The sequence below is a fragment of the Scardinius erythrophthalmus genome (assembly GCF_964197995.2).
Source record: "Scardinius erythrophthalmus genome assembly, chromosome: 25".
NCBI lineage: Eukaryota > Metazoa > Chordata > Actinopteri > Cypriniformes > Leuciscidae > Scardinius > Scardinius erythrophthalmus.
Window position 1 is genome coordinate 21,178,654 of NC_138245.1, and position 236,502 is coordinate 21,415,155.

General features: G+C 38.2%; 13 protein-coding genes and 2 pseudogenes across 25 annotated transcripts; 11 read left to right on the forward strand and 4 right to left on the reverse strand.

The window, feature by feature from the left end:
• Positions 1-1,885: 1,885 nt before the first annotated feature.
• mafbb (v-maf avian musculoaponeurotic fibrosarcoma oncogene homolog Bb) lies at positions 1,886-9,613 on the reverse strand. The gene is made up of 3 exons (XM_081358036.1): positions 9,514-9,613; positions 6,808-6,957; positions 1,886-3,315 (listed from the first exon to the last, which is right to left on the reverse strand). The coding sequence occupies exons 2-3, from the start codon at positions 6,857-6,859 to the stop codon at positions 2,357-2,359; spliced, it is 1,011 nt and encodes a 336-aa protein (XP_081214162.1). The 5' UTR covers positions 6,860-6,957; positions 9,514-9,613; the 3' UTR covers positions 1,886-2,356.
• Positions 5,111-8,447, forward strand: LOC308685909 (DEP domain-containing mTOR-interacting protein; the record flags this gene model as incomplete). The annotated part of the gene is made up of 9 exons (XM_081358037.1): positions 5,111-5,196; positions 5,389-5,567; positions 5,727-5,850; positions 6,547-6,725; positions 6,872-7,078; positions 7,648-7,785; positions 7,966-8,036; positions 8,118-8,222; positions 8,322-8,447. The coding sequence occupies exons 1-9, from the start codon at positions 5,114-5,116 to the stop codon at positions 8,445-8,447; spliced, it is 1,212 nt and encodes a 403-aa protein (XP_081214163.1). The 5' UTR covers positions 5,111-5,113.
• Positions 6,808-23,351, reverse strand: gata1a (GATA binding protein 1a). 2 transcript variants are annotated; one of them, XM_081358035.1, is made up of 7 exons: positions 21,935-22,052; positions 20,160-20,367; positions 19,266-19,757; positions 19,038-19,183; positions 18,453-18,578; positions 18,068-18,367; positions 6,808-6,957 (listed from the first exon to the last, which is right to left on the reverse strand). In XM_081358035.1, exons 2-6 carry the CDS (start codon positions 20,365-20,367, stop codon positions 18,083-18,085), a joined length of 1,257 nt encoding a protein of 418 aa, XP_081214161.1. In that variant the 5' UTR covers positions 21,935-22,052; the 3' UTR covers positions 6,808-6,957; positions 18,068-18,082. The 2 variants fall into 2 exon arrangements, with proteins under 2 accessions (XP_081214161.1, XP_081214160.1); XM_081358034.1 differs by lacking the exon at positions 6,808-6,957 and adding an exon at positions 23,265-23,351 and having other exon boundaries at positions 16,115-18,367; positions 21,935-23,133.
• Positions 9,563-17,945, forward strand: adnpa (activity-dependent neuroprotector homeobox a). The gene is made up of 4 exons (XM_081358033.1): positions 9,563-9,978; positions 11,488-11,600; positions 11,735-11,824; positions 11,921-17,945. Exons 2-4 carry the CDS (start codon positions 11,493-11,495, stop codon positions 14,618-14,620), a joined length of 2,898 nt encoding a protein of 965 aa, XP_081214159.1. The 5' UTR covers positions 9,563-9,978; positions 11,488-11,492; the 3' UTR covers positions 14,621-17,945.
• Positions 23,352-27,526: 4,175 nt separating the features above from the next.
• On the forward strand, positions 27,527-30,145 carry LOC308686074 (ras-related protein Rab-7a). Its single transcript, XM_081358363.1, has 5 exons — positions 27,527-27,681; positions 28,326-28,452; positions 28,637-28,855; positions 29,109-29,234; positions 29,581-30,145. The coding sequence occupies exons 1-5, from the start codon at positions 27,629-27,631 to the stop codon at positions 29,668-29,670; spliced, it is 615 nt and encodes a 204-aa protein (XP_081214489.1). The 5' UTR covers positions 27,527-27,628; the 3' UTR covers positions 29,671-30,145.
• A 495-nt stretch (positions 30,146-30,640) lies between these two features.
• On the reverse strand, positions 30,641-54,622 carry hcfc1a (host cell factor C1a). Of its 2 annotated transcripts, none has more exons than XM_081358355.1 (28): positions 54,463-54,622; positions 53,142-53,346; positions 49,311-49,459; positions 48,637-48,797; positions 48,344-48,552; positions 48,153-48,237; positions 47,945-48,051; positions 47,339-47,518; positions 46,850-47,188; positions 46,567-46,718; positions 46,263-46,457; positions 43,354-43,572; positions 43,145-43,249; positions 42,834-43,047; positions 41,798-41,940; positions 41,573-41,705; positions 41,242-41,438; positions 39,186-40,569; positions 37,994-38,121; positions 36,513-36,845; positions 36,058-36,283; positions 35,700-35,969; positions 35,158-35,261; positions 34,924-35,061; positions 34,638-34,823; positions 32,908-33,205; positions 32,751-32,814; positions 30,641-32,292 (listed from the first exon to the last, which is right to left on the reverse strand). In XM_081358355.1, the coding sequence occupies exons 2-28, from the start codon at positions 53,335-53,337 to the stop codon at positions 32,253-32,255; spliced, it is 5,955 nt and encodes a 1,984-aa protein (XP_081214481.1). In that variant the 5' UTR covers positions 53,338-53,346; positions 54,463-54,622; the 3' UTR covers positions 30,641-32,252. The 2 variants fall into 2 exon arrangements, with proteins under 2 accessions (XP_081214481.1, XP_081214482.1); XM_081358356.1 differs by lacking the exon at positions 54,463-54,622 and adding an exon at positions 54,247-54,366.
• Positions 54,623-55,731: 1,109 nt separating this feature from the next.
• opn1sw2 (opsin 1 (cone pigments), short-wave-sensitive 2) lies at positions 55,732-71,134 on the forward strand. The gene is made up of 8 exons (XM_081358361.1): positions 55,732-55,862; positions 56,112-56,513; positions 62,077-62,135; positions 68,688-69,339; positions 69,452-69,620; positions 69,784-69,949; positions 70,456-70,695; positions 70,814-71,134. Exons 4-8 carry the CDS (start codon positions 68,961-68,963, stop codon positions 70,919-70,921), a joined length of 1,062 nt encoding a protein of 353 aa, XP_081214487.1. The 5' UTR covers positions 55,732-55,862; positions 56,112-56,513; positions 62,077-62,135; positions 68,688-68,960; the 3' UTR covers positions 70,922-71,134.
• A 2,505-nt stretch (positions 71,135-73,639) lies between these two features.
• LOC308686071 (red-sensitive opsin-1) lies at positions 73,640-76,173 on the forward strand. Its single transcript, XM_081358360.1, has 6 exons — positions 73,640-73,837; positions 74,251-74,547; positions 74,632-74,800; positions 74,969-75,134; positions 75,217-75,456; positions 75,562-76,173. The coding sequence occupies exons 1-6, from the start codon at positions 73,747-73,749 to the stop codon at positions 75,658-75,660; spliced, it is 1,062 nt and encodes a 353-aa protein (XP_081214486.1). The 5' UTR covers positions 73,640-73,746; the 3' UTR covers positions 75,661-76,173.
• Positions 76,174-77,388: 1,215 nt separating this feature from the next.
• LOC308685797 (red-sensitive opsin-2-like) lies at positions 77,389-78,854 on the forward strand (annotated as a pseudogene). Its single transcript has 6 exons — positions 77,389-77,483; positions 77,552-77,821; positions 77,904-78,070; positions 78,151-78,316; positions 78,407-78,649; positions 78,757-78,854. The product of its transcript is annotated as a red-sensitive opsin-2-like (transcript).
• Positions 78,855-81,056: 2,202 nt separating this feature from the next.
• LOC308685413 lies at positions 81,057-95,905 on the forward strand (annotated as a pseudogene). Its single transcript, XR_014032274.1, has 21 exons — positions 81,057-81,161; positions 81,261-81,301; positions 81,725-81,832; positions 81,973-82,089; positions 82,686-82,769; positions 82,885-83,020; positions 83,116-83,219; positions 83,780-83,924; positions 84,930-85,017; positions 85,112-85,532; positions 86,421-86,557; positions 86,681-86,844; positions 86,986-87,160; positions 89,287-89,522; positions 90,054-90,278; positions 91,103-91,198; positions 92,190-92,301; positions 92,407-92,463; positions 92,556-92,631; positions 93,343-93,490; positions 93,624-95,905. The product of XR_014032274.1 is annotated as an uncharacterized misc_RNA (transcript).
• A 1,232-nt stretch (positions 95,906-97,137) lies between these two features.
• On the reverse strand, positions 97,138-102,655 carry LOC308685411 (uncharacterized protein). 2 transcript variants are annotated; one of them, XM_081357161.1, is made up of 6 exons: positions 102,579-102,655; positions 102,067-102,095; positions 101,426-101,570; positions 101,209-101,346; positions 100,912-101,133; positions 97,138-98,042 (listed from the first exon to the last, which is right to left on the reverse strand). In XM_081357161.1, exons 3-6 carry the CDS (start codon positions 101,541-101,543, stop codon positions 97,729-97,731), a joined length of 792 nt encoding a protein of 263 aa, XP_081213287.1. In that variant the 5' UTR covers positions 101,544-101,570; positions 102,067-102,095; positions 102,579-102,655; the 3' UTR covers positions 97,138-97,728. The 2 variants fall into 2 exon arrangements, with proteins under 2 accessions (XP_081213287.1, XP_081213288.1); XM_081357162.1 differs by having other exon boundaries at positions 97,420-98,042; positions 101,209-101,277.
• A 315-nt stretch (positions 102,656-102,970) lies between these two features.
• On the forward strand, positions 102,971-109,122 carry cxxc1b (CXXC finger protein 1b). 4 transcript variants are annotated; one of them, XM_081358636.1, is made up of 15 exons: positions 102,971-103,060; positions 103,197-103,216; positions 103,663-103,778; positions 103,877-103,977; positions 104,094-104,218; positions 105,376-105,531; positions 105,606-105,743; positions 105,933-106,043; positions 106,136-106,314; positions 106,565-106,772; positions 106,906-107,016; positions 107,126-107,175; positions 108,407-108,503; positions 108,621-108,773; positions 108,854-109,122. In XM_081358636.1, the coding sequence occupies exons 2-15, from the start codon at positions 103,214-103,216 to the stop codon at positions 108,998-109,000; spliced, it is 1,695 nt and encodes a 564-aa protein (XP_081214762.1). In that variant the 5' UTR covers positions 102,971-103,060; positions 103,197-103,213; the 3' UTR covers positions 109,001-109,122. The 4 variants fall into 4 exon arrangements, with proteins under 4 accessions (XP_081214762.1, XP_081214761.1, XP_081214760.1 ...); XM_081358635.1 differs by having other exon boundaries at positions 102,981-103,060; positions 104,094-104,233; XM_081358634.1 differs by having other exon boundaries at positions 102,981-103,049.
• An 850-nt stretch (positions 109,123-109,972) lies between these two features.
• mbd1b (methyl-CpG binding domain protein 1b) lies at positions 109,973-120,124 on the forward strand. Of its 2 annotated transcripts, none has more exons than XM_081358009.1 (17): positions 109,973-110,113; positions 110,600-111,144; positions 111,274-111,411; positions 111,506-111,629; positions 112,655-113,016; positions 113,117-113,199; positions 113,334-113,365; positions 114,075-114,245; positions 114,790-114,852; positions 114,936-114,968; positions 115,056-115,136; positions 116,024-116,188; positions 116,836-117,018; positions 117,136-117,210; positions 117,392-117,487; positions 118,362-118,487; positions 118,575-119,840. In XM_081358009.1, the coding sequence occupies exons 2-17, from the start codon at positions 110,633-110,635 to the stop codon at positions 119,049-119,051; spliced, it is 2,721 nt and encodes a 906-aa protein (XP_081214135.1). In that variant the 5' UTR covers positions 109,973-110,113; positions 110,600-110,632; the 3' UTR covers positions 119,052-119,840. The 2 variants fall into 2 exon arrangements, with proteins under 2 accessions (XP_081214135.1, XP_081214134.1); XM_081358008.1 differs by having other exon boundaries at positions 110,010-110,113; positions 116,836-117,060; positions 118,575-120,124.
• Positions 120,125-120,901: 777 nt separating this feature from the next.
• Positions 120,902-142,096, forward strand: ccdc120b (coiled-coil domain containing 120b). 3 transcript variants are annotated; one of them, XM_081357256.1, is made up of 11 exons: positions 120,902-120,979; positions 133,279-133,393; positions 133,484-133,585; positions 133,938-134,068; positions 134,588-134,695; positions 134,773-134,893; positions 135,579-135,635; positions 135,762-135,918; positions 136,005-136,106; positions 137,701-138,714; positions 139,596-142,096. In XM_081357256.1, the coding sequence occupies exons 3-11, from the start codon at positions 133,537-133,539 to the stop codon at positions 139,693-139,695; spliced, it is 1,839 nt and encodes a 612-aa protein (XP_081213382.1). In that variant the 5' UTR covers positions 120,902-120,979; positions 133,279-133,393; positions 133,484-133,536; the 3' UTR covers positions 139,696-142,096. The 3 variants fall into 3 exon arrangements, with proteins under 3 accessions (XP_081213382.1, XP_081213381.1, XP_081213383.1); XM_081357255.1 differs by lacking the exon at positions 120,902-120,979 and adding an exon at positions 127,038-127,178; XM_081357257.1 differs by lacking the exon at positions 120,902-120,979 and adding an exon at positions 127,038-127,178 and having other exon boundaries at positions 134,773-134,860.
• A 1,530-nt stretch (positions 142,097-143,626) lies between these two features.
• comtb (catechol-O-methyltransferase b) lies at positions 143,627-157,170 on the forward strand. 2 transcript variants are annotated; one of them, XM_081357445.1, is made up of 6 exons: positions 143,627-143,648; positions 153,326-153,503; positions 153,651-153,768; positions 155,060-155,253; positions 155,411-155,542; positions 155,732-157,170. In XM_081357445.1, the coding sequence occupies exons 2-6, from the start codon at positions 153,333-153,335 to the stop codon at positions 155,909-155,911; spliced, it is 795 nt and encodes a 264-aa protein (XP_081213571.1). In that variant the 5' UTR covers positions 143,627-143,648; positions 153,326-153,332; the 3' UTR covers positions 155,912-157,170. The 2 variants fall into 2 exon arrangements, with proteins under 2 accessions (XP_081213571.1, XP_081213570.1); XM_081357444.1 differs by lacking the exon at positions 143,627-143,648 and adding an exon at positions 146,846-146,967.
• The last annotated feature ends 79,332 nt before the right edge of the window (positions 157,171-236,502 follow it).

Consider the following 236,502-nt stretch of genomic DNA (forward strand, 5'->3'; position numbering starts at 1 on the left):
ATATGCAATTGTAAATGTATATGTAATAAACAATGTATATTATAAATGAAATACATATATATTTATTTTATCATATTGCTGTGACAGAAAATTGATAACATAAATACAACTATAAATTGTATACAATTATAAATGTAATAATAATAATATTATTATTCAAATTATAAATGAAATAAATATATATTTATTTTACCATATTGCTGTGACAGAAAATTGATAACATAAATACAGCAATAAATTGTATAAAATTATAAATGTAATAATAATAATATTAAAATTATTATTAAAATTATAAATGAAATAAATATTTATTTTATCATATTGCTGTGACAGAAAATTGATAACATAAATGCAACTATAAATTGTGTAAAATTATAAATGTAATAATAATCAATAAACAAAATAAAAATAAAAATTCTGCTAAATAATATAGTTTTTAACTTGTAAACTTTAAAGTTGTTTACAGCTCCCGAACAACGTAGCAAGCAGACAAATATACACAATAATGGTCATAGGTGTGCATTTATGTGCACGGCTCATCCGATCAAATCACAACTACCCGTTTTACAACCAGAATTTTGCGCTTTTGCTTGTTCTTGGTCTCTTCCTGCCTCAGTATTTCAGTGACCCTCTGATGCCACAGAGAAGCAGACACCTTGGGTAGAGTGCTGACTCAATGGACCTAAGGCAGAGTGGGGGAAGGAGGGGACTGGAGGGCTCAGACATTAGCCACAATATCTCATGCGCAGGGAGAGAGGTTGTTAGTGACTTATACAACTGCACTGCGTATGCCTCACGAGTCATTTCTCACTACAAGAAGAGCACCGTACAGAAAAACAAAACGCCAATGATATAGAATTACCTATATAAAAAAGTGCTTGTCATAAAAATGCCACCCGAGGAATGATGATTACTGTGAAACATCCACAGCAGACATTACAGAACAAAAAACAGATCTGAGTGAATGTCAGTCATGATGAGTCTTAAATTCCAATTTTTATTGATCAGAGTCCACAATGCTTTCAATCATTCTCGCTTATGAAGACAAGCTCACCCTAAATGGGATGAGAAAGAGACCATAAATCTGTTGCTTCGTGAAAAACTGCTTTTGCACCTGTGACCCTGGATTGCACAGGTGGCACGTCATTACAAAAAGGTCAATCTTGCACTAACTGTTAAGGAGCAGTTGACAACAAGGTCGAGGGTTAAAGGCTGTTTTGCCACACATGTTGTTTGGATCCCGAGAAAAGGAGAGTTGTGTAAACAAAGAATAACAAGATCTATTTATGTCAGTGTTGGGAAAGTGCTGCTTTACTTATTCCATTAACTGTTATTAACAAAGTGTGCAGTCCGTATTTGCCTAGTCTAGATTTGCATATTTAATTCCTTTTAATTCATTACCAAAAGTGGAGATGTTCTAAGCTACACACTGTTCGTCATTTAGGGTTTAGATTACTCATTGTTCTTGTAAAGTTTGTCATAATGGGCTGTTATTGGAGTTATATAGTACACGAGAAATGAAGCGACAGTTCGGATGGATGGCCTTTGCTTTCCTCTTAAGGAGAGGTTAGAGGGCTAAACTTATTTCCACCTTGGTACAATCAGTGCCGTGCAGCTCTTCTCCGAGTCTCTCGAGTCATTAGAAACACAGTTGTCTCAGGAAACAGCCGCTAAGCAAGGTCAAAGGTTGCTGCAAGTAGACATACCTATGCTCACATGATATTTTATGTGTGTGTGCTGATGCATTTGTGTGTGTTTCAGGTCAATCTGTGTTGACTTTTTATGAACAATGTGGTTGATGGGTTACATATAAAACATCCCTTCGCATGAGGTAGGCCTACATACGAAAGTAAGAAAGATTAGGGAACTCGAATACTTTTTTTGCTTCAAAAATTTATTCTGGAGGTAACAATGCAAATCACAATCATTTACTCTTTAAAAGTTTCAAGGAACAATTCTTGAGAATGGTACAACTGATTAATGAAACAAATGAAAGATATAGAAAATGTTCAAACAAACAAAAATACCAATGCAATGCATCTATTGCCAAAAGGGTCAAATGTCATTTGCATAGCTAAGATGGCTGATGGCTGTTGTGAAAACTCAAAAGATAAAAGATACATTATCAAAACCAGCTTGACATGTCAGAGATAAGGTCGAGTGAAAATATAAAATACTGAATAAGAGAATTAAAACTTTCTCCTCCGCTGACAAAACCAAAAACAACAACTATAAGATGGTTTGCTGGTCTTGCAGCTGGTTTTAGAGGGGTTTGGGGCATCAGACCAGCAAACAATCTCATTCTGGTTTAAGATGTTTTTATCAGGAACTTTAGAAATCCTCAATACATTTTGAACTACCGCAAAAACTCGGGCGATGATGGGTTTTCACAAGAGGGTCCGTTACTCTGGCAGTTCATTCCGACAGCTAGCCTCTCGCATTTGAGTTTATACGCGTCCCTCTCGCGCACCAGCCGACTGAGCTCGTGCTTCAGCTGCTCCACTTGCGTCGCGAGGCTCGTCTTCTCGTGCTCCAGTGTGTGTTTCTGCTGAACGCGTTTGTGCCGGCACGACTGCGCGTACCCGCGGTTCTTCAAGGTGCGGCGTTTCTGCTTCAGGCGGATAATATCGTCCTTGCTCATGCCGCGGAGGTGTCGGTTGAGCTCGCGCACAGACATGGACACCAACTGCTGGTCGGAGAAGCGGCTCTCCGCGCGCTCGCTGCGCCTGTGGTGCGTCTGATGGTGGGACTTCAGGTGCGTCGCGCCTTGAGATGAGCAGTCGATATGCTGCATTAACTGATCCATGCTTTTGCCGTGCGCAAAGCCGGGATTGAGGCCGAGCTCGGTGTACTGCTGCTGCTGATGATACTGATGCACGCTCGGCGCGTGGAACTGACCCATGCTCCTGTATCCCTCCATCTCTGCCTGGTGGAGCGGAGGCGGGTGTGCATGCATGAGATTCGCACTTAAGGCTTCCCGGACATCCTCGGGTGTTAGTTCAAGACAGTGTGGATCTGCGTGCTGTGGATAAGTCCCCGTGCTCAGGGTCCAGTAGAGATCGTCAGCACTGCTTCTCTGTCCACTCGGGCTGAAGCTCGGCGATGAAGGCACGGAGCTGCACGGGGTGCTCACGGGTGTGCTGGACACGGAGCCTGGCACGTGTAGACCGCACTGCTGGATAAAAGAGCGCTCTGGTCCCAAAGCTGCAGTCTCCTTCTTCACGTCAAACCTCATGTCAAAGTCACCGTAGTCCATATTCAGCTGATTTTTTGCCAGCTCCAGAAGACCATGATGCTCCGCCGTCATGATTTCTGCTGATGTTTCGATGAAGTGAACAACTTATTAATGTGGTTTAGGTTGCATTAAGGTTCTGAAAACACCACTTAGGCTTCAAAATCGAGCTGGATGTGAAGACACCGCTTTCAACCACCCTCCTGAACAATTTAGCCAACGGAAAGTTAGCAGGTTTTCGCCTTTAGGGTCTCTCGTTCGTTGACCAGCGCAGGATGTATGTTGAAAAGAAAGTAAATCACTCTGCTTTAAAAGCAGCCGCGCAGCGAGACCACGCCCTCTTTCCTATCACAGCTGTCACTCTCAGCAAAACACGTCCAAGTTACATTTACCTCAAATCAAAAGGAAAAAAAAACAAGAAGTTGTATTTTGTTCAACGAAAAAGAAACCTATTATTAAGGTTAGCATACTTTTTTGATTCTCAGTAAGCTATATGATTCTCACTGTAATAGGCCTATTGTTTTTAACTTTAAATAAGTAGACTACGTCAAAGGCAGTGCAATAAACAAGCTACTACCACAGTACACTTTCCAGTATACTGATCTGACACAAGCATTTCAGTATTGTTGTACGGTTTTGGTGACTGTAGGCCTATATTTCGTATACAGTTCCTATAATTGTTAGCCTATTAAATTAGCCTACATTTGAGCTAAAATCTGATTGTCATTGTAAAATGTATACTGGCTTGTGAAACGGAAGGACACACAATCCCTTAAAGTTGGCTTCTCCAGCAACTGTGACCAATAATAATAAAAAGAGAGCACAGTCAAGACCATCAGGGTAGCACATGACACTAAATTAAGGCTATAAGCATAAACTAAATAACATCAGATGCAACATAAAAATGTAGGCTACTCCAATGTACGTGACAGATAACAAAAATAAAATCTTTCTTAAATAAAATCTAAACATCTAAAAAGGCTGGGAATGCCATTGTAGCTTTACTTATATAAAAAAAATCCCCATAACTTTAACAAGTGTATTACATTTTTATTGCTATGTCTATTGCTGTTTAATTTAACAGGTTTTCACTGTTGTATTTTTACAGTGTATCATAATAATACAATTTTAAAAATCTGCATTGCAGTAATGAGAATGCAAAAAAATGAAGATGAATTAAGCGTGAGATACCTGGACGTGTTTCACGCTGCCAGTGAAAAACTAAACAAAAAACTGTAACTCCTCTCCCCTCAGCAATGTAAGACAGTGCAATTATAATCCTGTACTGAAAATAAAGTTTAAACACCTAACTGGAAGCAATTTTGAGATGAGCCAATATAAGTTAAGATGGTATTTGGACCCAATGATAAGCCCAGGTTAGAAGATCCTCAGAAAACTCATGCAGAATGATGGTGTATGTTTCTCTGATAACTCTTTTACTGACACCATGTGGACATTGTGTGAAACGGCTGATATGTTTTCCAAAATGTAATACGTAGGTAATTTTTACATTTACAAAATTTACAGTTAAGACAACATCAGTCAGTGCATCTGCTTTTAAATGTATTATCTGGAGAAGGTTGGCTGTAAAGTCACCCTAAACTTGGGAACATATTTAAAGTTCTTGTGACAAGGATGTAGAGAGAGAGAGAGAGAGAGAGAGAGAGAGAGAGAGAGAGAGAGAGAGAGAGAGAGAGAGAGAGAGAGAGAGAGAGAGAGAGAGAGAGAGAGAGAGAGAGAGAGAGACTGTATATTTGTATACATAACAGTTCAAAGCATTGAAAAACTGGTGCCACGGTTCACTGTATATTTAGTAAACACAAAAGCACCAATAAAGCGAAGAAAACAAGTGCACTAAAGCAGAGCCTTGACAGAACATTCATGGAGCTACTGGGAAACATTCAAAGTACAATGATGACAAGACACCAAAAAGCTGAGGTAATGATTGCCGGAGAACAGCTAAGGTACGCTATATTCACAAAGCTTAGTCCCAGGAGGACATTTACACAGATATAAATCTCACCAGCAAGACTTTATTTTTATATAATGATTATTTGTTGAATATTGAAACACTGTTATACAGTAGCCTAATATTCTTATTTTTATTTATTATTATTTTTTACAAAATAACAGTTCTAATAATTTGTGTTTTGAAGATTACGACTACATGATAGCAAGTTGATTAAGGACCACAGACACCATTTGCGAACGTACCCGAATTGTTTTGTGGCTCAGGAGTTAATTGATTGGCTGATTTCTCATAAAGAAGTGCCTGATCGAGAAACTGCTGTCCAGCTCATGCAGTACCTCATGGACCATGACATCATTCATCACGGTAGAACATTATTTACTGTACACCAAATAACAAAGAATATGATACAGCAAGGTCATTGCTTTCTGTGTTGTCTCATATAAGGACCCATTTATTTGACTCTTTGTGTTTGAATTAACAGATTGTAACAATGTTTACTTTACAATTTTCTCATCTTAATAGTGTGTGATAAGTGGCCCGTGTTCAAAGATGCCAAATACTTGTACAGATTCAGAAAAGATGATGGCACATTTCCTTTCAACATAGAAGTTAAGATCTTCATGCGTGGACAGAGGCTGTATGAACAGTAAGACATTTTCACAGGAAGTAAAAAATCTTAAATGTTAATTTAGCTTTAAATTGCAGTCATTCCTAATTTTCAAGACCTTCAGTCTGTTCTGAATTGGTATATCTTTTTGATTTATTTTTTGATAACACTTTACAAAGAACATTTGTTAGTTTGGGTTCAGTAAGGGTTTCTTTGAAAGACAATGATACTTTTATTCAGCAAGGATGATTAAATTGCTCAAAAGGGACAGTAAAGGCATTAATAATGTAATAAAATATTTCTATTTCAAGTAGGCTAAATGCTTTTTAAAACTTTCTATTCTTCAAAGAATCCTGAAAAAATGTATCACTGCTTCCCAAAAATATTAAGCAGCGCAATTGTTTAGCACCAAATCAGCATATTAATGATTCCTGAAAATCCAGCTTTGCCATCACAGGAATAAAATACAAATTATATTTAAATAGAATTATTTTAATTTGTAATACTATCTCACAATATTACTCTTTTATGGTATTTTTGATCAAATAAAAGCAGCATTGGTGGGCGTATAGAATTTACGCCCACCAATGACCCAAACGACCCCAAACATTGGTTGTGTTGTAGTAAATGTATAAGTAAACATTAACCTACATTAATAAATGCGGTAAAAGTATTTTTATCATTAGTCTCTTTTTCAAAATGCCTGTATCAAAATTCATCTGTTGCTTTTTACAGTCTGATTACAAGCAAAGACTCCATCTTACAGCTGAGACAGGAAAAGGGAGTGGCTTATGAACGTTCTTTCCCTGGTTACACGTTAATTGATTGGCTACTACAGAACGGTGAAATAGAGAGTCGGCGACAAGGACTAGATCTCTGCAAGGCCCTACTAGAGTATGATATCATTCAGCATGGTAAAATATTATGATAGTGTGTGTATTATTCTGCCATTAAGTCAAATTGCACTTCTTGTGAAGTTAATAAAATGCAACATACCTGAGTATAGCAATAACTTCTTCAAGCTTTGCCTTGCTGAAACACTCTTCATTTCACTCTGCAGTCTCTCTGAAGCACCACTTTTTTGACAGCGGGTTGCTGTATCAATTCTGCATTAACTTTCGCCGGCGGCGCCGTCTCTCTGAACTGCTGCACGAGACAGAGAATGAAGAGGTTGAATGTATAACACAGCATAACCAAGACCAGGCTGACAGTCCCTTCACACTACGCAAAACATCTCCATCGGAGAGCAACAGTGACTTCTTATCTGGTATTAAAATGATAAAAAATACTACAAATATATTTCCATGCATTGATATGGAGAGTTAGAGCTTGAGATGTGGTACTTAGGCAAATAGCTCAATTTATTCAGAGTGACTTTCAGCACAATAATTGCTGGGTCAGACCCCTCTGGAGCAATATAGCAATATGAAGTTAAGTACCTCGCTCAAGGGCACAGCTGAGATATCACAGCATAATGAGCGCAGTAACTCAACATTTCCGTGCACATCCATATATGCAACCTGCAACCTTTGTGTCAGCAAGCTAGCTCCTTAACCTAGGGTTTCTCATTATTTTATTTTACACCAAAGGCCTCTTTCATAACCCCAAACTATTCATGGACCCCCAGACACACAACAAAATGTAATACTGGACTACCATTTGGTCAATATAACAATATGGGCAAATCACTGAAGAAAAAAAAATACTGTAGCCTATATTACTCTGTATTTTTGATTTAGGCCTAATATGCAGCCTTGATGAACATAATACACTTCTTTCGAAAACAGATTACGTGAATAAACATTTCTAATTCATAATTCTGATTTCTAATTCCAGTTGAACCTGCTAAGGATTTAAATGTGCCTACAAATGGACACTGTGGAAGTTTGACCCACCAGCAGCACAGTTCATGTGGATACCCACTCACTGTTTCTCTTACCGCTGCTCTTGCAGTACAATGCAATCCTACATCAGGTTATAGGACAGCATGTGCATGCTTTTGAAAATTTGTTACAGACACAATTGTTATATTTCAATGTTATTTTTTTTAGGAGAAAAGGTATTAAAAGATTGCCAAAAATAAAACTAGTGACATTATTCTATCTGTTGCCAAATTCTGAGCACAACATATAAGTGTATTATTGTTATTGACAGTGCTGAAAAGACATGTAACCTGTGAGGAGCTGTTATCTCCAGGTGCTCCTTATATAAAAAGAGTTCTTACGGTAAGTCTTGCATATCATGCTCAGCTAGCCATGAAAAGAACCTTGAACTACAGTTTTTTAATGTGAGTTTTTTAATTAAAGATCCTCGGTGATGACCTAGGCTGGGGCATTGTAGTACGGGGAAAATCACCTTGTTATGTACAGGCGGTGGATCCTGGAAGCCCTGCTGCGGCAGCAGGAGTTAAGGTGTCCATAACACGTAAACACATTGCTTACACAATAGAAAATTAGAATCCATCATTAGCTGGTCTCCAATCTTTTTCTTTTTCTTTTTTTTTTGCTTAGGTACGCCAGTTTGTGTGCCAAGTCAATGGACGCAGTGTGCTTCACCTGGACTATCGTACCCTCTCAAAGCTGGTGATGACCGGACCCCGTTTTGTTACTTTGGAAGTGATGCAACCACTGGATTAATTCGGAATAGATGGAATAAAAAAAAGTATAGCCTACATTTTTAAATGAGTCACTATATGTAGTGCTAGGTGAAGGATGTGCAATATTTTTTCCTCCTTATATCATGTAATATATTAATATAATATAATGGGAAAAAAATATTATTTGGTGGTTAAAATAAAGAAATCATTACAATCATTACATGTCTGCTTGGAGTTTTGGTTTTACACAGAGGCGGCATTTGCAATTCGGAGGCCCGTTTCAAAGAAAAAATTGGAGGGCCCCAACATTCAGTCAAACAATTCGTTCAAAATGCGGATTCATTCAAAAATAGACAATGATGTTCTAAGTCTAAAATGAAAGTCACCATTTTATTAACTATCACAATAATATTAATTTCTTGTTTGTTGAACTGTTGTATGAAATCAATATACTATCGCATTTTCAATTGTGCTGATATTTGGGAAAACAGCACTCTATATCCTGTTATTAACATTAAAAACAAGAACTCATATAAGGACATTTTTGCGCCATATCTCTAATTTTGGGGGCATTTTTAAAAATGTAAAAAAAAATTGCCCCATCCCCCATAAATTTGTTAAGTTATGTTGATTGCATGGAGGCAGATCTAAATGTGAGCTTGCAGTCAATTGTGGAAGGGTGGTTTTTAAGGTTTTGGGTTTTTTCTCAGTTTTTCCAGGTTTAGTTATGACATTTTGATATTACAAGGTCAAAATTTTGTTTTTTAAAGTAAATCATATTCATGGATGAAACATTCACAAGATCTATAACATGACTTTAGAAAATAGCAAACACTTTGGTTCAATATCTCTTAGGCTGGCAGATAGTCTTGGACTTTACACTACCACTGTCAATGTTGATGACATCGAATCATATCACCAACACCAGTGAAAAATGAACCATTCTAAACTGATATAGTAGTAGCTACTTTAATATGGTATTTTAGCAGAAACTGTTTACCAAGGTGTTGTAGTGCATCTTAATTTCATAATCTCAACTGATGTATAATCCCAAGCAAATATCAAGAACAAAAGCTACACTTTGTGCAATTCTTTTGCGAACCTACTTGGTTAGTCTCGTGTTGCGTTGATGAATGACCACCAGACATCAGTGTGGCCCCTTTTGAACCTTACACAAATATATGTCATTTCCGCTTGCAACCGTCCGCCATTTTGAACAGGCTGGGCTGGTATGTGGTACAGTCTCGAAGAGAAGAAAAAAAAAGTATTTTTTTGCCCAGTGTTTGTATTGAATTGACACAACAGGCTATCCAAATCGTGAATTAAAGAACAAGTTCATAGGACCAATAGAAACTGCCCTGTAGTCTGTGTAAATCCAGTTGAGGACACATGGTGCGGATTCTCAGGATGAGTTGCCTAAATCCACCGGCGGCAGCAGCGGCGCGAAAGACTGCAGCATCTGCCCGGGCCGAATAAACCACAATCTGCCTCTGTCCTCTCACCCCAACCATTAATTTGGTCCAAGCGAAACTCTTGAAAGGAATTCGATGCGAGACCGTGAAGAAAAGCAGGTAATATGCCATTATAAACGTTTGTTTTTCTTTCTCTGGCATCAGTGCTTTTGTGTGGAGTTCAGTGTGCACATCAAACATCCCGTTGCTAAGCTAACGTGCTAATTGCATATGTGCATGCAGTAAGAACTGCCATGTTATCGCAAAAGTAAAAAAATAAATACAAAATTATTTATAAATTAGATACACTTTACTGTCATTGCAAAGTTTGTACACGCGGGTAAGGGCAACGCAAACGTAGTCTGTCAAAATAAATGGGGTATTATTTTGCTGAGCCCATCAAAAGGCCTGCTGTGGCCTGTATTGTTTAGTGGAGTTGCATTCATAGGAGCAACTGGCCCAGTTGCAGGGCTGCATTTGCGGCATGCAATTTTATTAATTAGGTTTATTTTAGTGGTTTATTTACATTCTGCAAAATCTACCAAACTATTGACTGTATATAGGCACGTGTGTTTAGTTTGATTTGATTCATTTCCCATAACTGATGGAAAATTTAACACCTAGTGAAATTATCTTTCATACTACTGTATATGCATTAAGATGCATAAAACAGTATACAAGCAGATACTAATACTTTAGTTGTTGTTGTTCAAACAAAATATTAGCATCTATTCACAATGTTTTTTCTACATTCAAAATTTTAACATGATTGAATTGTTTACATGAATAGTACTTAAATCGTTACTTCACTCAAAGATGAAAATTCTGTCATCATTTACTCAGTCATTCCAAACCCTTAACTTTTGCTCATGTTTGAAATACAAGTGAAGATTTTTTTTTTTTCATGGAACCTTAGAGATTTCTGTTCCTCCATTAAAAGTCAATTCACTAAAAACTTTGAGTCTTCAAAAACACATTAAATGGGGTCAAATAAGCTTAACTTTACTTGCTAAACTTACGAGGACAAATTTCACTGGTTCTTGTGGAAGCTAAAATGTGCTTGTGACAGAACAAACCTCATTGGTTCTTGGTGTCTCTTCAGAAAACTTGGTTTAAACTGCTTGATTCATGGATTACTTTTGCGATCTCTTTTTGAAGTGTCACAGTTTTGCCATAATGGACTTTCAATGGAGGGGCTGTAATCTCTCAGGTTTAATTAAAAATACCTTAATTTGTGTTTCGAAGATGAGTGAAAGCCTTAATGGTTTTGGAACGATATGAGAGTGAGTAGTTGATCAAATTTCCATTTTTAGGTGGACTATTCCTTTAAAATTGTTTGTCATGTACACTCTCATGAGGCTAATAAAAGCTGGGGCCAACATGTAGAAACAGAGATCACATGAACAGCAAAATACTACTTACTTTTGGAATAAGTTAATGGCTGACTGCAAATAGACTGTTTATACAATGAAAATAGCATCTGAAAACCATTGCTTTTGCATGATGCTGCATCCATAACATAAAATGCATAACTAGTATATAGGTTTGCACAACATAAATAAACATGGCTGACTGCATCTTTAATTATTGAGAGCATAACTAATATTCTTCTTTCTTTTTTATACATAGAAGAGATGTTTCAGCTTCCAGTGAATAACCTCACTCGATTGAGGAAGGCCAGGAAAAAAGTCAAGAGACTTCTCAGTGACATTGGCCTTGACTACTGCAAAGAACATGTGGAGGTGATTATTTTTTAATTTGCAAATATGTTTCGCAGTCATATTGAACATCAAATTAAACACACACACACATCTGCTCTGTTAATGCATACACTTAAGACCTTCACTGATGGTATTTCCTGTCCATTTTCCTGTAGGACTACAAAGATGTTACCCCCAGTGATTCTCACATGAATCAATTTTACCTTGACATTTGTATGTGGGATTCATCCTGGACAAAGTCACAGGTATGTCAGCCACTGCAACAGAAGTCCTCTAAGCAAAACATGTTTTCACATTACATAAACATTTTGTAATTCTGCTTTGTCTCTAAAATGTCGCAGGACTACAGAACAAAGCAGTTTTGCTGCTCAGATTGCCCGTTTGCCTCCAAGTATTTCTCTGCCTACAAAAACCACTTCCGCAATGTTCACAGAGAAGACTTCGAGAGCCGAATCCTTCTTAACTGCTCATATTGCACGTACAGTGGGAACAAGAGGACTTTGGAAACTCATGTCAGGCTCTTCCATATGCCTCACAATATGGTACGCCAGGGTGCCGCTGTCTCTCACGGCGCTCCAGTAGCGGTTAGGGACAGTATGCGGGTAGACAAGCCCTTGCTAGGGGATCGAAAGGAGCTCCCAGTGTACTACTGCAAGAAGTGCACCTATCGAGATAGACTGTACAATGTGGTGCGCAGGCATATCTACAGGGAACACTTCCAGCATGTGACCACACCTTACTTGGGAAAAAACTCAGAGAAGCAAGAAAACAGTGTAGAGACCCCTGGCAACAGTCATGGAATTCACTGCAAGAGCTGCCACTTTACGCCTCGTTCTTATGAAGCACTGGTGCAGCACGTCATTGAGTTCCATGAGCGCATTGGCCATCAAGTTACCGCTATGATCGGGCACACCAATGTCATAGTGCCGAGGCCCCAGGCCAACCTAATCCAAAGGGGTGTTGCGATCACTCCTGGCGTACGTCCTCAGACACCTCAAATAAATCGCTTCAGTATGCCTAAAATGGTAGGGTTACCTGTTGGCAACCATTTCAAGCAAAGCCTTGCAGGCAACTCCATGCCTGGTCAACCAGTGCGCGTTACACTACCTGATAAAGCTTTTGTGTCTGGTGTGGTCTCCCAGTCACACGCAGGAAAACAACTTAGTAGCTTTGGAGTCCATGGTGCTGCACACTTTAATGCACATTCAGCTTCTTTCTCCCCCTCACTGAAGAGCCTACCTCTCTCTTCATCAGTGCATGCTGCTACTGCCACATTGACGTCACTGCAGGCCAAGAAAGCTGCAGCCAATGCTCTGAACACCTCACAAACACAAAAGTGGAAGATTTGCACCATCTGCAATGAACTTTTCCCTGAAGGCACATATAGTGCTCACTTTGAAAAGGAACACCAGGCGGAGAAGGTGAGGGCGATGGCTAAATACATCATGAAGATCCACAATTTTACTAGCAAGTGTCTGTACTGTAATCGTTACCTACCCAGCGACTCTTTGTTGAACCATATGCTAGTTCATGGGCTATCATGCCCGCAATGTCATTCCACATTTCACGAAGTTGAGAAAATTGTAGCACACAAGCGGCTGGCTCACCCTAACGAGCCAGGGATTCCGCCAACTGGTTCTCCTCTCACATTTGATCTCACGCTTCAACAAGGAAGTCCCAAAAATGTTCAGCTTATTGTAACCACCTACAACATGAAGGAGAACCCCGAAGCCTCTTCAGCTGCCAATCAACAGCCACAAAACAGCACCATGGCCAAGCCTGCAAAGATGGCTGCAAAGCAGCCAGATACCCAAAGTGATTCTGTGGTCCGAAACATGTCCCAGTCTTCGGTGTCGCAAAAGAAAGAAGTTGGTAAAACTCTCTGCCCACTATGCTTCACTATTCTCAAAGGTCCCATCTCGGACGCCCTAGCCCATCATTTACGGGATCGTCATCAGGTACTCCAAACGCTGCACCCTGTAGAGAAGAAGCTAACCTACAAGTGCATCCATTGCCTGGGAGTGTACACCAGTAACATGACAGCTTCCACCATCACGCTCCATTTGGTGCACTGCCGAGGTGTTTGCCAGACCCCCAAAGGCACCAAACCCATCACGTGCGGACTGCGTTCACCTGGAGCCGGGGCTCTCAAACGTGAGTTAGTTACCCCGGATCCATCTGACCCCAAGAGAAGAAAGATGGTAGACCAGTCTAGGTATTACCCGACAGTCTTTGTTGAGAAGCCAGGCGAGCCGGTCGTGCTGGCCTTAGATCCGAAAGGCCATGGTGACGAGTCCTACGAAGCACGGAAAGCTTTCCTTTCAGCGTATTTCAATCGGCATCCCTACCCTTCCCAACGAGAGATCGAGAAACTTGCTGCAAGCCTCTGGTTGTGGAAGTCAGATGTCGCGAGCCATTTTGCCAATCATCGGCGCTCATGTGACCGAGACTTAGTAACCCGCAAACCTGTTGTGTTACTAGGCTTTAACATGCGGGCAGTGAGCCAGCTTAAGCATGACATGAGCTTTGACGCCAGCTGTCTGTTTAAAGTCAACGACGATGAAAAAAGCGGATTCTCAAGGACCTCGAAATTTAGGCTGAAGTCTCCTGTTGGTTTCTCTGCAGACTTAAAGGGGAAAAAGCAGCCATTAAACACTGGACAAAGTAGTCAAAGCAACTGTGCCTTCAAGCCATGCCCCGGATCATCCTCAGAACCTATTGCCATTGACTCTGACAGTGATTCAGAGCCAGAAGTGATGCTTACTGAAAATCTAAATCAACAAACTGCGGTGTTAAGGCCTTCAGTAGTTCAGTCCCACACAAAAGGGACATTTCTGCGAGAGCGCTTCCGTTGTGAAAGAGGTGTCAGGGGGAGCAGAAGCTCTCCCAGAGTTGGGCCAAAAAGTCTAGATGGCTCTGTTTCAGGTTCTAGTCCTGACGAAGCTACCTGGTCAGGCAGCATGTCTTCTGAAGAGACCCACTACAGACCAGCGGGGCGATTCGAAGTGAAAGGGAAGAAGGTGGGGTTGCTTGGTAGATGATGGCTTGTGGTGATGGTCCCCTTGCTCTCTAACTCTCCAGGCCCAGATTTGTAGGTCAGAGCTTTTACCTCACATTTGGGTGACAGTTTAACGTTATGATGTGAACGAATATGAATTGTAACATGTAAAGCCGGAGGAGTTACACACTTTTACTGAAAGTACTGTTTACTCTTAAACAATTCTGCTGTCAAAGAGCGGAAACTATTATACTGTATCCTTTTTTTCCCAACTGACCCTGCTGTCTTTGGAGTTTTTCTTTTTCTTTTTTTGTATACTGTTCTCTGTATTTAATCATACACTTGTTGGAATTGTAACAAAATTGATAGGTCTATTGTTTTTTCCTGATCAAATAAAAGGACCGTGTAATTTACAGTCAAGTGCTTGAATGTTCTTTTTTTTGTTGTTATAAAATGTTGAATTCAATTGTATTACTATCAAAAATTTTCCCATTTGAGCCAAATATCTGATTTCCATTCCTTTCAGTAGGACCTGTTTTGTCATGTACATTTTAGTTAGTTTACTTAGTTTGAATAATATTGTAATAGGCAGACCACTATTTCAGTGCAAAGTGAAGCAGGTGCTGAAATATTTATTTGAACTATTTGAGCATTTGGTTGTGCTAAATGTTTCCTACTGGAATCTCTCAATAAAGGTAACTCTTCCGATTATTACGCATTAGTATTATCTCAACAAATAAACAACATCTTTCCTTTTTATAGTCATTTTTTAATTCTTGCCAAGCAACTTAACAGTTGACATCTTTCTTGACTATTGTATTGACACCACGCTGCCCTTAGAGGTCACTGTCTATTAGATCACTGTCATTCAATAATACAGATTTTAATTTACATAACACAATCATGGCAGCTGCATTTTGCCAATTCAGCAGTTCTAAAACCTGTTGTTGGTCATGTTAGCTTGACTAATGTCAGTGGGGAAAAAACAGTGTAGTCTTTGCACAGACTCTTATTACATCATTAGTATGATTTATTTTTGCGAAATATGCCAAATTCGCACTGTGTGCCGTTTCATTCATAAAGGGTATAGATTTGAATGTATTGGGTGTCTGTATGTTGCAAGTTTGTAATCTGAAAATGCACTGATTCAGCAGACCTTTGATATAAGATTTAGTAGTGGACATGTATCATGTGTGGTTCGTATTCGCAAGTTTGTGAGGGAAGAGAGACTGAGACAGAAGGACTGTAACGGATGTTGTTTTGAATTTGCTCTGCTGGTCCTGTGGTTGCTAATCTCTTGCAGTCATTTGTCACCATTTCCCCAATACATGGCTGGCCGTCCCAGCAGATAAACTCAGTGAGGACAAAACAGAACAAATAGATACCCACCTGCCACTCAAGAGTTTGCTTGTTCAACGTTTCAAACAGGGACAAACCATATATCTGTTAAGGTTGTCTTTTATTTATCAAGCCCTAGATATTTGTGCATAGACGTTTTCAGGATCTAAAGCTGTAGTCATGGTGACACTATAAAAGGCTGAGATAAGACAGATTTATTATTTTTAGAATGTACAAATATGAGTAGTGTTAATATTTAAGATTGAACTACTAGTTTATGCCTTTGCAAATTAAGCATTTTCTGAAACCATTTCCGAATGAGTCAGCTTGGTTTCATAGTAGACATCCACAGATGTTCATGGTTCCACGTGAGATGTGAGCTGTCTTCACTTTTGCACATGACTAATGATCAATCATGCAATGATTTGACCTCAGTATATGCAAGTATGCAAATAACTATGTATTTCTGGAATTGCTCCATCCTCCATGTAGTTTATTTTAAGGCCTTGCTGAGGAACAAAAATTGCAGGTGCTCGAGTTGCTTTTACAATTTTCTTATGAGTTAAAAAAAAAAAAAAACTACTATGTTAAAGCCAAACCATTCAATGTGTATTAAATAAGTGTTTAAATTTTAAGAGATGCTTTAAGCATTTGTAGTCTTGTAATTTGGAAGCTGATACAAGATCAGTAAATGATTTCTGGTGATGCTGCAGAGGTGGGTCACCTTAGTCTAAACTAAACTGTCCCAACATCTTGTAAAAGGGTGCTATAGATAACATTTGAGTAAATTACTTTTTGAGTTTTTGTGTATGTGGTCACAGAACACATGGGTCAAAGGTCAATGTCAACGGATGTAGTATGTCTGAATGTATTCATACTAAACACCTGCATACCTACAGAACATTTGAATTCAGTATACTATGACAGTATGTGTGTCAGTCAGACCAATTGTTTTTCAGCATATATCTATTTTGCCAGCATCTGGGCCACACGACCTGCAGTTGCGTTGTGTACACAGATATAACAGTTTTTCCGTGTGAGCTAAATTTAGGACCTGGCACAAGTGGAAGCTTGGTTAAATGTTTTGTCGCTCTCCGCCAACTTTATGGAAAGTTTTTTATTTGCATGTTCATGCTCCAAAAGCAGATCAATTGTTAAAGCCTCTCCAGAGTGGATGAATGGACAATGACACTATTATTGCATAGCTGGAGTGACATGAAGTCCAAATAGTGAGCTTCAAACCACAAGGTCTAAAACAGTTTGCGAAATTTAAATACCGTCACCACACTGAAAGTGCTCACCTTTGAAAGTCGCACAAATGTTTAAAATTACACACATCATTTAATTTGATTTCCTTATAAGGAACTGAACAAATTTATAAATCATAGAGGTTTGTGTGCATATACATATATTTTCAGTACCTTTTTAGGAAAGAAAACAAAATCGTGCACGTTTTATATATTTCTGTAAATTGCATTTGTTTTTGACCCACAGTTTTTTTTTTTTTTTTTTATAATAAAAGTGATGGTAAGGTAGTGGTAAGTGGATCACATTTCTGGTTTGGTGCCAGAGAGGGGTTACTTGAGCCTTACTGGTGGTGTTATCCACCTTATTTTGCAATGCATAATCAATTTTCCATTAATGTACTAGACTTCTGATTCATTAGCCATTAAGGTAAATAGTTAGAAGAATAACAAAGTACAGTAAAACTACTTGCGCTACAAACCAGTGTGTTTATGATGACAACAATGAATGAAAATTATATGACAACAAATACCAGTTTCAATTTCAAGCAGCATAACACACTGTTTTTGTACTGCTAAAATAACAAAGCAGATGCCACTGGAAGATACAAATGGCCGTTCCTGCTCTTATGTTAAAAATAAGGTGAATGTAAGATAAAAAAACATTGTTATACCTCAAAACATTTAATTAAAAGACATTTATTGAATGTCTCAAAATAAATCATAGTATGATTATAGCACATAAAATAAGGCCTAAAATCATAAATATTTACATATGTCATTATATGTAGGAGTTTCAGCTACCAAGTTTTTCTGTTCCAATATTCAAACTACATAACTGCTTCAAAATCATGTGGTGCGTTTATGCAAGAAGTGTGTTTACTATATCTACAACGTAATGTACATGCCTCATGGTCCAACCTTCACACAAGTGTGGGCATCATGCCAGAGTTTGGGTGGTGGCTGTAGGACAAAGTGGGAGAGGAGTGCAAGGTGGAAGGGGGCAGTAGATGAGGAGTGTGGCTATAAGACAGGAGCGGTCCTGGGTTCAGAGAGTAGGGTCCTACATGCTCATCAGGAGGTACGATGTGAGACATGTCAGGGTAAATCTCTGACACTGTGCCCTTTTTGCCCTTCTTGTTTCTGTTAGACACCTTGCGATTCCTTGTCTGTATGCCATCCTTCTTCATAGTTAAGGGCCTGTTGACCTGCAAAAAGGCACAACAGAGATATTCAATTTTGCAGTTACTCATTTTTCCTTCTGGTAAATATAGTATAAATGTGTATACTCACATTGTGCAGTTTAAAATAGAGGCCGCAGGCGTTGCACACAGGCTCGCCGCTGGCATTGCGTCTCCATAGTGTCGTAGTGCTTGTGTGGCAGTTGGCACACTGCGTTCCAGCGCGTTTGCTGACAATCTGACACACAAGCAGAATTTATTGTCAAAAAGTTGATATGATCACCACATAATGAATGATTTCATTAATATATAACCCTAATTATAACAATAAACCTAGTAACATACAGTACACTCATGTAAAACAGAATATACTACATACCACAATATAGCAAATCTTAAATGCTTGATTGTTATATCATAAAACTATATTATGTATAGCACATCCTATTTTACCTGCGTACATATAGTAGAGTACACTCACGGTAAGCAATATATACTATATAGCAAATCTCAAATGCTTGATTGCTTGTGTTATAGCCAGATGTAATCTACTACTATGCAAAATGAGTCTATAAGCCATGAATTTCTTAAGGTATTATAAGTATTAACTGCTTTGAACCAGTGCTACATAAATCAATTTGACTTGACTTGATAAAAACACAAACTATCACCTGTTTTTTATTATTATTTTACATACCAGCCTCTTTTTTGGTCTGATGAGGGGTCTGTTCTGGCCATTCATCTTATGGTACAGTCCGCAAGCATTACAGAGGTAGTGGCCTGTCCCATCTCGACGCCACAGAGGGGTGGCAGTGGCACCACAATTTACACATTCACGAGCCTCTGCCAAATTCAAAAGTAATTAATATTACGAATAATGCAGGATTTTAACTTTCTCAGTCATTTCTAGAGGAAATTGACTTACCTGGTGGCGAAAGTCTCATCTTGTTGCGAAGTTTGGGTGAGTATGACGAAGGGCTCATCCAGGGTCCAGCACTAGAATAGAGTGCTGCTGAACTATAGTCCTGTGACGTGGTCATGTACGATCCGTATGGACTCAGCATGTGTGGAGAAGGACCATACACACCTCCAGCGGCTGAACTCAGATTGAGAAAGCTGCTTCCCCCTCCACCCATGGGACTCAGGCGCTCGGCTTTTAGGACTTCCTGGAGCCTGGGACTTTCCTTCCCATCATGACTCGGGGAAGGGAATCCCTCTTTGGGGGATGTGAAAGATGAGGTTGCACTGTTCGGGTAGATGGACGTGGTGGTGTGAGGGTGGAGAGGTGTCTTTGTGAATGGGCTGCTTGCCCAGACAGTGGATGTGGGGTTATAGGAAGAGTTTAGAGAGTGGCCTACGGAGTTGTCCAGCCACTGGATGTTTCCCAGAAGAGATGGAGAGGAGTAGACTTGGCGAACTATTTCAATGGAATTAAAAAGTAACACATTTTGACTATAATGTATCTCAATATTGATAGTTTTGAAGGGTGTTTCAACTGTTTTTGTCTAAGCAGTGACAATGGGGTTCAAAACAACATTGGACACCTCTGACTTTCATTATATGGACAAACAACAATTAAAACATTGTGTTTAAGAGAAGGTTGTTTAAGAGAAGGTCATACAAGTTTGAAAAAACATTACGGTGAGTAAATAATATTTCATTTTTGTGTGAACTATCGTTTTATGGGGGTGTGGAAACCAGTGAAACAATGGTTGCATGTCTTCAAACAACTCCTACTGATCTCTTATTATAATCGCAATACCATTCGGTGATGCAGAAATGGCACATTTCACTTGAACTACAGCAGTGAGGATCTCACCTGGACTGTGTCTGTAAGACGACGAGGCTCGACTCTGGACACTAGAGGAATAATAAGATGGGAGTAAGTCAGCCTCAGAGCTGGAGTAGAAGGGCTCATCATCTTCACCGGGTGGCAGTAAACCAGGCTCTGTAGTGTAGTTTGCTAATGGGTCGGGACTGATCAGGCTGGGGGACACCCAACGAGACTGCTCAGATGAGTTCTCCATCTTACAAGTGGGAGAAATAATGTTCAGACAATCATTTTGAAAGAATTATGAATTTAATCAATTCTTAAGTTAAAATATTTTTTTCACAATCCTTATAGCTGAGCAACTGCCATCAAGATGAATGGGAATGCTAACAGATAGCCTGACAAGGTAATATTTGATTTAGGTATCTAGACAGTATGGCCTGTCACACTTCCCTTTAAAAGGTCCTCATTTGACTGTGGCAAAAAGTCAGCACTAAAAATACAGCATGTCTGAATTTCTCACAGGCATTCATAACTGTTAGCATTAGCTCACAACAACGTTCAATCCCTTAGGGGAATTGACTATTAAAAGATTAACAGAAAGACCATATATTGTCTTAGAAAAACAGAATAACAGTCGAGCAAGATCAATATTGATTAAATATCTGTCCTGAAAAATAGTCTTGAAGCATCATTTAATGTAATTTTTTTTTTTTTTTTTTTTTTTTTTTACAGCTAGTTAACCTCGAACAAAATTTGCGGGAACAGATCTGTAGGCCTATATTGCGGTGTAAAAGAATTCGATTAGGCTGCTAGATAATAATTGTACTCAACTACAAACAGACATTATAATTTCACAAAACAATTTTGTTAAATTGAACTAAATATGATTGGATATATGGACATAATTAACATAAATATTGGAACATATTTCCTTGTAATTTCCGTCAGTCAATCATGTTATCACGTTAAACAGAAAAACCGTCGATCTTGAGTGATTATGAATAGTACGTCTAGCGCATATTCTCCTGATAACTGTTTTATCATTATCAGTCTAAATGATTGCACACACAAAGTATCAGACAAAATTCAGCCCATTTGATGTGTAGCCTATATTAACATAATGCTGTGCGATCAATGGGAAATTATTGAACGAATATTGAATCAAAGCGTGAACGACCTATTTTACACAAATATATTTAAATTTAGAAATATAGTATATTGATATACTATTAATATATTTAATATATGTATGTAATAGCCTACTGTTAATATAGCCTAGTATTAGGCTATATCTCTTTGTAGGCCTTACGTTAATATAAATCAGTTACAAACAAAGGCAGTAAAAAAAAGTTTGGTTTAAATTGGAATTTGGATAATAGTAACAACAATAATTACAATTCAATTTGAATAAAACGAGGGAAAAATTACATTTGACTAATAATTAACACCACTTTTTGGCTCATTATTGTTGCAAGCTCTTAAATAAAGAAAGCAATACGTTTATCAAATTCACATTTTTATAATGTGCTGGTTTAATAGCAAATAATAATTCATATAAAGAATTATCATATATACAAGTTTACATTTATAAAAAAATATTGCAAACAGCATTTATTTATTGGTTTATATGTTCACTGATTGATTAAATTGGCTTAGTTCTAAGTCTAGACTGTAATGTCAGAACCAAGTATATCACATATTTGGAAAACTTTAAAGATGTATTACATAAATAAGAAAAAACTCTCTTCCATGTCTAAAAACAAATTAATTTTGTGAATAATGTTGAGACACTTTCACTGGCACTGTACAGAAGAACTTACCTGCAAGTGATGTATAGAGTAGGCTATCTTTGTTTATCAGGTGAGTAGATTCACACCACAGATCATGGAGGACGGCTTGAGAGTCTACTGGTTCTCTGCTCGCTTGCTTATCTCCTTCAGCCTTTAGGAACTAGCAACTTCATTTAAAATTGTAGGGCACCAATGGGTGGGGTTGGGGTACTTTTTTGGACACTCCTACCATACGGCCATGCTTAGAGTTTTGAATATTCTATGGCAGATCTCTGGCTGACACAGCAACTAAGTATAGATCACTTTAACAATGGTGGTTTGTATCAAATATTCTTGACCATTATGATTGTGAATGTGCTATAGGACATGATTTTGAACACAAAATTGTTTACCATTCAGATATCACACTCAAACATCAATCAGTTATTGAGCTTTTTGGTTAACCAGAACAGAATCAATGCTAAATTATACCAGTTATTCTATGCGTTCTCACACACCAGAGGTTATATAAAAGGCTTGGTGTATAAATAAAGATAAAGAGGGAAATCTAACAGCTCACTGACTGAGAAAATCCCACAGAGAATGTGAGAAACCTTAGTTTACAACAACCATAAACATATCGTACATATGATTCAAGCACAGCAATGATAAAGGAACGCTGATGCGCAAAAAAATAATCATAGAGCAGCAAGTATGCCATGGCACATACACAATAAATTCAGGAATTAATACGGCACAAAGAGGTAACAAAGACCAGTCCAAATGGAAACGGTGACTGTGAACAAAGCAAATGAAAATGCAAAAGCACTTTTCCCTGGTGCAGCTCAGCAAAGAACAGTAATGCAAATAAACTCAAATGCTGCAATCATGGGCAGAGATATGGACGCAGCACGGCCTGCCTGAGCACAGGACTTAGACTGTCACTGTCATTTGACAGTCAAAACACCTTCAACTTCCCTCCACCATTGTGCATTTATAATTTTCAGGGAAACTGGGATGAGATCCAGAGAAGCAAATCCTTTAACAAGGGCCAGGTTATTGATTTACATAAGGACCTATTTTAGAACATGCATATAGGCTAATATATTGTTACATTAGGATATAGTTCAACCAAAATTTCATTTACTCACCCTCCCGTCATTCCAAACCTGTAAAACTTTCTTCAGTGGAACACAAAAGGAGATCTTTGCCATTTAATGGAAGTGGATGGTGACTAGGGGGCTGTCAAGCTACAAAACACACATAAGAACAAGATAAAGCCTCGTAAAAGTAGACCATACGACTTGTGCACTATAATCAGAGTTTCCTGAAGCCATATGATAGTTTTGTGCGAGCAACAGGCCCAAATTTAAATCATTACTTTTTCAAATGTAGCTTATTTAGCTTTCTTGACATCCACGGTCCCCATTCACTTTCATTCAGTGGAAAAGTCTCGTTGAGTATTCTGCTATAAAAAGATATGATAAACTATATGAGAGAACTATCATTTTAATTTCTGTCCTAAACAATTTTAGATAAGTCAAGATCAGTTTTGTAAAGATGTAAAACTATAGATATAAATGTATTTATTTATTATGTTTTTTTTTTTTTTGTTGTAGAATTTAAAATACTTGTATATTACTGTAAGCGGATCCCCTCATAAAAGACTGCCAAATAAAAAGAACACTCTGAAGACGGGGGGGGGGGGTGTGTGTGTGTGTGTGTGTGTGGGGGGGGGGGGCATTGAGGGATGTGGCTGGTGGCTGTGTGTGTGTGTGCTGGCTGCTGAACTGTGATAAGAGGTTATCAAGATTGGAGTGGGAGGCTGGGGAATCGTAAGACTAGCCATGACACTAAATGAACAAACTCACAGGAACAGTGACACCCTACAATGGTAGTAAGACAACATTCTCTTTTACACACACACACACAGAAAGAGAGAGAGAGAGTATACACGTTTACGTAGCAGTCAAAATGAGGACTTGCTTAAGTTGTGTAGTATTTTTATTTGAAGCTAATTATGGTGACATATATTTAAATATATACCGAGGCCGAATCAACGAACATGTTTCTCATTTTTACACAAACACACACGCACATAAATGTTTGGTTCTCATGTTTTATGCAGACATCGCATAGACATTTTTTTATAAACTCTTTCCCCTAACCCTAACCATACCTCTAAACCCAATTTTTACATTTCAAAAAACATCACTTTGATGTATAAGCTGTTTTAAAGACCAAAAAGATTTCAGTTATTGCCATAACGTAGGGTATACCATACACACAAACACACATGCATATGTATGTATATATATTACATATATACTTACAGTTAATATACGTATATATAAAAAGTATAAATAGAAAAATGAATTGTTGTTGATGATATTTTTGTGCAAAAAAAAAAAGAAAACAGAAAGTTCAAAAGAACAGCATTTATCTGAAATAGAAATCTTTTGGAACATTAAAAATATCTTTACTGTCAGTTTAATCAATTTAAAGTGTCCTTGCTGAATAATAATAAAAAAAAAAATCCCAAACTTTTGAACATACACATATAAAAAGAGAGAGAAAGAGAGATAGAGAGAGACCTATATTGTATTTAATTCCAAAATATTGCATTGGTCTTTCAGTACAACTATACACATGCAACATATATGCAATGTGTTTGCTATCCAGGGTTTTGTTTAAGGGGCACAGTACATACACTAGCAGGTCTTTAATGATAACCATTCCTGAAACCAGGAAGTCTTTAGATCCAGATCATCCAGGTGCCAAATACACAATGCCCATGTGGATCCAAAAAGACGTTTCAGTTGGTGAGTGACACAAGACCTCTGCGGGAACTGTTCCTGGTCAGGGTGGTGCGGGGGCCAGAGCAGAAAGGCCGAAGGTTTGGGGGCAGTTGTGGGTTCTTGGGGCAGCGCTCCAGTTCCAAGGAAAGAAACTTCCATGAAAGCAGGCTCTTATCTCTGCCTCACACAGCCAGCTGAGCGGCTCTGTGTCATGAGGGTATATAACTCAGAGGACCGCCTCTCTCTCTCTGCCCCGACGGATTATTTCTTTTTTATTTCCAAAGTTAGAATAAATTTCTTTCAGATCATCCACAAAAGGAAGTGTTATTGCCAACAATTATCTTCATTCCCAAATAATTACATTTCTCATCCTCAAGACTCAAAAATCATTTCTAGTCAAAAGTCTTATCCCAAAGATAAGTCTGAGTGAGAGAACACAGAATGTTCTTGTCTATGGGTTGCAGACTGTAAGAGGATATATCGCACTGAAATAATTTCCAGTCTGTCCCTCCTCCTCCTCACCACTGCATCCACAACATATAAACAATAAAGCTATTCACTCATGTCGTCAATTTGTAGGCTAACACGGAAGACTGTTCGCCATCGGTTCCCTGGGGAATTTATCATTTGTTTTTAGAATAGTGGCTTTCAACGAGCAACAAGAAAGTGACTATAATGGTTGTCAGATTCTTCAAGCATATAAACTCACATCCTTGTGGCAGTTGCAGTTCTTATGTAGTAGCCTATGTTATAAGATATAATTTATAAGAACTGAAAGATTGTGAAAAATTAATACAATTTTAAAAATATTACTCCAGTCTTTAGTGTCATGATCCTTCAGAAATCATTCTAATATGCTGATTTGCTACTCTAGAAACATTTCTTATTACTATCAATGTTTTGCTGCTTAATATTTTTATGTACACCATGATGTAGTTTGTTTAGAATTTTTTGATGAATAGAAAGTCCAAAAGAATAGCATTTATTTGAAATCGAAATCTTTTGTAACCTCCTCTACTGTAAGTCTTTACGGTCACTTTTGATCAATTTAACGTATCCTTGGCGAATAAAACTACACTCAATTGTCTCAAAATTCACATTTGAGCGTATAACTTATGTTGTAGAACAAAATGTGAAAGTATTTATGTAAAATTCATAGAGAGAGCAATGCATGACACGTTAGAGGTGACTTTTAAAGAAGAGGATGTGTACCTGACCTCAAAGCCACAGCTCCCATAAGTAATAGTGTGACTCAAAGGTAGCAGCTAAGTTTGTCTGTGTTTTGTGAGGTAAGTTAGTCAAAACCACGTTTCAGTTGAGGAGAACTGGTCTCAATATTCACTGTTACAACCGGTTACAATTTACAGTTTTGCCCTACACACCCTTAACTGACACAGAGCAAGACACCTCCCATGCGAGGACCTCTGACATAGCGGGTTCTGCCAAGTGTTTGCCTCTATCTTTTGTACTTAGAAAGCAAAATGAATTATGAAAAGCTACGCTTACAAAGCAGTACTGTGGCGGTACCATGGTAAACTGTAAAATATTATTGCATGGTTACACCATGGTACTTAGATGCAGGCCTACTATGGTAGGCTACTGAATTATTATCAAATGTATGGTATTGTGTGTGGAACTCCAAGTTATTTCAAAGATTAGTGTAGATTACATCAAAAATCTGTAAAAGCTGACCAGACCAAGACAGTTGTTAATAGTCACAAATTTAAAACAAAACAGACAATATGAGAGAATTTTTGTTTGCTTGTTTTACCTGTATCTGAGTTCGACCAAGCAAAAAGACGAACAATTTTACAGTACGTCTAATAATAATGTTGAAGTCTTCTGAGGTAATTTTCACTTCAATCGATACGATGCATGATGGCGCCAGTTGAACACGGTAAAATCCGAGAGACATGACATGAAGCTAGCGCCGGTTGACCAATCAAAATCAAGTAGCCTACTGAAGAGCGCGGATATTAATCTTTATTGGTGTTCATTTCTACATTTACTAATTAATTTTTAATGCATTTTTATTTCATGTCATATTCGAAGAACGAATATAGCCTATTAACAACAAACGATAATAGGGTAAGATGGGGGAAGACGCCCATGACAACAATGTGCATTTAGCTACTTTACTTACAAATTGTAACATTTTTAGTTTCGGGTAGGTTTAGCATGTGCAGGATGAAGCATGATGATGATGCATTAGCCAATGAGATATTAAGGTAAATGAATTTTTAATTTTATATTTGCAATTTCTTGTCATAGCACAAAATATAAAATTAAGAGGAAATCTTACATTGTCATCTTATCATTGTTTTTCAAATGTAAATATAGGGCCTATATTAAAGTGTCATTAATGTATAAGACTAAATCAACTATTTTATTTAAAACTAGGCCTATATAGTTCTAGGCTATATAAACTCCACAAATCTAAAAATCTCATGAACAAATAGGCTACACAAAAAACTTTGATACTCAACATAATGTCATAGATCAATGCCACTAATTTACAACTTACCATTAAATAAATGCTATACAAATAGTTCATTGTTCATTTATGAGACCAATGCTGCATAAAATTCACCAATGCTGCATCATTTAGATGATGCATAAATAAACCTCTGTCACTTTTGGCCTACTAAAAAATGAACAGCAATGTTATTATGTTGTAAAATACTATCATGAAATTTAAAACTGTCCAGGAAGAGCACAACATCATACATTTTTGTTAGCCTACACCACCTGTTTAGTTTAGCAAGGCGTTTGTTTACCTTACACTGCTAAGGTGGTTAACCATTACCTATTTTGCCATGTTTTCTTATGGATCAGTGATATGAACAGGACACACACTGCAGTCTGAAATGCAACAAGGAGAAGTGTTGACTGAGATGAGTTCCTTCATGACCTCCTTTCATTGAAGACAGCTTTGGTTATTTTTATCATGACTGAGTGGAGCACACCACACTTGAAACTGATTCTTATCGGAAACTCTGGGTGAGTGTCTGTCTTAGAAAGTAATGATGGTATCTAAAGCATGCATGTAAAGCACATAAACGAATAACAGCTTTCCAGCTTCCTATTAGTCCAGAAATTTTTTGCAAGAACAAAGACATTAATTCTACCCTTCAAAGGTTTGGTATCATTATGACGTTTTTATGTTTCTGATGTGATACTTTTATTCACCAAGGTTGCATTATATTGATAAAAACAATATTGTAAATAGCCTACATTTGATTTATATTTTTAAAGATTACATAAGGATTTCTAAGACATGAGTAATGGCTGCTTATAATGTTTTAAAAATATATGGAAAAATCAGTTATTAATTTACAATAGTAAATGCATTTCAAGATGTTTTAGTGATTCCAAACTTTTGAATACCAGTGTATGCGCGACCCAAAAGCCTATATATACTGTTGCACAAAAACAAGGAAGTACTGAAAGTAACTAAAAGAAGTGACTCTCTAAACATGAAAAAACCTCAACAGCTGCTTGCGTTTCTAAAAAGTTTGTCATTTACAGAGGCAGCTGGTTCTGTAACTCAAGGTCAATGCACTAAATGCATTGTAGTTAATAGTATCATTTACCAGTTAATTCTCTGGTCAGTTAGTTGTCCCTATTTCTTTTTGTCTGAACAGAGTGGGAAAATCTTCATTTATGACCCGGTTTGTTGACCATCGCTTTACTAAATTGTACCGTGCCACAATTGGGGTAGATTTCCTTGCTAAAGAAGTCACTATTGATAAAAGATCAGTGATTCTTCAGGTGAGATACATTTACATGAATTTATGTTAAACCCACAAGATTTAAAAGATAAAAGAAAATCCTTCACTTCGTCATATGCAGGATCCACAGATAGCTTTCATAACAATAACACAGCTTACATCTCAACTGATTGAGCAGGGCTCTACAAACTATGTCATGCAATACTCAGCTGTTTTTGCACCAGATCTGGGACACTGCAGGTACAGAGAGGTTTCATTCCCTGGGTACCGCACTGTATCGTGGAGCTCACTGCTGCCTCCTAGTGTTTGATGTTACCTCGTCCGTCTCTTTCGATGCACTGGACGTCTGGAAGAAAGAGTTCCTGGTGCAGGCATGTCCTTCTGAACCCACTGCCTTCCCTTTCATAGTGCTCGGCAATAAAATTGACTTGGATCATCGTGAGGTTAGACAACTCTATTGCATTATGAGCTATAGATCTAGGCCTGGTTTCACAGACAAGGTTTATATTAAACCAGGATTAGGCTTTAGTTAAAACAGGTCATTGTGCCTTAGAAAAAAAAAAAGAGACAAAACAGTGGCACTGACATATTTTAAGAACATACAATTTAGTTTGGGACTAGGCTTAAGCTTTGTCTGTAAAACCAGGCAATAATGTATTACTTTACTTATAACTGATAGCAGGATTTGATTGACAGGTGTCCCCAAACAAAGCCCAGCAGTGGTGCAGTGAAATCGGAGCTGAATATTTTGAATGTAGTGCCAAGGAAGACATTGGCGTGGACACAACCTTTCACAGTGCCGCACGAGCTGCTCTGCAGTATGTGAGTTCAATCATTTTGTATAACCAAGACTAAATTAGGAGTATTTTAACAAATATTCCCCCGGTTTCACAGACAGGCATAAAGGCATAAACCAGTCCCAGACTAAAATGCATGTTTGAGCTGTTTTAACTGAACGCAACTTGTACTGACAGATCTTAAAAAGTGCCATTGTTTTGTCTTGAGATGCACACAAGTAATGTGTGCATCTGGCTTAATCTAAGCCCTGTCTGTGAAACCAGGCCATTGAATTTAGTTTTTGATCAGTCCTAACTGAATATTTAATACTCAGCTTGACCAAAAAAGCAGCAGTATTAGGTTACAGTTGTTTGTGCCACACTCTCTACAGCTCAAAAGCCACCATGTGGAGAATGGAGAAGACATCCAGATTATACAGAAACAACAGGATAAGCAGCCAAATAAAAAATGCTATTGTTGAAGCAAGGACAATCTCTTGTGCTACTGTTCTGTGTTTAAGTCAACATGAAATCAAAACAGTTATTTTTTTAATGGAATATTGCATTATTTATTATAATTTATCCGTGCACATCATTAATTTTTTTTGCCGTTCATGAAGCTGGATGAACGGATATATATTCACCCGGATACAAGACACAAAGGGAAAAAAAGATTTTAAGGCCCGTTTACAAGGAAGATATCCATTATGATTCCTATAAATTTTTAATAATCGTTCTAATACTATGAGAATAGTGAAGTCCTCACCACAGCTATAACAGCAATGTTGTTGAAATCACTTTAGGAGCTTTTCTTTTTCCAGCTGATGAATAAGTAATTGTGTTCTTAGTCATGAATTGAATGTCATGTTGTGAATGCACCCTTTTCACCACATTAAAACATGGATAATAAACTAAAGCAACATTTTTTATTTATTTTTTTACAATAAAATGTAACACAAAAACGTCACTTTTTAAAAATGTTTTAATGTTTGTTCAACATTTAAATATATAAAATGTGTATGTCAAACCAAAAAAATTCTAGTCAACTAAAATGCTGTTTTAATGTATTAAAATTACCATTTTAGTCAATGTCAAATTTACTAAAAATGAATAATGAAATGGATAAGATTTAAAAGATTTATCAAAAAAAAAAAAAAAAAAAAAAAAACTTTTTTATGCATGTGTGAAAGACTTTTTTTCTAGAAGAATAAAACCTCTTGAACTACTACATATGAATACTATGCTGGGATATCATTCCTTTATTTCAGAAGAAATATCTCCATGTCAAATGCAAACGAGTTAACCGCCTTATCTATCCAGCTATCCGAAGGGCGTTTCATCAAATATAGCTACTCAAATTCACATTTCTGGAAGACACTGGGGATGAAATGAACTCCCAGTACGTGCTGCATGAAAATAAAAGAAATTGCTAATAATTAATCAGGGAGACAGTTTATATATTTCGGTTTCTTTTATAAGTCAAGACAAAAAAGGCAATCAGGAGATGACCAACATGTAAAAACGTTGTACAGGTAAATATATAAAAGGCCAGAATATCATCTTCACTTCTTGCGGTATGAATGAACTATATTACAGTCAAATCCGAACTTGGCTTTTACCAAGAATGAGAACGGCCATCCTCACCCACATGGAGACGTACAGGTATACACTGAACATTTAGTTTGCATACCTCTCAGATAATCAAAAGGGAAAAAAGTAGAAATTCATCTTCACATGGACAATTTCCTTCACAATCTAGGGCAGAGAAAATTCTACAGTTACATTGTGAAAAAGTTAAGAGGACAAGCCAGAGAAAGGGAAAAAGCTGGGTGTTTACTAATAATGGTGGTTTGGTAAGGCGAAGAATTAAAAAAAAAAAAAAAATAATAATAATTACGATTTTTACATCTCAAGGTTTGGCATAAACACAGAGTGGAAACAAGCGTAGAAAAACTCAGTAAACAAAGTAAAAGCCCTTCAGATGTTTACATTTGTTTACATCCTTTTCAGTTGTAGCACATCACCACTCGGCTTGAGCACAAATTCAATGTGTCAAAGTACTTGACAACAGCACAGCCCTCCAAAAGCCCTTCATCCCACAAATCCTGAAACCAAAGGTGGATGGCCAACAATTTTTAAAACAAAAACAAAAAAATAAAAAGTTGTGAGTTAAAAAAAAAAAAAAAAGCACACAGACATACACATACACACAGGAGAAAAGCTTTAAAAATACAAAAATAAACTACACAAAAGATCTTCTCCATCGTCGCTCACTAATTTTTTGGGAAGTTTTGCGTTTTTTTTTTTTCGTTCTTTTTTTTTTTTTCATTTTCTTTTTTTTTTTTTTGTATGGCAAATCTCAGTTTTAGCAAAGTCTCTGTCCTGCCGGTAATGTATTTCCATGGCCATTTCTTTATCTGCAGTTCTGCCTCCATTTCTGCTTAATGCAAAAGTGCACAGACTTCACCAGAAGGCTTGAGTCCAGAACAAATCCGTATGCAGATCTATTTTCACTTAGCCATTTGAGTGAAAAAAATCCCCTCTTGTCTGAGGACAAGTGCTTGGTTTGTTTTCCCCATTTCTGTCCCCCTCACATGAAAATGACTCCTCTCCATTCAGAAATCCTCCCGCCATGTCCACACATTTAACGTGAACTAAAACTTCACCCTGAAGTCCATCACAGAAAAGAGAGTAACTTCATTTGAGCCCAACTGACAGAACGAACATTACAAATATCTTAAAACTGGTGTTTGAATTCACTGAAGCAAGATACATGTATTGAAAGAAATGGGGGAGAAAGGAAGACTACAATGGAAAATGCAAATTAGTTTTTTTTCCCTCCCACTCCAACTATGGTGAAAAATACTCAAAAATATGCAATGTGCTTTTCTCCATTCATACTATTAACACGAAAAAAAAAAAGCATTCCCTAGAAATGACTTCCTTGTTGATTTTTTGCCGTTTTAATAGATGGTTACAGTTGAAGATGTGTTGAATCCAGATGGTGGAGCGCTTTGAGTAGTGTAAGTCTTCCTGGTCTTGGAGGACGAATGGAGAGAGGGGCTTATTGGTCCATTCTTGCTTTCTTCTGACCAATCCCTTTCCTGCAATTAAACGTACATATATTTTAAAACTCATTCGTACTCAAACCACTGTTCTGAAATTTAAGGTCAATATGACTGACTAAAGAACTTGATTTTATTTAGCAGGGATGCATTAAAACTGATATAAAGTGACAGTACAAGACATTTATAATGTTACAAAAAATTCTCATTTAATAAAAGCTGTTCTTTTGAACTTAATATTCATCAATGAATCCTTAAATTACTGCGGTTTCATTCATAACATTGATAAGAAATGTTTCATGATCACCAAATGAGATTATTAGAATGATTTCTAAAGGATCATTTGACACTGAAGACTGGAGTAATGATGCTGAATATTCAGCTTTACCATCACATGAATGTTAAATTTGAAAATAGTTTAATAATACTTAACAATAATACTGTTTAACTTATGTTTCATCAAATGCACTTATGATAATGGAGACATGGACACTTACGTATCTGGTGAAGAAACTGCTCTTTTTGGGGCAGGCTTTGCAGAAAGGCCATCTTTGTTAGACTCTACAAAACGAAACCAAAAAAAACAGCAATTGTAAGATCCACCTCGTCACTGGCTGAAACAAAACATCTTTTCTCACCAAAGAAAACCTGTACCTTGCAGCCATCGCACTTGTGTAGCCGGGCCGTAACCTTTCTCGTTGCGAGCGGCGATGCGGAAGATGATGGCGGGTTTGGTGGTATAGTCTATGTGGGCGTTGGACAGGCTGGAGGACTGAACCAGGCAGGAGGGGTTTGGCCCACAGTACACACGCATGAAGGCAAGCTGGGCCGGGGCCGAGGGTTTCGCCTCAGTGGTCTGGCTGCTCTGGATGGCCAAATACACTGAGTATTCTGTGATCTTCCCTGATGTCATCGATGGAGGCTCCCATGTAAGGTGGGCACCGTCTGGACTCTGAGGAAAGAAACAAGTGAAGAGAGTACACATTTATATGGATGTAATGATTCATTTTCTACTGATCTGCATTGAATGTGAACAAGAATATTTTTTAATATACATTATAAAGAAATAATACTTTTTTCATTAAGGATGCATTCAATAGAAGTAAATGTCTTTTACTGTCACTTTTGTTCTGTTTCAGAAATTATATATTTTTTAACTTTCCAATAACTTAATCTATTAAAGAGAGAGAGGGGGGGTTGTCATGGTTTTCCCAAATCAGCATATTAGAATGATTTCAGAAGGATCATGGGACACTGAAAACTGGAGTAATGATGCTGAAAGTTCAGTTTTGCCATCAAAGGATTAAATTAGTGCTGTCAAATCGATTAATCGCATCCAACATAAGTTTTTGACTAATGAAAATGTGCGTGCGTTTATTTATATTTATATATATATATATATATATATATATATATATATATATATATGTGTGTGTGTGTGTGTGTGTAATATATATATATATATATAACACTCTGTGCACATATGCACATATATACAGAAACTCACACACAAAGACATATATACAATTTATATAAATATAATAATAATAATAATATTATTATTATTATAATAATATACACACATATTATGTAAACAAAAACTTATGTTTGATGCTATTAATCGATTTGACAGCACTAGTTATTATATTACTGTTTTTACTGTATTTTTCAATCAAATAAATGCAGTCTTAAAGACACTTCTTTAAAACAATCTTACCAAACGTAACGGTTTGAATGGTAGTGTAAACTGTTTGTACTGGTCAGTAATTGATTAAAAATATATACATTAGGTTATACATTATTAAATATAAAGAAAAATCCTAATAAATACTACATTAAATATTAAAGTTACTGAATTAAAGGGATAGTTCACCCCAAAATTAATTGTCAAGTTGTTCCAAACCTGAAACCCTCACAAAAGATATTTTGAAGAATGTCAGGAACCAAAGAGTTGATGGACCCCACTGACTTCCATAGTATGGAGAAAAAAAAAAATACTATGAAGTCAATGGGGTTCATCATCTGTTTGGTTACCGACATTCTTCAAAATTAATTTTATGTTCCGCAGAAGAAAGAAACTCATACAGATTTGGAACAACTTAAGGGTGATGACAATTTTCATTTTGAGGTGAACTATCCCTTTAAAATCATAGTTTGGTGTATCGATAATTCTAAATTTAAAATTCAAAATGAAGTGAGAATCAAGTAATCAAGACAAGTATCCTATTCATTTAAACTTTTTCTTAAAAAAATTAGTCAAAATGAATCTTTGAAAAAAAACATGATTGTGCAATTCCCATTTAAAAAACATATCACACATTTTATGGTGCTCTATTGATTATAACACCATATGTAACAAGTGCAAATTAAGATTTGAGGTGTACCTTGCTGATCTTTATGGCACATGGTGCCCCCGGGAACCCTGGTAAACAAGTCTTGAAAGCAGATATTTCAGAAAAGGCTCCACGGCCACAAGTGTTTATACCCGCCACACGGAACTTGTAGGCGGTCCCGGGCTGAAGCTCCACCTTCTTCATCTGGCTATAGTCAGGGATTGTGCCTGAATCATCCTGCAACAAAACAAGTTATGTCAGTATAATTACATTTTGAAATAAGCAATGTCACAGCGTCTAACAATATTGTATGAAGTAAAATCTCATTGTGGCTTACCTCAACATAAGTGGAGTCATCTGCAGGCATGTAGAAATGTGTTACAACCATATTGGTCACTTTGACAATGCCAACATCAAACCACTGGTTTTCTTTCTTCACTTGAGGTTTGACTGTAACAGTGGGTGGATTTTGTCTCTGTGGGGAGAAACAACAGAAAACAAGTTTTAAAAAAACTATTCTTCCACATTTCAATGCATATTATCGTGACCCTTTACCCATTATTAAACTTACCCCAGCCTGAATGCCATTGGCCACTTCAGTGAGAGCTGCAGCTGCCTGCATCTTAGCTGGACTGGCAACTACAACAGGTGCTAATGTGCTGGATGGAGCCAAGGCTACAAAAGGAATAAACAGAATTAAAATGGAACATGTGCACAAATATGATGTAACATCCTGACATAAACATTACATTCAGACTTTAAAATGTATTCATGGAAAAGACTTCACAATAAGCTTCCATTTCTTAAACATTATTTAACTGCATTAGTTAACATAAACCAACAATGAAATACTTCTAAAGCATTTATTGATCTTAATGTTAATTTCATCATTTACTAATATTACAATAAACAGTATTTTTATTAACTAACATTAACAAAGACTAATATATACTGTAACAAAAGTATTGTTCATTGGTAGTTAATGTTAGTTAACTAAAGGGACCTTATCCTGTAAATTAAAAAGATAACACTTTACAATATTTCAACTATAATGGTTCAAAACAACTAACATAGTCAATACTATTGAAGAGTAAATTGAAACATCACACATACTCTCAGCTGTGGTGCGAGGCAGCAGTCCAACTACAGCACTTGTGGCAGCGGCGGCCATCTCGTTGTGTCCATTGCTTTCTGAAGAGGGATCGTTTAGGCTGTCAGCTGGAGCCAGGCCCTCTGTGGGCAGTGCGGCCTGGGCAGCGGCTAGTTGCTGGGCTGCCTGAAGCTGCTGTTGCTGATGAACCAAAGCCGCCAGTTCCTGCTGGGTCAGAACGATGGGTATGGTGTGGGTCTGCTGGTCTTCTCCGGCATCTCCGTCACCTGAGCCTGAGGGGCAATGAGGAAGAAGATGCTTACTGTGAGTTTCAGACTGATTTTGAGGTTCTGTTTTTGTTGATAAAGGATGGTGACTCACTCATAACAGCCTGCTGTGCTGCTTGTAGTACAGCCTGGATGGCGAGGGCCTGGGCCTCCTCTGTCGCTGCAGCCTGGGCCGCTGCCTCTGCGGCTGCCGTAACAGCCAGCTCCTCTGGGGTCAGGCCAGTCACCATCAGCGTTGTGGGTTGTACGTCCGACATCAGCTCTGGTGGCAAGGTCAGTGCATCGGCCTGTGATGCTGATGCCGCCTCTACACCCTCCATCTGCAAGAAAAGAACAGCATTTACTGAAATGGTAATATAAATCTTGATGTAACATTATAAATGTCTTTACGGTCACTTTTAATGTGTCCATGCTGAATAAAAGTATTTACTTTTATATATTAAAATGTATCTATTTTCTTTAGACATTAGATCATTTGTCCTTACTCAAATTTGAATTAATTTGCAATAATAACTGGAAATTGTACAGCCAGAATGCAAACAACTATACCTCTGCTGTCGGTAGCTGCTCCTGAGCGGTTTCTCCCTCTGCCATGCTAGAAGCGTCATGCTCCATGGGCACTGCCCCTGCCTCTGCCTGGCTCTCTGCCTGCATGGCTACCGCCATGGCTTCTCCCTGGAAGTCACTTGGCAAGGCCGCTGCCTCCGCCTGGAAGTCACTAGGCATAGCTACTGCCCCCGCTTCTGCCTGGAACTCTGCCTGCATGGCAACTGCCTCCGCTTCAGCCTGGCCTTCTGTCTGTAAGGACTCTGCCTCCGAGCTCTCCATAACAACCGGCTCAACTCCTGCCTCTGAGGAGGACTCCGTGATGGAAGAAATAGACTGCAGGAGAAGGACAGAGAAAGAAAAATTGGTGACGTTAGGAATCCCTCTTTTTTCTCAACCCTCCCCTCCAACCACATTCAATCTAACATTTAGGTCGGCTTCAATTGTATGCATCAGTTCCCAAAAGTCTCACCCTACAACTTCTGTAATCTGGATGCAAATATTATATTGAATGAGTGAAGTAAAGTTAGGGTATCTGCAGAGTTTTTAAAATTAAATTTAAGACTTAAATATAATTTAACTTTTAAGTAAAATTTTCCTGTTTCATATGCATTACTACAATTCACACCCCACCACCAAAAAGATATCTCTGATTCTTTTAATTAGTATTGTGTTGATACTAGTAAAATAAAAATTAATAGCCAGGAAAAAAATTATGAATAATACAGAAGATCATTAACAAGCCCAAAATACACCAGGATGCTTATTTTGAAATGTCCATGCTTGCCTACTTCCAGCTGCTCATTTAAAAAGATGACAGAGATCAAATTTGATATAAAGTATCTTACAACAATCTACAACGTAGTACAATAAAAAGACCATAAAGTAAACTATCACAATTCAACAACAGTAGATCATAAGTAATCGCTTGGCATAAATATGTGGCATTCACTGACTGCAAACTGCTCTGAAACCACGAGTCTGTAGAACGTGCAACAGCGCCACGCTTTGACTTGCATGCAGAACATTTATTTAATTCAATAATCTTTTGAAGGCAAATCATGATTCCTGGTTTTTAGTTCCCAAATTTAAGAACCCTTAAAAATTATTTTATTTGACCATTTAAGATCAGAGATATCTTTTTGGTGGTGGGGTGTGAATTGTAGTAATGCATATGAAACAGGAAAATTTTACTTAAAAGTTAAATTATATTAGCTTTCCTGTAGCTCAGTGGTAAGAGCATTGCGTTCGATCCCAGGGGATTGCACATACCTATGTATAAAATGTATAGGATGATGCAATGTAAGTCGCTTTGGATAAAAGTGTCTGCCAAATGCATAGATGTAAATGTAAGATATTTAAGACTTTCTACTTCCTTAAATTTGATCAAACTGAACTTTTTGCATTTTGACTTAACATATGTCATTCCATTGGATTCATAATTTAGCATCAAACTTAAGTGCAGAGTTTGTATCTCCACTCACTGGAACAGCTGGTCCGGGTAGAGGCGTGGCCTGTGTGACTGTGGTAATGGCTCTGCTCTGGGGCGCAACAGTGGACGGCAGGCCCTCTGTGCTGGTGGCAGATTCTGATGCTTCACCACTCTGCTGGGCTAAATGCACAAAAGAAATCATTACCATAAACTTTTAAAAGACAAAAGTACAAATGGGAATAAACAAGAAAAAGGAAACTAGTTCAATTTATCGGTGAACAAATTTGGTGAGATTTCCTACAATAAAGTAGCAAGTTACTAATTTAAATCTCTTACAGCACAAGTAAACAGTGCTTTGTGATGGGCTCAAACTCTTGACAGCAGACGTCAGAATGCTCAAACTGTTTTCAGCCAAGCTGTATTAAAATGCTTTTTTTTATGTTGGAGAAGATTTCTATTTCATATAAATGCTGTTCTTTTGAACTTTACATTAATCAAAGAACCCTGGCGGGGAAACAATCATTAGTTTCCACAACAATTATAAGCACAGCACAACTTTGCTTTTTTACTTTGGTAATAGTAAAAAAAAAAATAAAAAAAAAATATTCTTGACCTCCAAATCAACATGTCAGAATGATTTCTAAAGGATCATGAGACACTGAAGACTATAATGATGCTGAAAATTCAGCTTTGCCATCACAGGAATCAATTATATAGAAAACAGTTATTTTGAACTGTATTTTGTATATTTCACAATATTACTGTTATATACTGCATTACTACATGGCTTGGTTGAATTCTAATGAAGAATGTGGTCTGTTATTTCTTGATAACAGACCACTGCTAAGTATAACACACCGCTGCCATGAAAAACAGAGCATTGCTATGGACGCAGGATTCTAACCGTAGAGACGGAACGGACTATTTTCTTTAGCGGAAGCAACACAATCGTTTTTAAATCAATAAACTCCTTTTTAAATCAATATTTTGTGTCAAATTATTGATTTATTTGGTAGGTAGCCATGTAATAAGAGGGATAATGTAGAGTGAGGCGGTTGTTATAGTGAATACAACCCCGACAGGCTGATCAGGACTTGAATCAGCCTGAAGGGGTTGTATTCGCTATAACAACCGCCTCGCTCTACATTATCCCCGACTTATAAACCCAACCAAAACCTTCGATTGGTGGTGTAAATAATGTTTGTGTGAAAGCTGAAGATGAATCTTTCTGAAATCTGAAGTACCTGTTCCCTCATCTGTCTCCATACTGCAGGTAGCAGTGGTGGCCGTGTTGGTGGTGCCCGTCTCGTGGGTCTCACAAGGTGGATTTGAGCAAACTCTCTGCACCTCTCCAGTTTGGTTTCCACCCATGTTAGATGAAGCCGTGGTGGCCGTGTTGGTGGTGCCCGTCTCGTGGGTCTCACAAGGTGGATTTGAGCAAACTCTCTGCACCTCTCCAGTTTGGTTTCCACCCATGTTAGATGAAGCCGTGGTGGCCGTGTTGGTGGTGCCCGTCTCGTGGGTCTCACAAGGTGGATTTGAGCAAACTCTCTGCACCTCTCCCGTTTGGTTTCCGCCCATGTTAGATGAAGCCGTGGTGGCCGTGTTGGTGGTGCCCGTCTCGTGGGTCTCACAAGGTGGATTTGAGCAAACTCTCTGCACCTCTCCCGTTTGGTTTCCGCCCATGTTAGATGAAGCCGTGGTGGCCGTGTTGGTGGTGCCCGTCTCGTGGGTCTCACAAGGTGGATTTGAGCAAACTCTCTGCACCTCTCCCGTTTGGTTTCCGCCCATGTTAGATGAAGCCGTGGTGGCCGTGTTGGTGGTGCCCGTCTCGTGGGTCTCACAAGGTGGATTTGAGCAAACTCTCTGCACCGCTCCCGATTGGTTTCCACCCATGTTAGATGAAGCCGTGGTGGCCGTGTTGGTGGTGCCCGTCTCGTGGGTCTCACAAGGTGGATTTGAGCAAACTCTCTGGACCGCTCCCGATTGGTTTCCACCCATGTTAGATGAAGCCGTGGTTGCTGTGTTGGTGGTGCCCGTCTCGTGGGTCTCACATGGTGGGTTTGAGCAAACTCTCTGCACCGCTCCAGTTGGGTTTCCTCCCATGTTAGATGAAGCCGTGGTGGCCGTGTTGGTGGTGCCCGTCTCGTGGGTCTCACAAGGTGGATTTGAGCAAACTCTCTGGACCGCTCCCGATTGGTTTCCACCCATGTTAGATGAAGCTGTGGTTGCTGTGTTGGTGGTGCCCGTCTCGTGGGTCTCACATGGTGGGTTTGAGCAGACCCTCTGAACACCACCCATGTTGGCAGACGCTGTGGTGGCAGTGTTTGTTGTACCCGTTTCATGCGTTTCGCAGGGCGGGTTGGAGCACACTCTCTGTACTGTACCAGCTGGTCCAGTACCCATATTTGCCGTCGCTGTGGTGGCAGTGTTGGTGGTGCCCGTCTCATGAGTCTCACAGGGGGGGTTGGAGCACACTAGAGTAACAGTGCCAGAAGCTTCGCCTGCACCAGACTCAGAAGAGGTGGGTTGCTCAGACGTGGGAGAGGCCAGAATGGAAACGGGCAGATCTTGGCCAGGCTGAGCCTCCACACCAGTGGGTGTAGTTATGAGAGTCACCTGGGTGGGCTATTAAGAAAGGATGACAAAATTAGACTACAGATAGTTCTTTTTTCAGTGAATTTAATGTAAATATTGTGTAAAACTGTTAACTTTAAATACAGCAATTTTTTTGTATCCTTAAATATTTTTTATCATTTACATATAGTTATAATTATTTCTGTTATTATACATTATATAAACTATACTACAGTTTGGGGTAAATTTTTTAAACAAATAATATTTATATTCAGCAGGGACACACTAAATTGTCATTTAAAGTTTTACTAAATGTAGATGTCTACATCAAATAAATTATCTTTTTAACATTGTTCAAAGAATCCTGAAAAACAGAACCATTTTAAATATTGATCATAATAAGAATAAGAATAAATGTTCCTTGAGCACCAAATGACTTAAGAATCATGTGACACTGAAGACTGGGGTAATGATGCTGAAAATTCAGCTTTGCATCACAGGAATAATAAAAAAATAAAATAAAAACTACAGCCATATAAATTCATGGGGGGGGGGGTTTAATTGTGTAAACATTGTGTACAATTATTTATTAAAAATTTAACTATATAATATAATTACATAATAGTTATAAAAATAACTTAATGACACACAAAATGGCTGCAGTAATGAAAGAATAATTAAATACAAATAAAAATCTATCAGAAAAGATAAAGTGGTTCTAACCTGCATGTTGGAGGTGACAGTGGTCAGGTTGGTCTGAGCAGCTGACACAGCAGTGGCATTGATGACTTGGTTGGAGAGGGTGGCAATCGTGCCCAGAGTGGTGATGGGGGTTGCGAGGGTGGCATTGGCACTGGCTAGGCTTCCTCTGGCTAAGCTGGTAGAAACGGTTCCTGTGACTGTGCCAAGAGTTGTTACACCTTGGGGAGGACAGACACGGCGAGAGGGAAATACTTTAATCATTCATCAATAGCAGTTGCTGAATTACACTTGGCAGAGAAGCATGAAGTCTTTCAGGAACATTAACTTTTGACTATCAAGTTCACATCCTTACCAGTTGTTCCCTTGACAACCAGCGTGGTTACAGTTGGCTTGACCCCAGACACTGGAGACATGAGGCGCACTCCTCCCATCGGCATGGTGCGAAGAATGGTTCCAGGCTGACCAGGGGCTCCCTTCAGAACAACCTTAGGAGAGAAAAACCCAACCCAGGTAAGAAAACGGACCTCCAAGTGCTCCAAGGACATCAGCTTTCCACCAGATATTCTGACCCCAATACCTGTGTTAGGCCTTGCTGGCCAGCTGCTGTACCAATCTTAGGCATTGTTGTAATAAATTTGCCAGGAGTTCCTGTTCCAGATGTCATCACCTTCGTGGTGTAGATGGTAATGGGGCTCTTCATCCCGGTACTACTAGTCACGCCTACAATGGAAAACAGGCACTCATTAAGAGCAAGTAAATCAAAACTATTTAAATCTATTATTACTAATTCTAACTATTATGATTAGTTGTGAACATTAATAATTATTATTGTTTTTATTATTATATAAATTTAATGATACATATAATTAAATTATATTTATTTGTTTAATTTATATAATTGCAACTAATTGTTATTAATATTATTATAGTTGTTAACAGTAATAATAATACTTTAATGACACTTAAATATAAATAAAACAAATGTATTTAGTATTACTACTACTAGAAGTAATTATAGCTTTAGTCAACAACAACAACAACACTGACAAATTATATATTTACTACCTCTCCTACTTCTAATAATCATTAATATCTCTTTAATCTGGACAACAAAACACAAAAATAACTAGGGTTGGGTATCGTTTGAGGTTTTTTCGATACCGGTGCCAAATCGATGGTTAATGACATTAAAGAATGGCTTTTTTATTGAAGAAAAATTAAATAATAAATTCTTAAAGTTTAACAATATATTACATTTTTAAAGTATACTTAAATATAAGTAGCCTAAATAGAAAACACCACTTCACAATAAAATCTAAGCCACCTAACCCAATTACAATAATTTAACACTAAAAAACAGTTACAGTACTAATAACAGCAAAGTAGTCTGTATTCTTGGTATGTTACAAACTAGCTTTAAAGTTCAGCAATTCTTTTGCAGAAATAAGACCACATTTTTGCCTTCTGTGGCAAAATATGACACATCTCACAATGAAATGAGGCACAGAACTCTGCGTTTTGATATGGTCCGGTTACATAGGTACCGGTTCCATATTGGGACCGGGTTTCAGTACCCAACCCTAAAAATGACACTTCTTGACAAAATGGTTTACCTGCAGCTCCCTGCTGTAGAGCAGACATTGGGATTGTTTTAATGATAGTGGTAGTGCCCGGTTTGTTGGTAGTGGGGGACATGCCACTGATGCCCAAGATAGTGGGCTTGTTTCCTGTGCCACTGGCTTGACTGGTGGTAATTATGGTAGTTGGTTTTCCATCCGCAGATGTTACCAGCTTCAGAATGGTGCCGGGTGGAAGGGTACCCTTTGACTATGGAATGAGAATGACGTTAAAATTGATATTTAAAATTATAAATAATGTGAGTGTCTGAGAAACTTAAAACTAGTTATACTTATGTTTAACATACTTGTAAAATCTGAGCCAGTGGGTTGGAGGTGGCCTGTCCAGTCAAAGCAGCCGTCTGGACCGGTTTGGTCTGTACCATTGACACCATCTTGCCCAAGTTAGAGATCTAAAACAAGAAAAAATATATATAAATAATTAAATAATAAATAGTCCATTCAATGTTTTTCCCATTCAGGTTTTTCCCATGCCAGAATTTAAAATATACTGTACCAGGTTTCCTCCCATGGAAAGTGGACTCTTGACAAGAGTGATGGTCTTGGTGACTCCGCCCACCATAGTGGTCACAACCTGAGCCTGCTGTGCTACGGTAACTGTGCCGGACTTGTGCACTGTGATGATGGGCCGAGCACCTGTATTTGGACTGGAAACTGTCGGAGTGCCCACCTGTGCAGCGGCGGTCTTCAGCATGCGAGTGGCAGGGTTGCTTACCTACGACAAAAAAAAAAATTGTGTCATGAGACTAGGGCTGGCCGATATGACTGCAGACAAGCAACGTGACAAATTTCCACATAAATATATAATTCAACTGAGGTGTGGTCACATACTAGCTAATGCAAGTTTTGAATTTAGCTCATTCAATCAAAGCTTTGCAGTTTTGAGTGTTTTATTTTTTAACCCAAACATTACATGTGAAGGTATGCTACCTTTCAAAAATTTTGGGTAGCTAAAATTTTGGGTTCTGCAAGTCTCTTATGTTCACCAAGGCTGCATTTATTGGATCAAAAATACAGTAAAATAGCGAAATAACTATTTTAATTAATTTATTAATGTGATGGCAAAATGTCTTTACTTTAGTCTCCATAGTCACATGATCCCTCAGAAATTATTCTATTTGGTTCTCAAGTAACATTTATTATTACCAATGTTGAAAACAGTTGTGCTGCTTAATATTTTTGAGAGAACCATTATCTCTCTCATTAACCATTACAGTCATATCTGACTCTTGATGATTCTTTGGCCATCAGACTGTCCATGATTTTTTTTGGCAATGTTTTCTCTGGGGTAGGTTACCAGCTCTTTCCCCAAACCTCCCCATTACATGCTTGGGATTCACACACGGCCAATTTGGCATGTCCAATCCACCTAACCTGCGTGTCTTTTGGACTGTGTGGAGGAAACCGGCACACCCAAAAGAAACACACGCTGCCACGAGGAGACAATTTTTTGGCCAATCTCTATTCCAGACTTGAGCACAAACTGCATTGCAATCATAACCCAAAATGTAATTTGTGTGGAAATATTATGAAGTCTGTAAACAGGAGATTAACACACAGGCAAGAGATGGAACACGCTGAAGACTAGGGTTGGGTACCGAAACCCGGTTCCAATAGGGAACCAGTTCCGAAGTAAAAGGTAGTAACGAGGCCGAATAAGAATGAAACTTTCGGTGCCTGACGTTTTTTTACCGCCCCCTATAAAACATCTCGCGGCACGAATGATCCAATAATAAAACATCTCCAGTAAACCAGCAGAGCATTCATTTAGTTCGTTTGTTAAATAAGAGACGATCTAGCGCTGAAATGTGTTTTTTAAATCAAGTGATCAAAGTGCTCGTTGCCGCTGCGATCAGTGGCGCGGATACAGTGTTTTCTCTTGTGGCTCGCACACACCGCACTGTCTTCACTCGGACGCGCGCTTCAGTACGTTGTGGAGATCGATCTATTCATGAGGCGCCGTCTATATGATTATGTGCGCGGAGAGTTTGTGTGTGTGTGTGCTCGCGTCTCAGATGAGTATGTGCGCGGAGAGTTCCGCGTGTCTCGTGTGTGTAGAGTTTGCGTGTGTGTGCGTGAGCGACTTTAGATGTGACGTTGTGCATTTCATATGTATTAGTTTGAGCATTCAGCAGTATACATGTATGTGTGACTACTTAGTATGTGTATGCAAGGGTTTCATATGTGCGTGAATGAAGTTTGATTTAAGCCCTAGACGGCGCCTCATATCTATTCTGGTGAAATCACAAAATATAATGGACACAAAGTGTCCCTGCTTGATATACAACCACTGATGAGCATAATCGGTTAAAAAAAAAAAAAAAACTACAAATGCGGATTAGAACCCAAAACCTCTGACACGCTTGACTAAAGTTCAAGTTCAGCTGCCAGTGTTCCTCTTGCCAACTGCAAATCTTGCATATCAAGTATGAAGTATATCAATATCAAGCATATTTATATGAGGCTATACTGTGTGTGTTAAATATTTCTGCTCAGTGTCAGATATTTCTCTGTTTTGTAAAAGTCATAATATGAGAAGACAAAATTTGATCTTAACTCAAGTGTTTTCGGGTACATCAGTAGCCTTTTAAACGGCACAGTTTTTCATTTAATCAGAAAAACTTTTTCAGAAAATCACACACACACAGAGGTATTCTTTTTTTGATAAAGTGTGTGCGGTTTAGTTTTCTTAAGTACCGTTTCAAGAACCATTTAAGCACCGGAACCGTTTGAAAAATACCGAGTAGGTACTGGTATCGGATAAAACCCAACCAATACCCAACCCTACTGAAGACATATGCAGATTACTGTACCAGGCACAGCAAGCTCACTGTTCACGATTCCCGAAATCTTGGAAGAAAAATATCAATATTGAATTGGGGGTGGGGTTTATGAATATATCTATAAAGGGAATTTACTGTTCTTCTACTGTTGAAATGAGTATTCCATAGACACCCAGATGGTCTACTTTTACAGGTTAGAATCCAAAGTGCAGATCCATGCATTGCACACCTTTAACGGCTAACATTGCCCACAACTCATTGCATGTTGGACAAGTATTCGATTAGAACTACAAAAGCGAATAAAAGGTTTAAAAAAACTACAAAACGTGCGTGTCCGACGGTTAAGATAAAGGTTTGAGTGATTAATACTCAGTAATCTAACCTGACAAAAATATATTTATTCAATGTTATTCACATTATCTTTCATCTGGAACAGCATTGTGAACTTTTGTGATCCATTAAAGAAGCAATTATGATGAAGTAGTATGTCCCAAAGCTTGCCAACTCTTCTGCTACACACTCAAAAGCATGTACGTTTTCTTCACAACAGTACATACTTGTAGAGCACAGTATAAATAGGCGAATTGGGACGCAGCAACAGTGACAATCTTAAGATAATTACCATGACAGGTGATGCCACTTTAACTGTGGTGGGGTGAGCGGTGGACCCAGGTGTCATAGCCATCGTTTTGACAATTGTAGCCCCAGCCGGCATACTGAGAACAGTGGCTCCGGGGGAAGGAGGGATTTTCTGTGTGGCTGCAGCAGCTGCAGCCAAAGCTGCCATTCCGCTCATCTGAGGGCTGCTGCCAATGACCTGAAGAAAAAAAAAAAAAAAAAAAAAGATTAAAAGTACACATTTGAATAAAACAATTTATGAGGCATCAACGGTTTTAAAGATTCCACCTTTACTATTCACTTCATACCGTTCCTTGAGTGGTCTGTGGTGGCACTACCATGCGAACACCTGCAGGAAGTGATGTCACAGTGACTGGGGATTTTCCAGCCTGGCTGGCTTGGCGCACAGTGACAATCGATGCCCCGGTGCCTGACTGAGGGGCTGCAACTTTCAGAATAGCTTAAATATAAAATAAATATCATTAAATTATCATTTAATACAAATACTATGGAAAAAATGCTTTAATTTAATATTACATTTAAGTAAACAGAAGATATTGCTGAACTATTAACAATTTAACAAATCTGTACCTGGGCCACGCGCCGTTGAGGCAGCCAGAGGACTTGCGGGCGTGGTGGGTAAAACTGAGGCAGTGGGCGAAGCAGCCTGGGGCACGAAGGTGATGCCACTATGCGGCAGACTCTGAGCAGACGGAGCAGCTGCAGCGGGCGCTGGACTCTTAGGCGAGTTTCCAGGGAGGGAGGGAGCTGCATTGAGGGCTGGTGATGTGGCAGCAGTGGCTGTTGGGATATCATATTTCTGAAGCTGAAGCAGGTACATGTCTGCTGTAGACACCGCTCCCCAGCTAACCTCTAAAGAATTTGTGTTGGCCCGGACGAGCTGTACCCGTGAAGGAGGATTAGGTCGCTCTGCAAAAAAAAATAAATTATGCATGATTTAATACATTCAGCTTATGCAAAAAAAATACTCAATATGTAACTTTTTATGCATTTGGATATTTTTACAATGCAGTTTAACTGTGTCAGAAATACTTTTTATTGCATATCTGCTGTACTCACCTGTCTCTAGGTACCACAGGTCTTTGCAGCACACCTGATTGTTCCAAGCTTTGCGGTACCCATCACGTCCACTCCAGACATAAAGTCTGTTGTTAATGGCAACAGTGCAATGTCCTGCTCGTGCACGTGGTATGTTGTCCTCCAAAGTGTCCATCAAAACAGTCTCCCATGACAAGGCGTCTAAAAGGAAGCTCATTTTTTTATTTCAAGTATATGGCATAACATAAAAAATGCATCAATAAAATAGGGCTCAGTAAAAATAGTCCAAACATTTCACACACAGGAATGGCATAATACCAAACATTAAAATACCAGTATATACTGCCATTCAAATGATTTAAAGAAATTCATACTTCTATTCAGCAAGGATGAATTAAAATGATCAACATTGACAGCAATGACATTTATGTTGCAAAAGATTTCGATTTCAAATAAAATTTGCTCTTCTGTACTTTGTTTTCCACAGTTTTTAACATAAGAATAAATGTTTCTTCAGCAGCAAATCAGCATATTAGAATGATTTCTGAATGATCATGTGTATAATAACAGTTTGGCCTTTAGTTAAATCCCTTTAAACACTACATGTACTTTATAGCAAGAACATACCCAAGTTCAGGCAGGCCAGTGTGTTTGTACACTTCCATTCCTTCTCATGTGTGGCCACCTTCACATCATCCATCACCAGGGGAACCCAGCCACCGAAAACATACATTCTACAAATAAAGCATATAAAGGGATTAAAGGTCAGTAATGCCATTGTGTACATTTAGGGAATGCATGTGGTGAAGCAATTCTAGATTACACTGAAACTAACTTGTTTGTAATAGTGGTGGCTGAGTGGAGGCTACGGGGGAGGGGAGCAGTGCCGCTTATTGCAGGCTTGTTCCAGGTCAGCGTATCTGAAAAGCAAAGAATGGCCTAATTATTGCTTAACCCAATTGATTGATTGAATGAATGAACTATTTGTGGCAAACACCACAGCAAAAACAGCCGTAATCTTCATACCAATATCTAATGTCCAAAGATCTCCCAAACGACAACCACTCATTCCTCCATATATAACAAGACGGGACTTCTTAGTAGTTTTTTCAGTATAAATTACAGCAGTGTGGCTCTCTCTTGGAGGAGGCAGTACTCCATACGTGACTGGTATGTCCCAGCCCACAACGTTGGAGCCCGGACGCAGTTCGAGGGTATAAAGGTCATTCAAATATCTGGAAGCACACATAAGTGAGTCTATGAATAAAACGATATAAATACATTTATTTACTAACCACATTATTATATGGTAGGAATACCTGGGAATATTGTTCTTGGGGTCTTCGCTGTCATTGGCAAGCCCCCCAAAAAGATAGCACTTGTTGCCCACAAGAGAAAAACTGTGGCCCAGACGAGGACATGGTGGTGCTCCATTTTTAGGGGCTTTTGGTTTCAATTTTTTCCATTCCCACCTGCTTGCCTGATAATCATAACCATAGTAAGATCATTTCAGATCTGTACTGACAGAGTCAACAACAATCAATAAAGGCTGGACTACACAACATGACTTTTAAAATCGAGCAGATTTTAAAACTTCATAAACAGTTACAAAGAAAAACTGGGCATCATACACTACAGAAATGAGGATTGCACACTATCAGACTTTAAAGTCGTTCCAAACACAAACTTACACAGATGCACGCACCTTCATGGCTATAAGATGTATGGCAAAATTCAATCAAACATGTTTGATGGTATCCGACTGGATGGAATCATAGTCTGAAGCTGAAAAAAAATAGAGTCCGTGCCCATCATATTATACTACGCGATTTTCTGTGAAATCTGTCAATGGACTGCCCAAAATCAGCAGACCAGATATGACTTTCGGTAACTAGCGTCAACTCCTCCATACTACAAACCTGGGCAAAAGTTATGTAGTGTATTCCAGCCTTTAGTCACATAACAGAGTGATTTTAAAGAAGTTTTTCCTTACCTGTAACTCATAAAGGTCATTGCTGTACTTTCCATACTCCACCATTCCACCAAACACTAATAGTCGTGTGCCATCACATACAAAACCATAAGCCGCACAGCCTGGAGGAATGTCTCCGCGAACAGCTGGTATGAACCACTGGTTTGTTGCTGAAAAAATAAAATAAAATCAATTGTTCAGTCAATGTCTCAGTGATAAGGTGTAGACAACTTGCAATAAAACTCTTGCAATTCAGCTTATCTGGAGGTGAAGACAATGTCAATAAAAATGACTTTTTAACTATCAACATAAAATGGAGAGTATAGGACAAGATTCTGAGAAATGGGGCGGTTCAAGTTCAAGTTTGGTGAACGGTAGTCTCAGCCTCAGACCCGACACAGACTGTTGGCTGAACGTCTGATGCATAAGGCACACTTTTCTGGAAACACTTCAGGAGTTTCAAAGTCGCAATCTGATTGGTTGAATTTCTACAAGATATCCGGGAGATGTGTGTGTTGCGTTCTTTAACGGTCCGCCTGGAAACAAATGCTGTGACGCCAAAACCACACGTGGAAGAAGAAAGCCGTTGTGTTTACAACTGTGACAATGAGCACTTACCAGAATTAACTGAGCACTGGATTTTCAAAAGTATGTGAAGTTCGCTGCTCTATTGTTGCAGTAAACTTGCACAGCATTCTTGAATGAATCATTTATAAGATGCACGCAGGTCTGTTATTGTAGGGACATTGACATTATATTGGCACACCCCTAAACATGACGCAGAACAAAACGAACTGTGATTGGTTTGCATTACATGTCAGTCAAACGACCTCTTGATCAAGGAAAGCTGCGATAGAAACCAAACCTTCAGCCGTCAGTCTGAAGATCTGACTATGCGAGACTAGGTGAATGGTGACCTGCGAATTCGTACTGCGTGAAGACATGACCAATAGAAGAACTATACATCACGCTGTGATCTCTAAGGCTGCGTTTACACTTGGCATTAACATGCGACCTGTATCTGGATGTTGTCCACATACACATTGAAAAGACAAGTGTAAACTCGCCTCTGATCGGAATGTTATCCGATCAGCGTGTCCAGGTTCGGAGGTAGTCGAGGATGCATTGTGATCGAATCTCAGTGTAATGTAAATGCAATCCAGCCATTGTGTCTGCATTCACAGGTGGATGCCACACAAAACCCCACCCACTGTCATTATTCCCCCTCCTCTCTCCAGGAATTGCTGCAGGTAGCTGTGTGATTTTGCCATACAGTCGAGTGCAAAGTACATCGCAAATATACTGAAATGTTAGCTTTCGCACCCTAAAGTTGCAGAACCATTCATTTTCTGTAAAGAACCCGCATTTTTCCCACCACAACTGGCAATGTTCTTTGTGTTCATTACGGAATCTATCCACATTATTAGTACTTGCAGTCTCTTTAACCTCCTCATTTTGAGAGATTTGTGAAATGTACCCCGACTAAAAACTGTTTTTAAAAGAAAACCCACCACTTCAGGTCGACTTTGCACCGGAGTCATCCTTTTTTTTTTTGTGGGAATGCAAGAGCTGAAGCCACTTGATGTGGACAGGTGTAAACGCACCGTGTCCTGATTGGCTAATGATCCAATCAATGGCGCCACCAGGGGGTGGCCAGGGGTGGCCGTGGCCACCTTCGATCGCACACAGTAGCCAGTACTCCCCCGTCCCTTCGTCCATGCCGCTGTTGCGCGCCGGTCAACAATTTCAAAAGAAGTTAAGAAAGAAGACGAAGAAGACTACCGGTAAGTAAATAAGTCAAAATATTCTTTAGTAAAAGAAGACGGGGAATTATGTGTCGTGACATGTGCTTTTTAAGTGCCAAATGGTTACAGTATACTGTTACAGCAGCTTTTTGATGTGTCTTTGACACGTTTTGACACGCAGGGATGCAAACAGCGCGATTTTCGGCGCCTCCCGCTTTTTTTCACGTCAGTTCGGGTGACAAAGTCATCTGAAGTCATTCCATAGCTTAATGTGAGGGACATAAGTCTATTTACATCATTAAAGTATACGGAAACTCGTTTTCCCTCCTCTGCGGCTGTCAATCATTCTCCATTCAGTATTCAAACAGCGCGCGCGCCTCTTCCGGTTGGATGCTCGGTAAAACTCTCTCCAATATGATATATTCACATTATAATGCATGATCTGTAGATAAAAGGCTGTGGATTTGCATAAAATGGCTTTATTTTGTTGGAGTTTGTTGCTACCGTGTGCTTGTTAGATCACACACATCACAAGGACTATGAATCGGCATCAAACGCACAATAACTGGAATTTAAAACTGTGAAACAAATTATCAATTCACTGTTAGACAGATATACACTAGGATTTGTGCGCTCTACATTTCCTCGCTTTGTGCCGTGAACTTTTAAATGCGCACTTGTGCAGCGCAGCGCTGTACACTGTGACTCCACGTTGCTTTGAGCACATCATTCTGCACCCGCAATGCGCTTTGTGTGCTCTGTTTTGAAGCGTTTCATATTATCATGGTTTTGCGCACTGAAAGATTATTAAAAGACTGTATTTGTTTTATACCTAGCCTGCTCAATACATTTAAAATAAGCATAATTTAATTGTATATTATTTCTTTGTAGTGTAGGCTATATAAAAATACACACTTCTGAATTCTTGACATTAATATATAAATATAATATATTTGTATCTGCCAGTATCTGCTTTTCCCCAGTAACTGTTTTGTTTGCAATAAATGTACACCTTATGCCAAATATAATTGCAAAATAAAACAGAATTGTTGTGCAACTCAAAATGTTAACTGTACTGTTATTAGTCTATGCACATTATATCATTAGTAACATTAAATATAACACAATAAACCAAAGTATATCAGTAGGAGTTTCCTTAAGTCTTTTCTACAGGCCGGTTTACTACAACAGCAGACTAAAATTCTGAAATTATGGTTTATAGTTTTGGTGTGCCACCCCAAGATTTTAAGTGGCCCCATCTGGCCACCCCTATGAAAAATTTCTGGAGGCGCCACTGGATCCGATCTGCTTGATCGGATCACGGTGATCGCATGTTAATGCCAAGTGAATTAAAACAACACACAAACTTTGTCACGATGAAACTGAAGTAGCGACAGATATTTTTCTGTATTGTGAGGTACATCCGAGCGAAACAGAAAAAAGAAACAACTTATGGACATTTCAATTAAATTAGGTCAAAACATTTTAAAAATGAAACATACGCACAAATGGATTGTTAATAATAAGATCTATAACATGCATTTAAAAAATAGATAGGGTGAATTTTCATTTCATGCCAACTTTAAAGCTGCAGCCAGGTAACTAAAAACATTGTAACATTGCAGTAAAGTGGCATACATTGAATGTTTTATATAATGCATTTATTATATTTTATATATATTGAATTTAAGTTAAGTGACAAGTTAGTTATCAAGTTAAGTTAGTGTTTGTTAAGATAACAAAAAGGCGCACTGGTGCACGTGCAGGAGGGGCGTGCGCGTGACGCGGCGGCGGTCAACGTCCATTTATGTTTTATGGCGCCTTTTTCCCTCATAGTCACAACACAACAATCGGCCTGCAGACCAGACGCGGCTCTGAACCACCACAAATATTGCAAAAATCACACGGGATGTTTCATATACATATCTGTAAGCAAAATTTATAGTTTTCTCCGTAAAGCAGACGTGACTATGGCTCCGTCATCATAATCTCGCGGTAGAAAAGATAGTGAAAACACAGAGCACATTTAGCAGCGATTTGCAAGCATTACGTAGTTTGTATGCATGTAACGTTACAAACTTTCCGCACATGCAAACATTTTACTTACCAGTATTATAAACGTGCAACTCGTCAACGATTCCTTCGTTTCCTCCACCGAAAACGACCATCAGCTCCTTGATGGCTACGGCTCTGTGTCCGTGTCTCGGTCGGGGTACCGGCCCGGACCACCCCAGAACCCGCTTCCATCGCGGCTGCAGTGCAGCTCCGGTGGTTCCAGGCACAACGGAACCGGGGGACGTCATGTCCTTTTACTGGAAAAAATAATGCACTTCAGCGACTCTTAGCCACAAATATATATCCATTCTGTAAGCTTAAGCCAACGCAAATATTTCACACATGACCCTGGTATATATTAATAAACACTTTCTGCATAAATATATGCATTGTAATAACATTACAGCGGTACAATTAAAGTCTTAAACAGTGTGGGTAATTCAGAAGTTTGATTAATTCAGGAATGCCGCCATTTTGGCGCTTGTAGGCGGACTAAAAGCCGGTCAACTTGTCTAAAATACCGCGTGCAGCAGCTTGAGCATCGATAATTACACATACAGAAAACCACACTGCACTAAGTTCTAGTTACAAAGGCAAACAACAAAATTACATCATCAAGTTAAATGTCCCTGGTGCAGAAAGAGTATCAACCCATGGAAGTCGCCATCTTGAAACAAGCCTCCGCCAGTCTGAAAAATGGCGGCGCGGCAAATAAAAACAAATTTTGGTCAGCCAAGTAGGAAATGCAAATAAAACTCTATACGAGCTGCGGGACTTATGTTTTCTAAACTATAATTCAAGTGAAAAGCTGCAAAACTAAACAAAGATACAAACTCAGAGACTACTCGAAACCCAGTCCCCATTTGCTGCAGAAGGCTATTTTCATGCCTCTCTGGGAGTCGCCATCTTGTCAGCCGCTCAAAATAGCAACAATAATACATTTTAAAAGTGCGATTTTACTCCAGTGCAATGCCGATTCAGAAAATCGACAGAGTTCTGCAATTTCCAAGCGGTCTGAGCATTTAAGCGAGATTTTTGAGCGTGCATGAAATCATGCAGCGGAATGCGGTTACTAACAGCGCAACAAAAACAGACATCTAGTTACGTTGTTACGTCCACAAATAAATACGTAAGCGCAAATATATCCCGCTACATACTGTGAGAAAATATGTTTGAGCAAGTCTCCTCCGAGCGAAAAAAGTCGATGGATGGATTTTTATTTAATTCATGCCGCCCCGGTGTAAGCAGCCATCTTGTCGTTAAATCAGCCCACTAGCAGCTCCAACAAGAAAAATGGCGGCTAAGTTTATGTTCGCGATCAAAAAATACACATTTCGGCTTAATGCAGTCTCTTCGCCATAGATTATACGTACGAGATTCGTATTGCAATATCCAGGTAGATCTTTTGACGGTCTGTTTTTGAGATGATAGTCCAGGTTCATCCAAAATTGTTAAGAAGTATCCACTCTCATGCCTGCCTGGAAGCCGCCATGTTCTTGACAATGTACAGCCGCTCCTGCAGCCACCCGCAACAAATATGGCGGAATTACCACGTCCTTAACTAGAGCTCTTTGTGAAACACTCTCACAGTTTAGAAATACAATACTCTATTTCTTTAGCGATAGTTTTATAATTATTATACCATTATAGGTATGTATTTGAGATTAGCTAAAACTATCGAGATAATTTGAACATATTTTTTACACTTTATATATTTAGGGCTTATTGTCCCACACTAAAGATGGCGACCTAAGTCGAAGTTTATTGATAGATTTTCCCCTCTGCCGCATTTTCGTGCAATCCACAAATATGTATTAATAAATTTAACTTAATGCTAAATAATACCTAATTTTATCGCCTACATAAAACCTATCTTGTAATCTTCCTAAAATACAAACTTTGTTTAAAAAACTCTTTAATTCTTAAAAACAAAAATTTAAACTCGTGCAAAAACACTTTGTTTTTGAAGAACATTAAGGACAGTTGCTTTGGAATAAATCATCAAATGCAAATGGCTCATTCTTCAGACTGGAGTGGCAAACCAGCGGCAGAATTTGTAAAAATGCTTGTTTTTTTTTAACCCATTAACCTTTCACCCTCCCTTTTGAGCATAGACGTGAAAATGCACAATCCAAACTTAAATGTTTGTAATTCATGAATGCTTTGGAATACAGTCCTAAGTTTGGTCTCTTTTTAAACAAGACACTCAGCAGCACTTCAAAATATATAAGTGTAAAAAGTAGGCCTACTGTACCAATTTTTTTATTTTATAAAAAAATATGTAGGCTATTTCACAAATAGGCTATCTTTAACCAAGTTGTGTTCCAAATTTGAAGTTGATATCACAAAACTTAAAGTTCCTATGAGATTTTGTTTAGGTGCTATACCAAAAATAGCCAGTAGCCATTGAGTTTTTTTAATGCGTTCTCCTCTTTTTACAGTCTATGGTTCTCCTGTACATTTTCAAATTAGTCACAATATCACTTACATATCACAAAACAGTCACCAAATATGGAACTTTGAGACTCAGACTTTTCTGACGATATGTGTTTATCAAGTTTAGAAAATTAAAATATGTTTTGTAATATGAAATATTACACCACCCACTAGGAGGAGGAGCCCGGTTTTAAAGTACCATTTTCACACAGTGTTCGATATCAATAAGGATGGTGGACATAACATTTTTAAAATATGTATTAAAAAACAATTAAATTCAATTGTTCATGTTAAAGTTTTTTTATTTATAATATACACTACCATTCAAAAGTTTGAGGTTGGTACGGTTTTATAATATTTTGTAAAGCTGTCTCTTGCTCACCAAGGCTGCATTTATTTGATTGAAAAATACTGTAAAAACAGTAATATGGTGAAATATCATTACAATTTAAAATAGTTTTCTTTTTTAATGTATTTTAAAATGTAATTTATTCCTGTGATTGCCAAGCTGAATTTTCAGCATCATTACTAAGTCTTCAGTGTCACATGATCATTCAGAAATCATTCTTGCTGATTTGGGACTTAGGCGGAGTTGGTGCGCTCGAGGACCAAGGTGGATCCGGAGGGAGCGGAGCCAGCCCGCTGGAGCTGAAGGGGTGGGGAGATGCAGCGGCGCAGGCAGGGTGACAGCTGACCAAAGTGGAGCCGGAGGGACGATGGAGCCTGGTGGAGCCGCAAGGCTGAGGGTCTCTGGTGGTGCCGAGGGTGGGAGGAGCCAAGGCGATGCCGACAGGTTGACAGGTCGAGGGGGAGCAAAGGGATCAGAGGCCAGAGGCGGAGACAAGGGATTCTCTTGCTATAGGTGCAGCTGGAGAGTGCACGACCTGAGGCTTGACCACATCGCGAGGTGTTACAGGCGTTACAGACGAAGGGCTGCAGGCATTCAGCTGAGGCGAGGCTGGAGGACTGGCTGAGCTCTGCGGTGAAGGTGAGAGAGGAAAGCTGGATGGGATCAATGACGTTAATTTTTAGCTCATATAGTTCATCGACACCGTTTTCAAGCTGGACCAGACCAGCAGCAATGAAGACCCTGACGATGATGAAATCGATAATTCAGCGTTGGGTTGAGTGGGAAGCAGTATCTGAATGCAGGTCTATTAGCCAGTCCTCCGTGTCTAGTTCCACCAGGGTTCCCTCTGTCACGGTGGTTGCCGGCTCACACCCCTGGTCAGACTTACATTTAGGCGTCGGGGCGATGGTTGGCGCTGTCGACACAGGCTCTATACTCACGGAGGGCGGAAGCTCTCCGTCTGTGAGGGGCTCGGGCGAATTCTCTAGGGTGGTGGTGGGCTGGGCTCTGGGTCTGTTTTGTAGAGATAAAGAACTGAATGACAAGCAGCTCCTGCGAGAACATTCAGTGTCCATAGAAACTAATGAGTGGAAGGAAACTGTACAAAGGAACACATGTGAAAATAACAAACTAAAAGTCCATGAAAATGAAACTAACTAAACAGAACCGTGACATTGTGAGTGTGATCGCGTTAGATGGTAATCAAAACCAAACAGATGTTTTGTTAGTTTTTGGCAGAGTTTCCTAAGCATGAGCTGTAAAGTCACAGTGGGCGGGGAGCAGCGGCTCATTTGCATTTAAAGATACATGCACGAAAACAGCATGTTTTTGCTTAAACTCAAAAATGAAGGTATTCTCATTTTTATATAATAGAAAGGTATTTTGAGCTGAAACTTCAGACATAATCTGGGCACACCTGAGACTTATATTACATCTTGTAAAAAGGGGCATATAAGATAAAAAAAAAATACATTTAAATTATTTAACAGTTAAAATGTTAATGTTAAATTTTAAATAACCACATTTTTAATATTTGAGTGCCAGTAGTCAGAGTGCCAGAGAGCAGCAAATCAGCATATTAGAATGATTTCTTAAGGATCATGTGACACTGTCACGGGAAGTCAAAAGGTGAAGCGAGGATTCAAGTGCAGGAAAGGAAAATTTTAATGAATAACAAACAAAACAGACTAAAAACCAAAACTCCCTCGTGGGGGAAAAACAAGGCAGGCAAACACTCAAAACATAACACAGGGGGAAACAGAGACAACGATCCACACAGACTGCAAACAAGAGGGAACTAATAAAGGGAAACTAATCAGGGGGAACAGGTGGGAGAACTCAAACAATAATCAGATAACAAGTAGGGCGGGGCTAACAATAACACAAGCACATGGCTCAACATAACAGACACCCAAGTGCAGAACAAGACAGGACAGACATGTGACATAACCCCCTCCTTAAGGAGTGGCTTCCAGACACTCCACTAGAACGGGGGGGACAGACCAGGGCGGGACGGAGGGGACAGACCAGGGCGGGACGGGAGAAACAGACCAGGGCGGGACGGGAGAAACAAACTGTCCCTCGGGCGGCCAGGGTGGAGCAGATTGTCCATCGGGCGGCCAGGGCGGAGACTTTCCCTCGGGCGGCCAGGGCGGAGACTTTCCCTCGGGCGGCCAGGGCGGAGACTTTCCCTCGGGCGGCCAGGGCGGAGACTTTCCCTCGGGCGGCCAGGGCGGAGACTCTCCTTCGGGTGGCCAGGGCGGAGACTTTCCCTCGGGCGGCCAGGGCGGAGACTTTCCCTCGGGCGGCCAGGGCGGAGACTTTCCCTCGGGCGGCCAGGGCGGAGAAGACCCCTCGGGCGGCCACGGTGGTGAAGACCCCTCGGGCGGCCACGGCGGAGAAGACCCCTCGGGCGGCCAGGGCGGTGAAGACCCCTCGGGCGGCCAGGGCGGAGAAGACCCCTCGGGCGGCCAGGGCGGAGAAGACCCCTCGGGCGGCCAGGGCGGAGAAGACCCCTCGGGCGGCCACGGCGCAGGAACTGGAACAAACACCACCGGCTCAGGCACTGGGACTGGCACCACCGGCTCAGGCCCTGGAACTGGCACCACCGGCTCAGGCACTGGAATTGGCATCACCGGCTCAGGCACTGGAACTAGTCCCACCGGCTCCGACTCAGACACCACCGGCCCAGGAACGGACATAGACACAAGAACAGGCACCAGAACCGGCACAGGAACAGACACAGGCACTGGAACAGACACTGGAACAGACACTGGAACAGACACTGGAACAGACACTGGAACAGACACTGGAACAGACACTGGAACAGACACTGGAACAGACACTGACTCCTGTTCAGGAACAGACACTGGAACAGACACTGGCTCCGGCTCAGGAACAGACACTGGCTCCGGCTCAGGAACAGACACTGGCTCCGGCTCAGGAACAGACACTGGCTCCGGCTCAGGAACAGACACTGGCTCCGGCTCAGGAACAGACACTGGCTCCGGCTCAGGAACAGACACTGGCTCCGGCTCAGGAACAGACACTGGCTCCGGCTCAGGAACAGACACTGGCTCCGGCTCAGGAACAGACACTGGCTCCGGCTCAGGAACAGACACTGGCTCCGGCTCAGGAACAGACACTGGCTCCGGCTCAGGAACAGACACTGGCTCCGGCTCAGGAACAGACACTGGCTCCGGCTCAGGAACAGACACTGGCTCCGGCTCAGGAACAGACACTGGCTCCGGCTCAGGAACAGACACTGGCTCCGGCTCAGGAACAGACACCACCGGCTCAAGTGTGTGTGTAGCCCACACACACCACATGGCTGTGGCCATAATGGCCAGTGTCGCGGTCACTGAGGGCTCAGGCTCAGGAACAGACACCACCGGCCCAGACACAGGCTCGACGGCGGCCATCTTGTCCGAAGACCCAGTCTTGGTAGTGACCTTCTTGTCCGAAGACACAGGCTCTACAGGCGTAACGTGAACAGGTTCAGTGGTGGCCATCTTGTCCGAAGACACAGGCTCAGCAGACGTGACGGGAACACTCTCAGCGGCGACCATCTTGTCCGAAGACACAGGCTCGACAGGCGTAACGTGAACAGGTTCAGTGGTGGCCATCTTGTCCGAAGACACAGGCTTGGCAGACGTGACGGGAACACTCTCGGCGGCGACCGTCTTGTCCGAAGACACAGGCTCGACAGGCGTAACGTGAACAGGTTCAGCGGTGGCCATCTTGTCCGAAGACACAGGCTCAGCCGATGTGACGGGAACACCCTCGGCGGCGGCCATCCTGTCCGAAGACACCGGCTCGGCAGACTTGACATGAACAGTCTCTGACTGGGCAGACGTGACATGAACAGTCTCTGACTGGGCAGACGTGACGTGAACAGTCTCTGGCTGGGCAGCCGTGACGTGAACAGTCTCTGGCTGGGCAGACGTGACGTGAACAGTCTCTGGCTGGGCAGACGTGACGTGAACCGTCTCTGGCTGGGCAGACGTGACGTGAACCGTCTCTGGCTGGGCAGACGTGACGTGAACAGTCTCTGGCTGCACCACAACGGAATCCTCCGGGACATTGGGGAGGCCGGAGGTCTTCCTCCTCCTCCGCCGTCTTCGATGGTGAGGTGCAGGTTCAGGTCTGGACGGAATTAATGGTGGATGGAGCTCTGGGCTAGGCAGCGGCGATGCATTCTCTGGGCTGGGCAGCGGCGATGCATTCTCTGGGCTGGGCAGCGGCGATGCATTCTCTGGGCTGGGCAGCGGCGATGCATTCTCTGGGCTGGGCAGCGGCGATGCATTCTCTGGGCTGGGCAGCGGCGATGCATTCTCTGGGCTGGGCAGCGGCGATGCATTCTCTGGGCTGGGCAGCGGCGATGCATTCTCTGGGCTGGGCAGCGGCGATGCATTCTCTGGGCTGGGCAGCGGCGATGCATTCTCTGGGCTGGGCAGCGGCGATGCATTCTCTGGGCTGGGCAGCGGCGATGCATTCTCTGGGCTGGGCAGCGGCGATGCATTCTCTGGGCTGGGCAGCGGCGATGCAATCTCTGGGCTGGGCAGCGGCGATGCATTCTCTGGGCTGGGCAGCGGGGATGCAGGCGGGTCCGATGTATCCCACCGAGCACGATGGTAGAGATACTTAGTGAAACCCGGAAAGTCTAAAATTTCCAGCCCCTTCATCTCCCACTGAGGCAGGGGAGCATCCAAACAAATATTAAATGCGTCCTTAAGGACTATATCCCCAAGCCCGAGTCCCTCTGCTGCCGCGCTGAATCTCCGGGCGAAATCCTTCACCCCGGTCCCCTGCTGTCGGAGGGAAACCAAACTGCTGAGTCTCATGATTCGCTCCAGGTGAGGGCAGGAATCCTTCTGCTGAATTCTCATTCTGGTGGATCGTTCTGTCACGGGAAGTCAAAAGGTGAAGCGAGGATTCAAGTGCAGGAAAGGAAAATTTTAATGAATAACAAACAAAACAGACTAAAAACCAAAACTCCCTCGTGGGGGAAAAACAAGGCAGGCAAACACTCAAAACATAACACAGGGGGAAACAGAGACAACGATCCACACAGACTGCAAACAAGAGGGAACTAATAAAGGGAAACTAATCAGGGGGAACAGGTGGGAGAACTCAAACAATAATCAGATAACAAGTAGGGCGGGGCTAACAATAACACAAGCACATGGCTCAACATAACAGACACCCAAGTGCAGAACAAGACAGGACAGACATGTGACAGACACTGCTGAAAATTCAGCTTTGCCATCACAGGAATAAATTACATTTAAAAAATATATTTGAATAGAAAACAGTTATTTTAAATTGTAATAGTACTACTAACTTTTTACAGATTGCACAGATTTTTTCACCCTACAAATATGCAAATATTTTATGATTTATTGGTATTTAAACTTTATTTCAACTGTTGCAAAGAGGGACTTGTCGTCAACTCAAATGAAGAATGACCCAGATGATTATTGGAATTAAATATAAGTTGTTTATTTATCCAAGAAATTATTTATTCGTCATTTGTTTGTTCTATTTGGTTAGACATCTGATTGCAATTTACATGTGAAATTGTGTCATTTAATCTTTTAGATTAAAATCTACCAAAATTTTGATCTAACTTGTGACAAGATTTATTTAATTTTCAAATATTTAATTTTCATTAAACAACAGTGAATTAATTTGACCATTTAACTACAGTAGTAAGTAAAAAAAAAAAAATTACAACCCAGCATTGTCTAGTTCTTAGTTCTTTCTGTCTTTCAAGCTAGATGGCAGTGTAGCATCTCTCAGTTTTCCTGCAATGCACCTGGTCTATCATCACAACAAGAGTATCTATAGTTTTAAGACACAATGTGTCTGTAAGGTTGTAAGGCCTCTTCCTCATTAACATTTTCCTGGAATGTTTATTCACTGAAATAAATAAATAATAAATACATTTATTCAAAAAAAAAAAAATACTTTGTTGTTGGCACAGCTTTACAGGCAATCAGAAAAGATAATCATTATTAATAGAAATTGCAGACATTGATGTTGGCAAATGTGCTGACAGTTTGTGTTGATATGTCTTCTGAAACTAGAACATGTGACATTATTATTATTTCTCCCCTTTTACTCTCCATGCAATTGTATTGCTGTATGGGTTAACAATTACTTTACATTAATTGAGATTTGGGTTTTATCTTTCCTACAGGTGGCTGTGGAATCCAACGCATCTAAATACAGACCTTTTCACAAATGATCCATCAAAAGGTCAGCAATAAGCTTAAATTGAAAGTATACATTATATCCCTGTACAAATGAAAAACATTTTTATGGACCCAGATTAAGCACAAAGTCTTTGCATTTCTTAAGGTTGCATTGCAACCTTGTAGATATCTTACAAAGAGGCTTGTGATTATTAACTTTATGTTAGCCTCCTCCTTCTTCTGGACTTGTTGTTTTGTCAACTGTTAATCACTATGACCCTTCAGTCTGTCTTTGACCTGATCCATTTCACTAAAATCCATTACACAAGTGATGGAAAATTCTGTTTGTCAGGATGTGAATTTTAGTATCAATGTATGTTATGTCATGCCAGTGGTAAATTGATTCATTTTTCTTTTAATCTGAGCAAAGCAGAGCTAAATCGGTCTGCCACAGGACAGACCATAATCTAAGAAACCAGTCAAAACAAAATTTTGAAAGCTTAATGAAAATGGAATTGGGGCAAATATATTGCTTTTATGAAAGCTTCTATTTGCATACAGTATACGTTTGGATACACAATAACACTTTATATTAACTTTAACAAACATTATATAATGCTTAACAGATCATTAGTTAATATATATTCACACTGCTAGAAATATGAGATAATGTTGATTGATTAACATATAATTATTTAATGTCAATTGAAATGCTTACAAATGTCATAACTCCCAATTCATATGATCATGCACTTTAAGAAAAATTACAAGTGATTTTTACAGATGGTTTACAAAGTTTAAGCTGCATTAATAAATCATTAACACAATTATATATTCTTAACGGATCATTAGTTAATATATATTCAATATATATATATATTCAAATATATATATATATTTATATTCAAATAGCTATGAGATAATATGCTTGTTGATATTTAAATAATATTTTTAAATAATATTTTTAAAGATTACATAATGATTAACAAATTGTTATTTAAAGAAAACAAAATGCAAACAAATCGAAATAAAGGTCAATTAATTTATTACCTAACATGCACTTGTTTATATTTACAAATGTTGTGGAAAAATAATTAGGTAATTTAATTAGTCATTTTAACTTCGCTATTCATGTTAACATATTTCTCGTTAACTTATAACCACATCTGTAAAGGTCATAGGCCTAAATTTGGTCTTCGTTTGTTGTGTTTAATATTGTTCACAAATCATTTGTTAGTTATTTGTTCATGTTTTTGCAGTGCACAATCTAAAGTTAAAACTATTCATTATTTGTAAATGTTTATAAACGTTTTGTCATTTAGTACAATTATGGGCAGTCATCTCAGTGGCAAAAGTGTACATGATTTGTAAATGTTAACTGTTAATCATTCACCTTTATGGGCACTGGACTTTTAAAAACGTTTGTGTAAATGGTGGTTAGTTAAGTTTAGCAAAATGCTTTCTAAAGACTTAACAACACCACATAATTGTAAATTGAGTGCAAAACATGTTTTCATTGCCTCAACACTTATAGCTGCTATGGGCCAGATTTACTAAACAGGGCCAATTGAGAGCGCAGTTCCAAAAAAAGCGCTGATGTTTGATTTTTTGGCCAGTAAATAATGGTGCAAATAGTAAATCACCTTACATGATTCATTCAAATACTCTCCTCCTCATAACAGCAGCCATATCACCCTGTAGCCCAAGACTGGTTGCCCACTGAAGCTAAGCAGGGCTGAGCCTGGTTATTACCTGGATGGGAGACCTCCTGAGAAAACCAGGTTGCTGCTGGAAGAGGTGTTAGTTAGGCCAGCATAGGGTGCTCACCCTGTGGTTTGTGTGGGTCCTAATGATCGGGACACTACTGTCAAAGAGCACCGTCCTTTGGATGAGACGTTAAACCGAGGTCCTTAAAAAATATGGTCATTAAAAATATGTCCTTCGAAAAAGAGTAGGGGATTAATGGTCTCTATCCATCATGGCCTCATCCCCATATACTAATTGGCTTCATCACTGTCTCCTCTCCACCAGTAAGCTGGTGTGTGGTGGGCGTTCTGGCGCAATATGGCTGCCGTCGCATCATCCAGGTGGATGCTGCACATTGGTGGTGGTTGAGGATATTCCCCATTCTATGTAAAGCGCTTTGAATACCTAGAAAAGCGCTATATAAATGTAACAAATTATTATTATTATTACAAATGCAATAAGGTCAGCTCATACTTTAAAGTGGGACCAGTCGTTCATGTTCTGTTGAGCATCCAGATCACTCAGCAAACGCCTTTTTGCATTTGTACATTTCTAAACATTAAAAAAAGTGCATTAGGTAATATATGAACTGAAGTTTAATGACATTTGTAGATTATCAAGAAATGCATGATAATAATTGAAAGTTTAATGATATTTGTATTTTTATTTATTTACATTATATAATGATCTCTTAACCAACAAACATGTAATAAGTTTATTAGTAAACATTAACAAAGCACATTATCTATGTGAATATATATATTAACCAATGATCTATTAAGCATTATAAAATGTTTGTTAATGATTTATTAATGAAAGTTATTATAAAGTGTTATAAAGTGCAACTACCAGAACAGTGAAATGAAGCACTGGTGTATGTGTTGATTAGATTAACTAATTAAGGCATCATGCAAGGTGCTTTAGCAGGCAGGCAGGTGCAGGCTGTGGCGTAAAGAGATGAAAACAATTAATCCTCTCTAAATGCTTACTTTTAACCAAAGTGATTTTGTAACTGCACTATTTTCAAGCCCAAGCATCAGTAAATTTCATATTTACATTCTTAAAAGAAGAGCCATTCATGTTAATTATTTGTATGTGTGTAACAATTTATAATGTCTTACCTTATTAACATTAAGTAAAATGATTGCATTTCATAATAGTTATCAACAATCGACTTAAATCATTATTATAGATACTCATATATTGCAAAGTTTGCAAAAACTGTTCCGAAGCAGAGCTGTGGTTTCAGTGTACTCTAGGATGTTCACTTTATAACGTTGATCAATAATAATTTTCCTTAATGACATTTCATTCAATTTATAATTGTTAACAGATCATATACAATAAATGCTAATATGCAGAACAGTACAACAGCAAATCTTCACTTGGGAGTATTTGCTTTTGTATTTGTTATTGTAGGCTACATTCACTTGTTTGTGTTAATCACTAAGACTGGTAAATATAAAACTATATAAACTGTCTGCAGGCATACTGACATAAACTCTGCGCTGAAACAGGTTAATAGGCCGGAGATAACTGTGACGCACTTAGATGTATCTTTACCTTAGGCACCCCTCTTATGGTCTACACTGACTGTGGTAGTTAAGAGCCTTAGCACAAGTCCAATAATTAGTCTTAAGCCACTAAACAGATCATTGTATGGGTCATATAAGTGAGGAAGACCAGAGATTAAAACAGAAGAGGAAGGAGGGGACAGAGCTTTGACCACTGAGGGTGACGGAATGGACAGATATAAAAAGAGGTCATCTGCAGTGATTTTGGTGATAAGAAAATGAGAACGATTTTAAGATAATGATATTTCTTTTGAATGTTAATACTTCAACCTGTGTGTGTCCCTTTCATACTTTGAGTTCCTGCTACTCTTGTAAAGCAAAGTGTCCAAGATCCTGATATACTTACCAGATGAGTTTTGAGAAAGCTTATGTGACGAAATGAGTATAACATAAAATACCTCAATGATAGTGGTGTTGGATGTTTTGTTCTGTCACCTTACCTTTTCAGCATGGTTGTATGGGAAATCTGCTGTTTGTTTTTCAGTGAAAGATTAGCTTAGAGGAGTATTATGGAGCATTATAAGCCGGAAGACTTTCATTTAAATCCTACTTTGCTCATGCAGTGACTTTTCACGGGATGACACAATGAACCCTTTTCACATTTCCGGGGTTTTCAGAAGTGAAAGTAGTTGGGTACAGTGGTGAATGGGAGACAACAACAAATATCATTTTTGCATTCCCATTTGCTCCAATAGCAAAAAACAAAACAAAAAACAAAATCCATGATAGCATTTCTACAACTTTAAAAGAGGGAAAATTGGTTGATTACGACAAGTGATTGATTGATTAATTGAGAGATTGATTACGTTGGTCAAAAAAAAGATGTCAAATTTGCCATCACACCTTCAGCTGTTGTAGAAGCAAAGTATAAAGTTATAAATGTGTATTAATAAAAAAGAAAAGAAAAACGTTATAGTTTTGCGGTTGATAAATCTGAAAAAGTGTTATCACAGTCTGTAAAAGGGTTCATGTGACTGTGCCTGTGCTTGATTAATTGTTTTAAATATATTTTTCAAAATATGTATAAATAACAAATATTATTAAAATATTTATTGAATAATTCTGTTGTGACGTTGGAATAGGCAATTATGAACTAAACTCTAGTATTTGTCTATCTTAAAATATTTGGCTAGCTTTATAATGCCTGCCTTAAAATCCCCATGAAATCAAAATTGAAGTTGTTTGGCTTTTAGTATGAATATGTTAGTCTTACTGTTATCTATAAGCCCAAAACATTGGCAAAATTTGCATTTAGAAGATATGTGACCCTGGACCTTTTTGAAATTGAGATTTATACATCATTTTAAAGCTGAATAAATACGCTTTCCATTGATGTATTGTTGTATGATGTAGGACAATATCTGGCCGAGATACAACTGTTTGAAAATCTGGAAACTGAGGGTGCAAAACAATCAAAACATTGAGAAAATCACCTTTAAAGTTGTCCATTTATGTGCGCGATTGTGCTGCATTCACACACAAAAATAAATCTTTTATATATTTACGGTAGGAAATTTACTAAATAACTTCATGGAACATGATCTTTACTTAATATCCTAATGATATTTGGCATAAAAGAAAAATTTTGACCCATACAATGTATTGTTGGCTATTGCCACAAATACCCGTGCTACTTGTGACTGGTTTTCTGATCCAGGGTCACATTTAAGCATTCAAAATGTATGGTCTCTCACTTCTGCCAATATGGATCAATGATTTTGATGACATCACTCTGCACTTCAACTTCTCATCAGATGTTCTGTCCAATCAAATGCTCTCTAGAGTCTACAACGTCCCGCCCCCAAATAGATGTTGAAGCTGTGACTAAAATGGTCACTTGTTCACACATTTACTCCTTTCTACATTAATGGCATATTCACTAGGGGATAGGGAACATACATTTTAATAGGCTTTCCATCCATTGGGGCAAATTAAGTCGAGTTTCAAGTTAGTGTCACACGAACAGCACGAGCACATTGAATAATGCTGCACGTTTCAAGGCATTTCAGTGGGTCTTTAATTAACTCTTTTACCTGCCATCTGTAATACGGTTGGGGGCGCTGACACATCTTCTGAAAGAGTACAGAATATCTGGATCAAAACACAGGCGAAAAAGAAGCAGAAACAAGCAATATCATATGTAAGCAGATGCAAAATAACGCGATAATAAACATTGAACATATAAATCAAAACTGCCTAATGTTACCAAATGAAATGTCAACCAAGGCCGAGGATTAGGACGGTGCAAACATGGGGGCGGGGGGGGGGGGGGGGTACTCAATCTACCTACTCCATCTATGTTTTGATCACCATTATGAATCCGATCTGGATGCAGTCTTTTACAAAAACGCGATTTTCTCAGCTTTTTGCTCAAAATGTTGCTTTTTTTTTTTAACTTACGACATTCAAGTGTTGATAAAAAAAAATGCATTCAGCTAGAATAAAACTTTTAGTTTTTTTAAGCAGAGGATCTGTTCTTTCTCTTGATAGGCTATTGCATGTTCAGATATTCATATAACAAAATAATCTGGGGGCCATGAAAATTTTGTGAAAATGATCAAAAATTCTGGCGGTGGCTGGCAACTTTTTAAAGCAAAACTGTTTGCCACTGAATATCTCATTGGTGGAAGAACTACATGTAAACTCACTTTGTGACAATGTATTCATGGTGCTGTTGAACAAATTTATTTATTAGAATTTATTTACTTATTTACTATATGTTTGGTATAGTCTTAAATAAATATGTAATTCTATGCCTTGTTGTAACTTTTATTAAAACTAATGTGATTATTAACCTCATTATTATTTGTGCAATTATTTATTAATTGTTTTGGAGTTTAAAGTAGCTTAATGTCATTTGCTAACTCAAATTCATGATGATTTTACCTTTTGTCCATACAAGATGTTCATCACTAAGTTGTGAACATTTCACATCCAATAGTCCCTTTCTCGGCTCTGACACAAGAACCCATACAGACGAGTGTCAAGGACAATCCAGCTGTCAAGTATTTAAGGCTTTTCACAAAGGCCATGATTCCAGGCTCAAAGCTGGAGATAATACGATGGGAAGCAGATTAAAGAGGGGTTAACGAGTGATTAGCTGCTTTATCTGCTCTGGGCGGCAGATTAACTGCCATCTCTAACACAGAACCACAATACAGGGTGTAAGGGATGATCCGAATTAGCCAGGTTTTGGTGCTGGAAATGAGATTAAGTGAATTGTGTGTCTTGCACTGCACAAATGTAGTTTTGCATGTGTTGAATCTGTTTGTCATGTATTTGTGTGCCTGCACAAGAGCCTGTGTGTTTGGTAGATGACAACAAACCTCAAATCCTTCCATCAGGACCATTTGGGAGGAGCAAAATGGTATCTTTTGGATCCCTATAAAAGAGGGATCACTTGACAATAGTTTGAGGGAGCCTTCATCTGGTGTTCAACGAAGAGAGAATTTACATCGATACGGGTTGGACTCTTTTTGCGATGCTGCAGTAATCTACAGAAGGAAATAACACAATTGATTGAAGCTTTTAGGTGTTACAGCATTCTCGGTGGAGTGGTTGCCAGTTTGATGAAGATGAAGGCAGTACCCGAGTTTCAAGAGGACTTCTACATCCCCATCGCTTTAGATGTCAACAATATTTCTGCTTACAGTCCTTTCCTGGTCCCCCAGGACCACCTGGGTCACCATGGCGTATTCATGGCCATGGCTGCCTTTATGTTCATCCTTTTCGTCTTAGGGACTGCGATCAACGTCCTTACCATTGTTTGCACAATTCAATACAAGAAACTCAGATCTCACCTTAACTATATTCTTGTGAACCTTGCCGTTTCAAACCTGTGGGTGTCCGTTTTTGGTTCCTCTGTAGCATTCTACGCCTTCTGGCATAAGTACTTTATCTTCGGGCCGATAGGATGTATAATGGAGGGCTTCACTTCAACAATTGGAGGTATAATAGTTATAATATATATGTTATAGTTCACTGTAGTTAATAGATAAAGCATTCTGATTTGAGATGGTTTCACCAAACCCTTTTTCCATTTTTTTCTCTGTTGTTGCAGGAATGGTGAGTTTGTGGTCTCTTGCTGTGGTGGCACTTGAAAGGTGGCTGGTCATTTGCAAACCCCTTGGGAACTTTACCTTCAAGACCCATCATGCCATAATTGGCTGCATAATTCCTTGGTGTATTGCATGCTCAGCTGCATTCCCTCCACTGTTTGGATGGAGCCGGTAAGTCCCACTGCTCACACTGAGGAAGACACAATGCCAAAAATCAATGCCTAACACTTTTTCCCCACTCCTGTACAACTTGTTCAAGTCCCTGAGTGAAGTACTCTGATTGAATTGTGCAGAGTTGTCTATCCCATCAACCTCACTGAGATTTGTTTTACAGGTACATCCCTGAAGGTTTGCAGTGCTCTTGTGGACCTGACTGGTATACGACTAACAACAAATACAACAACGAATCCTATGTCATGTTTTTGTTCTGCTTCTGCTTTGCGGTTCCTTTCAGCACCATCGTGTTCTGTTATGGTCAGCTGCTCATCACGCTCAAATTAGTAAGTACAAATTTCATGCAAACATACAGTGTTGTAATTTAGACTTGATATTTCAAGTAATCTCATTTCCAGCACCAAAACCTGGCTAATTCGGATCATCCCTTTCACCCTGTAGTGTGGTTCTGAGATGGCAGTTAATATATATTATATACATATTAAAACCACAAAACCATATTATTTTACATATTAAGTTAATTCCTGTTCTTTATTTTGATCTGAAAACTAGATAGGAAAGTGAACATTCAAATGATAAAATTAAATTTTACACTTTTCTTGTTTTGAAGGTAAGCTTCACACTAACATTTTTACTTAGTTGGTCCAAATCCTAACACAACTGATAAAAATACGATTGATCATTTATTTATTTTTTACATAAATAAATGATAAATGTGTTTCATTGCTCTGCCACATTGGGATGCACATCCCTGTCCACTAGATGGAGACTATGAATGGGTTACTGTGGTCATGTTGCCCGTTGCTCTAAAATCCCTTATTTGTCCTACCAGGCAGCCAAAGCTCAAGCAGATTCAGCTTCGACCCAGAAGGCAGAGAAGGAGGTGACAAAGATGGTGGTGGTGATGGTGCTCGGCTTCTTGGTATGCTGGGGACCATATGCTTGCTTTGCTCTCTGGGTAATTTCCCACCGTGGTGAACCATTTGACCTGAGACTGGCAACCATACCATCCTGCCTTTGTAAAGCCTCTACAGTGTACAATCCTGTCATCTACGTCTTAATGAACAAACAGGTATAGTGTTATGTGTACATTTGGAGTTGTATTGTTGAAGTTTGTTCCCATAAGGCTACAGTACTACATAACTAATCACTTTAAATAATATGTGCTACTCATTTCTTTTGAAACCCAGTTCCGTTCCTGTATGATGAAGATGGTCTGTGGCAAGAATATTGAGGAAGATGAGGCTTCTTCTTCATCTCAGGTCACCCAGGTCTCCTCTGTTGCACCAGAGAAATAAACCCATTCTTAATGTAACCTCATCCTGCGGACAGAACCACTCTGCTGCATGGCAGTGAAATCTTTTTTTTTTTCAATGATTGTAAATAACAAACATAGACCCACTAGGAATTTTTGCTTTTAATGTCAACATTTTTGTAACTTGGTCTTGGATTGCTGAACAAGTAGAATGAGTAGAAGTTCATTGTTATCATTAAAAATGTACAATAAATGCAAAGAAAGAAAGAAAGAATTGTGGTGGTAAATTTATCAGTTCAAGAATTGTGACATACAAGTTTATATGAATGATATTACATTAGTCTTATTTCTTCCTGTTTTAAATGGACTGTTGTAGTGAGCACACCATTTTACAACAACTAACACATGAAAACAGAGAAGTATCTCATATCTGATTGTAATCAAGTCCGTAACCCTTCAGTTATGAGTAATGGAGTAACACATCCAGGGATGGTCTGAAAAGCAAAGTCAAACAGACTATTATCTGATATGCAAAACTGCTAATAATTAATCTTTTTTATTAATTCACTAAAAATCAATAATGAGAATTTATGTGCAGTAGTTTTCAATGTCTCTTTAGAAATACAGAAGAAATGTATTACTCTATTATTACTAATGTATTAAATGTATACTCACCTTAACTTCTTCTTGTACTTCATCCAATAAGCAGTTCACTTTCAAATCAAGATACAAGTGCAAAGAAAGAATATGAAATTAGCTTCGGTCATTTCCAAACTAGCCTTACACAATAAATACAAGAACAATATCAATATAATCTAGAAATTAAACCACAAATGATGTTAGAGAAACAATGAGCAGTGAAAGCAAAGTTTTGCCCATGTTAGATTAACATCTATTATATGGATTAATTCCATTCAAACATGTAAAAAATCGTTAAATAAACGTTCAGTACTAAATACCATGAATATAGCAGTTGTCCAATGGCAGACCATGTGAGACCAAACTATTATCTTGAGCTTTCGTTGAGAATTCAGTTGTATATCCGAGTTCTGCTAGTAGTGAACTTTTGCCAATCACGAATAGTTCAGAACTAGCGGAATTCCAGACATAGGACTGACTGAGTGCTGCCCCTTGATACTTTCTGATCCATCTGTTTCTGAAAAACATCCTTTTCAACTACATCTCTGAATATCTTTGATTTACTCTGTGAAATAGCAACAAAAAACACTATAGTGACCCTTGACTCTCAATCCCGCAAAGCGTACATTAATTCCAATAGTCTATTAAACTTCAATTTATTTCGATTAGCTTTCACTTTAAAGGAAATACTTGTTTGGTTAAACACATACATATCAGTACAATTCTCTGCAATTTTAAGAATGAAAAGGAAACAACTGATAGAGTAAAAAAGTGTACAGACTGCTCTCGTCTTCGTGCTGGCTCCATCCTCACCCTGGTGTGGTCTGTTCACGTTCTAGTGTTCACTTCCTCCTGCTCCACTTTGCCACAGTAGATGGAGAAGCCGATGGCTGAAAAAAGAAAAGAAAATGCCTATCGTCAGAAACAGGGAGAGATTAAAACTGACCTCATCAAGATTTTAAGATAAACCCTGCTTTCCCTAAACTGAACCATCAATCCATTGGGATTAGGAAGGTTTGGGCTGCATCCTTGTCAATACTAATTAGGATCTCATGAGGGTACCTGGGTACCCCAGTTGTCCCAATAAGCTGATTTGGACTTGGACCGTAACCTAGATGTCTGACTTACAGTTACCCTGCATATACTGATGATTGAAACTGTGTTACATTTGTTGTAATTGGACATGAGATAATGTGAATGATTAAGCGTTTTTGGGCATGAACTGTGTGGCACGGTGTTTACAATGAAATTGATTTAAAATGTCCTTTATAAAATGCTCTTTAGCAGTCGTTTTGTCATTATTTACGTTTGATAAAATTAGGTGTTTTGAAATGTTGTGAAATCTTTTGAAATATGAAAAAAAGCCTCTTTAATTGATAGAGATAAAAGATTATAACAAAAACAACTTTTTCTGCTGAAATGTTTTGTGTGTGCACTCTCTGTCACTGAGGCGGTACCCTTTCAAAAGGTACACCTTTGTACCTTATTTACACCTAAGCAATGCATACCATCTTAACGGGTTCATATTAGTACTCAAATGGTACATATTAGTACCTTTCGAAAGAGTACTGCCTCAGAAACAGCTTTTGTACCTTTTATACCTTTTATTATTGGAATTTAAATTTGAACTTAAAACCCCATATATGGAATGTTTCTTATATGCCGCTCTTGTTGTACGGAGCACCAACAAAGGAGCCAGAGCATTCTAATCTGGTGCTATTTCAGAGAATGACAATGGATTTGTTTGTTGCTTTTTTTGCAATAATGATCTCATGCCTCTTTAATAAAAGTGTGCTGTACAGTAATACTGCACAAGAAGCTTCAGTCATGGACAACACAATGAGGTCAGTGACCTAAAATTAAAACTGTAGAAAGCATCAAAGGGCCGTCACCTTCTAATCACTCGTCTTGGTCTTGCCAAAGGTCACCACCGCATGTTTTGGTTTACCTGTGATGGCTTCAACAATCCTAGGAAGGAACAGTAGCTTAGGTCTCCTGTAAGCCTAATGAATGAGTTTTTGTTCTGCTCCTGATACCTGTTTTGACCTCACCAATTCTCCACCCTGTAAGCCAGGGCATCCTCTTTTTTGCATATAAAAGCACTTTGATAAGAGCCCAAAGTCTGTCGGTGTGAGTCGGCCAGAGACAGAAGGTAGTAAAAGCACAAAGGCCCAGACCTTTACAGCAGCTAAGGAACTACAGGTTTGGGCTATATAAAAAGCTCCAAAAATGGCAGACGTGATGTTTGCAGCCAGGCGAAGGGGAGATGAAACAACAAGAGAATCAATGTTCACATATACCAACAGCAATAACACCAAAGGTGAGCTTTTAAAATTTCTTCTATTTCTATTTTAAACTGTAATTTGAGTAGGTTTAAATAGGTAGGTTGTGTGCATTGAATATGTTGACAAAAATTGTATAGGAAATTGTTCAATCGTAGCTGTTCTGTTAGAATGATAAAGCTATGTGAACGTCTTTGTGGGCTTTTAAAGCTTCCGCAATAGTGACAGTGTAATAGGACTGAAAATTTTGGCAGTCTTACTCTTAAACTTCAAATGTGTGGTCTTTTGACCTTAGCGCTCTCTATGCATTTTGGCCAGAAGTAACATAGCCAGAGAACAATTTCAGACTGATGAATGTGGAGCATCAGAATAATGAGAGTTGGTTACAAAGGCTTCAGGTGAGAACTCCTTCAAGATGATAATATTACTGGCCTTTATTTCTCATTTCCAGATCCCTTTGAGGGACCCAACTACCACATTGCCCCTCGATGGGTGTACAACATCTCAACATGCTGGATGATATTCGTGGTCATTGCCTCGGTCTTCACCAATGGCCTGGTGCTGGTGGCCACGGCCAAATTCAAGAAGCTCCGTCACCCTCTCAACTGGATTTTGGTCAACCTCGCTATAGCTGATCTAGGAGAGACTCTGATCGCCAGCACCATCAGTGTGATCAACCAGATTTTCGGCTACTTTATCCTCGGACATCCCATGTGTATACTTGAGGGCTACACTGTGTCTGTATGTGGTAAGTTACTAGGGAGCAAATAAATATGCAAATTATTTGGACCAAAACTTTGTGAGTTTTTTAATGATATCTAACAATCAACAGGTATCTCTGCTCTGTGGTCTTTGACTATCATCTCTTGGGAGAGATGGGTGGTTGTCTGCAAACCATTTGGAAATGTCAAGTTTGATGGTAAATGGGCAACTGGTGGCATCATCTTCTGCTGGGTTTGGGCTGCTTTCTGGTGTGCACCTCCCATATTTGGCTGGAGCAGGTAAAATGACTTATTAAATGATCAATAACTAATGAAGGCATTTGACAGCTACATACATTTATATCTCAGTAATTCATCATGAAATCGTTTAATTCTTTCGGTGGTAAGACCAACAAATAAGTTCCACACAAGCATAAATGTGGATCTTTCAAATCCATTATTTTTCAGATACTGGCCTCACGGTCTGAAGACCTCCTGCGGCCCTGATGTCTTCAGTGGAAGCGAGGACCCCGGTGTCCAGTCCTACATGGTTGTCCTAATGATCACCTGTTGTATCATCCCTCTGGCCATCATCATTCTCTGCTACATCGCTGTGTACTTGGCCATTCATGCTGTAAGTTGTCTCCTTGACTGCTTTCAAAAGCTTATTCCAGTTTCTAAAAAGGCACTAAGCATCTGTCATTTCTTTCCAACAGGTCGCCCAGCAACAGAAGGATTCTGAATCCACACAGAAAGCTGAGAAGGAAGTGTCCAGAATGGTGGTTGTCATGATCTTTGCCTACTGTTTTTGCTGGGGTCCTTATACGTTCTTCGCCTGCTTTGCAGCTGCAAACCCAGGCTATGCCTTCCATCCACTGGCAGCAGCCTTGCCTGCCTACTTTGCCAAGAGCGCCACCATCTACAACCCCGTCATTTATGTCTTCATGAACCGACAAGTAAGTCAGTGCTGTTTAACAAAGCTCAAACCTTGAGGCTCGAGCACAATGAGAAAACTTTGCATGAATCTTTGCAAAATAATCTTGATTTCTCTTTCTTCACAGTTCCGCGTATGCATCATGCAGCTCTTTGGAAAGAAGGTGGATGATGGGTCTGAGGTGTCTACATCCAAGACAGAAGTGTCCTCTGTGGCTCCTGCATAAATTGCACACCAGATCTCAGAGCAATGGTCTTGAGTCAGGCATGGGAAAAAAGATGAAAATGGGACTTTTTATATTCCTTGTTTACCCTCAACGTATCTCGACAACTTTGCTTCCAGATATTTCCCTTGGAGTGATGGGGAATACCTTGTTGCATGGCACTGTGTGTTAACACATTACTTGCTCAACAGCCCCGTGGCTTATGGTATTCATTTGTCACACAATCATTTGTCCATACTCCATCCACTGACTATTCAGAAGGTTGTATGCCTATATATAGCACTGCTTTGTGGGAATGTGACACTCAGCGTGGTTTAACTAACAGCAAAAAGTAATCGCCTCATTGTAATGTACAATTTCTGCTGAATTGCTGTTCAGTGGCAATGTAATAATATCTCTGTAATCTTAATTTTGTAGCCATCTTGCAAGAAAACAAAAATGACAAAAAAATGTGTTTGATAGATAGAGGCCTGCCCATGTACAGCATGTAATATGGTTCTATTTTTTTCTTTGATGAAAATAAAAAAAAAAAGCAGCAAAATAAATGTTCTGTTCTCAGTGTCTTTTATTACACATGCACATCTCTCTGAAATGATTTCATTGTGGGTCTCCATAGGGCAGCAATTGAAATAGTCAAGATATGGTCCCTATCACAGATATGCATTTTCGCATATCATTTTCATATACAGAAACTTACATTTTTTTATTTTATGTACATTTTTATTGCTATACTTTATTGTATTCCCCTGGCATTACCTCCTAACACAACAAGGAGGTTACTAATACAGCTGCTGAATGAGTGACCAAAAATATGACATCCTTATCGCTTCTGACTGCCATAATCCATCTCTCTATATGTTTTTTCTCTTTTAGAAAATCTTTGAAATGCAATAGTCATTTTTATTTTTTATTTTTTTGCTGAAGCAAATGGGAATGGAAAAATAATATTTGCTGTGGTATCCCACCTACCTCTCAGACATTTATCCTGCTATAGTTTAGGCCTATTTCTGCATTAATTCCTAACCTGGAAATGTGAAAAGGATCCATGATCATGTTAAAAATGTGTCCCTAACTTCACTTTTGTACACTTTCCCTAGATTTAATTTAATAGAAAGTGCAAATAAAGAAATTGCACTGAAATACCTAAGACACCCAGACAAAAATCCACTTTAAGGAAAATAACTTTCAATTCAATTTTTTTTTTGTGTGCTAGAAAGGATTTAGAGCTTAGACGTTACTTAGAAGTCTGCAAATAAGAGGAGCAAGTGAAGTGCAATTCCTCCATTTAAGCCTGAGGGAGCTAAGCAAATGTGACACTAAAAGCACTGCTTCGGAAGATTAACCTCAAATCGAAGTCTTACCTTTTTGAATCTGAGTATCCATGTGGGGGCTAATGTATGCATGGATGTGTGCTTTCATCGTGTAAGGTCATGAACAGAAGTTAATGCCCATACTTCCTATGCAGATTTGGGGGCACTTCCTGTTATGTGAGACAGCTGTACCTCCTAGCTAGCCTTGATTCGCTTCAAGTCAGAAAGTCTTTATGGCGATGAGCTGGTAAATGCCTCTGACACCGTCTGCCAGTTTATTAGTTTCAATTTTTACCACAAACAGAGAAATTAGAGGCAAAGGAGGGACCACCAAGAGAAGAATCCTGTTTTTACTATTTTTGGTCACATAAAAATGGGTAATTGAATAAATCTCAATATTTTGATCTCCAGGGTTTACAAAATGTCAGAGTGGGCCAATATAATGTATGCTGCCAGACGACGAGGGGACGACACAACAAGGGAGTCTGTTTTCGTTTAACAGCAATAACACAAGGGGTATTTTATCTTCAGGAACACAGCTGTAGAAGAGGAAAATTGTATAATAATATCTCATCTGTTCTCAGATCCCTTTGAGGGACCCAACTACCCCTCGATGGATGTGCAACCTCGCAACAGTCTGGATGTTTTTCGTGGTGGTCACCTCGACCTGGTGGCCACGGCCAAATTCAAGAAGCTCCGTCACCCTCTCAACTGGATTTTGGTCAACCTCGCTATAGCTGATCTAGCAGAGACTCTGATCGCCAGCACCATCAGTGTGATCAACCAGGTTTTCGGCTACTTTATCCTCGGACATCCCATGTGTATACTTGAGAGCTACACTGTGTCTGTATGTGGTAAGTTACTGCCCATAGGAAGCAAATAAATATGCAAATTATTTGGACCAAAACTTTTTTAATGATATCTAACAATCAACAGGTATCGCTGGTCTGTGGTCTTTGACTCATCTCTTGGGAGAGATGGGTGGTCGTCTGCAAACCATTTGAAAATGTCAAGTTTGATGGTAAATGGGCAACTGGTGGTATCATCTTCTGCTGGGTTTGGGCTGCTGTCTGGTGTGCACCTCCCATATTTGGCTGGAGCAGCTAAGGACTGAATTATCATAGTTTTCCATTGTAAATGATTTGATTCCGTCATATATAAAGAAAATATCCCTGTTCTGAAGATACTGGCCTCATGATCTGAAGACCTCCTGCGGTCCTGGTGTATTTGGTGGAAGCGAGGACCCTGATGTCCAGTCCTACATGATTGTCCTAGTGGTCACCTGTTGTATCTTCCCTTTTTCCATCATCATTCTCTGCTACATTGCCGTATACTTGGCCATTCATGCTGTAAGCTAATCTTTTATGAAATCTTTACAGGGAAATTTTTCACTTTGTGTGCTATGGAGAACTGAGCTTGTTTTCGATCGTCTCTGGCAGGTCGCCCAGCAACAGAAGGATTCTGAGTCCACACAGAAAGCTGAGAAGGAAGTGTCCAAAATGATGGATGTCATGATCATTGCTTTCTGCCTTTGCTGGGATCCTTATGCTTCCTTCGCCTGCTTTGCAGCCGCAAACCCAGGCTATTCCTTCCATCCACTGGCAGCAGCCTTGCCTGCCTACTTTGCCAAGAGCGCCACCATCTACTACTACCCCATCATTTACGTCTTCATGAACCGACAGGTAATATTGCATTGAATGCATACTCAAATGTGTAGGTGGCTTATTCTTTAGTTACTTTAAACCGCTTTTGGTAGGTCAACAATCAGAAACTGTCTTTGCTTTTGCAGTTCCGTGTATGCATCATGCAGCTCTTTGGAACTAAAGTTGATGACGGATCTGAAGTGTCCACACCAAAACAGAAGGGTCTTCTGTGGCTCCGGCTTAAACCTCATGTAATTTATAGCTCCTTCCGAACAAGAGAAAACGGGTTTCTGAGAACTGGACTCATAATTGAAATAGTCTTGACAACAAATGTTGCTAAAAGTCTTCTGAAAGAAACTTTTACTGTCCTGGGAAATGTTGAACTCAAATTGAACATCATTTAGCAAGACCTAAAAACGATTTATTTGCAATGCAATGATGTTTGAATGTCACTCAAATCTTTCATAATCTTTCAGTTTCTCATATGCAAATATGCTGAAAGATGTAATATATATTCAAAAACAGGTCCAATGAATAATGTAAAAACAATTAGTTAACAAAAAGTTGTTGTCACAGAGCTATGTTTTGTAGATGGATTTGCAAATTTAAAAAAAGAAGAAAAAATACATTTTTATTTTATATTGTTTCATTGTTTTCTGAAGAACATAATTCATGCAGGAAAATTAAACACTGAAGTATTTGCTTTCAATTGTCGACACTGTTCACAAATTGTAAATAGAGGTCATTTATAATAGAGATCAAATAGAGGCAGTGTTTATTTCCCCATTTTAGAATCTTTATTATTTCAGCCCACTGTTAAAATGCACCTCTGAAAACCAATGTAAAGTTGATGGGCAGATGAGAAGAACAAGACAAGGATAGATCACTTTCTTAAAAAAAAAACAAACAAACAAAAAAAAACATAAGTTCAAGTTCCACTTTATTTATCCTTAGAAAGGAAATTTAGTGTGCAGCAGGATATCTAAAAACAAAAAAACAGAATAAGAGCACCACCAGATGCCAACAACATTGTAAGAACAACACAGGACACACATCAACACATCAATGGAGACACTCTTTCCCCAATGACAGAAACCAATACAATACACGGTCAGTATGTCATAATAAACAATGACAGAAAAAAAAATATATATATATATATAAAAAATTCATAAGATATCACCTAAGTGAATTCCTAATAGCCACAGGAATAAAAGAATCCCTGGCACGTCTGGTTCTTAACATGGGTAGCCTAAACCGGCGACCTGAGGGGAGCAAATTAAACTCCCCAAAAAGTGGGTGATCAAAACAATTTAAAATTGATCAATTTAAACAATTTAAACTGCACGTATATATACGTTTCCAGAAGATTCATAGAATTGGAAATAGAATAGAATTTCAAAAAATGTGTTTTGCAAGGGTTTTAGAAAGGATAGAGCACATGAAGCCATGCTAAAATCTTGTAAGCTCATATAAGCTCAATTCCACATCAAGCGGATAGAGGATTTCACCTAGCCTGGCCAGTAAAGTCAAGACTTTTGCTAGGAAGCTTATATGACGGAACTCATTAGGTTAAAACACTGTTGAGTGCATATATGAGGGCATTCGTGTGAGTGTAGAGGGGTTACTTGACTGTGGTAATGATCTTACTTGACTGTGGTTCAGGGTAAAATAATTGTAAGGACATGCTGTTATATTTACATGCACAATAAAACTGGTTATGGTGAGAAAAAAATTCTAAACAAAAGAAAAATAATGCACCTTTTTAATAGAAAAGCTTATGCTCATTTTAAAGAATAAAAAAATAAAATAAAAAAATAAAAACATTGAACCTGAAACCCTTTTGTAAAACTTTGTATTATTATTAAATTACCACCTCTCTTCTACAGCATCTTAAGATATATGACATTTTATTCAATGTGTATATTACTGATGTGTATTCTTAGCATATTTGTTGAATAACTTTTTCCATAGTATACTTTTATTGTTTTTTGCAGGTTAATTTACTCAAGTGTTTGTTTTGTGGATTTACTCTAGCAATAGCCTACATATAGGCTAGGCTAATTATGGCTACACGTGTTTGATGAGTCTGTAATGGGGGAGGGGGTTGATAAAACACCTATATTTGTAAAAATGGAATATACTGTTTTGTCAGTTTGAAGGAAAAACTTTAAAAAGTGTGAATCATAAAAAAAAAACTGATGTCTATTCTATTCTATTCTATTGCAAATCTACCTGAGTAGACTTCAGGACAATACAATTGTCCAATGCTTTCTCCACATTCTAGTTGACTATGAATGGAATTCAAGGCTTTATTGCACATTGCAATAAATTACAGTTAAAAGTCTTTATTAAAAGTTAAACGTCTCGCTTTAACGACGTAATTTCTAAAGTAATGTTTTACTACTAAGTTTGCGGCATATTTGGTGTGCCACCATACGTACAGGACGCTGCGGGTTCTCACTTAGACTTTTATTTTGAAAGACGAGAGTTTGTCGCTGTCTTCACTTGCGCTTTAAACCATTCACACGTGGAGTTATGTCCAAAGCAAGTGAGTATATGTACATTTGAGTCTTTTTTCACTTATAGAGCTTTTAAAAAAGTGCTGACATAATGGCCATTTTAATTAATTACTTTAACCATGTTACAGAGCAAAAACGAGCGAAACGGCTGGGGTTTAGCGGTAAAAAGGTGCGTAATCTAGCCTACATGCTAACTACTGTCAAATCAATGTTCCCTTTAGTTCTGTTGAAGTTAAGATGACATGCTTACTGTATGTCTACGTGTACCAGAACAAGAAATACAACCAGTCAAATGTCTGGACACTCCTACTCATTCACTGTCATTATTTACACATTTTAAATAATCAACACCATGAAACATCACTATAATGGAATTGTGGGAATTATGTTGTTTATCAGAAAGAGTGGCATGGTTATCAGAAAGATACAAATCAAAACTATCCTATATTTGAGCTTCAACGTGACACTTTTTGCCTAGATAACAGCTCTGCACATTTTGGACCAACTTTGTGAGGAATTTAAGATAATGAGAAACATAATTTCAGTGTCCCAGCTTTTGACTGGCAGTGTATGTTGACTGTCTTCTTTAAAGTCCAAGGATGGAAAGCAGTCTCAAGGAGGGAAGAAAGATCCTGGCGTACCCAATATGCGCAGCTTCAAAGAACACAGTCAGAGACAAGCTGAACTCCGAAAACAGAGGGTGAGGAAGGGATCTGTACTACCTTTTCTAAATATGTTGCACATTTCCAGATCTGAGTAACATATAAGTTTACCTTTATTTATATATTGATGTATATCACAACAAATGTTAATGTGCTGTTTGTGTCAACTGTTTTCTAGTTGGAGGAGCAACAGGAGAGGCAGAGGTTGTCAAGAGATAAAGAGATGATGAAAAGGAGAAGTCTGGACAGTTTCCAGAAAGACATCCAGTTACGACAAAGAGAGTTTGAAGAGAGGGTTGGTGTCTATGACATTTTACTATTGAAGACAAAGTTTTAGCCTTTCACTTGAATAGAATTTAATAAATTCATTGTTTTAAAATATACTACCATACAAATGTTTTTTTTTATGTTTGCAAATTGCATTAGCCTGTATAATTGAACCTAGGGCTGCACGATTAATCGCAGTTAACATGAAATCGTGCTTAATACGATTTGGCTTATTGTCAAAATCAATCAAAGCGTTTCAATCTTGTGTTTATTCAGCTACAGCGATAGTTTGATGCCCATAGGGATTTCCTGGAATGATGTGCGTTATCGTACTTCTGCGGCGGGGCATATTTGGTGTGTCTGCGTAAGGCTTTCACATGGAGCAGCATTTACTACTGATCACAGAGCCGTACTTCACTGACAAGCTGCGCATAAAATAATCGCAGCCTTTGCCAAATCGCGTGCTGCTTCATTTTGATTAATCGTGCAGCCCTAATTTAACCATGTCACTATATTGTTCAACCTTTGTAACACATCTATAAATTATCTTTTTTGCATTTGCAAATCATTATAGATCTGCACCTTTGTCTTAATAACTCTTTATTGTTAATGCAATGAATGCAGGAAAATCAAATGCAAAACCTGGAGAAGCATGTAAACTTTGAAACTGAGAACTCAAGAAAGGCATACTGCAGAGAATTTAAAAAGGTACTATTTCCTGTACTGGCATGTTGTGATAACCCATTATACTTCCCTTTGAAGATGAACCTCTATTGGCCATTTCTTAATGACAACTTACTTCTTTTGTCTCTCTTTATATTAGGTAATAGAGGCAGCAGATGTTATTTTAGAGGTTATGGATGCCAGAGATCCCTTAGGCTGCCGCTGTCCACAGGTCGAACAGGCTGTTGTCCAAAGTGGAACCAACAAAAAAATTGTACTCGTTCTAAATAAAATTGGTAAGGGAGAATCTTTGCATGTCCAATTGAAAACTTCATTCTGCAACAGATAAAACATTTTTTTTATTTTTTTTCACGACTTTGTCCACCTCAAGATTTGGTGTCCAAGGATATTGTGGAAAAATGGATCAAGTATCTTCGCAATGAGTTTCCTACTGTGGCTTTCAAATCCTCCACTCAGCAGCAAAACAAAAATTTGGTGAGAGCTACTATTCATAGTTTTCAATCACATGACCGGCACAGAAACCAGGAGGGCAAAACATCCATAGAACTGAAGCACAGGCCCGTCAAAATTTCCTTCTGTTTCAAGCCACGAATATTTAGATCACCTCTCAAAAGAAAGAAACAAAAATGTGTGAACAAAATGCAAGTTTTGGCCTCTTGTGATCCATAAACAACACCTGCTGAGACATTCTAAAGTGCTTAATATGAAAAGCGTTTGTGTGTTAGATGTATTTAAGATCTTTGTTCATCTGCTTGCCTGTGTATAGTATGCATGATTATTAAGGTGTATATTGAATTTGGTATTTTAATATTACTGTACTTAGTACAATCATGGTAAAAATGACTGGCAAACATGGAGGAAAGTCTTGTTTTGCTCTCCAGGTGGGCGGTCCTGTAAAGGTTTGACATCATGTGCAAACTATGAATGGAGATGTATTTTATATCAGACTCAGCAAATATTTTTTTTTTTATTACTGTGACCTATTTATTATATAGTGTTACAGTAACTTTTTTTCTGTTGTCTGACTTTCACAGAAACGCAGTCGTGTGCCTGTGACCCAGGCTACTCAAGAGCTGCTTGAAAGCAGTGCGTGTGTCGGGGCGGATTGTTTAATGAAACTATTAGGAAACTACTGCCGGAACCAAGATATAAAAACGGCCATAACTGTAGGAGTGGTTGGTAAGTTGTTTTTTGCAATATACACTACCGTTCAAAAGTTTGGGGTCAGTACGATTTTTAATGTTATTAAAAGAAGTATCTTCTGCTGACCAAGGCTGCATTTATTTGATTAAAAATACAAACAAAAACAGTCATAATGTGAAATATTATTGCAATTTAAAACAGCTGTTTTCTTTGTGAATATACAGTAAAGTGTAATTTATTCCTGTGATCATAGCTGAATTTTCAGCATCATTACTCCAGTCTTCAGTGTCACATGATCCTTCAGAAATCATTCTAATATGATGATTTGATGCTCAAGAAACATTTATGATTATTATCAACGTTGAAAACAGTTATTTACATTTTTATTTCATGATGCTATGATGAATAGAAAGTTCAAAAGAACAGCATTTATCTGAAAGCTTTTGTAACATTAAACACTACCGTTCAAAAGTTTGGGGTCAGTAAGAATTTTAATTTTATTTTTGGGGGAAATAAATAAAATAAATCAATACTTTTATTCATCAAGGATGAGTTAAACTGATCAAAAGTTACAGTAAAGACATTCATAATGTTAGAAAATATTATATTTTAAATAAATGCTGTTCTTTTGAACTTTCTATTCATCAAAGAATTTTGAAAAAAATTTGTACACAACTGTTTTCAACAATAATCATGAATGTTTCTTGAGCATCAAATCATCATATTAGAATGATTTCTGAAGGATCATGTGACACTGAAGACTGGAGTAATGATGCTGAAAATTCAGCTTTGATCACAGGAATAAATTACGGTTTAAAATATATTAAAATAGAAAACAGTCATTTTAAATTTTCATAATATTTCACAATATTTCTGTTTTTTTTTATTGCTTTTAATCAAATAAATGCAGCCTTGGTGAGCAGAAGATACTTATTTTAAAAACATTAAAAATCTTACTGACCGCAAACTTTTGAACGGTAGTGTATGTTCTAAAAAGAAATTCTGTCGTAAATGTTTATAAAAGTTACCGAAATGTTTCAGGTTTTCCGAATGTGGGGAAAAGCAGTTTAATTAACAGCTTGAAGCGTGCTCGTGCATGTAATGTTGGAGCTACACCTGGAGTTACCAAGTATGCTAATAAGTTTTGTTTTTTGTCAGTATTTTTTTCATCAATTTTTCTATCATTCTAAGCTGCCTTTCCCTCGAATCAATGTGTTTTTCAGGTGTTTACAGGAGGTCCATCTAGACAAACATATCAAACTTTTAGATTGCCCTGGTATTGTAATGGCAACCTCAACCAGTGATGCTGCCATGATCCTTCGGAACTGTGTGAAGATTGAGCAGCTGGTGGACCCAATTCCACCTGTTGAAGCCATATTGAGGCGCTGCAATAAAATACAGGTTTGCAACTTATATTTCAAGAACTTCAGTTTAATTGAATGTGGAATCACAGTGTTACATATGATTGAGAGCCAGTTGGTTTTTAATCTTTCTTGTGTAGATTATGGATCATTATGGAATTCCAGACTTCCAGACAGTACATGAGTTCCTGGCCTTACTTGCCCGTCGTCAAGGCAAGCTGAGGAAAGGAGGGCTTCCTGACTCCGACAAAGCTGCCAAAAGTGTTCTTATGGATTGGACAGGGTGAGGTTATAGTCCCACGTCAGTTACGTGTTGACCTTTTAAAAATTGTTTACCCAAAAATAAAAATTCTGTCATTTACTCACCTTGTTCACCTGTCTTCTGTGGTAGAAAAAATTAATTATATTTTGAAGAATGTTTAAATTGTTTGCACATACAATGAAAGTGAATGGGGTCCAAAATTGGCTTTCATTTTATGGTAAAAAAAACCCCACAGACATTTTTCTAAATATCTTCTTTTGTGTTTCACAGAAGAAAGTCCCTTTAAGGTTCAACTTAATGTAAATAAGAAAATGTGATATCAAGTGAACATAATTTTGAAAACCTTCATCATTTACTCACCCTCATGTCGTTTCAAACCCAAAGTACTTTGTCCACATTTGAAACACAAATAAAGATGTTTTTAATATTCTCTCATCATTTTTTTCCATCCATTAAAAATCCACTCTACCTTTTTTTTCGCGTTTTTGCGGACTGAAAACGCAAGCTTTTTAGAATAGGGTTTCAAAGTCCACGTTTTTGAAAACGATGTTACTATCGTCTCCATGTAAGCAACAAAAACGTGAATTTGTGAAAACGGTGACATCATGCGCATGCGTATTACGTGTTTAGTCTATAGGCGTGTAATGTTTATTTACAAGTGACATTGCCAGCTACTGGCCTCGGATGCATAACACAGCGTTTTTAGTCGTTTTCGCTGATCCTTGTGAACTGAGATAGTTTTGATAACATCAAAGCAAAGCATAAACTTTTCCGTTTTAAGTACATCATTGTCGTGTTAACACCCTAAATTTACCTCAAATTTTTTACTAGCACAGCTGTTACTTGTTGGTCAAAAACAGTCGTCTGTAGTGTAAAGTACATTTAGAAGTCTTTCTCTGTCTTGTACAGGGGTCGTATCAGCTACTTCACACATCCTCCTGAGACTCACACGCTGCCCACGCATGTCAGTGCTGAGATTGTAGCTGAGATGGGCAAAGCATTTGACTGGGATGAACTGGAGAAGGGAAATCTAGAGGCAATGGCTGGTAACTCTGGCTATACTATTAATGAAATAGACATAACATATTTTATATAAGTTTAATAACCACACATTACATATACACACATTTGCCATTATTATTATTAATTTTCTTTTTTTTACAACTTAGAGTGTGGCACATCAGATGTACAGATGGGGTTCTGTATGGCTACATCTGGATTGACAGAAGGCGGTCAAGGAGAAGATCTAACAGAACTGCAAATGGACAAACCATCAGAGGACCCTGAACTTCAAGACACGGTTGAATCAATGGATGCAGATGAGGACCCAGAGGTACATCCATTACATGGTTCAGTTCCTAATTCAAGATAATTTTACATACACATATATTCATCATTCAGGTTTGGTTTGGTGGCGGTGTGTTTTAAGACTCAGATCTGATTTTTGACTTTCAATTATAATTCTTCTATTAAGTTTGGACCGATGACCGTTGAGCTCAAGGTTCCCAAGACAAAAAGCAGTGGTGCAATTGAAGCTGTAGGCCCAAAGCCAGTGGACCTAAAGGACATTCTGGATGTGGACCCACTCCTGCAAGGTCAGGCCCTCTTGGCTGCCAACAAAAAAAGAAAGAAGCAGCAAAAGAGAGCTGGTAAGACCCTCTTTGTTTAGAATAAATTCATCCACGAGTGATCCCCGTGCATACATGTATTACAAGCTGAGCACACTGCTTTAAAACTATGTATTATAACATCACTTCTCTTTTTTTCTTCTTTCATAGATAAACTCGGCACCAAACTTTCAGATTCTCTTACCTCAGCTTTAAATTTCTCCTTCTCTGACAGCTGATGCGATGAGCATTACACCAAGATGCTCTGGGAGTTCATTCTACTTTCTCCTTAGAAATACTAACATACTTGTATTTTTTAATGATCTACAATTTAAAATATGCAAATAAATCATCTTTTCTCTGACTGAGAAGAATGACACTACTAGACCTCTGAGTATTATTAACCTCCTTTCTACCCATAAATCAGAAAATCAAAAAAATTTAGTTACTGTGACAGCTTTCTCAAAGTCCTGGTACCAGTTTATTCACTTTTATAAGTAATAGTAAAACCAGATTGTGAAGGAAGAGCAGCCTATACTTTAAAGCATGGCTACTTGCTTTAACTAAATTATACATAAATGCATTAAATAAAAACATGAATACATGCATAAATATTTTGCATACATAACTTCATTACTATTTTCCACATTTTAGAATAATATTGTAAAAGTGAATAGGTGTTTCAACTTTTGTCTGGTGCTGTAAAAAATGTATAAAAATTCTTTAAGCTTTTAAAACTTAGATGTACACGTGTACATGGCCGTGTTCTTGTGGGGGGACATTTTTATTTATTAATTATATAATATTATAATAGTTTTTATTAATATGTTGAGTGATCTTTTTTTGAAGTCATTTTTAATAGTTTTGTTTTGTCTATTTATTGTTAATTTATTTAAATTTTAGTTTTAGTAATTTTAGTAGGTCATCTTAAAATACTTTAAATTAAACTATTAAATTAAGTTTTACATGACATATTTTAATTGTATTTTATTTTATTTCATCTTTATTTGAATAAACTTCAACTATTATTAATAGATTTAGGTTTTAGTAAACAATAAGATGGTTGAGTGTGATGGATGGGGAGAGATGAGGCTCAGTCTGTCCAAAACAAGGAAATCCTCATGCGAGTAATGGCGATACTTCTAGCAAACTCGCTGTACTTCTGCTAACACCAGCCTGGTAACTCAACTAACTTTATTTCCACTCCTTGACGATCTGACACGTATGTATAAGCCTTGTTAATCTCAGAGTAATTATGAGTGCATGGAAATTGAAGAAATTAAATCCAGGCAACGTGCCAATTTGACGTTGGATGACATGTCAACTAGCTAGCTAGTTAGCCTAGCGCTAACAGCTGGATGGTGCTAAAAACAACCATTCCGGGTTTGTTAATTGCGCTTTAGGAATTGTCATATGCATTTACAGTTGCTTACTGTTGTAAATAACTAATACACAAGTTAATTTGGTTAATGTTAACGAACTGGCTCAACTTCGGCTAATCCCGACCTATGGCAAACTATTACGTAACGTTAACTCACAGCAGAGCTAACGTTAACTGCACTATCATAATATAAAAAGTGTTTTTTGTCCATTTATAGCTAAAGCAATACGTTCAGATTAGTGTTTGTGCCTGATATTTTGTTAATATTTAGAGGGACAGTCTTAAAGGCAAATTTGTATTTTGGTTAGCTGTCATCTGGTAAATTCTGTACTTCCCCATGATAGAGCTGCAGATTTAAATCCTATGAGATATTACGGATTCATCTTAAATGTTAAGCAGTAGTTTTTGATCAGACATGTTTTCTTGTAAATTAAAAAAATATTTCACTTGTCTCTGTCATTTCATATTGTTGCGTATGTTTAATACGAGTTTAATGGTTAGTGTTATAGCCTTTAACAATACTGTATTTATAATATTATGAATATTTATAATATAAATGAACTATAATATTCTTCCTGCTTAAAAAGTCTGAGAGTTTAATGTATTTGCTGATTGTGCTTTGGTAGAGTATTATATTTCTCTTTAAATGCAACTATGTGAGTGATGACTCAGATAAGTATAATTTCCCTGTTCCTCAAGTCTTCATTGTTCAAAAAGAGAAGTGATCATCCATGTTATTTCCTTTTATACTGCTGATCCTGTAGCATTATTACCATCACCATTGCAGCTTGTTAATTCTTCTCATACTTGACCCGTGGAACCAGCGTAGCCATGTCATCCCGAGTGTTGCTACGGCAACAGCTGATGCGAGAGCAGGCGCAGGAGCAGGAAAGGAGGGAGGTGCAGCAGCAGGCGTCTGTCGCTCAGCTCCGCCCTACAGATTCCACTCCCGCCATCTCCGTCACGGTGCCACCCATGGGTGCTCGCCCTCCTCCAGCTCAAGTACCGGTGGAGGTTCTGAAGGTGGGTCGGACCTTCTTATGAGCCTTAAAGAAGTCTCTCTCGGTCGAAAAAACGTTCTACTACTGTGCACTCGAGTAGCATCCTAACTGCTGTCTAGTAACCGTGACACAATTAGCTGAAAGTTTGAAGCTTGACCTAAAAAAAAAAAGAATTTGTTAGAAAATGAAAATAAACATTGCAAAAGAAACTCTTTGGTATAAAAAAATGTGGAATAAATGGTTAAATTTAAGAGTGTAAAAGTTACTTAAATACTCAACCTAAATTTAATTATTTTTAAATACTACATGATCATTTTTAAATATTACAGACATTTTCAAAAATAAGGCATTCTGCAGTCCACTAAAATTTAGTTTTGATGTCACATGCATAAAATGTAGAGTCAACATAAGTAAGTGCGAGTTCCCTTTTTTATATAAAGTGGCAAAATTTCGCTCCTCGTGACTAATGCACGGAGTGAAACGTATTGTAGAGAATGAAATGTCACTGATGTCTTTACATGACCATTGACCCAGTGTTTTGACTTTGCTGTAGGTGCAAACTCATCTTGAGAACCCAACTAAATACCACATCCAGCAGGCTCAGAGGCAGCAAGTGAAGCAGTACTTGTCCACCACGCTAGGCAATAAAGTTGCCACACAAACTCTCGGTGTATCCCCCGTCCCGCAGTCAAACTCTGCTCCGGAGATGGGCCCTTCTGCAAGCAGTGCTCCCAATAGCCCAATGGCACATCTTAACCTGGGCTCCAACAAAGAAGAGGTAAAGCACTTCTAAATATACACTGATATATATATATATTTATATCTAAACAGTAGCGGCTCCTGACTGTAAATTTAGGTAGGACAGATTCTGGGTCTTAACGTTAATTTATGATGAACATTTTGTAAGCTTTATATTGTAATCGCTGAACACATTCAGTGGTTGTTTTTGGCACCATCCAGCTGTTAGCGCTAGGCTAACTAGCTAGCTAGTTGACGTCATCCAACGTCAAATTGGCACATTTAATTTCTTCAATTTCCATTCACACATAATTACTGTGAGTGTAAATAAAGTTAGTTGAGTTCTCTCCCCATTACACTCAACAATCTTATTGTTTGTAATTGTTAACTAAAACTAAATCTATTAATAATAGTTGTCATAAATTATGCATAATTACAACTAGCCCTAATCCTAACCCTAATTCTACCGTAAGTACATGTTGTTATTAACATTACTCAGTACTTGTGTATATAAATATACTGTAACAAGGACACCTTCAAATAATGTGTATCCCAATTATGTTTTTACTGTGTGCCACTCTTTTGACACGTGAACATGTTTACCTTTCTCTGTTCAACTTGCCCTCTCACTAGTTTTGTGTCGCATTTAACTGCAAAATACCACACCAGCAGCTTAATTATATCTGCACCCCTCTTTCACTCCATACAGCACTTCTGCTTTAGATCGCCCACAAAACACACTCTTGTTAAGAATACAGTTCATTGGTTCCCTAAATACATACCTGTTTATAACTCACTTTTTCTAAAGCGATTAGATATGCAATAAGACAGTACTCATTCTAAACCTTGACTGCATCCCCTTAGATGGATGATGTAATCGACGACATCATCAGCCTTGAGTCCAGCTTCAATGATGACATCATGTCACTGATAGACTCTGGCCTACAACTCCCGAACACAGTAAGCTGAGCGATGATCTTCATTATTGATGAACACATCCATAACATTTCGGCAATGTTCTGAATAAAAGTCTCTTTGAACCCCATTTGTATTTGTGGTAAACCGCCACAAGCCATTCTGAAAGCTACGGAGAGATCATTTCCTGAACGCAAATGTCGCCACCCCTTTTAAGAGTGAATGCTAACCACTGCACTTATGAGGGAGGCGATAAATGGGGATGCACCCCGGCAATCGACATAAACATTCACTGCTGACTCTTAACTAACACCTGCCAGGCAGGAATTAACAGGGAGGGCACAAAAAGGGCTGTGAACGGACTGTACAGAGCATGGCACAAGATAGAAAGAACTCTAGAAACGACTGGAGAAGGATTTTCCTTTATTTATTTTCTGGAGGGAAGAGAAAAAAAGTGAGTTGACGTAAAATGAGGATTTTAGTTTTATTGCAGGAGCATGAAAGAAACAGAAAGGTAAAATCTTATTCTTGAATTACTAGCCATTTCTTAGTCTTTATTCTTAAAGAAATCTGTTTTGAATCTGCTGTTTTAAAATGAAAATAATTTTAGTATAATTTATTAATATATATTTCATTATAATATCAGAAGAAAATTGCATAATAAAATAAAATAATTTGAATTAATGTTGATTTTAATGATTAATTTGTCTGCAAATTGTTTTTTCCTCAATGTGTGAATAATATGAATAGTTCAGTAATTCAGTTTGGATGTAATAATGTATTCACGTCCAGAATAATAGCACTACATTTACTTTGAATAATAAAATGGCAAGATTATAGCACATCAATGTTCCTTGCAAAGTTTATTTAAATTCATGTTCTTAAACAATAGTATACTTGATGGGAAAGCAAATTTAGATTTTAATCAGTGTGTTTGAGGCTGATGTAAACACCATATTACCAAAATATGTTTCCTGGTACAGCTCAGTGTTTTGAAGGGTTTTGATTTGATTTCTCTTCTCCGTTGTTGTCTTAGCTGCCAGGTAACCTTCTGGATGTCTACAGCAGTCCTGGCATGGCAACCCCCAACATCACCGTCAGCAATTCCTGTCCAGCAGATCTGCCCAACATCAAAAGGGAATTTTCTGGTAATGTTTCACTCAACAGCCTTCTGTGTTCCATTGGTTTCGACTGTTTGTTGTGTTATGAATCTACAGTATTGTGTAGTAGTCATAATAGCTGTTTATTGTCAGACACAGATGCAAGAGCTTTCATGAAGGAGAGGCAGAAGAAAGATAATCACAATCTCAGTGAGTTTACAAGACACATGCTCCAGTTGTGTATTGTTTGTTTACCGTGTCATTACATGACTCGGCACAAATCTGTGTTTTGCCTTGTGTAGTTGAAAGGCGGAGAAGATTCAACATAAATGACAGAATAAAGGAATTAGGGGCTATGATACCCAAATCCAGTGATCCGTAAGTTTCTTTCCTTGAAACCTTAAGCTTTGTGGCACCTTTTTTAAAGAAAGCACACACATTCTTTTGATCTAAAGGCTTATGCTTGAAATTAGTTTTGAAGACAATTATAAATGCCAAAACTAAAAAAAAACCTGTAGTTCTCTTAAATTGTTATTAGTTGAGCCACTGCAATATATATATGGCACATCATAGTGATGTTATAAACTATTGTATAAGTTTGGGTCAGTCTTTATTTCCTGAAAGAAATTAACAGTAAAGTAACAGTAAAGACATAATGTTATATTAAATACATAATGTTATAATGTTACAATGTATTTCTATTTCAAATATAAGCTGTTCATATGAACTTTATATTCATCAAAGAATCTTGAAAAAATGTGTCCACAAATAATAAGCAGCATAGCTTTTCAACATTAATAATATTAAGAAATGTTTCTTGAGCACCAAATCAGCATATAAAGTAATGCTCCTGTAGATTAAGCTTTGCCATCACAGAAAAAAGTTAAATTTTATAATATATTCAAAAAGAAAACATTAATTGTAATTTCAGGATATTACTGTTTTTACTGTATGCTTGATCAAATAATTGCAGTCTTGGTGAGCATAATACATTTCCTAAGTCAAAATCTTACTGACCCAAAACATGTGGATCGTGTGTGTGTGTGTGTTTATGCATAAAATTTATCTCCTGTCTGGTTGAAATGGCAGGGAGATGCGTTGGAACAAGGGAACCATTTTAAAGGCTTCTGTTGATTATATAAGAAAACTGCAGAAAGAGCAACAGAGGGCCAAAGAGATTGAGATGAGGCAAAAGAAAATGGAACAATCCAACCAGGCCCTGCTGCTCCGCATACAGGTGTGTGAAACGTCAGCTTTCCTGTCTACCAAAAAAACATTCCCATTTAACACTTAACTTGTTCCACTTCCTTATTATGTTACAACCTGTGAAAAGATAGACTCTAACACCCACTTCTGTTTGTTGCACACAGGAATTAGAGATGCAAGCTCGTCGCCATGGCCTCAGCACAGCTGTGTCACAAGGCCTGAGCACAGATGCTTCCTTCCTTCAGCAACAGCTACTACAGGCAAACCAGTCCATGCAGCCTGGCGTCGGGGAAGGCCAACCTCAGAGCCACCTCAGCATGGATGCTGCATTGGCACAGACTTCCCCCTCTCCCTTCCTCACTATGCCTCCCTCCGGCTCCCCGGCAGTAAGCGGCCCTCTCGATCTGGATACCTTTAGCTTTGCAGATCTGGACGACTCTACGGCCTCTGATCTTTACTCCGACGTGGGTCTCAGTGACATTCTGATGGATGACAACTGCACGATGCCCACTGTCAGGTCTTCAGATGTGCTCTTTTCCCCTGGAGCCTCCAAGACCAGCAGCCACGATAGTAGTGTAAACATGGAGGATGACTTGTGAAAGAACTGACCGCTCCATGTATGTTTCTGTGCTTTTCCTCATGTGGGACGACGTGGAATGTTTTAAAGGGACAGTGAGTTCTAAAAAAATTCTGTCATTTAGTCCAAGCCTGTATGACTTACTTTCTTCTGTAGAACATAAAGAAGATATTTTGCTAAATGTCTCAGTTAGAGCTGCACGATTAGTAATGGATCAAGTGGTCTTTATAAGTGAGTCATTGAATCATTCATTCAAATTAATTAAACATTTTTATATAGACCGAAGCAATAGGCTCTATGCACGATCGCTTCCGCGTTTTGTCTCAGCCCGCCCAGTTACATCCGGTGCTGCGTCAGAAGCCGTTTTTGCATTAGGTGGAGATAATGGCAAATTACACTCTCTGTTTACAAGAACTTCCAGCGGTTAACCTGAATGATGTAAACAATATTGTGAGGCAGTTAACTGTCACAAATATGAGTAAGAAAGAGAAGTTCTTTAAATTAAAAATTTCGAGCTACATCGACAACTTTGAGGGTGAGTATTCTCTCATATCACGCGAAATCCGACTAGCGAATCAGTTTCTAAAATCGTTGTCTCCGTTTCTGAGAAAATGAATTTTATTAAAGTGAATTGTCCTATAGAATGCGCTATGCGGAAGTAAAGACGCCGGCTGAGATCCTACCGGAAATATGTCAGCAGCGTTCGTGCATAGAGCCTATTAACATTTTATCAGAACTTCTAGAAATGTAAGTTATTTTGTTTAGTTGTCTGTTAAGAATCGTGGGGCAATCATGATCTTTATTTTAAACAAACACAATTGTGATTCTCAATTGATCCAGAATCATGCAGCTCTAGTCTGTTGTGTTGAAGTCAATGGTCACCAAAGCAGTTTGGTTACCAACTTTCTTCAAAATATCTTCTTTTGTGTTCTGCAGAAATTTTGATGGATTTTTCATTGTTTGGTGGACTATCCCTTTAAAGAACACTCTGTGTTGTTGTTCTCTTTGATTCAAGGCAGTTCATTTAAAAATGTAACTGTAGTATTACAGCGTTTCATTGGCAGTCAGTGATTGCAACACTCCCAAATGTTTATACCAAGTCTGAAACGCACCCAAACCGTTTAGCCTTTTTGTAGCTAAAATGTAGGACGTTTTAGCCTCTCTAAGCCTTCCTTTAGCCTTCAGCTGCCATAAGGGTAAATCATGTGACATTTATTAATGTGATAGATGTGTTATTAGACTCTGCATTCAGAGCATGCAAGTGCACATATATATGTTTTTGGAGTGTAGTAGTCACTTTATAGTCACTTACCATACCAAAGGGATGTTTCGGAATTGTGTTTAATTGCAAGAACTCATTATTTATATTGTTGATGAAAATGTTCAAGCAATATTTACTGCGTATATCAGAAAAGTCTATTTTTAACACTTTGCTGGCTTTACTTTCAGCCTAGTACTTGCATATTTACTACTAACTGGTTTGAAATTTCTACTTTGTATTTGTTTGTTTACAAGACTTCCTTTAAAGCTTAGTTAATTTGACCTTTTTCAATGTTACATTGCTAAACAAATTTGTGACGGTGCTGGTGTTCATACATGTTTTTTTTTTTTGTTGTTGGTATAATTCATTTGGTAACACTTTACAATAAGGTTCAATTTGTTAACATTAGTTAGTTCATTAGTTAACATGAACCTGCAATTAATAAAGCATTTATTAATCTTAGTTCATGTTAATTTCAACATTTACCAATATGTTATTAAAGTCAAAAGTGGTATCTGTTCATATTATTTGATGGATCTGAGCTGACATAAACTAAAAATGACCAGTTATATATTTTTAACTAACGTTCAAAGATGAATAAATGCTGTAATAAATATATTGCTTATTGTAGTTAATGCATTAGCCTATAACTAATGGAACCTTATTGTAAAGTGTTACTTCTTAAAAATATATATATATATTTAAAAAAAATGATTTGCCATTAATACGTCAGGTATCATAAAAAACAATATCAAACAAATTCTAGTTACACAAGTTCATTTCTACCAATTCTAAAAATAATATATTTAATATATAATATATGCTGAATAAATTAATATTAATGTATTATGAACCAACTTGATTTTTCAATGTACAGTAGTATATTTATAAATGAACATTTAACCTCAATTAATTGATGTTGTAAAAATTGTTCATTGTTACTTCTTGATACCTGACGCATTATTTTAATGAATTATGCGCAAAGTGTTACAGATTTTTGGAATGTATATAAGGAAACAAGCCACATAAACATCATGCACAAATAGCTTTTCAGGTGTAAAACTTCACAAGCTACCTCTGCCTAAAGTGCTTTTTTAAGCAATAGATCTAAATCAGCATTTTGTTAGATGCAGCTAAATACACCTACCTGCGAATGTAAATGTTCTGTAGATCTGCTCAGAAACATGACATTGAGCGTATTGCCGGTCAAAGCCAAATTAAGTTTCATCTCTGATCAGCCTGTGCCTTTAGCTTCAAGGAACAAAAGTCATTTGTTTGGTTTGTAAATATAGAGAAATTAATACAAATGAGTCTTTACATTTTTAGAAGTTGTTCTCTGTGAGTTCTGCAGCAATTCAAATGAATGTATGATATATAAATCTATATGATTTAAAGCTAAAAGCATAGACTTGTAAAATATATTTCAAAACTTGAATGTTTGAAATGATTTATGTGAAGTCATAAAGCAATAAAAATGTTTATTGTCACATGTGCTGACAGTACAGTTCTTAGAAGTAAGCATTGGTGTGTCTAAAGACGTATTTCTACTCATTAAAACCGAATTGCCAGTTATATTTCAGCTTCCCTGTTTATTGCCGTCTTTACTTTCATTACATCTGTACTCAATTAAAGGAAGGTGTTGTTCTTTTTTTTGTATTATAAACAGATTTTTTCAAGCGCATAATTTATAATTGAGAAAAAACATTTATTTAAATTTGAATGTGTTGGTGCATTTAATTGGCTGATAATAATAAACTGATCTAATGAAAAAATCTTATGCTGGACTTTTTTTCAAATGTTTCTCGTTATTTTTTTAAAAAAGATTCCCATACAACAATATAACTCATTTGTCATTGTTTATTCAATCAAATTTGCACATTAATCATTTGCACATTTACCTCCAGTTTCATCTCAACATTAATTGAATATGCCAGATTTGATGTGCAAGTTATCAGGTTTAGGTAAACAAATCTTGTAGCTCTTTTGCATACATTGGCTAACTTGCATTCTTTTCACACAAAAGAGCATTAAAACATAAAAAAGAAGAAAAAAATATATATAATATAAGATACATTTAGTATAATGCATTCTAACATTGTCTTGCCATATATATAGGCTACATATAAATCATTTTTTGCAGTGTACCTTTGACAATTTATTTGACCAATTATGTTTACTCTCAAATTGCAATGAGCTGGACAAAAACTTTAATATTTTGATATATTGTAGTTCAGGTGATATGTAAACAGCATATGCATTTTTCCTCTGATGCAGTGTGAAAATGCAGTATCAAATGCAGCCGTGCAGTAGCATAGCCACAATCAACCAGCAGATTTACATGCTTGTGAAATACACATAACATTGGCTACATTCCATTCCAGCCTGATCTGACAGTCATGACCAGTATATAAATGACAGTGAGACTGTGCAGCTAGTGAAACAGAAGCTGAGAGAGTTCCATGCCGAGCTCCAGACACTCAGCCGTCTGTAGACAGAGGTCGCACGCAGAGCAGTCGAAGGCGCTTTCTCCCCAACTGCAGCCGCACGCCTGCACGAACTCGGCACAGCTGCAGCATTGGCAAAAATCTATGAAGTCCTCCAGAGAGGAAGGGTCGCAACAACATGCTTGAGAGCAGAAGGATGAACAGATTGAGGCAACGCAGAATTGACAACCATCACCAACGGCCAGCAAGCAATCCCAAAACTTGCAGAACAAACACGCCAACAGAAAGGATGCACACAGGTCTAGAAGTGCAAGAAAAGAAGAGAAGAAAATGCATTACGTGTGAGATTAAATGCATGGTCTGCATTCAACACAACATTTTTTTTTTATTAAAAAGAGGTTACGGTGAGCCATTTGCAATGGAAGTGAATGAGGCCTCATAAGAATAAGCGTATAATTTTATAAAAGCACTTACATTAGTCTGATAAAGTCACTATGAAATCAAAATAGAACATTTTTGCTTGTTTTTTATGGAATATTGCAGTATTCATTATAATTCATTTGTCCATGCACATCATTATTATTTTTTAATTCATGTGCCATCGTAATCTTCAATGAAAATAACATCTCTTCTCTTCTCTTCTCTTCTCTTCTCTTCTCTTCTCTTCTCTTCTCTTCTCTTCTCTTCTCTTCTCTTCTCTTCAGGTGTGAGGGCGGAACAACCTGTCACTCACATGAGATCACAACAATAGCAAACCACAACCATTCCAATGGACAAAATCAAGTCCCGTCCATTTTTCCTTGTTCAAGAAGCCGTTTCACTCATATATACGTCACAACAGGGAAGAAAAGACTTTCAAAACTTCTGTTTCATGACGACTTTAAAACTATTATTTGAGCTGTAAAGTTGTATATTTATATGTTTTATATATTTTTAAAGCAAAAAAAATACATATTGTGCCTTTAAAGGGGTGGTATATTGCCCTTTTCATAAGATGTAAAATAAGTCTTTGATGTCCTCAGAGTGTGTATGTGATGTTTTAGCGGCTCAAAATACCCCACAGATATTTTTATATAGCATGTTAAAATTGACACTTTTTGAGGGTTAGCAAAAACGCACCGTTTGTGTCTATCCCTTTAAATGCAAATGAGCTGCGGCTCCCAGCACAGGGGGCGGAGCTTCAATAGCTTGCATCCTTTTACCTCACGCAGACTGAGACATGCACTGAAAATTTCAAAAACTTTAGCCTTTTATGTTCAAAACGGAGTCGGACAAGAGACTCAAGAAGAAGTGACAACATGTAGACAACATTTGTGAATGGTTAGTTGATGAATTTATGTAGCTTTTGTGTAGTTATTTTCTAGTCATTAATTAGCATATTCTGTCATGATAATCTATAAATCGTGTTCCGGGGGGCGGGGTTTATGTAAATTTTAGGGTTAGTGATGTCACTAACCCGGGAGGAATGTCGTGTAGTCCTTACCAGTTTGTTGTAGTCCTTAAAAAACTATTTCTTTAAAAGAAAATATCTCCCTTCTATGGAAGCTTGTTTCCGCCACAAAATAAAAAAAAAATAAAAGATAATTGCGACTTTTTATCTCAGAATTGCGAGTTTACATCTCGCAATTCTGACTTTATTTCTCAGAATTGCGAGATATAAAGTCAGAATTGCGTGTTTTAAAGTCGCAATTGCGTGTTATAAAGTCAGAATTCTGAGATATAAAGTCAGAATTGCGTGTTATAAAGTCAGAATTCTGACTTTTTTTCTCGCAATTGCGACTTTATATCACGCAATTCTGACTTTATATCTCAGCATTCTGACTTTATATCTCAGAATTCTGACTTTATATCACGCAATTGGGAGATATAAAGTCAGAATTGCATGATATAAAGTCGCAATTGCGTGTTATAAAGTCAGAATTCTGAGATATAAAGTCAGAATTGCGTGTTATAAAGTCAGAATTCTGACTTTTTTTCTCGCAATTGCGACTTTATATCACGCAATTCTGACTTTATATCTCAGAATTCTGACTTTATATCTCAGAATTCTGACTTTATATCACGCAATTGGGAGATATAAAGTCAGAATTGCATGATATAAAGTCGCAATTGCGTGTTATAAAGTCAGAATTGTGAGATATAAACTATTCTGAGGTAAAAAAAAAAAAAAGTCCGTCTTTTTCCCCCCCTTAGAATTGACTTTATATCTCACAATTCTGAGAAAAGATGTCAGAATTGCGAGATATAAACTCGCAATTATGTGTTATAAAGTCAGAATTGCGTGATATAAAGTCAGAATTCTGAGATATAAAGTCAGAATTGCGTGATATAAAGTCGCAATTGCGAGAAAAAAAGTCAGAATTCTGACTTTATATCTCGCAATTCTGACTTTATATCTCAGAATTCTGACTTTATTTCACGCAATTCTCACTTTATATCTCGCAATTCTGAGAAATAAAGTCAGAATTGCGAGATGTAAACTCGCAATTGTGAGATAAAAAGTCGCAATTATCTTTTATTTTTTTTATTTTGTGGCGGAAACAAGCTTCCATACCCTTCGCTTTGAACTTTGAGCGTTGTAACTTTACAGATGTTGTCTATGCTCAAACAGCAACATTACACACTAACTAAAGTTAGCAAAATCAAATCATAATCCACCACCACTTTAAATCATAATTTTTTACAGTCCTTTAATGTTTACACACATTGTTTATGTCTTATGGCCCCATTCACTTCCTGAGTGCCTCACTGTAAACCAGATTTTTGCTCTTTTTTTTTTAAGAAAAGGAGGGAAGAGTCTAAATTATTTTTTGTAATAATCAACAACATTACGCCACGAGTGCTGTCGATTGAGCTTAACTTGTATTGAACCCGGAAAATTCCTTTAATGGCTGTAACAGACAAAATATTGATGTGGTAACCACAAATAAAGCAGATTTGCTGACACTGTGGTCCATCAAAACTGCTATCCTGTTTGTAAGAAAGTTTGGGTTGTGCATGCATTCCCTCATAAATTTAGCTAAATACTTATGATAAAAGAGGACAGGAAGAAGGAAAGCTGTTATCAGTCCTGCTAGCGAGGATTTCAACTGCATCTATAATGCATTAGACGTCATAAAAATTGAATCCCTCATTTCATTGAGTCAAATGTAATTTGAGGTGTTGCTTACCTTCAGCAGGGGCTTTCAGGTTCAGACGACTTTTCGACGTGGAGGTGGAGGAGTGGCTGATTTTGCGATGACGGTGTGTTGCTTTATAAGCGGTGATATGTGAGTTTTTGAGTTGGTTTGCGGGTAGCTGAACGCAGACAGTAAAAGCATCACTGATGTCTCTGCCAGGTGCGTCTTGAAGTGGCTTTTTCGCATCTGCTGGGACTTCTTTGATATGCACGTCTATGATGAGGAGACAATAATAAAGTTATTTGGATGTTGCCTTTAAGAATGATAGGTAGTGTGAAGGATGTTTACCAAATGCTAGTGGTTTCGTTTTACTAAGAGGAGAAATAAGACATGAGTTTTCCTTCCCAGAGAGTTCATCTGTTGGTGAGAGTTCATTATCCTTTAGACATGTTATGGTAGATTCCAAGTCTTTTTTGTCAGATGACTCTACAAAATAAATAAAGCACATTATTAGTTGCTCTTTTTCTCTATTCTGATGTATTAAAAGAGAACGGAAAAGTCTTACCAGAGTTTTGAAAAGTTGATACACTTGGAACTGAATGAACTTGAGGATCATCTTCAAGAAAGCTGGATTTTGATCCAGTTGGTGACCGGCCATGTTCCTCGTCATGGTCACAATTCATCTTTTCAAACTCCTCTAACAGTATTCGCTACCACATAAATAAGTGTAAAGATGTAGAGTGAAAATGCCAGAGCATTTGAACTCCTAACTATGTCATAAAATATTCAAACACAGGAAGCACAGAGAATAGATGTGCTATAGTCTGTGGCATATATTAAATACTAATGGTAAAATACTATGGAGGAAGCTAATTGATCACTTGACATATTGATATATTATGGAACTAACAGTTAATAATGTGAACACCATTTCCGTTTTCCTGTTTTGTGAGTAATATGACTACTTTTTACTGATGGATGTAATCATTTTTGATTTATACATTTGATATGCGCAAAGTATATGGATATGCGCAAAAAAAATACAAAGCTTAGCGTAAAAAAGTACTGATGGAGCAAAAAGTGCCAGAGTCATTAATCTATTATTAATCTCAATCCATTTGGCAAACATATTGTGTGACAGGGAGGCATCCTAGATGTAAAGAGGGCAATAAATTTCAGCAACCTATTAGTCCAATGTTTGCTTACCTTGAGTCAAAGAGATGCCAGGAAAATTTCTTTCCAAGCAGATTTCAAAACCCAAAGAAAGCAAACAAAAAAATAAGTTTGCAGGATATTAATAAACAGATAGCCTACCTAAAATTATTCAAATACAATAGAAATTAAAACAAAAACAGTCTATACATTATTAAAAAGAATTCAACATTACAAATTATTCAACCTAAATTTCACCAAAGATATTGTAGGACCAAATATTTATCGTAAAAACACACTGCTGCCTCTTCATCATGTAAACAGTAGGATATCAACTTGCGGCATTGTCACCAAATGTATCCAGATACTGATATTAGCAGGCGAACAGTGATGTAATATTTATAATAGTTACTTTGTAAACCTAAAACAATTCATGTAAATCAACAACAACATAATGTTGCCTCCCGTCTTTTTCAACTTGTTTTCTACTATTGCCAAGTTATACCATATATACAATCTTACGTATTATTATCTATGATCATTCAAGTTTGTGAAAATTCACTAACCTTCAACACGACATTCATCTCATTCTCATCGCCCCTCAGATACCAGATTGATACTTACTCTGCAGGGGCCGTTGCCTAATCATTATCCATTCGTTAGCATGCTTATAGTGTTGATAGGACCACACCCCCAACCAATAAAAAAATGCAATAACATTTATTACAACAACAATTATTATAAATAATAATAATAATAATAATAGTATTAAATAATTATATTAAATAACTAATAGTAGTATTAGTATATAATTGTTAGTATTGTTGATGTTTTTAAAATATTACTTTTTTTTTAAACAGAAAACATGTTGATTATTAAGTCTTTCAATGATCGTCATGTGATAGATAGAGTGTAGGCTACATTGTCTGTAAACGACCTAGAAAATGAACAGATTTTCCCTCCATGAGGACTTTTATTATGACAATCACCCCTTTGCCGAAACAGAACCGAAACAACGCTGATGTCCACTGCCCACGGTAACAATTAGGTTTGTAACATTGCTCCAGTTCCTAGTTTTGTTTGGGAAATTTGACTGTTATCAAAGTCGGATTATTCCGGACATTTACGTGTTCATGCATTATCTCAATTTATCCTTTTTCGCTCTGTTTGATCGGATCTTCTAGACGTCGGGGAAGCAGCCATGGTAAGTCTGCTATTATGATTTGATAGCATATTAGCTCCGACTTGAGCAGTCAAAATAATACAAAAATATTTCTCTAAAAGCGATCTTTGCAAATGAAAGAACGAATTATTTATTTCTCTAGTTATATTGTAAACCAGCACTGGATTTTCAGCACTGGATAGTTAATCTATTTTCTCGCTATCAAGCGTGCTATCATGCTAATATGTATTGTGACACACTGATGTTGAACTTTGTCCAAAACATGTACTTTTTGTATTTGTTTTAAATGGATAACTAATTTAATGGGTTTTTATTGTTGTTGTTTATTATTCCTAATGCCATAGATACATAGTCTTTGAAGCACGATAATGTTTTGATGATGATATTTCTATTGAGTGTGTCTTGCAGTTGTATTGTATTGATTGTATTGTATTCTTTTCAATGTTTTCGTTCTATTGTCTTCATAGGACAGCGAGATGTCTGATATGGACCAGGCTCCAGCTATGAAAAACACTGTAGCAGATGGAGAGAATGCTCCTCTCTACTGCATTTGTCGAAAACCAGACATTAACTGCTTCATGATGTGAGACAAATCTCTCCAAAAAATCGTTCACAAAGAATATGAATACGTATGCGTTCAAACTGAGAGCTTAATTTGGATCACATCTTTTTCTCCCACAGTGGTTGTGACAAGTGCAATGAGTGGTTTCATGGTCACTGTATAAATGTGACGGAGAAGATGGCCAAAGCTATCAGGGAGTGGTACTGCCACCAGTGTCGGGGTCAGTGATCGATGACCTTTTTTCCGCTGTTGTTCACCTTAAAATATTTAAACATGCACTTTGTCATATTAAAATATATTTTGTTACAATATCAGTTCTAATTCTTTATCTCTTAGAAAGGGATCCATCTCTTTCAATACGCTACCGGAAAAAGAACCGTGATAAAGACATTGAGCCAGAGAGGGTTGAAAAACGATCCAGCACTCCAGAGTACAAGATCGATAAGCGCCGTGGGTCGAAAGTTAGTGTTTCTTCAGTATGTTCTTATATCTAAGTTTGCTTGTTATACATTCGGCACTTTCTCTATTGCATTATTGTTGGGCAGTTTGACAATTTTTTATGGTACATACATACAGTACTTTGCGAAGGTCTTAGGCACGTTAGTATTTTCACCAACAAAAAAAATGCTTTTAAAGCCAGCTATTTATCTATTGGTGTAGTTTGTCAATAGGAAATATCAATTTACATTTCCAAAACATTCCTTTTGCCATTAATTGTAATAATCCAGTGAGATTTTTGTATGCACAAAGGAGTCTGACAACAGCCAGTATGATCCACACCACACGGAGATCTGATCTCACCTTTATCGAGTCCGTCTGGGATTACATGAAGAAACAGAACAAAACGGAGACTTTCCAAGCAATCTTTTGGATTTAGTCTGTCTTAGTTTTTTCTGTTTCTTCATGTAATCCCAGACTCGATAATGGTAAGATCAGATCTCCATATGGAAGTCCTTGTTCATACAAAATATCACTGGATTATGACAATTAACGGCAAAATTAATGTTTAGAAATGTATTTTATTTAATAATAACCATGTGATAATGCCCATTTTTGAATATAACAAGTGAATGAAATTTTTCACTAATGGTGTGTGTATATATATGTGTATGTATATATGAAGAGTTCAGATGCAAAAGCCTCTAAGTGCCATCCGAAATTTTCTTCTTGAATTATCATTTTTATCAAGCTTGTATATTTAAGTTCAGTAATTTCACTTAAATAGCAATGAAAATGACCTATTAATTGTTATTTAAGTTAAACTACTGAACTTAAATATACGAGCTTGATAAAAAATTATCATTGTAGAAGAAAATTTCAGATGGCACTTAGAGGCTTTTGCATCTGAACTCTTCATATATATATATATATATATATATATATATATATATATATATATATATATATATATATATATATAATATTATATCTCATCTTAATTTATATTTCATCTCAATTTGTCTTAATTTGAACTTAATTTTCAAACAAGACTGAACTTACTTGATAACCTTCAAGAAGTCATTAAACCTGAATGGATACTATAGGAATTTATATTTGTTACATTTATTAGTGATAATATAGAACAATATAATAGTGTGGTCCTCTAACTGCGTTCCAGGTGAAGCGATCAGCCCGTATGTGTGGTGAGTGCGAACCCTGCACTAGGAATGAGGACTGTGGTCAGTGTGACTTCTGTAAAGACATGAAGAAATTTGGGGGCCCGAACAAGATTCGTCAGAAATGTCGTCTAAGGCAGTGTGTCGTCCGTGCTCGGGTGAGTGTCTTTATATAGGTGGTTTATTAGGTAGTTTTTGTTTTGATGTTTACTCTCTCTCATTGTTTTTGCAGAAAATGCTACGTGTTCGGGACGAGGAGTTTTCTCTGCGTGAGAGGAAGGACAATATAATGCACAGAGATAGACGATACTTAGATGATTACGACGAGAACGATATGGAGCCATATGAGCACTACAAGGACAGAAATGCGGTAACGGCTAATTGCTGTTGCTCAACCACAACCACTTAGTATATACATACATTCGTTTGAACTCTTGTCAAGTTCTAAAATGTTTTTATAACATGAGTATGTTTGAGATTTGCTTGTTAGGGATGATGCTTTAGGTCTCAGCACTGAAAAATAAACCTCGCCCTTCTCTTGTGACCTTTTTTTTTTTAGTCATGGGGCAGTGATGATGATGAAGACGGCCCACTTTACAGTCCTGTCCCACGGAAGAAAGCTATAAAAGTCAAGCACGTCAAGAGGAGAGACAAAAAATTTGACAAAAAGGTGCAATGAGGAACACAGTGCTTAATACATAATCGTTTTTTTTTTATTGCATTTAAGAAATAGTTTTTGTTAATTGTGCTCATCTTTTACAGAAAGAGTCCCGTCGCCACAAGCAGAAACAGAAGCACCGTGATCGTTTGAGGCACAGCGAAAGGGGAGACAGCAGACATGGGGGAGACATGCAACAGTGCCTGGGGCCGAACTGTATCGAGCTGACACGTCCAAACTCAAAATACTGCTCTGAGGACTGTGGCATGAAGCTGGCTGCCAAGTAGGTTTTTTCATTAAAGTTGGCATGAAACAGAAGTTGGTTGATGTCACAAGTTATTTTGATTAAAGATAAATCAGATCAATTATTTATAATAAATACTGCTTTATACCATAAAAACAAGAAATTGAGATTTCATGGTGACTTTAAGTGCAGCCGACTAGCATTGAATGATCGCGCAATGTTATGCCAACATCAGTTTGATGTGTTTTAAAAAGATCGTATTGATTTATTGATCTGCCGATCTGTGCAGCCGGATCTACGAGATCCTCCCGCAGCGAATCCAGCAGTGGCAGCAGAGCCCCTGCGTCGCTGAGGAACAGGGCAAAAAACAGCTGGAGCGCATCCGCAGGGAGCAGCAGGCTGCACGGATGCGCCTTGCTGAAATGGAGCGTCGTTTCCACGAGCTCGAGGGCATCATTGCCAAAGCTAAGCAGCAGGTGGTCCAACAGGATGAGGATGTGAGTTTCCAGTAATGTCTTTCATGCTAATGTCATCTGAATTTTATAGAATAACTGGTAAGAGATGGAAGTTGTGCGTTTCAGGGATCTTGTCATATTTATTAGGGTGTTAAGCTAATGTCTTTTCTTGCAGGTGAATGAAACAGACAGTGAGGACACAGATCTTCAGATATTCTGTGTGTCCTGCAGTCACCCCATCAACCCCAAGGTGGCGCTGAGGCATATGGAGAGATGTTATGCTAAGGTCAATATATGTTGTTTTCTGAGCCCATTTATTGGTTACTGATTTATGATCACCTGAACATTGAAAATTTATTTGTGTAATACTAACGCTTGGTTTATTATTTTAACAGTACGAAAGCCAGACCTCATTCGGTTCCATTTTCCCCACCAGAATAGAAGGGTAAGAGAGATATATTTGAAATTGTTATGATCCGGTACAGCAGTTACGATTGAATGTCCCTGAATACTCTCAGTTCACTTAGAGAAACTCTATCTTAGTGTGCTTGTTATATCGACACTTCCTCTGTTTGCTCGTTATTTTTATGGAATTTAAAAAGATTTTAGATAAAGGATTTTTTACTTTATCCTTGTGAGACCCAGAAAAAAAAGTTTTTTTTTCATGTCATCACATTGTTTAGAGCATAAGAAACAAATGGTAAAAAAAAAAACATTTTTGAAAAATAATATTTTATTCATACGTTATGCTATGTCCTCTGTAGTGGACACCAGGACTAAGTTGTTTAAAAAATAAAATGACATGAAATTATATGTATAGGCAAAAACATTGGGATTTTTTTTTTCAATCACCAATAAATTTTGGGGTTTCAGGATTTTTTTTAACCACAATTTGTATAAAGATGATTCTCAACTATGTTATGAAAGATATAACGGAATGAATTGATACACCATTTTAATTTATGCAGTATGTGGGTAAAATGGCCATAAATTAATATTCCTATTCAATGCAATGTATCTATACACTGTATCTAATTTGCACATTAATGTGTTCTTGGAGCAACATTTAATGAAAAAAGAAGTGTAATAATTGGCGTAATATTTGGCAACATTTTAATAATAATTTCATTGATGTATAATTTATTTCCATATTCTCTTGTTGTGTCTCCCAAAATGTGGACATGTAGTTTTATATAACGTTTAATAACGCTTTCCTGAGATGTTGGTTTATGAAATACAATTTGAAAAGTAGTCCGATTTAAATTATAATTACAATATATTATCATATTTCCTACATTTGATAGATTAATTAATGTCAGACATTTTTAAAGATGGAGAAGTTGTTTTCATGGTGAAACCTCCAAACATTTGGTATCTCTGAAAAGCCCTGAATGTGCTTTTTACAGGACACCCAGGTTGTGACATGTGACGTATGATGTCAGAGAAATTCACTAAGCTATAATGTCCGCTAGAGTGGACAAAAGTCTATTCCTGGATCCCAGGAGGTTATAATGGCCATGTGATAATGGTTATTTGCAATTTAATTATTTTTAAACCAAGACTGTTGGTTAATTTAAATAAATATTGCAATTGAATATAGTAAAATACTTATACTATTATATACACGCATGCATATTATATATACGTTTTTTATAATTCTTTTTTTATTCTATCAGGGCAACAAGACTCTTCTGTGATGTGTACAACCCTCAGAGTAAAACATACTGCAAGAGACTCCAAGTTTTATGTCCAGAACATTCCAGAGATCCAAAGGTGAGAGTTTAGTTACGGTCTTGCCATAATTCTGCTCAGACTAAACTACATCTTATAAAATCTCTTCAGAACTTGATTTGTGTTCAGTACATCTCCATTCTGCTTTTCTCTTCTCAGGTCCTAGCAGATGAGGTGTGTGGGTGTCCACTAGTGCGTAACGTGTTTGAGACGACTGGAGACTACTGCAGGGTTTCAAAACGCAAGTGCAACAAGCATTACTGCTGGGAGAAGCTCAGACGGGCAGAGGTGGACCTTGAGCGTGTCAGAGTGGTCAGTTAAGTTCTTTAAAACTTATTGTCATAGTAGTCTTAATGTATTTTTACGTACTCATATTTTTCCCCTCTGAACAGTGGTACAAGCTGGATGAGTTGTTTGAACAAGAACGCAATGTGAGGACGGCCATGACCAACAGAGCAGGACTACTGGCCCTCATGCTCCACCAGACCATCCAGCATGACCCCCTGACCACTGACCTCCGCAGCAACAAAGACAGATAGCCTTGTGAACTATCAGTGCTTGCTTAAAAAAGTATTTGTTTATATTTGTATACTTTTCATATTGTATATTTGTCATTATTTGGACAGTCATTCATAATAAACATTCTTCATGTCTCCTTCAGTCTGTATTGATTAATTTTAGGGATGCACTGAAGATAGTCAATTCTCTTCAGATATATATGCATTCAACCCCACAACCCTCAATATATATATATTTTTTCCTTCCAATTTTTCCTTTGAGCATCTCGAACTGAGCTTGCTTTTTCAGCGTGTCCCATCTCTTGCCAGTGCGTTAACATCTTGTTTACAGACTTCATAAAATTTCCACACAAATAACTTTTTGGGAAATGATTGCAATGCTGTTTGCATGCAAGTTCAGAACAGACGTCGGCCAACATAAAATAAAACAAAACAAAAACAAAAAAATGGTTCCGATTGATGGCTGGTTAATTGGCATCTGTTAAGTAATTTCACCTGTGTAGTAATTACAAAACAGTAAAAAAAATGTTGTGTGTTATTCCTCAGATCTCTTGCTTTTTTAGAGTTTAAGGGATGATTTGCAATTATTTATTTATTATTATCATTTTAGTGTTCAGACTTTTGGATCCCGCTGTATGTATATGAAAAAATATGTTATAAATACCTAGACATGGTAATAAATATTAGAAATAGTCAAAGAAATTAAATTAACTATTTTTAATTTAAGTGAATATCCCATTTTAAATTTGTATTATCATGTCTAGGTATTTATAACATATTTTTTCATATACATACAGTGGGATCCAAAAGTCTGAACACTAAAATGATAATAAATACATTTGATTTTAAAATATTCACGCAGATGTTTACACTGACAGTAATTTGTATATATGCGACATTGTTAAATCTCTATGATCTGTTGTGTAGCAGTACAACGAACAGAATGACAGATAAATGAAATAAAGGTAAATTATACATCAAGCTACGCGACAAATCTTTGTGTGACGTGAAATGGGATCTTTAATTCAGAACGCTTAAGTCACGTGTTTCCGGGTTACAACAGCACTTCCGGCTTCTCTCCATTATCAGTTATTTAAAATATATCAATGTGAGGGCTCGTTAAGGGGTTCACAGGTAGGTTTTTTTGAAATGGCGTATTGTATGTATGACTTTTAGTTTAACCGAACCATTAAAAACAGCTAATAGTCTCGGTAAACATCGGTATCCAGTGTTATTTACTATCATTTCACGCTTGCTAACACTTTAGCCACCTCGCTAAATATTGGCGCTTATACGTGTTAGGCTGTGTCTCAAAACCTAGTGTGCTGACTACCTAGACAGTATTTTGCGCATCAAAGTCGTGCTTTTGTAAATAAAACGATTGGTCCCTATAGGGAGAGCAACAATAGGCAGAGTCAGCTGACCGTTGAGTACAAATACAGGTGTCTGAACTGAATGCATAACATAAAGAGAGTATTCAGATTATTCGACTTTATAAGAGCTTCACATGGACAAAAAGTAGATGTTTATCTCCTTTTGAAATTCAGTTATGTAAATCAAGGATTTTTTTGTTGGTTGAAAGAAACTGTATTTTTACAAATGCATATTTTCTTATTGCAGCTCAAATAAGCAGAACAGGGAGGCTTTACTAACATGGAGACAGAGGAAGTAGCAGCTGAGGCACCCGCAGAACCAACATCCGAAGTAAAAGATGCAAATACAGAGGAAAACAAAGAACCTGTACCCACCGAACCAACATCCGAAGTTAAAGATGCAAATACAGAGGAAAATAAAGAACCTGTTCCTGCAGAACCTACATCCGAAGGAAAAGATGCAAATACAGAGGAAAATAAAGAACCTGTTCCTGCAGAACCAACATCCGAAGGAAAAGATGCAAATACAGAGGAAAGCAAAGAACCTACGACAAGCACAGACATTCAGGACCATGTCACGGACAAAAACAAAGAGGAAGCTGTAACTGAAATAGAAGGTGAATCTTCCAAAGATGTCGACAAGCCTCCTTGTGACTGGCTGGAGCCACTCGAAGAAGACTGTGAGGACGTTGATTCCCAGAGCGTCGATGGAGAAATAGAGAGCCTTGCTGGTAGCGAGTGGAGTGGGAGTGTGGTTAGTGTTTTGAAAACTGCTGGCGGCAGAGGTGGTGGGTATGTACATGACTTGGATTCTTCCTCATTAAACGCATCAAACTTTTATTTATTAAAATGCCTTTCATCTTATGCATTGCATTACATTGTTTGAGCTAAAACAGATGTATGTTTTTCTTTTTCATCTAGGAGACCTAGACGGAGAACACAATTAGAGGTCGATGAAGGATGGGAAGATTGTCCGCCGTTAGGGAAAGGATGGAAACGCAAGCAGGTTTTTCGTCGGTCAGGCAACAGTGAAGGACGCAGTGATACATACTATATAAGGTATATATAAAACAGTTTGTTTAAAATGTAACAGATACAATCTGAAAAATGAGACTTTCATTTTGAATCACTGTTTATTTTTTCCCCCTTTCAGTCCAAGAGGTCACAAAGTAAGAAGTAGGGTTGAGCTTATGAAACATATAAACGATTCTGTGGACCTCACAAATTTTGATTTTAAAACGGGCCAATTTCTTGGTGACGGTCCACGAAGAAGAAAGGTGAGGAAATGTTCTGCATGCTTTTTTAATTGTCAAGTCAAGTCACATTTATTTATATAGAATATACAATACAGATTGTTTCAAAGCAGTTTCACAGTAATAAACGGGAAAATGACATAATTAATGGTCCAAACTTAATCAAATATGAGACTAATTCAAATTCTGTTTTTAAAGTAGGACTGTAAAATCGATTAATCGTATCTAACATAAAAGTCTGTGTTTACATAATATATGTTCATGTTTATATGTATTATATATATTTCTGTTTGTGTCTGTGTATATATACTATACACACTCACACACGCATATATATGTGACCCTGGACCACAAAACCAGTCACATGGGTCAATTTTTTTATATTGAGATTTATACATCATCTGAAAACTGAATAAATAAGCTTTCCATTGATGTATGGTTTGTTAGGATAGGACAATATTGGTCGAGATGCAACTCTGAGGGTGCAAAAAAATCTAAACATTGAGAAAATTGTCTTTAAAGTTGTCCATTTATGTTCGCATTCACTCACAAAAATAAATCTTTTATATATTTACTGTAGGAAATTTACAAAATATCTTAATGGAACATGATTTACTTAATATCCTAATGATATTTGGCATAAAAGAAAAATGTATAATTTTGACCCATACAGAGTGTATTGTTGGCTATTGCCACAAATATACCCGTGCTACTTGTGACTGGTTTTGTGATCCAGGGTCACATATATATTTATATGTGTGTGTGTATGTATATATATTTTGTGTAAACAGACTTTTATGATAGATGCAATTTAGTGTGATTAATCGATGTTACAGTCCTATTATAAGCAGCTTTAGAGAGACAATTGTGTCATTATTCAAATGTGTAAAGTTCATCAATTATAATACTTATCAGTTATAAGCAGCTCTACAGAAGACAATAGTGTCATTATTCACCTCGAGTTAGTGTTGATTCAGTTCAGTTCTATAACAGTGTCGATGTTGCAAAATGCATTAATTATAAAACAAATTTGATTCCGGTACCCATAGAAAAGGAGAGTGGATTCTCCTATGGCACACCATGGCGGCTCTTCTACACCCGGTTTTTCAAACGAATTAACGAATACAGGTGGCACGGCCTGCAGTCCAGGGTCTTCAGCAAGTCTCAGCTGTGGTACTGTTCCAAAGTTGAGCACATATTCCACCCAAAAGGCTGTGAATACTGTGACCCCACCGAAATGCAGTACCTTTACTGGTCCTGGGACAGATACCACTTTACCAAATGCTGCCACTCGATCTCCTGTTGATCTGACTGGAGTTGCTGCAAATCCAACTGTTCCTCCCTTGGCTGGTTCGGTGTCTGCAGATAGGCCAATCAATGGCACCGGTGGAGCTCGACAAACTTTGTTTGGGTGGGCAGTGCCTTTTCTTTTTCTTACACTGTAGCATACATGTCAAAAACAGTGGTGTGAATGTCTTTCTTCATGTCACTCTCATTTTGTTTGTACTCAGCATCTGCCTGAGATGTAATAAAACCTTTACTTTTGAAGAGGGACAAACTATGTGCCAGAACTGCAGGCTTGAGGTTAACACATGTAAGTCAAAAGTATTTTTAGCATTACATTCAGTTTTGTGATTATAGGTTATTAAGCAGCTTTATCGTAATAACAGAAGTGTATTTTTTTGGCTATTGCTGTTCCTTCGGTGATCATGTTTTCTGTTGTTTTAGCAATAGTGAGACGCAGAAAACCCTACAAAAAGGTATGTTTTTATTTATTTATTTTATTTGGGTTTTTTGTGTTATGTAATCAGGGCTTGCCATTAACACCTGCCAGATGTGGATGGATTTCAGCAGTGGCGTGTAATACAGTCACTCCTACTAGCCACCTTGGTGGATTAAAATGTATTGATAATATAGTCTAAATAATTTTTTTAAAAGTGCTGTCAAAAATATCGATTTTTTCAATGCATATGGATAGATAAATATATCTGAAACGCTTCCAATACTCATTTTCCGCAGAATAGATACACGTGTATGATACCAGCTGCGCTTTCTCAATCTCTCATCTCTCAGACAGCGAGTTTACACACAAACCTGCCTTCCCTCAACTCACTCGTTTCATTTGCTCCGGATGAATATCGTTGGTGTTACAGGGCTTGAATTTCAGCGTGGGATTGTGTGTATTCTGCATAATGTGTCAGGTCTTAAAGTTACCGCAGCCTAAATATACCTGCTGCCAAATTATGAAAAATATCTATAGTTTTTCCCAATGGTATCGATGTCAAAATTGTGGCCAGCGAAAATGCTGAATGGCTAGTAACTTTAGAAAACCACTAGCCACAGTGGCTGGTGCCAAAAAGTTAATGTCAAGCCCTGTATGTAGTGTATTGCATTACAAATATAAAGACATTTATTTGTGTTTTTTTTGTGTGTGTGTGTGTGTGTGTGTGTGTGTGTGTACTTGTTTAGTGGAATCCATGTGGCCGATGCCGAGCGTGCCAAACTGCAGTGGACTGTGGAAAATGTGTTAGTTGCCGAAATGGTCGACTACGCCTACGACTTAATATCCACTCTCGGAAAATCGTTAAATGTCGAAAACGGAAGTGTTTGCACCCTATCCGTAAGGACAGGGGTGTAAAGGTACAGTGGTTAAAAACTGAATATTATTATTTTCTTTCTTTTTTTTTTTTCAGTGGGCAGATGATTTTCTATGTTATGTCTAAAATTGTGTAAGAATATAATCTACAGTTGTTACCCAGAAGGCATTTGGACCCTTGGCCACACTTGCAATGTATGAATACCATTGGATTAGATAGCAAAATGTACAGAATAATTATTTATTCCTAGTTTTTGCAAATATGTATTTTCAGCAGCCATTACTCCAGTCTTTAGTGTCACATGATCCTTTAGAAATAATTCTAATATGCTGATTTGGTGCTCAAGAAACATTTCTGAGTATCAATGTTGAAAACAGTTGTGCTGCTTCATATTTTTGTGGAAAATGTGATAAAAAATTTTTAGTATTCTTTTATCTTTTTATCCTTGCTGAATACAAATATTAATCTCTTACAAAATACATCTTACTGGCCCCAAACTTTTGAATGGTAGTGTATATAAGGAATTACCTTTTTTGTCTAATTATTAAATAGGTCACTTAAGTACCCCTTTTTTATCTAATCCACAGATATCAGAGGGGCAGTTTTCAAAAACTGCTGGATCACTCAGCACAGCTTCATATATTTCAAAAGTGAGGAAAAAAAAATATTTTCACACAGTGCATTATTACTTCATTATGCTTGTAAAAGCATTAATCGTTAATTATTTTTTCAGCCCTCAGTCTCAGAGGAATTTGAGGACTCACAGGTAACAGTCTTATAAATAATCTGTCAGAAGTTATCTGAGGGATTGCTGTAAAACAACTATATCTAAATGTTGTTTTCCTGTGAGCAGAGTCCCTATCTGCAGTACAGTGACTCAGAGGATCTGTCTATGTTCTTTGGGGGTAATGATGGTGACAATGGTCTGGATGAGGTAGAGTTCTAGCTACACTGCATTATTTCACTGCAGTAGCATTATCCAAGTGCCTTGATCACAGATATGCACATGATTGAAGAGAAAAACAAAATATTTGTTCCCCCACCCTCATGTCGTAAGACTTTCGTTCATCTTCGGAACACAAATGAAGATTTTTCTGATGAAATCTGAGAACTTTCTGGACTCTCCATTGACAGTCTACGCAACTACTACTATGAAGCTTCAAAAAGTTCATAGAGATTGTAAAACTAATCTATATGAATTGAGGTTTAGTCCAAATTTTATGAAGGGACACGGTCACTTTGTATGATGATTGAATTTAGGCTTTTATTCACATATAAAAAGTAAACGGAAGCTCTAGCATGTTCGCTTGGCTCGTGAACCAATGAGGTTCATTCTCGTGTTGCGCAACACGTTTGAGCTTCCACAAGAACCAATGAGGTTTGTTCTCGCGCATCAAACAGCTTCTGTTTGTTCGCTGATCAGTGTTTACATGTGAATAAAAGCCTAAACTCAATCTACTCATCATATAAAGTGATTGAGTCTCTTCAGAAAATTTGGACTAAAACGCTCAATTCACATGGATTAGTTTTACGATCTCTTTATAAACTTTTTGAAGTGTCAGTTGCGTAGCTGTCAAAGGAGGGACAGCAAGCTCTCAGATTTCATCAAAAAGATCTTCATTTAGGTTCCGAAGATAAACGAAAGTCTTACGGTTTTAGAACGATATGAGGGTGAGTAAATGACAGAATTTTTGGGTGAACTATCCCTTTAAACTGCAAATATTTAATACAGTCAGATGTAATTAGAGACTTAAAATAATGTCCTTAATACTTTTCAAATAATGTTTTTAATAGATTCTATTTTTATCACTTGATTTCCAGATGGGTGTTCCTAAGGTGCGTCGCCGTTCCTGCGGGAAGTGTAAAGGCTGCGTTCGCCGTACAGACTGTGGAAGCTGTGATTTTTGCATGGACAAACCCAAGTTTGGAGGCAGAAATAAAAAAAGACAGAAATGCCGTCTACGACAGTGCCAAAGAGAGGCTATGGTGGGCTTCCAAAATATGACTTTCATTATTATGTATCTTTAGTTTGCACCTTTTTATTTGAATTAGATTATTGTTGTATGGGTCATTATTGTACTTTTAATTGTCTTCTAGATTTAGGATTATTGTCATATAATATTAATTTAAAATGTTACACATTTATATATAACATTATATTACATATGTAATACATATATATATATATATATATATATATATATATATATATATATATATATATATATATATATATATATATATATACTTTTAAGTAGTAAATTCAACATTTTTAACGGATTCATGGTCAATGACTTTTATAATCTGGTTATAACCTTTTAATGATCAAAATTAAAAAATACTTCAGTTTGAAAGGAACTAAGTACTGTTACTTGTCATAAAGATATGTTCACTAAAAGAATCGTTAAGAAACTGGAATTGTTTAGTGGAATGAGAACAGTTAAATCCCTTATGCTTCTTTGGTGTTATTACCTGTATGTTATATTTACCTGTATGTTATGTTTCTCATTTAGCAGCTTTATTTATTTATTTATTTTTCTTCTGGTTTGCTAAAAGTTATTGTGTTGCTGATTATTGCGTAAGACTTTTTACACAAGAAATGACAATCATGTAAATTGTGTTGTGTTCTACAGAAGCATTTGCTGCCCATGGATGAGGCGGAGATGTTGTTTGCTCAGGGCTGGGTTACCCGCGGTAGGCCACGTTACACGTATGGACGCGGTAGACCCAGGTCCAAAAAGTTGTGGGATTTCGAGGTTTCAGATAATGAGGCTGAACAGTATGCGCCAAAGGATTCGTCGCGTGCTGGCCGGATGGTAAATACAGACAGGCTCCTCCAGCCAAATTACAATGGAAAGGTATCCCAATGGAGTCCTTAAAGCATTATTGCTTATTCCTAGTTAGCTTCCAGTAACTTTCTTCTGTTTTTTCAGGCTTACGTTTATACTGATGTTCCAAACAGTCATATGATGAACAACATCCCACTCTACCATCCACAAAAAGTTGAGGTATGTTCTCGCCATGAAAATCAATATAATACCCATATCAATTCCAAAAAACGAATCCCAGAGCAGATTTCCCTAGAGACGGAAATAAGCTTATTTGGTTGTCAGAATAATTTTTTCTTTATTGTTTGAATAGTCCTATATAAATATGTTTGTATCTCATCATCCCCTATCTTTTGAGAAGATGAGAGGCCCTCAGCTGCACGCAGGACGGGCGGAGATGATCAAAGAAAATGGGTTTCAAGGCAATGTCATCAGTAGCAGAGCCTTTCTGTCTGTGGTAAGCTTCTTATGGGTGTCTCTCTTAAGCTTAAACAAATAAAAACAAACAAAGATCAGCAAGTGGGAAATAAACCTAGTAATTTGCGTAGCCATACACTTCTGATACTGTTCCCACGCAGAGAGGAAAAAACAGCAGACTCAGTGACTTCTTTGAAGCTGAATGAGTAGGCAGCGTTTCAAGAATTAGATTGATTTTTGGTTGTCTTGACAAAAAGTTTTCTGAGAAAACAAGACTGTAATGCATAATGCATAGCCTTTAGATTAGTGTATTAAATAATACTAGTAAATATTAATGTAATATATATGAATAATAATTAAATATAATAAATAATTGAAAGATATATAAAAATGTATCTTTGTGTTTGTATTTTTATTCAGCAAGGATACAATATATTGATCAAAAGTGACGGTAAAGATATTTATACGGTTACAAAAAAAATTCCATTTCAAATAAATGCTGTTCTTTTGAACTTTCTATTCAAAGAATCCACAGCAAAATGTATCACGGTTTCCACAAAAATATTAAGCAGCATATCAATATCATTTCTTGAGCAGCAACTCGGCATATTAGAATGATTTCTGAAGGATCATGTGACGCTGAAGACTGGTGTAAAGATGCTGAAAATTCAGCTTTGCATCACAGAAGTAAATGACATTTTAAAATATATTAAAATTGAAAACGGTTATTTTAAACTTAAATAATATTTCAAAAATATTACTGCGTTTAATGTATTCTTGATTTCTTTCAAAACAAAAATAAATGGAGTTAAAAAAAACACTTGTTCCAGGACACGTTGTCGATCGATTAATTGCTTGCCTTGTTCGCTTGTTCTGATTAACCAGATTTATTTGCATTTCCCATTTATTTATAGAGACCAGAGGTCCTTTCTGCAGCTAGATACGATACTGCAGCATTTCCACCAAGCTGTGCTGGGGAGAGTTTGAGTAGAGGTTCGGCAGGTCAGGAAGAGCAACAGGAGGGCGAGTCTTGTCCATCGGTAAGGAGCTATTTTATGGATGTTGTCGGAATCCTGTAATGTGGAAGTCATTGTGGTAACAGTGATATGTACATCTGCCTTTTGCAGATCACTCAGATATTCAGCATGGCAGACAGTGACCCCACCATCCAAGGCATCGACATCAATCATGAACTGATGCCGCTCCTGAAATCTCTTCGTAGCATGGTGCTTCCCGTCCTCTGGTTCTGCGTTGTGGTGGAAGGGCCTCGGTTACAGCTGATGCAGTGCTCCAAGCGCTCCACTATGGCAGACACCATAGTTCATATTGAGCCCAGTTTCCACTACCACATCAGCGTCCAGGGACAACCCCTGCTGCCCACCCACAAACTCTACGACAGCCACCCGTCTCGTCTCACCACGACAGAAGAGGTTGTTGCCCTCCTCGAGGAGCTGGAAAGGTACTCTGTCTGCCAGGGCTCTGGGCACAAGGATTCAGCAAAAGCGCCAGAGCCTGTGCTTCCCGAGCGGGCGGCTACCTGTGACTTCCTCATTTTCCCAGAGGCAGAATGCTGTGAAAAATGCAAAACTCCACAAAAGGCATAAAGAGACTATTCAGCACATGGAGATTGGTCTTAAAGTAATACATCTCTTATTTCAGCCCACTTGCTAGATTAAATTTCTCCCTACTCTAATGTAAAAATATTAGAGCACCGTTCTGTTTTGTTTTGTCAAAGAGATGCCACCATTACGTTGACTGCTGAATTAATTTTTGGTTACTTTAATCCACAAATCATGACTGGCTTTACTTCCCACATTATTGAGCGACCACTAAACATAAAGATGTTTTTTTACCCTAGAGAATGTGACACACATACACCGGTACCCGCTCTGGCTAAGGATGCACATTGAATCCTGGTCATATAAATGGAGGCAGTGAATGGGGATGTTTTACACAATTAAACCTTGATCAGTTTAACTGTACATCTTGCCTTGCACTAAAGTTACAATAGTGCTTCACATTCATTTAGGTTTAATTCCTCACACCAATGATATCTGTACATGTTTGAATGCTTATGTACTTCTCAGGGGGGATTTTTCAGAATGCATTAATCTTGTGGAAGATCCATGTTTGTTAAAAGATTTAATATTTGCTGTATGATATGGGGTGAGGCTGCTCTCTTGTTTTGGATAGACAATTTTGTACATAGTGCAAGTGGTGGCAGAGAAATTAAATCAAATATTGTGAGAATGTTTTTATAAACATGTCTTTTGCTTTCCAGAAGTTCTGTTTCCTTTATTATAAAACACTCTGGATTTGTTTGTATGTGCTTTCATATGAATAATCTGAATTCCGTTTATTTAATAAATCATATTATCTGTTGGATAACTGTCATTATGTGCTCGTTATATACATGATATCACCATACTTTCTCAGTTAATCAGTAAATGTCATTTTACAAGTTTTCTGAAACCTTGTTTAAATATGCAAATGAGGTATCTTATTAATACATTCACTAATTTGCATACATTTAAAGAACAGAAAACTGAACATTAAATAAAGCCAGGTTGACATACTAGAGCTAAAGGTTTTCACAGAGAGGAATTTGGTCTGAAAGTCAATTTTCACCACGTTTCTGGGAATGAAATATTATAAATCAGTGCGCAATGATATATGTAAAAGAAATAAAAATAAAAACTTCTGAATAAAACAGAGTTTGGGGTAAGTGCTACTGAAGATTTCTGGCTTGGTCCATTAGAAAATACATTTTGAGAAAAAAAGATATGCATTGTAATTGAAATCTAAAAAAACAATGGTTTTCACGTTGTGTGTTATCTTAATTTTTAAATTTAAATGCTAGACTTTAAAAAAGCTTCACTGATGTTGGATTAACTAAAAGTCTCTTTAACATACGTTGCAGCATCCACATGTAAATTTTCTCCTGCGGTATCACGGATCAAATATGCAATACACACGTGCGCTACAGGGGGCGCCATAACACAGTATAACTGCACCTCTGCATTCAATTCTTGCGAAGTTGAACTTCAAATGAAAATTTGTTTTTCATTATGTAGTAATTCAAATACTATAATTTATAATATATAAAAATCGAATTATCTAAACAGTTCGTCATTGCACATGTAAAGTCGTTCACTGAAATGTGCACATGATGTAATTATTTATTAGATTTTCGTTGCAAACAGACTATAACATCTTAGAAAGCAGTGCAAGTCTCAGTTCAGACACGCTGTATGTAGTTACAGGCAATTGAGTCTATATAAATAGGCAAGACTGAAAGAGTTAATCAGACAAGTACGCGTGTTGCTCTTCCCTGTTTGCCAGTCTCGTTCCAGAGGTGTGACAGCGCTTTACTGTGGATAACTGGGATGAATACTAAAATGTGAGAAAGGATGTTATAATATCATTGTGCTGGCGTTATGCAGGGACCCATTATGTTTTTCATAAAGGGGAGGATGTGATCTGCAAGATGTGACAGAGGAGAGCCGCAGAAGAATATTAATTGGCATCGCAGGTCCGTGTGCATGGTCTTTTCTTACGATATCTTCTATGAAACGTCGCCTTTTCTCAAACAGACAGCATGTATGGGAGTAATATTTGAAGCATTAATCACTTGATTTATATATGGTTTTGAGATTTCAGTCAACGTAGGCTCCCTAAATGCAGGGACGCATGAGGAGAAATCTGCCTCCTGTCGTGCCAGATTTCTAGGACCTTTTTGGTGCTAAATGTTTGTATTAAAACGTCTTGTCACTGAAAACCAGCGTTCAAACATTCTCTTATCGTCTCATTCATCCAGCATGTAGTTCTGCTGATGAAAGCGTCGCGCGTGGCTTTAAATGGGATTTTCCGTGGCATGTTGCTATGCGATGGATTAATGCTGCAAAACAGTCACACGCCTGTTGTTGTCTTGGATTGATTAACAGTAAATGTGTCGTAAATGTGTCAATGTATGTGTTATTTCGGGTAAGCCACAATGATCAATATTGCGATACTATTTATCCATGCGTGTGTCTCAGTTTGATTCATTATAAATGATTCGAATCTTTTGAATCAGTTACAGTAAAAAGATTTGTTCAGTGACCCTTTACATCGCCAGAAGTCTCAATTCGGAATAGCATACTAGTCTTACTATGGCATAAGGATATAAACTAAAGTGTACTAGTATGCTAGCTAGGCCTACTATGAATTCATTTTGTGTGTCTTGAGTGAGTCATTCAATCGATTCATTACAAACACCGAGTCGTTCGAAAGTCTTATCTTAAATTAAAAATTTTCGTGAGGCTACAAATCTACCAAAGGAGTGATTGAGCTTCCAATTTCCCCCACAAGTGACAAAGGAAGCAGCTCTATTAGATTTTTTGTTCTTTTACATCTACCATGGCTATGGTATAAAAACTACCATGTAAATATCATCAATAGCATCTACAGAATTAATTTAGTATATATCAAAAACTAATATCATCGCTGTACCGTGATGCCACCACAACATTTTTTTTAATGTAAGAATTCCAGCATCAGTGAGTTTTATTTTATTTTATTTTATTTATTAATATTTTTAATTAACTTCTATTTTTATATATTTCATTTTTCATTTTAGTATTTTAAGTATTTCTATTAAACTTACATTTATTTTTACTTGAGTTTTAGTTTGAATCATTTTAGTACTTCAAATAATTTTTAGCGATTAATCGCGATTAATCGCATCTAACATAAAAGTTTATAAATATAATGTCTGCATACATATTAATTTACTACTTTTGATTTGATTTGAATGATTTTTCTCATTTTCGTTGAAGTTTTTCATCTAACATTTAGATTAATTTTATTTCAGCTACCGAAAAACAAATTTGAATCATTTTAGTTTTAACATAACAACACTGACCCGCAGCCAGACAAAAGTCACTCATGCCAAGTCTTGTAGAGGTGTGGCAATTATATAATGTGGTTTTGTTTTACAATGCTACTTTCCTCCAGACCACATCATAATGCTTAATTTGTATGACGATCAGCAGATTTGCCCATTCATTCAAGTGAGATTCACATAATGAACTGCGCTTCTATAATTGAAGCTCTTGAGTTGAGCTCCCTCTCTCAGGTCCCACTATGTTCACCGCTAGCTGAGGATGGTGTATGTGGTTTGAAGTGTCTAGACTCTGAGTCACTCTGCTTTGCAAAGCACAGATTTCTTGCTCCATCTAGCACTGTCAAGAGTGTATTTTCAGCAGATCTCCTTTTTTTTGACCTCCTCCCTCTCCAGGGTGCAACAGCAATAAAGAGTTCAAACTGAGTCAACTGTGGCTTGATGTTGTAGCCATGTGTAGACAAGCAGGCACAAAAGACTCATGCTGGGAATTTCAGGGTAACATCGTTTAAGCCTGTTATATTTTCAACCCGTCTTGCAGCTTGCAGGGTTTTGAAATATGTTAGATGGAAGAGACAATATATAGAGGCAGCAACTACATGCTGAAAGGGATCATTCACATCAAAACATTTATGTATTGACAAAAACAAAACATTTTTCATAATAGCTTCTTTCGTGTTCCACAGAAGACAAAGTCATGACAGAATGATGATGGCATAAGTTTTAAGTTTTGGGTGAACTATCCCTTTAAAGTCTTGAGTCATCACCACAAATTACAGTGCAGGGTGTGAGTGTTAGTGTCCAAACAAATGGCTTTCTGTTATCTGTCCAGCTGCCATGCTGTCTGACCCCAGGACAGGGTCTGAGGTGGCAAAACTCTGTCTCCACCCCGGCTAGGCTGTGAATGTATACATGTTTTCACAGAGGGATTTACCACAGTGTTGCCAAGCTGTGGTCAGCTTTGTTGCAGACTGTCTGTCTTGTCTTTGTTTATCCAGTAGCAAAGAAAACACGGAGGGAAGAATTTCATCTTTGGGTGGACAAGAAAGAGGAGTTGAGCAATTACTCAGGCAGAAATAACACAAATTTAAGCCGCCATTCGACTATTCTACGAGAGATTTAGCTTCATGTTGGGTTTTGTAAGGCTCTGATGTTCTGTAGAACATTGTTTCAATCTCCAAATTGAAACAGTTTTTCATCTAAGGATAATAGTTTTACCTACTTGGCATGTTCACTAAAGCTGCACTGAAGTTCACGCTTGTTCAAAATATTCTAGACACCAAGAGATATTTTCACTTATTTTAAAAGACCCAAAAATGTTGTTCCAAACCTGTATGACATTCTTACTTCTGTGGAACACAAAAGAAGATGTTTTTAAAAGTATGTTTTTGAAAGTAAAAACTTTCACCTTACAATGAAAGTCAATGGGGTCCAACGTTGTTTTGAAGCTTAAGGGCAGAAAAAAGTCATACAGGTTTTTTGTTGTTGTTAACTTTCCCTTTAAGAATGAAGTTAAATAAGAATTAGAGGACATATGATCTCTAATACAAACATTTGCATATTAATGGACCAGTGACATCGTCATAAGTCACAAATGTTGTAGGAAAGCTTTTTGTATGTCACTTACTTTATGACTGACTATGAAAATAAGAATATACACCTATTCAATATACTTGTTTAATGTTCATAGAAGTATGAAGGGTGACTGAATAAGCAGACTATCTGTTAAGTCTAAGCATATGAAGTGCTTAATAGGGCAGGTCCTTGATTCTGTAGCTATGGGTTGAACACAGTGATTGTTGTTTGACCCCTGTAACCTGATCTGCAGACATCAAAGTGAAAGAGAGTAGAGGTTGGCAGGACAGCAGCTGGTTGTTCTTGAGAATCAGATGTAAGGAGGAAGGGTCACTCCTGTTCACTTGCTAAGATGAAGGAGCCGTATTTCATTATATTGAGCACAGTCATCTTTTATTAGTTTTGCCCTTAACTAATGGTCTTTGATATTACTTTTGACAACTTTGTTCACAAATCACTGCTATAGGGTTACAATCATTAAGGAATAAAACAGACTCCACCTGCAGTGTTTTTCCTTTTATGCTCATTAAGTTTAAAGTGCCCCTATTATGCTATTTTAAATTTTGCGTTGGAGGTCTCCTACAACAGGTTTACATGCATCCAAGGTCAAAAAACACTTTAATTTTCTTATAATATACATTGCACACCACCTCTTTTCTCACAGTGTCTGAAACGATCAATAAAGGATTCAGACTCTCGAAACCCCTTCTCTGCTCTGATTGGTCAGATGGCTCAGTCTGTTGTGATTGGTCTACCGCCCAGCGTATTTCTGAAACAAAACGGCCATTACCATATCTGAATTTGGCTTCCTCAGCACTTGTATACGCAAACAGTAACAATGGCGTCGGTTTTACCCTATCAAATCCAGCGTGAGTCCTCATCCTTTGGAAGTGCATGCAAAATGGAGTCACAGCACAGAAAACAGCGTCTTCTCGACATGTCGTCATTTTGCTACAACATGTTGCTTCTCAGCTAGTGTTTGCGGGCTAAGTACTAAGTAGACGTTGTTTGCGGTCAACCAATGAAGAACATAGGCTGGTATTATGCAAATTTATTGCAAACCTACTTAGATATGTTATGGATTTGAGACTGGAATTGCTGACAACTCGTTTCGGCAGTTCAGAATCGATTCTTTCTGTAAGGAGGCAATAACTTTATTTGGCGTGCACATTGATCTTTAAAACTTTGCAGACCTTTTACATTCACAAACAGCTATATTACACACTAAATAAAAGTTAATACTCGATAAGGCATAAGGGCACTTTATTGTGTACACTTATTTTATATGTAAACTTTGTTCATATTTACAATCAAATTGTTTTAGAGACTACACTCCATGTCAATTAAATGTGTCCTCAATTATGTATTTTTTTTTACTTACAAAATGCATGATTACCCTCAAAGCATGCCCCATAGATGATGCTCAAATACTTTTGCCTGTGACCCAGAAACATTCTTCATTGCATCTCTGTTGTATTTTGAACTCTGAAGTGATGCAATGGCCAAAGAAAGACTGAGAGTGAGAAGGAGCGTAATCTCCCAGCAGTAATCCTCTGATTCTTTGTAGTGCCAGAGCCCTATTGGTGTGCTAAAACAGGGCAGTGCAAATGAGAGACAGGTCATGACAAGTCCTTGGAATTGCCTTTGTCTACTTTGAGAAAGCACTTCTCCCCCAAGCGCTAATCTCAGCCCCTCCAATTTCTACTACAATAAGGTCTCATGGTCACAAATAGCGTCAGATCCCTCTGCTATTCCAATTCACCATGCTGTCGTGTGCAGGAAAAGTGTGTCATAAATTTCTAGGCTGCATGTTCGTTTCATCATGCTCATGTCATTTTATATGATAGTGTTGCAGCATTTGTCAGACATTCTAACCGATCCCATGAAAAAAAACGTTAACTTTTTTAGAAGCTAGTGATTTCACATACATTTTTACAGCATGGAATGTACGATTCTTAGAAGATCCAAAGCTAAATTTAAATGTCAGGTAATGTAGAAAAAATAAAAAATAAAAAAAATAAATTCAGCAAAACATGTACACTTCTCTAAAACATCAGTTTAGCCAAAAAAGAAATGCAGTTAGCAGATGGAGGTGTACAACATTGCAGAGAACTAAAAACAAGTGTTCAATGTGTCATTTTTAGTGCTCGAAAGCTCATAAACTCATTTTACGTTCCAAATTTTCTTTGGTTGACTCTTTAATAAAAATGTCACCTAAAAACAGACTGACTTTGCACTGAATCAAATAATATAATACTTGATTGTTTTAAAGCTTGAAAAAGTCTGTTTAAAAAAAAAAAAAAAACCTGTGGTATTGTCACAGTTTTTCTTCCAAAGCACAGAAGAAAGCTGAGAGGAATGCTGCTGCATAAAGGAATAGTTCACCTAAAAATTAAAATTCAATATACTCACCCTCATGTCATTCAAAACCTATGTGACATAATTTCAGCTGTGGAAAACAAAATAGGAAATTGTGAAGATTGCACTTTTTTAATTCAATGAGAATGCATGGTGACTAGAGGTAACGCTTAAAAAAGGACACACAATTTTATATATATATATATATATAAAGAAAGAAATATTTAATTTTTTCAATTCTTTTAAATCAATTTGCTATTTTAAAGGGATAGTTTAAAGGGATAGTTCGGTAACCGAACAGTTGTTGAGCCCCAGTTTTTTTCATAACCTACTAATTGAAGTCAGTGAGGTCCATGAATTGTTTGCTATCCATGTTCTTCAGAATATCTTCTTTTATGTTCTGCAGAGTAATGCAATGAGAGTATACTTCTTGTCTGCGACGTTTAAATTAGAAACCATATGGTTGTTACGGACGCCACAGTCTCACCTGTCCGCTTTTCAGACCAAACCATCGAACTTGCCGACATAATCTGCATTTATATAGCTTATTTGGACTTGAATTCGATTTTATATACAGCCGATTTGCCTGGACAGGCCCAGATACAATTTATATGTAACTTAAAATGTATAATAAAATTTACTCATGTATTTTTAATATTTTATTGCCATTTTATGAGTGTGTAACCCCCGTCAGCGCATGGAAATGGTTTCGTCCTTGTTGCCTTTAGGGCTCGTAGAAATTGCTGCCTGAGCTGCTGCAACGTCTGCAAAGAAGAAACGCGATAAACATTTGACGTCGTGCATTAAAGACAACTTTCTAGAGAAACATGTCAATTAAATCGGACATGTAACGAAATAAGCAGCTGCTTTTCTCTCATTTTTTCGGATATCTTCTAAGCGACTTAATTCGGTCAAGGTAAGTCTTTAAAGCACATTAAAGCAAAAAGTTTCTCCAGTAGCTCAAGCGTGTCACGTGATAAATAATTGCAAACAAAATGTTAGTTAATTGGAATTATTTTTTTGCTCTCGTTTGACTTGCGTTTGCTGTTTAGTTGATGGTGATATGTGATAACAATCTATAAAATGAAAATCTCAGCCAAGTAAAGCGGATCATTAATATTCACATCGCTTCAATCATATACGTTGATTTTGTGAGTTCTTCATTTCAGGTCGTTTGACACTTGGATGTCATGTAGATACTCCAAATGCATTGGTGTCACAGCTGTGTATACAGTCTCATCTGCCACAGCTGTCATTAACATGTCAATTCACACACTCTTATATTTTGTTTTATTGATGCTTGTCAACAGAAACAGATCATTCATTTCGAATAGACATTTTTTTTCCTATTAATAATTGTTGTCATAAGTTGTTCCAAACCTGTATAACATTATTTCTCCCATGAAACACAAAAAGAGGCAGAAGTTTACAGTCACCATTCACTTTGATTGCATTTTTCCTCTGTGCTGCTGAAAGTGAATGTCTGAGACTGCCATTCTCCCAAACACCTGTTTTTGTGAATGTTTTCCAGGTTTGGAATGACATCAAGGTGAGCAGATTATATATTTTTTGGCTGAAGAATGTAACCCTTTAACCAGGCTTTACACAAGCGGCGACTCTACGGCTACGCTATACCAAAATTGTACCTCAAAATTCAACTTTGAACTTTATTAATATTACATGATATACACAGGCCCATGAATATGAAATCTTGTAAATGCTTATACAACAGCAGAAATGGGATCAGCCTAACATGGAACAAACACTAAATATGAATATGAATTCTCAGTGTTTTATTTTTCAGAGATTTCTATCACTATGCTTGATACTGTAGTTGCATTTTGGTATTTTCCTTTAGTATTTTTTTTTTGTCTAATTGTTATTTGTGAGACAGTAATGGATCTCCGGTTCTCTTGCTTTTCCCTCTCTCACACTTTATCTCTTTCACATATTTTGTCCCAGGACATTGGGTGCTTTGTCATCAAATTCCCACAAATCCCTTGTTTATATCTCTCATAGTTCTCTCTGAGTCAGGTTTTGATCTCGGAGCATTTATCCTCAACTCTCCCCTCCCATCATGCTCTCTGCCAGCTCTCTACAAGAGCCGAGGTGTGCGATATCTGCTAGCATGTGTCTGCCAGATGTGCTCATATTGTTTTGAAGAATCTTATTCGTTCAGTTGTTCTGTTGTGGAGTATGAGAGCAGCTTTTTTTATACATATTTTTGCCTTTTTTTTTTGCATATATCCCTACTTGCACTTGCTCTTCTTTGTTGTCTGTTTACCCTGCACATGGTAGTTTTATGTCTTGTTTTGTTGTTGGGTGCATTCCCAGCCATCCATCGTACCACATGACCCACGCCACTTCCTCATAAACAAAAACACATTCTGCTTGTTCTGTCCGTCTTGCCAGCAGGCTTTATAACCGAAGTGTGATTCATGAACAGACTGTTTTGTGCCATTTGGCATGTGGAATGTTTTGTCTTGTTTGTGAAAGTATAGTGGATTCAAATACATTTTTAAGTGGATGTCAGTATGCAAGTTATTTTAATTCAATATTTAAAAAATATTTGTTCAAGATTTGCAAGCGTATTGAGTAGTTGTGTCAATAATGTTTTATTTGTGATAATGCTATGAAATTTTGCAGACTTAATTTTTGGCCAGGCTGTCATACAAAGATATTATGAATACATGCAAAAAACGAGAGAACCAACTAAATATTAATAATTGATTATGTTAATTTTTGCATATTAAAAATAAAACTTGTGGCTGTAGTTTACCTCTTTTTTTTTTTTGCCAAATACTTTTGTCAGATAAAAACCTTAACCAAGTTTAGTGTTTTGTTCTTCCCTCATATTTAAAGGGGTGGTTGATTATGATTTCACTTTTTTAACTTTAGTTAGTGTGTAATGTTGCTGGTTGAGCATAAACAACATCTGCAAAAGTTACAATGCTCAAAGTTTAAAGCAAAGGGAGATATTTGCTTTTAAAGAAATTGTTTTTTAAGGACTACAACAAATGGCTGGTAGGGACTACACAACATTCCTCCCGGGTTAGTGACATCACTAACCCTAAAATTTACATAAACCCCGCCCGTGTTGAGAAGAGGAGAGTTGTTGTAGTCGAGCACATTTGTAAGTCTGCTTAAGCTGTCGCATCCGTCTTTTTACAATACAGTACGTAACACAAATGCACTAGCATGTCACTCTGTAGCAAACCTGTCAACAAATCATAGAAAAATTCAGTTAAGATAGTTGTATTCATCTTAACAATACACAACAATCAATATACAGAAAAACAGATTTCTAAAATAAGGTAGGCTATAGGCCACAAATCTGTGAGTACAGTTTGCAAAACTGAACTGAACATGGCTAAGAAACTGGTCCAGCGGGTGGAGTTTACTGGTACTGAATATTACACATCACCTGTGTATACTCCATTAACTGGAACAGATTTTTACTGGAACTGAATATTACATCCAAATATTGTTATGTAATCAATCAGCATATTGTTGTGTAACTTCACTTATTGGAACAGTATTTCACAATTTTTCACGGGAACTGAATATTACAAACAGCTATTGCGAAAGAACGATTTACAAAACAACGATTGCGAAAGCGTGCACGGATTATGAAATTGTTCACTGTTACCTTGTACGTAGTTTTTTTCTTTCTGTATAGTTCTATTTTGTTAACAAATTTTGCTTTCTATTTTGGCTTTCTCGTGTGTCCCTATTTTTGTTGTGTCCCTTTTGAGCCACGGGGCGAAACGGGTACGGATTGAAAAACTAAAGCAACTGTAGCCTACGGTTTACAAATCTGAGCACAGCTGAGACTTTTTCTCTGGTATACTTTTGGCGTAGGATATTTATTTCCGTCAAGGTCAGACTGCGATGTCAAATGTATTCCCGGGAATGAGTGATGGGCTTTCCGCTTTTAAAGTTTTATAAAATAAGTAAGATATGGCTTGAATGGTTTAAAAGCATTAGCAAGAATAAAAGCGCATCATATAATAATGTAACGCCATGCAGCCAAATGATGACAGAAAAAAACGGATGCTGCGTTAATTACATTAAATATTTACTTACCACTGAGTCTTTTCCCATTTCTGTAACGCTTATTCAACTTCCCGCGTCTTCTATTACCTGCGCAGATATTGACGGCACAACTGGATTGTAGGTTGCCAGGTTGAGCTCACAAATGGGTTGAAATTTGTATGATGTGTTGATTGCGCGAGTAGGATGGGTTTCATACAAGATCTGGCAACTGGACAACCTTGGAATAATATATTGATGTGATTATTCATATAACAACGTTTAGGCCATACAAATTTAGGGAGTTTCACGGGAGAAAAAACAAAACGGGAGGGGGTGGGAGATGGGAGATGGGAGACTCCCGGGGAAAACGGGAGTGTTGACAGGTATGCTCTGTAGGCATCTTACAACAGTTCCCACACAAGCGATTTTATAGATTATCTTGACAGAATATACTAATTGAGGATAGTTAACTCCACATCAGCAACATAAATTCATCAACTAACCATTCAGAAACATCCTGTTGCATTCTACTTGTCACTCTTGAGTCTCTCCAGCATTGTCCGACTCCAGTTTAAACATAAAAGGCAGAACAGTTTCTGACATTTTAGTGCTTGTCTGTGAGGTAATCGGAGCTGCTAAGACACACACACACACACACACACACACACACACACACACACACACACACACACACACACACACACACACACACACACACACACACACACACACACTTTATATACTTTATTTGATTCCACATTACAACAGATTAAAACAAATCAGCACATTGTTATGGATTATACAGTTCTAAGGGTAAAGGAAACATCGCCTTTTCCATATAAACATGCTTCCTATAGTTGCTGAGATTGAACAGTACTTTGCCAACTGTTTGGCCCCTGTTTTAGAAATCCCCCCAATGCAAAGTCCACGGATCGCCAGGCTGTGAACATGACCTAGACTACCAAACACTAGCACAATAAAATGGCATTTGTACCCAAGGTTCTCAATGGTCGATATCAATGACTGATATTTTAGAATCTTAGAGCAGTAAGAGTCCTCCATAAACAAGTCAATTGCACATGACGCCTCAAATAGTGTACCTGTTTTGCCATTCTGAGAGATGTTAACAATATCTGGTGTATTAGCAATTCCTAAAAAAGTGTTTGCAGGTGAGATAAACCATTCAGAAAATGCATTTACGGCTGCAGTTACGACGGGTGTTTGTCACACACACATACCGGCATCTCCACAGCTCCATACCGGCGTGATGACTCCGACTTCCAACCAGATGGAACTGGATAAATATTCTGAATGTTCTGATCCAATCTGACTTCTGACCTGTAATGCTGCCTGGATCATAATCATACACTGTTCGTTTGTTGGCCAGAGGAGAACTGGCCCCCGACTGAGCCTGGGTTCTCCCAAGGTTTTGTTTCTCCATTCTGTCACCTGATGGAGTTTTGGTTTCTTGCCACTCTTGCCTTGGCTTTTGGCTTGCTTAGTTGGGGACATTTAATATTCAACAGTATTATTGATCTGCCTTACTTAAGGTGGACGATGATGCAATTTTCTTCTAGAAACAAACTTTGTTGTATTATTTTCATGTTATCACTGTGAAGCTGCTTTGATACAATCTGTAATGTAAAAAGCGCTGTAGAAATAAAGGTGACTTGACTTGACACACAAGCTCTTGAAGCTCCGCCCTCTGTGCCGGTAGCAGCAGCTCATTTGCATTTAAAGGGACACACACGAAACGGCGTGTTTTTAATGATGTTTTATAAACAAAGTTCGGGAGGAGCACGTTCAAATAAGCAATCCAATCTACTCGTCATCAAACAATTACGTCTACCCTAATCAGCATGACAAGAAGTATATATATATCCACACTGTCAACTCACCTAATATTCCTTGACAGTTTTTTCAGCATCCCTCCACCACCCCGACTCCTCACTCTTGGCTTAATCTTTACAGCCAGGAATACGGGGGGAGTACTCTGGGTTCGGGCCGAATACCGAGCCCGGAGCCCTCTCCTCGGACAGCACGCCAAATACGCATTTATTCTATCTAACTTATTTGTAAGTGTGAACTAGTGAACTGACCCTCAAAAAGGGACAATTTAAACATGCTGTAAAAAAAATGTTGACCTAAAACTTCACATACACACTCTTGGGACAAGAGAGACTTATTTTACATATTGTAAAAAGAGGGTATTATACCACCCCTTTAAAATATTTTCCTCATATTTTGATGACTTATTCGAACTTGTAGGCTCACGAAAAACAAATATCTCCTCCGGACATCACTTTTGCCCACTACTGTAGTCAAAGTATATAAAAATAAATAAATCTGGAGATAAAATTTCAGTGTTTTTTTATGGCATAAAAATAAGAATTATTTCAGTTTTTTGAAAGATTTTCATTAGTGAGCTCAGATTTTGTGAAAATTAATTTTAGCATAGCCTGCACAATATTGGTGAAATTGTTGACATTTGTTGTTATTTATTATGTTGCATTAATTGTTACTCATTTGTTCGAATCTGAGCTATTTGGTTGTGAGACTCAAGTTTCTGCAACCCCAGATTTGAATGTTGTTGTAAAATTGTTGGATAATCTGGGTTTCCACAATGATCTTATATAAGCTTTCACTTTCACACACTCGGTCATGTTACCCTCTGATGACATAACTTCCAGAAAGTAAGAGGAGAGGTAATTTTTAAATGAATGATTTACTGGCACAGCCACGATTCAAGTATAAAAACGATCACCATCTTTTTTCATTTATTTTGATAGCACTATTTGCCTCTCTAAATTAATGTGTTCTGGTGTCTTTAAATTGCATTTTAAGGCAGAAAAAGCCATTAACCTCCCATAAGCCATCATTTAGAGGACTGAGTTACAGCCAGAAGTCAAAATAGATTGATCTTAGGAACATATAGAAGTTATCACTGTATAACAATTATACTTTTTTTCTTCCACACTAAGGGCTCAGCAGTAAATCGAGAAGTCGCACTGTGGCTCCCTCCGCAGTCTACTGGGATACTGCAGAATTGTGGCCCTGAACACTGAATGACATGCCTCACATGACTCAAACTATAAGGTGATGGGAGGTTCTTCTCAGATCAGTCTCAGCTCATTGGTATCTTAATTTAGACACGTTCATTAGATATACATTCTTCTTTGTCCACAGGAGCTGAGGGTTAATTGGGAGCGAAATTCACAAGACTTCCTGAAATACATTAAATGGAGGTCAAAGGTCACCTGATCACTGCCATGGGCTTAGGCGCTCCAGGTGAGCCTACTTAAATAATTACTTGTTGAGAATTCCTTATGGAAAGCAGGGATGCACAATATATATATATATTATATTTTTGTGTTGGTTGAGATTGGGAGCTTATTTGTACCATTTAAACCTATTACTTTTAATTCTTGTATGATTTAATAATACACACATACACCCTTTTTAACATTATTAATGTCTTTACTATCACTTTTGATTCATTTAATGCATCCTTGCTGAATACAATTATTACTGACCCCAAAATTATGAAGGGAAGTGCATATTTAATTAAGAATGTTGTACCCTTAGAATGGATTTATACAACTTTGGCTTTCTGTCTCATGCACATTGTGCTCGTTCACAGATGTCAAGGGCTGTCAGGACACTAAGCTTCAAGCAGAGCGAATCGCAGAGCTGCAGGAGCGAAAACAGAGTCTGCAGAGCCTTTTGAACAGTCGTCTTGGAGAGCTGCGGCAAGTGTGTCTTCTGGAGGCGGTGAGATGGTTTTTCAATTTTGGAACAGTATTTTACTTTTAGTTAGTTGCTTTAAAATAGTATTCTTAAAGAAACAAGCACAAAATGATGACTTCAACAGTGAAGGAAATGTGCATCGAGCTGATTCACAAAGTTTCTAGATCTACATGATTTGGTTTATTCTTTTTTTTTCTCCCTCTCTGTTTAAAAAGCGAATTTTCTTATTTGATGTTTGAAGTTTGGGTGTTAGGATTTGCATTTACGGCCCTTGCACACTGAGTCCGAAATTTGCATCCGAAATTTTCGCCCGTTAAAAAATAAATACGACCTCACGTTATGTCAATCACGCTTTAACACTGCCTCTGAAACTTTCGTCCGTCAAAAAAATGGGTGTTTTTCGCATCCGTAGCAAGCATTTTGAACGGTGTTTTGACTAGGCGTACTTATTAGAACCATCTGTTCTAACGAATGCCAACTAACAGCACAATATTCCCCTAGTGAAGTGATTGAAACAAAGTTAAATTTTAAATGTCTGTACAGGAGCTCACAGGGAAGCTTCCACAGGATTTTCCTTTAGGAGATGGGGAAAGACCTCCCTTTGTTCAGCGCCGAGCTGGCCTGGCGCCTCATGTCACCTCAAAAGGAGAGGTGAGTCTGTTTGCTGAAAGCTAATAAAAGGAACAGTTTACAATATACAATAATAACCATATCTGTTTTCCATGTAGGATGACCCAGGTCAGAGAAGGCAGATGAAGGCTCTCTTCAGTGGTGCCCTGCGCCGGAGCATCGATTATGATAAAAACACATTGCACAGTAAGAGGACTGTTCATCGGGGATGTCACACGGGTAACAATACACACACACACACACACACAAGCACAAATGATATTCTGGTTAACATTGGTTATTTGGTACAAAATGCATTGGGAATGGCTCTACAGGAAATGCGTGGTAATTTCTCTTCATTATGCAAGACTTGAAAAGGACAGTGGACTAATGTTGACAGACTTTGATATTTGTAAATTACTTGATTATATGTTTTTAACCAATAGATTACTGCAACAGAACATTTATATTTAAAAAAAACTTGTATCATCAGACACATTTTTATGAATTTAATTTTATTCACAAGGATGCATTAAAATAATTAACAGTAAAGATATTTACAGTGTTGCAAAAATTTCTATTTCAAATAAATGCTGTACAGCAGCACAACTGTTTTCAACTTTGATAATAGTAATTTTCTTGAGCACCAAATCAGCATATTAGAATGATTTCTGAAGGATCATGTGACACTGAAGATTGGAGTAATGCCATCACATGAATAAAAGATAAAACAAAAAACAATATTACATTAAGCAAAAAAATCTTTCCAACCCTAAACTGTTAAACAGTAGTGTAAACAATTGTTGACTATATCTATTGAGTCTAGAAACAGTTTCATCTCATGATTTATACAATATAGACAATAATAAATCTGTTCTTTGTGCAATTATTTTAATGGAATTATTCTCATTTTTAATATTTTCAGAGGAAACTGTGAAGTCAGAAAGCAGTTCAATGTCAGACTCAACATCACATGACAATGGTGAGGCCTCTTAACATTATAAAACAATGAATGTACATCTCAATACTCTGATTCATTTTACCACACTGGCCTGTGTTTGGCAGGCTGTAACTGTGATATTGTACAACTCTGTCAACTGGTTTACAGAGGATTCTTCTCCCAGTGTGGCACCTGAGCATCGCTCCTTGTCTCACCCCCGGCTGGCCCCAGGCAGTCCTGACAGTAGGCTCTGTAGGAAGCTGTCGCCTGTGGAGATCTACTACGAGATGAGGACTCGCCGCAACTCAGCCTCAAGCTCTGTGAGGTGAGCGGAGGGGAGGGAGGGATGTTTTCACAAGCTGAAATGGGTAAGGTTTACACTACAATTAAAACTTATGAATGTTAATCCAGCCCGAGTGACTCTATGCCAAGAAGTGCATCCAATGTGGAGGGCAGAAGTGTCCCAGCCACACCGCTGTTGTCCCGCACTGCACCAGTCAGTGTCCATGTGAGGTACTAACTCTTTTCTGGCCATTCCTTCTGCTATTTGTACACTGTAGTGTCTACACTTTGGCTCTGTTCCAAAACCTAATGAGTTGCCTACTGCCTATAGGCATCTGCCTTCTAAGGCAACACCCAAACTGGCATTTGAATGGCCAGCAACACAGAAATTGCACAATCTGCAAGAATGATTCTGATATTATGGAAGCTTGTTTCCACCACAAAATAAAAAAAATTAAATGATAATTGCGACTTTTTATCTCACAATTGCGAGTTTACATCTCGCAATCCTGACTTTATTTCTCAGAATTGCGAGATATAAAGTCAGAATTGCGTGAAATAAAGTCGCAATTGCTTGAAATAAAGTCGCAATTGCGTGTTATAAAGTCAGAATTGCTGGAAATAAAGTCAGAATTGCGTGAAATAAAGTCACAATTGCGTGTTATAAAGTCAGAATTGCGTGAAATAAAGTCGCAATTGCGTCTTATAAAGTCAGAATTCTGACTTTTTTTCTCGCAATTGCGACTTTATATCTCGCAATTCTGACATATTTTCTCAGAATTGTGAGATATAAACTCGCAATTGTGAGATATAAAGTCCAATTCTAAGGGGGGAAAAAAGACGGACTTTTATTTTATTTAATTTTTACCTCGGAATAGTTTATATCTCGCAATTCTGACTTTATAACACTCAATTGCGACTTTATTTCACGTAATTCTGACTTTATATCTCGAAATTCTGAGAAATAAAGTCAGAATTGCGAGATGTAAACTCGCAGTTGTGAGATAAAAAGTCGCAATTATCTCTTAAAATGTTTTATTCTGTGGCGGAAACAAGCTTCCATAGTTTGATATTAGCTTGTTGCAAAGCTAAAAATAAAATACTCTTATAAGCATAGACAAACGCTACCATTCAATAGATAGGGGTCAATTTTTTTTATGTTTTTGAAACTTGAAAACGTATGCTTACCAATGCTGCATTTACAAAAATACAGTAAAAACAATATTATTGTGAACCATTATTACAATTAAAAATAACAAATGTATGTTTCATATATTTTAAAATGTAATTTATTCCTCTGATGCAAAGCTGAATTTTCAGCATCATCACTCCAGTCTTCTGTGTCACGTCACATGATCCTTCAGAAATCATAAGCTGATTTGTTACTCAAGAAGTATTTCTTATTCTTATCAGTGAAAACATTTAATATTTTTGTGGAAACCATGATACATGTTTTTTTCTTTGAATAAAAAGTTCAAAAGAACAGCACTTATTTGAAATAAAAATCTTTTGTAACATTATAAATGTCTTTACTGTTGCATCTGATCAATTTGATGCGTCCTTGCTGAGTAAAATAATGAATTTCTTTAAAAAAAAAATTTACTGATCCCAAACTTTAGAGCATATTACACACAAATATTGGGAATTAAACAATTTAAAATTAACTTTTACTTTTAAAACTTTTCAGTATGAAATGAAATTTTTTATATTTTAGAATTGCTTTCCCAGTCTGCCATCTTCTCACTGGCTTTAGATGTTTTTTTCTTTTTAAATCTTATTATTACCACTAATGACTTCTTACTGTCTTATCTTCTCCTTCTGCTAGGCCGGAGATGTCTGGTGGTATTGCGCTAAAGCAGTGGTGTGGCAGTCCAGATGTTCCTCAGTTTGTCCCACTGGCATCTTTGGAGGGCTCCTCATCTGAGCGCCGCAGCTGCCCCTACAGCTCCCGCGCTCGCCGTAGCAACAGCTCTGAGGCGCTACTTGACCGCTCGAGTCTCCCTGAGCCCGGCCCTCCCCGCAACGGCATGCCACCCCGAGCTGGACCATACAAGAGCTCTGAGTCCCTCACGGATGGGAAGCTTCGTCAGATATATCAAGGCAGCCCAGAGAGTCAGATGATGGGCTTTAAAGACCAAGGTCGAATGCGCTCCTCTCTTGGTGGCAGTGGCACTGGTTACAATGAGATTTTGATAGACTACATTTGGGGCAAACAGCAAAAGAGGCCCGTCCAGGCTCCTCAGAACCAGTCAACAGGACGAATCTGGCCGGATTTCTCCAGTCCTCAAACGGGCACCCCTCCGCATTATAACGGTTTCTCACATTCGCAGTTACATCTGGCTGCTGCTCCACCTTCCTATAGCCCCATGCTACTGCGGGGTCAAGAGTCTGAACCCCGTCGGGTCAAAGTGACACGAACGAAATCCTGCGGACCCTTCATCCCACAGGATGCCGTGTTGTTCTCGGCTTATGATCTGTCACATCCTTCCTCTGGATCCACGACCTCTTCTATTCCCAACCTGCTCCCTCACCACACAGAGCTGTCCACTGCTGCAGCGTTCGGACGCAGGCCGCCTCAGTTCTCTCTGCCCACTCCTGAGGACTCCACCCGCAGTCTGCACAAGGCACTGGCTCTGGAGGGACTCCGGGACTGGTATCTGAGGAACGCCTTAGGCTATTCCACTACGGCCAAAGGTCATGACGGACTTTCCATGCGTCACTCACATACTCACCACCACCTAGTGCACCAGTCTCAGTCCATCCCAGCCGACCCACTGTACTCTGTGCACCGTCAAATACCTCAGTCAGCTTCTTTTCACGGGCATCCCTTGCATGCCAGGTGAGTTTTTCACATTTCTCTTTCACCCCACATCAGGGCTCCCATGGTTTTGGAAAAATATCAGAAAATTTTAAATAATCATGGAAATGACTGGAATAGTCTTGAAAATTAGTATAGTAAATACAATTTTATAGCTAGTCATGAACATTTTGATTGATCATAAGGTGTGGGAACCATGCTACAAATATGAAATTATAATAATTAGTATTATAGCAGTGTTATAAATGCATACAAATATAACCCTTTTTATAATTTATATTATATTTCATCGTACCCTAATATATTGTATGTAATATATATTAGGGTAAGATCTTTTAAATGTTTTTAAAAGACGTTTCTTATGCTCACCAAGACTGCATTTATTTGATTAAAAATACAGTAACAACAGTAATATTATAAAGTATTATAACAATTTAAAATAATGGTTTTCTATTTTAATATATTTAAATGTTTTATTTAAAAGGCATTTATTTTTAAGGCAATGCTGTTCAGCAGCCATTACTTCAGTCTTCAGTGTCACATGATCCTTCAGAAATCATTCTAATATGCTGATTTGGTGCTCAAGAAACATTTCTTATGTTGAGCTGCTTAATATCTGTTGAAACGAAATTGTTTGATGAATAGAAAAGAACAGCATTTCTTTGAAATAAAAATCTTTTGTAACAATGGAAAAGTTTTTACTGTCACTTTGTAATAATTTAATGGATCCTTGCTGACTACTATATATATGTATATATATATCACAATTGTAAAGAAAAAATGTATTATATTATTAAAATGTTATTATTATTATTGATTGAATAGTTTAGCTGTATATTAACTAGTTAGATATTTTCTGATGCTGCCATTTTCAGTGTGATCTTCTCTCTTCATCATGGCAGGTCCGTGGAGCTCTCTCTCTACCCAGAACCATTCCCCTCAGAGGGGAGCACTCAAAAAGAGTCCGGCTCTGAGCCTCCTTCACCTGGAACACTGGTCTGACTGGCAGCCAACACACCCTAGGGCCTCTAATGCAACATGTTGCAAAATCCAATGCAAAATGTCACCTTCTTATAGGGATGCACCGGTCTAAAACTGTGCTCAAGTACTAGTACTCCTTAAGAAAAACTGATATAATTCACCCTTAGTTTGTAGCATAAATGCTGTAACACCAAGAAAAAATGACAGCAGAACAAAATAGCATTTGGTTGGAGATATTGAACATTATATATATATATATTATAATAATTATTTATTATTATATAAATTATATATATTTGTAACAAAGTTCACGTTCAGGGAAGAAGGAGGCGGGAACCGGCGAGCATTCAACGCAAAGTTTTAATCATAAAATAAAGAAATAAGAAAACGAAAGTAAAGCAGCAGCTCCTCATGGATGACTGCCGCATATAAACGTAATAAATACCAACATTAAAGGCCAGGCCTGGTCCTCTCTCATCTTGCACTGTCGTCACTCCTCCTTTTATCCTTCCGGAGCTCCTCCGCGGGACTGGAGACCTGTGTGACGCGCAGGTGACGCTCATTAGCACTCGCTCCGTTCCCACGGCTCTCGACCCCGCTCCGCTTGCCACAATATTATATAAATTATGCCATTATTTAAAAGTACAATTATTGTACTGCATTCATCCCTATTGATTCATCCCTTACATTGTTCAGCAAACCAGGAGGCGTCTTTAAACGACACAGAACTGAAATAGTAGATCAGTGTGTTGGCTGTCATAGATCTAGTGCTGCGCTTGATTGTAAACTGGTGTTTACAAGATACATTTTGTTTATTTTTCTCCATACTCTGTGTGTGTATTAATGGGATGTTATTGTAATGTAGCTATAATTTGTTTTCAAAATGTAAAGTTAATCATCTCCACTTCATCCTGAGATATATTTATATATTTTCAGAGAATAAAATAGATTATAAGATATATGTATTCTTAATTACTATTTTGTAACTAATATGTTTCAGGTTAACAGTCATTTGATTATATACAAGAATACTCTAAGTTTAATGAACTCATGCATTTTAATGTACTATAACAGCAGTGAATGTGTTGCATACTTGTTTGTTTATATCTATATATCTAAATATCTATATGTAGCTATGAAGAGTATGATAAAAGCATTTCATATAGAGGACCTTGAAGTGATGAGCTTTTTCTCCTGGAGAGCTTATATTCTCTGAAGTTCTAGACATGCAAACAAGCATATGCCTGGTCTCTAAAATGAACTTTAAAGCTCTAATACAGGGATTTATACCATTAAGTCCACAGTCATCGATTCCACAATTTCAAAGAACTCGAAAAGGACTGTTGACCTAAAATATTGTGATCTTGAACTGAAATGGCAGTTTTGAGGCCTGTAAAGGCAAGTAAAAAATAAAAATCTTAAAACTTGCATGATAAGATTTCAAAATGAAATGATGCATCCCTATGAAATCCTTTACAGAGTCAGAAATATATTAACATTTATTATAATATAATATATAATATTTTTTTTTATTTAATTGCTTTTTTGTTTCAACAATTTTGAGAAAGAAAATTGTTTGCATATATTTTATACTTTCAAGATTAGTCGCATCCGACTTGGCAACCCCTTCAATTGATATTCTACAGATATATCTGAGCATTTACTGTCGTTTTCATGTTGAGAAGTGGCATAAGCTGGTCTTATGTTTGCACTTTTTGGAAGCAAAATACCGTATAATTGTCTAAACCAGTCAGTATGTCATATAACTAGTTTGGAGACTTGTTTTTAAGTCCTTTTGTTACAGTTCCTGAGTTGGTGGTTTAGTTTTTCTTCTTTAGATTGCTCCTGAAATAGTAATTCTGTCATTACCGATTATTACCCTTGAAATCAGAAGAATTTGGTGTCCACTAGTTAAAAACAAGACTGTAGACTAATGTTAAGCCTATGTATTATCGCTAAAACGGCAGAACATAGGTCATATGATGGTTTAAATTTCAAATGATGATGCTTTATTTAATACTTTGTTAATTAGACTTGAAGAATTCACGTGTATTTACTACTCTTCATGTTGCTGGTTTGTGAGGTGCCTCAAGCTGGTATCTGAAACTCATGACCAAACAGCTGTGCATTGCTAGTCTCTCTTAGTGTTTTTTGGTGACATAAATGTCTGTACTGTAATTAATTATAAATAACGAAAAATACCTATATGTAGCAACTTGAAAAAACAATATATATTGTATATTTATGAACTGATCAGATTTTGTATACATATTTATTTGCATAGTACACGCCTCTTGTTTGTTTACACCAGCGAAAGAGACTCTTGTTGTCATCTTTATGAATGACACCCTGTTTTGGCTTTAAATTGTGCTATCATTGCAGCTTTTAGAATCATAAATGTATTGCTAGATTTTTTTATATACTGTTTCCATTGTTTTTTTAGGTTTTTTGTTTACATTTCACATCAAGATGGTCTGTTAGGTGGCGGGAAATCATAATAAAGATCATGATATAAAGTCTAATCCTTTTCCACATTGTGTCACTCTTTTTCAAAGATGAATCACACCTAAGTGTATATTTTACTTACAATTCATCATGTAAGCACAAATTTGGGGTTACACAGTACATTTTGAAAGGCTGTTCAATTCACATTCCTTGTGTTTATCTTTGGTCTTTGGTCACATCACTGCATGCCCACTGAACACTTGGAATGTGTTGGAATCTTTTCAAATTGGCGTACAGTTAGTTCTCTTTGATACATGCTTCATCTTTTCTAAAATATATTCATATGTAACTAATTTCTATATGACTAATCCCATGTTTTAAGCATAAATATAACAATTTAGTAAGTTACCTCAAATCACTCAACCCCTTTTACTCATGGTTTGAAATGCAGAATGACACGCCTGCACAAAAACTACCCAATGACCAGGTGACATAAGGAAGACCCTATTCAGGATTAACCCATGAAAGGCTGCAGGTCCTGACAACATACCTGGTGACACAACCTGTCTCTCAATGTGGGGAAGAAGAGGTTGTGATGGACTTCAGAAAAACTGTGTTGACCACCTTCCACTGACTATCAGCAGCTCGACTGTAGAGAGTCAGCAGCACTGAATTCTTGGGGGTGCACACACACATCACAGAGGATCTCGCCTGGACCACCAACACTACATCACTCCAAACAGACCCAACAGCGCCTCCACTTCCTGCACTACTGCAGGACAGTGAACACAGCTGGAAAGATCATCAGTGTCTCTCTCCCCTTCATACGGGACGTTTTCCTTGCACGATGCTCCAGCAAATCCACCAGTATCGTGAAGAAGAACCCCACCCATCATTCCCACAGTCTCTTTCAGCTCCTGCCATCAGGAAAATGGTTCCGTAGTGCCAGACTACTCAACAGCTTCTTGCCCCAGGCTGTGAGAGCCTTCAACTCCAGTCAGCCCCGTTCACCTTTAAAACCCCTGTCCAAACTCCTCCTAACCCCTGAACCAGAAACCACACGCAGGATGAGTGGCCTATACAAACCCTCCATCTGTGGTTATACTCTCTTCTCTCTCTATCTGCACTGGACACTTTAACATCCTCACTAGTACCAGATTCACTATAGGGTAATAATTTTTTTTTACAATGTACATACACTACAGACTCACCTCTCATTGTCTCCCAGTTGTGCTGCTTGCCCTGAATGTCTTTTTGTACCACTGCACTACTGTGTGTTGTTACATGTGAAATTCAAATTATATGTCCAGGGTATATGTGCAGTATTTATGGAAAGTATATAGTATATATATATATAGTATATATGTACTTGTATATGTATAGTAAGTGTAACTTGTGCCCTGGGTCTGTGTTCATTTCTGTTGTCATGTGGACTCTTATTTTGAAGTTATTTTCTGTTCCCATTGTCGGATTAGGTCTCTGGTTCCCCTGTTTGGATTATGTTCCTGTTTCTGTCTTGGATTATCTTGGTTTGTGTTTTTTGAATAAACTGTTGCTGCACTTGGATTCTCACCTCTCCTCATCCCTGCTTAAAACGTAACAAAGATTATAGTATTGGTATAGTTAGATTACTTCTTTCAGTAGTTTATGTGTAGGTTTATACCTGTTTATATAGGCTACTTCTACTGTTTATATTTGTTTTCATGTAGCATGTGGTCCTGCAAGGCATGACATTTCGTTCCACTGTATGTCTCCACATATAGTAGAATGACAATAAAGCTCACTTGTTTTGACTTGAAAAGACTGTACAGTGCTACATTCATTTTTAGCGCCATCAACTGTTATTCTGGGATAAGAAATGACTGTTGGGAATGGAGAAAGACATATGACGTGCTCTCCTGTCTGCATCAAAGTCTGTGAATGGTCTCAGGAGGGTATTGTCCAATAAATATTGGAAATACATTCAATAATTGCTATTAAGTGTCCGGGAAGCTTGGCTGGATCCACTGACCTTCAGTTAGTGTCTCATTTCTATGACTGATCTGTGCTATTTTTAGTGTTGGTCTTTATTATTTAGTGTTGAATGGCTCTAAAGATGTTTTAGAGCACTCAGATTGGAGGGGCCTTATTAGGTGGGGGTACAGGAAGGTTGTCACAGTCCCCATATTTTGCACTTATTGTTATATTATTATTTATTTTTGTAAGGTCTGAGTCAGCAGTTCAGTGATTTACTTAGTCCATGCTGGAACTCAGCCCAGTGCCTATGCTCAGCCACAACATATCAGTGTCTGGAGTCCCTATGGTTCATTTAAATAGACAGAAAGGTACTTATACTGATTGTGTGTATGATATATTGAAGGGGATGCTTTTTTATTATAAAAGAACCAAAATTTACAACTAATTTTAAAAGTATTTACCCAATTTAATAAAATGACATTTAGAGTTCAGTAGACAGTTCCTGTCAATGCTTTATCTGACCTCCAGGGGGCAGTATATTTCTTATAAGGAGACACTGAAGAGGTTTCAGTGATCTAATAGTGATTTAATTGTTACAATTGCCCGTTTCTATAATTCATAAAGTCAAACGGAATGAAAAAAAATACAAATTTTTGAACAATTTAAAATTCATGTTAACTATGCAATGACAACTGCTATACAGCAGTTGAATAGATTAAAAAATGCTTATGGCTAAATAGTTGAATTTGTTTACATGCCATTCCCCTAACAGTAGGCTAATCATGTAGAATGTGTTAGATAAGTATGGCTGGGACATGCTATCGCATTAGATCAAAGAAACTAGATAAAGCAGACGAAGTTATTGACAGGGGTTACATCAGTCTAACAAAGTAAATGTCTGCTCAAGCCATATGCAGCATTTTGGAAAGAGCGGCGTAGGCCTATGGAGCTAGGTGTTGTGCTGGCATTCTCCGTATGGTTTATCTTTTTGAGATACTCAAATAGCTGATTTGTGTGCCTGTTCCGTGAGAACAGAATCTACATTTTAGTCAGTCGAAATTAGATAATAAATTGTGGATGAATTTACATGCAAGCAGCGTAAAAAACGCTGTTAAAGGCCTAGGGTTTACAGTTTTTCTCGATTGTTTACACACATTTTCTGAAAGCATGCCTCATATTCTCAGAACTCTACACACAAATCCAAAAACACACACACAATGGGCAAAACCCCTCAATTCTCCTGCAAAATGAAACTTTACATTCAAAACAATGTTATTTCTTCTCAAAATGGTATTTTGTTTTCAAATGACACACACAAACCATCATATGAATAGACATGTATAAGAACCAGTTGAACACTGATGTTCTCAATGTAAAACACTATGATGAATGGAAAACACTTCTTCTCCAGTCATCATAATGATTTAGGCCTTTTTTTGTTCAGTGTTACACTTTCTACAGACAGTACATACATAAGTGTGTTGTAAAATATCTGAGAATATTGTTTTTATACTCAGAACACACAAATACACGGTAACGAATATATTTTATTTTTCCCACAAAAACAATTACACAGTGTACATCCCAACCAACACAAAGTTGGACATACAGTGGTCTACATACAAAACAACAGAAGAATTGACTGTATACAGTTACAGTAATAAAAAATAAAATCCAATGTTGGCATCCATTGCTCATTGAAGAGCTCACCTGTTGCCCTTTTATGCTAAAGCTCTGATTGCTAATTGTAAAACTGTGTTACGGTGTTTGCCCATGTGAAGAGTCAGTGTGCATATTTGAATGGCAGTGTGTTCCTTGAGAAAACAAGAGATTTTCTGCATGAAAATTGTGCCAAAAGCAGAGAATTGTGTGCAGTGTTTTGAAAAAAGTGTGTTTTAGAACTGCAATTTGAGTGTAAAGCAGGAATTGTGCTTGTAGTTTAGCAGAATTGGCTCAGGGGGTTGGTGAATGAGTTACATGTTGTGGTCATTGTGTCTCAAGTACCAGAAAATGTGTGTAAACAATCGAGAAAAACTGTAATTTGACCTCTATTTAGTTTGAAATTTCAGTGTCTGTCTTAAACACTTTGTTTTGAAGCAACAGTTTAAAATTTGCACATTTGATACCTGCCATTAGCGTTATTATTTAGGCCTACTCATTTCTTGCCGTTCCGTTACGAACGAATCGAATTGTAAATCGGTTCAATTGAATGAGTTTCACAAGTAAAAGATCCCGTCGCTAGACTCGCTACCGCGTGCTTTAACAAAAAGTAAACAACTATGGAAACTTTCAGCGAATAACATTTTAAATTCCTGTATGATTCTAAATGCATCGTATGATTTCAGAAGACTTGGAATATTGGAACATTGATCGCTTCTGTTCACTATATGAACTTCCATTTTATGGAAAATCTGCATGTAGATTCGGGTGAGTAACGGTAACGTTAGCCTATGGCCATTCATCTGTTGCCACATGCAGCTGCATCACAACCATAGACTAAAAATGCCACACAATTTTTTTTTTTTTTTTTTTTATCTTTGGCGTTGTTTCGATTTCTGTTTACTTTCTGGGGGTGTATATCCCCCAAAAGGCCTGCGGCCAAACATTCCTCACAGCTCCAAACTACCCAAAAGAGGTTAGAGAGCATATTACAGGGTCAGCTGAGATGAGAGAGAGAGAGAGAGAGAGAGAGAGAGAGAGAGAGAGAGAGAGAGAGAGAGAGAGAGAGAGAGAGAGAGAGAGAGAGAGAGAGAGAGAGAGACAGAGAGACAGAGAGACAGAGAGAGAGAGAGCGCTGAACAGTGCATTTGCATCCTTGTAGGTTGGTTAAAACAGAAGGTCCTTAAGTGAAATAGACATTTTGTTAAAGGAAAGGAGAGGCCCTCATCGAAAGTAAGTGTTTTCTCTCTATCATTTATTCTTAAATGGTAATTTACTCTCATTTTTGTTGAATTATGAACATTCAGTCATTAAGATAATTTCCTTTAATTGCCTTTTTTAAAGATGTTGTCCATTTATAACAGTTTATTACTGCACATTTATATGAAAATATGATGTGTTCATAATAATGTTACACTGCCTATAACCCTCTTTCCGGTCTCTTTCATTATTTAAATAATAACTATATTTTTATTATTAAGTGTCATTGTGTTTGTGCTCACTTTGTAAGTATTTTCTAGGCTTGTATCTAGTTTAAAATTTAAACCCAATTTACGTTAAATCTATTTTAGTAAATGTTTCACAGTGTGTTCTGGTCAGCCGATACCAATTATCATGTTTGCACATCACTGAAGACAGAACAGTCTTTTTTAGTGTATCACATTTCTTGTTCACTTTAAATTATTATGTGGCTCTAATACTATCTTTAACATAGTATGTAATATTGATATGAAATCATTTCTCATTTATAATAAAATCCTTGTGCTATTTAGCATTATTGCTTCGATACTCGCTATTGCAGTGTGAATTAACATTATAGTACATACATACTTTTCCAATATATTAAATGTATACACTGGTAAATATTTACAGCAATAACGTTTGTTATTAAAAAAATAGTAACCAGACTCAACCAGGCCAGCCTCTGTGCTTCTCTCATTCCTTTCTGACACCCATTTGAGAGGATTTTCTCACTAACAATGGCTGTCCAGCAAAGTGGCTGAACTCTGCATTCCACTCCAGACCCCTGCTACATTTGTGTGTATATTTAAAGAAAGCCAGAGAAGACCTTGTCACGGTCCTCTCTCAGGGGTGATACACTCTTTGTCTAATAGCTCTTAACCTTGTGCTTGTTGCCATGCAACTCTAAAATCCAACTTGAGAAGTGCATTTCTCACTCTCCATGACTACTTTAGTCTTCATTATTAAGTGAACAATTATTAACAGATCTTCTAAAGTACATATTTACTTTGCAGTGGATATTTTTATTTCATGTTCTATTTATTCTATTCAGTAAAAAAAAAAAAAAATACTTTAAAAAGTCTTTAATAATAAACTCAGGAAATCACTATGAGCACACAGGAGATAAACAACACATAATAACGACAGAGGACTGAACTGAACAGGGAAGTATATATGCAAGAGATAACAAGGAACTAAATGAGATACATGTGATAATTATACGTTTTTTTTATTTTTTTAAGTATTTTTTTGTGTCTCACGTGATTTCAATTAATTGTCACATGTTTTGGAGTGTGTGTCTAATTAAGGTGATTATCTGTTTCTGTTAGAGTTGAATTTTTCAACATGGGTATTGTGCCTGATGAAGACCTGACGGTCGAAACGTTGCGCTTTCAATAAAAGTTGTTTGGAGCTGTGAATTCAGTGTGCAGACATCACATTTCTTTTTTCCATAATCATGTGTAACCATAGAAAGAATCAGGGACATAATCAGAAACCAAGAAACCTGAAACTAAACAGAGCAGGGAAACAGAATATCAAAATAAGAGTTCATAGAATTCTTAAGAGTGGAGTTGGAAACCATTCTGTAGTCTCAATTTATTCATTCAATGAAGTGAATGCTAGATTTGCAATTTACACTGTGGTTCAAAAGTTTGGGGTTGATAAGATTGTTTAATGTTTTTGAAAGAAGTCTCGTATACTCACAAGGCTGCAATCCTGCAAAAACAGTAATGTTGTGAAATATTAAAACAATTTAAAATAGACACAAAGTTTTGTCATGAAATTTTAGATGACACAGGCTGATTGGGTCCTCTCTATAGGGCTAAGCTGATTGGTTCCTGCTGTAAAGCAGCCAATGAGCTTGCTGCTCATCTTTCAAGTACTTGGCCAGCGTCTGCAGTTTGCAGCATGCTTTCAGATTTCTTCCACCTTCCCCAGCTCCACCTATGTAGATCTGCTATGGGTAACTAATTAATGTATGCTATTGTACAGCAGCAGCATGTCTTATTTGCTCACAGCATGTCATGTATGTATTGGCAGTAGCAAGTTCCATACATGTTCTGCAGCAGTAGTTGGAGCAGCAGTAGTTTAATCAACAGCACCAGCAACAACAGCAGTAGAAGCAGCAATAATCAACAGCAGCAGCAATAACAGCAGTAGAAACAGCAATAATAAACAGCAATAACAGCAGTAGAAACAGTAATAATCAACAGCAGCAGCAATAACAGCAGTAGAAGTGGCAGCAATAATCAACAGCAGCAATAGAACTGCAGTAGAAGCAGTAATAATCAACAGCAGCAGCAGCAATAACAGCAGTAGAAGCGGTAATAATCAACAGCAGCAGCAATAACAGCAGTAGAAGCAGTAATAATCAACACCAGCAGCAATAACAGCAGTAGAAGCAGTAATAATCAACAGCAGCAGCAACAACAGCAGTAGAGGCAGTAATAATCAACAGCAGCAGCAATAACAGCAGTAGAATCAGCAATAATCAACAGCAGCAGCAATAACAGCAGTAGAAACAGCAATAATAAACAGCAATAACAGCAGTAGAAACAGTAATAATCAACAGCAGCAGCAATAACAGCAGTAGAAGTGGCAGCAATAATCAACAGCAGCAATAGAACTGCAGTAGAAGCAGTAATAATCAACAGCAGCAGCAGCAATAACAGCAGTAGAAGCGGTAATAATCAACAGCAGCAGCAATAACAGCAGTAGAAGCAGTAATAATCAACACCAGCAGCAATAACAGCAGTAGAAGCAGTAATAATCAACAGCAGCAGCAACAACAGCAGTAGAGGCAGTAATAATCAACAGCAGCAGCAATAACAGCAGTAGAATCAGCAATAATCAACAGCAGCAGCAATAACAGCAGTAGAAGCAGTAATAATCAACAGCAGCAGCAACAACAGCAGTAGAAGCAGCAGTAATAATCAACAGCAGCAGCAATAACAGCAGTAGAAACAGCAATAATCAACAGCAGCAGCAATAACAGCAGTAGAAGCAGTAATAACCAACACCAGCAGCAATAACAGCAGTAGAAGCAGTAATAATCAACAGCAGCAGCAGCAATAACAGCAGTAGAAGCAGCAGTAATAATCAACAGCAGCAGCAATAACAGCAGTAGAAGCAGTAATAATCAACAGCAGCAGCAATAACAGCAGTAGAAACGGCAATAATCAACAGCAGCAGCAATAACAGCAGTAGAAGCAGTAATAATCAACACCAGCAGCAATAACAGCAGTAGAAGCAGTAATAATCAACACCAGCAGCAATAACAGCAGTAGAAGCAGTAATAATCAACAGCAGCAGCAGTAGAAGCAGTAATAATCAACAGCAGCAGCAATAACAGCAGTAGAAACGGCAATAATCAACAGCAGCAGCAATAACAGCAGTAGAAACGGCAATAATCAACAGCAGCAGCAATAACAGCAGTAGAAGCAGTAATAATCAACAGCAGCAGCAATAACAGCAGTAGAAGCAGTAATAATCAACACCAGCAGCAATAACAGCAGTAGAAGCAGTAATAATCAACAGCAGCAGCAATAACAGCAGTAGAAGCAGTAATAATCAACAGCAGCAGCAATAACAGCAGTAGAAACGGCAATAATCAACAGCAGCAGCAATAACAGCAGTAGAAGCAGTAATAATCAACAGCAGCAGCAGCAGCAGCAATAACAACCGAAGCAGCAGTGTAGCAGATCTATTCTACCAAGAACAAACATTATTACAGTTTTTTACAATCACTTTGCTACTATTTTCAGAACCTTGATGTCATTTTTCAAAACTCTAGACACAAAACTCAAAACGGTTATCACTTGTAACACAGGCTGTCTAATGTTCAAAACACTGCATTGTGCATTCACATCTTTAAAGAAATCTTGCACTTGCACAATCATTGGTTCAAAAAACAAATTTACTGTGAAATACCATTGAAACATAACTATAGATCACCCACACACAAGCAACCGATAGTTTCACTGTGTCATTGTTCGTACAATCATTAAATATTGTAGAACAAAATAGGTGATACAGGTTTCATTATAGTACTACATGTACAGTAAATACATCTCTGTAAAAGCACTGCAGTAAGAAGAGAGAATACTACAGACACAGTGGAATCATTGAACAAAGTTTGTCATATATTGATGCAACACACTACAGTACAATCACAGCATAGGTTTATTTGAATCAAAGCAAAAATAATTAGCTATGAAATAGAAAAGAAAAGACAGCACTAAAACATCAAATGCAGTGTTCCTCAACTTGCTTGCTTGTACTGTAAGAAACAAAACAGGAGTGATTACCTATACAGTGGAGTACTGTCAATACTGTACATAGTCTGAAAAGGTGGTACAGTATTTGGGACCATACACTGTCAGAAATAGGGGTACAGTAGGAGTCAATTTCTGTTCCCCAAGGTACAATCTACACTAACTTACCCCATAGGGCTTATTTATTGGACCTCAAGGTACATATATGTAGCTTTTTGAGTGTCAAAAAGCATTACAGTAAAAGGTACATATATGTACCGTTTCTTTTAAAGCTTTTAAAGTTCTTTAAAAACAATATTGTACCCTTGAGGGTACAGCCCCAGTGACAAGCCATTGTACCCTAAAGGTACAATTATGTACTTTATTTTCTGAGAGTGTAGACACAGTGTCTGATGAAGCATTACAGTATGATAAAATATTAGGCTACATCCATGGATATTGTAGTCTAATTGGTTCATGCTCCACGCTAATTGGTGACAATGAATCTCGTTATCTTGAAACTTTCATGATTTACAGTAAACATGGAAGATTGTTTGTTTGTTTCCATACAACTATGCATTAAGAGTAATGCAACAGTTACTTATCATTTTGAGCAGTTGTATCAATTGATAGTTAGATCACTGTAAGGAAATGAATAGACACTCATTTGAAATGTAATGTGTGAATTGTCTTTTGAAATAGTAGTACTTTGATGTTAAGTTGTGTCATATTGAACAGGTGATTTTTGTTGAATGAACAAATGATCTAAGTTTTATGTGTATTGTATCCAAGCAATTGAGAAAAGGGTTAGAGTTTTGAAAAATGTTCATTTTGATCATTGGTTGTGAGTTTTGTGTCTAGAGTTGTGAAAAATTACATCAAGGTTCTGAAAATAGTAACAAAGTGATTGTAAAAAACTGTAATGTTGAAAACAGTTGTGCTGCTTAATATTTTACAGGACTCTTTGATAAATAGAATGTTCAAAAGAACAGCATTAATTTAAAATAAAAAAAATCTGTTAAAAAAATCCCTTTTGAATGGCAGTGTATAAATATTGTACATGTTATTGTTACATAGTGGTGTTGACTAAGGAAAACACATTCTGTGAGAAAATTGTAGTTTTGTCCCAATCCCAATATCTGCTTCATGGACAGATTGAGCTACAGCAACATGTTGTAGCAATAGCAACCAAATAATCACATGAGAGAGATTTTCAGTTCAGGCTTTATTTGCTGCATAGTAACCACCCATCTCATTAGACCAATACAATAGAGGAATGGCCAGAGAGATGAAAGCACAGTACTGAATGAGAACATTAATTTCCATATACATTCATCTCATGACATGCAGGAGTGCAGACCTGGGCTCTATTAGAGTGTAATTAAATTGCATACATTGGTGTGTATGTGTGTGTGTGTGTGTGTGTGTGTGTGTGTGTGTGTGTGTGTGTGTGTGTGTGTGTGTGTGTGTGTGTGTGTGTGTGTGTGTGTGTGTGTGTGTGTGTGTGTGTGTGTGTGTGTGTGTGTGTGTGTGTGTGCTGTCTTGAAAGGTGATAGAGATGTATTATTTTAACTCTAAATTTACACAGACCATTCAAAGGGATGCACAGTAATATCAGCCTTTTATTAATTTATATAGCTTATGTTATGTTAAATTGTAATACTATTTTACAATTTTACTGTATTTTTTATCAAATAAATTCACCCTTGGTGAACAAACAAACATGAAAAATGCCTCAATGATCCTAAACTTTTAAAAGGTGGTGTATATTGATTTCCACTTTGTATCTGAAATATTTACACAAACATGAAAAATGCCTCAATGATCCTAAACTTTTAAAAGGTGGTGTATATTGATTTCCACTTTGTATCTGAAATATTTACATAGTGGCAAAGTTAAATCAAATAATAAATAATAAATAATACATGTCTATAATTTCTAAAATACTTAAGGCAATGCAAACACTTTGAATAGACATTTGACTTAATTTATATTGTGATTTTTTCTGAGCCAATTAACTAGATCTGTACTTTATGTGATTATCAGCTTAATTCAATAAATGTATTCTAACGGTTTATATGCATCTCTGTGTCTAGCTCTAGTATGTTGCTGGTGTTGCTGTGCTGGTTTGTCGGGGTCACAGTGCTTTTATATGTCTTGTACTCCTGGTTCATCCCTGCTGTTGTGCAGTTCAACGGCACTCTCGCGTTACTCTGGCATGATGTCATCGTTGAGCGTGCTCTCGATACTCTGACCAGATCCACTCGACCACAGGTGACTCAGTTAGTCCTGGTTTAACAGTTTTTTTATCTCAGTACAGAATTACAGAATGTACCTCGATTCTGAAAAGTGTTAAACTATTGAGGCCCGTAAAGTAAACAAAGTCGTCACCAGAACCCTTTATGTCTTTGTTGTGACCAGCGTCTGCTGAATGCAGTACGGAAGCATGCAACCCGAGGTGACCCTCAGAGTGTGATCTCGGCCGTTGATCATTTCTGCCGACACAGTGAATGGGCTATGAACATTGGAGATGAGAAAGGTCAGAGCATTGCTTTTGTATTTCCAGACTCGTTATTATTATTTTTCATTGCACAGAAATGTTCAGGGGAAAATCTGAAAGAAATTTCAGATTATTTTCTGAAGATAACATTTGAATATGTTTGCTTCAAAATAGGGAAATGGGTTTTATTAATTATGTCATTTTTATTACTTAACTAACCGTATAAACGTTTGGGGTCAGCAATTTTTAAATAAATGAATACTTTTATTCAGCAAGGGTGTCTTCGGTTGATCAAAAGTGACAGTATAGACTTTTACATTGTTACAAAAGTTTTCTATTTCAAATTATTACTGTTCTTTGGAATGTTCTATTAATCAAAACATCATGGAAAATTGTATCATGGTTTCCAAAACAATATCAAGCAGCACAACTGTTTTCAACATTGATAATAATAAAAAAATGTTTCTTGAGCACCAAATCAGCATATTAGAATGATTTCTGAAGAGTCATGGTGCTGAAAATTCAACTTTACCACCACATGAATTAATTATATTTTAAAATATATATATTTTCAATTGTGATAATATTTCACAATGTTAATGTTTTTACTGTATTTTTGATCAAATAAATGCAGCCTTGATGAGCAGAAGAGACTTCCTTCATAAACATAAATAGTGTTCAAAGTATTCCAATATATGTACTCAATTTCACAAATTTTTGGAACTTTTGCTAAGCCAGCTATATAATTTTTAATAATTATTATTATTTGTTTTGGCTATACTTGTCAGGGCCAAATATTCTCACTTATACAGTAAAATATAATGACAATAACTGACTAGGTTATTACGGATCCTCACCACTAGTTAAAAAGGCTTATAAATCGGCCATTGCTTTAAATTTAGTGTTTTGCACATGTTTCTTGAGGGATATGTTTTGCAGTAGGGGTTGTGTTAGGCCATAGAAAATATCCTTAACCTGATATAAAATCAATGGAAGCCTATGCAATTCCCTCACTAATATAATGAAACAAACGTGTGTTTGTGTGTGTGTGGCCTGGTAAACCCTACATTATGGGGACAAAATGTCCCCACAAAGATGGCAATATCTGAAATCCTAGTCCTTGTGGGGAGGGGAAATGTTTTGGTCCCCATGAGGAAAACAGCTTAAAAATGTTTTAAAAGTGCAAAGAAGATTTATAGGTTTGGGGGTAGAGTTGGTGTATAAGGGGAGATAATATACAGTTTGTGCAGTATAAAAATCATTGTCAATGGAAAGTACCCATAAAACAAGAAAACACAACGTATGTGTGTATGTATGTGTGTACACTCAGGCTGTATCCTGGACTCAGTGGTGAGTGAGTTGAACCCAGAGAGGGTCCTAGAGTTGGGCACATACTGTGGATACTCTACAGTGCGCATCGCTCGTCTGCTTCCTCCTGGAGCTCATCTGATAACACTGGAGTTCAATGCAGATTATGCTGCAATTGCTCGACAAGTAATCGCCTGGGCGGGTCTTGAAGACAGAGTAAGGGCCCTGTTTCTTCACAAACACTTCATTTACATACAGTAGTCCTTATTTACTCTCTACTCTCTGCAAACATTATGTTTGTAGCCTATATATTTCAAATGAAAGGAGTCATTTCCTGTTTATTATGCCGTGAATCAATGTTTTACTTCATCAGGTCCAGCTTGTAGAAGGTGCGTCTGAAGATTGGATCCCGCGCATGAAGGAGCACTTTGGAATTGAAACATTTGATTTAGTTTTTCTGGACCACTGGAAGGACCGTTACCTCCCTGACACAAAATTAATGGAGGTGTGTTTGATTCTGACCACTGTAATTTCATTCAATCTCAGTTAGAGATTATGGTGTCTCTACAATGCAAAAATGTCCAAAAACTTCATGAAGTCAGTTGCAGTGTCAGTGTTTTCCTCTCGATTTTACTGGAAGCATATATCCAACCTTTTCTGCACTTCTCTTTTTTTCTGTCTTCTTTATTTATAGGATTGTGGTCTACTAAGGAAAGGCACCGTTCTGCTTGCTGATAATGTGATCTGTCCGGGAGTCCCAGACTATCTTCAATATGTGCGCAATAGCCTTTCCTATAAAAGCTGCTATTTCAAATCCCATTTAGAGTATACCAAGGCAGAGGACGGCTTGGAAAAGTCTGTGTTTTTGAGCTAGAGATATACAGAAATGGTTCATATGTTTACCTTTTTTCGCTTGACTTTTTATGCTAAGAGTTTCTCAGATCTCACAAGAGGTGTATTTTGAATAATTTATTATCATAAGTCCTTAAGACTTACTGTACTTAAAATCTGTGAATCAGGACACAGTTCTGCACATTTATTCAAACAAGACCACTGTTTTACCACTCTGTACCACTAGAGGGTAGGATCACATTTAAAATGGCTGGTCTTACAGTGTAACCATAAATTTGATCTTAAAAATATATAATACCAGTGATTCTGTATTTATATTTTTTACAGAAAATGTAACCTTTTTAGGTTATTTTATAGTTATTCTGTAATAAGTGAAACAATGCCACTTTGTGTTCATGTCTTTTTTTTTGCAGTATTGAAAGTGGCTTATATGGATTGCTGTTTTATTTACGTTTTGGTGCATAATTTTGTATGCTTAAATGTTGCAATTTTATTTGTGTCTGGCAATAATGTTTTATTAATTTAATTTTTAAGGTGATTTTTTAATTAGCTTTTTAATCTAAGCTACTGTCCTAATGTTAACTAAGTTATAAAACACATTTCCATGACCTCACCATTGTTTGTGTGTGTGTGTGTGTGACCTGGTAAACCCTACATTATGGGAACAAAATGTCCCCACAAAGATGGCAGTATCCAAAATTATTTTCGTTTTTTGTTCCCCATGAGGTAAACAGCCAGGGTAGGGTAGTGTAAGGGGACAGAATAAAGTTTGTACATTATAAAAATAATTGTGTCTGTGAAAAATGGTTACTTTCGCCTCAAAACACAAGACTATGAAGATATAACGGACAATTACATTTTTATTTTTTGTTAATTTATTATTCGGATCCATCCCTCTCACATTTTATAGTGTCATATTCCACAACTTAATTTAACAGTCATAAATCTTTAATATAGCATTGAAAATTAACCACTACAGCCCAGCCACACTTTTCAATATAATACATCCACAAGCACACTTATAAATAAAAATATTATAGACACCTTAACCCTCAACGGTACGGTGTTGCCTCCAGAGCGTAGATGAAGATGGAAATGAAAACTTGATATGATAACTTGATGATATGATGGTTTGGTAATACTTGTGTTCCACTATAATGTTGCCTTAGAGCAACAGCTGGAAATGAAATGTTACTTTTTATTAAATATGAAATTTGTAATACATTAAAAACTGGATAAATGTGTTTGTTCAAGTGTCTGGTTAAATAAATTGATGTTTTCAATAAATAAGTGGAAATGTATTTTTTCTAAGTGAAAATGTCAAATGTTTAAATTTGTCCGTTGTGGTATAATGTCGCCGTAGGCAACAAACTTTTAAAAATTAAATAAATAAAAAATTAATGCAAAAGTTTTTTAATAGTGTTATAGTGTCAAATTTTAAGCAGGACACGTACACAAATAAACACCTCAAATATTTTTATCTTATTGATATCATTATAGCCTACGCCTACCATATATAGAAGGTTAAATGATCTCTAGGCTATATGAGCAGGGAATACTCGGTCGCTGGTTTGCTTTAAAATTTTACGTTTATATGAATAATTCATTCATAACATAAAGCCAAAGACATCAAGAGAAAAAAAGTAACCAAAGGTGAAGTCAAGTCATCTTCATTTATATAGCACTTTTAACAATGTAGCCTAGATTGTTCCAAAGCGGCTTTACAGAGACACAAGGATAGTTTGAAGTAACAGAGATTTTTTGGTTTTGTAGCAGTTCTTGAATAAAGTTATTTTCCAGCTAAAGTTAATTTGATTGATTCACTTCCGTCGCAACGATCATTAGTTATTAACTTAGGGACCGCTAAGCGCTAACACGACACCGTTTTAACAGGAAACTCTACACAGACTTGAAACGCGAAACCTGTGAGAACGCTGATGGCGTGCACATGCGTATACGAGTTCAGTCTGGTGCGCGTTTGAAGGCTATGTGCGCAGGTTTGTAATTTACGGTGACGCAATTGCTGCCACATACATATTATTTTTTTCCACTCAATTATGTCGTAATAACGAGATCTTATGTCGTAATAACGAGATCTTATGTCGTTAAAATGAAATTTTTTTCTCGTAATAACTAGATCTTATGTCGTAATAATGAGATGTTATGTCGTTAAAACGACATATTTTCTCGTAATAAAGAGATCTTATGTCGTTTTAACAACATCTTTTCTCGTAATAACGAGATCTTATGTCGTTAAAACGGCATCTTTTTCTCGTAATAACGAGATGCTATGTCGTTACAACAACATATTTTCTTATCTACATATCTACAAAATATGCCTTTATCCACATAAAATTGATAGCCAATCATGTCTTTATCATAGCCTACATCTACGTTCAAAAAGCTGAAGAAATCACAGCCCCCAATGGACATGCATGTTAAAAGATCAAATTCTGTACACACCTTATTAATAGCAGATGAGCCCAGAATACGAACATTGCGTTTAATTGCACATTAGGCTAAGCGTTTTCCTCCCATAGAAAACCCTTATAATAAAGAAAAAGCTTAATATGGAAGCTTAATAGGCTACTTCAGTGATAAATAGGCTATCAAATGCTGTACACACCTTATTAATAAACCATAATATCCTACAGAAAAGCAGATGAGCCCAGAATATGAACGCAATGCATTTAATTACATGTTAAGCGTTTTCCTCCCATAGAAACCCTTTATTATAAAGAAAATAAAGGTGGCTCTTAACGTGTCTTTATGGGAGGGTGGCATTGCGGTGCACAGCAACTTCTTTAAATGGTATTCAATGCAAAACAAAAATGAAAAATAGTAGCCAATAAAATAAACAAATTATTGTGGCATTAATTAGCCCTCAAACAATATTTATTTTAAAGCTTAAACAAATTTATTTAAAGAAAAACATTAGCGTAGGGAGTTTATCTTTGTTTCAGCCACCCTTTTCAAACTGGCGCAATAAAATGCAACAGAATTTGATTTGTTAAACATGAAGAGGACTTATCTGTCTGGCATGGCCGCTCGCTCTAACGTTAACCTAGATAAATGTTCGCTATTATTAAGCGCATATCCAAGTGTTTGTGCGGAGTGTGGAGCACGCACTAGCCTACATGACATGGAGGCGCCAGTGCCATCACTCGCATTTTCCTATCAACAGTGGAAACAACTTAAAATACTCCATCATTTCTGGTCATACAGAAAAGACTAATACATCAGTCGCAACTACCATTACACCACCACCACCAGCCTGCACAGTGGTAACAAGGCATGATGGATCCATGTTCTCATTCTGTTTACGCCAAATTCTGACTCTACCATCTGAATGTCTCAACAGAAATCTAGACTCATCAGACCAGGCAAAATTTTTTCTAGTCTTCAACTGTCCAATTTTGGTGAGCTCGTGCAAATTGTAGCCTCTTTTTCCTATTTGTAGAGGAGATGAGTGGTACCCGGTGGGGTCTTCTGCTGTTGTAGCCCATCCGCCTCAAGGTTGTGCGTGTTGTGGCTTCACAAATGCTTTGCTGCATACCTCGGTTGTAACGAGTGGTTATTTCAGTCAAAGTTGCTCTTCTATCAGCTTGAATCAGTCGGCCCATCCTCCTCTGACCTCTAGCATCAACAAGGCATTTTCGCCCACAGGACTGACGCATACTGGATGTTTTTCCCTTTTCACACCATTCTTTGTAAACCCTAGAAATGGTTGTGCGTGAAAATCCCAGTAACTGAGCAGATTGTGAAATACTCAGACCGGCCCGTCTGGCACCAACAGCCATGCCACGCTCAAAATTGCTTAAATCACCTTTCTTTCCCATTCTGACATTCAGTTTGGAGTTCAGGAGATTGTCTTGACCAGGACCACACCCCTAAATGCATTGAAGCAACTGCCATGTGATTGGTTGATTAGATAATTGCATTAATGAGAAATTGAACAGGTGTTCCTAATAATCCTTTAGGTGAGTGTAGCTATCTATATAAAGCTTATAAAAAAATGTCCACCAACGAAAAAAATCAAATCGAAAGCAAATAGGCCTACGTACAGCTACGTAGGCTACAGCTACCTACCATCTGATTATGTAATCCTGTAAGAAAGGCGCATCTAGGCTAAATTACAGTGGAGATGTATGGAGATATGTTTGCAGGCAGCCTACACTGATTTAGAAAATACTAGTTCATTAATAAACAATTAAAATGCTTCGTTATTTTTTTCAGACACATTTATTATCATTAGCCTACTTTTGTTGGTGCTTTGCGGCAAGTTTTATGCATGCGCTTGAGCGCGGAATATAGGCTATAGCCTATTGGGTTTTTGCCTTTTATTATGATAGGACAGTATAGTATCAAGAAAGTTTGACGAACCGGGACTTGATCTCGGGTTGTAACAGCTGAAAACAAAGAATGCCGGTACATAGTGTACTGACCACTAGGCTATTGAGTTCAGCAATTAGCTGCATTGTGATAAATATTATAACCTCTTTGTTTAAGAAACATAGGGGGAACAGAATCCGACAGCAAATAGTTCAGCTGTCGAAATCCGTTCCCCCACCCCAATGATGAGAGATGTTGATGTATCGGCTTAAAATATGCTTATTCTATTCTGTGTGTGGATGGAGCTTAAACAGCATCAATATGATAAATATTAGAACCTCAGTGTGTCAGAAATATGGGGGGAACAGAATCCGACGGCAAAAAAAACAGCTGTCGGAATTCATTCCCCCACTCCCATTATGAGAGGTGTTGGTGTAATGGCTTAAAAAATGCTGATTTTTTTTGTTGTTGTGTGTGGATGGAGCTTAACTTGCATCAGTTTAAAGAATATATTTTTTTGCCTTTTATTATGATAGGACAGTATAGTATCAAGAAAGTTTGACGAACCGGGACTTGAACTCGGGTCGGAATAAGCTGAAAAACAAAGAATGCCAGGGTAGAGTGTACTGACCACTAGGCTATTGAACTCAGCAATTATCTACATTGTGATAAATATTATAACCTCATTGTGTAAGAAACATAGGGGGAACAGAATCCGACAGCAAACAGTTCAGCTGTCGAAATCCGTTCCCCCACCCTAATGATCAGAGATGTTGATGTATTGGCTTAAAATATGCTTATTCTATTCTGTGTGTGGATGGAGCTTAAACAGCATCAATTTGATAAATATTAGAACCTCAGTGTGTCAGAAATATGGGGGGAACAGAATCCGACGGCAAAAAAAACAGCTGTCGGAATCCGTTCCCCCACTCCCATTATGAGAGGTGTTGGTGTAATGGCTTAAAAAATGCTGATTTTTTTGTTGTGTGTGGATGGAGCTTAACTTGCATCAGTTTAAAGAATATATTTTTTTGCATTTTATTATGATAGGACAGTATAGTATCAAGAAAGTTTGACGAACCGGGACTTGAACTCGGGTCGGAATAAGCTGAAAAACAAAGAACGCCAGGGTAGAGTGTACTGACCACTAGGCTATTGAACTCAGCAGTTAGCTGCATTGTGATAAATATTAGAACCTCATTGTGTAAGAAACATAGGGGGAACAGAATCCGACAGCAAATAGTTCAGCTGTCGAAATCCGTTCCCCCACCCCAATGATGAGATGTGTCGATGTATTGGCTTAAAATATGCTTATTCTATTCTGTGTGTGGATGGAGCTTAAACAGCATAAATATGATAAATATTAGAACCTCAGTGTGTCAGAAATATGGGGGGAACAGAATCCGACGGCAAAAAAAACAGCTGTCGGAATCTGTTCCCCCACTCCCATTATGAGAGGTGTTGGTGTAATGGCTTAAAAAATGCTGATTTTTTTTTGTTGTGTGTGGATGGAGCTTAACTTGCATCAGTTTAAAGAATATATTTTTTTGCCTTTTATTATGATAGGACAGTATAGTATCAAGAAAGTTTGACGAACCGGGACTTGAACTCGGGTCGTAATAAGCTGTAAAACAAAGAATGCCAGGGAAGAGTGTACTAACCACTAGGCTATTGAGCTCAGCAATTAGCTCCATTGTGATAAATATCAGAACCTCATTGTGTAAGAAACATAGGGGGAACAGAATCCGACAGCAAATAGTTCAGCTGTCGAAATCCGTTCCCCCACCCCAATGATGAGAGATGTCGATGTATTGGCTTAAAATATGGTTATTCTATTCTGTGTGTGGATGGAGCTTAAACAGCATCAATTTGATAAATATTAGAACCTCAGTGTGTCAGAAATATGGGGGGAACAGAATCCGACGGCAAAAAAAAACAGCTGTCGGAATCCGTTCCCCCACTCCCATTAAGAGAGGTGTTGGTGTAATGGCTTAAAAAATGCTGATTTTTTTTTGTTGTGTGTGGATGGAGCTTAACTTGCATCAGTTTAAAGAATATATTTTTTTGCCTTTTATTATGATAGGACAGTATAGTATCAAGAAAGTTTGACGAACCGGGACTTGAACTCGGGTCGGAATAAGCTGAAAAACAAAGAATGCCAGGGTAGAGTGTACTGACCACTAGGCTATTGAGCTCAGCATTTAGCTGCATTGTGATAAATATTAGAACCTCATTGTGTAAGAAACATAGGGGGAACAGAATCCGACGGCAAATAGTTCAGCTGTCAAAATCCGTTCCCCCACCCTAATGATGAGAGATGTTGATGTATCGGCTTAAAATATGCTTATTCTATTTTCTGTGTGGATGGAGCTTAAACAGCATCAATTTGATAAATATTAGAACCTCAGTGTGTCAGAAATATGGGGGGAACAGAATCCGACGGCAAAAAACACAGCTGTCGGAATCCGTTCCCCCACTCCCATTAATTTGAGGTGTTGGTGTAATGGCTTAAAAAATGCTGATTTTTTTTTGTTGTGTGTGGATGGAGCTTAACTTGCATCAGTTTAAAGAATATATATTTTGCATTTTATTATGATAGGACAGTATAGTATCAAGAAAGTTTGACGAACCGGGACTTGAACTCGGGTCGGAATAAGCTGAAAACAAAGAATGCCAGTACAGAGTGTAGTGACCACTAGGCTATTGAGTTCAGCAATTAGCTGCATTGTGATAAATATTATAACCTCATTGTGTAAGAAACATAGGGGGAACAGAATCCGACAGCAAATAGTTCAGCTGTCGAAATCCGTTCCCCCACCCCAATGATGAGAGATGTCGATGTATTGGCTTAAAATATGCTTATTCTATTCTGTGTGTGGATGGAGCTTAAACAGCATCAATTTGATAAATATTAGAACCTCAGTGTGTCAGAAATATGGGGGGAACAGAATCCGACGGCAAAAAAAACAGCTGTCGGAATCCGTTCCCCCACTCCCATTAATTTGAGGTGTTGGTGTAATGGCTTAAAAAATGCTGATTTTTTTTTTGTTGTGTGTGGATGGAGCTTAACTTGCATCAGTTTAAAGAATATATTGTTTTGCCTTTTATTATGATAGGACAGTATAGTATCAAGAAAGTTTGACGAACCGGGACTTGAACTCGGGTCGGAATAAGCTGAAAACAGAGAATGCCAGGGTAAAGTGTACTGACCACTGGGCTATTGAGCTCAGCAATTAGCTCCATTGTGATAAATATCAGAACCTCATTGTGTAAGAAACATAGGGGGAACAGAATCCGACAGCAAATAGTTCAGCTGTCGAAATCCGTTCCCCCACCCCAATGATGAGAGATGTCGATGTATTGGCTTAAAATATGCTTATTCTATTCTGTGTGTGGATGGAGCTTAAACAGCATCAATTTGATAAATATTAGAACCTCAGTGTGTCAGAAATATGGGGGGAACAGAATCCGACGGCAAAAAAAAACAGCTGTCGGAATCCGTTCCCCCACTCCCATTATGAGAGGTGTTGGTGTAATGGCTTAAAAAATGCTGATTTTTTTTTGTTGTGTGTGGATGGAGCTTAACTTGCATCAGTTTAAAGAATATATTTTTTTGCCTTTTATTATGATAGGACAGTATAGTATCAATAAAGTTTGACGAACCGGGACTTGAACTCGGGTCGGAATAAGCTGAAAAACAAAGAATGCCAGGGTAGAGTGTACTGACCACTAGGCTATTGAGCACAGCATTTAGCTGCATTGTGATAAATATTAGAACCTCATTGTGTAAGAAACATAGGGGGAACAGAATCCGACGGCAAATAGTTCAGCTGTCGAAATCCGTTCCCCCTCCCTAATGATGAGAGATGTTGATGTATCGGCTTAAAATATGCTTATTCTATTTTCTGTGTGGATGGAGCTTAAACAGCATCAATTTGATAAATATTAGAACCTCAGTGTGTCAGAAATATGGGGGGAACAGAATCCGACGGCAAAAAAAACAGCTGTCGGAATCCGTTCCCCCACTCCCATTAATTTGAGGTGTTGGTGTAATGGCTTAAAAAATGCTGATTTTTTTTTGTTGTGTGTGGATGGAGCTTAACTTGCATCAGTTTAAAGAATATATTTTTTTGCATTTTATTATGATAGGACAGTATAGTATCAAGAAAGTTTGACGAACCGGGACTTGAACTCGGGTCGGAATAAGCTGAAAACAAAGAATGCCAGTACAGAGTGTAGTGACCACTAGGCTATTGAGTTCAGCAATTAGCTGCATTGTGATAAATACTATAACCTCATTGTGTAAGAAACATAGGGGAAACAGAATCCGACAGCAAACAGTTCAGCTGTCGAAATCCGTTCCCCCACCCCAATGATGAGAGATGTCGATGTATTGGCTTAAAATATGCTTATTCTATTCTGTGTGTGGATGGAGCTTAAACAGCATCAATTTGATAAATATTAGAACCTCAGTGTGTCAGAAATATGGGGGGAACAGAATCCGACGGCAAAAAAAACAGCTGTCGGAATTCATTCCCCCACTCCCATTATGAGAGGTGTTGGTGTAATGGCTTAAAAAATGCTGATTTTTTTTGTTGTTGTGTGTGGATGGAGCTTAACTTGCATCAGTTTAAAGAATATATTTTTTTGCCTTTTATTATGATAGGACAGTATAGTATCAAGAAAGTTTGACGAACCGGGACTTGAACTCGGGTCGGAATAAGCTGAAAAACAAAGAATGCCAGGGTAGAGTGTACTGACCACTAGGCTATTGAACTCAGCAATTATCTACATTGTGATAAATATTATAACCTCATTGTGTAAGAAACATAGGGGGAACAGAATCCGACAGCAAACAGTTCAGCTGTCGAAATCCGTTCCCCCACCCTAATGATCAGAGATGTTGATGTATTGGCTTAAAATATGCTTATTCTATTCTGTGTGTGGATGGAGCTTAAACAGCATCAATTTGATAAATATTAGAACCTCAGTGTGTCAGAAATATGGGGGGAACAGAATCCGACGGCAAAAAAAACAGCTGTCGGAATCCGTTCCCCCACTCCCATTATGAGAGGTGTTGGTGTAATGGCTTAAAAAATGCTGATTTTTTTGTTGTGTGTGGATGGAGCTTAACTTGCATCAGTTTAAAGAATATATTTTTTTGCATTTTATTATGATAGGACAGTATAGTATCAAGAAAGTTTGACGAACCGGGACTTGAACTCGGGTCGGAATAAGCTGAAAAACAAAGAACGCCAGGGTAGAGTGTACTGACCACTAGGCTATTGAACTCAGCAGTTAGCTGCATTGTGATAAATATTAGAACCTCATTGTGTAAGAAACATAGGGGGAACAGAATCCGACAGCAAATAGTTCAGCTGTCGAAATCCGTTCCCCCACCCCAATGATGAGATGTGTCGATGTATTGGCTTAAAATATGCTTATTCTATTCTGTGTGTGGATGGAGCTTAAACAGCATAAATATGATAAATATTAGAACCTCAGTGTGTCAGAAATATGGGGGGAACAGAATCCGACGGCAAAAAAAACAGCTGTCGGAATCTGTTCCCCCACTCCCATTATGAGAGGTGTTGGTGTAATGGCTTAAAAAATGCTGATTTTTTTTTGTTGTGTGTGGATGGAGCTTAACTTGCATCAGTTTAAAGAATATATTTTTTTGCCTTTTATTATGATAGGACAGTATAGTATCAAGAAAGTTTGACGAACCGGGACTTGAACTCGGGTCGTAATAAGCTGTAAAACAAAGAATGCCAGGGAAGAGTGTACTAACCACTAGGCTATTGAGCTCAGCAATTAGCTCCATTGTGATAAATATCAGAACCTCATTGTGTAAGAAACATAGGGGGAACAGAATCCGACAGCAAATAGTTCAGCTGTCGAAATCCGTTCCCCCACCCCAATGATGAGAGATGTCGATGTATTGGCTTAAAATATGGTTATTCTATTCTGTGTGTGGATGGAGCTTAAACAGCATCAATTTGATAAATATTAGAACCTCAGTGTGTCAGAAATATGGGGGGAACAGAATCCGACGGCAAAAAAAAACAGCTGTCGGAATCCGTTCCCCCACTCCCATTAAGAGAGGTGTTGGTGTAATGGCTTAAAAAATGCTGATTTTTTTTTGTTGTGTGTGGATGGAGCTTAACTTGCATCAGTTTAAAGAATATATTTTTTTGCCTTTTATTATGATAGGACAGTATAGTATCAAGAAAGTTTGACGAACCGGGACTTGAACTCGGGTCGGAATAAGCTGAAAAACAAAGAATGCCAGGGTAGAGTGTACTGACCACTAGGCTATTGAGCTCAGCATTTAGCTGCATTGTGATAAATATTAGAACCTCATTGTGTAAGAAACATAGGGGGAACAGAATCCGACGGCAAATAGTTCAGCTGTCAAAATCCGTTCCCCCACCCTAATGATGAGAGATGTTGATGTATCGGCTTAAAATATGCTTATTCTATTTTCTGTGTGGATGGAGCTTAAACAGCATCAATTTGATAAATATTAGAACCTCAGTGTGTCAGAAATATGGGGGGAACAGAATCCGACGGCAAAAAAAACAGCTGTCGGAATCCGTTCCCCCACTCCCATTAATTTGAGGTGTTGGTGTAATGGCTTAAAAAATGCTGATTTTTTTTTGTTGTGTGTGGATGGAGCTTAACTTGCATCAGTTTAAAGAATATATATTTTGCATTTTATTATGATAGGACAGTATAGTATCAAGAAAGTTTGACGAACCGGGACTTGAACTCGGGTCGGAATAAGCTGAAAACAAAGAATGCCAGTACAGAGTGTAGTGACCACTAGGCTATTGAGTTCAGCAATTAGCTGCATTGTGATAAATATTATAACCTCATTGTGTAAGAAACATAGGGGGAACAGAATCCGACAGCAAATAGTTCAGCTGTCGAAATCCGTTCCCCCACCCCAATGATGAGAGATGTCGATGTATTGGCTTAAAATATGCTTATTCTATTCTGTGTGTGGATGGAGCTTAAACAGCATCAATTTGATAAATATTAGAACCTCAGTGTGTCAGAAATATGGGGGGAACAGAATCCGACGGCAAAAAAAACAGCTGTCGGAATCCGTTCCCCCACTCCCATTAATTTGAGGTGTTGGTGTAATGGCTTAAAAAATGCTGATTTTTTTTTTGTTGTGTGTGGATGGAGCTTAACTTGCATCAGTTTAAAGAATATATTGTTTTGCCTTTTATTATGATAGGACAGTATAGTATCAAGAAAGTTTGACGAACCGGGACTTGAACTCGGGTCGGAATAAGCTGAAAACAGAGAATGCCAGGGTAAAGTGTACTGACCACTGGGCTATTGAGCTCAGCAATTAGCTCCATTGTGATAAATATCAGAACCTCATTGTGTAAGAAACATAGGGGGAACAGAATCCGACAGCAAATAGTTCAGCTGTCGAAATCCGTTCCCCCACCCCAATGATGAGAGATGTCGATGTATTGGCTTAAAATATGCTTATTCTATTCTGTGTGTGGATGGAGCTTAAACAGCATCAATTTGATAAATATTAGAACCTCAGTGTGTCAGAAATATGGGGGGAACAGAATCCGACGGCAAAAAAAAACAGCTGTCGGAATCCGTTCCCCCACTCCCATTATGAGAGGTGTTGGTGTAATGGCTTAAAAAATGCTGATTTTTTTTTGTTGTGTGTGGATGGAGCTTAACTTGCATCAGTTTAAAGAATATATTTTTTTGCATTTTATTATGATAGGACAGTATAGTATCAAGAAAGTTTGACGAACCGGGACTTGAACTCGGGTCGGAATAAGCTGAAAACAAAGAATGCCAGTACAGAGTGTAGTGACCACTAGGCTATTGAGTTCAGCAATTAGCTGCATTGTGATAAATACTATAACCTCATTGTGTAAGAAACATAGGGGAAACAGAATCCGACAGCAAACAGTTCAGCTGTCGAAATCCGTTCCCCCACCCCAATGATGAGAGATGTCGATGTATTGGCTTAAAATATGCTTATTCTATTCTGTGTGTGGATGGAGCTTAAACAGCATCAATTTGATAAATATTAGAACCTCAGTGTGTCAGAAATATGGGGGGAACAGAATCCGACGGCAAAAAAAACAGCTGTCGGAATCCGTTCCCCCACTCCCATTAATTTGAGGTGTTGGTGTAATGGCTTAAAAAATGCTGATTTTTTTTTTGTTGTGTGTGGATGGAGCTTAACTTGCATCAGTTTAAAGAATATATTGTTTTGCCTTTTATTATGATAGGACAGTATAGTATCAAGAAAGTTTGACGAACCGGGACTTGAACTCGGGTCGGAATAAGCTGAAAATAGAGAATGCCAGGGTAGAGTGTACTGACCACTGGGCTATTGAGCTCAGCAATTAATGCCATTGTGATAAATATCAGAACCTCATTGTGTAAGAAACATAGGGGGAACAGAATCCGACAGCAAATAGTTCAGCTGTCGAAATCCGTTCCCCCGCCCCAATGATGAGAGATGTCGATGTATTGGCTTAAAATATGCTTATTCTATTCTGTGTGTGGATGGAGCTTAAACAGCATCAATTTGATAAATATTAGAACCTCAGTGTGTCAGAAATATGGGGGGAACAGAATCCGACGGCAAAAAAAACAGCTGTCGGAATCCGTTCCCCCACTCCCATTATGAGAGGTGTTGGTGTAATGGCTTAAAAAATGCTGATTTTTTTTTTGTTGTGTGTGGATGGAGCTTAACTTGCATCAGTTTAAAGAATATATTTTTTTGCAATTTATTATGAGAGGACAGTATAGTATCAAGAAAGTTTGACGAACCGGGACTTGAACTCGGGTCGGAATAAGCTGAAAACAAAGAATGCCAGTACAGAGTGTAGTGACCACTAGGCTATTGAGTTCAGCAAATAGCTGCATTGTGATAAATATTATAACCTCATTGTGTAAGAAACATAGGGGGAACAGAATCCGACAGCAAATAGTTCAGCTGTCGAAATCCGTTCCCCCACCCCAATGATGAGAGATGTCGATGTATTGGCTTAAAATATGCTTATTCTATTCTGTGTGTGGATGGAGCTTAAACAGCATCAATTTGATAAATATTAGAACCTCAGTGTGTCAGAAATATGGGGGGAACAGAATCCGACGGCAAAAAAAACAGCTGTCGGAATCCGTTCCCCCACTCCCATTAATTTGAGGTGTTGGTGTAATGGCTTAAAAAATGCTGATTTTTTTTTTGTTGTGTGTGGATGGAGCTTAACTTGCATCAGTTTAAAGAATATATTGTTTTGCCTTTTATTATGATAGGACAGTATAGTATCAAGAAAGTTTGACGAACCGGGACTTGAACTCGGGTCGGAATAAGCTGAAAACAAAGAATGCCAGTACAGAGTGTAGTGACCACTAGGCTATTGAGTTCAGCAATTAGCTGCATTGTGATAAATATTATAACCTCATTGTGTAAGAAACATAGGGGGAACAGAATCCGACAGCAAATAGTTCAGCTGTCGAAATCCGTTCCCCCACCCCAATGATGAGAGATGTCGATGTATTGGCTTAAAATATGCTTATTCTATTCTGTGTGTGGATGGAGCTTAAACAGCATCAATTTGATAAATATTAGAACCTCAGTGTGTCAGAAATATGGGGGGAACAGAATCCGACGGCAAAAAAAACAGCTGTCGGAATCCGTTCCCCCACTCCCATTAATTTGAGGTGTTGGTGTAATGGCTTAAAAAATGCTGATTTTTTTTTTGTTGTGTGTGGATGGAGCTTAACTTGCATCAGTTTAAAGAATATATTGTTTTGCCTTTTATTATGATAGGACAGTATAGTATCAAGAAAGTTTGACGAACCGGGACTTGAACTCGGGTCGGAATAAGCTGAAAACAGAGAATGCCAGGGTAAAGTGTACTGACCACTGGGCTATTGAGCTCAGCAATTAGCTCCATTGTGATAAATATCAGAACCTCATTGTGTAAGAAACATAGGGGGAACAGAATCCGACAGCAAATAGTTCAGCTGTCGAAATCCGTTCCCCCACCCCAATGATGAGAGATGTCGATGTATTGGCTTAAAATATGCTTATTCTATTCTGTGTGTGGATGGAGCTTAAACAGCATCAATTTGATAAATATTAGAACCTCAGTGTGTCAGAAATATGGGGGGAACAGAATCCGACGGCAAAAAAAAACAGCTGTCGGAATCCGTTCCCCCACTCCCATTATGAGAGGTGTTGGTGTAATGGCTTAAAAAATGCTGATTTTTTTTTGTTGTGTGTGGATGGAGCTTAACTTGCATCAGTTTAAAGAATATATTTTTTTGCCTTTTATTATGATAGGACAGTATAGTATCAATAAAGTTTGACGAACCGGGACTTGAACTCGGGTCGGAATAAGCTGAAAAACAAAGAATGCCAGGGTAGAGTGTACTGACCACTAGGCTATTGAGCACAGCATTTAGCTGCATTGTGATAAATATTAGAACCTCATTGTGTAAGAAACATAGGGGGAACAGAATCCGACGGCAAATAGTTCAGCTGTCGAAATCCGTTCCCCCTCCCTAATGATGAGAGATGTTGATGTATCGGCTTAAAATATGCTTATTCTATTTTCTGTGTGGATGGAGCTTAAACAGCATCAATTTGATAAATATTAGAACCTCAGTGTGTCAGAAATATGGGGGGAACAGAATCCGACGGCAAAAAAAAACAGCTGTCGGAATCCGTTCCCCCACTCCCATTAAGAGAGGTGTTGGTGTAATGGCTTAAAAAATGCTGATTTTTTTTTGTTGTGTGTGGATGGAGCTTAACTTGCATCAGTTTAAAGAATATATTTTTTTGCCTTTTATTATGATAGGACAGTATAGTATCAAGAAAGTTTGACGAACCGGGACTTGAACTCGGGTCGGAATAAGCTGAAAAACAAAGAATGCCAGGGTAGAGTGTACTGACCACTAGGCTATTGAGCTCAGCATTTAGCTGCATTGTGATAAATATTAGAACCTCATTGTGTAAGAAACATAGGGGGAACAGAATCCGACGGCAAATAGTTCAGCGGTCAAAATCCGTTCCCCCACCCTAATGATGAGAGATGTTGATGTATCGGCTTAAAATATGCTTATTCTATTTTCTGTGTGGATGGAGCTTAAACAGCATCAATTTGATAAATATTAGAACCTCAGTGTGTCAGAAATATGGGGGGAACAGAATCCGACGGCAAAAAAAACAGCTGTCGGAATCCGTTCCCCCACTCCCATTAATTTGAGGTGTTGGTGTAATGGCTTAAAAAATGCTGATTTTTTTTTGTTGTGTGTGGATGGAGCTTAACTTGCATCAGTTTAAAGAATATATATTTTGCATTTTATTATGATAGGACAGTATAGTATCAAGAAAGTTTGACGAACCGGGACTTGAACTCGGGTCGGAATAAGCTGAAAACAAAGAATGCCAGTACAGAGTGTAGTGACCACTAGGCTATTGAGTTCAGCAATTAGCTGCATTGTGATAAATATTATAACCTCATTGTGTAAGAAACATAGGGGGAACAGAATCCGACAGCAAATAGTTCAGCTGTCGAAATCCGTTCCCCCACCCCAATGATGAGAGATGTCGATGTATTGGCTTAAAATATGCTTATTCTATTCTGTGTGTGGATGGAGCTTAAACAGCATCAATTTGATAAATATTAGAACCTCAGTGTGTCAGAAATATGGGGGGAACAGAATCCGACGGCAAAAAAAACAGCTGTCGGAATCCGTTCCCCCACTCCCATTAATTTGAGGTGTTGGTGTAATGGCTTAAAAAATGCTGATTTTTTTTTTGTTGTGTGTGGATGGAGCTTAACTTGCATCAGTTTAAAGAATATATTGTTTTGCCTTTTATTATGATAGGACAGTATAGTATCAAGAAAGTTTGACGAACCGGGACTTGAACTCGGGTCGGAATAAGCTGAAAACAGAGAATGCCAGGGTAAAGTGTACTGACCACTGGGCTATTGAGCTCAGCAATTAGCTCCATTGTGATAAATATCAGAACCTCATTGTGTAAGAAACATAGGGGGAACAGAATCCGACAGCAAATAGTTCAGCTGTCGAAATCCGTTCCCCCACCCCAATGATGAGAGATGTCGATGTATTGGCTTAAAATATGCTTATTCTATTCTGTGTGTGGATGGAGCTTAAACAGCATCAATTTGATAAATATTAGAACCTCAGTGTGTCAGAAATATGGGGGGAACAGAATCCGACGGCAAAAAAAAACAGCTGTCGGAATCCGTTCCCCCACTCCCATTATGAGAGGTGTTGGTGTAATGGCTTAAAAAATGCTGATTTTTTTTTGTTGTGTGTGGATGGAGCTTAACTTGCATCAGTTTAAAGAATATATTTTTTTGCATTTTATTATGATAGGACAGTATAGTATCAAGAAAGTTTGACGAACCGGGACTTGAACTCGGGTCGGAATAAGCTGAAAACAAAGAATGCCAGTACAGAGTGTAGTGACCACTAGGCTATTGAGTTCAGCAATTAGCTGCATTGTGATAAATACTATAACCTCATTGTGTAAGAAACATAGGGGAAACAGAATCCGACAGCAAACAGTTCAGCTGTCGAAATCCGTTCCCCCACCCCAATGATGAGAGATGTCGATGTATTGGCTTAAAATATGCTTATTCTATTCTGTGTGTGGATGGAGCTTAAACAGCATCAATTTGATAAATATTAGAACCTCAGTGTGTCAGAAATATGGGGGGAACAGAATCCGACGGCAAAAAAAACAGCTGTCGGAATCCGTTCCCCCACTCCCATTAATTTGAGGTGTTGGTGTAATGGCTTAAAAAATGCTGATTTTTTTTTTGTTGTGTGTGGATGGAGCTTAACTTGCATCAGTTTAAAGAATATATTGTTTTGCCTTTTATTATGATAGGACAGTATAGTATCAAGAAAGTTTGACGAACCGGGACTTGAACTCGGGTCGGAATAAGCTGAAAATAGAGAATGCCAGGGTAGAGTGTACTGACCACTGGGCTATTGAGCTCAGCAATTAATGCCATTGTGATAAATATCAGAACCTCATTGTGTAAGAAACATAGGGGGAACAGAATCCGACAGCAAATAGTTCAGCTGTCGAAATCCGTTCCCCCGCCCCAATGATGAGAGATGTCGATGTATTGGCTTAAAATATGCTTATTCTATTCTGTGTGTGGATGGAGCTTAAACAGCATCAATTTGATAAATATTAGAACCTCAGTGTGTCAGAAATATGGGGGGAACAGAATCCGACGGCAAAAAAAACAGCTGTCGGAATCCGTTCCCCCACTCCCATTATGAGAGGTGTTGGTGTAATGGCTTAAAAAATGCTGATTTTTTTTTTGTTGTGTGTGGATGGAGCTTAACTTGCATCAGTTTAAAGAATATATTTTTTTGCAATTTATTATGAGAGGACAGTATAGTATCAAGAAAGTTTGACGAACCGGGACTTGAACTCGGGTCGGAATAAGCTGAAAACAAAGAATGCCAGTACAGAGTGTAGTGACCACTAGGCTATTGAGTTCAGCAAATAGCTGCATTGTGATAAATATTATAACCTCATTGTGTAAGAAACATAGGGGGAACAGAATCCGACAGCAAATAGTTCAGCTGTCGAAATCCGTTCCCCCACCCCAATGATGAGAGATGTCGATGTATTGGCTTAAAATATGCTTATTCTATTCTGTGTGTGGATGGAGCTTAAACAGCATCAATTTGATAAATATTAGAACCTCAGTGTGTCAGAAATATGGGGGGAACAGAATCCGACGGCAAAAAAAACAGCTGTCGGAATCCGTTCCCCCACTCCCATTAATTTGAGGTGTTGGTGTAATGGCTTAAAAAATGCTGATTTTTTTTTTGTTGTGTGTGGATGGAGCTTAACTTGCATCAGTTTAAAGAATATATTGTTTTGCCTTTTATTATGATAGGACAGTATAGTATCAAGAAAGTTTGACGAACCGGGACTTGAACTCGGGTCGGAATAAGCTGAAAACAGAGAATGCCAGGGTAAAGTGTACTGACCACTGGGCTATTGAGCTCAGCAATTAGCTCCATTGTGATAAATATCAGAACCTCATTGTGTAAGAAACATAAGGGGAACAGAATCCGACAGCAAATAGTTCAGCTGTCGAAATCCGTTCCCCCACCCCAATGATGAGAGATGTCGATGTATTGGCTTAAAATATGCTTATTCTATTCTGTGTGTGGATGGAGCTTAAACAGCATCAATTTGATAAATATTAGAACCTCAGTGTGTCAGAAATATGGGGGGAACAGAATCCGACGGCAAAAAAAAACAGCTGTCGGAATCCGTTCCCCCACTCCCATTATGAGAGGTGTTGGTGTAATGGCTTAAAAAATGCTGATTTTTTTTTGTTGTGTGTGGATGGAGCTTAACTTGCATCAGTTTAAAGAATATATTTTTTTGCCTTTTATTATGATAGGACAGTATAGTATCAATAAAGTTTGACGAACCGGGACTTGAACTCGGGTCGGAATAAGCTGAAAAACAAAGAATGCCAGGGTAGAGTGTACTGACCACTAGGCTATTGAGCACAGCATTTAGCTGCATTGTGATAAATATTAGAACCTCATTGTGTAAGAAACATAGGGGGAACAGAATCCGACGGCAAATAGTTCAGCTGTCGAAATCCGTTCCCCCACCCTAATGATGAGAGATGTTGATGTATCGGCTTAAAATATGCTTATTCTATTTTCTGTGTGGATGGAGCTTAAACAGCATCAATTTGATAAATATTAGAACCTCAGTGTGTCAGAAATATGGGGGGAACAGAATCCGACGGCAAAAAAAACAGCTGTCAGAATCCGTTCCCCCACTCCCATTAATTTGAGGTGTTGGTGTAATGGCTTAAAAAATGCTGATTTTTTTTTGTTGTGTGTGGATGGAGCTTAACTTGCATCAGTTTAAAGAATATATTTTTTGCATTTTATTATGATAGGACAGTATAGTATCAAGAAAGTTTGACGAACCGGGACTTGAACTCGGGTCGGAATAAGCTGAAAACAAAGAATGCCAGTACAGAGTGTAGTGACCACTAGGCTATTGAGTTCAGCAATTAGCTGCATTGTGATAAATATTATAACCTCATTGTGTAAGAAACATAGGGGGAACAGAATCCGACAGCAAATAGTTCAGCTGTCGAAATCCGTTCCCCCACCCCAATGATGAGAGATGTCGATGTATTGGCTTAAAATATGCTTATTCTATTCTGTGTGTGGATGGAGCTTAAACAGCATCAATTTGATAAATATTAGAACCTCAGTGTGTCAGAAATATGGGGGGAACAGAATCCGACGGCAAAAAAAACAGCTGTCGGAATCCGTTCCCCCACTCCCATTAATTTGAGGTGTTGGTGTAATGGCTTAAAAAATGCTGATTTTTTTTTTGTTGTGTGTGGATGGAGCTTAACTTGCATCAGTTTAAAGAATATATTGTTTTGCCTTTTATTATGATAGGACAGTATAGTATCAAGAAAGTTTGACGAACCGGGACTTGAACTCGGGTCGGAATAAGCTGAAAACAGAGAATGCCAGGGTAAAGTGTACTGACCACTGGGCTATTGAGCTCAGCAATTAGCTCCATTGTGATAAATATCAGAACCTCATTGTGTAAGAAACATAGGGGGAACAGAATCCGACAGCAAATAGTTCAGCTGTCGAAATCCGTTCCCCCACCCCAATGATGAGAGATGTCGATGTATTGGCTTAAAATATGCTTATTCTATTCTGTGTGTGGATGGAGCTTAAACAGCATCAATTTGATAAATATTAGAACCTCAGTGTGTCAGAAATATGGGGGGAACAGAATCCGACGGCAAAAAAAAACAGCTGTCGGAATCCGTTCCCCCACTCCCATTATGAGAGGTGTTGGTGTAATGGCTTAAAAAATGCTGATTTTTTTTTGTTGTGTGTGGATGGAGCTTAACTTGCATCAGTTTAAAGAATATATTTTTTTGCCTTTTATTATGATAGGACAGTATAGTATCAATAAAGTTTGACGAACCGGGACTTGAACTCGGGTCGGAATAAGCTGAAAAACAAAGAATGCCAGGGTAGAGTGTACTGACCACTAGGCTATTGAGCACAGCATTTAGCTGCATTGTGATAAATATTAGAACCTCATTGTGTAAGAAACATAGGGGGAACAGAATCCGACGGCAAATAGTTCAGCTGTCGAAATCCGTTCCCCCTCCCTAATGATGAGAGATGTTGATGTATCGGCTTAAAATATGCTTATTCTATTTTCTGTGTGGATGGAGCTTAAACAGCATCAATTTGATAAATATTAGAACCTCAGTGTGTCAGAAATATGGGGGGAACAGAATCCGACGGCAAAAAAAACAGCTGTCGGAATCCGTTCCCCCACTCCCATTAATTTGAGGTGTTGGTGTAATGGCTTAAAAAATGCTGATTTTTTTTTGTTGTGTGTGGATGGAGCTTAACTTGCATCAGTTTAAAGAATATATTTTTTTGCATTTTATTATGATAGGACAGTATAGTATCAAGAAAGTTTGACGAACCGGGACTTGAACTCGGGTCGGAATAAGCTGAAAACAAAGAATGCCAGTACAGAGTGTAGTGACCACTAGGCTATTGAGTTCAGCAATTAGCTGCATTGTGATAAATACTATAACCTCATTGTGTAAGAAACATAGGGGAAACAGAATCCGACAGCAAACAGTTCAGCTGTCGAAATCCGTTCCCCCACCCCAATGATGAGAGATGTCGATGTATTGGCTTAAAATATGCTTATTCTATTCTGTGTGTGGATGGAGCTTAAACAGCATCAATTTGATAAATATTAGAACCTCAGTGTGTCAGAAATATGGGGGGAACAGAATCCGACGGCAAAAAAAACAGCTGTCGGAATCCGTTCCCCCACTCCCATTAATTTGAGGTGTTGGTGTAATGGCTTAAAAAATGCTGATTTTTTTTTTGTTGTGTGTGGATGGAGCTTAACTTGCATCAGTTTAAAGAATATATTGTTTTGCCTTTTATTATGATAGGACAGTATAGTATCAAGAAAGTTTGACGAACCGGGACTTGAACTCGGGTCGGAATAAGCTGAAAATAGAGAATGCCAGGGTAGAGTGTACTGACCACTGGGCTATTGAGCTCAGCAATTAACGCCATTGTGATAAATATCAGAACCTCATTGTGTAAGAAACATAGGGGGAACAGAATCCGACAGCAAATAGTTCAGCTGTCGAAATCCGTTCCCCCGCCCCAATGATGAGAGATGTCGATGTATTGGCTTAAAATATGCTTATTCTATTCTGTGTGTGGATGGAGCTTAAACAGCATCAATTTGATAAATATTAGAACCTCAGTGTGTCAGAAATATGGGGGGAACAGAATCCGACGGCAAAAAAAACAGCTGTCGGAATCCGTTCCCCCACTCCCATTATGAGAGGTGTTGGTGTAATGGCTTAAAAAATGCTGATTTTTTTTTTGTTGTGTGTGGATGGAGCTTAACTTGCATCAGTTTAAAGAATATATTTTTTTGCAATTTATTATGAGAGGACAGTATAGTATCAAGAAAGTTTGACGAACCGGGACTTGAACTCGGGTCGGAATAAGCTGAAAACAAAGAATGCCAGTACAGAGTGTAGTGACCACTAGGCTATTGAGTTCAGCAAATAGCTGCATTGTGATAAATATTATAACCTCATTGTGTAAGAAACATAGGGGGAACAGAATCCGACAGCAAATAGTTCAGCTGTCGAAATCCGTTCCCCCACCCCAATGATGAGAGATGTCGATGTATTGGCTTAAAATATGCTTATTCTATTCTGTGTGTGGATGGAGCTTAAACAGCATCAATTTGATAAATATTAGAACCTCAGTGTGTCAGAAATATGGGGGGAACAGAATCCGACGGCAAAAAAAACAGCTGTCGGAATCCGTTCCCCCACTCCCATTAATTTGAGGTGTTGGTGTAATGGCTTAAAAAATGCTGATTTTTTTTTTGTTGTGTGTGGATGGAGCTTAACTTGCATCAGTTTAAAGAATATATTGTTTTGCCTTTTATTATGATAGGACAGTATAGTATCAAGAAAGTTTGACGAACCGGGACTTGAACTCGGGTCGGAATAAGCTGAAAACAGAGAATGCCAGGGTAAAGTGTACTGACCACTGGGCTATTGAGCTCAGCAATTAGCTCCATTGTGATAAATATCAGAACCTCATTGTGTAAGAAACATAAGGGGAACAGAATCCGACAGCAAATAGTTCAGCTGTCGAAATCCGTTCCCCCACCCCAATGATGAGAGATGTCGATGTATTGGCTTAAAATATGCTTATTCTATTCTGTGTGTGGATGGAGCTTAAACAGCATCAATTTGATAAATATTAGAACCTCAGTGTGTCAGAAATATGGGGGGAACAGAATCCGACGGCAAAAAAAAACAGCTGTCGGAATCCGTTCCCCCACTCCCATTATGAGAGGTGTTGGTGTAATGGCTTAAAAAATGCTGATTTTTTTTTGTTGTGTGTGGATGGAGCTTAACTTGCATCAGTTTAAAGAATATATTTTTTTGCCTTTTATTATGATAGGACAGTATAGTATCAATAAAGTTTGACGAACCGGGACTTGAACTCGGGTCGGAATAAGCTGAAAAACAAAGAATGCCAGGGTAGAGTGTACTGACCACTAGGCTATTGAGCACAGCATTTAGCTGCATTGTGATAAATATTAGAACCTCATTGTGTAAGAAACATAGGGGGAACAGAATCCGACGGCAAATAGTTCAGCTGTCGAAATCCGTTCCCCCACCCTAATGATGAGAGATGTTGATGTATCGGCTTAAAATATGCTTATTCTATTTTCTGTGTGGATGGAGCTTAAACAGCATCAATTTGATAAATATTAGAACCTCAGTGTGTCAGAAATATGGGGGGAACAGAATCCGACGGCAAAAAAAACAGCTGTCGGAATCCGTTCCCCCACTCCCATTAATTTGAGGTGTTGGTGTAATGGCTTAAAAAATGCTGATTTTTTTTTGTTGTGTGTGGATGGAGCTTAACTTGCATCAGTTTAAAGAATATATTTTTTTGCATTTTATTATGATAGGACAGTATAGTATCAAGAAAGTTTGACGAACCGGGACTTGAACTCGGGTCGGAATAAGCTGAAAACAAAGAATGCCAGTACAGAGTGTAGTGACCACTAGGCTATTGAGTTCAGCAATTAGCTGCATTGTGATAAATACTATAACCTCATTGTGTAAGAAACATAGGGGAAACAGAATCCGACAGCAAACAGTTCAGCTGTCGAAATCCGTTCCCCCACCCCAATGATGAGAGATGTAGATGTATTGGCTTAAAATATGCTTATTCTATTCTGTGTGTGGATGGAGCTTAAACAGCATCAATTTGATAAATATTAGAACCTCAGTGTGTCAGAAATATGGGGGGAACAGAATCCGACGGCAAAAAAAACAGCTGTCGGAATCCGTTCCCCCACTCCCATTAATTTGAGGTGTTGGTGTAATGGCTTAAAAAATGCTGATTTTTTTTTGTTGTGTGTGGATGGAGCTTAACTTGCATCAGTTTAAAGAATATATTGTTTTGCCTTTTATTATGATAGGACAGTATAGTATCAAGAAAGTTTGACGAACCGGGACTTGAACTCGGGTCGGAATAAGCTGAAAATAGAGAATGCCAGGGTAGAGTGTACTGACCACTGGGCTATTGAGCTCAGCAATTAGCGCCATTGTGATAAATATCAGAACCTCATTGTGTAAGAAACATAGGGGGAACAGAATCCGACAGCAAATAGTTCAGCTGTCGAAATCCGTTCCCCCGCCCCAATGATGAGAGATGTCGATGTATTGGCTTAAAATATGCTTATTCTATTCTGTGTGTGGATGGAGCTTAAACAGCATCAATTTGATAAATATTAGAACCTCAGTGTGTCAGAAATATGGGGGGAACAGAATCCGACGGCAAAAAAAACAGCTGTCGGAATCCGTTCCCCCACTCCCATTATGAGAGGTGTTGGTGTAATGGCTTAAAAAATGCTGATTTTTTTTTTGTTGTGTGTGGATGGAGCTTAACTTGCATCAGTTTAAAGAATATATTTTTTTGCAATTTATTATGAGAGGACAGTATAGTATCAAGAAAGTTTGACGAACCGGGACTTGAACTCGGGTCGGAATAAGCTGAAAACAAAGAATGCCAGTACAGAGTGTAGTGACCACTAGGCTATTGAGTTCAGCAAATAGCTGCATTGTGATAAATATTATAACCTCATTGTGTAAGAAACATAGGGGGAACAGAATCCGACAGCAAATAGTTCAGCTGTCGAAATCCGTTCCCCCACCCCAATGATGAGAGATGTCGATGTATTGGCTTAAAATATGCTTATTCTATTCTGTGTGTGGATGGAGCTTAAACAGCATCAATTTGATAAATATTAGAACCTCAGTGTGTCAGAAATATGGGGGGAACAGAATCCGACGGCAAAAAAAACAGCTGTCGGAATCCGTTCCCCCACTCCCATTAATTTGAGGTGTTGGTGTAATGGCTTAAAAAATGCTGATTTTTTTTTTGTTGTGTGTGGATGGAGCTTAACTTGCATCAGTTTAAAGAATATATTGTTTTGCCTTTTATTATGATAGGACAGTATAGTATCAAGAAAGTTTGACGAACCGGGACTTGAACTCGGGTCGGAATAAGCTGAAAACAGAGAATGCCAGGGTAAAGTGTACTGACCACTGGGCTATTGAGCTCAGCAATTAGCTCCATTGTGATAAATATCAGAACCTCATTGTGTAAGAAACATAAGGGGAACAGAATCCGACAGCAAATAGTTCAGCTGTCGAAATCCGTTCCCCCACCCCAATGATGAGAGATGTCGATGTATTGGCTTAAAATATGCTTATTCTATTCTGTGTGTGGATGGAGCTTAAACAGCATCAATTTGATAAATATTAGAACCTCAGTGTGTCAGAAATATGGGGGGAACAGAATCCGACGGCAAAAAAAAACAGCTGTCGGAATCCGTTCCCCCACTCCCATTATGAGAGGTGTTGGTGTAATGGCTTAAAAAATGCTGATTTTTTTTTGTTGTGTGTGGATGGAGCTTAACTTGCATCAGTTTAAAGAATATATTTTTTTGCCTTTTATTATGATAGGACAGTATAGTATCAAGAAAGTTTGACGAACCGGGACTTGAACTCGGGTCGGAATAAGCTGAAAAACAAAGAATGCCAGGGTAGAGTGTACTGACCACTAGGCTATTGAGCTCAGCATTTAGCTGCATTGTGATAAATATTAGAACCTCATTGTGTAAGAAACATAGGGGGAACAGAATCCGACGGCAAATAGTTCAGCTGTCGAAATCCGTTCCCCCACCCTAATGATGAGAGATGTTGATGTATCGGCTTAAAATATGCTTATTCTATTTTCTGTGTGGATGGAGCTTAAACAGCATCAATTTGATAAATATTAGAACCTCAGTGTGTCAGAAATATGGGGGGAACAGAATCCGACGGCAAAAAAAACAGCTGTCGGAATCCGTTCCCCCACTCCCATTAATTTGAGGTGTTGGTGTAATGGCTTAAAAAATGCTGATTTTTTTTTGTTGTGTGTGGATGGAGCTTAACTTGCATCAGTTTAAAGAATATATTTTTTTGCATTTTATTATGATAGGACAGTATAGTATCAAGAAAGTTTGACGAACCGGGACTTGAACTCGGGTCGGAATAAGCTGAAAACAAAGAATGCCAGTACAGAGTGTAGTGACCACTAGGCTATTGAGTTCAGCAATTAGCTGCATTGTGATAAATATTATAACCTCATTGTGTAAGAAACATAGGGGGAACAGAATCCGACAGCAAATAGTTCAGCTGTCGAAATCCGTTCCCCCACCCCAATGATGAGAGATGTCGATGTATTGGCTTAAAATATGCTTATTCTATTCTGTGTGTGGATGGAGCTTAAACAGCATCAATTTGATAAATATTAGAACCTCAGTGTGTCAGAAATATGGGGGGAACAGAATCCGACGGCAAAAAAAACAGCTGTCGGAATCCGTTCCCCCACTCCCATTAATTTGAGGTGTTGGTGTAATGGCTTAAAAAATGCTGATTTTTTTTTTGTTGTGTGTGGATGGAGCTTAACTTGCATCAGTTTAAAGAATATATTGTTTTGCCTTTTATTATGATAGGACAGTATAGTATCAAGAAAGTTTGACGAACCGGGACTTGAATTCGGGTCGGAATAAGCTGAAAACAGAGAATGCCAGGGTAGAGTGTACTGACCACTGGGCTATTGAGCTCAGCAATTAGCTCCATTGTGATAAATATCAGAACCTCATTGTGTAAGAAACATAGGGGGAACAGAATCCGACAGCAAATAGTTCAGCTGTCGAAATCCGTTCCCCCACCCCAATGATGAGAGATGTCGATGTATTGGCTTAAAATATGCTTATTCTATTCTGTGTGTGGATGGAGCTTAAACAGCATCAATTTGATAAATATTAGAACCTCAGTGTGTCAGAAATATGGGGGGAACAGAATCCGACGGCAAAAAAAAACAGCTGTCGGAATCCGTTCCCCCACTCCCATTATGAGAGGTGTTGGTCTAATGGCTTAAAAAATCCAGTTTTTTTTTGTTGTTGTGTGTGGATGGAGCTTAACTTGCATCAGTTTAAAGAATATATTTTTTTGCCTTTTATTATGATAGGACAGTATAGTATCAAGAAAGTTTGACGAACCGGGACTTGAACTCGGGTCGGAATAAGCTGAAAAACAAAGAATGCCAGGGTGGAGTGTACTGACCACTAGGCTATTGAGCTCAGCAATTGGCTGCATTGTGATAAATATTATAACCTCATTGTGTAAGAAACATAGGGGGAACAGAATCCGACAGCAAATAGTTCAGCTGTCGAAATCCGTTCCCCCACCCCAATGATGAGAGATGTCGATGTATTGGCTTAAAATATGCTTATTCTATTCTGTGTGTGGATGGAGCTTAAACAGCATCAATTTGATAAATATTAGAACCTCAATGTGTCAGAAATATGGGGGGAACAGAATCCGACGGAAAAAAACAGCTGTCGGAATCGGTTCCCCCTCTCCCATTATGAGAGTTGTTGGTCTAATGGCTTAAAAATGCTGTTTTTGTTGTTGTTGTGTGTAGATGGAGCTTAACTTGCATCAGTTTAAAGAATATATTTTTTTGCCTTTTATTATGATAGGACAGTATAGTATCAAGAAAGTTTGACGAACCGGGACTCGAACTCGGGTCGTAATAAGCTGTAAAACAAAGAATGGCAGGGAAGAGTGTACTAACCACTAGGGTATTGAGCTCAGCAATTAGCTCCATTGTGATAAATATCAGAACCTCATTGTGTAAGAAACATAGGGGGAACAGAATCCGACAGCAAATAGTTCAGCTGTCGAAATCCGTTCCCCCACCCCAATGATGAGAGATGTCAATGTATTGGCTTAAAATACGCTTATTTTATTCTGTGTGTGGATGGAGCTTAAACAGCATCAATTTGATAAATATTAGAACCTCAGTGTGTCAGAAATATGGGGGGAACAGAATCCGACGGCCAAAAAAACAGCTGTCGGAATCCGTTCCCCCACTCCCATTAATTTGAGGTGTTGGTGTAATGGCTTAAAAAATGCTGATTTTTTGTTGTTGTGTGTGGATGGAGCTTAACTTGCATCAGTTTAAAGAATATATTGTTTTGCCTTTTATTATGATAGGACAGTATAGTATCAAGAAAGTTTGACGAACCGGGACTTGAACTCGGGTCGGAATAAGCTGAAAAACAAAGAACGCCAGGGTAGAGTGTACTGACCACTAGGCTATTGAACTCTGCAATTAGCTGCATTGTGATAAATATTAGAACCTCATTGTGTAAGAAACATAGGGGGAACAGAATCCGACAGCAAATAGTTCAGCTGTCGAAATCCGTTCCCCCACCCAAATGATGAGAGATGTCGATGTATTGGCTTAAAATATGCTTATTCTATTCTGTGTGTGGATGGAGCTTAAACAGCATCAATTTGATCAATATTAGAACCTCAGTGTGTCAGAAATATGGGGGGAACAGAATCCGACGGCAAAAAAAACAGCTGTCGGAATCGGATCCCCCTCTCCCATTATGAGAGGTGTTGGTCTAATGGCTTAAAAAATGCTGTTTTTTTTGTTGTTGTGTGTGGATGGAGCTTAACTTGCATCAGTTTAAAGAATATATTTTTTTGCCTTTTATTATGATAGGACAGTATAGTATCAAGAAAGTTTAACGAACCGGGACTTGAACTCGGGTCGGAATAAGCTGAAAACAGAGAATGCCAGGGTAAAGTGTACTGACCACTGGGCTATTGAGCTCAGCAATTAGATCCATTGTGATAAATATCAGAACCTCATTGTGTAAGAAACATAGGGGGAACAGAATCCGACAGCAAATAGTTCAGCTGTCGAAATCCGTTCCCCCACCCCAATGATGAGAGATGTCGATGTATTGGCTTAAAATATGCTTATTCTATTCTGTGTGTGGATGGAGCTTAAACAGCATCAATTTGATAAATATTAGAACCTCAGTGTGTCAGAAATATGGGGGGAACAGAATCCGACGGCAAAAAAAAACAGCTGTCGGAATCCGTTCCCCCACTCCCATTATGAGAGGTGTTGGTGTAATGGCTTAAAAAATGCTGATTTTTTGTTGTTGTGTGTGGATGGAGCTTAACTTGCATCAGTTTAAAGAATATATTTTTTTGCCTTTTATTATGATAGGACAGTATAGTATCAATAAAGTTTGACGAACCGGGACTTGAACTCGGGTCGGAATAAGCTGAAAAACAAAGAATGCCAGGGTAGAGTGTACTGACCACTAGGCTATTGAGCTCAGCATTTAGCTGCATTGTGATAAATATTAGAACCTCATTGTGTAAGAAACATAGGGGGAACAGAATCCGACGGCAAATAGTTCAGCTGTCGAAATCCGTTCCCCCACCCTAATGATGAGAGATGTTGATGTATCGGCTTAAAATATGCTTATTCTATTTTCTGTGTGGATGGAGCTTAAACAGCATCAATTTGATAAATATTAGAACCTCAGTGTGTCAGAAATATGGGGGGAACAGAATCCGACGGCAAAAAAAACAGCTGTCGGAATCCGTTCCCCCACTCCCATTAATTTGAGGTGTTGGTGTAATGGCTTAAAAAATGCTGATTTTTTTTTGTTGTGTGTGGATGGAGCTTAACTTGCATCAGTTTAAAGAATATATTTTTTTGCATTTTATTATGATAGGACAGTATAGTATCAAGAAAGTTTGACGAACCGGGACTTGAACTCGGGTCGGAAAAAGCTGAAAACAGAGAATGCCAGGGTAAAGTGTACTGACCATTGGGCTATTGAGCTCAGCAATTAGATCCATTGTGATAAATATCAGAACCTCATTGTGTAAGAAACATAGGGGGAACAGAATCCGACAGCAAATAGTTCAGCTGTCGAAATCCGTTCCCCCACCCCAATGATGAGAGATGTCGATGTATTGGCTTAAAATATGCTTATTCTATTCTGTGTGTGGATGGAGCTTAAACAGCATCAATTTGATAAATATTAGAACCTCAATGTGTCAGAAATATGGGGGGAACAGAATCCGACGGAAAAAAACAGCTGTTGGAATCGGTTCCCCCTCTCCCATTATGAGAGTTGTTGGTCTAATGGCTTAAAAATGCTGTTTTTGTTGTTGTTGTGTGTAGATGGAGCTTAACTTGCATCAGTTTAAAGAATATATTTTTTTGCCTTTTATTATGATAGGACAGTATAGTATCAAGAAAGTTTGACGAACCGGGACTCGAACTCGGGTCGTAATAAGCTGTAAAACAAAGAATGGCAGGGAAGAGTGTACTAACCACTAGGGTATTGAGCTCAGCAATTAGCTCCATTGTGATAAATATCAGAACCTCATTGTGTAAGAAACATAGGGGGAACAGAATCCGACAGCAAATAGTTCAGCTGTCGAAATCCGTTCCCCCACCCCAATGATGAGAGATGTCAATGTATTGGCTTAAAATACGCTTATTCTATTCTGTGTGTGGATGGAGCTTAAACAGCATCAATTTGATAAATATTAGAACCTCAGTGTGTCAGAAATATGGGGGGAACAGAATCCGACGGCCAAAAAAACAGCTGTCGGAATCCGTTCCCCCACTCCCATTAATTTGAGGTGTTGGTGTAATGGCTTAAAAAATGCTGATTTTTTGTTGTTGTGTGTGGATGGAGCTTAACTTGCATCAGTTTAAAGAATATATTGTTTTGCCTTTTATTATGATAGGACAGTATAGTATCAAGAAAGTTTGACGAACCGGGACTTGAACTCGGGTCGGAATAAGCTGAAAAACAAAGAACGCCAGGGTAGAGTGTACTGACCACTAGGCTATTGAACTCTGCAATTAGCTGCATTGTGATAAATATTAGAACCTCATTGTGTAAGAAACATAGGGGGAACAGAATCCGACAGCAAATAGTTCAGCTGTCGAAATCCGTTCCCCCACCCAAATGATGAGAGATGTCGATGTATTGGCTTAAAATATGCTTATTCTATTCTGTGTGTGGATGGAGCTTAAACAGCATCAATTTGATCAATATTAGAACCTCAGTGTGTCAGAAATATGGGGGGAACAGAATCCGACGGCAAAAAAAACAGCTGTCGGAATCGGATCCCCCTCTCCCATTATGAGAGGTGTTGGTCTAATGGCTTAAAAAATGCTGTTTTTTTTGTTGTTGTGTGTGGATGGAGCTTAACTTGCATCAGTTTAAAGAATATATTTTTTTGCCTTTTATTATGATAGGACAGTATAGTATCAAGAAAGTTTAACGAACCGGGACTTGAACTCGGGTCGGAATAAGCTGAAAACAGAGAATGCCAGGGTAAAGTGTACTGACCACTGGGCTATTGAGCTCAGCAATTAGATCCATTGTGATAAATATCAGAACCTCATTGTGTAAGAAACATAGGGGGAACAGAATCCGACAGCAAATAGTTCAGCTGTCGAAATCCGTTCCCCCACCCCAATGATGAGAGATGTCGATGTATTGGCTTAAAATATGCTTATTCTATTCTGTGTGTGGATGGAGCTTAAACAGCATCAATTTGATAAATATTAGAACCTCAGTGTGTCAGAAATATGGGGGGAACAGAATCCGACGGCAAAAAAAAACAGCTGTCGGAATCCGTTCCCCCACTCCCATTATGAGAGGTGTTGGTGTAATGGCTTAAAAAATGCTGATTTTTTGTTGTTGTGTGTGGATGGAGCTTAACTTGCATCAGTTTAAAGAATATATTTTTTTGCCTTTTATTATGATAGGACAGTATAGTATCAATAAAGTTTGACGAACCGGGACTTGAACTCGGGTCGGAATAAGCTGAAAAACAAAGAATGCCAGGGTAGAGTGTACTGACCACTAGGCTATTGAGCTCAGCATTTAGCTGCATTGTGATAAATATTAGAACCTCATTGTGTAAGAAACATAGGGGGAACAGAATCCGACGGCAAATAGTTCAGCTGTCGAAATCCGTTCCCCCACCCTAATGATGAGAGATGTTGATGTATCGGCTTAAAATATGCTTATTCTATTTTCTGTGTGGATGGAGCTTAAACAGCATCAATTTGATAAATATTAGAACCTCAGTGTGTCAGAAATATGGGGGGAACAGAATCCGACGGCAAAAAAAACAGCTGTCGGAATCCGTTCCCCCACTCCCATTAATTTGAGGTGTTGGTGTAATGGCTTAAAAAATGCTGATTTTTTTTTGTTGTGTGTGGATGGAGCTTAACTTGCATCAGTTTAAAGAATATATTTTTTTGCATTTTATTATGATAGGACAGTATAGTATCAAGAAAGTTTGACGAACCGGGACTTGAACTCGGGTCGGAAAAAGCTGAAAACAAAGAATGCCAGTACAGAGTGTAGTGACCACTAGGCTATTGAGTTCAGCAATTAGCTGCATTGTGATAAATATTATAACCTCATTGTGTAAGAAACATAGGGGGAACAGAATCCGACAGCAAATAGTTCAGCTGTCGAAATCCGTTCCCCCACCCCAATGATGAGAGATGTCGATGTATTGGCTTAAAATATGCTTATTCTATTCTGTGTGTGGATGGAGCTTAAACAGCATCAATTTGATAAATATTAGAACCTCAGTGTGTCAGAAATATGGGGGGAACAGAATCCGACGGCAAAAAAAACAGCTGTCGGAATCCGTTCCCCCACTCCCATTAATTTGAGGTGTTGGTGTAATGGCTTAAAAAATGCTGATTTTTTTTTTTGTTGTGTGTGGATGGAGCTTAACTTGCATCAGTTTAAAGAATATATTGTTTTGCCTTTTATTATGATAGGACAGTATAGTATCAAGAAAGTTTGACGAACCGGGACTTGAACTCGGGTCGGAATAAGCTGAAAACAGAGAATGCCAGGGTAAAGTGTACTGACCACTGGGCTATTGAGCTCAGCAATTAGCTCCATTGTGATAAATATCAGAACCTCATTGTGTAAGAAACATAGGGGGAACAGAATCCGACAGCAAATAGTTCAGCTGTCGAAATCCGTTCCCCCACCCCAATGATGAGAGATGTCGATGTATTGGCTTAAAATATGCTTATTCTATTCTGTGTGTGGATGGAGCTTAAACAGCATCAATTTGATAAATATTAGAACCTCAGTGTGTCAGAAATATGGGGGGAACAGAATCCGACGGCAAAAAAAAACAGCTGTCGGAATCCGTTCCCCCACTCCCATTATGAGAGGTGTTGGTGTAATGGCTTAAAAAATGCTGATTTTTTTTTGTTGTGTGTGGATGGAGCTTAACTTGCATCAGTTTAAAGAATATATTTTTTTGCATTTTATTATGATAGGACAGTATAGTATCAAGAAAGTTTGACGAACCGGGACTTGAACTCGGGTCGGAATAAGCTGAAAACAAAGAATGCCAGTACAGAGTGTAGTGACCACTAGGCTATTGAGTTCAGCAATTAGATGCATTGTGATAAATATTATAACCTCATTGTGTAAGAAACATAGGGGGAACAGAATCCGACAGCAAATAGTTCAGCTGTCGAAATCCGTTCCCCTACCCCAATGATGATAGATGTCGATGTATTGGCTTAAAATATGCTTATTCTATTCTGTGTGTGGATGGAGCTTAAACAGCATCAATTTGATAAATATTAGAACCTCAGTGTGTCAGAAATATGGGGGGAACAGAATCCGACGGCAAAAAAAACAGCTGTCGGAATCCGTTCCCCCACTCCCATTAATTTGAGGTGTTGGTGTAATGGCTTAAAAAATGCTGATTTTTTTTTGTTGTGTGTGGATGGAGCTTAACTTGCATCAGTTTAAAGAATATATTGTTTTGCCTTTTATTATGATAGGACAGTATAGTATCAAGAAAGTTTGACGAACCGGGACTTGAACTCGGGTCGGAGTAAGCTGAAAAACAAAGAATGACGGTATTGAGTGTACTGACCACTAGGCTGTTGAGTTCAGCAATTAATTGCATTGTGATAAATATTATAACCTTATTGTGTAAGAAATATAGGGGGAACAGAATCCGACAGCAAATAGTTCAGCTGTCGAAATCCGTTCCCCCACCCCAATGATGAGAGATGTTGATGTATCGACTTAAAATATGCTTATTCTATTCTGTGTGTGGATGGAGCTTAAACAGCATCAATTTGATAAATATTAGAACCTCAGTGTGTCAGAAATATGGGGGGAACAGAATCCGACGGCAAAAAAAACAGCTGTCCGAATCCGTTCCCCCACTCCCATTATGAGAGGTGTTGGTGTAATGGCTTAAAAAATGCTGATTTTTTTTGTTGTGTGTGGATGGAGCTTAACTTGCATCAGTTTAAAGAATATATTTTTTTGCCTTTTATTATGATAGGGCAGTATAGTATCAAGAAAGTTTGACGAACCGGGACTTGAACTCGGGTCGGAATAAGCTGAAAAATAAAGAATGCCAGGGTAGAGTGTACTGACCACTAGGCTATTGAGCTCAGCCATTAGCTGCATTGTGATAAATATTAGAACCTCATTGTGTAAGAAACATAGGGGGAACAGAATCCGACGGCAAATAGTTCAGCTGTCGAAATCCGTTCCCCCACCCCAATGATGAGATGTGTCGATGTATTGGCTTAAAATAAGCTTATTCTATTCTGTGTGTGGATGGAGCTTAAACAGCATCAATTTGATAAATATTAGAACCTCAGTGTGTCAGAAATATGGGGGGAACAGAATCCGACGGCAAAAAAAAACAGCTGTCGGAATCCGTTCCCCCACTCCCATTATGAGAGGTGTTGGTGTAATGGCTTAAAAAATGCTGATTTTTTTTGTTGTGTGTGGATGGAGCTTAACTTGCATCAGTTTAAAGAATATATTTTTTTGCCTTTTATTATGATAGGACAGTATAGTATCAATAAAGTTTGACGAACCGGGACTTGAACTCGGGTCGGAATAAGCTGAAAAACAAAGAATGCCAGGGTAGAGTGTACTGACCACTAGGCTATTGAGCTCAGCATTTAGCTGCATTGTGATAAATATTAGAACCTCATTGTGTAAGAAACATAGGGGGAACAGAATCCGACGGCAAATAGTTCAGCTGTCGAAATCCGTTCCCCCACCCCAATGATGAGATGTGTCGATGTATTGGCTTAAAATAAGCTTATTCTATTCTGTGTGTGGATGGAGCTTAAACAGCATCAATTTGATAAATATTAGAACCTCAGTGTGTCAGAAATATGGGGGGAACAGAATCCGACGGCAAAAAAAAACAGCTGTCGGAATCCGTTCCCCCACTCCCATTATGAGAGGTGTTGGTGTAATGGCTTAAAAAATGCTGATTTTTTTTTGTTGTGTGTGGATGGAGCTTAACTTGCATCAGTTTAAAGAATATATTTTTTTGCCTTTTATTATGATAGGACAGTATAGTATCAATAAAGTTTGACGAACCGGGACTTGAACTCGGGTCGGAATAAGCTGAAAAACAAAGAATGCCAGGGTAGAGTGTACTGACCACTAGGCTATTGAGCTCAGCATTTAGCTGCATTGTGATAAATATTAGAACCTCATTGTGTAAGAAACATAGGGGGAACAGAATCCGACGGCAAATAGTTCAGCTGTCGAAATCCGTTCCCCCACCCTAATGATGAGAGATGTTGATGTATCGGCTTAAAATATGCTTATTCTATTTTCTGTGTGGATGGAGCTTAAACAGCATCAATTTGATAAATATTAGAACCTCAGTGTGTCAGAAATATGGGGGGAACAGAATCCGACGGCAAAAAAAACAGCTGTCGGAATCCGTTCCCCCACTCCCATTAATTTGAGGTGTTGGTGTAATGGCTTAAAAAATGCTGATTTTTTTTTTGTTGTGTGTGGATGGAGCTTAACTTGCATCAGTTTAAAGAATATATTTTTTTGCATTTTATTATGATAGGACAGTATAGTATCAAGAAAGTTTGACGAACCGGGACTTGAACTCGGGTCGGAATAAGCTGAAAACAAAGAATGCCAGTACAGAGTGTAGTGACCACTAGGCTATTGAGTTCAGCAATTAGCTGCATTGTGATAAATATTATAACCTCATTGTGTAAGAAACATAGGGGGAACAGAATCCGACAGCAAATAGTTCAGCTGTCGAAATCCGTTCCCCTACCCCAATGATGATAGATGTCGATGTATTGGCTTAAAATATGCTTATTCTATTCTGTGTGTGGATGGAGCTTAAACAGCATCAATTTGATAAATATTAGAACCTCAGTGTGTCAGAAATATGGGGGGAACAGAATCCGACGGCAAAAAAAACAGCTGTCGGAATCCGTTCCCCCACTCCCATTAATTTGAGGTGTTGGTGTAATGGCTTAAAAAATGCTGATTTTTTTTTGTTGTGTGTGGATGGAGCTTAACTTGCATCAGTTTAAAGAATATATTGTTTTGCCTTTTATTATGATAGGACAGTATAGTATCAAGAAAGTTTGACGAACCGGGACTTGAACTCGGGTCGGAGTAAGCTGAAAAACAAAGAATGACGGTATTGAGTGTACTAACCACTAGGCTGTTGAGTTCAGCAATTAATTGCATTGTGATAAATATTATAACCTTATTGTGTAAGAAATATAGGGGGAACAGAATCCGACAGCAAATAGTTCAGCTGTCGAAATCCGTTCCCCCACCCCAATGATGAGAGATGTTGATGTATCGACTTAAAATATGCTTATTCTATTCTGTGTGTGGATGGAGCTTAAACAGCATCAATTTGATAAATATTAGAACCTCAGTGTGTCAGAAATATGGGGGGAACAGAATCCGACGGCAAAAAAAACAGCTGTCGGAATCCGTTCCCCCACTCCCATTATGAGAGGTGTTGGTGTAATGGCTTAAAAAATGCTGATTTTTTTTTTGTTGTGTGTGGATGGAGCTTAACTTGCATCAGTTTAAAGAATATATTTTTTTGCAATTTATTATGAGAGGACAGTATAGTATCAAGAAAGTTTGACGAACCGGGACTTGAACTCGGGTCGGAATAAGCTGAAAACAAAGAATGCCAGTACAGAGTGTAGTGACCACTAGGCTATTGAGTTCAGCAAATAGCTGCATTGTGATAAATATTATAACCTCATTGTGTAAGAAACATAGGGGGAACAGAATCCGACAGCAAATAGTTCAGCTGTCGAAATCCGTTCCCCCACCCCAATGATGAGAGATGTCGATGTATTGGCTTAAAATATGCTTATTCTATTCTGTGTGTGGATGGAGCTTAAACAGCATCAATTTGATAAATATTAGAACCTCAGTGTGTCAGAAATATGGGGGGAACAGAATCCGACGGCAAAAAAAACAGCTGTCGGAATCCGTTCCCCCACTCCCATTAATTTGAGGTGTTGGTGTAATGGCTTAAAAAATGCTGATTTTTTTTTGTTGTGTGTGGATGGAGCTTAACTTGCATCAGTTTAAAGAATATATTTTTTTGCATTTTATTATGATAGGACAGTATAGTATCAAGAAAGTTTGACGAACCGGGACTTGAACTCGGGTCGGAATAAGCTGAAAACAAAGAATGCCAGTACAGAGTGTAGTGACCACTAGGCTATTGAGTTCAGCAATTAGCTGCATTGTGATAAATATTATAACCTCATTGTGTAAGAAACATAGGGGGAACAGAATCCGACAGCAAATAGTTCAGCTGTCGAAATCCGTTCCCCCACCCCAATGATGAGAGATGTCGATGTATTGGCTTAAAATATGCTTATTCTATTCTGTGTGTGGATGGAGCTTAAACAGCATCAATTTGATAAATATTAGAACCTCAGTGTGTCAGAAATATGGGGGGAACAGAATCCGACGGCAAAAAAAACAGCTGTCGGAATCCGTTCCCCCACTCCCATTAATTTGAGGTGTTGGTGTAATGGCTTAAAAAATGCTGATTTTTTTTTTGTTGTGTGTGGATGGAGCTTAACTTGCATCAGTTTAAAGAATATATTGTTTTGCCTTTTATTATGATAGGACAGTATAGTATCAAGAAAGTTTGACGAACCGGGACTTGAATTCGGGTCGGAATAAGCTGAAAACAGAGAATGCCAGGGTAGAGTGTACTGACCACTGGGCTATTGAGCTCAGCAATTAGCTCCATTGTGATAAATATCAGAACCTCATTGTGTAAGAAACATAGGGGGAACAGAATCCGACAGCAAATAGTTCAGCTGTCGAAATCCGTTCCCCCACCCCAATGATGAGAGATGTCGATGTATTGGCTTAAAATATGCTTATTCTATTCTGTGTGTGGATGGAGCTTAAACAGCATCAATTTGATAAATATTAGAACCTCAGTGTGTCAGAAATATGGGGGGAACAGAATCCGACGGCAAAAAAAAACAGCTGTCGGAATCCGTTCCCCCACTCCCATTATGAGAGGTGTTGGTCTAATGGCTTAAAAAATCCAGTTTTTTTTTGTTGTTGTGTGTGGATGGAGCTTAACTTGCATCAGTTTAAAGAATATATTTTTTTGCCTTTTATTATGATAGGACAGTATAGTATCAAGAAAGTTTGACGAACCGGGACTTGAACTCGGGTCGGAATAAGCTGAAAAACAAAGAATGCCAGGGTGGAGTGTACTGACCACTAGGCTATTGAGCTCAGCAATTGGCTGCATTGTGATAAATATTATAACCTCATTGTGTAAGAAACATAGGGGGAACAGAATCCGACAGCAAATAGTTCAGCTGTCGAAATCCGTTCCCCCACCCCAATGATGAGAGATGTCGATGTATTGGCTTAAAATATGCTTATTCTATTCTGTGTGTGGATGGAGCTTAAACAGCATCAATTTGATAAATATTAGAACCTCAATGTGTCAGAAATATGGGGGGAACAGAATCCGACGGAAAAAAACAGCTGTCGGAATCGGTTCCCCCTCTCCCATTATGAGAGTTGTTGGTCTAATGGCTTAAAAATGCTGTTTTTGTTGTTGTTGTGTGTAGATGGAGCTTAACTTGCATCAGTTTAAAGAATATATTTTTTTGCCTTTTATTATGATAGGACAGTATAGTATCAAGAAAGTTTGACGAACCGGGACTCGAACTCGGGTCGTAATAAGCTGTAAAACAAAGAATGGCAGGGAAGAGTGTACTAACCACTAGGGTATTGAGCTCAGCAATTAGCTCCATTGTGATAAATATCAGAACCTCATTGTGTAAGAAACATAGGGGGAACAGAATCCGACAGCAAATAGTTCAGCTGTCGAAATCCGTTCCCCCACCCCAATGATGAGAGATGTCAATGTATTGGCTTAAAATACGCTTATTTTATTCTGTGTGTGGATGGAGCTTAAACAGCATCAATTTGATAAATATTAGAACCTCAGTGTGTCAGAAATATGGGGGGAACAGAATCCGACGGCCAAAAAAACAGCTGTCGGAATCCGTTCCCCCACTCCCATTAATTTGAGGTGTTGGTGTAATGGCTTAAAAAATGCTGATTTTTTGTTGTTGTGTGTGGATGGAGCTTAACTTGCATCAGTTTAAAGAATATATTGTTTTGCCTTTTATTATGATAGGACAGTATAGTATCAAGAAAGTTTGACGAACCGGGACTTGAACTCGGGTCGGAATAAGCTGAAAAACAAAGAACGCCAGGGTAGAGTGTACTGACCACTAGGCTATTGAACTCTGCAATTAGCTGCATTGTGATAAATATTAGAACCTCATTGTGTAAGAAACATAGGGGGAACAGAATCCGACAGCAAATAGTTCAGCTGTCGAAATCCGTTCCCCCACCCAAATGATGAGAGATGTCGATGTATTGGCTTAAAATATGCTTATTCTATTCTGTGTGTGGATGGAGCTTAAACAGCATCAATTTGATCAATATTAGAACCTCAGTGTGTCAGAAATATGGGGGGAACAGAATCCGACGGCAAAAAAAACAGCTGTCGGAATCGGATCCCCCTCTCCCATTATGAGAGGTGTTGGTCTAATGGCTTAAAAAATGCTGTTTTTTTTGTTGTTGTGTGTGGATGGAGCTTAACTTGCATCAGTTTAAAGAATATATTTTTTTGCCTTTTATTATGATAGGACAGTATAGTATCAAGAAAGTTTAACGAACCGGGACTTGAACTCGGGTCGGAATAAGCTGAAAACAGAGAATGCCAGGGTAAAGTGTACTGACCACTGGGCTATTGAGCTCAGCAATTAGATCCATTGTGATAAATATCAGAACCTCATTGTGTAAGAAACATAGGGGGAACAGAATCCGACAGCAAATAGTTCAGCTGTCGAAATCCGTTCCCCCACCCCAATGATGAGAGATGTCGATGTATTGGCTTAAAATATGCTTATTCTATTCTGTGTGTGGATGGAGCTTAAACAGCATCAATTTGATAAATATTAGAACCTCAGTGTGTCAGAAATATGGGGGGAACAGAATCCGACGGCAAAAAAAAACAGCTGTCGGAATCCGTTCCCCCACTCCCATTATGAGAGGTGTTGGTGTAATGGCTTAAAAAATGCTGATTTTTTGTTGTTGTGTGTGGATGGAGCTTAACTTGCATCAGTTTAAAGAATATATTTTTTTGCCTTTTATTATGATAGGACAGTATAGTATCAATAAAGTTTGACGAACCGGGACTTGAACTCGGGTCGGAATAAGCTGAAAAACAAAGAATGCCAGGGTAGAGTGTACTGACCACTAGGCTATTGAGCTCAGCATTTAGCTGCATTGTGATAAATATTAGAACCTCATTGTGTAAGAAACATAGGGGGAACAGAATCCGACGGCAAATAGTTCAGCTGTCGAAATCCGTTCCCCCACCCTAATGATGAGAGATGTTGATGTATCGGCTTAAAATATGCTTATTCTATTTTCTGTGTGGATGGAGCTTAAACAGCATCAATTTGATAAATATTAGAACCTCAGTGTGTCAGAAATATGGGGGGAACAGAATCCGACGGCAAAAAAAACAGCTGTCGGAATCCGTTCCCCCACTCCCATTAATTTGAGGTGTTGGTGTAATGGCTTAAAAAATGCTGATTTTTTTTTGTTGTGTGTGGATGGAGCTTAACTTGCATCAGTTTAAAGAATATATTTTTTTGCATTTTATTATGATAGGACAGTATAGTATCAAGAAAGTTTGACGAACCGGGACTTGAACTCGGGTCGGAAAAAGCTGAAAACAGAGAATGCCAGGGTAAAGTGTACTGACCATTGGGCTATTGAGCTCAGCAATTAGATCCATTGTGATAAATATCAGAACCTCATTGTGTAAGAAACATAGGGGGAACAGAATCCGACAGCAAATAGTTCAGCTGTCGAAATCCGTTCCCCCACCCCAATGATGAGAGATGTCGATGTATTGGCTTAAAATATGCTTATTCTATTCTGTGTGTGGATGGAGCTTAAACAGCATCAATTTGATAAATATTAGAACCTCAATGTGTCAGAAATATGGGGGGAACAGAATCCGACGGAAAAAAACAGCTGTTGGAATCGGTTCCCCCTCTCCCATTATGAGAGTTGTTGGTCTAATGGCTTAAAAATGCTGTTTTTGTTGTTGTTGTGTGTAGATGGAGCTTAACTTGCATCAGTTTAAAGAATATATTTTTTTGCCTTTTATTATGATAGGACAGTATAGTATCAAGAAAGTTTGACGAACCGGGACTCGAACTCGGGTCGTAATAAGCTGTAAAACAAAGAATGGCAGGGAAGAGTGTACTAACCACTAGGGTATTGAGCTCAGCAATTAGCTCCATTGTGATAAATATCAGAACCTCATTGTGTAAGAAACATAGGGGGAACAGAATCCGACAGCAAATAGTTCAGCTGTCGAAATCCGTTCCCCCACCCCAATGATGAGAGATGTCAATGTATTGGCTTAAAATACGCTTATTCTATTCTGTGTGTGGATGGAGCTTAAACAGCATCAATTTGATAAATATTAGAACCTCAGTGTGTCAGAAATATGGGGGGAACAGAATCCGACGGCCAAAAAAACAGCTGTCGGAATCCGTTCCCCCACTCCCATTAATTTGAGGTGTTGGTGTAATGGCTTAAAAAATGCTGATTTTTTGTTGTTGTGTGTGGATGGAGCTTAACTTGCATCAGTTTAAAGAATATATTGTTTTGCCTTTTATTATGATAGGACAGTATAGTATCAAGAAAGTTTGACGAACCGGGACTTGAACTCGGGTCGGAATAAGCTGAAAAACAAAGAACGCCAGGGTAGAGTGTACTGACCACTAGGCTATTGAACTCTGCAATTAGCTGCATTGTGATAAATATTAGAACCTCATTGTGTAAGAAACATAGGGGGAACAGAATCCGACAGCAAATAGTTCAGCTGTCGAAATCCGTTCCCCCACCCAAATGATGAGAGATGTCGATGTATTGGCTTAAAATATGCTTATTCTATTCTGTGTGTGGATGGAGCTTAAACAGCATCAATTTGATCAATATTAGAACCTCAGTGTGTCAGAAATATGGGGGGAACAGAATCCGACGGCAAAAAAAACAGCTGTCGGAATCGGATCCCCCTCTCCCATTATGAGAGGTGTTGGTCTAATGGCTTAAAAAATGCTGTTTTTTTTGTTGTTGTGTGTGGATGGAGCTTAACTTGCATCAGTTTAAAGAATATATTTTTTTGCCTTTTATTATGATAGGACAGTATAGTATCAAGAAAGTTTAACGAACCGGGACTTGAACTCGGGTCGGAATAAGCTGAAAACAGAGAATGCCAGGGTAAAGTGTACTGACCACTGGGCTATTGAGCTCAGCAATTAGATCCATTGTGATAAATATCAGAACCTCATTGTGTAAGAAACATAGGGGGAACAGAATCCGACAGCAAATAGTTCAGCTGTCGAAATCCGTTCCCCCACCCCAATGATGAGAGATGTCGATGTATTGGCTTAAAATATGCTTATTCTATTCTGTGTGTGGATGGAGCTTAAACAGCATCAATTTGATAAATATTAGAACCTCAGTGTGTCAGAAATATGGGGGGAACAGAATCCGACGGCAAAAAAAAACAGCTGTCGGAATCCGTTCCCCCACTCCCATTATGAGAGGTGTTGGTGTAATGGCTTAAAAAATGCTGATTTTTTGTTGTTGTGTGTGGATGGAGCTTAACTTGCATCAGTTTAAAGAATATATTTTTTTGCCTTTTATTATGATAGGACAGTATAGTATCAATAAAGTTTGACGAACCGGGACTTGAACTCGGGTCGGAATAAGCTGAAAAACAAAGAATGCCAGGGTAGAGTGTACTGACCACTAGGCTATTGAGCTCAGCATTTAGCTGCATTGTGATAAATATTAGAACCTCATTGTGTAAGAAACATAGGGGGAACAGAATCCGACGGCAAATAGTTCAGCTGTCGAAATCCGTTCCCCCACCCTAATGATGAGAGATGTTGATGTATCGGCTTAAAATATGCTTATTCTATTTTCTGTGTGGATGGAGCTTAAACAGCATCAATTTGATAAATATTAGAACCTCAGTGTGTCAGAAATATGGGGGGAACAGAATCCGACGGCAAAAAAAACAGCTGTCGGAATCCGTTCCCCCACTCCCATTAATTTGAGGTGTTGGTGTAATGGCTTAAAAAATGCTGATTTTTTTTTGTTGTGTGTGGATGGAGCTTAACTTGCATCAGTTTAAAGAATATATTTTTTTGCATTTTATTATGATAGGACAGTATAGTATCAAGAAAGTTTGACGAACCGGGACTTGAACTCGGGTCGGAAAAAGCTGAAAACAAAGAATGCCAGTACAGAGTGTAGTGACCACTAGGCTATTGAGTTCAGCAATTAGCTGCATTGTGATAAATATTATAACCTCATTGTGTAAGAAACATAGGGGGAACAGAATCCGACAGCAAATAGTTCAGCTGTCGAAATCCGTTCCCCCACCCCAATGATGAGAGATGTCGATGTATTGGCTTAAAATATGCTTATTCTATTCTGTGTGTGGATGGAGCTTAAACAGCATCAATTTGATAAATATTAGAACCTCAGTGTGTCAGAAATATGGGGGGAACAGAATCCGACGGCAAAAAAAACAGCTGTCGGAATCCGTTCCCCCACTCCCATTAATTTGAGGTGTTGGTGTAATGGCTTAAAAAATGCTGATTTTTTTTTTTGTTGTGTGTGGATGGAGCTTAACTTGCATCAGTTTAAAGAATATATTGTTTTGCCTTTTATTATGATAGGACAGTATAGTATCAAGAAAGTTTGACGAACCGGGACTTGAACTCGGGTCGGAATAAGCTGAAAACAGAGAATGCCAGGGTAAAGTGTACTGACCACTGGGCTATTGAGCTCAGCAATTAGCTCCATTGTGATAAATATCAGAACCTCATTGTGTAAGAAACATAGGGGGAACAGAATCCGACAGCAAATAGTTCAGCTGTCGAAATCCGTTCCCCCACCCCAATGATGAGAGATGTCGATGTATTGGCTTAAAATATGCTTATTCTATTCTGTGTGTGGATGGAGCTTAAACAGCATCAATTTGATAAATATTAGAACCTCAGTGTGTCAGAAATATGGGGGGAACAGAATCCGACGGCAAAAAAAAACAGCTGTCGGAATCCGTTCCCCCACTCCCATTATGAGAGGTGTTGGTGTAATGGCTTAAAAAATGCTGATTTTTTTTTGTTGTGTGTGGATGGAGCTTAACTTGCATCAGTTTAAAGAATATATTTTTTTGCATTTTATTATGATAGGACAGTATAGTATCAAGAAAGTTTGACGAACCGGGACTTGAACTCGGGTCGGAATAAGCTGAAAACAAAGAATGCCAGTACAGAGTGTAGTGACCACTAGGCTATTGAGTTCAGCAATTAGATGCATTGTGATAAATATTATAACCTCATTGTGTAAGAAACATAGGGGGAACAGAATCCGACAGCAAATAGTTCAGCTGTCGAAATCCGTTCCCCTACCCCAATGATGATAGATGTCGATGTATTGGCTTAAAATATGCTTATTCTATTCTGTGTGTGGATGGAGCTTAAACAGCATCAATTTGATAAATATTAGAACCTCAGTGTGTCAGAAATATGGGGGGAACAGAATCCGACGGCAAAAAAAACAGCTGTCGGAATCCGTTCCCCCACTCCCATTAATTTGAGGTGTTGGTGTAATGGCTTAAAAAATGCTGATTTTTTTTTGTTGTGTGTGGATGGAGCTTAACTTGCATCAGTTTAAAGAATATATTGTTTTGCCTTTTATTATGATAGGACAGTATAGTATCAAGAAAGTTTGACGAACCGGGACTTGAACTCGGGTCGGAGTAAGCTGAAAAACAAAGAATGACGGTATTGAGTGTACTGACCACTAGGCTGTTGAGTTCAGCAATTAATTGCATTGTGATAAATATTATAACCTTATTGTGTAAGAAATATAGGGGGAACAGAATCCGACAGCAAATAGTTCAGCTGTCGAAATCCGTTCCCCCACCCCAATGATGAGAGATGTTGATGTATCGACTTAAAATATGCTTATTCTATTCTGTGTGTGGATGGAGCTTAAACAGCATCAATTTGATAAATATTAGAACCTCAGTGTGTCAGAAATATGGGGGGAACAGAATCCGACGGCAAAAAAAACAGCTGTCCGAATCCGTTCCCCCACTCCCATTATGAGAGGTGTTGGTGTAATGGCTTAAAAAATGCTGATTTTTTTTGTTGTGTGTGGATGGAGCTTAACTTGCATCAGTTTAAAGAATATATTTTTTTGCCTTTTATTATGATAGGGCAGTATAGTATCAAGAAAGTTTGACGAACCGGGACTTGAACTCGGGTCGGAATAAGCTGAAAAATAAAGAATGCCAGGGTAGAGTGTACTGACCACTAGGCTATTGAGCTCAGCCATTAGCTGCATTGTGATAAATATTAGAACCTCATTGTGTAAGAAACATAGGGGGAACAGAATCCGACGGCAAATAGTTCAGCTGTCGAAATCCGTTCCCCCACCCCAATGATGAGATGTGTCGATGTATTGGCTTAAAATAAGCTTATTCTATTCTGTGTGTGGATGGAGCTTAAACAGCATCAATTTGATAAATATTAGAACCTCAGTGTGTCAGAAATATGGGGGGAACAGAATCCGACGGCAAAAAAAAACAGCTGTCGGAATCCGTTCCCCCACTCCCATTATGAGAGGTGTTGGTGTAATGGCTTAAAAAATGCTGATTTTTTTTGTTGTGTGTGGATGGAGCTTAACTTGCATCAGTTTAAAGAATATATTTTTTTGCCTTTTATTATGATAGGACAGTATAGTATCAATAAAGTTTGACGAACCGGGACTTGAACTCGGGTCGGAATAAGCTGAAAAACAAAGAATGCCAGGGTAGAGTGTACTGACCACTAGGCTATTGAGCTCAGCATTTAGCTGCATTGTGATAAATATTAGAACCTCATTGTGTAAGAAACATAGGGGGAACAGAATCCGACGGCAAATAGTTCAGCTGTCGAAATCCGTTCCCCCACCCCAATGATGAGATGTGTCGATGTATTGGCTTAAAATAAGCTTATTCTATTCTGTGTGTGGATGGAGCTTAAACAGCATCAATTTGATAAATATTAGAACCTCAGTGTGTCAGAAATATGGGGGGAACAGAATCCGACGGCAAAAAAAAACAGCTGTCGGAATCCGTTCCCCCACTCCCATTATGAGAGGTGTTGGTGTAATGGCTTAAAAAATGCTGATTTTTTTTTGTTGTGTGTGGATGGAGCTTAACTTGCATCAGTTTAAAGAATATATTTTTTTGCCTTTTATTATGATAGGACAGTATAGTATCAATAAAGTTTGACGAACCGGGACTTGAACTCGGGTCGGAATAAGCTGAAAAACAAAGAATGCCAGGGTAGAGTGTACTGACCACTAGGCTATTGAGCTCAGCATTTAGCTGCATTGTGATAAATATTAGAACCTCATTGTGTAAGAAACATAGGGGGAACAGAATCCGACGGCAAATAGTTCAGCTGTCGAAATCCGTTCCCCCACCCTAATGATGAGAGATGTTGATGTATCGGCTTAAAATATGCTTATTCTATTTTCTGTGTGGATGGAGCTTAAACAGCATCAATTTGATAAATATTAGAACCTCAGTGTGTCAGAAATATGGGGGGAACAGAATCCGACGGCAAAAAAAACAGCTGTCGGAATCCGTTCCCCCACTCCCATTAATTTGAGGTGTTGGTGTAATGGCTTAAAAAATGCTGATTTTTTTTTTGTTGTGTGTGGATGGAGCTTAACTTGCATCAGTTTAAAGAATATATTTTTTTGCATTTTATTATGATAGGACAGTATAGTATCAAGAAAGTTTGACGAACCGGGACTTGAACTCGGGTCGGAATAAGCTGAAAACAAAGAATGCCAGTACAGAGTGTAGTGACCACTAGGCTATTGAGTTCAGCAATTAGCTGCATTGTGATAAATATTATAACCTCATTGTGTAAGAAACATAGGGGGAACAGAATCCGACAGCAAATAGTTCAGCTGTCGAAATCCGTTCCCCTACCCCAATGATGATAGATGTCGATGTATTGGCTTAAAATATGCTTATTCTATTCTGTGTGTGGATGGAGCTTAAACAGCATCAATTTGATAAATATTAGAACCTCAGTGTGTCAGAAATATGGGGGGAACAGAATCCGACGGCAAAAAAAACAGCTGTCGGAATCCGTTCCCCCACTCCCATTAATTTGAGGTGTTGGTGTAATGGCTTAAAAAATGCTGATTTTTTTTTGTTGTGTGTGGATGGAGCTTAACTTGCATCAGTTTAAAGAATATATTGTTTTGCCTTTTATTATGATAGGACAGTATAGTATCAAGAAAGTTTGACGAACCGGGACTTGAACTCGGGTCGGAGTAAGCTGAAAAACAAAGAATGACGGTATTGAGTGTACTAACCACTAGGCTGTTGAGTTCAGCAATTAATTGCATTGTGATAAATATTATAACCTTATTGTGTAAGAAATATAGGGGGAACAGAATCCGACAGCAAATAGTTCAGCTGTCGAAATCCGTTCCCCCACCCCAATGATGAGAGATGTTGATGTATCGACTTAAAATATGCTTATTCTATTCTGTGTGTGGATGGAGCTTAAACAGCATCAATTTGATAAATATTAGAACCTCAGTGTGTCAGAAATATGGGGGGAACAGAATCCGACGGCAAAAAAAACAGCTGTCGGAATCCGTTCCCCCACTCCCATTATGAGAGGTGTTGGTGTAATGGCTTAAAAAATGCTGATTTTTTTTTTGTTGTGTGTGGATGGAGCTTAACTTGCATCAGTTTAAAGAATATATTTTTTTGCAATTTATTATGAGAGGACAGTATAGTATCAAGAAAGTTTGACGAACCGGGACTTGAACTCGGGTCGGAATAAGCTGAAAACAAAGAATGCCAGTACAGAGTGTAGTGACCACTAGGCTATTGAGTTCAGCAAATAGCTGCATTGTGATAAATATTATAACCTCATTGTGTAAGAAACATAGGGGGAACAGAATCCGACAGCAAATAGTTCAGCTGTCGAAATCCGTTCCCCCACCCCAATGATGAGAGATGTCGATGTATTGGCTTAAAATATGCTTATTCTATTCTGTGTGTGGATGGAGCTTAAACAGCATCAATTTGATAAATATTAGAACCTCAGTGTGTCAGAAATATGGGGGGAACAGAATCCGACGGCAAAAAAAACAGCTGTCGGAATCCGTTCCCCCACTCCCATTAATTTGAGGTGTTGGTGTAATGGCTTAAAAAATGCTGATTTTTTTTTGTTGTGTGTGGATGGAGCTTAACTTGCATCAGTTTAAAGAATATATTGTTTTGCCTTTTATTATGATAGGACAGTATAGTATCAAGAAAGTTTGACGAACCGGGACTTGAACTCGGGTCGGAATAAGCTGAAAACAGAGAATGCCAGGGTAAAGTGTACTGACCACTGGGCTATTGAGCTCAGCAATTAGCTCCATTGTGATAAATATCAGAACCTCATTGTGTAAGAAACATAAGGGGAACAGAATCCGACAGCAAATAGTTCAGCTGTCGAAATCCGTTCCCCCACCCCAATGATGAGAGATGTCGATGTATTGGCTTAAAATATGCTTATTCTATTCTGTGTGTGGATGGAGCTTAAACAGCATCAATTTGATAAATATTAGAACCTCAGTGTGTCAGAAATATGGGGGGAACAGAATCCGACGGCAAAAAAAAACAGCTGTCGGAATCCGTTCCCCCACTCCCATTATGAGAGGTGTTGGTGTAATGGCTTAAAAAATGCTGATTTTTTTTTGTTGTGTGTGGATGGAGCTTAACTTGCATCAGTTTAAAGAATATATTTTTTTGCCTTTTATTATGATAGGACAGTATAGTATCAAGAAAGTTTGACGAACCGGGACTTGAACTCGGGTCGGAATAAGCTGAAAAACAAAGAATGCCAGGGTAGAGTGTACTGACCACTAGGCTATTGAGCTCAGCATTTAGCTGCATTGTGATAAATATTAGAACCTCATTGTGTAAGAAACATAGGGGGAACAGAATCCGACGGCAAATAGTTCAGCTGTCGAAATCCGTTCCCCCACCCTAATGATGAGAGATGTTGATGTATCGGCTTAAAATATGCTTATTCTATTTTCTGTGTGGATGGAGCTTAAACAGCATCAATTTGATAAATATTAGAACCTCAGTGTGTCAGAAATATGGGGGGAACAGAATCCGACGGCAAAAAAAACAGCTGTCGGAATCCGTTCCCCCACTCCCATTAATTTGAGGTGTTGGTGTAATGGCTTAAAAAATGCTGATTTTTTTTTGTTGTGTGTGGATGGAGCTTAACTTGCATCAGTTTAAAGAATATATTTTTTTGCATTTTATTATGATAGGACAGTATAGTATCAAGAAAGTTTGACGAACCGGGACTTGAACTCGGGTCGGAATAAGCTGAAAACAAAGAATGCCAGTACAGAGTGTAGTGACCACTAGGCTATTGAGTTCAGCAATTAGCTGCATTGTGATAAATATTATAACCTCATTGTGTAAGAAACATAGGGGGAACAGAATCCGACAGCAAATAGTTCAGCTGTCGAAATCCGTTCCCCCACCCCAATGATGAGAGATGTCGATGTATTGGCTTAAAATATGCTTATTCTATTCTGTGTGTGGATGGAGCTTAAACAGCATCAATTTGATAAATATTAGAACCTCAGTGTGTCAGAAATATGGGGGGAACAGAATCCGACGGCAAAAAAAACAGCTGTCGGAATCCGTTCCCCCACTCCCATTATGAGAGGTGTTGGTGTAATGGCTTAAAAAATGCTGATTTTTTTTTTGTTGTGTGTGGATGGAGCTTAACTTGCATCAGTTTAAAGAATATATTGTTTTGCCTTTTATTATGATAGGACAGTATAGTATCAAGAAAGTTTGACGAACCGGGACTTGAATTCGGGTCGGAATAAGCTGAAAACAGAGAATGCCAGGGTAGAGTGTACTGACCACTGGGCTATTGAGCTCAGCAATTAGCTCCATTGTGATAAATATCAGAACCTCATTGTGTAAGAAACATAGGGGGAACAGAATCCGACAGCAAATAGTTCAGCTGTCGAAATCCGTTCCCCCACCCCAATGATGAGAGATGTCGATGTATTGGCTTAAAATATGCTTATTCTATTCTGTGTGTGGATGGAGCTTAAACAGCATCAATTTGATAAATATTAGAACCTCAGTGTGTCAGAAATATGGGGGGAACAGAATCCGACGGCAAAAAAAAACAGCTGTCGGAATCCGTTCCCCCACTCCCATTATGAGAGGTGTTGGTCTAATGGCTTAAAAAATCCAGTTATTTTTTTGTTGTTGTGTGTGGATGGAGCTTAACTTGCATCAGTTTAAAGAATATATTTTTTTGCCTTTTATTATGATAGGACAGTATAGTATCAAGAAAGTTTGACGAACCGGGACTTGAACTCGGGTCGGAATAAGCTGAAAAACAAAGAATGCCAGGGTGGAGTGTACTGACCACTAGGCTATTGAGCTCAGCAATTGGCTGCATTGTGATAAATATTATAACCTCATTGTGTAAGAAACATAGGGGGAACAGAATCCGACAGCAAATAGTTCAGCTGTCGAAATCCGTTCCCCCACCCCAATGATGAGAGATGTCGATGTATTGGCTTAAAATATGCTTATTCTATTCTGTGTGTGGATGGAGCTTAAACAGCATCAATTTGATAAATATTAGAACCTCAATGTGTCAGAAATATGGGGGGAACAGAATCCGACGGAAAAAAACAGCTGTCGGAATCGGTTCCCCCTCTCCCATTATGAGAGTTGTTGGTCTAATGGCTTAAAAATGCTGTTTTTGTTGTTGTTGTGTGTAGATGGAGCTTAACTTGCATCAGTTTAAAGAATATATTTTTTTGCCTTTTATTATGATAGGACAGTATAGTATCAAGAAAGTTTGACGAACCGGGACTCGAACTCGGGTCGTAATAAGCTGTAAAACAAAGAATGGCAGGGAAGAGTGTACTAACCACTAGGGTATTGAGCTCAGCAATTAGCTCCATTGTGATAAATATCAGAACCTCATTGTGTAAGAAACATAGGGGGAACAGAATCCGACAGCAAATAGTTCAGCTGTCGAAATCCGTTCCCCCACCCCAATGATGAGAGATGTCAATGTATTGGCTTAAAATACGCTTATTCTATTCTGTGTGTGGATGGAGCTTAAACAGCATCAATTTGATAAATATTAGAACCTCAGTGTGTCAGAAATATGGGGGGAACAGAATCCGACGGCCAAAAAAACAGCTGTCGGAATCCGTTCCCCCACTCCCATTAATTTGAGGTGTTGGTGTAATGGCTTAAAAAATGCTGATTTTTTGTTGTTGTGTGTGGATGGAGCTTAACTTGCATCAGTTTAAAGAATATATTGTTTTGCCTTTTATTATGATAGGACAGTATAGTATCAAGAAAGTTTGACGAACCGGGACTTGAACTCGGGTCGGAATAAGCTGAAAAACAAAGAACGCCAGGGTAGAGTGTACTGACCACTAGGCTATTGAACTCTGCAATTAGCTGCATTGTGATAAATATTAGAACCTCATTGTGTAAGAAACATAGGGGGAACAGAATCCGACAGCAAATAGTTCAGCTGTCGAAATCCGTTCCCCCACCCAAATGATGAGAGATGTCGATGTATTGGCTTAAAATATGCTTATTCTATTCTGTGTGTGGATGGAGCTTAAACAGCATCAATTTGATCAATATTAGAACCTCAGTGTGTCAGAAATATGGGGGGAACAGAATCCGACGGCAAAAAAAACAGCTGTCGGAATCGGATCCCCCTCTCCCATTATGAGAGGTGTTGGTCTAATGGCTTAAAAAATGCTGTTTTTTTTGTTGTTGTGTGTGGATGGAGCTTAACTTGCATCAGTTTAAAGAATATATTGTTTTGCCTTTTATTATGATAGGACAGTATAGTATCAAGAAAGTTTGACGAACCGGGACTTGAACTCGGGTCGGAATAAGCTGAAAACAGAGAATGCCAGGGTAAAGTGTACTGACCACTGGGCTATTGAGCTCAGCAATTAGCTCCATTGTGATAAATATCAGAACCTCATTGTGTAAGAAACATAGGGGGAACAGAATCCGACAGCAAATAGTTCAGCTGTCGAAATCCGTTCCCCCACCCCAATGATGAGAGATGTCGATGTATTGGCTTAAAATATGCTTATTCTATTCTGTGTGTGGATGGAGCTTAAACAGCATCAATTTGATAAATATTAGAACCTCAGTGTGTCAGAAATATGGGGGGAACAGAATCCGACGGCAAAAAAAAACAGCTGTCGGAATCCGTTCCCCCACTCCCATTATGAGAGGTGTTGGTGTAATGGCTTAAAAAATGCTGATTTTTTTTTGTTGTGTGTGGATGGAGCTTAACTTGCATCAGTTTAAAGAATATATTTTTTTGCATTTTATTATGATAGGACAGTATAGTATCAAGAAAGTTTGACGAACCGGGACTTGAACTCGGGTCGGAATAAGCTGAAAACAAAGAATGCCAGTACAGAGTGTAGTGACCACTAGGCTATTGAGTTCAGCAATTAGATGCATTGTGATAAATATTATAACCTCATTGTGTAAGAAACACAGGGGGAACAGAATCCGACTGCAAATAGTTCAGCTGTCGAAATCCGTTCCCCCACCCCAATGATGAGAGATGTCGATGTATTGGCTTAAAATATGCTTATTCTATTCTGTGTGTGGATGGAGCTTAAACAGCATCAATTTGATAAATATTAGAACCTCAATGTGTCAGAAATATGGGGGGAACAGAATCCGACGGAAAAAAACAGCTGTCGGAATCGGTTCCCCCTCTCCCATTATGAGAGTTGTTGGTCTAATGGCTTAAAAATGCTGTTTTTGTTGTTGTTGTGTGTAGATGGAGCTTAACTTGCATCAGTTTAAAGAATATATTTTTTTGCCTTTTATTATGATAGGACAGTATAGTATCAAGAAAGTTTGACGAACCGGGACTCGAACTCGGGTCGTAATAAGCTGTAAAACAAAGAATGGCAGGGAAGAGTGTACTAACCACTAGGGTATTGAGCTCAGCAATTAGCTCCATTGTGATAAATATCAGAACCTCATTGTGTAAGAAACATAGGGGGAACAGAATCCGACAGCAAATAGTTCAGCTGTCGAAATCCGTTCCCCCACCCCAATGATGAGAGATGTCAATGTATTGGCTTAAAATACGCTTATTCTATTCTGTGTGTGGATGGAGCTTAAACAGCATCAATTTGATAAATATTAGAACCTCAGTGTGTCAGAAATATGGGGGGAACAGAATCCGACGGCCAAAAAAACAGCTGTCGGAATCCGTTCCCCCACTCCCATTAATTTGAGGTGTTGGTGTAATGGCTTAAAAAATGCTGATTTTTTGTTGTTGTGTGTGGATGGAGCTTAACTTGCATCAGTTTAAAGAATATATTGTTTTGCCTTTTATTATGATAGGACAGTATAGTATCAAGAAAGTTTGACGAACCGGGACTTGAACTCGGGTCGGAATAAGCTGAAAAACAAAGAACGCCAGGGTAGAGTGTACTGACCACTAGGCTATTGAACTCTGCAATTAGCTGCATTGTGATAAATATTAGAACCTCATTGTGTAAGAAACATAGGGGGAACAGAATCCGACAGCAAATAGTTCAGCTGTCGAAATCCGTTCCCCCACCCAAATGATGAGAGATGTCGATGTATTGGCTTAAAATATGCTTATTCTATTCTGTGTGTGGATGGAGCTTAAACAGCATCAATTTGATCAATATTAGAACCTCAGTGTGTCAGAAATATGGGGGGAACAGAATCCGACGGCAAAAAAAACAGCTGTCGGAATCGGATCCCCCTCTCCCATTATGAGAGGTGTTGGTCTAATGGCTTAAAAAATGCTGTTTTTTTTGTTGTTGTGTGTGGATGGAGCTTAACTTGCATCAGTTTAAAGAATATATTTTTTTGCCTTTTATTATGATAGGACAGTATAGTATCAAGAAAGTTTAACGAACCGGGACTTGAACTCGGGTCGGAATAAGCTGAAAACAGAGAATGCCAGGGTAAAGTGTACTGACCACTGGGCTATTGAGCTCAGCAATTAGATCCATTGTGATAAATATCAGAACCTCATTGTGTAAGAAACATAGGGGGAACAGAATCCGACAGCAAATAGTTCAGCTGTCGAAATCCGTTCCCCCACCCCAATGATGAGAGATGTCGATGTATTGGCTTAAAATATGCTTATTCTATTCTGTGTGTGGATGGAGCTTAAACAGCATCAATTTGATAAATATTAGAACCTCAGTGTGTCAGAAATATGGGGGGAACAGAATCCGACGGCAAAAAAAAACAGCTGTCGGAATCCGTTCCCCCACTCCCATTAATTTGAGGTGTTGGTGTAATGGCTTAAAAAATGCTGATTTTTTTTTGTTGTGTGTGGATGGAGCTTAACTTGCATCAGTTTAAAGAATATATTTTTTTGCATTTTATTATGATAGGACAGTATAGTATCAAGAAAGTTTGACGAACCGGGACTTGAACTCGGGTCGGAAAAAGCTGAAAACAAAGAATGCCAGTACAGAGTGTAGTGACCACTAGGCTATTGAGTTCAGCAATTAGCTGCATTGTGATAAATATTATAACCTCATTGTGTAAGAAACATAGGGGGAACAGAATCCGACAGCAAATAGTTCAGCTGTCGAAATCCGTTCCCCCACCCCAATGATGAGAGATGTCGATGTATTGGCTTAAAATATGCTTATTCTATTCTGTGTGTGGATGGAGCTTAAACAGCATCAATTTGATAAATATTAGAACCTCAGTGTGTCAGAAATATGGGGGGAACAGAATCCGACGGCAAAAAAAACAGCTGTCGGAATCCGTTCCCCCACTCCCATTAATTTGAGGTGTTGGTGTAATGGCTTAAAAAATGCTGATTTTTTTTTTGTTGTGTGTGGATGGAGCTTAACTTGCATCAGTTTAAAGAATATATTGTTTTGCCTTTTATTATGATAGGACAGTATAGTATCAAGAAAGTTTGACGAACCGGGACTTGAACTCGGGTCGGAATAAGCTGAAAACAGAGAATGCCAGGGTAAAGTGTACTGACCACTGGGCTATTGAGCTCAGCAATTAGCTCCATTGTGATAAATATCAGAACCTCATTGTGTAAGAAACATAGGGGGAACAGAATCCGACAGCAAATAGTTCAGCTGTCGAAATCCGTTCCCCCACCCCAATGATGAGAGATGTCGATGTATTGGCTTAAAATATGCTTATTCTATTCTGTGTGTGGATGGAGCTTAAACAGCATCAATTTGATAAATATTAGAACCTCAGTGTGTCAGAAATATGGGGGGAACAGAATCCGACGGCAAAAAAAAACAGCTGTCGGAATCCGTTCCCCCACTCCCATTATGAGAGGTGTTGGTGTAATGGCTTAAAAAATGCTGATTTTTTTTTGTTGTGTGTGGATGGAGCTTAACTTGCATCAGTTTAAAGAATATATTTTTTTGCATTTTATTATGATAGGACAGTATAGTATCAAGAAAGTTTGACGAACCGGGACTTGAACTCGGGTCGGAATAAGCTGAAAACAAAGAATGCCAGTACAGAGTGTAGTGACCACTAGGCTATTGAGTTCAGCAATTAGATGCATTGTGATAAATATTATAACCTCATTGTGTAAGAAACATAGGGGGAACAGAATCCGACAGCAAATAGTTCAGCTGTCGAAATCCGTTCCCCTACCCCAATGATGATAGATGTCGATGTATTGGCTTAAAATATGCTTATTCTATTCTGTGTGTGGATGGAGCTTAAACAGCATCAATTTGATAAATATTAGAACCTCAGTGTGTCAGAAATATGGGGGGAACAGAATCCGACGGCAAAAAAAACAGCTGTCGGAATCCGTTCCCCCACTCCCATTAATTTGAGGTGTTGGTGTAATGGCTTAAAAAATGCTGATTTTTTTTTGTTGTGTGTGGATGGAGCTTAACTTGCATCAGTTTAAAGAATATATTGTTTTGCCTTTTATTATGATAGGACAGTATAGTATCAAGAAAGTTTGACGAACCGGGACTTGAACTCGGGTCGGAGTAAGCTGAAAAACAAAGAATGACGGTATTGAGTGTACTGACCACTAGGCTGTTGAGTTCAGCAATTAATTGCATTGTGATAAATATTATAACCTTATTGTGTAAGAAATATAGGGGGAACAGAATCCGACAGCAAATAGTTCAGCTGTCGAAATCCGTTCCCCCACCCCAATGATGAGAGATGTTGATGTATCGACTTAAAATATGCTTATTCTATTCTGTGTGTGGATGGAGCTTAAACAGCATCAATTTGATAAATATTAGAACCTCAGTGTGTCAGAAATATGGGGGGAACAGAATCCGACGGCAAAAAAAACAGCTGTCCGAATCCGTTCCCCCACTCCCATTATGAGAGGTGTTGGTGTAATGGCTTAAAAAATGCTGATTTTTTTTTGTTGTGTGTGGATGGAGCTTAACTTGCATCAGTTTAAAGAATATATTTTTTTGCCTTTTATTATGATAGGGCAGTATAGTATCAAGAAAGTTTGACGAACCGGGACTTGAACTCGGGTCGGAATAAGCTGAAAAATAAAGAATGCCAGGGTAGAGTGTACTGACCACTAGGCTATTGAGCTCAGCCATTAGCTGCATTGTGATAAATATTAGAACCTCATTGTGTAAGAAACATAGGGGGAACAGAATCCGACGGCAAATAGTTCAGCTGTCGAAATCCGTTCCCCCACCCCAATGATGAGATGTGTCGATGTATTGGCTTAAAATAAGCTTATTCTATTCTGTGTGTGGATGGAGCTTAAACAGCATCAATTTGATAAATATTAGAACCTCAGTGTGTCAGAAATATGGGGGGAACAGAATCCGACGGCAAAAAAAAACAGCTGTCGGAATCCGTTCCCCCACTCCCATTATGAGAGGTGTTGGTGTAATGGCTTAAAAAATGCTGATTTTTTTTGTTGTGTGTGGATGGAGCTTAACTTGCATCAGTTTAAAGAATATATTTTTTTGCCTTTTATTATGATAGGACAGTATAGTATCAATAAAGTTTGACGAACCGGGACTTGAACTCGGGTCGGAATAAGCTGAAAAACAAAGAATGCCAGGGTAGAGTGTACTGACCACTAGGCTATTGAGCTCAGCATTTAGCTGCATTGTGATAAATATTAGAACCTCATTGTGTAAGAAACATAGGGGGAACAGAATCCGACGGCAAATAGTTCAGCTGTCGAAATCCGTTCCCCCACCCCAATGATGAGATGTGTCGATGTATTGGCTTAAAATAAGCTTATTCTATTCTGTGTGTGGATGGAGCTTAAACAGCATCAATTTGATAAATATTAGAACCTCAGTGTGTCAGAAATATGGGGGGAACAGAATCCGACGGCAAAAAAAAACAGCTGTCGGAATCCGTTCCCCCACTCCCATTATGAGAGGTGTTGGTGTAATGGCTTAAAAAATGCTGATTTTTTTTTGTTGTGTGTGGATGGAGCTTAACTTGCATCAGTTTAAAGAATATATTTTTTTGCCTTTTATTATGATAGGACAGTATAGTATCAATAAAGTTTGACGAACCGGGACTTGAACTCGGGTCGGAATAAGCTGAAAAACAAAGAATGCCAGGGTAGAGTGTACTGACCACTAGGCTATTGAGCTCAGCATTTAGCTGCATTGTGATAAATATTAGAACCTCATTGTGTAAGAAACATAGGGGGAACAGAATCCGACGGCAAATAGTTCAGCTGTCGAAATCCGTTCCCCCACCCTAATGATGAGAGATGTTGATGTATCGGCTTAAAATATGCTTATTCTATTTTCTGTGTGGATGGAGCTTAAACAGCATCAATTTGATAAATATTAGAACCTCAGTGTGTCAGAAATATGGGGGGAACAGAATCCGACGGCAAAAAAAACAGCTGTCGGAATCCGTTCCCCCACTCCCATTAATTTGAGGTGTTGGTGTAATGGCTTAAAAAATGCTGATTTTTTTTTTGTTGTGTGTGGATGGAGCTTAACTTGCATCAGTTTAAAGAATATATTTTTTTGCATTTTATTATGATAGGACAGTATAGTATCAAGAAAGTTTGACGAACCGGGACTTGAACTCGGGTCGGAATAAGCTGAAAACAAAGAATGCCAGTACAGAGTGTAGTGACCACTAGGCTATTGAGTTCAGCAATTAGCTGCATTGTGATAAATATTATAACCTCATTGTGTAAGAAACATAGGGGGAACAGAATCCGACAGCAAATAGTTCAGCTGTCGAAATCCGTTCCCCTACCCCAATGATGATAGATGTCGATGTATTGGCTTAAAATATGCTTATTCTATTCTGTGTGTGGATGGAGCTTAAACAGCATCAATTTGATAAATATTAGAACCTCAGTGTGTCAGAAATATGGGGGGAACAGAATCCGACGGCAAAAAAAACAGCTGTCGGAATCCGTTCCCCCACTCCCATTAATTTGAGGTGTTGGTGTAATGGCTTAAAAAATGCTGATTTTTTTTTGTTGTGTGTGGATGGAGCTTAACTTGCATCAGTTTAAAGAATATATTGTTTTGCCTTTTATTATGATAGGACAGTATAGTATCAAGAAAGTTTGACGAACCGGGACTTGAACTCGGGTCGGAGTAAGCTGAAAAACAAAGAATGACGGTATTGAGTGTACTAACCACTAGGCTGTTGAGTTCAGCAATTAATTGCATTGTGATAAATATTATAACCTTATTGTGTAAGAAATATAGGGGGAACAGAATCCGACAGCAAATAGTTCAGCTGTCGAAATCCGTTCCCCCACCCCAATGATGAGAGATGTTGATGTATCGACTTAAAATATGCTTATTCTATTCTGTGTGTGGATGGAGCTTAAACAGCATCAATTTGATAAATATTAGAACCTCAGTGTGTCAGAAATATGGGGGGAACAGAATCCGACGGCAAAAAAAACAGCTGTCGGAATCCGTTCCCCCACTCCCATTATGAGAGGTGTTGGTGTAATGGCTTAAAAAATGCTGATTTTTTTTTTGTTGTGTGTGGATGGAGCTTAACTTGCATCAGTTTAAAGAATATATTTTTTTGCAATTTATTATGAGAGGACAGTATAGTATCAAGAAAGTTTGACGAACCGGGACTTGAACTCGGGTCGGAATAAGCTGAAAACAAAGAATGCCAGTACAGAGTGTAGTGACCACTAGGCTATTGAGTTCAGCAAATAGCTGCATTGTGATAAATATTATAACCTCATTGTGTAAGAAACATAGGGGGAACAGAATCCGACAGCAAATAGTTCAGCTGTCGAAATCCGTTCCCCCACCCCAATGATGAGAGATGTCGATGTATTGGCTTAAAATATGCTTATTCTATTCTGTGTGTGGATGGAGCTTAAACAGCATCAATTTGATAAATATTAGAACCTCAGTGTGTCAGAAATATGGGGGGAACAGAATCCGACGGCAAAAAAAACAGCTGTCGGAATCCGTTCCCCCACTCCCATTAATTTGAGGTGTTGGTGTAATGGCTTAAAAAATGCTGATTTTTTTTTTGTTGTGTGTGGATGGAGCTTAACTTGCATCAGTTTAAAGAATATATTGTTTTGCCTTTTATTATGATAGGACAGTATAGTATCAAGAAAGTTTGACGAACCGGGACTTGAACTCGGGTCGGAATAAGCTGAAAACAGAGAATGCCAGGGTAAAGTGTACTGACCACTGGGCTATTGAGCTCAGCAAATTAGCTCCATTGTGATAAATATCAGAACCTCATTGTGTAAGAAACATAAGGGGAACAGAATCCGACAGCAAATAGTTCAGCTGTCGAAATCCGTTCCCCCACCCCAATGATGAGAGATGTCGATGTATTGGCTTAAAATATGCTTATTCTATTCTGTGTGTGGATGGAGCTTAAACAGCATCAATTTGATAAATATTAGAACCTCAGTGTGTCAGAAATATGGGGGGAACAGAATCCGACGGCAAAAAAAAACAGCTGTCGGAATCCGTTCCCCCACTCCCATTATGAGAGGTGTTGGTGTAATGGCTTAAAAAATGCTGATTTTTTTTTGTTGTGTGTGGATGGAGCTTAACTTGCATCAGTTTAAAGAATATATTTTTTTGCCTTTTATTATGATAGGACAGTATAGTATCAAGAAAGTTTGACGAACCGGGACTTGAACTCGGGTCGGAATAAGCTGAAAAACAAAGAATGCCAGGGTAGAGTGTACTGACCACTAGGCTATTGAGCTCAGCATTTAGCTGCATTGTGATAAATATTAGAACCTCATTGTGTAAGAAACATAGGGGGAACAGAATCCGACGGCAAATAGTTCAGCTGTCGAAATCCGTTCCCCCACCCTAATGATGAGAGATGTTGATGTATCGGCTTAAAATATGCTTATTCTATTTTCTGTGTGGATGGAGCTTAAACAGCATCAATTTGATAAATATTAGAACCTCAGTGTGTCAGAAATATGGGGGGAACAGAATCCGACGGCAAAAAAAACAGCTGTCGGAATCCGTTCCCCCACTCCCATTAATTTGAGGTGTTGGTGTAATGGCTTAAAAAATGCTGATTTTTTTTTGTTGTGTGTGGATGGAGCTTAACTTGCATCAGTTTAAAGAATATATTTTTTTGCATTTTATTATGATAGGACAGTATAGTATCAAGAAAGTTTGACGAACCGGGACTTGAACTCGGGTCGGAATAAGCTGAAAACAAAGAATGCCAGTACAGAGTGTAGTGACCACTAGGCTATTGAGTTCAGCAATTAGCTGCATTGTGATAAATATTATAACCTCATTGTGTAAGAAACATAGGGGGAACAGAATCCGACAGCAAATAGTTCAGCTGTCGAAATCCGTTCCCCCACCCCAATGATGAGAGATGTCGATGTATTGGCTTAAAATATGCTTATTCTATTCTGTGTGTGGATGGAGCTTAAACAGCATCAATTTGATAAATATTAGAACCTCAGTGTGTCAGAAATATGGGGGGAACAGAATCCGACGGCAAAAAAAACAGCTGTCGGAATCCGTTCCCCCACTCCCATTAATTTGAGGTGTTGGTGTAATGGCTTAAAAAATGCTGATTTTTTTTTTGTTGTGTGTGGATGGAGCTTAACTTGCATCAGTTTAAAGAATATATTGTTTTGCCTTTTATTATGATAGGACAGTATAGTATCAAGAAAGTTTGACGAACCGGGACTTGAATTCGGGTCGGAATAAGCTGAAAACAGAGAATGCCAGGGTAGAGTGTACTGACCACTGGGCTATTGAGCTCAGCAATTAGCTCAATTGTGATAAATATCAGAACCTCATTGTGTAAGAAACATAGGGGGAACAGAATCCGACAGCAAATAGTTCAGCTGTCGAAATCCGTTCCCCCACCCCAATGATGAGAGATGTCGATGTATTGGCTTAAAATATGCTTATTCTATTCTGTGTGTGGATGGAGCTTAAACAGCATCAATTTGATAAATATTAGAACCTCAGTGTGTCAGAAATATGGGGGGAACAGAATCCGACGGCAAAAAAAAACAGCTGTCGGAATCCGTTCCCCCACTCCCATTATGAGAGGTGTTGGTCTAATGGCTTAAAAAATCCAGTTTTTTTTTGTTGTTGTGTGTGGATGGAGCTTAACTTGCATCAGTTTAAAGAATATATTTTTTTGCCTTTTATTATGATAGGACAGTATAGTATCAAGAAAGTTTGACGAACCGGGACTTGAACTCGGGTCGGAATAAGCTGAAAAACAAAGAATGCCAGGGTGGAGTGTACTGACCACTAGGCTATTGAGCTCAGCAATTGGCTGCATTGTGATAAATATTATAACCTCATTGTGTAAGAAACATAGGGGGAACAGAATCCGACAGCAAATAGTTCAGCTGTCGAAATCCGTTCCCCCACCCCAATGATGAGAGATGTCGATGTATTGGCTTAAAATATGCTTATTCTATTCTGTGTGTGGATGGAGCTTAAACAGCATCAATTTGATAAATATTAGAACCTCAATGTGTCAGAAATATGGGGGGAACAGAATCCGACGGAAAAAAACAGCTGTCGGAATCGGTTCCCCCTCTCCCATTATGAGAGTTGTTGGTCTAATGGCTTAAAAATGCTGTTTTTGTTGTTGTTGTGTGTAGATGGAGCTTAACTTGCATCAGTTTAAAGAATATATTTTTTTGCCTTTTATTATGATAGGACAGTATAGTATCAAGAAAGTTTGACGAACCGGGACTCGAACTCGGGTCGTAATAAGCTGTAAAACAAAGAATGGCAGGGAAGAGTGTACTAACCACTAGGGTATTGAGCTCAGCAATTAGCTCCATTGTGATAAATATCAGAACCTCATTGTGTAAGAAACATAGGGGGAACAGAATCCGACAGCAAATAGTTCAGCTGTCGAAATCCGTTCCCCCACCCCAATGATGAGAGATGTCAATGTATTGGCTTAAAATACGCTTATTCTATTCTGTGTGTGGATGGAGCTTAAACAGCATCAATTTGATAAATATTAGAACCTCAGTGTGTCAGAAATATGGGGGGAACAGAATCCGACGGCCAAAAAAACAGCTGTCGGAATCCGTTCCCCCACTCCCATTAATTTGAGGTGTTGGTGTAATGGCTTAAAAAATGCTGATTTTTTGTTGTTGTGTGTGGATGGAGCTTAACTTGCATCAGTTTAAAGAATATATTGTTTTGCCTTTTATTATGATAGGACAGTATAGTATCAAGAAAGTTTGACGAACCGGGACTTGAACTCGGGTCGGAATAAGCTGAAAAACAAAGAACGCCAGGGTAGAGTGTACTGACCACTAGGCTATTGAACTCTGCAATTAGCTGCATTGTGATAAATATTAGAACCTCATTGTGTAAGAAACATAGGGGGAACAGAATCCGACAGCAAATAGTTCAGCTGTCGAAATCCGTTCCCCCACCCAAATGATGAGAGATGTCGATGTATTGGCTTAAAATATGCTTATTCTATTCTGTGTGTGGATGGAGCTTAAACAGCATCAATTTGATCAATATTAGAACCTCAGTGTGTCAGAAATATGGGGGGAACAGAATCCGACGGCAAAAAAAACAGCTGTCGGAATCGGATCCCCCTCTCCCATTATGAGAGGTGTTGGTCTAATGGCTTAAAAAATGCTGTTTTTTTTGTTGTTGTGTGTGGATGGAGCTTAACTTGCATCAGTTTAAAGAATATATTTTTTTGCCTTTTATTATGATAGGACAGTATAGTATCAAGAAAGTTTAACGAACCGGGACTTGAACTCGGGTCGGAATAAGCTGAAAACAGAGAATGCCAGGGTAAAGTGTACTGACCACTGGGCTATTGAGCTCAGCAATTAGATCCATTGTGATAAATATCAGAACCTCATTGTGTAAGAAACATAGGGGGAACAGAATCCGACAGCAAATAGTTCAGCTGTCGAAATCCGTTCCCCCACCCCAATGATGAGAGATGTCGATGTATTGGCTTAAAATATGCTTATTCTATTCTGTGTGTGGATGGAGCTTAAACAGCATCAATTTGATAAATATTAGAACCTCAGTGTGTCAGAAATATGGGGGGAACAGAATCCGACGGCAAAAAAAAACAGCTGTCGGAATCCGTTCCCCCACTCCCATTATGAGAGGTGTTGGTGTAATGACTTAAAAAATGCTGATTTTTTTTTGTTGTGTGTGGATGGAGCTTAACTTGCATCAGTTTAAAGAATATATTTTTTTGCCTTTTATTATGATAGGACAGTATAGTATCAATAAAGTTTGACGAACCGGGACTTGAACTCGGGTCGGAATAAGCTGAAAAACAAAGAATGCCAGGGTAGAGTGTACTGACCACTAGGCTATTGAGCTCAGCATTTAGCTGCATTGTGATAAATATTAGAACCTCATTGTGTAAGAAACATAGGGGGAACAGAATCCGACGGCAAATAGTTCAGCTGTCGAAATCCGTTCCCCCACCCTAATGATGAGAGATGTTGATGTATCGGCTTAAAATATGCTTATTCTATTTTCTGTGTGGATGGAGCTTAAACAGCATCAATTTGATAAATATTAGAACCTCAGTGTGTCAGAAATATGGGGGGAACAGAATCCGACGGCAAAAAAAACAGCTGTCGGAATCCGTTCCCCCACTCCCATTAATTTGAGGTGTTGGTGTAATGGCTTAAAAAATGCTGATTTTTTTTTGTTGTGTGTGGATGGAGCTTAACTTGCATCAGTTTAAAGAATATATTTTTTTGCATTTTATTATGATAGGACAGTATAGTATCAAGAAAGTTTGACGAACCGGGACTTGAACTCGGGTCGGAAAAAGCTGAAAACAAAGAATGCCAGTACAGAGTGTAGTGACCACTAGGCTATTGAGTTCAGCAATTAGCTGCATTGTGATAAATATTATAACCTCATTGTGTAAGAAACATAGGGGGAACAGAATCCGACAGCAAATAGTTCAGCTGTCGAAATCCGTTCCCCCACCCCAATGATGAGAGATGTCGATGTATTGGCTTAAAATATGCTTATTCTATTCTGTGTGTGGATGGAGCTTAAACAGCATCAATTTGATAAATATTAGAACCTCAGTGTGTCAGAAATATGGGGGGAACAGAATCCGACGGCAAAAAAAACAGCTGTCGGAATCCGTTCCCCCACTCCCATTAATTTGAGGTGTTGGTGTAATGGCTTAAAAAATGCTGATTTTTTTTTTGTTGTGTGTGGATGGAGCTTAACTTGCATCAGTTTAAAGAATATATTGTTTTGCCTTTTATTATGATAGGACAGTATAGTATCAAGAAAGTTTGACGAACCGGGACTTGAACTCGGGTCGGAATAAGCTGAAAACAGAGAATGCCAGGGTAAAGTGTACTGACCACTGGGCTATTGAGCTCAGCAATTAGCTCCATTGTGATAAATATCAGAACCTCATTGTGTAAGAAACATAGGGGGAACAGAATCCGACAGCAAATAGTTCAGCTGTCGAAATCCGTTCCCCCACCCCAATGATGAGAGATGTCGATGTATTGGCTTAAAATATGCTTATTCTATTCTGTGTGTGGATGGAGCTTAAACAGCATCAATTTGATAAATATTAGAACCTCAGTGTGTCAGAAATATGGGGGGAACAGAATCCGACGGCAAAAAAAAACAGCTGTCGGAATCCGTTCCCCCACTCCCATTATGAGAGGTGTTGGTGTAATGGCTTAAAAAATGCTGATTTTTTTTTGTTGTGTGTGGATGGAGCTTAACTTGCATCAGTTTAAAGAATATATTTTTTTGCATTTTATTATGATAGGACAGTATAGTATCAAGAAAGTTTGACGAACCGGGACTTGAACTCGGGTCGGAATAAGCTGAAAACAAAGAATGCCAGTACAGAGTGTAGTGACCACTAGGCTATTGAGTTCAGCAATTAGATGCATTGTGATAAATATTATAACCTCATTGTGTAAGAAACATAGGGGGAACAGAATCCGACAGCAAATAGTTCAGCTGTCGAAATCCGTTCCCCTACCCCAATGATGATAGATGTCGATGTATTGGCTTAAAATATGCTTATTCTATTCTGTGTGTGGATGGAGCTTAAACAGCATCAATTTGATAAATATTAGAACCTCATTGTGTAAGAAACATAGGGGGAACAGAATCCGACGGCAAATAGTTCAGCTGTCGAAATCCGTTCCCCCACCCCAATGATGAGATGTGTCGATGTATTGGCTTAAAATAAGCTTATTCTATTCTGTGTGTGGATGGAGCTTAAACAGCATCAATTTGATAAATATTAGAACCTCAGTGTGTCAGAAATATGGGGGGAACAGAATCCGACGGCAAAAAAAAACAGCTGTCGGAATCCGTTCCCCCACTCCCATTATGAGAGGTGTTGGTGTAATGGCTTAAAAAATGCTGATTTTTTTTGTTGTGTGTGGATGGAGCTTAACTTGCATCAGTTTAAAGAATATATTTTTTTGCCTTTTATTATGATAGGACAGTATAGTATCAATAAAGTTTGACGAACCGGGACTTGAACTCGGGTCGGAATAAGCTGAAAAACAAAGAATGCCAGGGTAGAGTGTACTGACCACTAGGCTATTGAGCTCAGCATTTAGCTGCATTGTGATAAATATTAGAACCTCATTGTGTAAGAAACATAGGGGGAACAGAATCCGACGGCAAATAGTTCAGCTGTCGAAATCCGTTCCCCCACCCCAATGATGAGATGTGTCGATGTATTGGCTTAAAATAAGCTTATTCTATTCTGTGTGTGGATGGAGCTTAAACAGCATCAATTTGATAAATATTAGAACCTCAGTGTGTCAGAAATATGGGGGGAACAGAATCCGACGGCAAAAAAAAACAGCTGTCGGAATCCGTTCCCCCACTCCCATTATGAGAGGTGTTGGTGTAATGGCTTAAAAAATGCTGATTTTTTTTTGTTGTGTGTGGATGGAGCTTAACTTGCATCAGTTTAAAGAATATATTTTTTTGCCTTTTATTATGATAGGACAGTATAGTATCAATAAAGTTTGACGAACCGGGACTTGAACTCGGGTCGGAATAAGCTGAAAAACAAAGAATGCCAGGGTAGAGTGTACTGACCACTAGGCTATTGAGCTCAGCATTTAGCTGCATTGTGATAAATATTAGAACCTCATTGTGTAAGAAACATAGGGGGAACAGAATCCGACGGCAAATAGTTCAGCTGTCGAAATCCGTTCCCCCACCCTAATGATGAGAGATGTTGATGTATCGGCTTAAAATATGCTTATTCTATTTTCTGTGTGGATGGAGCTTAAACAGCATCAATTTGATAAATATTAGAACCTCAGTGTGTCAGAAATATGGGGGGAACAGAATCCGACGGCAAAAAAAACAGCTGTCGGAATCCGTTCCCCCACTCCCATTAATTTGAGGTGTTGGTGTAATGGCTTAAAAAATGCTGATTTTTTTTTTGTTGTGTGTGGATGGAGCTTAACTTGCATCAGTTTAAAGAATATATTTTTTTGCATTTTATTATGATAGGACAGTATAGTATCAAGAAAGTTTGACGAACCGGGACTTGAACTCGGGTCGGAATAAGCTGAAAACAAAGAATGCCAGTACAGAGTGTAGTGACCACTAGGCTATTGAGTTCAGCAATTAGCTGCATTGTGATAAATATTATAACCTCATTGTGTAAGAAACATAGGGGGAACAGAATCCGACAGCAAATAGTTCAGCTGTCGAAATCCGTTCCCCTACCCCAATGATGATAGATGTCGATGTATTGGCTTAAAATATGCTTATTCTATTCTGTGTGTGGATGGAGCTTAAACAGCATCAATTTGATAAATATTAGAACCTCAGTGTGTCAGAAATATGGGGGGAACAGAATCCGACGGCAAAAAAAACAGCTGTCGGAATCCGTTCCCCCACTCCCATTAATTTGAGGTGTTGGTGTAATGGCTTAAAAAATGCTGATTTTTTTTTGTTGTGTGTGGATGGAGCTTAACTTGCATCAGTTTAAAGAATATATTGTTTTGCCTTTTATTATGATAGGACAGTATAGTATCAAGAAAGTTTGACGAACCGGGACTTGAACTCGGGTCGGAGTAAGCTGAAAAACAAAGAATGACGGTATTGAGTGTACTAACCACTAGGCTGTTGAGTTCAGCAATTAATTGCATTGTGATAAATATTATAACCTTATTGTGTAAGAAATATAGGGGGAACAGAATCCGACAGCAAATAGTTCAGCTGTCGAAATCCGTTCCCCCACCCCAATGATGAGAGATGTTGATGTATCGACTTAAAATATGCTTATTCTATTCTGTGTGTGGATGGAGCTTAAACAGCATCAATTTGATAAATATTAGAACCTCAGTGTGTCAGAAATATGGGGGGAACAGAATCCGACGGCAAAAAAAACAGCTGTCCGAATCCGTTCCCCCACTCCCATTATGAGAGGTGTTGGTGTAATGGCTTAAAAAATGCTGATTTTTTTTTTGTTGTGTGTGGATGGAGCTTAACTTGCATCAGTTTAAAGAATATATTTTTTTGCCTTTTATTATGATAGGGCAGTATAGTATCAAGAAAGTTTGACGAACCGGGACTTGAACTCGGGTCGGAATAAGCTGAAAAACAAAGAATGCCAGGGTAGAGTGTACTGACCACTAGGCTATTGAGCTCAGCCATTAGCTGCATTGTGATAAATATTAGAACCTCATTGTGTAAGAAACATAGGGGGAACAGAATCCGACGGCAAATAGTTCAGCTGTCGAAATCCGTTCCCCCACCCCAATGATGAGATGTGTCGATGTATTGGCTTAAAATAAGCTTATTCTATTCTGTGTGTGGATGGAGCTTAAACAGCATCAATTTGATAAATATTAGAACCTCAGTGAGTCAGAAATATGGGGGGAACAGAATCCGACGGCAAAAAAAACAGCTGTCGGAATCTATTCCCCCACTCCCATTATGAGAGGTGTTGGTGTAATGGCTTAAAAAATGCTGATTTTTTTTTTGTTGTGTGTGGATAGAGCTTAACTTGCATCAGTTTAAAGAATATATTTTTTTGCCTTTTATTATGATAGGACAGTATAGTATCAAGAAAGTTTGACGAACCGGGACTTGAACTCGGGTCGTAATAAGCTGTAAAACAAAGAATGCCAGGGAAGAGTGTACTAACCACTAGGCTATTGAGCTCAGCAATTAGCTCCATTGTGATAAATATCAGAACCTCATTGTGTAAGAAACATAGGGGGAACAGAATCCGACAGCAAATAGTTCAGCTGTCGAAATCCGTTCCCCCACCCCAATGATGAGATGTGTCGATGTATTGGCTTAAAATAAGCTTATTCTATTCTGTGTGTGGATGGAGCTTAAACAGCATCAATTTGATAAATATTAGAACCTCAGTGAGTCAGAAATATGGGGGGAACAGAATCCGACGGCAAAAAAAACAGCTGTCGGAATCGGTTCCCCCTCTCCCATTATGAGAGGTGTTGGTCTAATGGCTTAAAAAATGCTGTTTTTTTTTGTTGTTGTGTGTGGATGGAGCTTAACTTGCATCAGTTTAAAGAATATATTTTTTTGCCTTTTATTATGATAGGACAGTATAGTATCAAGAAAGTTTGACGGACCGGGACTTGAACTCGGGTCGGAATAAGCTGAAAAACAAAGAATGCCAGGATAGAGTGTACTGACCACTAGGCTTTTGAGCTCAGCAATTAGCTGCATTGTGATAAATATTATAACCTCATTGTGTAAGAAACATAGGGGGAACAGAATCCGACAGCAAATAGTTCAGCTGTCGAAATCCGTTCCCCCACCCCAATGATGAGAGATGTCGATGTATTGGCTTAAAATATGCTTATTCTATTCTGTGTGTGGATGGAGCTTAAACAGCATCAATTTGATAAATATTAGAACCTCAGTGTGTCAGAAATATGGGGGGAACAGAATCTGACGGCAAAAAAACAGCTGTCGGAATCGGTTCCCCCTCTCCCATTATGAGAGGTGTTGGTCTAATGGCTTAAAAAATGCTGTTTTTTTGTTGTTGTGTGTGGATGGAGCTTAACTTGCATCAGTTTAAAGAATATATTTTTTTGCCTTTTATTATGATAGGACAGTATAGTATCAAGAAAGTTTGACGAACCGGGACTTGAACTCGGGTCGGAATAAGCTGAAAAACAAAGAATGCCAGGGTAGAGTGTACTGACCACTAGGGTATTGAGCTCAGCAATTAGCTGCATTGTGATAAATATTATAACCTCATTGTGTAAGAAACACAGGGGGAACAGAATCCGACTGCAAATAGTTCAGCTGTCGAAATCCGTTCCCCCACCCCAATGATGAGAGATGTCGATGTATTGGCTTAAAATATGCTTATTCTATTCTGTGTGTGGATGGAGCTTAAACAGCATCAATTTGATAAATATTAGAACTTCAGTGTGTCAGAAATATGGGGGGAACAGAATCCGACAGAAAAAAACAGCTGTCGGAATCGGTTCCCCCTCTCCCATTAATTTGAGGTGTTGGTCTAATGGCTTAAAAATGCTGTTTTTTTGTTGTTGTGTGTGGATGGAGCTTAACTTGCATCAGTTTAAAGAATATATTTTTTTGCCTTTTATTATGATAGGACAGTATAGTATCAAGAAAGTTTGACGAACCGGGACTCGAACTCGGGTCGTAATAAGCTGTAAAACAAAGAATGCCAGGGAAGAGTGTACTAACCACTAAGCTATTGAGCTCAGCAATTAGCGCCATTGTGATAAATATCAGAACCTCATTGTGTAAGAAACATAGGGGGAACAGAATCCGACAGCAAATAGTTCAGCTGTCGAAATCCGTTCCCCCACCCCAATGATGAGAGATGTCAATGTATTGGCTTAAAATACGCTTATTCTATTCTGTGTGTGGATGGAGCTTAAACAGCATCAATTTGATAAATATTAGAACCTCAGTGTGTCAGAAATATGGGGGGAACAGAATCCGACGGCAAAAAAAACAGCTGTCGGAATCCGTTCCCCCACTCCCATTAATTTGAGGTGTTGGTGTAATGGCTTAAAAAATGCTGATTTTTTGTTGTTGTGTGTGGATGGAGCTTAACTTGCATCAGTTTAAAGTATATATTTTTTTGCCTTTTATTATGATAGGACAGTATAGTATCAAGAAAGTTTGACGAACCGGGACTTGAACTCGGGTCGGAATAAGCTGAAAAACAAAGAATGCCAGGGAAGAGTGTACTGACCACTAGGCTATTGAGCTCAGCTATTAGCTGCATTGTGATAAATATTATAACCTCATTGTGTAAGAAACATAGGGGAACAGAATCCGACAGCAAATAGTTCAGCGGTCGAAATCCGTTCCCCCACCCCAATGATGAGAGATGTCGATGTATTGGCTTAAAATATGCTTATTCTATTCTGTGTGTGGATGGAGCTTAAACAGCATCAATTTGATAAATATTAGAACCTCAGTGTGTCAGAAATATGGGGGGAACAGAATCCGACGGCAAAAAAAAACAGCTGTCGGAATCCGTTCCCCCACTCCCATTATGAGAGGTGTTGGTGTAATGGCTTAAAAAATGCTGATTTTTTTTTTGTTGTGTGTGGATGGAGCTTAACTTGCATCAGTTTAAAGAATATATTTTTTTGCCTTTTATTATGATAGGACAGTATAGTATCAATAAAGTTTGACGAACCGGGACTTGAACTCGGGTCGGAATAAGCTGAAAAACAAAGAATGCCAGGGTAGAGTGTACTGACCACTAGGCTATTGAGCTCAGCATTTAGCTGCATTGTGATAAATATTAGAACCTCATTGTGTAAGAAACATAGGGGGAACAGAATCCGACGGCAAATAGTTCAGCTGTCGAAATCCGTTCCCCCACCCTAATGATGAGAGATGTTGATGTATCGGCTTAAAATATGCTTATTCTATTTTCTGTGTGGATGGAGCTTAAACAGCATCAATTTGATAAATATTAGAACCTCAGTGTGTCAGAAATATGGGGGGAACAGAATCCGACGGCAAAAAAAACAGCTGTCGGAATCCGTTCCCCCACTCCCATTAATTTGAGGTGTTGGTGTAATGGCTTAAAAAATGCTGATTTTTTTTTTGTTGTGTGTGGATGGAGCTTAACTTGCATCAGTTTAAAGAATATATTTTTTTGCATTTTATTATGATAGGACAGTATAGTATCAAGAAAGTTTGACGAACCGGGACTTGAACTCGGGTCGGAATAAGCTGAAAACAAAGAATGCCAGTACAGAGTGTAGTGACCACTAGGCTATTGAGTTCAGCAATTAGCTGCATTGTGATAAATATTATAACCTCATTGTGTAAGAAACATAGGGGGAACAGAATCCGACAGCAAATAGTTCAGCTGTCGAAATCCGTTCCCCTACCCCAATGATGATAGATGTCGATGTATTGGCTTAAAATATGCTTATTCTATTCTGTGTGTGGATGGAGCTTAAACAGCATCAATTTGATAAATATTAGAACCTCAGTGTGTCAGAAATATGGGGGGAACAGAATCCGACGGCAAAAAAAACAGCTGTCGGAATCCGTTCCCCCACTCCCATTAATTTGAGGTGTTGGTGTAATGGCTTAAAAAATGCTGATTTTTTTTTGTTGTGTGTGGATGGAGCTTAACTTGCATCAGTTTAAAGAATATATTGTTTTGCCTTTTATTATGATAGGACAGTATAGTATCAAGAAAGTTTGACGAACCGGGACTTGAACTCGGGTCGGAGTAAGCTGAAAAACAAAGAATGACGGTATTGAGTGTACTAACCACTAGGCTGTTGAGTTCAGCAATTAATTGCATTGTGATAAATATTATAACCTTATTGTGTAAGAAATATAGGGGGAACAGAATCCGACAGCAAATAGTTCAGCTGTCGAAATCCGTTCCCCCACCCCAATGATGAGAGATGTTGATGTATCGACTTAAAATATGCTTATTCTATTCTGTGTGTGGATGGAGCTTAAACAGCATCAATTTGATAAATATTAGAACCTCAGTGTGTCAGAAATATGGGGGGAACAGAATCCGACGGCAAAAAAAACAGCTGTCCGAATCCGTTCCCCCACTCCCATTATGAGAGGTGTTGGTGTAATGGCTTAAAAAATGCTGATTTTTTTTTTGTTGTGTGTGGATGGAGCTTAACTTGCATCAGTTTAAAGAATATATTTTTTTGCCTTTTATTATGATAGGGCAGTATAGTATCAAGAAAGTTTGACGAACCGGGACTTGAACTCGGGTCGGAATAAGCTGAAAAACAAAGAATGCCAGGGTAGAGTGTACTGACCACTAGGCTATTGAGCTCAGCCATTAGCTGCATTGTGATAAATATTAGAACCTCATTGTGTAAGAAACATAGGGGGAACAGAATCCGACGGCAAATAGTTCAGCTGTCGAAATCCGTTCCCCCACCCCAATGATGAGATGTGTCGATGTATTGGCTTAAAATAAGCTTATTCTATTCTGTGTGTGGATGGAGCTTAATCAGCATCAATTTGATAAATATTAGAACCTCAGTGAGTCAGAAATATGGGGGGAACAGAATCCGACGGCAAAAAAAACAGCTGTCGGAATCTATTCCCCCACTCCCATTATGAGAGGTGTTGGTGTAATGGCTTAAAAAATGCTGATTTTTTTTTTGTTGTGTGTGGATAGAGCTTAACTTGCATCAGTTTAAAGAATATATTTTTTTGCCTTTTATTATGATAGGACAGTATAGTATCAAGAAAGTTTGACGAACCGGGACTTGAACTCGGGTCGTAATAAGCTGTAAAACAAAGAATGCCAGGGAAGAGTGTACTAACCACTAGGCTATTGAGCTCAGCAATTAGCTCCATTCTGATAAATATCAGAACCTCATTGTGTAAGAAACATAGGGGGAACAGAATCCGACAGCAAATAGTTCAGCTGTCGAAATCCGTTCCCCCACCCCAATGATGAGATGTGTCGATGTATTGGCTTAAAATAAGCTTATTCTATTCTGTGTGTGGATGGAGCTTAAACAGCATCAATTTGATAAATATTAGAACCTCAGTGAGTCAGAAATATGGGGGGAACAGAATCCGACGGCAAAAAAAACAGCTGTCGGAATCGGTTCCCCCTCTCCCATTATGAGAGGTGTTGGTCTAATGGCTTAAAAAATGCTGTTTTTTTTTGTTGTTGTGTGTGGATGGAGCTTAACTTGCATCAGTTTAAAGAATATATTTTTTTGCCTTTTATTATGATAGGACAGTATAGTATCAAGAAAGTTTGACGGACCGGGACTTGAACTCGGGTCGGAATAAGCTGAAAAACAAAGAATGCCAGGATAGAGTGTACTGACCACTAGGCTTTTGAGCTCAGCAATTAGCTGCATTGTGATAAATATTATAACCTCATTGTGTAAGAAACATAGGGGGAACAGAATCCGACAGCAAATAGTTCAGCTGTCGAAATCCGTTCCCCCACCCCAATGATGAGAGATGTCGATGTATTGGCTTAAAATATGCTTATTCTATTCTGTGTGTGGATGGAGCTTAAACAGCATCAATTTGATAAATATTAGAACCTCAGTGTGTCAGAAATATGGGGGGAACAGAATCTGACGGCAAAAAAACAGCTGTCGGAATCGGTTCCCCCTCTCCCATTATGAGAGGTGTTGGTCTAATGGCTTAAAAAATGCTGTTTTTTTGTTGTTGTGTGTGGATGGAGCTTAACTTGCATCAGTTTAAAGAATATATTTTTTTGCCTTTTATTATGATAGGACAGTATAGTATCAAGAAAGTTTGACGAACCGGGACTTGAACTCGGGTCGGAATAAGCTGAAAAACAAAGAATGCCAGGGTAGAGTGTACTGACCACTAGGGTATTGAGCTCAGCAATTAGCTGCATTGTGATAAATATTATAACCTCATTGTGTAAGAAACACAGGGGGAACAGAATCCGACTGCAAATAGTTCAGCTGTCGAAATCCGTTCCCCCACCCCAATGATGAGAGATGTCGATGTATTGGCTTAAAATATGCTTATTCTATTCTGTGTGTGGATGGAGCTTAAACAGCATCAATTTGATAAATATTAGAACTTCAGTGTGTCAGAAATATGGGGGGAACAGAATCCGACAGAAAAAAACAGCTGTCGGAATCGGTTCCCCCTCTCCCATTAATTTGAGGTGTTGGTCTAATGGCTGAAAAAATGCTGTTTTTTTGTTGTTGTGTGTGGATGGAGCTTAACTTGCATCAGTTTAAAGAATATATTTTTTTGCCTTTTATTATGATAGGACAGTATAGTATCAAGAAAGTTTGACGAACCGGGACTCGAACTCGGGTCGTAATAAGCTGTAAAACAAAGAATGCCAGGGAAGAGTGTACTAACCACTAAGCTATTGAGCTCAGCAATTAGCTCCATTGTGATAAATATCAGAACCTCATTGTGTAAGAAACATAGGGGGAACAGAATCCGACAGCAAATAGTTCAGCTGTCGAAATCCGTTCCCCCACCCCAATGATGAGAGATGTCAATGTATTGGCTTAAAATACGCTTATTCTATTCTGTGTGTGGATGGAGCTTAAACAGCATCAATTTTATAAATATTAGAACCTCAGTGTGTCAGAAATATGGGGGGAACAGAATCCGACGGCAAAAAAAACAGCTGTCGGAATCCGTTCCCCCACTCCCATTAATTTGAGGTGTTGGTGTAATGGCTTAAAAAATGCTGATTTTTTGTTGTTGTGTGTGGATGGAGCTTAACTTGCATCAGTTTAAAGTATATATTTTTTTGCCTTTTATTATGATAGGACAGTATAGTATCAAGAAAGTTTGACGAACCGGGACTTGAACTCGGGTCGGAATAAGCTGAAAAACAAAGAATGCCAGGGAAGAGTGTACTGACCACTAGGCTATTGAGCTCAGCTATTAGCTGCATTGTGATAAATATTATAACCTCATTGTGTAAGAAACATAGGGGAACAGAATCCGACAGCAAATAGTTCAGCGGTCGAAATCCGTTCCCCCACCCCAATGATGAGAGATGTCGATGTATTGGCTTAAAATATGCTTATTCTATTCTGTGTGTGGATGGAGCTTAAACAGCATAAATTTGATAAATATTAGAACCTCAGTGTGTCAGAAATATGGGGGGAACAGAATCCGACGGCAAAAAAAACAGCTGTCGGAATTCGTTCCCCCACTCCCATTATGAGAGGTGTTGGTGTAATGGCTTAAAAAATGCTGATTTTTTTTGTTGTGTGTGGATGGAGCTTAACTTGCATCAGTTTAAAGAATATATTTTTTTGCCTTTTATTATGATAGGACAGTATAGTATCAAGAAAGTTTGACGAACCGGGACTTGAACTCGGGTCGGAATAAGCTGAAAAACAAAGAATGCCAGGTTAGAGTGTACTGACCACAAGGCTATTAAGCTCAGCATTTAGTTGCATTGTGATAAATATTAGAACCTCATTGTGTAAGAAACATAGGGGGAACAGAATCCGACGGCAAATAGTTCAGCTGTCGAAATCCGTTCCCCCACCCTAATGATGAGAGATGTTGATGTATTGGCTTAAAATATGCTTATTCTATTCTGTGTGTGGATGGAGCTTAAACAGCATCAATATGATAAATATTAGAACCTCAGTGTGTCAGAAATATGGGGGGAACAGAATCCGACGGCAAAAAAGACAGCTGTCGGAATCCGTTCCCCCACTCCCATTATGAGAGGTGTTGGTGTAATGGCTTAAAAAATGCTGATTTTTTTGTTGTTGTGTGTGGATGGAGCTTAACTTGCATCAGTTTAAAGAATATAGTTTTTTGCATTTTATTATGATAGGACAGTATAGTATCAAGAAAGTTTGACGAACCGGGACTTGAACTCGGGTCGGAATAAGCTGGAAAACAAAGAATGCCAGTATAGAGTGTACTGACCACTAGGCTATTGAGTTCAGCAATTAGCTGCATTGTGATACATATTATAACCTCATTGTGTAAGAAACATAGGGGGAACAGAATCCGACAGCAAATAGTTCAGTTGTCGAAATCCGTTCCCCCACCCCAATGATGAGAGATGTTAATGTATCGGCTTAAAATATGCTTATTCTATTCTGTGTGTGGATGGAGCTTAAACAGCATCAATTTGATAAATATTAGAACCTCAGTGTGTCAGAAATATGGGGGGAACAGAGTCCGACGGCAAAAAAAACAGCTGTCGGAATCCGTTCCCCCACTCCCATTATGAGAGGTGTTGGTCTAATGGCTTAAAAAATGCTGATTTTTTTGTTGTTGTGTGTGGATGGAGCTTAACTTGCATCAGTTTAAAGTATATATTTTTTTGCCTTTTATTATGATAGGACAGTATAGTATCAAGAAAGTTTGACGAACCGGGACTTGAACTCGGGTCGGAGTAAGCTGAAAAACAAAGAATGCCAGGATAGAGTGTACTGACCACTAGGCTATTGAGCTCAGCCATTAGCTGCATTGTGATAAATATTAGAACCTCATTGTGTAAGAAACATAGGGGGAACAGAATCCGACGGCAAATAGTTCAGCTGTCGAAATCCGTTCCCCCACCCTAATGATGAGAGATGTTGATGTATTGGCTTAAAATATGCTTATTCTATTCTGTGTGTGGATGGAGCTTAAACAGCATCAATATGATAAATATTGGAACCTCAGTGTGTCAGAAATATGGGGGGAACAGAATCCGACAGCAAAAGAAACAGCTGTCGGAATCCGTTCCCCCACTCCTATTATGAGAGGTGTTGGTGTAATGGCTTAAAAATCCTGATTTTTGTTGTTGTTGTGTGTGGATGGAGCTTAACTTGCATCAGTTTAAAGAATATATTTTTTTGCCTTTTATTATGATAGGACAGTATAGTATCAAGAAAGTTTGACGAACCGGGACTTGAACTCTGGTCGTAATAAGATGAAAAACAATGAGTATTAGTGCAGAGTGTACTGACCACTAGGCTATTGAGGTCAGCAAATAGCTGCAATGTGATAAACATTAGAAACTCATTGTGTAAGAAACATAGGGGGAACAGAATCCGACAGCAAATTGTTCAGCTGTCGAAATCCGTTCCCCCACCCCAATGATGAGAGATGTAGATGTATCGGCTTAAAATATGCTTATTCTATTCTGTGTGTGGATGGAGCAATAAGCTGAAAAGCAATGAATTTTAGTGCAGGGTGTACTGATTTTTTTTATTTTTTTTTTTTTATTAAAACTGAAAGTTTTACATTTTTAAAAACAATGCATATTACATACATTGTATTTTCATTCATTCATTTCTTGTTAATTCAATTTACAATTCTATACAAAAAGGATTACATTCATGAATATGACATTTCTATATAGTGTATATTAAAGCTACATCACCATATTAACTATTACAAAGAAGTTTTAATGAAAACACAATACATGCTAAAGGTAATTTAAACATCATGTCACCTTAAATGTTTCCTTTTTTTTCTTTAAAGCTGCCCTCCTTAACTTTTGCTTTCTTAGCACAAGATTCAAATTTTGTATTGAATATTGTACTGACTGATTGAATATTTGGTATTGTACTGACCACTAGGCTATATGCACCCAGGATTGAATATAAATGTGCGATTAGTCCTAATTGCTTGAATGATTTAGCCTGACTATGTCAGACTTCGTACTTCTGCTCAATTTCATTTCGCTTCTGTACTCAGTCTGAGACCGCATCATAGCTTTCCGTTTTCCTCCGGACTGAAAACAGCCGGCCAATCAACGAACAGAGGGCGGACTGAGAGCCGTGACGTAGACGCTGATTAAACCGTGGATGCGTAGATTTACTTCACATAATCTGCAAAATTCTTTCACAGTCATGTTCACTCCGGTATTTCGCTCGATGATTTTGTTTTCGCATCATACATGTGTTTACAGTGGAAGTTAGATGCGGCTGAGCATGCGCATAACAAGCCATAACCAAACGTTATGTGATTGGCTTACGGGTAACCAATGATTTTAAGCTTCAGACTAGCGCCCCCAGGCGGTAAAGAAAACGTTTTTCTATTACGGAACTCCAGACTCTCTCTACGAAGCAAAGCGAAGTAGCAGAGTCTGGTATTACCATAGACAGTAAAAGAAATGGACACAGCGACCCCATTGGATTCAACGAAGACAAAGTGAAGTCAATTAGAAACTCTTTCTTCCTGGGGGTCGAGCGTACTGCGCAGACTCAAACTGAGCTTGACGACGTAGATGTGACGTGAGCAACCCGTCTGTCTTCTAGTAGCTGTGCCAAGAGAAATCTGAATCATTCCCTTCTGAATCTTGCAGAGACGGAGATTGTGAGTAGGAGGTGTCCATGAGCTAGCCTGTTAATACCAAACTCTGCTACTTCGCTTTGCTTCGTAGACAGACTCTGGAATGGCATAATAGAAAAGTGTTTTCTTTCTCGCGGGGTGCGCTTGTCTGAAGTTTAAAATCATTGGTTACCCGTAAGCCAATCACATAATGTTTGGCTATGGCGTGTGTTATGCGCATGCTCAGCCGCATCTAACTTCCACTGTAAACACATGTATGATGCGAAAACAAAACCATCGAGCGAAATACCGAAGTGAACATGGCTGTGAACAACTTTTGCAGATTATGTGAAGTAAATCTATGCATCCACGGTACAGTCAGTGTCTACGTCATCACGGCTCTCAGCCCGCCCTCTGGTCGTTGATTGGCCGGCTGTTTTCAGGCCGGAGGAAAACGGAAAGCTATTACGCTGTCTCAGACTGAGTACAGAAGCGAAATGAAATTGAGCGGAAGTACGAAGTCGGACGTAGTCAGACTATCCATGAGCTAGGAGCAGGAGAAACTTTTGCTAAGTATTCTGATTAATTAATTTGTCACTTTGCCTCCACGTCCCCCCGATTGCCCGCAAGCTTCTCCTCCTGTCCATACGGCAATTCTCTACTGTGCGACAGAGAGTCGCGTGGTTATGACGCAATCGTTAGCCTATTTTTTACAAAAATTGCTTCTACGGGGCCATAATGTAAGCTACAAGGTAATGGAGCCTTTTATACATTTTCGTGTTTCTTTAGAAATAAATAATGGACAAATGGAGTCTTTAAACGCCTCAGTTGTAAAGTTATTCACTGTCAAAGTGACGCCAAAATGAATGGGAGTCAATGGGATGCTAACAGCAGGTGGGGGTCCGCTAGCCAATGGCGGCGCCCGGGGAAACTTCAAAATAATATAAAACCCTGCCCCCCTGGGTATTACCAGGCTATGAATGACTACTAGTGTAGAAAAATCTTTAGTCTGTGGCAACTCTAATCAATAGCCTACATTTAATATTTGACATTAATTAGCAATTATCCAGCTCTTTACATTAAATTAGTTGAGTTAGCATAATTAGTTAATGAACTAATAAAATACCAAAATAAAGTTGAAATTAAGATACTAACCATATATTTCTATATAGCATTGCTTATTCCACCACACAACGGACCATTTATAAGGTGACAATCTGTTATACATGTGAAGATTGTAGGCTGTATCTTGAAGATTTTTGTATTGTATTGTATCTTCTGTTATAAAGACGAAGATTGGCATTTCGTTAATTAAACAAAATAAGAACCCAATGTTGTTAAAAATAAAC

Bases quoted from the DNA above. Each gene is read 5' to 3' on its own strand.
- mafbb (XM_081358036.1), bottom strand. From the start codon at position 6,859: ATGAAGAGTGTTTCAGCAAGGCAAAGCTTGAAGAAGTTATTGCTATAC. The intron at 3,316-6,807 runs GTATGTTGCATT...TCGAAACATCAG, and splicing joins GAAGTTATTGCTATACTCAG to CAGAAATCATGACGGCGGAG.
- adnpa (XM_081358033.1), top strand. From the start codon at position 11,493: ATGTTTCAGCTTCCAGTGAATAACCTCACTCGATTGAGGAAGGCCAGG. The intron at 11,601-11,734 runs GTGATTATTTTT...ATTTTCCTGTAG, and splicing joins ACTGCAAAGAACATGTGGAG to GACTACAAAGATGTTACCCC. The intron at 11,825-11,920 runs GTATGTCAGCCA...AAAATGTCGCAG, and splicing joins CATCCTGGACAAAGTCACAG to GACTACAGAACAAAGCAGTT.
- gata1a (XM_081358035.1), bottom strand. From the start codon at position 20,367: ATGGAGAACTCATCTGAGCAGTCTCGTTGGGTGTCCCCCAGCCTGATC. The intron at 19,184-19,265 runs GTAAGTCAATTT...TGAATTTGGCAG, and splicing joins GATGAGACTTTCGCCACCAG to AGGCTCGTGAATGTGTAAAT. The intron at 18,579-19,037 runs GTATGTAAAATA...CTTGTGTGTCAG, and splicing joins TCAGACCAAAAAAGAGGCTG to ATTGTCAGCAAACGCGCTGG.
- LOC308686074 (XM_081358363.1), top strand. From the start codon at position 27,629: ATGACTGAGTGGAGCACACCACACTTGAAACTGATTCTTATCGGAAAC. The intron at 28,453-28,636 runs GTGAGATACATT...TTTTTGCACCAG, and splicing joins AAAGATCAGTGATTCTTCAG to ATCTGGGACACTGCAGGTAC. The intron at 28,856-29,108 runs GTTAGACAACTC...TTTGATTGACAG, and splicing joins TTGACTTGGATCATCGTGAG to GTGTCCCCAAACAAAGCCCA.
- hcfc1a (XM_081358355.1), bottom strand. From the start codon at position 53,337: ATGACGTCCCCCGGTTCCGTTGTGCCTGGAACCACCGGAGCTGCACTG. The intron at 41,439-41,572 runs GTAAGGATGTGA...GTCCTCCCCAAG, and splicing joins GGTTGTCAAGGGAACAACTG to GTGTAACAACTCTTGGCACA. The intron at 35,062-35,157 runs GTAAGTTTAATA...TTCTCCCCACAG, and splicing joins CCAATGGCATTCAGGCTGGG to AGACAAAATCCACCCACTGT.
- opn1sw2 (XM_081358361.1), top strand. From the start codon at position 68,961: ATGAAGATGAAGGCAGTACCCGAGTTTCAAGAGGACTTCTACATCCCC. The intron at 69,340-69,451 runs GTATAATAGTTA...CTGTTGTTGCAG, and splicing joins CTTCACTTCAACAATTGGAG to GAATGGTGAGTTTGTGGTCT. The intron at 70,696-70,813 runs GTATAGTGTTAT...TTTGAAACCCAG, and splicing joins ACGTCTTAATGAACAAACAG to TTCCGTTCCTGTATGATGAA.
- LOC308686071 (XM_081358360.1), top strand. From the start codon at position 73,747: ATGGCAGACGTGATGTTTGCAGCCAGGCGAAGGGGAGATGAAACAACA. The intron at 73,838-74,250 runs GTGAGCTTTTAA...TCTCATTTCCAG, and splicing joins CAACAGCAATAACACCAAAG to ATCCCTTTGAGGGACCCAAC. The intron at 74,801-74,968 runs GTAAAATGACTT...ATTATTTTTCAG, and splicing joins CCCATATTTGGCTGGAGCAG to ATACTGGCCTCACGGTCTGA.
- LOC308685411 (XM_081357161.1), bottom strand. From the start codon at position 101,543: ATGAATTGTGACCATGACGAGGAACATGGCCGGTCACCAACTGGATCA. The intron at 101,347-101,425 runs GTAAGACTTTTC...TTTATTTTGTAG, and splicing joins ATCAACTTTTCAAAACTCTG to AGTCATCTGACAAAAAAGAC. The intron at 101,134-101,208 runs GTAAACATCCTT...TCCTCATCATAG, and splicing joins AACGAAACCACTAGCATTTG to ACGTGCATATCAAAGAAGTC.
- cxxc1b (XM_081358633.1), top strand. The intron at 106,044-106,135 runs GTGCAATGAGGA...CATCTTTTACAG, and splicing joins ACAAAAAATTTGACAAAAAG to AAAGAGTCCCGTCGCCACAA. The intron at 108,774-108,853 runs GTCAGTTAAGTT...CCCTCTGAACAG, and splicing joins ACCTTGAGCGTGTCAGAGTG to TGGTACAAGCTGGATGAGTT.
- mbd1b (XM_081358008.1), top strand. From the start codon at position 110,633: ATGGAGACAGAGGAAGTAGCAGCTGAGGCACCCGCAGAACCAACATCC. The intron at 111,412-111,505 runs GTATATATAAAA...TCCCCCTTTCAG, and splicing joins AGTGATACATACTATATAAG to TCCAAGAGGTCACAAAGTAA. The intron at 111,630-112,654 runs GTGAGGAAATGT...CGGTACCCATAG, and splicing joins ACGGTCCACGAAGAAGAAAG to AAAAGGAGAGTGGATTCTCC.
- ccdc120b (XM_081357256.1), top strand. From the start codon at position 133,537: ATGGAGGTCAAAGGTCACCTGATCACTGCCATGGGCTTAGGCGCTCCA. The intron at 134,696-134,772 runs GTGAGTCTGTTT...TTTTCCATGTAG, and splicing joins ATGTCACCTCAAAAGGAGAG to GATGACCCAGGTCAGAGAAG. The intron at 135,636-135,761 runs GTGAGGCCTCTT...ACTGGTTTACAG, and splicing joins CTCAACATCACATGACAATG to AGGATTCTTCTCCCAGTGTG.
- comtb (XM_081357445.1), top strand. From the start codon at position 153,333: ATGTTGCTGGTGTTGCTGTGCTGGTTTGTCGGGGTCACAGTGCTTTTA. The intron at 153,769-155,059 runs GTCAGAGCATTG...GTGTACACTCAG, and splicing joins GAACATTGGAGATGAGAAAG to GCTGTATCCTGGACTCAGTG. The intron at 155,254-155,410 runs GTAAGGGCCCTG...TTACTTCATCAG, and splicing joins GGGCGGGTCTTGAAGACAGA to GTCCAGCTTGTAGAAGGTGC.